The following is a 213,055-nucleotide window of genomic DNA, read 5'->3' as shown; positions in this document are numbered from 1 at the left end:
TCTATGTAGGGAGTCTATTTGGTTTTGAGCCACGGCCAGTGTGCAAGAAAAATTACACATCAATTATAATGTTTTTATATTAGGTTCTCAAAAGAAGTTAGTCAAAGTGAATGACACTGATTGCAGTAAGATGCAGTTCATAATGAATAATTAATGTCAATGTCCTTATCAAATATTTTACAGCACGCGAGAGCTGCCCCATCTGACCTCCTCACACCGCGATCTCCTGACAACATTCATTCATTTATCCAATTATATATTTAGTTATTTATTTACCTTTTAATAAACAACTTAAAACATTAAAATATATTTGGATTTTTTTCTGTCTTTCTTTCTGTATACTCCTGGCATGGTTGGTTATGTGTACTTTTGTTTGTCCAAAAAAAATACTACTAACACATAGTAATAGTAGTAGCAGTAGTAGTAGTAATATAAATTATATACACATTTAATTCATTATGTTTCATAAAGTATTTTACTGAAAAGCTCCTAAACCTAGGTACACTTTACTTTGTGTGTGTGTGTGTGTGTGTGTGTGTGTGTGTGAGAGAGAGAGAGAGAGAGAGATATTTGATCATATATTGTTATTGTTTTGTCTAATTCAGTTATTTCCGTTTTTATTCAAATATCCAATTTTATTTATTTTACTTTATATTAGTAATCTAGTATTAATGTGAAAAACATAAAGTATGAAAAAGAAGTTCAAGAAATTTGAACATTTTACAGAATCTACGCCAAATTATAGATATTTTTTATGAACAAAACAAAATTACATGTATTATTCTGACCATGGTCAGGGGCTTTAACTGACCAGAAGTCAATAAATAACCTTAGAGCAAACATTTGATCTATTCAATTGTAATTTGTCAATGTTTAACCAGAAAAAAAGTAAATAATAATAATGAAAACAACACACGTTGTTATAACAAACTATAACGGCTCCTGAATGTTTTTTCCAGACCAGAAAAATCACGCTTCAACTGATGCCTTCAATCTTTTAATGTCTTCCTTTCAGGAATCATGATATTCAATATCACAAAAATTGAATGGACACCGTGAAAAAACTGAAAAATAAACCAAAATTACAATCAAATTTGTTGAAGTGATTCTACCATGACATCACTCGAAACTGAAAACTGAAATCAATGTACACAGTACATCAAATTATAAATAAACAATAACCAAAATGCATACAAACATACCGTGTGCTTTCCAATCGGGACTCAGGAGACATTAGTAGACAATTTTGCTCGAACACTCTTTCTATTTTACCTCTTTCGATTTGTGTGCGACACCTCGTGTTTCTCTCTTATCTTTTTTCTTTTTCCTTTTCCGGTGAGCACGCAAAATATAAAATCACATGACCAATACGTCTTATATTACTCCTTTTCCCCCCTGGGGTGTCACTATTACCAAACTATCATGTAGATCAATACAATTTTCACACAAGTATTACCACAAAATTTATAAAACAAAACAAACAAACAAACCAAAAACCTTTCAAAGGTAAAAAATATCTGCGACATTTACACTGCCACCAAAATTACGAGGATTTATGACAGTAATATTTTGAACAAATAAAATAAATCCTGCAATTTTCCTATGAGCTGTTACTTAACTTTCATTCATCTTTCTACACTTTCATAAACAGTATTATTTTTGCCTTCGTTTGAATTTTACTATTTTAGATGTCAAAACTAATTAGTCTAATCCTTGTGGTTACACTCATAGTTTAAGAGCTGTTTTCAACTATTACTACAATTTTTTGGATTGGACGCTCCAAAATGGATGTGTTTGTCAATCGCTCACCCTTTTTTCCTAACTTACTTTCTCCCATTTGCAGTTTAACCTTTCGCACTAACCCATCATCTTCTGCATTTGCCTCAACGACTCTAGCTAGTCTCCATTCATTTCTGGGAACATTGTCGTCTTTGAGAATTACTACATCTCCAACGTGAACATTTCTTCTAGGCGTATGCCACTGTTGTCTGAGGCTTATGTTGGCCAGGTATTCTTTGCGCCATCTGCTCCAAAACTGTTCTGACAAGTACTGCACTCTCCTCCATCTTTTCCTAGCGTACAAATCTTCACGGACAAATTTGCCAGGAGGAGGAAGAGGCACTGAGGACTTCATCGTGAGCAGATGATTAGGCGTCAAAGGCTCAGCACTCTTTGGGTCATTTATTGTGTTAGTGGTAAGCGGACGACTATTTACAATCGACATTGCCTCATACAAAAATGTCCTTAATGAAGTGTCATCCAGTCTTCCTTTAGCTTGTGCCAGAACAGCATTCATCACACTCCTAACAGTCCTTATCTGGCGTTCCCACACACCTCCCATGTGGCTTGCTTCAGGAACATTCATAAGGAAATCACATTGTTTGCTTGCAAGATATGTAGATATCCTCTCTTGGTCCAGATCTTTCAAACCTTTCTCCAGCTCATTCTTAGCCCCCACGAAATTCGTGCCTTGGTCGGATCTGATCTGTCGCACAGCTCCTCTGATTGCTATGAAACATCTTAAGGCATTTAGAAATGCATCGGTGGAAAGATCTTCTAGCATCTCTAAATGTACAGCCCTGGAGCTCAAGCACGTAAACAACAGTCCATACCTCTTAAATTCCTTCCGACCTTGTTTTGTGTAGAAGGGGCCAAAACAGTCAATACCAGAATACGAGAATGGAGGTGAGGGTTCCACTCGGTCAGCTGGAAGGTCAGCCATACGTTGTTCTTCGACTGATCTACGCAGCTTTCTGCAAGTAACACAATTTTTGATGTTCTTGGCCACTACATTGCTTGCACCTAATATCCAATATCCACTTGCTCTGAGCTCATTCAAGGTTTGACCGCGGCCTTGATGTTGAGTTTTCTTGTGGCAATGGTCAAGTATTAGTTGTGTGACAATGCCTTCCTTAGGAAGAATTACTGGATGTTTCAACTCAAACGTTGCGTTAGACTTTCTTAATCGTCCTCCAACCCTGAGCAGATCATTCTGGAGGATGGGATCAAGTTGGTATAACTTGTTGTTCTTTGGCAGCTTAGCAGGGTTTTGACTGAGCAATTTCAGTTCTTCTTCAAAGGCTTCCTTTTGTGCTGCCTTAATGAGCACAATAGCTGCTTTCTCTTTCTCTTCTACACTAATGAACCCTGACTTGTCTTTGTTCACCAGTCTTTTGATCCTAGCAATAGCATTGAGGGCTGTATTCCAATCTGAGAATCTTGAGAGTCTTTCAAGGAAGCTACCTCTTATACAGGCATCTGTGTTCAGGACCTTTACCTCAGGGTCACCTACAAGAAGCACTGGGGATTTTTCATGAGTGCTAATCTCTTGTTCCCATAAGAATTTGGGACCCATCAACCAACTTGAGTCAATCAGGTCTGCCACCTTGAGACCCCTAGACGCACAGTCTGCAGGATTCTGACTTGTTTCCACATAGAACCATTGTCTTGGATCTGTAGAGTCTCTTATCTTCTGCACACGATTAGCCACAAAAACATGAAAGCGCCGGGGTTCGTTCTTGATATACCCTAGCACTACCTGGGAATCTGTCCAGAAAAACTCCTCATTTACCTTCAGATCAAGCTCTTCCTTAAGAACATGGCTTACTGCTGCAGAAACTGTGGCTGCGGTCAGCTCAAGGCGTGGTATGCTGAAAACCTTAGTAGGAGCTACTCTGGCCTTACCCATGACCAGTGCACAATGTACTTGTTCATCAGCAACAATCCTGAGGTATGAACACTGCCCATATCCCTCACTGCTGGCATCTGAAAAGTGATGCAGCTCTATTTTCTGGATTCTGCCCATATTTTCAGGAATGAAGCATCTTGGTATTTTGATCTTTTGGAGGTTCTCCAAGTCATGGATCCATGTATCCCACTTTGGCTTGAGATCAGAAGGAAGAGGTTCATCCCATCCTACCCCTCGTTTGCACATCTCCTGGAGCACTTTCTTCCCAGTCAAAATATATGGAGCAAGAAAACCTAATGGGTCGTACACACTTGCAACTACTGACAGAATTCCTCGCCGAGTGGCAGCCTTTTCATTAAGGTCAACTTTGAATGAGAATGTATCCGTCTCTATGTTCCACTTTACTCCCAGCACACTCTGCATTGGAAGTTCATTGTAGTTCAGATCTACATCCTTCACAACACTGGCACGTTCGCTCTCTGGAATTGCACTCAAGACTTCTCTGCTATTGGACACAAACTTGTGTAAACGCAAGTTTCCCTTAGCCAAGGCTTCCTGCGCTTCACTAACCAACTTGTTGGCCTTCTCGATGGAATCAACGCTTACAAGTCCATCATCCACATAGAAATTTTTGCGAATGAAGCTCGCTGCTAGTGGGTAGTCCCTCTCATATGTGCTGGCAAGATATTTCATGCCGTAGTTCGCACAACCTGGAGAGGATGCAGCTCCAAAAATATGTACTCGCATGCGGTATTCCTTGGGTTCCCTTTCGGTGTTCCCTTTTTCCCACCATAGGAATCTCAGGAAATCACGATCTTCTGGACTGACATGAAAGCGGTGGAACATCTTTTCCACATCACAAACAATTGCAATCTGATGCTCACGAAATCTGCACAACACTCCAGTAAGAGCATTTGTTAAGTCTGGGCCTGTGAGTAAGTGGTCATTTAGAGATTTACCTTCAAATTTGGCTGAACAGTCAAATACCACTCTTATTTTTTCTGGCTTCCTGGGATGATACACCCCATGGTGCGGAATGTACCAGGCGTTGCCTTTTTTCGGTGTGGAATCTGCTTCTTCGGCATCACCATCTCCAAAGACACCATCCATAAATCTCACATAGTCTTCTCTGAACTTGGGATTTCGCTCCAATTTTCTTTTCAAATGCTTCAAACGAACCGTAGCCAGTTGCTTATTGTTCGGTAATGGAGGACGTTCTCTGAATGGCAAGGGCATTTCCACATGTCCTTCTTTGTTGTGTTGAGTCGTTTCATTCAACTGTTGAAGAAATTGAATGTCCTCCTGGGATATTGTTTTTTCCCTTGAGTCTGTATCTCGAAAATCTGCTTCTAATGTCCTGATTACTGAAGCAGGTGTGATTGCTGGGAGTTCCTTCACAGAAATGCGATGACAGAACCCCGCTACTTTTCTAGAGCAACCATGGGGTGTTATGGATCCCACTACACTCCAGCCTAAGTCTGTCTTGACTGCATATGGTTCGTGATCCTTCCCTGATATCACTTGGGTTGGCTTTAGAGCTCTTGGACAATCAAAGCCAATGAGAAGCCCTACAGGACAATTCAACAACTCTGGCATCTTATCTGCAACACTGAGCAAGTGAATCCATCTCTGAGCCTTCTTGCAAGTAGGAATGCTATCTCGTTCCAAGGGAATGTATTCTCGAGTGTATACGGGTGGCAACTCGATGTACTCTTGCAGACTATAACCTCTCACTCTTAGTCCAACTGCTCTCTGACAATTCACTATTGAAGCTCTATCAGTCATTGTGGACAGCTTTAATTTCACAGGTTCTGTCTTTGCTTGCAGTTTGTCACAGATGTCCTGACTGATAAATGTATTACTGCTCTGTGTGTCCAGTAATGCATAAGCTAGAATTTCTGTGCTGTCCTTAGTTGCACAAGAGAGCCAAACTGGAACTATCATCGAAGTGTGATTACCTTTATCGATCTCCACACTGCATAAGCTAGTTGAAACCCTTTCATCAGGTAACACTTCTGGCTTTCCTCCTTGAGAGCGTTCTTCATGAAGTGGAGAGGGGTGACTCTGCTTGCAGATGTTGCAAGTAGCTCGTTTTCTACAGTTTTTGGAGACATGGCCAACTCTGAGACAACCAAAGCACATCTTGTTGTTCATAACAAACCTTTTCTTCTCCTCAAGAGGCATTGCCGCAAACCTTTCACATTTGTATATAAAATGATTTTGCTGACAACAGACACATTCTATTTGTCTCTTATCTTGAGTGACAGAAGGGTTTAGTTTAGTGCCTTTCTCTCTTTCCAATGCACTCTTTGCAATGGGTTTAACATTTTGTGCCAGAGCACTGGCCTTGAGACGTTTCTGCTCCTTTCCAGGCCTTTCATCTGCATGTTTTAAAGCAAGTAGAGAGGAAACAGGATTACATGCAATGCGTGCCTCCTCTGCCACAAAGTCAGAAAAATCAGTGAAGCTTGGGTATGGCTTCTCTTCATCTAGTGCTTTAGTGACATACCTATTCCAGCGAGTTGTTATCCAGTCAGGAAGTTTCTGAAGCAATTTCTGGTTTTCTTCGCAATCGTCCAAAACCCTCAAACCATGTACATGAGGCATTGCATTTTTGCAAGAAATGAGGAAGTCACTAAACTCCCTTAGTTTCAGTGATTCTTTGGGTCCAAGTTTTGGCCAGTTATTAAGCTTTGCTCTGAACGCTCTTTGAACTACAAAGGGGTGTCCATAACGTTTGTTCAGGGCATCCCAAGCTTGTGTGTATGCATCCTCATCACTCCTATAAAATGTTCCCTCTAGTACACTAAGCGCATCTCCACTTATGTACCTTTTCAGATAGAACAACCGATATGCTGGGCTTGTACAGTTTGTTTCAATCAAAGCTTTAAAGCAGGTTCGCCATTCTGTGAACTTGAGTGGGTCACCCGTAAACGTGAATGGCTCTGGAGCTGGAAGTTTAGTCATTGCCAAGGATTCTTTTAGTGCTTTCACTAACAAGACCTCATCTACTTTGGTCTCTAGCTCATTTTCAGTGCAAGGTTGAGCTAAAGTTTCTTTCTTGATGCAAGAAGGGTTATTGTGGTGCAGTGGCAGCTGACTTGAAGGCATAGTGCTTTTTTCTTTAGAATCTTCTATTTCAGCATTTAATCTTGATTCCTCTTCTGCATACACAATATATTCAGCTTCCATTACTTCAAGATCTCTTTGCTCTTCCAGCATTTTTAACTTCTCTTGTTGAGCTAGTACCTCTTTTCTTTGAGCTGATATTTCTTGTTCTCTCTTTAGTTCAGCACGTTTTGCAGCTAAGCGTGCCGCTGCTTCTGCTCTTTTTATTGACATACTACTTCCATGTTGACTATCTCTTTCAGCTCTCGATACAGTTGAACCATAAATTGACCTGGCGTCATCTCTTTGCAGTAACTGAGTGAGTGTTTCTTTTACAGCTTCAGCATCAAACTCCTTTATGCCAACTTCTGCGCAACGTCCTTTCAGTAGTGCAGTTATTTCACTAGTAACTGAAGTGCAGCTATCCATTCTCCTCCTTATATCTTGAGATGGGACGTTCAGTGCACGAATACTCTCATATATTTGTTTTAACTCTGCTTCACGTTTCTCTGATGTCACCATCATATCATCTAACCCGGTTTTAGAGCACTCTTCTTTCAGCTTGGATCTGATAAACTGAGCTTCAGCTTTGAAGTTTAAGTACGTGAGCATAAACTTCTGTTCTCTTCTTGCTAATTCGTCATGTCTCAACTCAAGCATTTTTTCAGTTGGACGCCTTTCTCTTTCTGATCGTCTAACTGCCTGCTCAACTCGTGAAGGTGACTCCTGGAATTTAGTCTTATTAACTTCCAGATCTGCATTAATTTCAGCTAAGCGTTCTTCATATTTTTCTCTGTCAATGGCATCAATCTCAGTTTCTAATTTCCCCTCTAATTGTGCTTTTTCTTCTTCAAGAGCTTGAATCACTTGGTCTAAGACACAGCTCTCTGATCTATCTTGATCCATGTTGGTAACTTGCTTTAAACTACACTATTATTCAGCTTTACCCTGCTAACAAGCTGTAATTCCATCCATGAGAAAATAGCACAATGTCAATTTTTAAACAAGTTACACACTATCAATTTAACTTGAAAGGTATGAAAAGCAAACATTTGTTAAAATCATTTGCTAACTATTTTAACTTGAATAAATGTTATTCAACCAAGAAATGAAAATTCAAGCTAAAAAGATACAGTCTGACCTGCAAATCCAAAGGTAGCAACTCTTATTGAAAGCTGAATTGTCCAAAAACATCGCAACGTTGCCGCCTTGTGGCTGTCATTCGTCACTGCAGCACTATTGTCTTGCGTTGCCCTTCCACACGGCAAGGAATGCAGTCACGCGAAATGCAATAGTTTCAATGCGACGAAATCGCGTAGAATGGCGGCGTCCTCACTTTACCCAACAGCTGCAGTTTTCCACCGAAGTCGACTGGACTATGCTCTTCACATCGAGGTCTGGCAATCTTTCCTTTTCCACGATGAACTCTTGCACTCGTCCAGGGGAAAGTAAACAGACGTTTTTTCACTATAACGGCTCCTGAATGTTTTTTCCAGACCAGAAAAATCACGCTTCAACTGATGCCTTCAATCTTTTAATGTCTTCCTTTCAGGAATCATGATATTCAATATCACAAAAATTGAATGGACACCGTGAAAAAACTGAAAAATAAACCAAAATTACAATCAAATTTGTTGAAGTGATTCTACCATGACATCACTCGAAACTGAAAACTGAAATCAATGTACACAGTACATCAAATTATAAATAAACAATAACCAAAATGCATACAAACATACCGTGTGCTTTCCAATCGGGACTCAGGAGACATTAGTAGACAATTTTGCTCGAACACTCTTTCTATTTTACCTCTTTCGATTTGTGTGCGACACCTCGTGTTTCTCTCTTATCTTTTTTCTTTTTCCTTTTCCGGTGAGCACGCAAAATATAAAATCACATGACCAATACGTCTTATATTACTCCTTTTCCCCCCTGGGGTGTCACTATTACCAAACTATCATGTAGATCAATACAATTTTCACACAAGTATTACCACAAAATTTATAAAACAAAACAAACAAACAAACCAAAAACCTTTCAAAGGTAAAAAATATCTGCGACATTTACACAAACATTTTTATTCCTTCCATTTCTTTACCGTTGAAGTTCAGAACTACATTTCCCAGAATGCAAATCATAGTGTGATGTCATTGACTGGCGTCCGCTGCGACATCGCTGCATATTTGCAAGAGCACAGACTACCAATCAAAAGGTATTGTACGTTTTTTTCATTTAAATGTCTTTTGTTGTTAAGTACGTTTTTAAAATATTGCAAACTGGAATGAAATTAACCCTATATATTTAGTAGTAATTATATATTTAGGGATTAGACAGTTTAGCAAATACCGCTCTGGCTAATGTCTTCTAGCTAACGTTATTTGTTCATGTAACGTTGCAGTTTGACACATCGTTCATGGTTCTGTATTTAAAACATTTGACCAAATCAAACATGTCAAATATAATTAATATCCAGTTAAATACACAAGATACGCGCTCTTCTGAAGTTCTCCGACGATTCTTCGTTGAGCACTCATCATTATTTGAGGAAAGCAGTGTTGTGATCATGAGTCAGTTCAGATAAACCAGCAGAACTAACATTACACCGGGCTCTGTGTGATCGTCTGTGTCTGTGTCTGTCATGCTTGACTGTAGATACCAAATTTGGACACAGAACTGCGAGGTATATGTATTCTTTTAATGATGTATAATTAATATAATTTGGATAAAAGCGTCTGCTAAATGATTAAATGTAAATGTATATCAATTATTTATTACCAATAAATGAGCCTGAAACCACTATTTTATCTGAAAAGCAAAAACATTAGTTATTTTACAAAATAAGCAATCTGCAACAAAGTGTGTGCAAAACAGTCACCTGTGAGCAGAATAGGATTGGAGAGATGGAGAAAGAGCTTCAAAGGGGATCTGTAACAAAGCCACATATTTATTATAGCCTACTAAAATAGGCTGTTCCAACCAAATGCATATACTCTTAGCGTTAGTACAGGATTAGTATTATTGCAACCCGTAATGATAAAAGGTTTACTCCACCCCAAAGTAAAAATGTTGTCATTCAGCGTTTATTTGTGCATCTTCTCATTTAACAACGACTCTATTTAGTAACCAGTGGCGGTTCTACAAGGAGGCCTAGGGAGGCCCGTGCCTCTGTAGACATGTCCCTTGCCACCCCTGTGGCCACCCCCGTTGCGAAAAAAAAATTAATATGATTTTACACGCGAGCGCCAAAAGCGGAACTTATGTGACGCAACGTTCTACACGGGTAAATTAGTGCAGCGCACCCAAACACTTTAGGAACTTATCTACATTACGGGGCCATAATGTAACATAGAAAGTAATGGAGCCCTTTAAACATTGTCGTGTATCTTTAGAAATAAATAATGGACAAATGGAGTCTTTAAACGCCTCAGATGTACAGTTATTCGTTGTCAAAGTGACGCCAAAATGAATGGGAGTCTAACGCACGCGGCCGACTTCAACTTCCGGGCGACTTCCTTCCAGCAGTAGAAACAGTTTTTGTAAAAATAGGCTAACGATTGCGTCATAACCACTCGACTCTCTGTCGCACAGTAGAGAAATTACCGTACAGACAGGAGGAGAAGCTCGCAGGCAATCGGGGAGACGTCAAGAGAGAAGTCCATAGATACAAGCCCTGGCGTTACATTTTAAAATACTATACAAAATAATTAATCAGAATACTTACTCCTGCTCACTCACGCCAAAGAACTCCCCGCTCAAGCTCGCCGTCTCTGCAAGATTAACGATGGCAGGTTGCACGCACAGCTACTAGAAGATTTACATCTGTCAGACAGGTTGCTGACGTCATCAAGCTTAGTTTGAGTCTGCGCGTCAGAAACGGAAGTGCTAAAAATCGCAAAAAATGGGCTTCACTTGTCTCAGTTGAGTTCCAATGGGGTCGCTGTGTCCATTTCTTTTACGGTCTATGCTTCCTTCCTGCCTGGTGAGGAGTTGTCGTCAAAGCAGAGAGCCCCTCCCCTCGATATCACAGTCTCCACCATGCTGGCAGGACACCGGCGGCGAAACAGGATTGTTTACATGTGTTGTTAACTTGCTAGTAGAGGAGTTTTTTACAATTACACACTGTTTTACCATGCCTGGAAGTTACTGCTGCGTTAAAAACTGCTCCAGTACCTCACACGATAAATATGGAAAACATAGGAACAATGGAATACAGGGTTTTTTTGAGGTTACACCAAGCGCAAAACAGCTGTATTTGGAGAAGCTCTCAGGCATCCAAAATATCGACCCATATGAGCTCCCTGCAGCGGAATGGCACAGAGACCTGGACCATACTTCCACGCACATATATGGACATTGTGAATTATCTTGTTTTTGGTGTAAGTTACTACAGTCGTGGCCAAAAGTGTTGAGAATTACATTAATATTAGTTTTCAAAAAGTTTGCTGCTAAACTGCTTTTAGATCTTTGTTTCAGTTGTTTCTGTGATGTACTGAAATATAATTACTAGCACTTCATACGTTTCAAAGGCTTTTATCGACAATTACATGACATTTATGCAAAGAGTCAGTATTTGCAGTGTTGGCCCTTCTTTTTCAGGACCTCTGCAATTCGACTGGGCATGCCCTCAATCAACTTCTGGCCCAAATCCTGACTGATAGCAACCCATTCTTTCATAATAACTTCTTGGAGTTTGTCAGAATTAGTGGGTTTTTGTTTGTCCACCCGCCTCTTGAGGATTGAACACAAGTTCTCAATGGGATTAAGATCTGGGGAGTTTCCAGGCCACGGACCCAAAATTTCAACATTCTGGTCCCCGAGCCACTTAGTTATCACTTTTGCCTTATGGCACGGTGCTCCATCGTGCTGGAAAATGCATTGTTCTTCACCAAACTGTTGTTGGAAGAAGTTGCTGTTGGATGGTGTTTTGGTACCATTCTTTATTCATGGCTGTGTTTTTGGGCAGAATTGTGAGTGAGCCCACTCCCTTGGATGAGAAGCAACCCCACACATGAATGGTGTCAGGATGCTTTACTGTTGGCATGACACAGGACTGATGGTAGCGCTCACCTTTTCTTCTCCGGACAAGCCTTTTTCCAGATGCCCCAAACAATCGGAAAGGGGCTTCATCGGAGAATATGACTTTGCCCCAGTCCTCAGCAGTCCATTCACTATACTTTCTGCAGAAGATCAATCTGTCCCTGATGTTTTTTTTGGAGAGAAGTGGCTTCTTTGCTGCCCTTCTTGACACCAGGCCATCTTCCAAAAGTCTTCTCCTCACTGTGCGTGCAGATACCACTCACACCTGCCTGCTGCCATTCCTGAGCAAGCTCTGCACTGGTGGCACTCCGATCCCGCAGCTGAATCCTCTTTAGGAGACGATCCTGGCGCTTGCTGGACTTTCTTGGATGCCCTGAAGCCTTCTTTACAAGAATTGAACCTCTTTCCTTGAAGTGCTTGATGATCCTATAAATTGTTGATTTAGGTGCAATCTTAGTAGCCACAATATCCTTGCCTGTGAAGCCATTTTTATGCAACACAATGATGGCTGCACGCGTTTCTTTGCAGGTCACCATGGTTAACAATGGAAGAACAATGATTTCAAGCATCACCCTCCCTTTAACATGTCAAGTCTGCCATTCTAACCCAATCAGCCTGACATAATGATCTCCAGCCTTGTGCTCGTCAACATTCTCACCTGGGTTAACAAGACGATTACTGAAATGGATCTCAGCAGGTTCTTTAATGACAGCAATGAAATGCAGTGAAAAGGTTTTTTTGGGATTAAGTTAATTTTTATGGCAAAGAAGGACTATGCAATTCATCTGATCACTCTGGAGTATATGCAAATTGCTATTATAAAAACTTAAGCAGCAATTTTTCCAATTTCCAATATTTATGTTATTCTCAAAACTTTTGGCCAAGACTGTACAATAGGATTTGTGCGCTCGACATTTCTTCGCTTTGTGCAGTGAACTTTTAAATGTTTTAAAGCCGTAAACTAGGGGTGCCGCCGAAAATTTTCGGCCGAAATGGCATTATCGGTTTCGGGCCGAAATAAAAAAAACAGCCGAAAACGTAATCCGAAAAGTCACCCGCCCCTCCCATCCGTGCGCAAGCGCTTAGGTTTCACTCACGGTCGAGCTGTTATCACGCGTCTGCCTATCAAAGATTAAGCATGTCAAAGGGCTGTCACAATCAAAAAAAGCTTGTCACAAAAGCTGCACAATCGATCGGACCAACCAACACAAGTTTCGAAAACGAAAATAGGGAATCTATTTTAACGGCCTTCTCTCGGAGCGTGTCCAGCTCGTCACTATACGCTCGCAGCGAACGCGCGTCACACAGCAACTGCAGGTTCTGACACACACACACACAGAGAGAGAGCCTATTAGTGCATAATATCAATGTAGCCTTCAGTAATGTTTTTCATTGATGTTATGGCAGTCCACATTGCTGACTTGTGCGCGTCTCAAGCGCCCTCTTTACATTCGCCCTAATGCCTGTTTAGTTGTCGGTGGATTTGCCTATATTTGGCGGTGAAAAACGGATCAACGCCAAATATAGGCAATTTACTAACGATTCAATGAACACTTTGCCTATGTCTCAAAAATCGAACAGGATTTTTTTTTCACAAAAGTGACAGCCCTATACGCGAGGACACCAAAGTTGCAATATGTAACATTTGTTCTGCAAAAATCTCCAAAATTGTGGATTTTTTTGCACAATTTTTAAAAAACTATTTTATTTGATGAAACATAAAACTTGAAGAATAATTATTATTTATATTTATTGTAAAAATATTTTATGTTTTGTTATGTAACTGTTAATAAAAGTTTGATTATTATATTGTGATTTTTTGCCATTTGCCATTTTCGGCTTCAGTTTCGGTTTCAGTTTCGGTTTTGGTGCAGAATTTTCATTTCGGTGCATCACTACCGTAAACTTTTAAAATCACTTTTTTGAGCTCAGTTTTGAAGCGTTTCATATCATCATGGTTTTGCGTACAGGAAGATTATTAAAAGCTTATTATATTTTTAGCCTGCACAATACATTTAAAATAATCATAATTTAATTGTATATTATTTCTGTGTAGTGTAGTGTAAGCATTATAAATATATAAATTTCTGAATTCTTGACATTCATATATAAATATAAAATTGTGAAATGTATGATTGCCTGTTTGAATTTTATAAGAGTACTAATAGTAATTTGTTTTTATTAACATGTTTAGATTGTATAAAATTACTGTGCAGATTTTTTTCAAGAATTAATTTTTAGCATTTATTTGCATTACATTTACAAAAAATATGTTGCCATTTTTAATGTGCCCCTCTAGTTAAACACTGACCCCTCCTTGGCCCCCCTAGTTAAATTTGTCTAGAGCCGCCACTGGTAGTAACAGCTGCTCTATGTGAAATCACGCACCTGGGGGAATTTACCGCTGATTAGAGAACCGGCTTTACTGACTAGATGCGCATAACGATCGGCCGATCGTGATTGGAGCAGCCCTAATATATATATATATGTATTCATTTTGACATTATATATTTGTTACGATGAATGATAAATGAACATTATTTCACCTATATTTTGACATTTTATTTAGACCCTTTACTTGTTGTATTTAATATGCCTTTATGTATATAAAAATGTAATCTGATGCAGACTCCAAGATGGGACGTCCCGTCTTTGACCCATGTTGATTCTGTGTTCGCAGCTGCCTCAATGGTGATGAAGTCATCGGTGGAGGAGGAGGAGGGAGGCTGGGGTCTTGGGATCCCAGAGAAGATGAGAAACAACGCCAACTGGGTGGACGTCACCAAGGAGTTCAAAGGAGCCTGTAAAGGTGTGTGTGTGTGTTTCATGTTTATGGCTTATTATGAGAGCATTATTATTGGCTGAACTCTGCAGCAGATGTCATGTTTTTTGGACTGTTGTAGTCATCAGTGATGTTTTATCAAGCTCACATCATGTAGATAAATCTGTCCTGTACGAAATAGTGTACAGAAATTGAATTTGCTGTATAAATGTTTATCTTTCAGAGCTCAAACTTGGCGAGTTGCTACATGACAAATTGTAAGCGTATTTTACTTCTTCGAGTTACACATGCAGCTCTTCGGTAAAATTCAGCGTTTGATGTGTAAGTTCAGCAGACGTAATGCTCGTGTTCCTGTAGGTTCGGTCTGTTCGAGGCCATGTCAGCCATTGAGATGATGGATCCGAAGATGGATGCTGGGATGATCGGAAACCAAGTCAACCGTAAAGTCCTCAACTTTGAACAGGCCGTTAAGGTGAGAGCACGTTACCTTATAATATTTTGTCTAATAAAGTGAAGTAATAGTAATAATCAACCTGAATTTAGCAAGTTGGAGTATGACTATAAACCGTATACTATACTGAAAGTCTATTTATGTCCTGGTGCTTATTTATTTTGATGCTTCCTGAAGGATGAGGCCATACGAGTGAAGGATCTGAGTATTTCTGAGCTCATCGGGATCATGGACACATGCTTCTGCTGTCTGGTCAGTATGATATTGCCAACACTTGACTGTGTCTCATGAAAGAAAAAAAGAATAAAAGTGCCTGTGATGGTAATAAATGATATACAGTAAAATAGGTATTCAATAATTACAAGCAATTATACAGTGCTGAGTAGGGATGTAACGATTCACTCAACTCAATATTTGATTCAATTATGAGACTAAAAAATCTTCACCAACTCTCTTAAAAAAACTCTCAGACCCCCAAACCTTTTATTAGTGAAACAGTATATTAAACAGAGCATTGTGTATGCTGTATTGAATATGGTCTCACTGTTGTCTCAGATCACGTGGCTGGAGGGGCATTCTCTGGCTCAGACTGTGTTTACGTGTCTCTATGTTCATAATCCGGATCTGATTCAAGACCCTGCTCTCAAAGCCTTCGCTCTGGGCGTCCTCAAGATCTGCGATATCGCCCGCGAGAAAGTCAACAAAGCTGCCGTGTTTGAGGAGGCAAGACACAGTGTTGTCCCAAAAGCCTTGTTTTATGAAGTTCTGACAGTGTCTGGTGTGATTACTGATGACATAATGTATATTTAAATGAACAAAGAGCCACTGGAAGACCCACAAAAAATCCATTTAATCCTATAGACTCAGTTTAATGTATTTCCTTCAGTGTTAAATATATATATATATATATATAAAGTTTGTTTCTTCAGTCGATGTGGATTTTTGTTTTCCAATCACAGGAAGATTTTCAGGCCATGACGTATGGTTTTAAAATGGCAAACAATGTAACAGATCTGAGAGTGACAGGTGAGTGAGTGTAAAGACAACTGTATGATATATATTTTGCTTAAAATATTTGGTATATATTGTTTATTATCATGAGTTAAGTGTCTTTTCTCACTAGTTCTCAACACTAATGAAAAACAAAAAAGAATTATTCAATAAGGATGCATTAAATTAATTTAAAGTGGCTGTAAAGACATTTATAATGTTACAAAATATTTCCATTTCAAATAAATGCTTTTATTGTGAACTTTTTATTAGTTGAATTTAGTATAAATGTATCTTGAGCAGCAAATCAGCATATTAGATTTTCTAATAAATTAAATTTAAAATATGTTACCACCATAAACTTTTAAATGTTACTTTTTGTTTTAAAGGTGAAACATATCGACTAACTACTGAAAATTTTAAAGAGGAATTAAAGAGAATATAGAGAGAAAATATTCTTAATCATCATGGAAATAATTTGTTGAAAAAAAAAAACATTGGCTACATTTTCCTGCAATATGTAAATTAGCAAAGTTATGAATCAAACATGTTTTTATGTGATTTGAATTTCATACAGTTTCTTTTCATTTCACCATTTAACATGGAAATGTCTGTAGGAATGCTGAAAGATGTTGAGGATGAGCTTCAGAGGAAAGTGAAGGTATCTCTAGACTTCTCATGAATCTTCCCATATTTTCAGCTTTTTCTCTTCTTTAATATGTCTCTCTTCCGTTTTCTAACAGAGTACACGCAGTCGACAGGGTGAACAACGAGATCCTGAGGTTGAACTTGATGTAAGATTAATATAGAACCATTTCACAACCAGAGTTAGACTGATGGTTCGGCTGAAGTTGAGATTGTCTTTTTCTTTTTGTCGTCAGCATCAGCAATGCTTTGCTCTGTTCAGTCGTGTTAAATTCACTCGCCTGCTGCTCAGTGCTCTCATCTCCTTCACTAAAAAAGAGGTGCGACATTATTAAATTCACCCAAGCATATTGCTTCAGAAAATGATTAATCGGTTCATGTCCTGATCTTTGATTGGTTGACTTGACCTTTCAGACGAGTGCTGTCAGTGAAGCACAGAAGCTGATGACTCAGGCTTCAGATTTACTGCCAGCGATTCACTCCACCGTACAGTACGGCATACAGTCCCAGAACGACACAACCAAAGGAGGTAACCGTCTGAAACATTGTCAATCAATATAACACTCACAATAAACTTCATCCTTTTAAACTTTGTCAGCTAGAATTTATTACAATAGTTTTTTCTTTCAATTTAAAAATGCATTTTTTTTTACATTTATTTAACTTAATATTTAAAATGCAATTTTTTAATAGCTTTCATTTTATGCTTAATTACATAAAAAAATTAATTGAGCATTTTTGATATGATTCATTTTTTTGTTAATTAAACTTTAATTTAATATTTCTTATTTGAATAATTTAAATTATTTGATAAAATGTTTAATAAAATTGATTGTTTTAATTTAATTATAATAAAATTGATTGATTGTTTTAATTTAGACGGAGCCCCGCACATGACATGCAAGAAAAAATAAATAAATTGTACGCACAATTTATAAATCAAGTGAACGAAATAGTAATCGTGTGCACATTTTAGTACATTGAGGGAACGAATTAGTAAATTGTGCGCACAATTTATTTATTTTTTCTTGCATGTCATGTGCGGGGCTCTGTAAATTTAACCTCATATTTTTCATTGTATTTCTAATTATTTTTTGTATTCTTCATTTTATTTTTAATTCAATTAAATTACTTTAGAGCCAGTTTTACTAAACAAGGCAAATTTAACTAGAGAGCCCAATTCCAAAACAGCACAGATGGGCGCAGAAATGTCTGCGGGTGATTTACTAACAACGAGCACATTAAAGAACACAGACGTAACGCCTCATTTACATATCGACCAATGCAATATACCAAGTGCAGAGCAAATTAGCATAATCGCAAAATAAGAATAAAGAAATAAAGAAACCACAGTACGTTGAAAAGAACCGGAGGCCAAAAATGAAGGTTTGATAGACCTGGTATTCAAAGTCGTCTTTTATTTTCTGAAGCAAATTAAAAATAACATATATGTTCGGATTATGTGTTCTTCTGGCATTCAAAGTAAAAATTGATACGTGGCACAAATGCCTCTAGTTTGATAAACGCAAACGTTAGGGTATTGCTTTGAATGGTGCATTTGAAAACTCTCCTCTCATAACTTTTGTCTGAAAGGGAAACTCCTACAAATGCATATTCAATAAGGTCAGGCGCAAAAATAACTGTGTCCAAGCCTTTTCAGTGTTAATTCGTCAATGCGCGTCTTTCGTAAAACCTGACAGTACTATTTTCACGCCAAAAGACGGTTTGCGCTGACGCAAGCTGTTTGTAAAACTGTCCCTTAATGTTTAATTACCTTTTTTATTTATATTGTTAGAGATATTGCTTCTTGGAATTATGAAATTCCACAAACCTTAACACTTTTTTTGTTGTTTTGTGCAGATCACCCAATCATGATGGGTTTCGAGCCACTGGTTAACCAGCGCCTGCTCCCGCCCACTTTCCCGCGATATGCCAAAATCATCAAAAGAGAAGAGATGGTCAACTACTTCAGCAAACTCATTGAGCGCATTAAAACTGTCTGTGAGGTCATCAACGTAACCAACCTGCACAGCATCTTGGTAAATACCTCTCAGTATAAACAGATGCTTCCTAGGGTTGTTATAAAGATGAATTACTAATGCTGCTGGATGTGTTTCAGGATTTCTTCTGTGAATTCAGTGAACAGTCTCCGTGTGTGCTGTCTAGGTCTCTGTTGCAGGTGAGACCATCTAGGGGTGCACGATAAATATCGTATCGTATATGCACAAATACAAGCCGATAATGAACGTGGATTTGTGCAGCTTGTCAGTTAACAACGGCTCTGTGTAGTAACAGCTGCTCTATGTGTAATCACGCACCTGATGGAATTTACCGCTGATTAGAGAACCGGCTTTACTGACGAGATGCGCATTTATTATCGGACGATATTTATCGTGCACCCCTAAGACCATCTTCATCCGACATTATAAAGCTCTTCTGTGGTCAGGAAATGTATTTTTAATGCTTTATTATCAACAAATAGCACATTCAACACAACTGTATCACTGATAAAACCGGTTTTGGATATATAATGTTACACAGAGACAACTTAATTGGGAAATGTAGGATATGATTGGTCTTGGTATGAAGAAAGTCTCAACACTCACCTGACGTCTGTCTGTCTGTCTGTCTGCAGACCACGTTTCTGATTGACAATAAGAAGGTGTTTGGGACTCATCTGATGCAGGATATGATTAAAGATGCACTACGTTATTTTGTCAGTCCACCCGTCCTTTCCCCAAAGTGAGTGATCATTATTTGCTTATTAATTAATAGTTTTCTGATAATAAATGACTAATCTTATTTGAGGTTGTGTAATTGTATTTTTTTTTTTTATTATTATTTTATAATGTTTTCTAAAGTGTACTTATAATATGAATAGGATTTTTATGTTTAAAAAAATATTCTGAAATAAAAGAACATTTTCTAACCTAGTTTTAGCATTCTGATTTAAACACTCCACTTAAACGGCCACTGCTATGACTGGGTAACATCGTTGCATATTAAATTTAAACATTTACACGTATCACAGCAGTCCAGTGGACCCGTTTTATTTTTTCTCCTGCTGTCCTTGTCGACTTATTAAATTCTCAACTCTTGATGCCTTTAAGATCCCATTATATTCTCAGCTTGTTTTAACACAGTTTTATTTGTTCACAGATGCAGTCTGAACAATAACCACCAGGCTAAAGACTACATTGACTCATTTGTCACACACTGCACACGGGTTTGTGATTCATTTTTCTGAACATGTTATTATGACAGCTGTTTTTTTTTTTTTTTTTTTTTTATGTGATATGATGGAATAAGAGTGTTATTATCTGTCACAGCCGTTCTGCAGCCTAATCCAGATCCACGGACACAACCGAGCACGCCAGAGAGACAAACTGGGTCACATACTGGAGGAGTTCGCCACCCTTCAGGACGAGGTGCGTAGATGCTTTTTAATTGGTTCAAATCAACATGTAAAGTCAACTAAACGTCCCTGTGTACTTTCTTGATAAGTTTCTATTGTCTAATTCCTCTCAATTCATCAGTGTTTGTTATTACAAAGATCTTAAAGGGATAGTAAAAGAAATCCATATCAATCCAGATGTTAAATCCAAGCCTTCTGAAGAGACACGTTCACTTTCCTTTCACAAGCTTCATCTCTCTGAAACCGCTTTTCTGTCACATTACAGTTAAATGTGTTGGGATTGGCAATTCATTTTGTCTAATGGCGTTGTTATAATGTCGTTTCATGTTGTCTGATGTCACTGCAGTGTTGTTTCGCCTTGTAACCTGTTGTTTTAAAGCCTGTACACTGCTATATGTCCTCACAATAGTTTAGCCAATAGAATTTTAGTCAATATATCCGAAAAACGGAATTACAATGTACATGATATGTTTGCAATAGACTGAATAATGGTTTTGTTGGTCGGGCCTTCACTTGAGCTAGTTAGTGTTTGGAGTTTGAATGAACTAGGATATGAGGGACATGTTGCTTGTTCTGTTCAACATGCAACATGTAAAAGTCAGTCTCATTTACAACAAGAACATTTTCAGTGTGTCCATATACAAATTAAATGACCATGTTGAGTGAATGATTCAAAGACTCCCTTATAAGAAAGGAAGATTGTGGCACCTACTGCTGTAACAATGTGACCTGTCAATTAATAGATCAGTAAACAAATATTTAATCTTCAAAAGATTCAAACAGCAAGATGAATCAAAAGTCCCAGCAACAATAAATGCTACACGTAGGTGTACCAGCCACACTGACACAAGCTTACTGTCAGAAAACGTTTTTCAATTCCAAAATATTACTTTTTTGTTTTGTTTTTTCTTTATAAACACGCGTTTAGTCTTGCGTAGCCTTCAGATTGAAGGTCTGGATTCTAAATGGACTGCATTTATATAGCGCTTTCAACAGACCACATGGCCATCCAAAGCGCTTTACAAGTTGCCTCACATTCACCCATTCACACACTCATTCACACACCGACTGCGGTGTCAGCCATTCAAGGCGCCATCCAGCTCGTCGGGAGCAGCTGGGGTTAGGTGTCTTGCTCAAGGACACCTCGACACTTGGTCAGGTGGAGCTGGGGACTGAACCACCAACCTTCCAGTTTGTAGACAACCTACATGAACCACTGAGCCACTGCCGCCCCATATCTATGGCAGCTTTCATTGGCCAAGGCCCGCACATGAGGCCGTTTGACTGACATGTCAAACAACCAATCACAGTTTGTTTCGTTCAGCGTCACGTTTCGAGGCGTGGAAATGTCGTCACAATAACAGATTGGTGTGTAAAACTCTCAGACGAATTTAAAAGTTTATGCCACAAACTTTAGATATTTCACATACTTTTGAAAATCCAGCCTTCAACTGATCCAGATAAGCGCTCGTCGTCACAGTTGTAAACACGATGGCTTTCTTCTTGCGTGAGGGATTTTGGCAGCACGTCATCTTTGTTTCCAGGCCGAACGTTAAAGAACGCGACACACCCGTCTCGCGGAAATCCTGTAGAATTCAACCAATCCGATGACGACTTCAACATTCCTGAAGTGTTTCGACTTTTGTGTCCCATACGCATCAAGCGTTTCGCCAACTGTCCGTGGGCGTGTTGTCTGAGGCTGAAAATAACGTGTGTTTGACTGTCATGCGCACCTCTTTTGCAGCATCTCGCACATGAGTGCCGTGTTTTTAAGACGCCATGTCAAGTTAAAAGAATTTAAACTTCAACTTTTTCAGTTCTGAAACTATGGACCAATCAGAAGACACTGGAGGCGGGGCAGGGATCGCAAGTTGTTTATTTTATTTTTTTACAGTAGTAAGTTGGCACGGTAACGTTTTTAGATGCAATGGCGCATTCTGTGTGAACTGCCCCTTAGCTGTTATAGTTTGTATTAGAAAAGTATATTTTTTTCTCACTCTGTACATCATAAGAAGAATACTCTGGATTAAACTCCAAAGGCATCATTGAACATGTTGGTTGTTGTTTAGGCTGAAAAGGTGGATGCTGCTCTTCACGGTTTGCTGATGAAGCTGGAGCCTCAGAGGCAGCATTTGGCCTGTCTGGGCACCTGGATCCTCTATCACAACCTGCGCATCATGATCCAGTACCTGCTCAGCGGCTTTGAGCTCGAGCTCTACAGCATGCATGAGTATTATTACATCTACTGGTATGACACACATTGTTTTACTGCTATAAACAGAACTCGATGCACAGGCACAAAATAACGCATACAAAGAATGCTCAGTATATTTGCAAGACACAGTTTCAATATTGGTGCATCTCTGAAAGAAATCCTAAATGAAGTCCAAAGTGCACATTTATGTAGGAATTAGCATTAGACGTCTTACAACAGAGGTAATTTGCATAGGGTCTTAAAGGGACAGTATCAAAACAGCCTGTTTAATTCAGAGAGTCAGAGAAAGGTTTAGAAGTCTTTCTCTCCGTGTATGTACAGGTATCTGTCAGAGTTTCTGTATGCGTGGCTCATGTCCACGTTGAGTCGAGCGGACAGCTCTCAGATGGCAGAGGAGAGAATCCTGGAGGAGCAGCTGAAAGTACGAAGCAGCAAGAAGAGCAAGAAGAAGAAGAAAGGTTTTCACTGCCCGGCAATCATTAAGCAATTTCTGTTCTCTCTGTAGGATTGTGATGTTTCGGTCCGACTCATTGTGTTTTCATTGTCTCGTCAGCTCGTCCTCTAAATAAAGAGATCACCATGAGCCAAGCTTATCAGAACATGTGTGCTGGCATGTACAAGGTAAAACCTCCAGACACACACACACACACACACACAGTAATCTGTCAACATGGCATTTGCATTTTTTTGTAATGTGACATGTTTCCTAGTGACAGAGAATATTAAATGGAGTGCACCCAAAAATGAAAATTAGGCTGTGTTTTACTCACCCCAGAGTCATCCTAGGTGTATATGACTTTCTTCTTTCAGACGAATCCAGTCGGAGTTATATTATAAAATTGTCTTTGATCTTTCAAGCTGTTTAATGGCACTCAGCGGGTGCATGCATCAGTCCAAAAGAAGTGAAATAAAAAGCCCCCATCCATAATAATGTGTCTCACATGGCTCTGGGGGGTGAACAAAGACCTCCTGTTGCGAATCGATGCACTTTTGTACGAAAAATCTCCATATATTAATATATCCATACATTAAATATCCATATAATTAAACCTTGAATACATGTGCATGTACAACTTTTTTTTTCTTTTTTTTTTTTTTTTACATTTAAAAAAAATATTTTTTACAGTTGTTATTTTTAATTATTTAATTATAAATATGATAAAGTTTTTGGGGATGTGCATTACATGGCATTTTACATCCTGAACTAACCTTTTATTTAATTAATCAAATAGTGTAACAGTTAAAAAGGCACAGATTAACACACATTTGTGAGGCTCTTTTGTCTGTGATATAATTAGTTTTTTTTATGCTTTGTTTCTAAAACTTGGTTGCACCACATGACTTTCATTTGACAGACAAGGTTTTTTTTTTTTTTTTTTTTTTTTTTTTTAATATATATAGATAGATTAATGAGAAATTATGAGCAGTCTCATTTATTTTATTTTTTCAGGAATAATAACAAAACATTATGCTTTATGAAAACATTAAGGTTTTCTTACAAAGGATTTCATTTAAATAAATAATTTCTCAGTTATATTGCAGTTTTGACTTTATGCTCCAAATGAAACTGAATTTTAATGTCAAATTAAAAACACACTCATATGTGAAGAGGTGTATTCAGGTCATTGCATGTGTGTGAATTGCAATTTTACCGTATTTATGAATAAACAAATAGGTCGTCATTCCTTTGACCCTGCTACTGACTCTTCTGTCTGTCTTTCTGCAGACTATGATAGCATTGGATATGGACAGAAAGGTGCGCAAACCTCAGTTTGAGCTGGACAGCGAGCAGGTTCGCTACGAGCATCGATTCGCACCTTTCAACAGCGTCGTCACACCGCCGCCAGTGCACTACATCCAGTTTAAGGTACTACTGCTTTTCGATGATGTTTACTGCCACTTAGGGCTGGGATGATAAATCGATGCAGAATCGATTTGTGGATCGATTCTTAGATTTTCAGAATGCATCGCGATTCCTCTAGAATCGATTCTGAGCTTAGATTTTAACAGCACATGGCGCTCTAATCTAGTTTTATCCTCACACTCAAATGCTCATGAAGAAGAGTGCTAAAGACGCTTGTGCATTCGGCTGAGTCATGTAATTTCACTTCATCTTAGAATGCATTTATGATGCAAGATTAATGTAAACATAGCCCACTGTGGACACCTTTGTAATTCGCTTCAACCTTTTTGAATTTTATGAATGATTATTTCAGGTTCAAGTTTGTGTAAGAATTTGGAAATGAGCAGAGTACGGGTTTTTCTAAAGCATGCAGTGCCATCTGCTGTTCAAAACTAAGCTCAGAATCGATTCAAGAAAGACTCGCAATGCATTCGGAAAATCTCAGAATCAATGCTGAATAATTTCTCGATTCGCGATGCATCTATTTATTTTCCCAGCCCTACTGCCACTCTATTATCCCAAGATTGCAGTAAACAGTGTGTGTTTGTATGTGTGGATGTAGGAAATGTCAGATCTGAAGAAGTACAATCCTCCTCCTCGTTCAGCCGATCTCTATATGGCAGCCAGTAAACATTTCCAGCAGGCCAAACTCATACTTGAAAACGTCACCAGCCCCGATGCAGAGGTACAAACTCTCCTTATACTGCAATGTGAAAGTTTCCAGTCTTATAACAGAAATACAGCCAGTGGGGATGGATATGATTACCCTTGACTAAAGTTAGGCCCTACATTGTTTCTCTTTGAGAAGTGATTTCATTTGGATATTACCATAAATTTATATTTCAGAACGGTAAACTACCGTTAAAAGGTTTTAGTCAGTTATTTATTTACTTTGTCTCTGCATTGTTTTGGTGAAAAATAGACAAAAATAACAATATTATTAAAATATTACAATTTTAATGAACTGTTTTCTTTGTGAACATATATATAAAAAATGTTTTTTTGCTGTGATCAAATTTTGCCTTAAAATATTTTAGATATTACCTGTGGTATAGCCTATTTTTAAACATGATAGTGACTTAAATATTTAAAAAAAATAGTAATATCTAGTTTTTGGGGGATTTGGGATTTGAAGTGCGCAAACAAATAAATCAGATTATTCCTGTCAAATGATTGTTAAGTGCTCACATGGAAGGGACTGAGATGCTGATTCTTGTTGTAGGTGAACCGCATCCTTAAAGTGGCCAAACCCAATATAGTTGTAATGAAGCTGCTCGCTGGAGGACATAAGAAGGAGACCAAGGTACAATATAATGTATTGAGTACATCTTGAGCATTATGGACTGTCTCTGGTACCTGCTCACCTGAGCAGAAATAGACTTAATACAAACTATCGAAATGATGTCCAGTGGTAACAAGCAACTTCTATAAAAAACAAAAAAACATTTTGCATGTAGATGTTATGTGATGTTGGGAAATCTTTGTCTTTTTTTTCTTTGTAGGCCCTTCCTGAATTTGACTTCTCTGCTCACAAATACTTCCCCATTGTCAAGATCATTTGAGAGCAACCATGTTTTCAGGATGAACTCGTCTCCGTGTCATGAACTGTCATCATGAATAAGTTAACAGCCATAAGTGTAATTGTACAGTTAAACCCACAGATACACTCTTACAGTGGTTTGATTTGAACAGTTCATGAATCATGTTCTTTTGTTTGGTTAATAATATTCTAAAATAAATAAAAAAAGCCAGTTCTGGTATATTTTGTTTCCAGTGGCTTCAAAATGAACCCTTTCCTCCACTCATCAGGTCCAGGTTTGACAGGATGCACACAAAGTGTGTCCAGTGTGTGAGAAAATGTTACATTGAATCTCCACACCAGGAATACTGGATGCAGTCCCTTACCTGATCCCATCAGGAGCCATTCATTTTGTGTGGGATCGAAAGAGAGGCTGTGAAACAGCAGAAAGCAGGAGATGAAGTGAGGATAAAAATTAGCATATTTATTGAATAATCTTAGTCGTATATGTTTCAAAGCTCAGACTTGGTCTGAACTTCATCCCTACTTTGTCGACACAAATCCAACAAGTGTTTTTACACCAAACTTTGGACCATTTGGATTTTCCAAGCATTCCAGCCATGCAGATCCACTGAGGTCATGGATGTGACTGACAGCAAACACAGAAACTTTAGTGTGATGCGGTTGAGCTGGAATTCCATATTAGCTACAGGACAGGTGTATTTTGTCCAGTAGCTCTGCAGAAGCTCGCCCTCTTCTTTCAGATGGGACAGTGAAATCATCAAGAACTCATGGGTGTCCTGAAGGAGAAAAGAGCGAAAAATCTCCATTTCAAATGTACAAGTATCTATTGTATCTATCTATAGTTCTATCATTCTATCTAAGAGCAAAGGATGATTACGTTAAATGCAGAACGTCAATAAATAATAATTTGAGCATGTATATCCAGTTCATCGTCACCTGCTGATGGTTTCCCAAGAAATCTGGATTGTAAGTTTCAATGCATGTCTTTTAGTGTTGACGAGCTTTGTCTTCAGCTTCTTGTCATTGTACAACATTTACCCTTCGTGCTTGATGTTAACTGATGATGTTGTCAGCACACATCATCCTTCGTAATGCCCCTGGAGCTCTGCAGCTGCTCAATCTCAATCTTCTTTTGCTCAGACTGTATGAGCTGCAGTATTTTAGATTGAGACACCGTCAGACTGCGCCGTCATACTGGCCAACACACAGAGGATGCTGGGAATACATCAGCAATATCTAACAATTATACACTTGTGCATGTTAGGGTTTGATTTCAGGAGCTATTGTGCATTGCATCAACACAACATTTGTTCTAATGATTGAAAGTTATTTTACTTCACATATATGGAAAATAAATTGAATTCACGGAAAATTAATTGGCACAGGAAATTTAAAACCATTTACACTCAGCAATTGCTTGCAAATTTCACTAATAAATATACCTGCAAGCAGCAATTACGGGGTTCAATACATTTACAGCTTTGAGTAATGAGACCTTTTAAGATGATTTTATTCAAAAATTTATACATTTTTCATATATTTTGACCACTAGGTGGCACTGTGTCGAAACTGTGCAGGTAACCTCAGGACATGGTTGTCATGACAAACTCCAAGTTTGTCTGAATATGATAAAGGCATTGAGGAGATATAGCCTTGTGTCCATTTTCAAATGTTTGGGTGTGTTATTCAAGAACGGTTAAGTCAATCAAAAAGCTTTTTGTAACATTTTGTTAGGATCATCTGACGATGGTCTGTACCAATTTTGGTGAAAATTTGACAAACTGTCTAGAATGAATTTGAAATAGTAGCTTGAAGTAGCTACATGTTTAACCACCCATAATAAAAAATCTTTAAAAACATAATAAATAGGGTTTCAGCGCTTCACATTTGAACCAATGAAATGGCAATTAACACTGAATTAAGGATAACATATAGAAAGATTGAAATGGTATTGTAAAAAAAAAAATATATCTGGTAACCTTTGTTTTATTTACAAATTTTAATTAATCCAGTAGAAGATTTAATAACCTTCTGTAACCTTCGAGAACGGCTGTGGCCTGAAGTTCAGCCAGTAGATTGATCTTCTGAACTAGGGGTGAGGAACATGCATCAGTTGAGACTTCAGTATGTGTGTCACACTGGTTGACTCAGAGGACAAAACACCACAAATTCACTGATAGTTTTCTTTGAAAAACCCAGCGCAGAGATGGAAACTTGGCTTTCCAGGGGGGAAAAAGAGGTTTCTTGCAAATGAAATAATTTGCACTTGTGGATGTGGTATTTGGTAATAGATTTATAAGATAAAACTCTTTCTCAGTATTTTTATCTGTATCCACAAAACCAAACCAAACATCTTTCCAAAACAATGAAAACTGAGAGTACACTAAATCAAATACAAACTTGAAAACTATTCCAAAATACTCTAGTATAATTACAGTACCAAAATAAGTGTACAATCATTTCATCTTGTATATTACAAAAGTTACACATTGTGTCAATATCAGGTTTACTTATATTTTTAGGTAACTAATGGGTAGAATCTTTGGATTAATTTGAAATATACTTCTCTGTAAGGTATTTATGTAGCAAAACCCAAACTTTTTTCCAGTTTGCAATATTTGTCAAATCACTCCAATAGGCAGTAACATAAATGGTTTAGAGACAACTTCTTTTTTAAAAAGAGCACAAATCAGTTTGTTACTTGAATGTGGAACAAGATGAGCTTTGCTCATGTTGTTTGGATGGATCACGAAGAGATGGAACAGTACACAGAGTTCTGTCAAGACCTTCAAACAGTGCAAGGACTCCTGAAGAAACAGCATCAAAGACAATTGCTAATTCTTTGGGTGTAACAGGAAAGTTAAACTTCTGTAAAAATGACAGCAGAAGACCACTTTCAAAAAGTTCACTCACTAAAATTATACCAGTTTTGAAAAAAATGAAGATTTGTTTTTATAGAGTATATTATGATATAAAAAACTAGTGTGGAGAGAGCAATTGTGTTTATAAATAAGAGACCAGGCAAACCTTTTAAGACTGGAAAATAAAATTGTGTTCAATAGTAGTATCAAAAGCTTTGTAGAAATCGAGAAATAAAATATATCTGTTCTCATAAATCAGACGGGAATGATCAAAAATATCCAAAAGTCTAATGTAGTCTAATATTATTGGCAATGTGTCTATTCTTCATGAATCCTGATTGATCAGTAAGTCTAGCAAAGGTTTAATTCTCTCAGCAAAAATTGCAGGAGCAAGTATTTTATACCAAGTTTTTAATAGACATTGGTCGCCAATTATCAATAAATAACATCTTTCTTTGACTTTGAAACAAGTGTGATAAGACCTTGATTCATACTAGAATTTCATTTACATTTACATTTAGTCATTTAGCAGACACTTTTATCCAAAGTGACTTACAAATGAAGACAAGAGAAGCATTCAAAAACAACAAAAGAGCAATGATATAAGTGCTATAACAAGTCTCAGTTGGGTTAAACACAGTACACGTAGCAAGGGCTTTTAAAATATAATAAATAAAAAGAAAACATAGAATAGAAATAGAATAGAGCAAGCTAGTGTTAGAGGTATTTTTTTATTATAATTGTATAAAAATTAAAAAGAAAATAAATAGAATACCAAAAGATTAGAAAGGTAGTTAGATTTTTTTTTTTTTTTAGAATAGAATTAGAATAGTGAGTGTTAAAGTTAGAGGGTCAAATAAAGATGGAAGAGATGGGTTCTGCTGATTCTTGAAGATTGCTCGGATTGAGTTGGGGAGGTCATTCCACCAGGAGAGAACATTTAATTTAAAAGTCTGTAAAGTGACTTTGTGCTTCTTTGGGATGACACAATCAAGCAACGTTCACTTGCAGAACGCAAGCTTCTAGAGGGAACATAAGTCTATAATGTATTTAGGTAAATGGGTGCAGAGCCAGTGGAGGTTTTGTATGCAAACATTAATGCCTTGAATTTTATACGAGCAGCTATTGGTAGCCAGTGTAAATTGATAAAAAGATTTGTGACGTGTATTCTTTTCGGCTCATTAAAAATTAATCTTGCTGTCGCATTCTGGATTAATTGTAAAGGTTTGGTAGAACTGGTTGGAAGACCTGCCTGGACAGAACAAGAGCTTGAACAAGGAGTTGTGCAGCATTTTATGAAAGAAAGGGCCTTATCTTCTTGATGTTGAATAAAGCAAATCTGCAGGACCGGCCAGTTTTAGTAATGTGGTCTGAGAAGGTCAGCTGATCGTCAATCATAACTCCAAAGTTTCTGGCTGTTTTTGAAGTAGTAATGGTTGATGTGCCTAACTTGATGGTGAAATTGTGATGAAACGATGGGTTTGGAACCACAAGCAGTTCTGTCTTGGCTATGTTGAGTTGAAGGTGATGGTCCTTCATCCAGTAAGAAATGTCTGTTAGACAAGCTGAGATGCGAATAGCTACTGTTAGATCATCAGGATGGAATGAGAGGTATAGGTGAGTGTTATCAGCATAGCAGTGGTATGAAAAGCCATGTTTCTGAATGACAGAACATAGTGATGCCATGTAGACAGAGAAGAGAAGTGGTCCAAGAACTGAGCCCTGAGGCACCCCAGTAGTTAGATGTTGTGACTTGAACACCTCACCTCTCCAAGATACTTTAAAGGACCTATTTGATAATTAAGACTCAAACCACTGGAGTGCGGTTCCTGAGATGCCCTTTGTCAGTTGTGTTGACAGGAGGATTTGGTGGTTAACCGTGTCAAAAAATGCCATTGGAAATACTCTTACTGAATACATGCAGTAAGAAACAGTGGACACGCATCCTGCTGCCACGTCTGAACTGACGCTGTTGGCTGGCAACTACATGACTGACAGCCGTCTCAGCCAATCAGCGTGGTCTAGATGAAGGCGTGCACTGCTCGCCCAATTAAATACGCTGTGGGCGGGTTTTGAATGACAGCGATTCAGAGCGAGCAGAGGAAGGAACTAAACAGCTCTTGGCAGCAGCATTGGAGACATGTGTGGTGAGTATGCCAATGAAAACTACCTTTTTATTTTATATTTACAATGATAATATACGTACCATTTACTTAAATTACAGGCGTCATGGAATAAAGGCACGTAGAATAAAGTAGTGAGGTAGAAAAGCCGTTGGAGGGGAAATCCACTAGCATTTAGCATCGGACAGAGGCTGTGTCTTAACCTGCAGTTAGTGTTTCAGTCGCTTAACGTTATTAGACAGCATAATTCCAAGCCACGACAGCGGATATGATGCCAAAGACGTTTTCCAGATACATACATGACCTTAATGTATTTATAATTTAAGTTCTATGTATTGAGGCTGTGGTTACGTTACGTTTCTTGTTACTACTATTCTGTATTTAATTCATCCAAATTATGCACCGATCGAAATCTTTATACTCTATTTAAAGCACAGTGTGCTGTCTTGTTAGGTAAGATAAATATTGGTTTCCCAGTGGAACAGGTCACAAAACTTCATTTAAAAGTGACCACAGCTCTGTTTAAAGTTTGGTTTGGTTGTAAATGTCACACACTGACTGCTTCTGACAGAAACACACTACAGGTTAACTTACACATAAATACTTGCTTTTAAAATGAACGAATGACCAGCTGGAAGCTCTTTTCCCAAAGGGTTTTTCTGATAAGCTAAATCTTTGACCTCTTCTTAAGATAAAAACTTTCAGGAGTTTGTAGTCAGCCTTGACAAAAAGCAGGGCTTGTTCTTTTTGTCTCTGACAAAGTGATCTATAGGCTAAAGTTTTAGATTATATTTGTTCTAACATGGTCAGAAATAAGAAAATGCTGTTTTCTGTTCGTTGTTCGTTTTGGGGAAAGAGGAGTTCAATGCATCATGTAGACATACTCTAAAGGTCATGTACGTATAATTTACAGATGTCTTACTTGCTTAAATATTAAAGATACAGCAGCAAAATCCTGTTTAATTCTGTTAGTCAAAGGGAGGAAAAATGGTCATGAAAAATTATACATTTTTGATCCATTAAAATGTTTAGTAACTAAAAGGCAATTTAATGTTACACAAACGTGTATCTTTTAATAAAGTCAATAGTTAACATTCTTCAGAAAAGCGAAAGTATTAGTCTTCATACTACTAAGTTTGGTATCAGTTCAATTTTTTTCTTTTAAAATATTCATATTATTATTCAGCAAGGATGCATTAAATTGATAAAAAATGACAGTAAATACATTCATAATGTAACGGAGGGTTTCTATTTGAAAGAAATTATTTTCTTTAAAACGTTCTACTCATCAAAGAAACCTGAAAAAGAAAAATCACAGACCAGTTGTTTTTATATTGATAATAATAATCAGGGGTGCACATAATTTATTTCAGCCTGGTTCTCATAAGAGAACCTAGAGATTTGGTTTGGTCCTCACTGCAAATAGCGTGACCCATTAAATATAACAATAAAAAATGAATTAATAATAGTTATAATATTATTGCACTTAGGGGCTGAAAAGATTCCTCGAGTAACTCGATTACAAAAATTGATCGAGGCAAATTCCTCTAGCTCGAAGCCTCTTTTAATTTATTTTAAATCTCACGTCAGGTTCTTTCGCAGTGATTGTTTTAATGTGACACAACGCGTTTACGTCACCCACAAAGCGGAAGGAGACACAAGCGCTGCGTCCGAAGTCGCATACTGCAAGGAGTCAGCAGTGTTTTGATTTGAGGGTGCGGGCAAACGTAAAGAGAACGTCGTGGCGTGTGTCCATTGAAAGATAGAGCTGGCATACCACAACTAGGGCCCTATGATTTCCGCGATGGAGAAAACGCGGAGGGAATCGCGGAATCCAGTCATAAAAACGGAATTTACAGTTTAACACGGAAGCGCACGGAATTTGCAAAATTTTGAATGAATTAATCAAAAATAGATCATTGCACTTACATCAAATCACGATATGGACTAATATCTGTAAATATTAAGCCGGAACAGACTTTTTAAATATGAATCCTGCATGTTCTGCATGTCTGTGTTGATGAATGGAGCATAAGCGCGACTTCCTTTATTTACACACACTGAAGCGCGAGTGACGCTCGCGGTGAATTCAGCGTCTGCTGTCTCACTAAATAAGGACGTGAACACATGAACAACATCTCCAGAACTGCTCTGACACTCAATTCATGAGCATTTGACCGTTTGATTTGAGTAAAACTAGCGTCACATCACATACACAGAACTGTAAAGGTATGTCAACCCGTCAAAATAAAAGTCCGGTTAAAGACTATTGTTCAGCAGAATGTACATAGCCTACCACTAAAAAAAAAAAATCAAACATTATTTTTTTTTTTGAAAGGTTTAATCACACAACATTTCTTCCATGTTTTATTTTTAATAGTAAATCCCCTTTGTTTACCAAAAAGCTAAGTTAATTTTCAATAATTAAAAGATAAATTAAATTTAAGTTTTATGTGTTTAATATTTAATGTGCATCTCAGACAATGCTTTATTTAAAACCCCAATTGAATAGCACTTAAATGCACTTAATTCATCTGTCAACTTTCTTGTCATTGTTCACTGTACAAGTGCAGACAGAGAAACAATGGGTAATAATTAAATGTTTATTTATGATGTATGCATTGCATTCTATGCATTAAAAAAGAAAATTCTAAAAAAGGAAACTTAGTTGTTCATTTTAAGAGGCCTGTGACGGTCACGGAGGGACCGCACGTTCAACATGGACGTTAAAACGCACAAACACACGCCGAGAGTTTGGTGATACAAGAGTTTATTGTAATTATTGATCAGAGAGTGAATGAAATGCCTGTAAAACTATTCCCACCCTAAGCGGAACCAATAATTCCTGCCATTGTTTCTTACCAGGACTCTAAAAATCACGGGACAAACACTACATGGAAACAATACACATAGTTTACAGGTATTTCATTCACTCTCTGATCAATAATTACAATAAACTCTTGTATCACCAAACAGTCTCGGTGTGTGTTTGTGCATATTAACATCCATGTTGAACGTGCGGTCCCTCCGTGACCGTCACAAGACCCAGGAGTCTTATTTTATCTTGCATAATTAATATTGCACTTTAATTAAGCAAAAACACATTTTATCCGATTACTTGATTAATCGATGAAATTTTTGGTAGAATACTCGATTACTAAAATATTCGATAGCTACAGCCCTAATTGCACTTTATTTTTTTATTTTTTTTTATAAAATAATAGTAAATAAACTTAATAGTGTATGATAATATTATTAAAAATAAAAGGCTGTCCTAGTATTAAATACAAATACATTTATTTTATAGTAAACTTAAAAATAAAATGCTAATATTTACTACTACTTTCTTTGTTCGCCTCTTTAAGAAGAATCACTTTATGTATTCCCCAATTTTAATTCGCTTTGGATAAAAGCATCTAAAAATAAATAAATAAAAGCATTTTCATCATATTCAAACTTAAAATCAGCAGGCTTTTATTTTGGCGGGTAGCCGGCAAGTAAGTATACGCGCATAGCCTAGATTTATGCTTTCAGGTTGAAATAAAACTTCTATATTACAGTCTGTGATCTAAAATGGTAATTGTGTATTAACAGCTGTCAACCATGTCGGTACGCAAATATGCTGTCAGAACATATTTATATAACGCATTTTTTATTTTGGTCACGCATGCGGACCTGCGGACTACTGATGATTATAATAATAATAATAATAATATTAATAATAATATTTTGAGCACCAAATCTGCAAATTTGAATCGTTTCGAAAGGATCATTTGACACTGAAGAGTGGAGTAATGGCTGATGGAAATTCAGGAATAAATTGCATTTTAAAGTATATTAAAAATATAAAACCGCTATTCTAAGTTGTAAAAAGTAACAATATTACTATTTTTTTTACTGCTATTAAATGCAGTCTTGGTGAGAATAAGACAAATAAATAAGTAAATAAATAAAACCAATGCCAAACTTGCTGAGCAGTAATGTACATCTGTGTTTAAAGAACATCTTTTTTCGATGGGTTTAGGCTCAGGTTTATTTTTTGTGGAGGTGGGGTGATGAAACCATATTCACAATCCAGCCTTTATGCATTTTAGCAGGTCGTCTGTCTAATAAAGCAGAGCATTGTTTCACACACACACACACACACACACACACTTGGATTGGGACTCTTCATAGGTGTAATGGTTTTTATACTGTACAAACTGTATTTACTGTAACCCTAAACCTACCCCTTAAAGAAAACTATTGGCAATTTTTGAAATTTCATAAAACACATTTTTTTTTTTAAAGCCTTTTCTTTTATGGGGACACAGGAAGTGTCCCCATAAACCATGTTTACGTTGTAGTACCCATGTCATTATACACATTTCCTCCCTATCACTGATTTTGTTCTGACTGTGTGTGTATCAACACGGATGTTTCTTTCCATTAGGCTTCTTAATTTTCTTAAAGGGGTCATATGATGCAATTGAAATTTTCCTTTCTCTTTGGAGTGTTACAGGCTCTTGGTGCATGAAGAAGATCTGTAAAGTTGCAAACACTAAAGTCTCGAACCAAAGAGATATTCTTTATCAAATTAAGACTCTGCCATGCCCCTCTAAAACGGCTCGTTCAAACACACCCCCACATGTCTATGTCACGATGTGGAAATATGTGCGTAATAATAATGTACAGTATTTGAAAAATAATGTGCTTTTTGAATATTAAAGCATGTCAACATATTCTGTTACACCAAATACACAAAGTATTGATCTTTAAAAAAGCATCATGACCCCTTAAATGGCATCCATAGTATCTCTTCTTTGTTTGTGGCACACCCCAAAATAAGTTGGATGTTTTTTAATTGCAATGCAAATTTAATGGAAATTTTGTTTCGGTTTCGGTGAAACAAAAGTAGCATCAGTCTGTCGTTTTTAGTTAGTTTTCAAATGAAAATTTCAAGTTCATTAAATTAAATCTGCATTGAAGCATTCACAATAAGATAACTAACATGCATTTAGACAAATCATAGCTTTCAGTCACGTGACTGGCTCAAAGACCTGGAGGGCAAAACATCCACAGAAATTCAGCACAAGCCTCTCAATTTTCCATCTGTTTCCTAGCCGCAAATATTTAGATCACATCTCAAAAGAATAAAACAAAGGAATGTGAACCAATGCATGTTTTGTCCATTTTCAATCCATATTAAGCACCAGCAAAAATATATTGCGATCATTAAACAGTGTGACAAAACATCGTAAAAATGTTGTAAAGTGCCTTAATATATTTAAAACAGACTTGATATTAAAAGATCCACTTCAGTAACCACTATATTAATGATGCACAGTTTATAGACAAACAGATGAGGCAGGAATATTAACACAATCCGCAAATCCTTCTGATGGTTTTCTATGGGAAATCATTTAATGTGAAACTTTGCACATTGTGTTTATATTCTGGGGTCATATTCTTGCCTGTACAAAGTATGCAAAACCAATAAGGTGTTTACTGAATTTTGCCTTTTATTATCTGCCTTTTACAACAAAACTACTTCATGCAATCCGTGTAAAAATAACTGGCAGTCAGTAGGGCTGCATGATAAATCGCAAAAACACGATCATATTTTGCGCAGCTTGTCAGTGAATAACAGCTCTGTGTAGTTAATGCTGCTTCATGTGAAAGCACGCAGGTGATGGAGATTTACCGCTGATTACAGAACCGGCTTGACAAGATACTGACAAGATGCGCTTTAAATATTGCATGCGATTTATCGTGCAGCCCTAGCGGTCAGCGGAGCAAAGCTTCGTTTGCCCTCCAGGTGGCTTTTCTATGAGTGTGTGACATCACGTGAAAACTATCAGTAGATCTTAAACGCATAACCCTGTGTTAGTTATGATGTGGTTTAGATGCAACCCACTTAAGTAGTCAAGTCTTTCTTTTTTAGAGTCTGAAAGGGATTGACCATATTTTTGAATGGATGATGGATGTACAGTGATCTTTATGTAGAATAGCTTGTGCTGAGGAATGCTGTAATATGTATGTTTATTATTTAGATTTTAATGAATAGTGAAAAAAAAAGAAAAAAACACTTTCAATTACCTAATGCCAGATGAATCTTAATTTGCATACCAAATTTTTATAATGCAAAAATCGTTAAACTTATAAAAGGTTTAGCCATTTTAAGAGAGGCTGGTAGCAGTGGCTTTTTAGCTAGCTTGAAATGTGTTTTGTAAATTAAGTAAATATTGTTCACTTAATTTGCTTTCATTTGTTACTGTGTGTGTGTGTATACATATATTTAAGGACTCATATGAGTTAACCTGTACATAACTTTGTGTTTAAATGTACAATCACATTTGTTGCACATAATAGCTTCTATATCTGATGTTGTGTTTTGTATAGTATTGATAGTGTGTGAATTGGAATGCAGCTGTAGTTTTTGAATTAACTGCTAAAAATGCAGTGAAAAACTGTCTTTCTCTCTCTGAAGGTATCTTTGCGTATCTGAATTATCACGTGCCTCGCACTCGGCGGGAGATTCTTGAGGTCCTTATCAAAGGTCTGCATCGCCTGGAGTACCGTGGCTATGACTCCGCCGGTGTGGGCATTGATGGAGGAAACCATAAGGAATGGGAAAAAAACTCCAAGAACATCCACCTGATCAAGCAAACAGGAAAAGTCAAAGCACTGGATGAGGAAATCCATAGTAAGTAATAGTGGTCATTTTACAGGTCCGGGTTAGGCACAAAACACATTATATGCCGGTCTGAGAACACTTATAACAATACAATCTAGACTTTACATTAATGTGCTTCAGTATGCGTCACAGAGCCAATCACACAATGCAACTAAATGTCACATTCTCAACATTTCTGCAAGATACTTTGTTTTTTGTTTGGTTGTTTTTTCTTTTTCTTTTTTTTTGGCTGTGTACTATAGTTTCGGTTTTCACTTTACATCAATAGCTTGAAAAAAAAAAAACTTGATGAACTACCTAATTAAAATCAATTAAAGGGTTGAACATAAAAAGATATTTTGAAGGAACAAAGTCCTTAAAGGTCAAAAGCACATGCCTTAAAAATCATAGTCATGTGCTTTGAATTGTAAGCGACAAAAACATGATATATCATGACATAATCCTAAATTTGTAGAAATACTTTTTACTGTGGAAAATATATTTGAAAGTGATAAGTGCACATTCAGCTGTTTTCAAAGTGTACAGTTTTTTTTTTCCTCAGTCAATTAAATATTTCTTAAAAATCTGCTATAAAGGTTTTGTGAAACCAATACAAAGAGTACAATTCAAAGAACTTGCAACATGTTATAAACAACATTTTTCCTTTTCTTGGTCTTTGACACACTGCACACTTGAAATGCATTGGCCAGATGCATTTGCTTACTTTTGTGTTTTTTTTTTTTCCTAGCCTAAGTGTGATTGTGTCACTATTCATTTGAAATGTGGTATTAACATTTTGTATTTGAACATCTAATCACACTTTATTTGAATTCTCGCTATTAACAAAACATTAACTTTGACTTCTTCCTCAATAAATTAGCTGCTTTAGTAGTTATTAAGTTTAGGTATTGGGTAGGATTAGCGATGTCGAAATATGTGCTTTATAACCACTTATAAACAGCCATTATGTTAATAATAGGCATGCTAATAAGCAACCAGTTAATGGTGAGAATGGATCCCTAGACTGAAGTGTTTCATCTGTTCCTCAGGGCAGCAGGATGTGGATCTTGATGTGGAGTTTGATGTGCACTTGGGAATCGCTCACACTCGATGGGCCACTCATGGCGTCCCCAGCCCGGTCAACAGCCACCCGCAAAGATCTGACAAGAACAACGGTCTGTAAGCAACAACCTGCTTTTCATTACGCATATTTACTTTCACAGACTTTCCTATCTGTAAAAAAGTGTGTTCTGATTTTGTAATAATTACTTTATTTCCTTGCAGAGTTTATTGTCATCCATAATGGAATCATCACCAACTACAAAGACCTGAAGAAGTTTCTGGCGAGTAAAACATCATCTCTCCATGCATTTATCCAACCAGCACGTATTTATATTTTGACCATTTATGTTTGTATGTGTGCAGGAGAGTAAAGGCTATGAGTTTGAGTCGGAGACGGACACAGAGACCATCGCTAAGCTGGTAAAGTATATATATGATAACCGGGAGAGCGATGACATCACCTTCGCCACCCTCGTGGAGCAAGTCACCCAGCAACTAGTAAACACCTTTTCTGTCGACACACTAATGGTCATGAATAATGAATGTAAATGATGTGGTAATACACGTCTTCTCTACTTTAGGAAGGAGCTTTTGCCCTGGTCCTCAAAAGTGTGCACTATCCGGGAGAGGCAGTGGGCAGCAGGTAACTTCAACCTTAAATAGTCAACATTAACATGTGCTCGATTAAATGCATTAATGCATTCTAGCTGTTTGAGTTTGTTCGGTGTGATTTCTAAAAACTGATTGTAACATTCTAGGCAGTCCATAGTGGAGCTTTCACTATCAGGAGAAAGGAAGACGTTTAAGTCACTCTCTATGGACAGTTCTAAATCAAACCGGATGGGGGCGTTTAACAAAAGCCAAATCATTTGAGGTCATTGTATGGTCAGATTTAGGTGACACTTGTTCCATTTGTTAACATTAGTAGACTACAGTATAAAACATTCTTAATTCTAAAGCTGTTAACAATAATAATAATGAATAAATATTGTAAAAAAACACATACGGCCGATTGTTAGTTACTGTTACTTAATAATGTAAACTAATAGTATGTGTTACCTGAACTTCATTATCAAAGCACAGCAAGTAATAAGCTTTTCATGTAAATGTGAAGTACCTCAATGCCTGTTGATGGTTAATCTTTTTTTTTTTTACCCAGATGTTTTGTTCCATTTCTTAGTATCTGTTTTTTGCACAAATTAGGTCACATTAACTAATAATTGGCATGTTTGTATTTATACACATTCATACATTTCTTTTCTGAATCCTACTGTAATTTCAGTGAATTTAAAGTATTCTAAACGTGCGTCATTTGCATATCATACCCAAACTATTTCCATTTAAACATACAGCCCTTCTTCAATCTCATCAAACATACAACGCACTTATTGCCCTCTGGTCTGAGAGAGCAATGCTAAGTGTACCGTCATTTAGTCTTGTTTAAACACATTTAACAGCTTGTAAACAGACTTTACAGGTGCTTATTGTCTGTAGCTCTCTTTCGCAAGCTGTATCTCTTACATATGCTCTGAACGTATGCTAACTAAGAAAATAACAGGGTTTCAGTTCACTGTATTTTAATCATTGGACAGCCCTATTAACAGTACTATATTACAGGACAACTAAAATGATTAACATCTCATTAACATGCATTTCTTTGCATCCATCCAGGAGAGGAGGTCCATTACTGATTGGAGTTAGAAGTGACCACAAGCTTTCCACAGACCACATCCCCATCCTGTATCGCTCCTGTGAGTACACACACACACACACACACACACACACACACAGTGATCTCCCACTGCATGAAGAACTGAACTGGCGCGTATCCTGTAAAATGCTCTGACAGTTTCAAAACTTTAAAAATTCCATTGGCACATAACTATATCTGTCTAATAAGTAGGCAGAAGCCTGGAAATAAAAGTAGAAACTGATAGCCAATTAAGTATTCATATAGTGGCTAAAACAAGACATGCACAATATCCAATTTCATGAAATTTACTCACAGGCTGCTTCTGTCATCAAATGATCCTCAAATTGCTATGCGACAACTTTTACTAACGTCACAAATATCATTCTTGCATATATTCTCTGTTTAGAGTTACCAATAATGAAGTAAAAAAAACAAATACTGAAAGGTGTATATAATGATTTATAATCTTATTTGTGTCTTTGAAACAGCTGGTAAAGATAAAAAGAGCAGCAATACTCTGCCCAGGATGGATGAGGACACGTGTCTGTTTCCCATGGACGAGAAAGCCGTGGAATACTATTTTGCATCTGATGCCAGGTACATGTATTTCTGTTCTGCCTCATCCATTCACTTCCGTCATTGGTTTTCTTTTTATAATGTGCAGAGAGAATTTGTTTGCACTTGTGTTACAAGTGGATTTTCTCTAAGGACTAGTGCTTCCTCTGAAAGTTTTTTTTGGCATTTAAATGGCTTTATTGGATGTCACTGTAGTGCTGTCATCGAGCACACCAATCGAGTCATCTTCCTGGAGGATGATGATATTGCAGCAGTGCGTGACGGGCGTCTCTCCATCCATCGCATCAAGCGCACAGCAGGAGATCACCCGGCCCGTGCCATCCAGACCCTGCAGATGGAGCTGCAGCAGATCATGAAGGGTAAGGACAGATGCATAATCATACACAAAAATAGCATATTGAAATCACCAGTTGCAACCGGATTGACTGGCTTCTGCAAATTCAAAGGTTTTTATCAGTGTGCTGGACACAAAGTTTCAAGGAAAAAACTTTCAGAGGAAGCACTAGTCCTTAGAGAAAACCTTGTAAGCAAGGTTTATGTCACTTCTCAGGAAAATGTTGATTGTTTGAAACGGCTACAACAGCTACAACTGAACTACAAACAGCAAGAGGGCATACTGTGTAGCCTTTTAATACGGTTTTTAACTACAAATGAAATGCATTTATTTAATAATTCATTCTCTCTCTCTCTCTCTCTCTCTCTCTCTCTCTTCCTTCGACTTGCTCCCTTTTATCAGGGGTTGCCACAATAGAGTGCTCCGCACCCATTTAATAATGCATTAATATATTAATAAATTATGTCCGCTATTCTAATGCATCATTTTATTAATGTACTTTATGGCCACTGCTCTGATGATTACTGACTGCATTTGTGCTGGTTCTACTGAAACTTAAGCAACATTCAATAAGATGAATCAAATTAGTGATTAAATTAAGAAATTATAGATTAATCCTTTACATTCGCCGTTAAATAAAAAAGGACTGTCACTTTAAATATCACTTAGTCAATCTCTTTGACTAAGATCAGAACAAGTTCACACCAAGAATGATAACTATAGCAATAACTTTATTAGTGGCCACATCAATGGTTGATAACATTCTGTTTATTGCCACTTTAAATGCTCAAACGCGTTAAAATTTGGAGGATTCAGATTGCCTGTCAATGTTTTCTCTTTCATCAGCTGGAAAAAAAATTGTTCTGAACGTGATTCCGTCTTTAGAATGATTGGTAAAATGTTAGTTAACAAATGCATGGCTTTATAGAAACAATATAAATAGCATTTTACGATAGTCAGCAATGTGGTTATATGAGAATAACCAGAAACTGATGTAAAACAGAGCAAAAATAGAAGAAAAAAATGCTAATTAAGTGGGGTGTGTTTTGGTGATCATAGTTTCACTGTGACGTCTGAGGTTGCTCTTTTGACGTCATTAGGTACGTTTACTTTTTGCTTCCATCAGAATGAATTCATTTTGATTGACATATCCGAATATAGTGTAAAGTAACGCTAAATGAACGCTAAATAAAGTGATCAAGTTTATATGCGTGTACATAGGACTAGAAGCACAATTAGAATTAAAAAGTCACATTACGATCGGATTAGTAGGGTCCATGTAAACACAGCTATTGAGAGCTGTTTGCTTGGAAATCGAAGAGCCTGTTAGACATGATTACATTCGTCTTACGAAACTGTCATTGGGGAAATACAAAGATGATTGGATATAAACCAACCACACGCAGTATGACCCACATTAAGATTGTGAGGTTAAAACGAGATCTCAGGATGTTTATGGACAATCTTGTCCATGCAGCTCTGCAATATAAACCTTTAAGAGAGAAAGGACTGGCATACACCAAACAGAGAATCAAAGATCGTCAGCTGTAACAATAACACACTCACTGTATGCGTTGTATACCAGTTTTATGACCACTGTCACATTTTTCTGTCACTAACAATCCAGACAAATCAAATAGCTATAGTGACTTCCCATTGCCAGAATCAGACATTTCCCTTTTTATGAACTAATCGCCAAATTTTTGCACATAAGGAATTTGGTAACACTTTGTTTTGAGCACTAATTCTTACTACTAACAACTTGCTTATTAGCATGCATATTACTAGTTAATTAGCTGTTTATTAATACTAATAAACCACACATTTATGCCTTATTCTGCAAGACTTCCCTTAATCCTAAAGAATCTCTTAATCCTAAACTTAACAGCTACCTTACTAACTATCAATAAGCAGCAAATTGTGAGTTTGAGACAAAAGTCATAGTTAATAGTTAGTCAATAGTGAAAATTCCTCCCCAAGCTAAAATGTGACCTGGAATTTGAGTTAGTCTTTGCTGTTTTGAGGGAGTTTTAGCGCCTTCTCAAAGATGATAACTTCTCTGTGGTAGAGAAACTGTAGGAGGAGCTTTATTTCATTCTGCATCATTTTTAAAGGGACACTCCACCACAAAATGAACATTTTGTCATTAATCTCTACTCCATGTCATTCCAAACCCATAAAATCATTGCAAATACCATAGTGCCATTGTGGAGAATTTGGAGAATAGCGTACGCAGTTTGTGTCCAGCAGATATTCTCTAAAATGGCACTTCGGTGATGCGGAGGGACACAGAGGAAACAAATGTTGAATGAAGTCGTTATTTTTGTTTTCTTTGTATAAAAAAAGTGTTCTCGTCGCTTCATAACGTTACGGTTGAACCACTGATGGCAGACGGACTATTCTGACGATGTCTTTCATGCTTTTCTGGACATTGACAGTGTAACTTATTTGGCAGTCAATGGGACAGTCTCAAGCCTGTTGGTTTTCATCCAAAATATCTTTAATTGTGTTCCAAAGACGAACAAAGCTTTTACGAGTTTGGAATGACATGGGGGTAAGTGATTAATGACTAAATTTTCATTTTGAGGTGAAATAACCCATTAAATGAAATGTTGCACATTTTTGAAGAGGCCTTCATCTCTTTGCATTTATATCATTTGCATTTCGAGCGTTCTGAATGCAGCTCTTCAGTTCTGCATGCAATACGTATCATTAACTCTGTAAACGAACTATGGTTATGTATCTGGGACTGAGACCACCATAGCACTCACTACTACTGTTGAGTTTGAGAAGCTGACATGTATAAGAGAGCAAATGTGTGCTTGCTTTCCATCCACCAGAGAGCAGTACATCGCTTCAGATGTGCACTGCTTTATGTTTCTCCTCCTTTTTTGCTCCTCCTCCATCTCTCCATCCACTCCTTCCCTCATTTCTCCTCCCCTCCCAACATTTCATCTGACCTATTGTGAAAAAAATAAAATATACAATTCTCATGACCCAATTTCTGGGTATGGCATTTTTGCATTCCTGCTGTGTATCTCAATCATTTTGTGAGGAAAGAATTAATCAAGAATTTCTAATTGAGCAGAAAATTAAGGGTTTTGGTTTTTGCTTGGCGTCAGTGGCTGAAATCTCTTAATCCCATCAGACTGTTTATAATCCGCTATTTATGATTATGATTTTTCAGTCATGTCTTATGACGCCTCCCAGATGCCCTTGAAGACGAGAGCAGAAATTGTCCAGATGACATTTGCTCAAAAATATGACCCAATAATTCACTCCGTACAACTGAATGCAGTCATTTTGTGACACTTATCACCTAAAAGCTCCCTTTTGCTGCAATGAGACTAACTTGACTCTATTTCTTCTTTAAAAACAGGAAACTTCAGTTCTTTCATGCAGAAAGAGATCTTTGAGCAGCCAGAGTCTGTGGTCAACACCATGCGAGGAAGAGTTAACTTTGAGAACAACACAGGTGAGGCCAGCTGTGCTCAGATCAGTGACCAGACACAAGTAAAGCTTCTAGGGAATTCATAGTTCTTGTGAATTTAGATGTATTGCTACAATAGTCAGAAAAAAAAAGTTATTTAACGGGAACAATGTTTGTTGATATAAACCTTTACCAGCTGACTCTTTACACTTACTGGATGTGTTGACTTTAGTAGAACTGAATTGTCAGTCAACTGCATCATTGTCAATAAAACAGGACTCTTGAGAAATGAGTCAGATTTCAGGGGAATGCCAAGTAGCAAGTTTCTGCCTAATCTTCTACTTTTAAAACTTAATAGTGAAACTAACAATGTCAGTTTTCGATCATTTCCATGATCGTTTGTCATTTAAATGAACAATAATTTAATCGATTAATCGTTAACCTTAATGCTGCAAAAGGCATCTATTGCAGCAGCACGCTGTCCTTTTGTATGACACAATGTGCTAAACCCACTCCAAACAAAAAACACTTTCTCACCTGAATTAAAGGGGGTTTAGTTTGAATAAAATGCTAGTAGCAGGATTAGAAAATGCATAGATGTGATTCTGATCATTTGATAAAATTAAGAGAGCGTGCTGTCCGTTTGAGATCATATTACTATGGTCTTGTTTACACTGCAGGTCTTGATGCCCAATTCTGATTTGTTGCCTATATCCCAATTTTTTTTATTTTTTTTTGGCTGTCCGTTTACACGTTCTTTCAATTGTGACCCATATCTGATTCATGTGTTTACACTTGCCATACCATCTGAAACATTGTCATTTACCGCCTCCCAATGTGCTTCCACAATAATGTGAATTGTGCTGAAAAAACAAGTCACAATGAGCAATAAATAAAAAAATAAAATAAAATTGGGGGGGAATGAAATTCTCAGTTAAAAGACCTTCAAAATATATAGTAAGATATAATCCGCAAAAGTATTTACTTTTATTTGTGCGTACTTCCCAATAAAAACAGATTTGTGCTCTTGTAAAATAAAGCAAACAAACAGAATGCGCGTTCTCCTCCTTTCCGTGAACTTGTTTATGGAGTGCCGCGACACACTTCTGTTTTAAATCCTTTATCTTAATTAAGTCAGCTATATTTCTCTCTTTTTTTTTTTTATGAAAACATTATTTTTATTTTAGGCCTATTACTTGCATATGCTATGCATTTTTCTTTAAAAGCATCAAATTTTTTCATGAATTAAAAATTAGTTTGATTTGTTCCCTCAATTCAGTTAAATCATAGGTTATTTAAGGAACAAATTTTATGAAACCTGAATAGTTGCCACAAATTAAGTCGTAGGAACGAATTAACAAGGAATGAATAGCCTATACCCTATGTGTCCTGTGTCCTGCAGCCCTGCAAAGCCCATGATATGAAACAATTATCTGGGGAAATTACTTAGTTACTACATTTCTATTGCTTTCCATATTGAAGAAATTTCTGTTGTTTCTATCTTAATGTATTTTTAAAGTATAAATCAAATTTTAAAACTTAATTTGTACATTATGAATGAATGATGATGTTTCATATAGCTTCACCATGACTCACAGCTAGTGTTTGGCCGATAAACGATGTCTGGTGTCTGGTAGACATCACGATGTTGAGCTGGCATCATTTTCGAGATTCGCGATCGCACGTGTTGTTTTTATACAATGGAGCAGCAGTACTTACCAAACATTTTACAAGATTATATGGTTGTCAGTGGTACTGAGGATCTGCAAATCATTCCCCATCGTTCTCAGTCATCTCTAATTACACGGTGTCTACACCGGATGCGAAAGTTGACGTGTGGCACCCAGCTAAAGTCTGTCTAATTTTGTGTCAGCACGTCATAAACAGAACGCAGCAGCAGTTTACTGTCAGGGATTTGTGGTGTCATGCCACGCCGCATCCAGTGTAGACAGCATCAATGATTATACTGAGTTCTATTGACTGATCTATAAATATAATGAATCTCTATAATAGATCAGTGGTTCTATAGTATTTTGTTACGCCGCGCCGCTCGCATGCAGTGTAGACATGGTGTTCGGAATTGTTAGTTGTTTTTGTTAATTGTTAATTGATCATCGATTAATTGTTGAAATCCCTAAGTGAAACGGAAGACAAAGAAGTTACTGGAAATAGCTGATTTTTACAGGATTCTTTTTTACTTCTATACCAGCTTTTCATAATTTATGTGTATGTTTGCAGTGATCTTGGGAGGGTTGAAAGACCACATTAAAGAGATTCAGAGATGTCGGAGGCTCATCATGATCGCCTGTGGGACCAGTTACCATGCTGGAGTTGCAGTATGTACATCATTAAACAAACACACACAGGGCTCCACTTCACACTTGGAATAGATCTCATATAGACTCATTGTGATGCCACATTTGGAGCTGGTTAGGGATGACTAACAACATTTAATGGAGTTGAAAATGCTAGAAAACATATTATTGGAAAAGTTTCAATAAATTAAAACAAATATTCTCAGTGTGTTGTGGTCTGTCTGTGTTGAATCTTCACTCATTTCTCACTTAAAATAATTTCTGAATAGAAAAATGCAATAGACTAGGCATCTTATTTATCATCCGGTATATGACAGAAAACATTTTAAAATCTGATTACATTGGAGACCTGGAATCCAAGGTGTAAATGCAGTCCAGCTGAAGATTGTTTGGATATGAAACGTGTTATTGTAAGGTGTAAAGGGGGTCACAGAGACTTGTACAAGTTTAAATCCAGCCTTTAAAGGGGTCATATAAGGAAAAAGATTTGTCCTCTGAAAATATCTGTAAAAAATAAATAAATAAATGAAACCAAATGGCAAAAACAATATAATGTTAAGTTAATAGTCAGCTATTGAAAGATGAAGAAGCACAGACTCCTTTATAAAGTGGGAATTTACATAATGTTAAAGCTACAGCTATATATATATATATATATATATATATATATATATATGTATGTATGTATGTATGTGTGTATTAAAATTCGGTAACACTTTAGGGTCACACTTTTATTTTAAGGTACAATTCTCACTACTAACAAACTATTAACTATGACCTTTGCCTTAAACTCATAATTTACTGCTTATTAATAGTTTGTAAGGTATTGGGTTGGATTAGCGATGCAGAATATGTGCTTTTATAAGCATTAATAAACAGCCAATATGTTAATAATAGGCATGCTCATAAGCAACTAGTTAATAGTGAGAATTGGTCCCTAAACTAAAATGTAACCCACTTTAGTATAAGGACCAATTCTCACTATAAGCATATAGCTTATTAACATGTAGTTAATGGTTTGTTAATGTTGAGAATTTGACTTAAAAATCAAGTTACCAAAATGTCCTATTTTGTTCTAAAGGTATATTTGTGGGTGAAATCCAGTGAATTTAATATGAATCCACACAGTCTGGAATTTGTGACTTCCCAAAGCAGATTTCTGTTAGGGTTTAGGTTGATTGCACAGACCTGCCATTTTTACCAGTAGAAAGCTGCATGGCTTGAAAGGGACTTCATAAAGCGCTACACTGTTGGCATTAATCAATGGACCCATTTTCCTGAGATTTTGCTTAAATGACTGGAAAGAATTAACAATTATCATGAAAAAAACACAAACACACTGCAAAAAAGCCTTGACTAACAGTTATAAGTTGATTTTAGTGTAAAATAAATGCCTTTTATCGGTTTATCATTTTATTGCATCATATCTGATTACAAAAATAATAACTGGTTCATGCTGGTTCTATTTCTGGCTTAGACTCGTCAGGTACTGGAAGAACTGACTGAACTTCCTGTCATGGTGGAGTTGGCTAGTGATTTCCTGGATCGAAACACGCCTGTCTTCCGAGATGATGTGTGCTTTTTCATCAGCCAGTCAGGTGGGCTTGCGTGCCTGTGTGTGTTATGAATTATGGTTTTGAGGTAGGACAGTCATCTGAACTGTGATGTGTGTGTGTGTTCAGGAGAGACGGCAGACAGCCTGTTGGCTCTGCGCTACTGTAAGGAGCGAGGTGCCCTGACGGTGGGCATCACCAACACTGTGGGCAGCTCTGTCTCAAGAGAAACGGACTGTGGTGTTCACATCAATGCCGGCCCAGAAATTGGTGTGGCTAGCACCAAGGTGGGTTTGTGTTTTTTTTTTTTTTATCAAGTAATTTTATTGCTGAAGTAGGGGGAAGAAATTGTGGTAATGATGGTAATGCTCAAGCAGCCCACAATGGCTATTGTTACTTAAGGTGAATGCCTCCTCTATTCGTAGGTTTCTGAAAACAAACGCTCTGACTTTCTTTTGGTTACAGAAATGTTTTTTGAAAACATTGTTGAAGTGTTCCCTATGTAGCATGTAGGGTTAAAACTGTTAACATATGTACAGTTTAAGACACTTGAATTTGGGAAGTTCAAACCCTAATTAGGTGTCAGGCCCCCCTGCAATTCCCCTTGTAATTCACACCATTCTACAACCCATTTCCACCAATTTGCATTCAATGCACAGTACAACAAATTCTTTTCACCAATTACTGTGTGTTACCAAGTGAATGGACCATATGGAAGCCCTCATTATGTGCTAGAAATTGGCCTATAACCTGTGGCTATCCCATATCAAAAGTATCCATCAATTTACCTACTTAGAAACATATTCAATATGCTACAGTAGTACTAGATGTACTACACATAGGTGATTGGTTATCCTTTTTACTACGGAGTAAAAAATAGTCTAAGATGCTGACATGGAATTAAATAAATATATACTACTACCACTTTTTTAAAAAGGTGCATTCAGTAGTTTGGTGCTAATTTAAAACTCTTTACATATTAAAGGGGTCATATGCGCAATTTTTACAAAATTTTTACATTTCTCTTCTCTCTTTGGAGTGTTACAAGCTCTTGGTGCATGAAGAAGATCTGTAAAGTTGCAAAGACTAAAGTCTCAAATCCAAAGAGATAATCTTTATCAAAGTAAAGACCCTGCCATGCCCCTCTAAAACGGCTCGTTCAAATACGCCCCCACATCTCTACGTCGCTGTGTGGAAATATTTGTGTAATGCTGTCCAGATGTTCACACAAAGAAAGAAGGAGTGGTTTCAGTTAGTGTTGAAGCAGTCATGTCAGGGAGATGCTGTGTGTATCTAAGCGAAAGCAAAATAAAGACTTCTGGGAATCCATACTCTGGTCTCGAGAGACCAAGTCAATCATTTCGGATCCAGAAGCATCCAACATGTCCTGTTGTTGCTAGAGGAGTACAGTGAGAAGTGCTTGGTACCCACAGTGACGTTCAGTGGTAGTAAAGCTTTTATACAGGGATGAATGAGTGCTGAAGGTGTGAGGGAGTTGTTCTTTATCAATGCTGGCATGAATTTGCTCACCATTGTGTGATGTAATACAAAAACTTGAAACAGAAGATGCTACCCTCCCATCATTCCCTGCATTATTGGGCATTTTTTCAGTATGACAATAAAGATATTCATTCTCCCAAGGTGAAAATCCTTTAGTGGACATGTATTTCACTCAATCTTAATGCTCTTGAGCAGCTGTGGGGGATTCTGTAGAGACAAGCTAAGAAACACTCCCCATCAAAGACCAGAGCATTCATTCCAGGAGTTAAACGGGACAGATTTGAAAATTTGTCATAAACTTGCACACTCTCTGCCAGGAAGGGTCAGAGCAGTATACTTCTGGAAGACATACTAATAACTAGAATATTATACATTTTCTGAATTAAATCTAGTGTGTACTCATTTCTTAAATAATTTATTTAAACAAAATCAGCTAATTTACTTATCTTACAGAAAATATTGGCATATATTTTGTTGTTTTTATGTTAGATATGTTTGAATTTGGCCATCTTTCCATGAATTATATTAGTGATCATTAGGAAAATACATCTTTTATATTTATTCAGAGGGGGTTTACTCCTATGTGCTGTTCACTGTACATACTGGAACACAAGGTGAAAAGATTTGAGTACAGAGAAAATCCTGTGTAGTGATGTTCAAGTTGCTTCTTTTTTTTGTTGGATAGACAAGGACTGCCCTCTGAAGAGTGAACCATTATGGTATCTATAAGTACATGCTTGCTAAAGAACTTCTTGATACACTTTTAACAGAAAGTTGTTGAGTTGAACAGTGCTGACTTGAATGTGAGAAAATGGATAAGAATTGAGAACTACAACTCAAAATATCGAGAACCACCACACATGTGAACCCACCACATGCAAGTCTAATGAAGTCACAACAAATATGTGAAAAGAAAAAACTGTTCTTGGAATCAAGCGTCTGAGCAGCTGGATTTGGCTGGATGAGAGATGTTAATGCTGAGAGAAGAAATATGACCACAAAGGAAAATCCACTTTTCATACTCATGCTCCTCTGGCCTTACTCTACCCTTAATTTTTCATACTTCTTAAGAGAAAAAATGGCATTTCTAACTGTTAGCTTGTCATTCAAGTAAAAAAAAAAGGGAGATCCATTTAATTTATGACTAGGCTTCATTAGGATAGAAATATAGATGCCTGCAGGCTGAATGAGGTGATATAATTGCCTATATAAGTATCAAATTGCAGTGAAACAATGAGGAGCCAGGACAGCAGCCAAAATCCTCCATTGGTATTTTAGTCCCTCTTTCTTTAGCTTTTGGAACAATTGGGCAGGCCATTTTCAATGAGTTTGAGCTATAAGTTACAGATTCCCTCGGATGTCATCCAGGTTTCAAATTAGAAGCAGAACTCTACAGTTGAGGATCAAACTCTCATTAGATTGGTGGTTTATTTATTTCTGTATTCAAGAATAATTATGATGCAGTTGTGATTGAACAAACTCCCAAAGGTTGTTAATGAACATGTGTTACGTAGTTGTAAAAGAAATCCCCCTACCATAGTCATTACTGCGAAGGTTGGGGCTTTGAAAAATTGTAGTCACAAAATACTGAATTTATGCTGAGATCTTATAGCAGATTGTTCGTTAGATCATATTCAAGTCTGTATGAAATCAAAATTGACCCTCTCTACTTTTGATAAAGAAATTGGAGTTAGTATTTTGACTGCAAATTTTCATTAAGGTTTTACATAAATGCCCACTTTTAAAGATCTGAACAGTTCTATCCATCCATTTCTTTCATGCTTAAAACTGCTTACTATATAGGGTTAGGAGGATGCTGAAGCCAATCACAGCATCTCAGGCCAAGGCAGTGAAAACCCTGGACAGATGATCAGTCCAAGCAATTCCCAATGTTTCACATGCTGTACATTACATTACAGGTTGAATTTATGTTGATGATAAACATACAGTCGTCATTTGATTATGGTGAAAACCTGGTAATCAGAATGTAGTTGGTTCAGGGCCTCCAAGAAGTGATCCATGAGCTTTCACCTTTGTCCCCTTGAGTAAGGCACCTCAGGTTATTCATGGGGGGGGGCTGTCCTGTTAAAATGTTTATGTTGCCATTCTATGACAGGAAGTAAAATTACTGGAAATTGATTCCACCGGCCCTGGTTTTTCGGTGATGAATTACAATTCTGTTGTTACTGTATTCGCTTTTTTAAGTTTCATGAACATGAAATTTAAACTTTGTTGCTCTGTAAATGGTGATCTGTTTCCTGTGGTCCATTGTAGTCATAATAATTTCTCAAGAGTCTCCGATGAATACCCTTTGGAGGTATGGAAGCTGTTTCCCCAACTGGAACTCTCATCACAAAGAGAATGACACTCTGACTTTCTCATCTATCCATCAATAAAAGTAGAAATCCATCCATTCATTCTTCTTTTATCCTCCCACTTATTAGTTCCCAACTCATGTTTTTCCAGATCAGAGCATTAAGTGTCCACAAAAGACTTTTTTTGTTGGGTGTTTTTACAAAAGTATAATCACATACAATCATGCACCCTCAAGTCGAGGTTATCTGGCCTTTTTACTTGCAGTCTAAATTATTCTTAAACCACACTTTTAAAATATCCGGACTTTTGAGAATCGTTGGTTTTTCTCCACAGATGCAGGCTCTTTCTTTCTATCCGCCCATGTCTGCACAGCACCAGAGCAATCCCTCAGAGGAACCTCTAAACCCACACCCACAACTACTTGGAGTGTTATGCTCCTGGGTTTCCAGATTGCAGCTGTAATAATTTGGATTGCAACTGCAAAATTAGGAAGTTTAAGCTAGGGAAGAAGATGACCTTTTGCTGACTGAGAAATGAAAGTGACATGTAGTCTCCAGTTATTTTTTCCCCCTGACACTTCCGTACATTGGTGAAAGGCTTGAGTACATTAGATTGGTAACTTCACTGGCTGGATTTCTGGTGGTCATATTTTTGCAAATTGTGGCCATTAGATAGTTAGGCCGACTTCATTCAACCCAAGAATAAATCCAAATATCTGCCAACCAAAATCTTTGCAGACCGGCACCCTTCAACTATTACTTCCAATTTGCCAAAATTCACCAGTTGCAGTACAGCTTGCAGCCAGTTAGCTTATGCCCAGCCCATCTTGTGAGCTGCTGTATTTGATGAAGATGTGACATTGCTTGGTTTGCCTGATTTTGCTGTGATTGCAGTCCTCCCTCTCTCATAAGGCCTCTGTTCTTCAAGAATGTTCCTGCTCTGGCAAGCTTTGGTTCCTTCATAATTCCATGCTTAAAACTTCCAGTGCTCCACTAGGGGTCCTTTTTTGTTACTGATTAAAAAAAAAAAAAAAAAATTCTCCCTTCAGTGGCTATAAGTAACTAAAGTCTGTTGTGGCTCTGCTTGATCCTCACTGGATGGAAACGCATGCACTTTCTTGAACTGAAACCTTGCCATGGTATCCAGTTATATCAGGGGCAGGCAAATTTGGACCTAGAGGGCCACAGTCCTGCAGAATTCAGATCCAACCCTGAAAAAAATCCTCACCTGCCTATAGCCTTAGTTGTCCTGAATACATTGATTAGCTTGTTCAGGTATGTTTGATTTAAGGTTTGAGCTGAACTCTACAGGACTGCGGCAGCTCTCTAGGACCGAACTTGAGTTTTATAATACTGTTGCATCACCAAACAGTTGCTGCCCATAGTGGTGCCAGAAGTTACAAAAAATAAATGGTGTCTGTTTAGTTGGTCACAGTCAGTGTGCAACCCTCATTTAGAAACATCTAGAGCAGAGGTGTCAAACTCCATTCCTCGAGGGCTATAGGCCTGTAGAGATCCAACACATAAAACCATTTAACTTTCAACAAAGCCTGAAGTACTTGATTAGCTGGATCCAGTGCATTTAATTAGGGTTGAATCTAAACTCTGCAGGGATTTTGATATAAGCCAAGAGGAGACTGGTTTTTCTGTGTTAAAGTAAGGAACCTTTGCTGCTTTGATCCTGTAAACAATCCTGCTGCTTTGATCCTGTAAACCCTTAAACTCTTGGTTTAAGAGTTTATCCATGGAACCAGTTACACATATATCATACATTGATACATGTTTCCGAGTTTACATGTGGCCAAATATAAAAATTTTATGGATTTAAACCTTGTTCAATCACGCTGTAAAATGAAACGTCACCAGGCCAATGTCAACCTCTGCAGATATTTGTTATAATACATAATGTACTTAAGTTAGCTATAAGGGGTGGGCCGTTTCATGGAAAAAAATCGAACTGTTCGGATCTCCACACATTGGTTCGGCACATGCTGGGACAACTTAAATCTAACAAATCATCTGTAATATGGTTTGCTATAAATAACACATAAAACAAACAGGGTTCAGCTAATATATGTTTCTGTTGATGGATGCGCATTCTGGCTTCCCAGACACTGCAATAGCGATGGGGGAAAAAAAAAAAACAACCTAGACAAACTATTAGAGCCCTACAGAGGCCTCAGATTTAGGCCCTAGCCCGGTCCTGGCCGACCGCTTATCAGAATTACTAGTCTCTTTTTTTTCTCTTCTCCCAAAACAGTTTATACTACGGTTTCAGCTATTAAAAGTTTTGTATGTAAATAGCAAAGTGATTTATATTTTAAGGTTTTTATTTTATTTTATTTTTTTATATATATAAAAGTGAGCATGATGACTTGCCTAAAATAAAATCTATTTGTATATTTCTGCAAGGTCCGCAGACATTGAGGCTCGGGTTTGTTCTGATCCGAGCTTGTGAGCGGAGAGCGCATTTCTGAATATCCCGATCCGCTCACTCATTCCAAAATATGCAAGGAGTCATTTTATTGTTTAGTAATAAACTGGTGTTTGCTGTGTCGCTGCAAAGATGAAGTTGACAATGCAGACTCGCCATGAATGCCAGAGAGAACTGCACATTTCATATGGATTACATCATCAGAGAGTAGCCCATTTATTTTGGTTTGAATATTTTCGTTTAAAAGAAGACATTTCAAGCTTTCTGTAATGTATAGCCTATATTTCTCAAATCTGTGAGGCACACACTGAGTTTAGTTCACATGCAATGCAAGTGATCGTGCCGGCGCCTTATTACATTGTCTGCTAGGCTATATATTTGCTTCTTATTTGTTAAATACGGGCAACTTATTGATAAAACATTTATCAAAATTAAGATACAATTTATACTAGTGATGCACCGAAATGAAAATTCTGCGCCGAAACCGAAAATTTAGGATGCACTTGGCCGAAAACCGAAACTGAAGCCGAAAATGGCTTATCTTAAAAACGTGTATATATATATATATATTGCTTGGATTTATTGGATCTGAATTGAAAAATCACAATATAATAATCAAACTTTTATTAACAGTTACATAACAAAACATAAAATATATTTTACAATAAATATAAATAATAATTATTCTTCAAGTTTTATGTTCCATCAAATAAAATAGTTTTTTAAAAATTGTGCAAAAAAATCCACAATTTTGGAGATTTTTGCAGAACAAATGTTACATATTGCAACTCTGGTGTCCTCTCGTATAGGGCTGTCACTTTTGTGAAAAAAAAATCCTGTTCGATTTTTGAGACATAGGCAAAGTGTTCATTGAATCGTTAGTAAATTGCCTATATTTGGCGTTGATCCGTTTTTCAACGCCAAATATAGGCAAATCCACCGACAACTAAACAGGCATTAGGGCGAACGTAAAGAGGGCGCTTGAGACGCGCACAAGTCAGCAATGTGGACTGCCATAACATCAATGAAAAACATTACTGAAGGCTACATTGATATTATGCACTAATAGGCTGTGTGTGTGTGTGTGTGTGTGTGTGTGTGTGTGTGTGTGTGTGTGTGTGTGTGTGTGTGTGTGTGTGTGTGTGTGTGTGTGTGTGTGTGTGTGTGTCAGAACCTGCAGTTGCTGTGTGACGCGCGTTCGCTGCGAGCGTATAGTGCCGAGCTGGACGCGCTCCGAGAGAAGGCCGTTAAAATCGATTCCCTATTTTCGTTTTCGAAACTTGTGTTGGTTGGTCCGATCGATTGTGCAGCTTTTGTGACAAGCTTTTTTTGATTGTGACAGCCCTTTGACATGCTTAATCTTTGATAGGCAGACGCGTGATAACAGCTCGACTGTGAGTGAAACCTAAGCGCTTGCTCACGGATGGGAGGGGCGGGTGACATTCATTTTCGGTTTACGTTTTCGGCTGTTTTTTTTATTTCGGCCCGAAACCGATAATGCCATTTCGGACGTAAATTTTTGGCGGCCGAAATTTCGCTGCACCCCTAATTTATACAAAACAAAAATCTTTTAAAAAGAGTTTTCTATAAAACAAAACTTAATGTAGTCGTCAAAATCATGTTTTACCAAAAACAGATATTAAAGATATTAAATATTTTCGCACCTTTCTATTTATAACCTTTTCTGTTCTCATCTTTTTACTGCGTGCAGTGTGAACGTTCTGTTCCATTAACATGGGCTCGGAAAAAAAAAAAAGGCTACGCATCACAGACAGAGTGTGTGAACCTGGAGTTAGGCATGTGCCCAGTCTGCTCTGTTCTCGCGCTCCACTTAGGTGCACAGCATCCTGATTGGTTCAGATAACATACTGCAGGAGGTCAGGGCCGCGGAAAATCGTGCTATAAAGCGATTTAGAAATCGCACACACTCAAATCGCGATTTTATTTCGATTTCGATTAATCGCACAGCCCTAGCGTGCGCTCATCCGAAGCATGCAAACCCGTGCCTCAGAACACAAGCAAATATTAAGCTCTTTCTGAAGTATTGTTTAAATTGGATAAATTCACTCAAAAATTGTCAAAATACCCATATTGGTAATTATCCTACATAGCAGACATAGCCGACTGAGCGTAGGCCCACTGTATCAGTGCACTGGATCAATGCATTCTCTTAAAGTGAGTCTTAATATTAATCGAACAACAACAAATAAATCACTCACTACTCTTGATTAAAAAGCTTTTGTGACTTTATTAAAGAATAATCTTTAATTTATACAGTCCAATATGCAATCCTGTTTTGCATTTGATTACTTAATTCAACTTCTGTACCTAAAAACTAATGCTAGACCTACCTAAAAAAAACCTGAAAATCACTGTTTATTATATTTGTATATTTATTGTATTTTTGTATGCTGTTGCTTGTAGTAAGATATAATATATATATATATATATATATAATATTACTTTTTTTTATATATTTTTTTTTTATATGTATAGTTTTTCTATAAACATAGCACATAACGAACTGTACCTAAACTGTGACTCTAAAACCGTGAAACAAACCGAACTGTGAAAATGTTGAACCGTTCCACCCCTATTAGTTATGTTCATATCATGTATAGGCATATTACATTATTTATTTTAACAGTGTTGTTCAATAAAACCATGTAATTACTTGGTTTTGATATTTTATTTGAACCAATTGTTACTGCCTCATCGTTAGTTTATATATAATACAAAAGCCTGGTTTTCACTTAGGCCTATTTGTGTTACTAAAACATATCAGATTACTCAATTGTCAAAATAATCATTAGTTACAGCTATAGATTAGTGACGTGACATTCAGCCAAGTATGGTGACCCATACTCAGTTCGTGCTCTGCATTTAACCCATCCAAAGTGCACACACACAGAGCAGTGAACATACACACACTGTGAACACACACCCGGAGCAGTGGGCAGCCATTTATGCTGCGGCGCCCGGGGAGCAGTTGGGGGTTCGATGCCTTGCTCAAGGGCACCTAAGTCGTGTTATTGCCGGCCCAGGATTCAAACCCACAACCCTAGGGTTAGGATTCAAACTCTCTAACCACTAGGCTACGACTTCCCCCTCAACGATTAGCTGAAATATTTAAAAATACAACTGCATTGTTTTGCTTCCTGTAATAAAAAGATAACTATTTTGTAATTGGGAATTTCTTAAATATTCTTTTAAAATATTGTCTTGTTGTAGATGAGCAGTGAAATTGCTCATAATCTTCCAAGTGTATGATATAGCTTTCATTTCATTTAATTTCACGAAAAAAAAATAATAATAATCTGTTTTAATAAGGAAAGCAATAACTTTGCCATAGTATTCTTTCAAATGTAAAAGTTGCCATAGTCATTGCATGCTTTGCATGTGCTGCCTCCCACTTTTACAGTAAAATACATACAAATATTTTTAACTCAAACCGTTGCCGTTGTCTTCTGGTCATATAATGGAAGTGAATGGGAATCACGGCTTTGAGAGTAAAAAAAATTAAAAATACACAAACAAAACCAAATTACACCCTGCGGCTCGTGACGATACATTGATTTGTAATAATATACATAAAGCAAGAAGAAGAAGAAGATGACACATCATGCACCAGCTAAAGATGTGAACGCACTCAGGACAGTTCGGACATTGCGATGAATCCGAGGTAAAAACGATGCACAGATGGATCGTTTTGTGTCTTTACACATGAATGTATCATCATGAGCTGCAGTGTTTAATTTGGTTTAGTTTGTGTGTATGTTTTTATTTTATTTTTTTTACTCTCAAAGCCGTGATTGCCATTCAGTTACATTTATATGACTGACAGACTGCAATGGTTTTAGTTAAAAATCCTCATTTGTTTTCTACTGAAGAAACAAAGTCACCTACATCTTGGATGCGCTGGGGGTAAGCAGATAAACATCAGATTTTCATTTTTGGGTGAACTATCCCTTTAAACTTTGCACAAGGTTTGTTTAATTTTGAGAAACTTGTTGCCTTTTAAAACCACGCAGAGGGTTTAGATTACTGTGCATTGGGACTCTGGTAAATTGGTTAAAAAGGTTTGATGGTTTAATGTGATCTAATGTCTCACCAAGATCATAATCTGTCAAACCTAGTCGCCATCTCTCCTTTGACCAAACTACATAATCTCAGATTGGTACAAGAACTTTATCCCTGCAAGTAGTGAAGTGTCACAGACTAAAAGCATCTGTAAATAATAAGCCACAAAGTAATGTATCCATGGATCAGTGGTCATGTGGTAGTGATTTGTGAGGGTGTCTGGTCCGTGGCTCCTCTACCATCACTGGAAGTATCTCACATGAACTCAGAGAACCATAAGTGAGTCAGAGCATGTTGTCAGATGGCCTAAATGCTTCCTAAATGTGCTTCGTATCTGACTGACAGTGGCTTTAATATGCTCCGAAAGATAATGGCATGACATCAGATTACATTTAGACATGTAATGTGACAATGTATGCATTGAGGAATGCTGTTTAAGCGAAGCACTTTTTCTTTCTCGTTTCCCCTGCCTTATTTGGCAAATCAGTTTTGGTTTTCTTTCTTTAGATTTTTTTTAATGACACCTGAAAAACAATATAGTGTTTTTGGCAACCCAAGTTCTCTCGCTTTGTCATTTGACCAGGTGTAGAATTTGGATTATAAATGTGCCTTTTTTCCTAATTGAAGGAGACCCTGCAGATCAAATAGACATTTTTGGTATTGCCGTTTTTATTAAATTGCTTCATGGAAAACATCTATCAAAATTAGAGCCCGACCGATATGGATTTTTGGGGGCCGATGCCGATATTAACTCGAAAAGAGCCGATTTATAAGCCGATATTTTGATTTTAAAAATAATCTGGATATTAGACCCATTTCCTATAAACTGCACTTACACAACATTCAATTGCAAAATATCTGCCTGTTCTATGTATGTGGGCTGCATAAACCATTTTCCAGAATGGAATATGTTAAAAAAAAGCCTTAGATTACAGTCTCAATGACTAAACAATTGCACATCAAAAGTATATATTTTTTAATGATCAAAAAACAGTCTGGTTTTAAACATTTAACACTTTTACTTTCTTCCAGTTGAAGCTGGTTTTAACAGTATGTGTGTGTACTGTAAATAAATTATAATACTAAAGTTAAAGTATTTGCAGAAGTAGTCCCACACTTTGCTGCTACAGCATTCACCTTTTTCAGCCATCTGTAGGCAGAAAGAGAGACAGAGAAAGAATAAGCATGTGTATTAATATTATCACCATGTATCATTTATTCATGTCATCATTAGAATTATAATAATAATAAACTGGGATCTCCTACATAGGCAAAAATGAGAAATATATATATTTTTTTTATTTGTCAAGCGATAGGTATTACCTACTTATATTTAACAATATTATTTCAACATTTTCCTGTTATGTCTGTAAAGCTGCTTTGAAACAATATGTAAAAAAAAAAAGCGCTTGTTCAGCTCACATTTATTAACATGTCCCCTCTGGTTTAATCATTTCTGACGCACCTACTGTAGTTACTGTAACTACACTATATTTGCTCTCACAGAACATCGTCTTGCCTACTATTACCGGAAGATTACGGAATCAATTCGAAGTTGAATGGTTAACGTTAGTGTCATGAACACACCGCTGTCAATTTTGAGAAGAACCACCTTCAAACATGTTAATAGCAAGCATTTAAGGGGCCGACTAAAAAGGAAGCTATTAGCGTTAGAGTAACGTAACCAGCCTGAATTCACCAAATTGTTCTCTGGACCTGAGGGTAGCCTCTTCTTCCTTGCTTCTCTCTTAATTCTCATCAGCAGGACTAGCGCTATCGCTCGCTTCTTATAACGGGACGGATACATGTTTGCTGCTGACCGAAAGGAGGAGGAACAGACTATGAAAGAGCTCCCGCTAAACGTTTTTAAAACCCCGCCTACGCCATAGCGCAGCGCAAATCGCGTTGTATCTGAAGGGCAACGCTGAACCCAGCGGCAAGCGCCGTGCATACCGCGTCCTGTGTGAAAGGCCCAATTACGCGGTCATTATGTGGGAAACACACCGCAATAGAATAAGAATAAGTTAAACGCTAACGTTATAGTTTGACCTCCTATTAACGTTCGCGCTCTTCCACTGATAAACATGGTATTAGCTTTGTGGCTAATCTAATATAGCAATGCATTAGCGGCTGTAAGTGATGTTACAGAATATTTAGAAGTGATAATGATAGGACCGTTAGCTAGAACTACCACACAGTTTTTATATACAGGGTATGAACTAAATCTACAATCATTTCACATGACGAACGACAGACTCACCGTCAAAACAGTAAGTTACATCTCCGTGGCTTCTGGCTTGGCTGATCGCTTTCTTCTGTAGTGGACTTCTGGCGCTGCTGTTAACTCTGGAGCTGCAGAGCTCCCTCTGGTGGACAAACTATGCAACACTCATAACATGAGTGAAGCATGAGACTCTGTTTCTCATGTTTCATCGGCCGTTATAAATGCCGATGCCGATTTAAATGCAATTAGCTTATATCGGTCGGGCTCTAATCAAAATCTTGGTGGCCCCAATAAGCCACTGTTAAAATGTCAGAGTGCCATTGTTTTGCACATATATATATATATATATATATATATATATATGTACAAAATTTTAAATGTAAAAGAAAAATGGAATGCAGAAAAATCAAAATGAAAAAAAAAAAAATTATATATATATATATATATATATATATATATGTATGTATATATATATGTATGTATATATATATGTATGTATATATATATGTATGTATATATATGTGTATATATATATGTGTATATATATATATGTGTATATATATATATATATATATATTAGTGCTGTCAATCGATTAAAAACTTTAACTAGATTAATCACACATTTTTTCTGTGATTAATCCCAATAAAAAAGAAATGTTTTTGTACGTTTTTAATATATTTTTTAATGTAATAATTTCACAGTTAATCAAATTAATGTAGAAACAACATACAGTATATTTTAAATACTTATTTAAATGGCATCTTTTTATGAATGAAGGCCAGTATTACTGATATTAATACAGCTACTGATTTTTAAAAAAAAAAAAACTTACATTTATTATTAGGCTTCAAAAATATAACAGTTTTTAATTTAAGTAAACTTAAAACAATGCTAACATAAACCCATAATAAATGTCATGTTTACTCCTGCCCTTCCTGTCTTAACAGTTAGGAAATATACAGAAATTTAATAAAGTTATCAAAGTTATATGCAGTCTGCACTGCATAAACTATAAATTAAATAGTTAATCCTTATTAAAGCTACAAAAGTTATTTAGTCAAGAGCAGCGAGTCATTTTCTCTGTTCCCTTTGTTCTTTAACTTTACTGACAGGAAGCTTTATTGGCTGCTGTCCCTTTAAGAGCAAACAGACACGCGGATCTCACCGTTTATATACTGTCTATGGATCTCGCCTCATTCTCTCACAACTCTTTTTGTTCATTTTAGACTTTATATAAATCATTTTAGATTGCTCTTATGAGGATAATCGACAAAACTGGCACTTTGGGATGTTTATTGTTAGTTCAAGCGCTTAAGAGAACTGGATTCTGGCGCCCTGTCTATGCATTGTGTGTGTGTGTGTGTGTGTGTGTGTGTACGTGTGTATGTGTCACATAAGGGCATTCACAGACAGCGCATTCTCTTTTGTCTTGCCGTGCTTCAAATGTTTAAAAGCATTTAAATGAATAAGAGAGTGATCATATAATGTAAAGCTAGCCAACGGATGGCAGAAAATACGGATGCTGTGTTAATTGCGTTAAATATTTTGACACGTTAAACCAGACAAAAATTAATCGCATGCGTTAACGCGTTAACGTTGACAGCACTAATATATATATATATATATATATATATATATATATATATATATATTTTTTTTTTCATTTTGATTTTTCTGCATTCCATTTTTCTTTTACATTTAAAATTTTCCAGACTCCCTTTTAATGGTTAAACTAAAAATACGAATCAAAAAGCATGTCTAATTAATTGAAATCATGAAACATACACAAATTAACAGTAGCTTAACATACACAATTTAACAAAAATGTAATCTTTAAGGCCTTATTCTTTTTTTTTTTTTTTTTTTTTTTTTTTTTTTTTTTTTTTATACCAAACTGTATCTTAAATTAATTTTCTGGATTCCATTTTAATGGTTTCATTAAATTGTAACAATCAAAAATTGTGTTCACAAAGAGACATGCAGAACATGCAGGATTCATGTTTAAATAATATTTTTGCAGCTTAATATTCTCACACACACACACATATTTTGATTTATGCATACTTGCCTAGTTTTGATATTCATCCAAAATTTTGTGTGGATGTTTGAAGCATCAAATATAAAACATCTATCCTAGCAGAGTAACCACCTCTTGGTTTTTATGCAGTTATCTAATGCCATGATATGTGAACTTATTTTAACCATGGCTTCAGTGTCTCAACTACTTTGTGGGGCCACTGTGGGCCAGAGTATACTGTAGGATTGACCCCCGTTTCTAAAAATAAAATAAATTGCATTGTGAGCACATGTGAACTCAGTTTTTTGCCGTTTATTTTTATTCATTGCAGGCATACACAAGTCAGTTCGTGGCTCTCATCATGTTCGCCCTTCTGATGTGCGATGACAGAATCTCAGTGCAGCCGCGCAGGCGAGAAATCATACAAGGCCTCAAAGTGCTGCCAGGTAAACACTAATACCACTGTGTGTGAGTTTTAGAATGGTCTAGAATTGCTTCTAATGTGATCTTAGTCATTAGTTACAGTAGTAAATTTTAATAAATAAATAGTGTTTTTGTGCACATGTGCTTTTTGTGTACATTTACGATGGTGTAATGCTGGCATCATAGAGCTCCATGTGCATATAAGTGCATTCACTCAGGGGCTGTGTGCAGAGAGGAGTAGACGGCCTCGGCCAGCTCTCTCTGTCACTGCTGGAAGTCTTTATTGGACCGCAAGTGTCTGCTGGGGCGCCCCACTTCTCCCATCTTTCTCCAGTTCTTGCTTTCTCCCTCTGTGCAGTTTTTGTTCTGCTTCCAAGCCAGTGAGGTCAGGAATGTATTGGCAGCCAGTTACTGATCCCCCTGCTCTTCAGCTCACTGTTCATATGAAGAACTGCTGATTCTGCCATTTAATGATAGCATGCTTTGAATAGTGTTTGCAGTCTTTGGCCCAAAATGTACAAATGTTGCAAGCAGGTATCATATCAGTTGTTTCCTTTTGAAGTTCAGCTAATGTCTTGATGGAGCAGTAGTTTGGATGATTCATGTGTGTGTGTGTGTGTGTGTATGCATTTATTTAAATAAAATAAATGTAGAAAAATAAATTGATTTGTCAGGATTTTATGAATAAACTTCGTATTAATTATACAAATTAGAAAAATAAATGGAATAATTGGCTATAAATATTTATATTATATATTTTACATATACATTATAATGGATGTTTAAAAAAATTGTGTATTACAAATTGTTTTGTCAGGATTTTATGATAACAAACGTAGTATTATATGAATTCAAAAATTAAATAAATGAGTGACTGTTTATATAATAAAATGTATTAAAAAAATTAATATACATTGTTTTAATATACATTATATATATTTTTTTATACCGTATTTTTCGGACTATAAGTCGCATCCGAGTATAAGTATAATCAGTCCAAAAATACATCATGATGAGGAAAAAAACATATATAAGACGCACTGGACTATAAGTCGCATTTATTTAGAACCAAGAGAAAACATTACAGCCGCGAGAGGGCACTCTATGTCTAGACAAGAGGAGCACTGAGCAGCACAGAGCGCCCTCTCGCGGCTGTAGACGGTAATGTTTTCTGTTGGTTCATTTCTCTCGGTTCATGTCAAATTAATTTTGATAAATAAGTCGCACCTGACTATAAGTCGCAGGACCAGCCAAACTATGAAAAAAAGTGCGACTTATAGTCCGGAAAATACGGTAATATACATTATATAATTTTTCATTATAAAATGAAATGTATAAACTATAAAATGAGACCGGTTTTTATTATACAAAGTCTGTAAACTATAATGTATATTACAAATTGATTTTTCAGATTTTATGAATTAACTTAGTATTAATTATATAAATTATATATATATATATATATATATACACACACACACACACATATACACACACACACACACACACACACACACATATATATAAATTACACCTTTAGGTGAGTGTGTATATAATATATATATATATAATTTTTTGATGTAAGATGTAATGTAAATTAAAAAATATGAAGTCTGTAAAAATGTGTATTATAAAGTTAATGTATTTTTACAAATTTTGTCATGATTTTATGAACGCAAAAACTTAGCTTCTGTTCCATAAAAAAAAAAAAAAATCTAATAAATAATAAGGAAAGGAAAAAGGACTGGACATTTAGATGTACAGTTGAAACACTGCATATTCATTTAGCTCTGTTCCATGAAATCTTTCCCTTTTTTTTCACCAGGCATTTTAGAGCCTTCACTCACATAACAAAGAGGTGATACTTGGCTTACTTAGCTATTGATTTTCTGTAATTGGTCTGTATTCTCATTTATGTCATAATAAATAGCTGTGTGTCTCTTTCTGTAGATCTAATCAAGGAGGTGTTGAGCCTGGATGAGGAGATTCAGAAGTTGGCAGCGGAGCTGTATCAGCAGAAGAGTGTTCTCATCATGGGCCGAGGATACCACTACGCCACCTGCCTGGAGGGAGCTCTGGTTAGACCGCTTCCTTCACTCCTTTCACCCATCTAGCACTCACTCCCCTCCTTAAACCGTGTGATAACTTCGGGGGAAAAACAGACCCAAATTAAAGTCATTATAGTTCTCAATTTTCTCATCATAGCTCTCAAAAAATGGGGAAAAGTTCTTCAAAAATGCAGAATATGATCCCTTTTTAACACCTTACATTTTAGTATGAGATTGCATTTAAAAAAATAATAATAATCTAATATTCATGTACTGCAAACTTTTAAAGTGATTTATGGATGAACTTTCCCTTTACCCGAGTCTCTCCTGCATCCCTCTATTTCTGATTTGAGGATAATTCACACTGATTGAAACTCTGCTTACACATTCAAGAATGAGCCGACGTGTACATCCAAGTCTTACAGGAAAGTAAGAGCAAGAAAGAAAATGAGAATCTTAACTGATGGACTTCAGAATTTTCCAGAAGTCTGGCCTTGTTTAGCCTAACCACAGATAAACACAGGAAGCAGTTTGACCGTTAAGAACCCCCCCCCCCCCCACATACACTGGAAGTGAGGATGAATCTGTCATTGACGCATTAGCAAGCTCTGACCATATGAACGTATGTACTTTTAGAGTTTTCCACTTCCAAAAGTGGTTATGCAACCGTAGTGCATTTTTTTGGTAATTTAATTTAATTTATTTATTTATTGATTTTTAAATCTTGTCTGTTTATTTGTACTTATAAAGCACATATTCTACATCCCTAATCCTACCCAATACCTAAACTTAACAACTGACAAAAGTCATAGTTATTGATTTGGTAATAACGAGTATTGGACCTTAAAATTAAAGTGTGACTGTTTTTTTTTTGTTTTGCTGTGCTTTTGGTTTGGCTTTTGAGTTTTCTTCATTTCCCTTATGTTTTTGCTTTTGCTTGGTTTTACTTTTTGACTTGCTTTGTTTGCCTTGCCTTTCTTTGCCTTTTATTTTGGTTTTTGTTTTCCTGTGCTTTCTTTGTTTAATTCATATTTTGTTAAATAGTTCCCATGTTAAAGCTTGTGTTTGTGGGTCATTTTAGAAAATTAAGGAGATCACGTACATGCATTCAGAGGGGATTTTGGCTGGAGAGCTGAAGCACGGGCCGCTGGCTCTAGTGGACAAACTGATGCCTGTCATCATGATCATCATGAGAGACCACACATACACCAAGTGCCAGAACGCACTGCAGCAGGTCGTGGCCAGGCAGGTCAGAGCCATTCAAATGTTCACATTTATCATTACTAGATTCGGATGTCCTGAAGTTAATGCTACTGCTTGTAAGATATAAAATAGTTTAAAATGCAATTCAAATTCAGTATGCCAAAAACACGTAAGGATAGATTGAATTTAAAGCTTTCTATATAGAGACAGCCCTAGCAGTCCCTGCTGTTTTTTCTGTTTAAGAGGATGTGGTTATGTTGCTGTTGTAGGGCCGTCCCATCGTGATCTGTGATAAGGATGACCATGAGACCATCAAAAACTCCAGCCGCACCATCAAAGTGCCTCACTGTGTGGACTGTCTGCAGGGAATCCTCAGCGTCATCCCGCTACAGCTGCTGGCCTTCCACCTCGCTGTACTCCGCGGATACGACGTGAGTCTCTTCTCCACTCGCTTGCATTTCACCTTCTGATAAATAAATGCTGTTATTCTGCACTGACACATTAAATCCATCCAAAATGACAGTAAAGATTTAAATTGCTACACAAAAGTTATTTTGTTTACACGGGGAGCACAACAGCAGTCAATGCGGGATAAATGCGCAATTTGCGACAATTCCACAGTAATACATTATTGAAATATATTCTGAATGTAAAAAAAAAATGAAATGCTATCAAAATCGTTAGATTTATTTGAAGGTCTACACAGTTAGTCATTTAATAACTTTACCATATCTACAAAAGAAGACAAATCGGGAATAATAAGTAATGTAAACATGGACTATGTAATATTTATTGCAGTGAGTTCTAAACAAGTAGAAAGGTGTCATTCTTGTTTTGTAATGACATTTTACAAAAGTACTACCTGTTGTTAGTGTTTTTAGGTCATAGTTTTTTTTATTGGCAGACAATCTTTGCAAGTGTAATGAAAGAATGAGTTGATTTGAGAAATGTATGAAGTGTTTTGTCAGTTTAGTGCATTATTAATGTGCAGTTAACTGCTGTGCCGAGGTGAAAGCTGTTAAAAAGCTGCATAATTCTTGTCACCAGTATTCTTATCACAGAAAACTAATACTGATTAGTTAACCTAAAAATTATTTGACAAAACAAAACGACAACACCAAAAAAAAAAAAAACACTCAAGCTCACCAAAGACGAGTAAACGGTCACCTGTTAAATACAATTACAAGCAATAGGACAAAGGATCTGCAGTAGAACCAATAACAAATAAAAACATTGTATGAAGTAATCAAATGTATAAAAACACTTTGTACATTGAATGTATATTTCTTCTTATTAAAGTTACAAAAGTGATTTTAATCAAGAGCAGTGAGAGATTTTACGATGTTGTTATTTGATTAACATGAATGACAGACAGAAGGAATATTAGACTGCTGTCACTTTAAGAGCTGCCCCGATTCAATATACTTTTACACATTTTCTTTCTCAGCTGTTTGCTTTCACTTAACACCTAAATTACGGTGGGCAATTTGACACATACATGTAAGTGTATGTATTTTAGTGTTCAAGGCCTATAAAGCAGCAAAAATAACTGTTCAATACTCAATACAAAAAAGAAAATTGTTTCATGTTCGGTACATATTATTCCACATTACTTAGTGCGTTGTTTTTATTAATTCTTCTTTTCTTGCTCTACACAGGTTGATTGTCCAAGAAACCTGGCTAAGTCTGTGACTGTTGAGTAATTGCTTCCTGATTGATGCCTCAAACAAACACACACGCACACGCACACACACACACACACACACACACACACACACACACACACACGTACAGACTATCAAAGACATGAAGACTAATGAAGAGAGGGTTTTATACATGCCAGCTTTCTTGATCCTAAAAAACCTGAAGTGTACCTCCATATACCTGTATCTCATCTCAAAGCATGATTTTGGAAGTTTCATATCGTTGCTGTTGACTGTTAACTTTTTTTTGTGGTGGCGTAGTATGGGGTGGCGGTATAAGAGCTGCACTCTTAACTTGATGTCTCTTGATGCGGCCTTGAACACATTCATCTTATGGCTTTTTATTTGTTTGCTCTGTTTGAAATATTAGTTTGACCCAGAAAGACTTCTAGATGCTTCTTAACGAATACACAAAAGCATTTGTGTAACAAAGATAAGTGACAAAGAGCCTCATAACTCTCCATTAGCTGTTCTCCTTATGAACCCCCCCACAATTCTAGTGATATGTGGCACTAAAACAAAAATGTGAATCAGTGTTTTGTAGTTTGCACAATATTTTGTTTCTCCAGTTTGCTGCTATTTAAGTGGATGTACTTGTTATCGATGAGCAGATTTTTCCCGGGATGACTTTGAATCATCTGGAATTTCATATCCATGTTTATTTCTTACTGTGGCCTGTGAGAGCTTTGATACAATGACTCTTATTCAAATTGGTATTCATTGAAATGATGCTGATGTTCACTAGAGTTTGATCTAGCGATCATGTCTTCTCAATGCATTGCTTTGAGGCTTTAATACATAATTTGAACGGTTTATAATATTGGTGGGCTAATAGTTTACAATATGGTTCAGTACTTGTATTTAATATATATTTATATTTATCAATTAAAATTAACCTAGACACATAGATGCATTTAATTAATGCAAATAACTAATTATAGATAAACTGTAAGGTTTTCATTTCATTCTTGTTGCAAAGAACTGAATGAAAAAATAAGGTAAAATATCAAGGTCACAGTCCGATTAAATGAATACAATCCCCAGTCATCTTCATGAAGGGTCAAATATGAAGTGAATGTATTTTCTGATCAGTTTTTTTTTAGTTATCAAAGTTTCTATGTGCTTTTGCCAAATTGGGTTAGAGAATTGGTCACGTTTGGTTTGATGTATGTATGGTATGTTGAACGTCAACCATTTAGAAATGAAATGTTTACATGAAGAGAACGGGATGTTTGATTATTGCATTTTGAAGAATCACCATTGCTTCCCACAGAAAGTTCATTCAGGACGTTTTGAAGCCAAAGCAGTGATTGTAGTGAATCACTGCACTGCAGTACTGTGCCTGTAGTTACTGTACAAGAATCATATTTATAATAATCAGTTATTGAGATTCATCCGAAGGTATACTTGTTGGCTTCCATTCTTCAATTCCTTTATTGTAGAAAACTGAGAGGCCTTGTTACAGAGAGTCTCAAATGAGAGGACTGCCCCATACAACGCCGCCAACAGCTATGATTGTTTCCATGGGACCATTTTCTTGTCTTTTGTCTTTCTCTTAGGTTTTATTTTTATTGGGTATAGAAGGGTTATATTTTATATACTACATTATTTGCAATTAAAATGCTTATGTACTTCCTTTTGATTTTTTTCACGTTTTGTTGTGGATAAAGTCAACATGAATAAAGATTTCTATCATCAAAGCAACAGATGGGCATGATGAACCAAAAATATCTACTATTAATGGCATGTAACCAAAGGTTGAAGAAGGGTCTTATGGGGCAATAGCTCTAAAGGTACGATTATAGTCTTCTGCTTATATTTTTGAAATGAATAATATATTCAACTCATGGAAAGAGGGTTTTATATATTTCACAGGATAAGATACTAGCATTGCTCTTCGCTTTTGATTGCTTTGATTGTATGTTTTACGATAGCATCTTAAGTGTAGCTTTACCTTTTCATCTTAAAGGTTTGTGTGGTAGGTAGGTTTTTTTTTCTTCTTCTTCTCCAGATCAGTTCTGCCATCCTCATCCAGCAACTGTTTGACGACATTCAGCAAAATGATGTCCGGCATCGAGGCCTTAATCACTATTTAAGGTTAAAGCATCTCGTAATGTGTTTTGGATCTGTGTGTGTATTGAATTTACAGTTATGATCAAGAGAGTTAATAAAACATTAATTCTTTCTCACTCTCTGGTTGCTTTCATTCAACTTTGGCAAAGTTTTACAGTGAAGAAACGCTTTGTTGGAATCGGATACAAAATAGGGCATGGAACTCCAGAAGTTTTCTCTTTCTCTCAGCAAATGGCCAGTCAATGGAAATGTGTGTCCTTGGTACAATTAAACCAAATATGATATTATGTGATATGTTTTTCTGTTGTTGTTGTTTTTTCACAGGCAATTCACATAAAAAAAATAAACACATTAAATGATATACATTTCAAATTTAGCCTTTTACTTTTAGACTTGCTAGATGGGGAATTTTATTTATTTATTCTCAATATTTTTTGAAAAAGTCAGTTTTAACTGTTTTAAAAAGTTTACAAAAATAAGGATATAAGATGGTTCCAAATGATGTTACTTTATAGCGGTCACAATTTTATGGGATGTCACATTTTCTGTAATATTTCAAAATAAAATTATTTCTGTACTTGGCAAAGTTTGATAGAGTACATGGAGCAGTTCTAGAGGTCTACAAATGTAATGCTTAGTTTGATTAATCAACCAGTATTTGATATTTTGATATTATATTATTTGATATTTTTGAGTATATTTGATTTGAATTCAACCTTTAACACGTAAAAGACATGCAGCGAGACCCTGCATTGTGTTATGGTTCACACTGCATCACAAACAGAGGATCTGCTTTTTTATTCTAAAAATTGTTAGACATTTATTTAAAAAAAAAATTAAAATAGGTTTGTACCATATTGACATATGCATTGCTATTTCAAAAGAGTTCAGAACTCATTGACTGATGAGTAGGCCAACCCTTGTTACACACTAATAAATTATGGTTGCTCTGTAAAATATATCAAAAAGCAGTCATGAAAAAAAAAGTCAGTATGCTTTAGGTTATAATATTACTTTAGGTTTAGACTAAGATCTTATTGTTATAACCATGTAAAATCAAGAGTGCCTACCGGTGCACCAGTGTCTAAAAGAACCATTTTCCACTATAAAGAAGCTTTTGTGCATTGCAATGACATTTACACACACATGGAGCTCTCCCACTCCACTGAAGCCATAGACTCATACTATTTTCCGTTCCTTTGATGGCAAATAGTAACCAGAGATTTGATGATCTGAGCTGTATGTCTTTCTAAAGTGGTGTTCTTCAAAAGCAGGAAAACATTTAAGCTCTGACTCTTGGCAGCGTGGATGGATTGGAGCTGGAGCTGTGTCATGGTTGTTGATGACTGGATTGCTTTATTGGCCAGAGCAGAAAGTGGGTCAGGGTGTATGATGCTGAATGCAAACTCCACTGAATGTCTAAAGAAAGAAAGGCCTGTCATTCACAGCAACTCATCTCTCACATGCCATCCACTTCATATGCGGTCACTTTGTCAGTATGGGTAAACTGACAGTTTACTGCCAAGTCTGAGCTCCGTTTAACTCCCTTGGGTGGGTAAAATCACTGTTTCTCCAGCCACAGCTATTTCTCATTTGGATGCAATGTCTGCCAGACACATAATATAAATATTACATTGGCCTGGTTGCCATTTAAGTAATAATTCATTCAAATCAGCAGGGAGACTATAATAATGGAACACTTTTCCTGCAAGACAAATTTTGGCCTGTCAAAATGTTTCAGAAACATTTGTGTTCAACAATGTTTCTGTGGTAACGACATTGAAGTTGTAGTATCACAAGACTGTGAAATTTAGTTTTGATACAACAGTTCTACAGACAAGATGTTAATAACTTGCATTTCAGACCATATTTACCATATTACTCCTGGTTACAAATACATTACATTACTCATTTAAGGTAACAATCAGACTACTTTTAAATGACTTTTGACCTTACTCATTTATCAAAGTAATTTAAATAGGATAATCTTTTACAAGACTGATTTTATATATATGTTGTGGAAAAGTTCATTTATTTCAGTAATTCAACTCAAAGTGCGAAACTCATGTATTAAATAAATTCAATGCACACAGACTGAAGTAGTTTCAGTCTTTAGTTATTTTAATGGTGATGATTTTGGCTCACAATTAACAAAAGCCCACCAATTAATCTCAACAAATTAGAACACTTCATAAAACCAATAATAAAAATAAAAATAAAACATTTTAGTGAATTGTTGGCCTTATGGAAAGTATATTCATTTACTGTACAGTACATATACTCAATACTTGGTAGGGGCGCCTTTTGCTTTAATCCCTGCCGCAGTTCGGCGTGGCATGGTGATCAGTTTGTGGCACTGCTGAGGTGGTATGGAAGCCCAGGTTTCTTTCACAGTGGACTTCAGCTCATCTGCATTGTTTGGTCTGGCGAACTGAAGCAGTGATTAAAGCAAAAATAGCCCCTACCAAGTATTGAGTGCATGTAGGGTAAATGAACATGCATTCCAGAAGGCCAACAATTCACTAAAAAGTTTTTATTTTATTTTATTTTTTATTGGTTTTATGAAGTATTTTAATTTTTTGAGACAGTTAATTGGAGGGTTTTTATTAAATGTGAGCCAAAATCATCACAATTAAAAAGAGGTTCATGAGTTTTATGAAAAGCTAATAATGAATAAAATTAATAAAATATAAAATCAATCATTTTAAATGACAACATCAAAATGAAACACTTACTAAAATGATTCAATATTTTATTTATTTTTATTTAAGAAATAGTACCTGCATATCATGTGAACATTAACCAACGTCAGAGAACTGTGAGCATGCGAATATGTTTCTAAATTATTACTATATTACCTTAAAATCTCAGTGGTACTTCAAGTACATATATTAGATTAAAGAGGTTGGCTGACAAAAATAAAAATAAAAAAACTGGGAATCCCTGCATAAGAAATAACACAAATGTGTGCATTTTAATGTGTTTGAAAGACAAAAGCTTTCCACACACAGATTTAAATAATCCACTGAGTGATAATTCAAATAAAAATGCATGTGTTTATCAATAGTTCATGCAATGTTTAAAAGTTGAAAACACTGAAAACTGAAATAATTCTTGTAAATCCAGTGGTCAAATGCGATGTGGCCTCTCAGTTTTCTGTGTAAGTATAGCCACTGACTAGTGACTGGTCTTCTGTGAATGTTCACAAAACTGAAAGACTTTCTGAATGTATATACAGTCAGTGGTAGTCTAATTTAGAAGATGAAAAAACAATAATTAGGGAGAATCAATAAATTCAGAATATTTTTTTTTTATTATTATTTGTGTATGTGTGTGTGTGTGTATGTGTGTGTGTGTGCGTGTGTGAATAATATGTAGTCATGTAATCAATAAAAAGAAACGGTAGTCGAATTACAATTACTTGTGTTTTTGGAATCTGATAATGTCAACCAGATTATATGTAATCAGTTACAGCACTGCTCACAGATGTGTGTGGTTAAACAATGTATTTAACATTAATAACTGTAGGAAAAACAAGGAGGTAAAGAGGAGTGAAAGGAGAAGGAATGATAGGATAAGAGTGAAGAAAACAGATAAAACATGAATATCAAGGTCAAAGACAGAGAGACAGAGTTGAAGGAACACCAACTAAACAAATCATTACAGTTCATTTTCGTAATCGATCCTGTAGGAATAACTGTAGGAAAAACTGTAGGAAAACTGTAGGAAAAACAAGGAGGTAAAGAGGAGTGAAAGGAGAAGGAATGATAGGATAAGAGTGAAGAAAACAGATAAAACATGAATATCAAGGTCAAAGACAGAGAGACAGAGTTGAAGGAACACCAACTAAACAAATCATTACAGTTCATTTTCGTAATCGATCCTAACACAAAACAGGTTACACGGGTCTCATGGGTTCCTCTGCTCCGCTGGAGAAAATGCATCCTAATTTCAGTTTATTTTTCCAGCAGAGTTTCATTTGCTTATATTTGGCTGCGCTTGACATATTTCATGCCAAACCTTGCTGAGCTTGTGCTTGTGATGCTGGATAAAACTGCCTTTTGAAACTTCTTTTAAAATTGAACACATCTATGATGGTGAGAGTGGTTTATAGTTTCTGGCTCATGGGACGCCAGCTTTCTGGGCAAATTGTGGACAGAGCGGCTGTCTGGACTAGATTACACCTGGTCTAAAGGGGATTAGTTAAGCAGAGATGGCTGAGCTGCCAGAGATGGCTGATAAAAACAGGGTTGAGTTCGAGTCAAGACCGAGACCGAGACCAGAGAGTGTTCAGTCGAGTCAAGATCAAGACCAGAGAGTGCTCAGTTCTAGTCAAGATCAAGACTAGAGAGGGTTCAGTCTGAGTCAAGACCAGAGAGTGTTCAGTCGAGTCAAGATCAAGACCAGAGAGCGTTCAGTCGAGTCAAGATCAAGACCAGAGAGTGCTCAGTTCTAGTCAAGATCAAGACTAGAGAGGGTTCAGTCCGAGTCAAGACCAGAGAGTGTTCAGTCGAGTCAAGATCAAGACCAGAGAGTGCTCAGTTCTAGTCAAGACCGAGACCAGAGAGTGTTCAGTCGAGTCAAGATCAAGACCAGAGAGTGCTCAGTTCTAGTCAAGATCAAGACTAAAGAGGGTTCAGTCCGAGTCAAGATCAAGACCAGAGAGTGCTCAGTTCTAGTCAAGACCAAGACCAGAGAGTGTTCAATCGAGTCAAGATCAAGACCAGAGAGTGCTCAGTTCTAGTCAAGACCAAGACCAGAGAGTGTTCAATCGAGTCAAGATCAAGACCAGACAGGGTTCAGTCCGAGTCAAGACCAGAGAGTGCTCAGTTCTAGTCAAGATCAAGACCAGAGAGGGTTCAGTCCGAGTCAAGACCAGAGAGTGCTCAGTTCTAGTCAAGACCGAGACCAGAGAGTGTTCAATCGAGTCAAGATCAAGACCAGAGAGTGCTCAGTTCTAGTCAAGATCAAGACTAGAGAGGGTTCAGTCCGAGTCAAGATCAAGACCAGAGAGTGCTCAGTTCTAGTCAAGACCAAGACCAGAGAGCATTCAATCGAGTCAAGATCAAGACCAGAGAGGGTTCAGTCCGAGTCAAGACCAGAGAGTGCTCAGTTCTAGTCAGGACCGAGACCAGAGAGTGTTCAATCGAGTCAAGATCAAGACCAGAGAGGGCTCAGTTCTAGTCAAGATCAAGACCAGAGAGGGTTCAGTCCGAGTCAAGACCGAGACCAGAGAGGTTGGAGTCCAAGACAAGTCCAAGTCCACATAAAATCTTCAAGAATATATAACATATTTGGTGGAAACATTAAAATTGTCAACATACTCAAACAGTAAATCAAATATAGCATGGCATGTACACTTTAACTACCTTAGAATGATATTGGTTTGAAAAATATTGATTTCAGCTAAGGGTAAAAAGGCCACATAGTAGGTAAAGGTAATTTTATTACAATGATGACTTGTTACTTGTCAGTATCAAATGCTCTTGTCCACATAACATCATTGTACCCACTGATCTATAATAGAGAACATATATAGATCAGTGGTTGTACCACTATTTATTTCCACATAACATTTCTAGCAAACATAACATTACTGTACCAATCTATACTGTAATTCCACATAACATTTCTATTACAAGTAACATTACTGTACCACTATACCTGCATATGTTCAACTGTAACAACTTTTACATAAATAATGACTGCTAATATCTTAACAATGTCTTGAATTTTGTGTGAAGTTGTGAAGATTACAGATGGGCATGATTACTTTAAAAAAATATATAAGTGAGGAGAGTATCGTGCTACCCAATCGAGCATGATGAAGTGCTAACCTAACCTAACCTAACCTAACCTAACCTAACCTAACCTAACCTAACCTAATCTTAGTGATGAAGCATCACTGATGGAAACATCCAAGTCAATCCAGTTAAGACCAAGTTGCAGATAAAGCACAGTAGAAAGAGAGTACACATCTTGGTAAAAAGGTATGGGTGCTTTACACTCTCTGGCCATTTTAGCCCTTACAAATATTCCTAGAAATCTGTGAAGAGACTTAATCAAAGGCTGGCACTGGCATCTTGTCTCACCCATTTTCTGAAGATGTCAGTTTAGGTCTAAAACAGTAGGAACCACCATGCCTATGGTCACAGACTTTTCGCCTTGTGTTAGGTCAGTGGCTCCTGAAAATGGTCCAATTATTGCTCTTAGCTCTTGAAGTTGGATCCATTCACGAAGTGTAAACATCACATTATAAAATTCTTTACCGAAGACCTCTGCCAGATTTTTGAAGTCAAGACTTGTGATGGCCTGCACCTGCTTGAACGTTAAATTCCAGCGCGTTACATTTGCCACTGGTATTGATTTCCCACTGCCAAAAGTAGCTTTGAAGCATTTTATTTTCATTAGTGCTGCTATGTAGTAGAGAAGTGAGCTTAGATGCATTTGCTATGGCCAGGCATATGAAATTGGCTTCCTTCAGCCAATCACCATCTGAAGAGATTTGGCAAAGCATCACAATCGTTGTCTTAACCTGGCCATGTCTAACAAGGTTTCTTGTTTGCTGTATAAATCCTCCCACAGCTCCTCGTCATTCCAAGTTGTCCATTTCTTCCTCATTGTCATCTGCAGGGGCAACAGATTGCTGAGGTAACTTCACTTTAAAGGCACATTTCAGGTTTGCCAAGTTATCTGTTATGATGTAATCAATCTTGCTTGTAATCCCATACTCCTCTGTTATGTCATCAAAGGCCATTGAAATGTTTTCACCAGTGTGTCTACTTGGAAAATTTAAAGGGGAAAATGTCACAGTATAACAGGGTTGAACAAAAAGACTTAAGGGCAAAGACTCACTACACCCATGAAACGCATGCAAAAAGAAAACCAGCGGGACTTTTATGACAACATTTTATTTCAAAACAAAAGAACAGTTAAAAAGTAAAAAACAAATAAAACAACCAATGTAGTCATGATCTGAGTCATTTAGAGAATGATTCATTTACATGATTCCTTTGAAAAGCATATAAGATTTAACATGGACATATATGATTTCTCTGATGTTAGTTACCCATAAAACCTTCATCAAAACAGGGTTTGGGAGTCATAGAAACACAACATTGGCATCATTGTGGCACTGCAATAACTTAGACTCAACAGAAAATGACAAGGGCTCTTTAGAAGCAAAGGATTGTGGAAATTGACACTGATTTATTATGACAATATTATATACAACATGTAATTATGAACAAAAACAAACTCATCTATCAAATGTGTTGGATTCAGGGTTGTAAATAGTTTCTTTGGCAAAACACATTTCCAATTTGCAAAAAGCTATTTATATATATATATATATATATATATATATATATATATATATATATATATATATATATATATATAAACCTACACAGGGATACATAGATTTATACATACAGCATGTGCAATGTATGATAATTTGTACAATTTTTTTTATAATGCACCCATACACCTTTACAACTGTGACGTGCAAAGTAAGGTGATGTAGTTAAGTTTACATAGATTTCAGATCTTTCACTGATGTTTCAAGTCCGTGCCCCTAAACACCTTAAGTCTCTTCAACATATGTCATCCTTAAGAAACAGGTCAGCCAAAGATAAACAGTTTTTGAATGAAAAGTTCATCATCATTGAATGATAACAGCATTTCTATTTTTGGATGAACTATTCCTTTAGTTAATTTTGGTCTGGTACTTTGTAAATAAATCCAAAGACCAAAAAGCAACATGCTCCCCATCCCGATCAAAGCCACTTAAATCACTATTGCACAAATAAATGTCAATTACCTTAACAAGCCGTATGACTTCGTATGGCAAGACATTTTACCAAAAACATTTAGTGAAATGGTTGAATTTTGTAAATACATTTAGTTTTTGAAAGAAAACCTTTCAAACACAACTGGGTCTCATTTACTTACTGCAGGAACAGACATTTTCATACAGAAATTAAGATACATCAGCATTTTTATTTTAGTTTTTTTGTTTTTTTTTACAAAAAAATTATTTAACTAGATTTACAATAAAATGTAGAACCAACTGAAATCACACTTACTTCCATGGAGTGCATTTGTGCCCACCCAATTTTTTCAGCAGCTCTGGGTACCAAAGTATTTTCCCATTCATTTATTTCTTTTTTTTCAATAGGGATTTTTAAAAGGTCTTTGTTAAAGCCTTGTAAGCCATGAACCAAACCAGCTGGTTATGAGGAGGATCAAATCATTACAAGCTTTCACTAGAAGCAAAAATTTACAAGAAAACTGGACAAAAAGATTCAGGGAAAGAACTGCAATCTCATAAAATGGAAAAATATTTATTTGAAGTTAAATATTTATACAAGGTTGTCGGTTTATCAGTTAAAAAAAAATCTATTTCACTGTGGAGAAAAAAAGCTATATTTCTGTTAGTGCTGTCGAATGATTAATCGTGATTTATCACATCCAGAATAAAAGTTTTTGTTTACATTATATATGTGTGTGTACTGTTTATGTTTATTATGTATATATAAATACACACACATGCACGTATATATTGAAGAAAAATGTTATGTTTATACTTTAAATATATTTATAAATAATATAATTTATATGAATATAAATATATACATGTAAAAATACATGTAAATATATAAAAAATATATACTGAATGTGTGTGAAGTTTTTGTTTATATAATATATGGTTGTGTACTAAATATATATAATATATGTACATAGTACACACACATATTATGGAAACAAAAACTTTTATTTTGGATGCGATTAATCTTGATTAATTGTTCAACAGCACTAGTTTCCATTTAAAGTTGTGAATTTAACTTATGCGCAAATTTGGGATATCACCTGTTTTTATACAGGCTATGGATATCACATAAAACTTTCATGAATAAAGCAAGTTTCAATCCAGTTATTTTCATCGCATGTCATTTTTGATGTGCATTAAGGAATTAATTTTGAATACATGTTTCAATTATAATTTATTTGCATGTTTTCTTATTGGAAAAAAAAAACTAATTAATTGAGCTCATAGGTTTTTTTATGTGCAATTTTAGAATTTTGACGTATCTGGACATTTCCATTCAACATTTTTTTTTGATAATGCACATAAAAGTAGGTGGAAGGAAACATAGGTAATGAATGCCATTTTTCTTCCAGAACCCAACTGTTGTGCTCTATTCTACATCAAATCCTTATATAGAGATGGGTGTGTTTATGCAAATTAGTAATCAAAGGGTATGCAGTCTTTCAGCATTAGAAAGTTAAAAACCAATTAATGTGCATAGTTTTAAATGTGGCAGAATTTTATTTTTTTGTGTGTATAAGTGTTTATAAACCCATGCAATATTTAGTAAATGAGACCCAATGTTTAGTTTTTGCCACTCAATGAAGATTACCTGTATATGGTGACGCTTATCAAAAACGTGCATATATTTTCGCTCTGAACGTCGCTCTGAATGAGAAAGCTCCCAAAAAGTTATCATCGTTCCTCTTTTATGGATATCTCCTTCATGAGATTGTCCCATGTGCATGCATGTGAAACCTCCATGAATCCATTAATGGAACCAGCCACTTCCATTCTCAAAGCTTGGTTAAACTCATAAATGGTGCCTTCTGAGAAGCTCTGTGGGTGAATTATCAGTTTCTTTGCGATTCCTGGTGTGTGATTCTGAGCGTTGCTTCCTGCAGAGTTTCATGGTGGCTTGTGTTCCATTTCATTGTTCTATAAGAGGAGCAAATGCCCTTGATGCCACAGGTGAGTCTTTGTATTGAGTTTTATTGCATTAGGCCACACAGCAATGGAATTTTGAGGAGGATATGAAACATATGTATTTCCTTTTTACTTCCAGTTCTCAGTAGTCCACTCAGATGTGCCGCATTACACACAAGGCCGAGGAGGTGGGCGATCTGGAGGAGGTACTCTTCCTGGAGGTGGGGCTTGAGGGGGCGGGGGCAGTGAGTCAGGAGGGGATGTTGGAAGAAATGTGGGCGGAGAAAAGTAGAGAGTGTTAGGAGATGAAGACCACATAGGGGGTGGAGAATAGGATGGAGGAGGAGTAATGGGTGGAGAAGGGTTCATGACGTGAGGTGCAGGGGTAGAAGGTGCCGTGGGAAAGCCTGAGGACAGGGAGGTGGGTGGAGTGTGTGGAGGAGGGGGTAGCTGGCCCTGAGGAGGGGGCGGGGTGAGGGTGCATGGAGGGGTGTAGATGGGTGAAGAATGGTGGTTGTACGATGGATAGCATGGAGGAGGACTAGACTTAATGCGAGTAAAGTTCATGCAGCGACCCTGAAAGAGAAAAGAACAACAAATAATTTCAAACATAATATTTTTTGAAAGAAAATATGGTGCAATGTTTTCCTGATGTCAAGGTGTTGATACGTGGCGGCTGACATGGAGTTGTCGGGGTGCTCTGGTTGGTTGTCAGGGTGTTGCTATGCAGTGTCTAACAAGTTCTAGGTGGTTTTTAGCATGTTGTCATACAATTGCTAAAGTCTTTGGCATTGTTGCCAGGGTGTTGCTATGAGGTGGCTGTTGTGAGGCTGCTGTTGGTGGTTGCCAGGGTGTTGCTATGTTGTGGCTGTTGTGAGGCTGCTGTTGGTGGTTGCCAGGGTGTTGCTATGTGGCTGTTGTTAGGATGCTGTCGGTGGTTGCTATGTTGTGGATACCATGATTTCAATAGTTTTCAGCTTGTTTTTTTTTTACCTTGTTGCCATGGAGTTGATATGGTGTTCTAGGTCATTGTAGAGTTGTTGCTACAGTGGGTAGCATGTTTTAAGTGGTTTTAGCATGTTATTATACTATACTATGTTACTTGTTACAGTTTTTGGCATTGTTGCCAGGGTGTTGATGTGTTGTGGCTAAAATGTTTTAAGTAGTTTTTAGCTGTTGCCAGAATAACATATTTTGAGAATTTTTTTTTTATCATGTTGCCATGGAGTTGCTAGTGTGTTCTGGGTCATTGTCAAGTTGTTGCTATCCAGTGGGAAAAAAAAAACAAAACAGTATTGTGTTATGAGTGTTTTTTTAGCATGTTGCCATGTATTTGTTATTGTGGTTGCTAGGACATGCTAACATATTCTAATGAGTTTTTAGCATGTTGCTGTGAAGTTGCTAAGGTGACTAAAATGTTCTGAGTGGCTTTTGGCAATGCAGTTGCTACAGTGTTCTAGGTAGTTGTCAGGTTGTTGCTTTGCAGCATTTTTGTATTCTTTGTGGTTACTTTGCGGCTCATAACATGTTCTGAGTGATGTTTAGCATGTTACCATGTTCCTTCTATGAAACCACTACAGTGTTGTGGTAAACGGAAACTCTCAGAGGTCGCAAAAAAACCCATAACATTTACTGGCAAAACTCCTTTCATTGAATCATTCATTTTGCATTAGAAAACTATTTCAGAGGTTGAGAGGAAATCAGCCTCAGAAGTCAAACTGTAAAAAGCTTTTTTTGTGGTCATGATGTAGGACAATGTGGCAGATGAGAAACGTTTATTATGTTATTTGACTCCAGTTGAGATGCAGTAAATAAGCCAGGAGTATTAGTCTTAAATCTCTGAATACATGTGGTTGGGCAATGGGCAGCAATCATGATGGACTTTAATGTCAATAAATAACATGACAAACACAGAGGCAGACTGCCATGCTGAGAGGCGTGCTGATCTTTCTGTCTGTTGTAGCTGTAGGAAGCTATAAATGCCAAACACGTTTTAATGATACACAGAGTAAAGGCTAAATGTTTGTTTTGAGTGGGGACAGGTCCAGTGACTGTGGAGGCTAGGTCATCTGGCGCAGCACCCCATCACTCTCCTTCTTGGTCAAATAGCCCTTGATGCCTTCAGTGTGACTCTACAATTTTCATAGTCATGAAAATAAAGAAAACTCTTTGAATGAGAAGGTGTGTCCAAACTTTTGGTCTGTACTGTATGTCGCATCAACTTGACCACACTGACTATTGGACAGACACATTTGGCAGCAGCTTACATTAAAGCTAACTTCCCTTTTTGTTTTGTTTTTTGAAAATGAAAAGATGTTTTGATCCACTCAAAGCTTGACAGATGTATATGACCACAGTTGCTATGTAAACCAAAAGACACAACCCCCTAACTCACGTCGCACTAATGTCAAGAATTTGGGTCAGGCCCACCAATGCAAGATAATCCAACACATATCCATCAACTGACACACATCCACCAGAGTGCTGACTGTGCAGTTTTTGTTAAATGACTGGGTAACACTTAAAGTTTTAGTTGTTAACATTATAGTTAACATGAACTACTTCTGAAGCATTTATTAATCTTATTTCATGCTAATTTCAACATTTCTTAGTACATAAAATCAAAAGTGGTATCTGATGCATGAAAATAAACGTCACTATCAATTTAGTCAATGACTGAAATTCTGTATAATTTTGGTCTTTTGCTTCATGATTCATATTTTTAGTTTTGCTTCCTTAATATTTGTCAAACAAACATTTTTGTCAGTAATTTTGTTAATGTAACACTGGATAGTTTTCAGAGCAAATTAGTCCACACATGGGAATGTTTTGGAAAGGTGAGGGAAGTAAATACTCCATACATGAAAGATTATAATAGCTTTCAAACAAAATGTTTGCAAAACCCCTTAAAAAGTTAACTTGGACTAACTCTACATCCTGTGCCTCATTATATAAGCAAAACATTTTAAAGCTGGCTTCAGATACTGGAATCTTCTGATTGGTTTGCCAGACAACAACATCCCTACTCGGGCAGCATAACTGTGTGTGTGTGTAAGGCTCACAGCTGTTTGTCCTATTTAATGTACTGTATATCATCATGTTAACTACCACTGCACCGTAAAGCATAAACCTAGATAGTTTGCAAAGAAAGTCTTACATTATTTTGAAACTGTTAGACTATTTTGGACTTTGATTTGTGCTACATGATACAGAGTTTTTGGACATGATTCCATGGGAACACCATGTGTCATGGACACGGACATTAATATTGTGGTTTTCTGGGAAAGGCCAAAAGGTAAAACCAAGGTCCAAATCAATGTACATGTACAATAGATACCTTTGTCTTTCTTCACTTGCAAGAGGTAAACCCTCAAGCTTTTATTTTGGCAGAAAACTATAGTTTCTGTAAAACCGATTTACAAATAAGTCTGATAAATTTTGTGAATTTTTTTTATTTTTATTTTTTGGAAATTAATCAAATATAAATATAATTTGTAACTGCCTGCCTGTTGTGCTCCCAAATGCATGCCATTATTTCATATATATTCACAGTTTTATTATGAAACTGTGGCGGGACACATTATATCATTGCAGGCCATCAGACTCTAGGTAATTAATGGGAAATGCTGCAAAATATTGTGTTATTGCCAGCCCATACCATAACTGCATCAAATCTAGTTCCCCCACTTCTATCACTTGACTGAATTTGGGTTTCTTGCATGGGGTTTGAAGTGTAAGTCAAAGTGACATGACATACAGCCAAGTATGGTGACCCATACTCAGAATTTGTGCTCTGCATTTAACCCATCCAAAGTACACACACACAGCAGTGAACACACACACACAAACACACACGTGCGCGCACCATGAACACACACCCGGAGCAGTGGGCAGCCACTTATGTTGCGGTGCCCGAGGAGTAGTTGGGGGTTCAGTGCCTTGCTCAAGGGCACCTCAGTTGTGGTATTGCCGGCTCGAGACTCGAACCCAGAACCCTAGGGTTAGGAGTCAAACACTCTAACCACGAGTCCACAATTTCCCCCAGTTATAGTTATGTACAGAAATGTCAAAAATTGTGTAAACTACACTACAGGGGAACATGCAACATCTGACTAAACACAAACATACATTAAACATAGATGCCAACGCAAGGAAGACATGGATAGAGAGAGAAAGCGAGAGAGAGAGAGAGAGAGAGAGAGAGCACTGCAGAGAGAGAGAGAGAGAGAGAGAGCTCACACGCAAGACAGAGAGTCATGGCAGTATTTACTCATAAAACAAAACACAACCTGTTAAGAACCATCAAAGAATCTCATCACCTTAATTAAAAGGGGTCAAAGCCTAGAAGCGCATCTTAATAGTTAACAAGAGCATACTTGCATTGGTTCTGTAAAGTGTCTGGTCTGTAAAAGTAAAGTGTCCCAGTGCATGTATAATGCGTAGATTCCTGTTGAATCCTGTTAGGAGTGAAACCTTCGTCATTTCATCCATGGGTTGACTGCTTCGAAGTGAATCAAGTTGCTGAAAACTGCCAGAAGATCGGACCTCCCGAAGGGGAGTCGCGAGGTGTCCAAGGTGATGGGTGTCTCCAGGGAACCGCAATTTAAGAGAAGCTTTACTTTTTGGGTGTGGAAGAGGTTTTATCTGGTTTCCTGGTAACACTCCTTTTGGTTGGATTGACCAATAACAAGGCATATAGTTTCAGCGGGAAAATGTTTCTTTGTCTCAATGACACCTGATTTGCATATTGTGGGAAAATTGAGGCCTAGTGGTTAGAGAGTTTTACTCCTAACCCTAGGGTTGTGGGTTCGAATCTCGGGCCGGCAATACCACGACTAAGGTGCTCTTGAGCAAGGCATCGAACCCCCAACTTCTCCCCAGGCGCCGCAGCATGAATGGCTGCCCACTGCTCCGGGTGTGTGTTCACTGCTGTGTTTGTGCACTTTGGATGGGTTAAATGCAGAGCACAAATTCTGAGTATGGGTGACCATACTTGGCTGAATGTCACTTCACTTATATTTTATGAATGGCTTGATGAACTGGTTGGATGAATCTGGTAACCCAAACTATAGTACAAATAGTATGATGCATTTTAGGCTCACATAGTAGAGATATTTAGCTAAGGCAAACTGAGAGGTTTAATTAGGTACCAAGAAAGAGATGCAAGAAAGACAGGAACATAAAGATACATTCTTATGCTTGAATATAGGCACTTAGAGGTCAACTAACACGACTAGAATATCATAACTATGCTAATATGAGCTGGGAAACATACAAACACACAGGAATATATTGTATACATTTGGAATGGCTTATATCCTGAGTTAAATGCAAGAAGGTTTGAGTGTGTGTGTGTGTGTGTGTGTGTGGCATGGGGAGGTCTTTTCCTCTGCATACTTTGGCCATTGGAGCTGATTAAGATCTCTTTGCAGCCTATGAGTCCGGGCTAGGAATGTAAAGGTGTTCCTGGTGATGCTCAGACAGGACCCTAAATGTGTCAATGTCACAGTTTGATGCACACTCATTGGCTCTAAGCTGTGATTTACATGAGGTCAGTCAGTAGATTAAAAATCTTTCTGAATATTAGAATGAATGTGTTATCATGATCTGGTCCATACGCTACATAACCTTGGCTGAATATTTTACACTATTGTCTGTATATTGTAACTGTAAATATAGCAAATTTAGCAACACTGTTACTAAACTAAATTGTATTTGCATGGGCTATAATGGCATAATGATACTGCTGTCATCTGTAGAGCTGCTTATAGCTGAACTGAACTTATTTCATAACTGAATAATGACAGGGTTGTCTTTTTTGAGCTGCTTTACAGCAGAAATTGGATTTGTCTCATATTTGATAACATTATTATTATTATTATTATTATTATATTTTTTTATTATTATTATTTTTTTGCTGCTTTGAAACAAACTCATTTGTATATAAATAAAGGTGACTTGATTGACCACTGTATTGTTCATAAGGGCTGTGAACACTAAGTCATCCAGGTCCATGTCTTTTCCTATTTATTTTGGAGCATCTGGATGTGTTTTTGAATTTCGGCATGCGTCCAAGTGGCTTCATGGATTGCAGTGAAATGGTAATGGTGTTACCTCATAGTGTGATGTCATCACACTCTCTAATCACTGAGGGTGTCACCTCCCCAGTGCTGTTAATCATTGTTCTATGTTTGGCTTTTCTCTTGTAAAGCAATTGTATCATTTTCCTGATTTACAAGTCTAGACTATATTGTTTCTGCCCATTGGTCTGCATTCTCAGTTGGATCTTTTAGGCCCAGGTCTCTTTTATGGTTCTTGTAAAAATATCAAATTGTTTTGTTGGGTAGACAGTTCTGTTGAGTATCAATGTACATCAATCTATGATGCAAGTTCAGTTTCTTGTCATCACCCAGCAAATATCTGACCAACTCTTTCTAACCTGCAGATACATGGAGCTGCTGCAGGATACTACAAAACAGCAAGGTTATTTTGTGCAATCTGTGAAATGTCTCTTTAAGAGGAATAGGTCCAAAGTTGAAGCCAAATGTGACTCACAGTTTGACCCTCCAACTATACATACAGTGGGATAAGACATTTAGTGCTACTAAGCGAGCTCCTCAGAGAAAATGTGGGTGTGGGTGTTGAGTTTTGCAGTGTGCCTCAGTTATAAATGACACCACCCTCTGCACATGGTGTTACGTCCAAACAGATCTGTTGACATTGGACCTAATCTCTTTACTTTGATAAAATAAAGCAGCATTATTTGAAGTGGAGAAAATTACCGCCTGATTTAGCAGCTCTTAGGCTTGCAGGAGACATCAAATTATCGGCATTGCACTGTAAGAACAAGATGAATCACATTGCACATTCTAGACTTGATGCATCTGGAGTTTCTAACTTTCTGAAGAAAATGTGAGTGATGTTACATTTACAAAAGTTGAAACTGGATTGTTGCTATGTGGTATTCTGGTATTCTTAGTGTTTTAAGCACTAAGGCTACTAAGATTTTTTAACGGAGTGCATATTCACACTAAGTGCATTAGGGGTGTCCCCGACTAAGCATTTTCATAGTCGAATTGGAATTTTCGAATCTTGCTGATATTCGACTGATAGTCGAATCATATGTTTGGGGGTGGGGCAAAATACATTAGGTCTAGTCAGACATTCGACAGTCATAATTACTGATGTTAACAAAAACAGGGAAAATGTGTAACAAATGCCTCACAGATACAAATGGGGTAAATAATGTTTTTATGTTTTGATTAAAAGATAGTTAACACTAAACGTCACCGAAACCTTAACAATTCACAATTTTTACAATAGTGCTCTCATTATAAAGTTAGCCTATATGACAGTAAGCTAGTTATTAATGTTCTGCATTTCTGTTTTGAGCTGTACACGCTGAAGATGACCAGTAGAGTGAGCATTTGATAGCAAGTTTTTAATCAATGGGATTAAACTCATAATTTAAGGTAGAATACGCTTTGTTATTTATACAACATAATGTTAATGTTAGGACTTAAAGGCTATCTGCAAAAAGAGCCTGAATGCAAATGAACGTGTCTGCGCAGCTCTGAATGAACTCCTTTTCAAACTCGACAAAATGTGTTGAAACAAAAAAATTCACAGCGTTTTAAGGTAATGGTGTTCTCATTATTATGGTATGGGTGTGACAGTCCAGTCATAGTTATTAATTTTCTGCATTGTTGTTTGACCTGCTCGTGCTGCGCGGTAAAGAGATAAATCACCGTAGTACTACAATAAAGTGTTTGACTCAAAACCAAATGCATCTTATATCAGGTAAATTATATATCCACGATATATATACACCTGCTCAAATGTTTTGAAATCACTTGTACCCTACCTGTTCGAAAAAATCCAGTCTCTGTCTGTGTCAGCTTGAGACTTGGTAAAGTTTTAAATCCCTGCTGCCAAGATGCTCCTCTGTCGGTCACGGATTATGGAAAGTGAAACATAAATCTATAGGGGTGGTTGAATTTATTCACACACTTTAAAATATTAATTTGAAGCTTCTTTCTTTTTAGATTCTTATTCACGGCTTTATCATATTAGGCTGCATATTAACTTATTAGGAAAAAACCGCAAGTTCTATGTGAAATCAGTCATTTGGTAAATGTTAATGTTAGGACTTAAAGGCTATCTGCAAAAAGAGCCTGAATGCAAATGAACGTGTCTGCGCGGCTCTGAATGAACTCCTTTTCAAACTCGACAAAATGTGTTGAAACAAAAAATTTCACAGCGTTTTAGTGTAATGGTGTTCTCATTATAATGGTAGAGGTGTGACAGTCCAGTCATAGTTATTAATTTTCTGCATTGTTGTTTGACCTGCTCGTGCTGCGCGGTAAAGATATAAATCACCGTAGTAGCTACAATAAAGTGTTTGACTCAAAACCAAATGCATCTTATATCAGGTAAATTATATATCCACGATATATATACACCTGCTCAAATGTTTTGAAATCAATTATACCCTACCTGTTCGAAAAAAATCCAGTCTCTGTCTGTGTCAGGTTGAGTCTTGGTAAAGTTTTAAATCCCTGCCGCCAAGATGCTCCTCTGTCGGTCACGGATTATGGAAAGTGAAACATAAATCTATAGGGGTGGTTGGATTTATTCACACACTTTAAAATATTAATTTGAAGCTTCTTTCTTTTTAGATTCTTATTCACGGCTTTATCATAATAGGCTGCATATTAACTTATTAGGAGAAAACCGCAAGTTCTATGTGAAATCAGACATTTGAGCGCACACATATAGTCAGAATGGCACAATCATAACAGCCCGCGAATATTCCACTGTGATATTGGAAGTCGTATAAGGCTCCTCGAATCGAAGCATCTAATTGTCGAATATTTGGGGTCACCCCTAAAGTGCATATAGCCCACCTTGTTGGCAGAGACTATCTACACTACTTCTGCCCACTAATGTCTGACTGGCATAAACAACATTATGAAAGACAGGCATTATTCACATATCAGATCAGAAAGACATTTATTTTCAATAAAAATGAAGGAAATATGTAAAAAAATAAGAAATAATGGAAATAATGGAAATAAATATCCTCAGGAGTATTAAATAATGAAGTGTTTATAGGGTAGGTATAGGGATGCCATTTTTGTCTCAATATACAATGGTATCCATTTAGTAATGTTAAGAAATATATTAATGCACACTCAGTAAATACTGTTTTGTAATGTACTACAATGCTGAGGAATGGAGTCAGGCCCGAGAGACCAATCACCATCGAGTGGTAACAAAATGAGCCAATACACAGTGTACCTTGGTTTGTGGGATTTGCATCGCGAGCTCCGCCCTGCTGTGTGGTGTGACGAGTCAGCTGCCTCCTCCCTAATTGTCACCGGCACCCCGTCCTAAATCGCCGCCCTTCACCAGGCTCCCGACTGGAGTGGGTGTGAGAGAGGAGGGGCGCTGGAAGAGTCAGGGCTGGCGGCGTGTGATGGGGCACACCTGAAGGAAATGGAGCCTCATCACCGCCGCTGTTTAAAAGCCCAACGCGCCTCTCCTCGGGAGACCGGTCTCTTCCCCGTGCATGCACACTGGTGTCCTCGTGGGTCCAGGAAGGGTGCGGTGAGGGACTCCCGCGCCACTGGAGATGTGAGCTGCCGGACCCGCGATCCGGATTGGAACCGCACCTGTTTGCACGGCCGACGGGCCAGGATGCCGGGCCGTCCATCCCCTACCAGCGCCGCGGCCAACGAGAGAGATGCGGCCGCTAGAGGAAGCCGCCGTCCCTCGTGCCCCGGATCGAGGAGGGGAGCGTGTGCGGCCGCCGGACTCCGCCCCTTACCTGGACCCTTCCTCCACAAACACTGCCCGACCCACACGAACCCCGCAGCACGACGAGGACACCAGATTCCCTGTTGCTTTGGACACTCTTCCCCTTTGGCCACCTTTTATCCCTTGTTTCATTTGATTTCTGTTAATAAAAACCTCTCCAAGGCCTGACGCCACGCCCACTGTGTCTGTCTTGTGCTCCTCTCGTGACACTGGTGGAGAATGCGGGCAAGGTGGAGCCTAGACAGCGCAGTTGGGAAACATCTGGTGACGTCACTCCCTCTCGCTTGCAAACGTTCGTGAGAACCCGGACTGGGACGGAGGAAAACCAGGGACAGCCTCCCAGCCACAAAAGGGGTAAGTGACTTCTCTATTATTGTCATTTTACCCTGTGGTTGGTTGAGGCTGTCACTAAAACCCGGTTTCTCTGTCCCTGTTCTGGCGCGCTGCGAGAGGAAGGACCGCCCGGAGAGGAATCCCCGCCCACTCCGACCGTTTGGAGCCTGGTTGAGGATGGTAGCACTCCCATGTGGGCAGCGCCCTGATGACGGGGATGTCGCTTGGGAGGGGGAATGTGACGAGTCAGCTGCCTCCTCCCTAATTGTCACCGGCACCCCGTCCTAAATCGCCGCCCTTCACCAGGCTCCCGACTGGAGTGGGTGTGTGAGAGGAGGGGCGCTGGAAGAGTCAGGGCTGGCGGCGCGTGATGGGGCACACCTGAAGGAAATGGAGCCTCATCACCGCCGCTGTTTAAAAGCCCAACGCGCCTCTCCTCGGGAGACCGGTCTCTTCCCCGTGCATGCACACTGGTGTCCTCGTGGGTCCAGGAAGGGTGCGGTGAGGGACTCCCGCGCCACTGGAGATGTGAGCTGCCGGACCCGCGATCCGGATTGGAACTGCACCTGTTTGCACGGCCGACGGGCCAGGATGCCGGGCCGTCCATCCCCTACCAGCGCCGCGGCCAACAAGAGGTGCGGCCGCTAGAGGAAGCCGCCGCCCCTCGTGCCGCCAGACTCCGCCCCTTACCTGGACCCTTCCTCCAAGAACACTGCCCGACCCACACGAACCCCGCAGCATGACGAGGACACCAGATTCCCTGTTGCTTTGGACACTCTTCCCCTTTGGCCACCTTTTATCCCTTGTTTCATTTGATTTCTGTTAATAAAAGCCTCTCCGAGGCCTGACGCCACGCCCACTGGTTCTGTCTTGTGCTCCTCCCGTGACAGCGGGTATATAAGGAGCACAGCAAGCAACTCGCATTCAAGTCTTTGCTGAGGAGACGAGCCAAGTGACCCAGACATTCTGCGGAACAGCGATGTGGCAAAGGGACGTAATGTCTCTGTTCCCTCCTTTAGGGAACGAGGGTTGCATACATAACCTAGACGCTCCCTTTCAGTCAGTCACATTCGACATTACATCAGAAAGAGACTGACAAATGGGGTCCCTTGCAAAACGCCACATGGCTGTCTTCCAGTGAAGTTATAGCACCCTGTCGTGAAGCCAGCACGAGTGAGGGCCTATACCTGACACAGAATGCACTGGGTAGCATATTCCTACGAGGCTGCCTGCTCGTAGGAGGACTTACAAAGGCAGGTATCAACCGAGTGGCAGTGATACACATGAATCTCTGAGATACCCAGCCCGCAGGGTAAAAGTTCCAATGACAGAGCTGGCAAGGTGACTTACCAAGGGGAAAGACACATGCTACCAAGATACTTACTGTGGAAATACACACGTGGGATTGCCCAAAAAAGGGGAATCACAACACATGGAGGCACCTAGTCCAACACAGGGGCTGACCGATAAGGCATGCACACAAATGCTGGACATCAACAGTGCTGGAGGAACCCAGGGTTCTGAACGGAGGAACTCACCTGAGGGAAATAGCGCACGCATCCGACCTCGAGCAGGTCCCTTCACTGGCCCGAAGGGGCGAGTTCCCGGGAGGAAACTGGCTCTACACAGAGATTATAAAATCTTGCAAATATGTTAGGTGTCGCCCAGCCCACAGCTCTACAGATGTCTGTTAGCGAGCTGCCATGTGCTAGCGCTCAGGAGGAGGCTACACTCCTAGTTGAGTGAGCTCTCACCCCTAGGGGGCATGGCAGGTCTTGAGCCTGATAAGCCAGGACAATAGCATCTACTGTCCAGTGGGATAATCTCTGCTTGGAGACAGCCTTTCTCTTCTGCTGGCCTCCGTAACAAACAAAGAGCTGGTCTGAGGTCCTGAAGCAGTGCGGAGTGCATGTAATGGACAGAACAGCACTAGGGCTGGGTCTCCCTCCTCTGGGGGCAGCGCTTGCAAGTTCACCACCTGAACTCTAAGAGGAGTGGAGGAAATTTTGGGCATGTATCCAGGCTAGGGTCTCAAGATAATGTGCGAGCTGGCCAGCCCGAATTCCAGGCACGCTTTGTCAACTGAAAATGCCTGCAGATCCCCGACCTTCTTAACCGAAGCCAAAGCCTTTAGGAGTGCAGTTTTCAATGATAAAAACTTTAGCTGTACTGAGAGCAAGGGTTCGAAGGGAGCCCTTTTATGAATGGAATCGTTTTGACAACATTATTGTCTGTATTCAAAACCTTACAAAAGCTCAAAAGGAAAACATTTGAGTTTTTAGTACAATGTTGTTGAGGGTATGATTGTATGCTTCTTCATTTAACCTGTATTTATCTGTATTTATTTTCTTTGTCTGTTCTTGGCAATTATGTGGTTTGTGTATTTCTTGTTGTCTTGTTCTCTTGTATTAATTTGTCTTGTAAACAAATTACACTTGCTGCTAGTATATTCTTGCCTCAACTGGCCAACCCTGACAAACATGAAAAGCAATCTGAATTGTGTCCTGTCCATAGATGAGCTCTTTCTCTCAGTGACCTGCAAACAGCTTTATAGTCACATCACCCTTTGCATAAGTAAGAAATAAATCAAATTCACCATAAAGAACTTTATACCTCATTTCATGTAAATCCCATTGCCATTTGGGATATAGGATATGCATTTCCTATGTTTATTTGCTTAGTCCAGGAGACTCAGCATAAAACAGAGGGGCTTTTAATCTTGGCCTGTTGTTGTTCTCCATTCAGGCAAGGATGAAAGAATGTTTAAATGAAGCAGTGAGTGAAAGAAAATGCATGCTATAGAGAGGAATCCAAGTCTAACTGCAACATTTGTCATAAATGTTCTTGAGTATCCAGATCTTCATATCACTGCTGATTTTCTTTTTTGGTGCTTAAACCTCACATAATTCTATGCATATCTGTTCAAATGTTTCACTATACCCTTCTGATGTTACTCCCTGGGCAAAAACAAAATCTACTTTACTGTACATGAATGGAAACAATTTAATCTTAAAATTTAAACTGAACCTATGAGGAATCTTACAAAAGATTATTTCCACAATAATAATAATAATAGTAATAATTAAACAAAAAATATTTTCCAAAGAATTTTGTGCAGAAATATATAGTGTGATTAAAAATGAAATTACATGCTGACCCTCATGCATATCCTAGGATCTATAATTATTGCATAACGTTATTCCATTTTTATTCCATTTAACACACTCACTTTCATGACGTTTTTTTTTTTTAATCTTGACTATATATATATATATATATATATATATATATATATATATACAGTGTTGGGAAGGTTACTTTGGAAATGTAATAGGTTACAGATTACAAGTTACCCTGTTTAAAATGTAATAGTAGTGTAACTTTTTCAATTACTTTATTAAAGTAATGTAACTAATTACTTTTGAGTACTTTTTGATTACTTTTCTAAATTTGTGAAATTTAAAGAATAATAAATAAAAGCATATACATCAACTTAAATACAGTTATCTAATAAGCATGTGACGTATTCTGTGTAATAAACTCCTGAAACATTGGTGTGTTTTTTAAACTGCTGTCTCTGTATATGATGATAGTTTTCTCAAAATAAGTAAAATGCACATGAAGTGACACAGAGCAGTTTTAGAAATTATGTTTATGTGCTCGTGTACCCCTATATTGAGGCAGCAGAGGTTGAAAACACTGCGGGCTTCAGTAGGCCTATATATGTGTAGTAAATGAAACCATGTCTTTGGCATTCATTTACAGGAGGGGCGGACTGGGAAAAAAATTCAGACTGGAAAATTCAAACTCATACAAACAAAATCATGGACAAAACTATTTTTTGTATGGACCTGACATAAAAAAAGGTTTAAATCTTTAATTTGGGGACATGCAAAATAATTAAAAGTTCTCTCCTGAACTGCACCTTCACTTCCATTTTTCTCTTCAGTCTTTTTATTTTGCCCTGTTATCCATCTCTCTCATGACTTTAATACTCAAGATTGAACAAAACTATACTTTACAATACAATACTCTACAATACTACTTTATCTTTATAGAAAAATCATAATACTGTACACGAGTCATGTTTTTCCCTTACAAAAAATTACCATGCTTTTATTAGCCTATATAAAAGTTAAATAACCTTGTTTTTTTTTTTTGTTTTTTTTTTTTTGCAAATGGATTTGTATTTATTTTTAAATAAATACATTTGTAAAATAATTGTAAATTTTTGGTGATCACAGTTAAACAATAGTAACCATTTTCTCTGGATTTATAGTTAAATATTAAAATGTTAATTTTCGTAAGGGTTGTGGTGTTGTCTGTCGTAGCTCCCCCTAAACCTATTAAAAAAAAATCGGATTTTTTTTTCAGATAAATTCCTACTGTAACATTACAACAGATAATAATGATGTCCTTTATATAGTATTTTGAGTGATGACTGATGAGCAACGTGCTGCTGCTTGATTAAATAAATAAAAAAACAAAGACAAAAAAGCATCTTTACAGATGAAACTGACGTGAAACCCTGAACAGTAATCCTGCTTGTCTGCTCCAGCTGTGCGCTTCCATAGTCTCTCTCTCTCTCTCTCTCTCTCTCTCTCTCTCTCTCTCTCTCTCTCTCTCTCTCTCTCTCTCTCTCTCTCTCTCGCATTGATTACTCGGAGTCTGATCCAAACCGTTTGGCGGAGGCGCGGAGAGCGCGCGAGTCATGACTAACTCTTCATGACTTATTAGAGATTTAATTATCAAATGGCGGATTCGCAAATGATCGCTTTAGTACATTCGGCAGGCAATTATACAATAATGATATTAAATAGTGGGGCAAAATCGGCTGCCAGGCCACCGGGAATTGTCCCGGTTCTCCCGGTGTCCAGTCCGCGCCTGATTTCCACAGACACGCAGAAAGTGCAAGTCATATATTGCATTTTTGGGGCTTTATATTCACAGACACTAGTCCATGTCATGTTTTGATTCAAGTGTACTGACCTACTTTTGATTTAGTCATCCAAAATGTGGCATATTCCGTCCGCGTTAGGCATTTCGTTTTTATGACTGGATTCTACGAACCAGACTGTATTTCCGCATCCCGGAAATTATCAGGGCGGTATGTCTCAGAATAGTCAGTGCAATTTGGGAAAGAAATCAGTTAAATCTGTATGTGGATGTGTGTAAATATTCAAATGTAATCCCCTTTGTAATCGTAAAAAATTTCATAAGTAACTGTAATTTAATTACTCATTTTTTCTTAGTAACTGTAACTAATTACAGTTACTATAATTTTGTAATTAAATTACGTAACGCCGTTACATGTAACTAGTTACTCCCCAACACTGTATATATATATGCACACCTGTGCAATAATCATGCTGTCTAATCAGCATCTTGATATACCGTACCACACCTGTGAGGTGGTTGGATTATCTCTGTAAAGTAGAAGTGCTCAATAACACAGGTTTAGACAGATTTGTGAACAATAGTTGACAGCGTGAGGAGATCCTTCAGCAGGATCAAGCACACAAAGCTCCGGGTCCTGACAACATCCCTGGGCGTGTACTGAGAGACTGTGCAGCAGGACATTTTCAACATCTCACTTAGTCAGGCTGTTGTTCCAACATGTTTCAAAACTACCACAATCATTCCAGTCCCGAAGAAGCCATCTCCATCCTGCTTCAATGATCACCATCCTGTTGCACTCACTCCAATTCTCATGAAGTGCTTTGAATGGCTAGTCATGCACCACATCAAGTCTGACCCCCCTCCCCCTCCCTGGACCCCTTAAAGTTTTCATATAGGTCCAACCGGTCGATCGATGATGTCATTGCCACTGCCGTCCACTCAGCACTCACACATATAGACAAAAAAGGACTCGTATGTCAGAATGCAGTTCATAGACTTCAGTTCAGCATTCAACGCAATCATACCTCAACAGCTCATTTACAAACTGGTCCAGCTGGGTCTCAAGACTTCATTGTGCAACTGGCTTTTGGACTTTCTGACTGGAAGACCTCAGGCAGTACGGGTCAGCACCAACACATCCAGCACCATTACACTGAACACTGGGGCCCCCCAAAGATGTGGGCTGTGCCCCCTCCTCTTCACTCTGCTGACCCACGACTGCACACCATCACACAACTCCAACCTCTTCATTAAGTTTGCGGATGACACGACTGTAGTGGGTCTCATTAGCAACAGAGATAAAACAAACTACAGGAGCAAAGTGAGCCGCCTGGCCAGATGGTGCAGTGACATCAATCTCTCTCTGAACGTGGAGAACATGAAGGAGATTGTTGTTGACTTCAGGAGAGCACACACTCAGCACGTTCCTCTGACCATCAATGGTGTGACTGTGGAGAGAGTGAGCAGCATCAAGTTCCTGGGTTTGCACATCAGAGAGGACCTCTCCGAGACCGACAACACTGCAGCACTGGCCAAGAAATCACAGCAGAATCTCTACTTCCTCCGCAAACTGAGAAGAGCTAGAGCCCCGCCCCCCATCATGTACACCTTCTACAGAGGCACCATTGAGAGCATCCTGACGAGCTGCATCACTGTGTGGTATGGCACCTGCAACGCATCCTGCTGAAAGACTCTGCAACGCATAGTGAGAGCAGCTGAGAAGATCATTGGTGTATTTCTGCCCTCCCTCCAGGAAATTTACACCCGTCTCACTCGCAAAGCCCTCTGCATCGCAGGTGATCCCACCCACCCGTCTCACAGCTTCTTCAGTCTGCTGCCATCAGGGAGGAGACTGTGGAGTCTCCAGGCCAGGACCAGCAGACTGAAAGACAACTTCATCCATCAGGCTGTCAGGAAGCTGAACTTGTTCCCGAACTTGCACATGATATTGATGTGGAAAGCTTGTCCTATCATACTCAAAAAGACTTAAGGCTGTTAAGGTGCCTCAGCTAAATAATGAGTTATTTGAATATTTATGCAATGTACCTATTTTAGTTTTTATTTTTAAGTTGTTATTGCTTTGTCATTATGGTGTATGACGTGTACATTGATGTAGGGAAAAAGTAATTTAAAGCAGTTTAACCCAAGGCTGCAACATAACAAAACATGAAATAAATGAAGGGGTATAAATAATTTCTCAAGGCACTGTGTATATATAAATATGCATTTGTTATACTTCAACAAATATAGAGCCTTACCTTGTCTCCAGGTTGTGGTCGCATGATGGACACTCTGTCATACCCTTTCTTCAGTAGTACCCACAATGCATCCAGTTTTCCCTGTGCATCAGCACACAAAAGAAAATAATATTGAAAAAGCAAGCATGTGTGTATGTGTACATAGACCAGTGGTCAAAATCTGTTCCTGGAGGTTCCTGTAGAGTTTAGCTCCAACTCTAATCAAACACACCTGGACCAGCTAATCAAGTGCTTCTGACGCACTAGAATCTTCCAGGAAAGTGTGTTGAAGCTGGTTGGATCTTGGACTCTGCAGAACATTGGTTTCCAGGAGCAGGATTGGACACGCCTGTATAAACTGTCTGTTTTCTGTACGATTCAAGCTCTTATTGCACCTTCACTGACCCTCAGGTCTTTAATAGCTTTTATAACACATTGTTCGATCACCAAGAACTCTGAGAAATGAAAGTTCATTAACAAAGTATTTCCTGAACCCAACATCCTACATGTGACCTCTCTGGCTCACTATTAAATGAGACAGATACATCTCAAAGCCAGAGTTTAGAATGAATCAATCCTTCACTATCTGCCCCATGGTTATTAAAGGGTAAGTTCATCCAAAAATTAAAATTAGGCCATAAATTACTCCCTCAAGTCATCCTAGGTGTATATAAAACACCTTTGTTCACCCCGATGCCGTGTGAGACACTTTTTTTTGTATGAGTATGGGCGCTTTTGTTTAAATTCTTTTGGACTGCTGCATGCAATACCCGCTGATGGCATTAAACAGCTTAACATATCAAAGAAAATTTTTAATATAACTCAAACTGGAATTGTCTGAAAGAAGAACGACATATACACCTACGATGACTTGAGTGATTTATGGGCTTATTTTCATTTTTGGGTGAACTAACCCTTTAAAATACAACATTCTGATGTCCCTCAGCCTCGACCCAACTTCCTAATAAATACAACCAACACTCTTTGCACAAGAAATGAACAGAGAAAATTAATGAAGCAAGAAAAGAACAGAAGGACATCTTGGAAGATTTGAATGTAAAGTTGGGTTACAAAAAGTGGAAAATAACACAGACACACATTAAATACAGAGATTAACAAACAAAGGAGGGAATAAATACTCAAAGACTCATCCACGCCCTCCTAAAACACCTCATTTAAACAAAACAGCGTCTCCACAACATGGCACAGGTGGCAACAACGAAAATCAAAGTTACAAAATTACAAAAATAGCATTCTTCCATCTTAGACACATTACCAAGCTATGAAACATGTTACCGGTTTCCGATGCAGAAAAGCTAGTTCATGCATTCATGACCTCTAGACTGGACTAGTGTAATGCACTTCTAGGTGGTTGCCCTGCATCTTCAATAAACAAGCTATGCAGTGGCTAGAGTCCTTACCAGGTCAAGAAAATATGATCATATTATCCCAATTCTATATTATTTGCAGTGGCTACATATTAAGTTCCATATCAGTTACAAAATATTATTACTTACCTATAAGGCCCTTAATGGTTTAGCTCCTGCGTACCCAAACTAGCCTTCTATCACGCTACAATCCATCATGCTCCCTAAGGTCACAAAATGCTGGACTTTTGGTAGTACCTAGGATAGCAAAGTCCACTAAAGGAGGTAAAGGTTTTTGCATTTGGCTCCCAAACTATGGAATTGCCTTCCTGATAATGAAGTGAAGTGACATTCAGCCAAGTATGGTGACCCATACTCAGAATTTGTGCTCTGCATTTAACCCATCCGAAATGCACACACACAGAACAGTGAACATACACACACACACACACACACACACACACACACACTGTGAGCACACACCCGGGGGAGTGGGCAGCCATTTATGCTGCGGCGCCCGGGGAGCAGTTGGGGGTTCGATGCCTTGCTCAAGGGCACCTAAGTCGTGGTATTGAAGGTGGAGAGAGAACTGTACATGCACTCCCCCCACCCACAATTCCTGCCGGCCCAGGACTCGAACTCACAACCTTTCGATTGGGAGTCCAACTCTCTAACCATTAGGCCACGACTTCCCCCATGACTTCCCTCCATAATGTTTGGGGTTCAGAGACGCTCTCTGTGTAAATCTAGATTAATAACAAAACTCGCCAAGCATTTAAATAATGCATCTCATAATTTTTGGACTGCATTTATATCCGATCAAATGTGCATTATTATTCTTTAGCTTGGGTTAAACTAATTATTTTTACTTGGTATGAATGGCAGCCATGCTAATTATGTCTCTATTTGCTTCTCTGTTTTGCAAAGGGATTTACATCCCGTGGTAACTAGGATTTACATTAGCTTCAGTCTGGATCCAGAACACCTGAGAAGAGATGATGGCAACCCAGAGGACCTCAGCTGATGCTAACCCTGAAATAACATACAGAACTACGAAATTTTGCTATAAGTTTGATTGCAGCATATGATAATTGCTGTTAATGGTGTTCATTGTCTGTTTGATTACGTCTTTATTTGACTTTTTCCATACATTTCTGTCAAATACACATACAGTAAACTGAGAGTCACCACTGATAAGCTCCTACTAAAAATTGTAGCAAATTAATTTTCTGTAAACTTGCTTTGCAATGATTTCTATTGTAAAAAAAATGCTATACAAATAAATTTCAACTGAAAACTTGAATAAAATTGAACTATTTTCCTTATATGTTTGTGGGTCATATCCGATAAGTGCCACATAAGAAGAAAAATAATCGCTTGAACCATGTAATGTAAATACAGTCATAGAAAACGTCTCAGTTACGTATGGTAACCGTCATTCCCCAAAGGAGGGAACGGAGACGCCACATCAGTGACCGACGAATATGGGATATCGCTTCGATAGACCAATCTACTTCGAGTGTAAACTAAACGAGCCAATGCACATTGGCATGCAATTATTGCATCCAGCTGTCGCTGATCACTGCGTGAGTATAAGGAGGCAGCAGGTGCAATGCATTCCAGTTTTTCGCTGAGGAGCCGAGCCGGGGACCCGGCAGCTCAGCGGCGGTACAGCAACCATGGCGACGGGACGTGGCATCTCCGTTCCCTCCTTCAGGGAACGAGGGTTGCCATATGTAACCGAGATGTTCCCTTTTAGTCGGTCACTCTCGACGCCACGGAACGCCATGGGAAAACGTACCCGGTCAGCTTGGAACCGGGACGCTGTGGAAGTCCCATCCTTCCGGTAGGAGGTCTCGGAGGCAAATACACATATAGCATCCGTTTAGGAGTATACAGAGAAATTTGACGTGATTAAAAACCCTCTTGGGAAGGCAGAAGTCTGCCGGGGAAACACGGGCTCTAAGGCTATACCGTGGACTATACACATACGAGTACCGCTTAGGTCTCAATATGGAACCCACCCTTCCATGGTTCTCACGGATACATCATGAAGGCCTGGCGCCGGACGTTCTGCCGCATCCAGCTGCTTAGGGTGATGGAGGATCTCAACAGGGTCTACAGTACGGACACTCTGGAGCAGTTTAAGCAAGCCGACACTAACCGGGGCCTCTCAGTGCCACTACCCCATTGAGGTGAGAACACAGGAGGATACCGGCTCTACACGAAGGCTATAGAACCTAGCGAACATGTTAGGGGTCGCCCAGCCCGCAGCTCTACAAACATCTGACAGCGAGGCACCACGAGCCAGCGCCCAGGAGGATGCAACAGTTCTAGTTGAGTGAGCTCTCAACCCTGAACGGGCAGGGCACATCCTGGGCCTGATAAGCCAGGGTTATGGCATCCACAATCCAGTGGGCCATCCTCTGCTTAGAGACAGCACTCCCCTCCTGCCAGCCTCCGTAACAGACAAAGAGCTGGTCTGAGGTCCTGAAGCTTTGTGTCCGGTCTACGTAGCAACTTAATGCTCGGACGGGACGTAGCAAAGCCAGGGCTGGGTCTGCCTCCTCCAGGGGCAGCGCTTGGTCTTTGAAGGGTGTAGAGGGAACCTTGGGTACTTAGCCAGGCCGGGGCCTCAGGATTACCCGGGAGTCAGCCGGCCCGAACTCTAGGCACGAATCATCGACCGAAAATGCATGCAGGTCCCCTACCCTCTTGATGGAGGCCAGTGCAAGCAGGAGCAGAGTTTTCAATGAAAGAATCTTTAGCTCAACTGAATGCAAAGGCTCGAATGGGCCCTGCTGTAGTGATTTAAGCACTAGAGACAGGTTCCAAGAGGGTATACGGGGGGCCGGGATGGATTTAACCTCCTGGCCCCTCTAAGGAACCTGATGATGATGTCATGCTTAACGAAAGACTTCCCATTCACGGAGTCATGGTACGCAGCAATAGCAGCAACCTGGACTTTGAGGGTGGAGGGAGACAGCCTTCGCTCCAGCCCTTGCTGCAGAAAGGACAGCACGACCGCAATCGGACATCTTCGGGGGTCTTCTTGGCGAGAAGAACACTACTCGACGAACAGGTTCCACTTCAATTCATAAGCGTGTCTCGTAGACGGTTCTCTTGCCGAAGTGATGGTAGGTCACCTAGAACCTCCGCGTGCCATCCAGGGACCAGACATGGAGTTCCCAAAGGTCTGGACGTGGGTGCCAAATGGTGCCCCATCTCGGAGTCAGTAGATCCTTCGTCACAGGAATTGGCCAAGGAGGGGCTGTCGCAAGGAGCACTAGTTCGGGGAACCAGGTCTGCGTGGGCCAATACGGCGCTACTAGCAAGACTTGCTCCTCGTCCTCCTGGACTTTGCACAGTGTCTGTGCGAGAAGGCTCACTGGGGGAAACGCATACTTGCGTAGGTCCCACAGCCAGCTGTGTGCCAGTACGTCCGTGCCGAGAGTTCCCTCGGTCAGGGAGTAGAACAACTGGCAGTGAGAGGTCTCTGGAGAAGCAAACAGGTGTACCTGAGCGGCTCTGAACCGCCTCCAAATCAGCTGGACCTTCAGGGCATGGAGTCACCATTCTCCCGGGAGCATTGCTCGAGACAGCTCGTCGGCTGTACGACTAAAACCAATCATCCAGCCGCGAGGGTTCGGGACGTGGTGGGGTATTCCACTTGAGCCCTACCCTCTCGGCGGCCCGGGAAAGCATAGCTGCCACTCAGGAGGGCGGTAGCGCAGCCGAATCGTCATCCGACAGCTCTCCCTCCGATGCTGAGATCAACATCTGGTCAGGGGGAGTCCCACTGGATAACGCTGGTACGCTCCTTGAAGAGGGGTTGCTCCACTGGATCAGAGGTGCAAGAGGAGTGGTGGTCCCCAGAGGGTTGGTTCCCTGCGGGGTTTGCCACCACTGTGACCCTCAAACCACCCGCGCTACTGCCGGAAGTGAAGCCCCCCTGAAGGTAGCGGAGCCTGGTTCGCATCTCCGAGAAGGTCATATTCCCGCAGTGAAAACATGACTCATCCACGAAAGCCACCTCAGCATGCTCGACGCCCAGACACGTGAGGCAGCGATCGTGACCATCAGCCGTTGCCAGGTAACGACCGCACCCAGAAACGCACGGGTGAAACGGCATCCTTATAAGGACGATCCGTCGTCTTTACAAAGACGCACCCTTGAAGCTCTTTTAGAGAAATTTGCTCTTTAGGAAATGCTCTTTTAGTGCTGAGGCGCACAGGGGAATTGTCCGCTTGAAACACGACAGGGGTAGTGCAGCCTGAAGTGTGCAATCCACTCGACACAGGAACGACCGCCGCTGAAGCGCCGTCTCGCCAACACACAAAGCTTCCGAGAGCGTGCTGAACTCGTAGTTCACAGCGGACACAGTTGAGCAGAGCGATACTAATGCTCGGCTCCGAAGCGAAAAGCTGGAATGCATTGCACCTGCTGCCTTCTCATACTCACGCAGTGATCAGCGGCAGCTGGATGCAATAATTGCATGCCAATGTGCATTGGCTCGTTTAGTTTACACTCGAAGTAGATTGGTCTATCGAAGCGATATCCCATATTCGTCAGTCACCGACGTGGCGTCGAGAGTGACCGACTGAAAGGGAAACTGTAGAAACCCATATACTGTAATACAACAGAAAGACTAGCTAATATTTGCACATACTCTATAGTTATTATGAATTGCATTCAACACAAAATGCAACAAATTCAAGCATGCAAATCACACATTTTATACAGTATGTATTGGGCCTTATTTAAGACTCAAAAACTTGTCCCATCCTAATGCATTTTATGCTCAAACATTTTATACAGTATGTATTGGGCCTTATTTAATACTCAAAAACTTGTCCCATCCTAATGCACAACACATGTGAGCTACAAATGAATACAGAGATCAGCCTCAGTCATAACAAATGTAATTCATTTACAGATGTATCATGTCTACTGACTTTTTAACAACGATAATATTTAAGGTTAAAATTCATGTGAATGTTCAGAGGAATGTGGGCAACAAATTTTTAGCACCTTTCTCCATTGTTTTGCAATGTGAAAATTTATTTTTTAAGGTACAAATATTCCAAGTAATAAGCAGCATGCATAATCATTATTAAAGTATTTCATAATTTTATTCTGTTTTTTAGTAGTTTAGCATGTCAAACCATACAACTTCTCACAAGATTAATATATATATATATATATATATATATATATATATATATATACATACATACATACATACATACATACATACATATATGTATATATATATATATATATATATATATATATACACACATATATATACATATATACACATATATACACATATATATATACATATATATACATATATACACATATATGTATATGTATATGTATATATACATACATACATACATATATTTATATATATATATATATATATATATTAGTTATCCAAATGGCAAATTACAACCAATTGTTTTTGTTTTTTTTACAACAAAATACAACATACAAAATGCTTTTGAGTGTTTTTGTGTTTGGGGACAAAATACCACTTTTGCTTCAATAAACTCCTAATTTGCTGCTTATTGATAGTAAAGTAGTTTAGGTATGGGGTCGGATTAGGGTATCTAAAATATGGTTGTGAAGAATGAGACATTAATATGTGTTTTATAAGAACCAATCAACAGTCAATAGGAATGCTAATAAACAACTAGTTAATAGTGAGATATGTTCCCTAAACTAAAATGTTATTGAGTTTTAGTAAGCTTGTAGCTGAATACACTAGCGTTCTGTAACACTTTAGTATAGGGTCGAATTCACACTAATAACTAGTTGCTTATTAGCATGTCTATTATTAACATATTGGCTGTTTATTAGTGCTTATAAAGTACATATAATGCATGACATCCATAATCCTACCCAATACCCCAAACTTAACAACTACCTTATATACTATTAATAAGCAGCAAATAAGGAGTTAATTGAGGCAAAAGTCATAGTTAATGGTTAGTTAATAGTGAGAATTGGACCGTAAAATAAAGGGTGACCGCGTTCTTCTCACCTTAATGGGCGAGTACCATTTATGAGGGCCTGGAGGTTTCCGCATGCCATTATTTAGGATGCGAGCAGGAGGAGCTTCAAACTCTTGCTCAGGCATCTTTACCCTTGCGTTCTTCACCTTCTCCAGTTTAGCACCCTCCTCGGTAGAACCTCTCTCACCCCAGCGAACCTGTAATGAAGGAGACAGCTATAGTCATTTTATTCAGCATTGACAATGATCCAAAGATCTTTTTTTGGAAGCAAAAAAAATCTGTCCTTCTGTATAAAAAAAAGTGCACATGAATTTTACTCCAAAACCTGGGGGAAATTTAAAGATTTATAGTGTCAACTCAGTAGTATAAAACTGTGAATCTCAACACAAAATGCATATTTAATGTTGTTTTCTCAAATAAAGATTTTTCTGGATAGGTATTTTTTGAGACAATCAAACTGCAAACTCTGCACTGCTGGTAATTCAGGCAGAATTTTTGACAGAAGGAAGGATTCCAAGCAGCAGATGAGCTGTACAAGGCACACACACACACGTTTGTTTTTGTGAAAAGTGGGGACATCCCATAGGCGTAATGGTTTTTATACTGTAGAAACTGTATATTCTATCGCCCTACACCAACCCTACCCCTGACCCTCACAGGAAACTTTGTGCATTTTTACTTTCTCAAAAAAACTCATTCTGTATGATTTATAAGCGTTTTAAAAATGGGGACATGGGTTATGTCCTCATAAGTCACCCTCTTCTTGTAATACCTGTGTCATACCCATGTCATTATACAGAGTTGTGTCCTGATATGTCACAAAAACAAAAGCACACACACACACACACACACACACACACATACACACAAACAAACACACACACACACACACACACATTTGTTTTCCTAAATCTTGCTGTGATTGTAGACTTTACTGGTAGCCGTTTGATGAAAGAAAATTTCTTTAACATGCCAAAGGTTGCTTAGCTTGTCTCCCAGCCTAATCAAGCTGATCTTCAGATGATTTAGCTGGTCAGCAAGTTCCGGTGTCCTAAACCATTTTAAAACCAGCAAACTAGATAACAGACCATGTCATGTTGGCTTAAACTATTTTTCCCCTTGTTTTTGTCATTTCATTTTTTGATGAAGCCTCGTGTTTGCAAAGCAGATGCATTTATTTCAAGCATACTTTTGCAAATTAATGGATTTGACAAACTTTTTCCATTTTCCTTCTTTATTTCCTGTTTTTCTTCACAGTGGTGGCATTCGCTTTCGGCAATATCGCTGCTTTCAATTATGATGTGCTGAAGTCTCTTGGCATGTAATATAAACAACAGTGGTTTCATTCCAACTTGGGGCAAACTGTCAACTGGAGATTTACTGACAGAATCCATCACCCAAGAAAGACTCCCTAGGTTCCTATAGAATCACAACCTGCTTCCTCTGAATGAAAGGCATCTGTTAAGAGACTGAGCGTTTGCTAATTTAGTGGCTAGTGCCATCCAGTGAGTGATAAAACTGTTGTTTACCTCCATTCTTTTTATGCCTCCAACTCCTCTTCCTCCATAGTAGGACGCATCGACTGTGGGCCACTTTTTCTTTGGAGTTCCATCCTCTTCATCATCCTTATAGAGCAAACAAAGACAATGCAAATGTGACCAAAATGAAGCCCAAAGGTTCTTAACCTGTTGGCCACAAATATGTTTTGGTCACAAACAACAGGGAAGAAGCTAATTTTGGTGCAATGTACTGGTAAAAGGGATCACAGTCTTTGAAAACCATGAACAAAACTGCACAACGGCCTTAAAAAATAAGGTTTCATATTAGCACAGATGGTTCCATGAAGAAATTTCATTCTTAAAAACAAAGGTTCCAAAAGAGTTTCTTCACAGTGATGCCATAAAAGAACAATTTTTGTTTCCCCAAAGAATCTTTCTGTGGACAGTTCTGTATAAAACTGATATCGAAATAACCATTTTTACTACAAAGAACCTTTTACGGAATGGAAAGATTCTGTGGATGCTAAAGGTTAAAGAATCAATCAAAGCCAGCAAAGAACCTTTTTTTGTGGAAACTTTAAATAAATACATAACTAAATAAAGTCTTTATAAGTGGAAAAGGGTTCTTTAGATTATCAAACTGTTCTTTACACTTAGTAAAAAAGATGGTTCTTTTAAGAACTGTTCACTGAAAATTTCTTTTGAGGAACCAAGAACGGTTCTTCGGTGAAAACCCCCTTTTGGAACCTCAATTTTTAAGAGTGAAGGTAAAACAAAAATGCAACCCAGACCACATTAAATATAGGTTACAGATTACACAATATGTTTGCTCACTATATGTCCAATGCAAAATCTGGGTCGCTATCTTAGTAAACGAAACAATAACACTATTGTAAAGATTCTTTGTTTGTTTCCAAGTACACATTTTTCGGGTCTTATTCCAATGGCCGAGCATTTTCCTAAATGAGGTGTGACTCACTCCTTTAAAACATGACTTTTTCATTTATTGCCTCTCAGAAAGGCACGAGCTACGCTCACGCCCTCCCTATCTATTCCTCATCCAATAAATAAATCCATATTGGCTCACTCAAGTTATGACTTTATTTTTCCAGCTCTGAGGAAATTTAACCCTGTTAAACAATCAGTCCTCAAGATTTTAACAGACATCTTTTAATCAATGCCTCCATACTTAATCAAAAAGGTTAAAAGCCATCCCCATGCTTCATATTTCAATTTGATCACCCACTTGCTTCCCCATCACATTTTTTATATCCTGAAACTTTAGCGTAACTTAAAAAAACCTTCAAGGAAATTTCCCAAACCCATAGCCATTCCATTTATGACATTCTTACAGTCTTACAAAAGTGACATCACTGATAAAAGATTTATAAAAATATGCCATCTTATTACAGGTCTGACTGAACTCATTCATTTTAGTGCAGCAGAGCCAGAGCGGTTAAACAACAGCCTACAAAGATCTGGAGGGTTTTATGGAGTCCAAAGTCTTTCCCAAAGTTCCTGTTAAGTAGCTGAAACATTCTGACCTTCAGTTCCAGATCTGAATAACATCATTACAAAAATAACTTCCAAATCTGACCCTTTTTATGGTCTTAATATAAATTTTTAACGTGTGGACTTGGAAAATTAGATCTCAGTGATGGTTTTAGTAAACAAGGATTAAGCCTAATCCAAGATAAAAAAGTAAAAGAAGAAAATCACCATAAACGCTCCGGAGTAACTCTTTGTTTCCATAGCATAATACCAACACATTTTCAGATATACCGTGTGCAGTCAGACACAGACATTATCACAAAATAAACCCCTTTAGCATGTTACAAGACCTCTCTGTTTTATGTCATGGACGTGTCTGGGTTTATTTAAGTGATAATGACCAGCTGACAAAACACTATCCTACATATTACATGGCTACTTACCAGGATATTTATTATCTTACTAATAGATTACCTTAAATCTTTAGCCAATAAAAACAGTCGATTGTAATGTAGAAAACTGCTTATAAAAACCAGTTGAACACTGGCACATTTTCTCAGTAATAATTTATGTATTATTAGCTTTTGTGACAAGCAAATCTTGAAGCTTTATCTTCCTTTGACACTATTTTTGTTGGCGAGTGAGAAATGAATAAATTTACTGACCGGTTTTGGTCTGAAACATATTGTGCCTATGGCCAGATCATAGTATGACAATACAAATGCAAGAGCAATACTGCTTAATTAGACTATGATATGTACAGATCAATAAAATAAAATAAAAAAACATTCTTACCGAACTATCATCCACTACTGGTGGTGGAGGTTCATGGATAATCTGCAGAGAGGAGAGAGAGAGAGAGAGAGAGAGAGAGAGAGAGAGAGAGAGAGAGAGAGAGAGAGAGAGAGAGAGGATAAATCGGATACATGATAAACAACATCACATAAGCCCACTCATACTGGCATGGAAGGCCACATGCTCTCTAAAGTAAAAAAAAAAAAAAGTTTTCTCTTCCACTGACATGTCAAAGGACCCAAGAAATGTTTTCAGTGTGTGCCAGAAAATCAGATTACACAAAAACACATGGCTAAGGAATTGCACCCCTCCTCTCCCCGTTTTCATGTGTTTACAAGCAAGTTTAAATGACCTAAAAATCTGGAGGCCAGATTTAAATGCTAAAAGTGCTAAAAGAGTTAAGCTTTTCCAGGTATTTGTCTTTCAGAGAAGTAAAAGAGATTATTTACTTGTTCAGAGTTCAAGTGCTACAGCATTTTAGCAATTAGCAAAACAGCACAGGGCATCAGGAATACAAAATCAACCATATAATGATGATTATACAACATTCACTTGACCATTGGTATTTGGGGGGAAAAAAACAGCTTTTTAGCTCAGACTAATGTTTCAGTCACTGATCATAATAATTCAGAATGATAATAATAATAATAATAATAATAAATATTACATGTAAACAATATTAAAAAAAAGTATAATTCAACAATATACAATGTGATTTATTTACTAATGCTTTATAAAAAATAACCATGGTTTTATTGTAGTAAAAGTGTAGCAACCATATTTTATTTCATAACCACAGTTTTACTACAAATACCATGGTTTAACTATTTTTAGTGAAACAAAACCATGGTTAATAGTACCCATGGTATTTTGATTTTATTTGTAGTAAAACCATGGTTAATTTAAGGGAGACATCATTTAATATCACAAATTTTACCATAATTCTTCACTAATTCAATCCTCTGCCCTCAGGGAACAGCTGTTTGTAAATTCTTATGAAATACCTGGTTAAAATATATTTTTTTTATTTTTTATTTTCTAAACTCTGTGTAGAATGACAGTTGGCTTGTTTACAGCTAACAGCTAATTATTATTATTTTTTTTTAATCTTATGGCTTCGGTTATATGATGTGACGTAATATATCTTTTAAAGGACATTTAGAAGAATCATTTAATGAAGGCAGAAAAATTGTGTGTCACTGTTGAAACTCAAAGTATTTAAAAAGGAGATCCACTATTAATCCACATGTAAAACAATTGTGAAGAAGCATATATTGTTATTGTTTTGAAATTCATCTAGGATTCTGGGAATAATGTGTAAAACATTTCAAGGACAGAGACATTTAAAATGCCAGAGTGTAGTAGTAATTCCAACTCTTTTGCTTTCTGTTTGGACTGAAGGGAAAATTATTTGATTAATTGAATGTTTTAATAAACAGTTCTGTGGTCTCTTGCTGTGTTCTAGTCATGACGGAAGGATAGTATTTATGAGTGAAAGCATCTTTTTTTAAACCCTCGCTTTCCGAGTTGTCAATTAAATAATTAATGGTTGAAGCAAATTGTTACTGAATATGCAATTGTGAACCCTGATGGTAACATAGCCATAGGTACCATGATGTACAAAGTTGGTGTTCTGTTGATAAAGCTGATTTATAAAATGCTCATTTAGTTGGTTTAAGACACTTGTGCAACAAATCTGCCCATCACTGTCAGCGACTGAGAAGGATAAAATACAGATAGACTATTAATAATACTTAATTTTATTGCACTAGTGCTAAAAATTCCCCTGTCATGGTTGAGATATGAAAAAAGGTTAATAGGCCAATATATTGAATTTATTACATGAAAAATCACTTTAACACACATCATGTTGTAATTAAGATTTCCAAATTAATGGGCAGAAACTGTCAAAAAGGTCTTGAAGACAAAATGAGCATATAGGCCTAGCTAGTGGTTCATATACTGGCTATCCTACAGTAAAAACAGCTTTGTTTGTTATAGGGGGAGCGTTCCAGTTTTGCCATGTCACAATGCTGCAAATATGGCTCTGTACCTCGTGTAAAACGTTAGCATTACACTACTTGACAAGCAATAGATCGTAATGAAATTGAGAATGGGCAATATTCTTCCATGTTATTTCAAAGGTCAAATCACAATTTCATTTTCCATGGTAACAAAGAATAACATTCCCAAACAGAGTGTGCCCCCTTTATTTCATGGAGAGGTTCTAAGTGGCAGACAGACATTATTACCTTATATAAATAGACACATCTTTTTCCGTTTTGTAAAAATATTCATTTTGTAAGGAATTTTGCCTAGCAGGTTTGAACTTGACCAACACACATGGTATTTAAAGACTAAATGGCCCTGTGTTAATAAATGAAGCCAAGCTTTTAAACATTGCAATAAGCTAATGCTAATTCAGTCCATGATGGCCAACAGCTGGTCTCTATGGAAAATGATCGTGGCTGAGCGGGATTTTAGCCTGTTTAGCTGGTTCAGCCATGAACTTCAGCTCAACACTCCTCTAACACGGCAATGACTCATTTCTTCTCTTTTCCTGTTGTGCATTTCCAGACAAATTCCAGACATGTCTAGTTCTTCTGATAGTTCTTCACTGAAGGGACCTCACTGAAAGTTTGAATTATTATATGTCCATCAGAAATCAAGAGAAAGGCCAGGCTTGGGTCTCAAGAGGTGTAAGTAGACACTTTTTCCTGTGGCAAATGTTTAATCTCTGCAGGATGTAGCATGGGTGTTAAACTCAGACCTACTCCAACATACCTGCCTTTCATATACCACCTGACAAAATTAGTATTCAGGTACTTCTGGAGGCCTTGATTAGCTGGCTGGAGCTGAATTAGGGTTGAATCTAAAAAAGACATTAGCCCTCCAGGAGCAGGATTTGACACCTTGGGCCAAGATCATAGCAGGCTTATCTTAAAATTTCTATGAAAACCTCTTATTTACCAGTACGAGGTATGTTTTGGGTGTTTTGGCTGGTCACTATCAAGGTTACATTGGTTACTCTAGTATACCTGAATGACCACCCAGTTTGTGCTAGTATAAAAGAGACCAACAAGTGAGAGCTATTTAGCACTTTGTTAGTGTGCCCACCTCCACATAAGTCCCTTCACAGTCAGCGAAGACATCAACAAGACAAGTCCTAAAGACCCCAGCAAATAGACAAGATCTTGAAAACAGATTCAAGTCCAGTGATAAGCCAGTCCCCTACTACGACAGATGGATACTACAACTTATTCCTTCCCACCCAATACCATTGTGATGCAGTATCACATCGTTTGTTTATTTGGCCCAAAGAGAACTAGTCCCCCACCTGAGCTTGGTTTCTCCCAATTTTTCCATTTTATTTCTGTTAACTGATGAGGTTTGGGTTCCTTGCCATTGTTGCTTTTGGATTTCTTAGTTGGGACACGAAGTTACGAAATATTCAGTAATATCATTGATTTGGCATTGATATTACCAGATGAGAACACAAGTTGAATGGAACTGAGCTGAATACTGTTGTCATTTGTTTTAGAACTGAATTAAATTTGTTCATAATCTGCAACATTGACACTAACCTGGTTTCCATTGCAGATTTGCACAAAAACGTTGCGATATTTTATGAATGTAAAAAAAAAAAAAAAACTATTGTGAAATGATGGCATTTCCATTAATAATAATAATTAATAAGTAATTACATCTATATAGCACTTTTCTAGGCACTCAAAGTGCTTACATAGTCAGGGGGTATCTCCTCATCCACCACTAGTGTGCACTAGTTAGCTTCAGTGGGCAACCGGTCTTGGGCTCCAAGGTGATATGGCTGCCGGCAATCCAATGTTATGCAACTAAAATGTTTACCTTTCGTGATAAGTTGGTGATGGTGATGAATGTTCGTAGGTTTATGTATATATCGGAGCCACTGCACTAGCTATTATTCCTTCACTCCCCTGGTCTTAAAAGGTATGCTAGTTACTGACTAAACCTAACTCCCATGCTGGTTGATGCTGCTTCAATTGCCACTTAGAGTGTTGCAAGTAGAACCAGTTACACAAGTAAAAGAGCAGCATTGCCCAGTGTTGTAATCAGGACCAGGTCATTCTAGTCAGACAATACAAAGACCAGATGAGGGTCAGATTATTTTCTTTGAGTAAAGGCTGAGACCAGAAGAGGGTCAAGACCAAGTCCACATGCTCCCAAATCCATGATAAGTCAGAATCCAAGCCTAGATGCCCCCTTTCCCTCAAAATTTTCTTTCCCTCAAAAAACCTTTCCCTCAAAGGTTCCACATCTGCAGTTCTTCTGGAAAAACAAGGAGGTAACTCACTTCTGACATTTGACCTTTAGAGTTCAAAGGTGATGTCAGATACAAGAGTTCTTGAACCAGTTTGTCTACAAATCCCAGGTGGCCTTGACTCTGTGTAAGTCTAATATATTTAGTCAGGGCTTAACAAGTTATTACAGGACAAATAGGGCATGAAAGATATTCCAACTCAACCTGCACAGACTGCCTGGACACCACTGGGGTTCAGCCTTGCAACAGAAATGCTCAATACATGGTCAAAACAAACAAACCTGGAAGACAGATCAGGCAATAACCAAAGGTCATCTAGATTAAAGGTGGAAAGGTACAACTACCCTTTAAACCAAACATCTTCACCCATGTGTCCCTATAGGCCTCACATCTAAAATGTCTCTTTGGTTAATGGAGTTTAGCTCAAGTTGTCCTGGTGTATTTATATAATTATTAGAAAAATAGAAATCCAACAGGTTTTTCAGATATGAATCCTAATATAATACATTCATCTTTTATACAAGGGGAGTGCAGTGTTAACCCAGTGTAAGCAAATCATTTGCCAATGTATGCAGTGGTTAGATTTTCCAAAAACTCAGAGTGGTATAGTTGAAAATTTTGATGTGCACTGCATCATCCTAAAATATATTAATTTAGAAATACAGTTTAAGAGACAGCCAAAAATATATAAAAATCTTATATTGGCAAAAACTTCAAATGAGTTTTGAAAGATGAGTACTCTTCCCCACATTAAATGAAATCATCTTAAAATTAAATCTTCTTAATTTTTTATTGGTCCATTCTCAGTGACCAAATACCCTATGACATAAGAACCATGGCTGTGGCCCATTCTGTGTACTTATGAACAAAATAATAAGATCTTTTGTATATTGACATCTAACCATTTAATAAAATCACACAGTGGGCCTCTTTTATCAATCTAAAGTAGAAAAGTGCACAGATCCTTGCGCACAAATCAATTTACGTGTGATTTATGAAACCTTTGTATGCCGCCAATCTCATCAAATGAATGATCACATGTTGATAAATTTGGCGGCTGAAAACAATGATCATTTGAATTTCACTCCCCAAAAACACTCTGGTTTAGAAGCCATGCCCTTAGAGTTTACGAAACCTGGTCAAAAAGAATAAGTAATTTCATGAAAGAGAAATTTATCTTACTCCAAAATAGTCTACTGGTAAATCTAAACAACCAATTTAGTTGCCCTCAGTCTACAACAAATATTTTAAATTTGATGATATTCAGAACAGAACACGAATGAAAAATAAGTAGTTATAAAATTATATATTAAACTATGAAATAAAACACAAATTACCTGCTCTTATCATCTGATCGTGGCTGTGTCTCTCTATCAGTTCTATTGGATCTTAGTGCAGCATTTGATACAATTGACCACAACCTTCTTTTGCATAGACTTGAACACTTTGTTGGCATTAATGGAAGTGCATTAGCATGGTTTAAATCATACTTATATGACAACCATCAATTCGTAGCAGTGAATGAAGAGGTATCCTATCGATCACAAGTACAGTATGGAGTACCTCAAGGCTCAGTACTAGGGCCGCAACTCTTCACGCTCTATATGTTACCCTTGGGAGATATCATCAGGAAACATGGTGTTAGCTTTCACTGTTATGCTGATGATACTCAGCTCTATATTTCTTTGTTGCCCGGTGAAACACACCAATTTGAAAAACTAATGGAATGCATAGTCGATATAAAAAAACTGGATGACGAGTAATTTCTTACTGCTAAATTCTGAAAAAAAAACAGAGGTGTTAATTATAGGACCTAAAAACTCTGCATTTAATAACCTAGAACACTGTCTAAGACTTGATGGCTGCTCTGTCAATTCTTCGTCATCAGTTAGGAACCTAGGTTTGCTATTTGATCGCAATGTTTCCTTAAAAATCCACGTTTCTAGCATTTGTAAAACTGCATTTTTCCATCTCAAAAATATGTCTAAATTACGGCCTATGCTCTCAATGTCAAATGCAGAAATGTTAATCCATGCATTTATGACCTCAAGGTTAGATTATTGTAATGCTTTATTGGGTGGTTGTTCTGCACGCTTAGTAAACAAACTACAGCTAGTCCAAAATGCAGCAGCAAGAGTTCTTACTAGAATCAGGAAGTATGACCATATTAGCCCGGTCCTGTCAACACTGCACTGGCTCCCTATCAAACATCGTATAGATTAAAAAATATTGCTTATTACTTATAAAGCCCTGAATGGTGTAGCACCTCAGTATTTCAATGAGCTCCTTTTACATTATAATCCTCTACGTCCGCTACGTTCTCAAAACTCAATTTGATAATACCTAGAATATCAAAATCAACTGTGGGCGGCAAATCCTTTTCCTATTTTGTGCCTAAACTCTGTAATAACCTACCTAACATTGTTCGGGAGGCAGACACACTCTTGCAGTTTAAATCTAGATTAAAGACCCATCTCTTTAACCTGTCTTACACATAACATACTAATATGCTTTAATATCCAAATCGGTTAAAGGATTTTTAGGCTGCATTAATTAGGAAAACCGGAACCGGGAACACTTCCCATAACACCCTATGTACTTGTTACATCATTAGACGAATGGCATCTACGATAATATTTGTCTGTTTCTCTCTTATTCCGAGGTCACCGTAGCCACCAGATCCAGCCTCTATCCAGATCAGAGGGTCACTGCAGTCACCCGGATCCAGTAAGTATCCAGACCAGATGGTGGATCAGCACCTAGAAAGGACCTCTACTGCCCTGAAAGACAGCGGAGACCAGGACAACTAGAGCCCCAGATACAGATCCCCTGTAAAGACCTTGTCTCAGATGACCACCAGGACAAGACCACAGGAAACAGATGATTCTTCTGCACAATCTGACTTTGCTGCAGCCTGGACTTGAACTACTGGTTTCGTAGGGTCAGAGGAGAACTGGCCCCCCATCTGAGCCTGGTTTCACCCAAGGTTTTTTTCTCCATTCTGTCACCGATGGGAGTTTCAGTTCCTTGCCGCTGTCGCCTCTGGCTTGCTTAGTTGGGGTCACTTCATCTACAGCGATATTGTTGACTTGATTGCAAATAAATGCACAGACAATATTTAACTGAACAGAGATGACATCACTGAATTCAATGATGAACTGCCATCATTTTGCATTATTGACAAACTGTTTTCCTAATGAAAGTTGTTCAGTTGCTTTGACGCAATGTATTTTGTTTAAAGCGCTATATAAATAAAGGTGACTTGACTCCGCCCCCACTAAGGGACGCTATGCCTCACATGCCAGGGCTGTCTGCTCCACCGCGCTGCCCCACCGTGGGTACGCCTGTAGTCCCCTTCACCCCACTGGTTCGGTTTCTGGGGGCCTGGCTAGAGCTTCCCAGGCCTTCCCGCTGGCTCATCCGGATGCTCAGGCTCGGCAAGTTCACCCGGCGTCCCCCCAGGTTTCGGGGTGTCTGCACGACGATGGTGGGCAAAGATACCCCTGTCATGCATGCGGAGGTCGTGACCCTTCTGGCAAAGGGTGCGATAGACCAGGTCCCTGTTGCCGACATGAAGTCCGGCTTTTACAGCCCTTACTTCATAGTACCAAAGAAGACAGGTGGGTTACAGCCAATCCTGGACTTGCGTGCCTTGAACCGAGCTCTGCACAGACTCCCGTTCAAGATGCTAACGTCCAAGCGTATTTTCGAATGCATTCGTCCGATGGATTGGTTTGCAGCAATCGACCTGAAGGACGCGTACTTTCATGTCTCCATTCTTCCTCGACACAGACCGTTTCTTCGGTTTGCTTTCGAGGGGCAGGCATTTCAGTACAAGGTTCTCCCATTCGGGTTGGCCCTGTCTCCCCGCGTCTTTACGAAGGTCGGGGATGGAGCCCTGGCTCCTCTCAGGGAACAAGGTGTCTGTATCCTCAACTACCTCGATGACTGGCTGATCCTAGCTCACTCTCGAGAGCGGTTGTGCGAGCACAGGGATCTGGTGCTCAGACACCTTGCCCGACTGAAACTGTTTCAGAGGCTCCTGGGGCATATGGCATCCGCGGCAGCGGTCATACCGCTCGGGTTACTCCATATGAGACCGCTTCAGCACTGGATTTCATGACCGAGTCCCGAGATGGGCATGGCAACAGTGCACACTCCGAGTGACCATCACTCCGGCCTGCCATCGAAACTTCACCCCGTGGTTGGATGCCTCGTTTCTACGGGCTGGCGTGCCCCTAGAACCGGTGTCCAGACATGTTGTTGTGTCAACAGATGCCTCTGCCACGGGCTGGGGTGCCATGTGCAACGGGCATGCTGCAGCAGGCTTCTGGACGGGACCCCGACTTCAGTGGCATGTCAATTGCCTCGAGTTGCTAGCAGTACAGCTTGCTCTGCACCGCTTCAGGGCCCTGCTGAAGGACAAGCACGTTCTGGTCCGTACGGACAACACTGCGACCGTAGCGTTCATCAACCGTCAGGGTGGTCTACGCTCCCGCCTCATGGCGCAACTCACTCGCCATCTCCTCTTGTGGAGTCACAAGCATCTGAGGACCCTTCGTGCCATTCACATTCCGGGCAGGCTCAATCGTGCAGCCGACAAGCTCTCACGGCAGCAGTCTCACCCCGGGGAATGGAGACTCCACCCCCAGTCGTTTCAGCTGAATTTTGGGAACGCTTCAGAGACGCTCAGGTAGACCTGTTTGCCTCTCCAGAAAATTCCCACTGCCAGTTGTTTTACTCCCTGACCGAGGGCACTCTCAGCACGGATGCCCTGGCACACCGCTGGCCGCTGGGCCTGCACAAGTATGCTTTTCCCCCAGTGAGCCTTCTTGCACAGACTTTGTGCAAGATCAGGGAGGACAAGAAGCAGGTCCTCATGGTTGCGCCTTTTTGGCCCGGCCGGACCTGGTTCCCCGAACTTGTACTCCTTGCGACAGCCCCTCCCTGGCCAACAGACACGCCTATGCTTTGAAGTAGAACCTCTTCGTCACTTGGTGTTTTTCACAGCGTGAGGACCCCTGGAAATGTCCGATCGGGTCAGTGCTTTCCTTTCTTCAGGAGGGGTTGGAACGAAGGCTGTCTCCTTCCACCCTCAAGGTCTATGTGGCCGCCATTTCGGCTCACCATGACCCTGTTGAAGGTAAGTCTCTTGGGAGGCACGATCTGATCATCAGGTTCCTGAGAGGAGCAAGGAGGCTCAATCTGCCTCACCCTCAGCAAGTCCCCTCTTGGGACCTCGCAGTGGCTCTATTGGCACTGCAGAGGGCTCCCTTTGAACCCTTGCTCTCAGTAAAGCTAAAGTTTTTATCTTTGAAAACTGCGCTCCTGACGGCTTTGTCTTCGGTGAAGAGGGTCGGGGACCTGCAGGCATTTTCAGTTGACGAAGTGTGCCTGGAATTCGGGCCGGCTAACTCTCACGTTATCTTGAGACCCCGGCCTGGGTACGTGCCCAAAGTTCCCACCAGTTCTTTTAGTGATCAGGTGGTGAACTTGCAAGTGCTGCCCCTGGAGGAAGCACACCCAGCCCTGGCGCTGCTCTGTCCCGTACGTGCGCTCTGCACCTACGTGGACAGAACTCAGTGCATTAGGACCTCAGACCAGCTCTTTGTCTGTTACGGAGGCCAGCAGAAGGGAAAGGCTGTCTCCAAGTAGAGGTTATCCCACTGGATAGTGGATGCTATTGTCCTGGCTTATCAGGCTCAAGACCTGCCATGCCCCCTAGGGGTGAGAGCTCAGTCAACTAGGAGTGTAGCTTCCTCCTGGGCGCTGCCGCATGGCGCCTCGCTAACAGACATCTGTAGAGCTGCGGGCTGGGCGACACCTAACACATTCGCGAGATTTTATAATCTCAGTGTAGAGCCCGTGCCCTCCTGGGTACTCGCCCCTTCGGGCCAGTAAGGACCTGCTTGGTGTCAATCCACTTGCTGCGCCATTCCACTCCGCGGACTGGATGAGTATGCTATTTCCCTCAGGTGAGTTCCTCAGTCAGAACCCTGGGTTCCTCCTGCACTGTTGATGTCCAACACTTGCGTACATGCCCTTTGGTCAGCCCTGTGTGGGACTAGGTGCCTCCATGTGTTGTGATTCCCCTTTTCTGGGCAATCCCACGTGCGTATGTCCACAGTAAGTCTCTCCGCAGCATGTGTCTTTCCCTTGGCAAGCCCCTTGCTAGCTCTGTCTTTGAAACTCCCACCCTGCAGGCTGGGTACCTCAGAGTTCTTATGTATCACCACCTTGGTGGATACCTGTCTTCTGTAAGTCCTCCCACGGGCAGGCAGCCTGCTAGCATACGTCCAGCTGGAATATGCTACCGAGTGTTTCCTGTGTAAACTATAGGCCCCCTTTTGTGCTGGCCTCACGACAGGGTGCTATCACTTACATGGGTCGCTGGAAGACAGCCATGTGGAATTTTGTAAGGGACCCCATTTGTAACATCGAACGTGACCGACTGAAAGGGAACGTCTTGGTTACGTATGTAACCCTCATTCCCTGAAGGAGGGAACGGAGACCTTACGTCCCCTTGCCACATTGCTGTTCCGCTGATCGGCCGGGTCACTGGCTCGGCTCCTCAGCGAAGACTTGAATGCGAGTTGCTCGCGCTACTCCTTATATACCCGCTCTGCGGAACGGAGCTCACGATGCAAATTCCGCAGACCACGGTACTTTGTGTACCATTGGCTCGTTTTGTACCACTCGAAGTCGTGGCCTAATGGTTAGAGAGTCAGACTCCCAATCGAAAGGTTGTGAGTTCGAGTCCCGGGCCGGCAGGAATTGTGGGTGGGGGAGTGCATGTACAGTTCTCTCTCCACCTTCAATACCACGACTTAGGTGCCCTTGAGCAAGGCATCGAACCCCCAACTGCTCCCCGGGCGCTGCAGCATAAATGGCTGCCCACTTCTCCGGGTGTGTGTTCACAGTGTGTGTGTGTGTTCACTGCTCTGTGTGTGTGCATTTCGGATGGGTTAAATGCAGAGCACAAATTCTGAGTATGGGTCACCATACTTGGCTGAATGTCATGTCTCTTTCTTTCTTAAGGTGATTGGGCTCTCAGGCGAGATCCCATCGTAACGTCTCCGTTCCCTCCTTCAGGGAACGAGGGTTACATACGTAACCAAGACGTTACACATAACATACTAATATGCTTTTAATATCCAAATCCGTTAAAGGATTTTTAGGCTGCATTAAATAGGTAAACCGGAACCGGGAACACTTTCCATAACACCCGATGTACTTGCTACATCATTAGAAGAATGGCATCTACACTAACATTAGTCTGTTTCTCTCTTATTCCGAGGTCACCGTAGCCACCAGATCCAGTCTGTATCCAGATCAGAGGGTCACTGCAGTCACCCGGATCCAGTACGTATCCAGACCAGATGGTGGATCGGCACCTAGAAAGGACCTCTACATCCCTGAAAGACAGCGGAGACCAGGACAACTAGAGCCTCAGATACAGATCCCCTGTAAAGACCTTGTCTCAGATGACCACCAGGACAAGACCACAGGAAATGATTCATCTGACTTTGCTGCACCCTGGAATTGAACTGCTGGTTTCATCTGGTCAGCGGAGAACTGGCCTCCCAACTGAGCCTGGTTTCTCCCAAGGTTTTTTTCTCCATTCTGTCACCAATGGAGTTTCGATTCCTTGCCGCTGTCGCCTCTGGCTTGCTTAGTTGGGGTCACTTCATCTACAGCGATATCGTTGACTTGATTGCAAATAAATGCACAGATACTATTTAAACTGAACCGAGATGACATCACTGAATTCAATGATGAACTGCCTTTAACTGTCATTTTGCATTATTGACAAACTGTTTTCCTAGTGAATGTTGTTCAGTTGCTTTGACGCAATCTATTTTGTTTAAAGCGCTATATAAATAAAGGTGACTTGACTTGACTTGACAAATTAGGCTACAGTGGCATTCATTATAAACAGCATACAAATGTCAAGCTAAACTGAAATGGCATTGGGTTCATGGGTCTCATACCACAAGAATTCAAATGTTTAAAAAAATATTTGGAACATTTGTTTGCATAACTATTATTCATTATGTAGTCTAAAAATGGCTTTATGCTTTACTCATGTTCTAATATCCATGTAAAATCCTTCACATGCGCAAAAATGTTTGTTTGGGCGCTGCATGCTGATTTTACAGTGGACCTTTAAAAATAAACAGTGAAACTTTTATGTTTGGTTGGCTGCCTTTTAGGTTGATGATGAATGGCTGAAATGTGCAGCTGAGAGTACTACTTTGGCGTCAATCACACACAACATGCTTTTGCATTCTAATGCACTGCTTTCCCATTGTTCTTCTATATTAACATGCACTTTGTGTATCTGTTTGACCAGAGAAACTAACACATTCTAAAAAATAAATTAATATTAAAAATCATAATTATTAATTAATAAATAAATAAATAAATAATATTATTTTCTTTTCTTTTTCATTCTGCTGCCCTGTGTCTCACATTTTTAAACACAAAAGTGTGTTCTGTGTGAATATCCCCCTATTGGTAGCTGTTATTAATTGTTAATTATTGTTAAAAAATTAGACAAAATATTTAGTAACTGGGCAAAGAAAGAATGAGAAATGTGAATAATTTTGGTTATAATTAATTGTGGTTAGAATAAAGTTAGAATTTTGCAGAAAATGCAACCTAATGGGAAAAAAAAAAAATTCTTCAATACAAGGAAACATAACATTAAAAATATAATATAAACTTTTTTAATCAACATTTAAATCAAGCAAGAGTAATGGGTTTTTTCCTAAACCTGACCCTTAACCATACCTAAGTTCAAGTGCAGCAAAGCCAAGGATTATTATTTTTAAATGGTGACTTTTATTTTGTATTTTTAATGGCAACATTTATCAGATGGTTAACAATTTAATCCAATAGTCCACTTTACACATTCTACTATTAGTAAGTAACTTTGCAACTGCAAAAACTACCAGTCATTATAGTATCAATAGACTGTCTGGCTTAATATCTCACAATTTATTTTGATGGTCAACTACAACTACCGCAACTACAGTACATGTCATCCAAAAGGCATGGCTATACTTAAATTAAGTAACTTAAAGTTAACTTAAACTATATTCAACTGCAGATGGACGAGTTTGACACGTGCAGTATCACCTATTGACTCAAAGTTGACCGCGCGTCAATGCTGTGCACATGGCCTAATTATACTTTGGGCTTGAAGGTCTACTAATATAGATTACGGGCCAAATTTATTTGCAGCTTTTACCTGTAAAAACATGTTTTGGGGTTAAAAATATTGTCAGGATATACTAGAGACTAGGGGTGTAACTGTAAGTGTATTCATACCGGACCGTTTCAGTACAGGGCTTTCGGTAAGGTGCATGTGTGTACCAAATGACCGAATGCAATATTTTGTGTGCGGAACATATTAAGTGGCAGAAGTCTCCGTGTTCAGCACAAATCCCGCCCTGCAGCTGATTCTAAGGCCGGAGACACACTGGCTGCGTGGCGTGAGCGTGGCGTTTCTGCTGCGTGTCAGTTGCGTGACGACTGCCTCGCGTTTTCTGTGTATTTACAAACCAGAATCGGGCCTGACTCTGCGCTGGCGCGCTGCTGCTACTGTAGGTGACATAGAGGGAGGCCGCCCACAGACCAGGATCTTGTCTTCACGACAACAATATCTATACTTCATGCTGAGCATAAATATAAAGCCTACCGATAAAGGACACCGTCAACAGTATTGACGGCAAAAACGACTATGTTTGACAGGTGCAATATGCCAGTGTGTCACCGGCCTAAGGTTTTCAAAAGGCATCACGCGAGTGTGAACATCACTACAACTAGGAAAAAAACTATTGTAATTCAAACGCAGCTACCGTCAGCATTTAAACAGACCTTTGCTCTTAATTCCGATCAGTCCAATGCAATAACGAAATCTGAGCAGGTCTAAAAACTGAAACTTGATGTTGCACTTTACACTTTGGAAAAGTTATATATATTTTTTAAATATGAGCAGGCCTACAAGCTGGGATTGGTAATGCTGCATTGTAATCATACGTATTTATTTATATTTTTCATAATATTTTATTATATGATATTTGTTTGAGACTGAGAGTATTTTATTTAGTGGAGAACTTTGCAGCAGTATTTTATTTCTTATTCTTTTTTAATTTTATATATATTTATAAAAAAAAAAGTGTAAACAAATTGTAAAAAAAAAAAGTTTATACTAATGAACAACCTGCAGTTTAATGTTTCCATCTCTTTCCCTTACTGTACCGAAAATGAACCGAACCGTGACTTTAAAACCGAAGTACGTACCGAACCGTGATTTTTGCTTACCGTTACACCCCTACTAGAGACATTTGTGATAAAAGGGCTTGGATGCAGGCATTTTCGTGGGTGACTATTGCGTATGCATTATTCCTGAAAATAATGAACATGGCACCTGAGGTGCCCTACCACCCTCCACCACTACCACCAGGATGGTCCTGTCCTTACCTTCCAGGGGGGTTGGCTGCGCCCCTGCCTTCATCTTCAGGCAGGAAATGCAGGTCCGCTACCCTCGGATTACGAACCATGGACGGGGCCTTCCGCCAAAGAAATTTATAATTATGCTTGCTGAGTTGTCAATAAATGTATGCTTCGTACATCATTTTATCTCCCGAGTCTTTCTGGTAGAACTGTAGTTTTCTTCCAATGAGAGCTGTAGTTGCGACCACAAAAGTTTGCAAAGCTCTTTGTGAATGTTTGTTGAGAGTATGGTTTGAGGAAACACCAAATTGTTGAACTGTGTTGGTAATAATGGAACTTGTGACCATAGTTGGTGCTTTATTGGAAGTGCACCCCACACCAGGTTAGAAAATCCAGTTTTCTGTGCAATTCTGCAGATGCAGATTTTGTGCAGGTCTGTGTTTATGTTCTAATGTGTAGTAGGACTTCCATTTGAGTAAGTTTAAGATTTTCCATGCAGAGGACTCACCACAGTGCAGCAGAGAGGCCAAAACCACCAGAGGAGAGCCAGAATCAGCAGTAGCATCACTATCAGAAGTGCTATGGCCAGGATCGTGCCATCAGACTTGCAGGGAGGAACAGATATGAACACTACTCTAAATGGGACTTTTTTGTTATAACACCAGATCCAAATGACATATATAAAAACATTTGGAAAATGTAATGGAACAATACGATGATGTCAGCTGTTCAGTTTCTTTAGTTCAAACAATGTTTGTATGAAAAGGTGCTAGCTATGAAAATAACAGATGATGGGTGCTGAAAGGGATTGTTATTAAACGAGGGGATGGACTAAGTTACAAGTGATCTCACCGGGAGATCTCATAACCCATTGGCGTAGTAAATACTTCAGTAAAATAGCCCATGTGACATCAGTGGCTCAACTTCAGTTTTGCAATGATATGAGAACACTTTTCTTTTTGTACAAAGAAACTAAAATAACAGTTTTTTCAACCATTTTCCTCCCCTGAGTTACATCTTCTGCAATTTTGAAGAGTACCCAAGAATGTGTTTTGAACGTTTATGTTCAGGGGGAATGTGTGCATGTAAACATAATTTGCGTAATAAGCATTTTTTACGCTTGTGGGAAAGCGTGCGTATGCATTGTAATACTTTCTAAAATAGCAGAAGAACTTGGTTGAGTAAATTATGTTATTTTTGTTTTCTTTGAGAAAAAAAAATTCTCGTAGCATCACAACACGGAAGTTGAGCCACTGATGTCACATAGACCGTTTTAGCGATGTAATTACTACGTTTCTGGATCTGGGAACATTTCAGTTGCTGTCTATGAAGGGTCAGATAGCTCTCTGATTTCATAAAAAATATCTTAACTTGTGTTCTGAAGATGAACAAAGGTCTTACGGGTTTGGAACAACATGGGTGGGTGAGTAACTTATGATATAATCTTCATTTTGGGTTGAACCAACCCTTTTTTCCCCTTTTTTTCACAGTAATTTGGCTGCATTTTCAAAAGCTACAACAATGAGTGTTAGCTAGGGAATAATTTTAAGTGATACATGGCTCAAGCCTTGCGATTAATATATAGCTGAATTCTGAATAGTGGAGCTCTAACAACAGACTACTTTTTCCAACATTAACCATTTTGTTACAAGAATCAAAAGCTTGGGGTACATTTTTATTTTATTTATTGGTTATTGATTTATACTTTTACTCAGCAAGAGCTCATTAAAAGAATGTAAGAGTAAATGATTTTTAGAATGTTACATAAAATTAAACAGTTGTTCAATAATTTCTGAAAGATCATGTGAAACTGAAGACTGGAGTATTGACGTTAACATTTTTTAATTTAACATCATAGGAATAAACTACTTTTTAAAACGTATTAAAATCTGAAAGAGTTATTAGGTTGGCTCGGGAAAGCCAACACACTGATCTTCTATATAAATAAATAAATACATTTTACTGAGACCAAACTGTTAAACAGTAGTGTAGTGGTTCCCTATCATGGTCCCTGGAGAACCCCCAACACTGCACATTTTTGGTGTCTTTCTTATCTGACACACCATTTGAGGTCTTTGAGTCTTCATTAATGACCTGATGAGTTGCATCAGGTTTGTTTGAATAGAGAGACATCTAATATGTGCAGTGTTGAGGGTTCTCCAGGACTATGGGTTTCATTTATAAACGTTGCGTACACACAAAATAGACATAGACATTGCAGACGTAATTTTCCAAGCACATATCGGGATATATAAAAAATAAACTTGGGGTAAATATGTACACACCTAACGGGCATTCTACATCATGCGTACACACTCTTTCTCCTGGTGTGAGAAAAGTAATGAAGTAAGCAACGATTTTAAAATCTGTTTTCATTTCGATATACACATTTACATTAAATATTCCACTCTCATTAATTGAGATAATAAAAATGAACTGAAAATACATAAAGTCATTATGCAGAAGTCAAACTAAAATTATATGAATTTAGACATATTTAGTGGAATGCACTTGATCACTTGATCACACCTGTGGCATGCTGTTTTAATTACAGGGAGGAGTTCTATAGGTGCACACTAATTCATCTTTAAACTAAACTGCAGATCTCTTTCCATGAGAAAATATTTTAGTGAGAACAATGATCAATGATGCGCACTTACTGCTGGATTCAGTGGTCTAACAGTCCATTGTCCAGTTTGAATAGGTCCAATGATATTACATTTATACATTTAGCTGAATAGAATATTAAATAGCTTAATAATATTAGCTTACTGTACAACTGCAGCTGCACGGAGATGTGGATGCCGTGTGAAGGCATCTCCTCAAAATTATGAAAAATACTATATTTGAAGGATACGAATTGAAGAAAATGGTAATTTGCATATTTTCTTTTTAAAATAGTATACTTTGTCAGTGACGCGCAGAGTAAGACAATTCTATTTACACTGCGATAAATATAGTCTAAAAATAGCTAAAGATGTTCACCTGTTCAGTAAAACTGCATAAATTTAATTTGATTTGAATTGTTTAAAACATTTGTAATACTATTGGCCAGTGGAAAGGAATGAGACCAACCCTATTCTAAAATATTTATCTGAGAACTATTTTAAACGGTTTTGTTTTTATGGATTTTGACATATTTATGTTAAAACATAACGAGTGTACTGGATTATTTTTAACAATAAAAATTGTGTATGGCACAAGTGGCATTTATGTTCTGTATCTCATCTTTTCGTAATGTATTGTACCTTTAACGGTGTTAAATATAGTGTCACATGGATAGGAATATGCATGAGAATAATATGCAGATGAGGTTATGTATAGAAAACTATGCGTTGTAAGCTCCATATATGGTGATTTCGGGCAGGAGTCGGTGGGTGGGGGGGGGGGTGCATGTATGCACAATCTTCCCCTGACTGGGATTTATAAAGGGATTTTTGAGCAGGTTCTGGCGTACGCATGATTTTATAAATCTGAAAACTTTTGTTTTAAAAAATTTTGCTTTTGTGCATACATACCCTTGTAGGATTAAATGTTCAAAGAGTGTTATAAATGAGACCCCAGGATTGGGAACCACTGTTTGTCTCAAACACAAAATCACAAGAAACAAAGCACAACATATGATTTAGAATAATACTTACACAGCTTACAGTGGTGATAGTAACAGAACTAGAGATAAAACTCAGGCCTTCATTCATGCTAACGTAAAGGGAGGCTGCCCTGCAATACACATAATGTAAAAAGTACTTAAATCCTTTGAAAATACTGCATTGCATTCCTTAATAAGCCACAGTTAACATTTCTCCCAGTAGAAAGAAAGTACAAATATGTATCTGATACACTTACGTTCCCTCCTCTCGAAGAACAGGAGCTGGACAGAGCAGATACGTGTCCTCCACTACCAATGGCTTCACCACTAAGAAAAAAAGACAAATACACGATCACATTTCAAAGAGCAAATCTGGAAAATACAGCATGAAATATTTCCATATTGTTGTCTGATTCCTGTTGCATAAGAGCACAATCGATGAAAAATCAATCAGTTGTTGAGGAAAGACTTCATCTCATTTTTAGTAGTTGCAAAACATATTAACTACATCTTTATCACATTGGATTTAAATGTTCAAGGCTAGAACTTAGAATCAACTCTTATGCAAAGCACATAACCCCTTGTAGCTCTAAAGTGTCCAAAAGGAAATCGAAGTGGGTCACGGATTACAGAACAGGGGTAATGGGGCCATTGCACAATCTGACTGTCAAGAGCCACCAACTGAGATGCCAATATCACCCAAAAACAATGTGATAGAAAATTTATTTTATATCTCTCAGACGCAACTCTGAATTACTACACTCAAAAAATCTAATGGACAAATTGTTGCTTTAGCTCTTGACACAGCAAAAGCAAGAACACAGAAGAAAACATACAAATATAGTACTTCTGTGTTTTTTCTTTTCCTGCAGAAATATGTTTGTTGGTGTAGGCAGTCGGCTCAAATCCCAAAGAATCAAACTTCTGGCAGAGGTTCATGCTGTCATTGTGCTTTATTGGGCTGTTTACCCATAGCACACGAGGGAAGGTCATGTTGTACTAAGTAAAGACATGTGCACATGGTTTCGACTTACTTGATAAATCAATAAGAATGATTGTTGATAACAAATTTTGTCTTTCAAGAGGGAAATGGCCACTGAGATAAATTCAATAGCCATTGTGTCTCTTATGCAATCAACTGACTGCTTGAGGATTTTCAAGGTTAAAGAAAGGAAATGTAAATCAAAGACACTTCTAAACACCCCCAAACCCCTAAACACTCACAGTCCATTCACTCACTGTCTGATGCATACTGCGATCAAGCAAAAACCTGTGAAAATGAAAATACATAAAACAAATTCACATTCTCTGAAGCAAAGTGGTCCTAGTTTGAATGGAAACTACAACAAATAGCAAATATTTGGCATTCCCATTTGCCCCAGTAGCAAAAGAAAAAAATACACAATAGCATGTCTGTTTACTTTTTCAACTTGTATTTGGCAGTACACATGTGCTAGCATTTGTGTCAGAACTAAAGTATACATTTTGGGCTTTAGTGTAACATCACAAGCTTTTGTGTAGCAGAAGGGATTGTGGGCAATATTGACCCAATGTCAGACAAAAATGTGAACACCTGGGGAAATAGGCATAGGCATTTCTTTACTGAAGTTTTTTGCCATAAATAAAGCTTCCAACATCTATGGATGTTGGCTTTGTGAAGTTCTCCGTCAAGTCAAGTCACCTTAATTAATATAGTACTTTACAGATTACAGATTGTGACAAAGCAATTGAACAGCATTAAATAGGAAAATAGTGTGTCAACAATTCAAAAATGCAGTTCATCATTGAATTCAGTGATGTCAGTGATGTCTCTGTGAGGAAACAGGGTCTTCAAAGTGACTATTGAGGTTTGCTGACACTTTGCTGCATTAGTTCTGTGTTGTTTGGACACAATCCTTAGTGTTGAACAGCCCCTATCATTCAATTTCAGTTTTCAACCACTATTCTTCAAAAGTGTTGCCATGCTTTACATACACAGTCATACAGTAATCATAAAGACTTGTGTTGTTCTTAAAACACTGAACAATTGGGCTTTTATGGTTATAGAGAATACAGACAATGAAAAGATAAATAATATTTTAATATATATATGTATGTATTTTCAATTTTTTTGTCCAACCATGTATTTCATAATATTTAGATACACTAATAGTCATCATCTATTCTAATTAGGACAGTGTGAAAATTTCTACTCTACAGACTAGTCAGAAGCAAGACAGAAGGTCAACATGCTGTAACCACACATGGCTCTTTTCCGATCAGTCTTGGGTTCAAAGTAAGGAGAGCAGGTTTGTGCATGATGGACATTTTCATTCATTTACAGGACATCCTCTCTAGTGTTTACAGTGGTCAAGAGCAAATAAACAACTGGCCTCCTCAAAGTCAGAGTAGATTTATTGTAGGTCTGGGCATGTGCCTTGAGGATGGGAAAGTGGGACCAGTTTGCTGAAAAGTGGACTAAAAAAGGTCAAATTACTTCCATGACACAATTACACTCATCAACCAGATGTTCTGGTCTTCCGGACACAAACAATTAGCATGGTGCCATGATTGAAACGTCCGGCTTTAATCAGAGCAAACACAGGCAAAGAGATGCGACGCATCAAAGCTGGTATACATTACTGATACTGTAAAATGGGATTGATGTCAGATGACTGGGCTTTGATCTACAACTAGTGCCAATTTTAATGAAATTACGATTGTTTGAAGAGAATGAGACCCCCCTGAAGCTTTAATACCAATACAGTATTGATGCATATGAAATGTCAACATAGAATCACTTGCATTTTAATAGCTTTACTTCAAAAAAGAAAGAAAGTAAAGAAAGTAAGTTTATTATACAATGCTTACATTTTTTTTCCATAACTGCCATAGTAATTAATTTGAGCCATCATGGGACATATGTAAACCATGACACTCTGTTTTGCTAGCCGCTGAAGCAGAAAACAACTCTTTGTTTCTGTAAAGGCAAAGCTTTTTGTAAAAGTTCTCAAGTGGTGATGCTATGTATTGCCAATCTGTTGCCAACAACACATTGGCAATTTTTTACTATTTTACTTTTTGTTTAATTAGTGACTAAAAGAATGATAACAATAACTATATTAACATCCACACCAATGGATGCTAACATTCTGCATATTATTATTGCATGCTGCTATTATGTTGTCTTGTCTGCCACTTCAAATGCTCAAGATAGTTAAAGCAGTATGGATTCTGATTGCCAAATGTTTTTATTGTTCATCATCTGGAAATTAATTGTTTAGAAAGTGATTACAACAATATCATTTGTTATATTATTGTTAAAGTTGAAACTTTGACTTTATAGTCATGGAATGGAATGGACAAATGGAATGCATAGTCGATATAAAAAACTGGATGACGAGTAATTTCTTAATGCTAAATTCTGAAAAAACAGAGGTGTTAATTATAGGACCTAAAAACTCTGCTTGTAATAACCTAGAACACTGTCTTAGACTTGATGGTTGCTCTGTCAATTCTTCGTCATCAGTTAGGAACCTAGGTGTGCTATTTGATCGCAATCTTTCCTCAGATAGCTACATTTCTAGCATTTGTAAAACTGAATTTTTCCATCTCAAAAATATATCTAAATTACGGCCTATGCTCTCAATGTCAAATGCAGAAATGTTAATCCATGCATTTATGACCACAAGGTTTGATTATTGTAATGCTTTATTGGGTGGTTGTTCTGCACGCTTGGTAAACAAACTACAGCTAGTCCAAAATGCAGCAGCAAGAGTTCTTACTAGAACCAGGAAGTATGACCATATTAGCCCGGTCCTGTCAACACTGCACTGGCTCCCTATCAAACATCGTATAGATTTAAAAATATTGCTTATTACTTATAAAGCCCTGAATGGTTTAGCACCTCAGTATTTGAATGAGCTCCTTTTACATTATAATCCTCTACGTCCGCTACGTTCTCAAAACTCTCTTTAACCTGGCTTACACATAACATACTAATATGCTTTTATTATCCAAATCCGTTAAAGGATTTTTAGGCTGCATTAATTAGGTAAACCGGAACCGGAAATACTTCCCATAACAACCTATGTACTTGCTACATCATTAGAAGAATGGCATCTACGCTAATATTTGTCTGTTTCTCTCTTGTTCCGAGGTCACCGTGGCCACCAGATCCAGTCTGTGTCCAGATCAGAGGGTCACTGCAGTCACCCGGATCCAGTACGTATCCAGACCAGATGGTGGATCAGCACCTAGAAAGGACCTCTACTGCCCTGAAAGACAGGGGAGACCAGGACAACTAGAGCCCCAGATACAGATCCCCTGTAAAGACCTTGTCTCAGATGACCACCAGGACAAGACCACAGGAAACAGATGATTCTTCTGCACAATCTGACTTTGCTGCAGCCTGGAATTGAACTACTGGTTTCATCTGGTCAGAGGAGAACTGGCCCCCCAACTGATCCTGGTTTCTCCCAAGGTTTTTTTCTCCATTCTGTCACCGATGGAGTTTCGGTTCCTTGCCGCTGTCGCCTCTGGCTTGCTTAGTTGGGGTCCCTTCATCTACAGCGATATCGTTGACGTGATTGCAAATAAATGCACAGACACTATTTAACTGAACAGAGATGACATCACTGAATTCAATGATGAACTGCCTTTAACTATCATTTTGCATTATTGACACACTGTTTTCCTAATGAATGTTGTTCAGTTGCTTTGACGCAATGTATTTTGTTTAAAGCGCTATATAAATAAAGGTGACTTGACTTGACTTGACTATAGTTATCAGTTTGTAAGACTACATTTTTATGTCCTATGATTATGCTGTGGATTACAGGTAATAATGCTTTAAATAATGTTCAGTTTCTTGCACAGACCAGCCTGATCTCACAGCAATTCGTACATATATTACAGGGTGGCTAATTCATTTAAATTGTGCTAAATCATATATATTTTACGAGTTGCACAATTCGTATGAATTTGTACGAATGACCTAGACCTAACCCCACCCCTAAACCTACACGTCACTGGGGTCTAGACAAATCATAAAAAATCATGTGGGGTTGTACGAATACGTACGAATTAGCCACCTCGTACAATACATACAAATTGGTCATGAGATAGCATTGCACAGACTGATTGTTTCGCTTCATAAGACCTCAATATATCATCAGGGGCCTGATGCTTTATTATTCTCATAAACGGGCAGCCACTGACTTGCATTTTATGAAGAATGGTTTTCTTACCATTTAATGTCCAACATAAAATGTTCGTCCTAAAGCAAAATTTGGTTATGATTTATTGTACTTCTGATAGCATACTAATTTAATTTAATCATTCCTGTGACTCATCCACCAGGCTCTGCAACACTATAGTGTGCAAGAAATACACAGATCCTGTTTAAACATGAGACCTGCAGAGCTGACATTTGCCTGACTGGCTTTGCAAATGCGGTCAGCCTTTTGTGTGTCAGTGTTTCTTTCTTATATTTCCTTGGTTTGGCAAGAACCATCCTGTAAAACTCCTAATGCAGCCTTTAAAAACTACTATTAGCCAAAAAACAAATGGGACTGGCATGGCATGCTCTGCTGTTCCAAGATTTTTATGAAAATTAGCCTTCTGGGACATTTAGAGGAAAAATGATAGCTAATCAGCATGGTTTATAGATTCTGACTCAAAACATTCCAACCATATGGCAATTATGCAAGAAAGTCACAGACTTTCTGTCTTTCTGACTTGCTGTCATCCCACACAACATTTAACCTTTAATAGTCTTCATTGAGCCAGTGATGTGTTCAGCATACGTGGTCTTGGTAATGCAATGCAATGTAGTTGGCTTAAAGGCATATTTCACCCCAAAATGAAAACTGTCACTCCATAACACCATCAGTGTCTTTTTTTTTCCACAAAACATCTTTCCATAAGACAACACTTTAAAGTTAACAAATGTCTCTAAAAACAATCATCATAAATGCATCAGAAAAGCAGTCCATATTACCATCGCTATATTTGAAATAAGGAATGGACAAAAATTTAAATCATCATTGACCATTAATTTTTACAGAAAACTCTCAAATCAGGTATGGAGATTATGGCACAGGTTACGAGACCTTGAAATCTAATGTTTGATATTACTGACAACCAATATCTGTATTTTATTTTATAGCCTCAGGTCTGTTCTTCAGGTCTGTTCACTGCACAAAGCTTCATGAAGCTTCTTTGATGCATTTTTGTTACTTGACAATTCATAGTAACTATGATTTGTACTTATATAAAAACAGTGATGCCCAAAACATCATACAGGTTTGAAACAACATAAAGTGTGAGTAAATAATGTCAGAATGGTCATTTCTGGGTGAACCGTTATTTATTTTTTTAAATGGCACAAAGTTTGAAAAAATTCAAGGTACTTACTTCTGGTAAGAGTGTCATTTATTCTGAAGCTGCAAAGAACCTTGTCCACATTCCTGGCATGTAGGAATCCATTTCCTCTCACTACGACTTGGAATGCCTCTTTAAAACAAGAAGTTCACAAATAACAATATTAAATCACGTGGCAAATTTTGAAAGACAGCTGCAAGAAAACAAATCAGAAGCATCAATAAAAATGTACAAGAAGTTTTGTTTTCTTAAAAAAAAAAAACATGGTTCAAAGCTTCTTTTTTCGTTGTTTTATTTTTTATTATTTTATTGTTTTGTTTTGTTTCATATTATCAATATTTCTGCTAAATTTTGTGGGTGGACAGGTCCATTGTCTGTTGTCAAAAGTAACTGTATGAAGCACAGCTCATATCAAAGCAGCTTTCTGCTGGTCAACACGGCAAATTCACATGACCCACTTGAACCCATTGTGAAATCTGTGCGAGAATCTTTCACCTCCATGCATAGTCCAGATTGTGTGCATTCCTATTGAAATTACCAGACGGCATTTATTAAAAGAACATTTGCAATTTTGAATGGTTGAAGTCAACATCTTACTGCAAAATAAAATGAAATCAAATGTTTAATTTATTTTAAGTGCCTTTTTAAAGTTCCAAGAGCACATTTTTTGGGTTTTTCAGTCTGTGTTTTCAGTCTGTGTTTTTTTTCTTTTTTTTCTTTTCAGATGTGTGATTGCGTAAGGTATGTAATGTAAGTGTATATTTTTTAAATACTAAAATCAACACATCAATTTGATCAGATGTTGACTTTCTGTATCAAACCTATTATACCTAGTTTTTGCTGCTTGAACAGACCTTAGTGCTGTTACTCAAGCAGTTGATCTAGTTAGAACGGTACTTACCTCCAGCACAGATACTGGAAGGTTCCGCAGCAAGGATCTCTATGCAGGATTTCTTCAAGATCTGATGGGTATAAAGATAAACTCAGTAGGTCAGCTGAGCTAAAGCTAAATGACCATTCAGTTCAATGTCTTTAAAGGGCCAGTTCACCCAAAACTGACAATTTTGTCAATTTTCTCACCCTTGAATTGTTCCTTTTTTCTACTGAATACAAAGAATATAGTATGAAGAATGCAAACAGTTACTGGTAGTCATTGACTTCCATAGTACAGAAATAATACAGTGGAAATCACTGAGGACCAGAAACCGTTTGGTTTCCAACATTCTTTAAAATACATTTCTTTATTTTTAACAGAACATACAGGATTTGGAATAACTCGGGGGTGAGTAAGTCATGGAAGAATGGTTAGATTTTGGTGTGAACAGCCCCTTTAAATTAATCTAACAAACAGTTAATGGAAATAGCAAATGGAGAAGACTTTTTTTTTTTGGAGAACAAGTTTATTTTATCTTAAAGAATCCACCAATCATAGCAACACCTCTCCTTCAAGAGTCTCAACTGGACAATCCTCATGTGGCATTTTTGTTTTGAACATCACATCTGCTTTCTTCACCTCTTTCCTCTCATCCTGGAAAAAGCCATCATCAGCCATACCAGCACCTATGTGTGGCGAGGTTGTTTTTATCTACATATCTACCGCCTTCCTCTGTCATCCATGGAAGTATGTTTTCAGATCCCGAGCTCCCTGCTGATTTACAACACTCTTCTCCTTAGCTTAAGCCAAGATCTTTCAGCATGCAGCTAACTGACAGCAGATGGAGGCCAGCTGGACTGACCCCAGTCTCAGCTAATGAAACAGTCAGCCTCTGCATGGGCGAGATGAGACTTTTCCCAAACATCTCCAAGTTTCTTCCACCTCAGATTCAGAGCTTAAAAAAAAAATCTCAATCGTTAGCTTTCATTGCAAAAAGAAAGGACACAGTGACTGGGCTTTGATGGTGTTTGGACAGACTCCAGCTGACTGTGGGATCAAAGCGGTCCAGGCAGGGCACGGCAGGTCTCACTGATACTAGAGACAATCCAGCATCTTCAGACGGGACTGAATGAATATTCTTGTTTGTTGTTCTTCACTTCTGTGTTTTTCTTTAATTCTTCTGTTCTTCTTCTTCTTTTTTCATTAAGAGGCTGTTTCATAGGGTCATTTTTACCCAGGAGGTCAAGCATTGTTTGGTTGACATGGCTCTCTTTGTCCTCCGTAAAAGCTGTTGCTGAAGCATCTGAAAAGCATCTTTCTCCACTGATATTAGTGGTTGACGGATACAGATTTTGTGAAGGCCGCTATCTTAGACAGCAGAGTGGTAGATGGCCAATATAAAGCTGATACAATATCACACTATTTATTTTAAAGATATAACACTTGCATAAGAATTGCTAAAATGAAATTGATATTTATGTTGCATAATATATATTAGAAATAAATTATTTAAAATCAATTATTAAAAAAATAAACTTGAAATATAATGATTCTTGATTATGTAATCTTATTATAATATTTTTCAGAAAATTGTTAAAAATGTGAATAAAGAGGAAGTCAACACTTTAACCAATAGTGCACCCACTTAGGTAGTGCTACTTTTATACTATATATAAAATTAGCATAAAAGTAGCACTAACTTATGTTAATTGAAAATTTGTATATATATATATATATATATATATATATATATATATATATATATATATATATATTATTACTGTGTATTTGCAGAATGCTAATGGTAGATTACTTACTAATAATGGAAATTGGCCTTTGGCAATATATTGCATGACCACTAACTAATATTTCAAATTGCAAACTACTGGAGGTTCTGATGGATGTCTAGGAACTTTTTCTGAAACTGTCAAATTAGTATTATATTAATTCAGCAAAAGGAAAGCAATGCACAGAGAGTGCATGAATGAGTGGTCATGATGAACTTTACACTGTAAAACAAATCATCTTATTTTTAAATAAAAAACTTGCGTTTAACTGCTTAAACTAAATTACTTTATTTAAATTATTAAATCAACATGTTACCAAAATAACAATCTGCAGTGGTGCACTGTAATTCTTCAACTACTTTGAATAAAATGAATGCTGAAAAAAAAAGAATAAAAAAAATAATAAAACTGACAAATAATAAAATTGGTAAATGAATGGAAACAATCATAATGGTATTTGTTTTATGTAATAATTAAATTGTGACTTGCTGTACAATTTTTCACATAGAATGCAGTGTACTGTATTTAATAATCTACATAACCACTCACAGAACCAATGACACCCTGTAGAGCTTCAAAGCCATCATTTACTGGAAAGACATGATCTTTGCTGTCAGCGATCTTGGCCAGCTAGGAAAAGTGAAAAGTAAATAAATAAATAAAAAGTATTACAACAAATTGTATAAAGTATACTTACTTAAACAAGTGCTAGTCCATATACACCCCAATCAGAATTTATAAAAATCTTGTAACACTTTGGCATAAGTGCCAAGATCTTGTTTAAAGCTTACCATACCACCAAACAACACACACAAACACACCTGAGTCTCATTGAAATCCTTCACTCCTACGCAGTACACAGAGGCACCCAGGCTGCGAGAGCGATTGGCCTGAGAGAAACAGAGCAGAAACACTTCAATCACATTAACAGCTTCATCTACAGATCACTTGTGCTTTTAGGGGACACAATTTTAAAATTAATTTTAACTTATTGGCCTAATATTGTTGATTCAGTCATTTTTCATGTACTGTATCATGCATCACTGCAATCTCTAGAGATAATCTATAACAATTTCAACAAAAATGAATGTTTCATCATGTTTCATTTATTTGGCAATGTATTGTGGTGTCAGGGGAATCATTTTTGAGGGATACGAGTGAAGGGGAGGGGGCTCTCTTGCTTGTCATGTGACACAAAGCAGCAACAAACTGATACAGGCTTACAGTATGTCACTGCTTTTTATTAATAATTATAACACTTTCATTGTACAAGAGAGAGCGAGAGAGAGAGAGAGAGAAAAGAAAGTTTACATTATCAAAGAACAATTTCATTTCAGTCGTGAGTTCAAGCACTCTCAAAAAGTCATCTCATCTTGCAGTTATAAACGTTGGTTATAATGTGCAGTGCTATAAAAAGGTGTCTGTCTCTGGCTCTGTGGCAGCCAGTGAACTGTGTATTTCACCCAAAATTGTGTGGTGTGATATGATTCCAAATTCAAGTGGGGCCAAGAGGAAGGGTGGGGGGCAAGCTTGTTGACAAGGGGGCATTGGCCCCTCCAAGAACAATTCTAGTGGGTCAAAAGACTTATTATTTCAGTGAGTGTGGCTGATATTTTGTACATAAAAATACATGTTGATGATTTATACCGTTTATGATAGCTCATGAGATTTGCTGTTCTTTATTATTAATTTGTTTAAGCAATGGCTCTTATCGGTTGATACTGTTGTAATATTGTTACCATCTGTATTACAGGATGATGAAGAAAAGAGAAACGTGTGATGTAATTCCCAGCAAAAATGAAATACACTTAATTTCAATGAATGCGCACTTGTAGTGTACTTCAAATTCTAAAAAGTCTATAAAAAACTTGTTGATAGTATAACATTAATTAAATAAAATGCTATTTAAATGGACTTAAAATGCATTTTGTAATAATGTCAAATAATAAGTGTTAAAGTAGATTTTACATTTTTATGTTTTAATAATATTTTGTCATGGTTTAAGTACACTACGATTATGATGTGTAACATACTAAAGCACATGTAAAGTACTTTATAATTATAACTGTATTGTGTTTTAATGTCTTAACATTTTTAAAAGTACTAAATTGCCATTTCATCATACAAATGTGAAATTACAAATATATTTACGTACGTGACATACAGGTTACAACAGAAATTACAATAAAGCATTTGGCAGAAACCTTTAACTATATTTTAAAGACAATTTGTTTCATAAATTACAAAGATTTACTTTCAGTAAGTCGTACTTAAGAGGGTCATAGTTGCATCTTATAATTGCAATTAATAAAAATTTTATCTACAATAGATTTTTTATGAAATTGCATTAACATGCAATCAAGTGTCCAAAAACATTACATTCAGTTTGTGTTTAAATATATTCTTAACTATTATTTATTTCCATAAAAAAACTCTTAGCATAAAGCATACTTCTTACAAGGGACTGCCAAGTCCTCCACTCTTTTCTTTCTCTTCCTGATTCTTTAAACATTCTCACCTCTCTCTCAGCATAATAGAAGAGATCTTCATGCAGTTCTCCATCAGTGAGGGCAATGATCACACTGGCTGTGCGGTATCCTTCACGTAGAAACAAAGTTTTCATCATGTTTGCAACTTAATGCCAGATTTCGAGTTACACATTTTTTATCCATTTTACAGGCAAACATGCAACATGGTGAAACTAGCTAGCAGTAGCAAGTACTTTTAATTTCTAAATGAACAATATGAGGGGGATAAATAGTAAATATGTTAATTCAAACAGCCTAAACAAGCTACATTGGCTCAGCTAGTCACCAGCTTAAATAACCAGTTAAGACTGCCTTGCAGGTTAACATAGTATAAGCATCAATTTCATACCCCAGATAGCACATCTGCAGGACATCTGTTAAAGATTGCTTAATCTGGAAAGCATCAGGTGTGTACATCTGACAGACATCTGTAAGATCTATGTACATGATGCATCTATGTACATCAGGTACGGGTTTTAGGACCCAAAAAAGAAGTGTAAAGAAGTGTAAACAGTGTAAAGAAGCCCAATTCTGTGGGAAAACCACAGACTTGGCAACACTGGAAGGGAGCCAGGAGCACCAGCTCATTTTTATTTAAAAGGGACATACACATAAACCGAGCGTTTTGGCTCATACCCTAAAAGTGGCAATTCCAAGAAGCTATAAAAAATTATCTGTGGGGTATTTTGAGATAAAACTTTGCATACACACTCTGGGGACATCAGAAAACAATTTACAATATTGTATCAATGCATTCTATGGGACCTTTAAACTAGTCTAAACTGTTTCTTCTTTCAGCAAGATGTGTTTGAAATGGGCCTACCTTCAGTGTTACCATAGTAAATCTGTTCACTGGCCTAGTAACACAAAAAAAGAGAAAAGAAAAACATCAGAAATATTGTAATCTCAAGCATATCAAACAACTTTCACAGTTACTTGTTATTTCACAGACAAATGAGGAATAAATTTAACCAGCTGTGAAAGATCATTTAAAATCTCAACTGTTTTATGTTTTTAGGTCCATTTGTCTGAGTAGTGGCCAAACATAACCTTCGTGAAGGATATTTCAAGCTATTTGTCATCGCTGGGTGGGCGGTACTGATGCCAAGATGGTTTCTATTGGTTCACTTACCCGCTGAATGCCTTCATGCATAAAAGTGTCTCCACCTGGCAGCACTTTTTTGAGTTCCTCCAAACCTTTCCGTATTTGTTCCCTGATGAACACAAACAATGAAAGAGAGAGAAAAGGGCATGAAAAATACCTCATGGCCACAATCATGCTTTATCCTTGCTACGTCTGTGCATCGTTTCACTGTAACCACCAAACATTGGTAACACACACGAGGATTCAGGAGACCAGGAGCGTAAGTTTATTCTGGAGTAGATTTTCAACAACTACAGACAAATTATACCATGAATAATATTCATTGGCACTGACAACCATTAACAACCAGCACTTTTCTGGAAACATGGAAAAGTCTTAGTCACAATGAATTTGGCATACAAACATTACATTTCTTTAGAAACTGTGAGCCACATGTTGAATTCATTGAAGTGCTGTTTTAAAGGAATAGTTCACTCAAAAATTAAAACTCTATCATCATGTACTCATGCACAAATTGTTCATGTTTGTTGGTAACCAAACAGTTGCTGGTAGCCATTGACTTCCAAAGTATTTTTTTCTCTATTATGGAATTCAAAAATACCGGCTACTATTTGGTTACCAAAATTCTTTAAAATATCTTCTTTTCTGTTTAACAGAAGAAATAATCTTATTCAGGTTTGGAACAACAGACATAATGACAGAATATTAATTTTTAAGTGAACTATCCCTTTAAGGAGACAATCGTCAAGACCAGGGGTTTATGCTTACAGCAGATGTGCCATTCTTTATGGGTCATTAACTGTCAGATTTGACCTTTATTTTTGGTAACAGAAGTGTAAAACTACAGTAATTTGTTGGCACGTACCCATACTACAGTAAAAACCCTTCCAGACTGCAAAAGCTGATATGCTGCAAAGCATTTGTGCGAACGACTTGAGTTAAATCACAAAATAATATAGAGAACATTAATAATTAATTCACCTGTCTTCTGTAAGCCGCATCAAAATCTTGCCCTGATCAGAGAACACAATGAAGGACATCCGCAACTGAGGGCTAGATACAATAACAAACATGTATGTTAGACTATGATTGTCATTTTAAAAAGCACAATTTAATTGTACAAATGTCTCAATGCGATCCCACATATTCCTATTTATACTTCACTGAAATAATTTACAGAACGTTTATTAAGCCAAATAAAAATTAGAGATGAAACTAGTCACTCAATATCACTCAACGTATATTATTATTATTATTATTATTTATTTATTTTTTTCATCCACAAAATATAGAAAAATTTATGCAGATTCACAGTTTTTCTCTGGCACTGCCTACCTTATGAATTTATGGGCCAGATGTTCCACAAAGTTATATATTTCATTCCAGTGATGCTGCACACTTCCTGATCTGCAGGGAGAAACAGACATATTGGACACTTATAGTCGAACATCAGTGGAGCAATAAAGATTCACAAGCTGAGAGGAATAGCCAAGTTTGAGATTTACAGCTGTGTGAAAAAGATTTTTTTAAAGCAGCAGTTCAAAAACTACATCGACACATTTTTAGGCTCCTTTGAGGGAAATCATTCAAGTATCGACTATCTTCCTAGAACAGCTGTCTGACTGAATGAATGTAATGCCAGCTGTCAATATTCCATTGACTTTGAATTAAGACAAAGATCGACAATCTTAATGCTTATATATTACAGTAGTAATGCATGTGAAACTTTACTTGGAAATTTCAATTAAATTAAACTCTTTTCTCATTAGTTTTCTCTTCTGTATTTCAGTGTATTTTATGACTAGTTTGACAAATATGCAGGATTCTGTGCAGGTGTCACAATTTGTGACGGCGAGGAGTGCGGATCGAGGAATGAGGATACACAGGAGATTTCACAGGGAACACAGTCTTTAATCCAAGGAATAACAAGGGAATCCTCACAATCCAACAAGTGGAACCATCAAATACAAACAGAATTGACTGGGGTTTTTAAACTCAGGACAACGAGGGAACTAAGCAGACACACCTTGAATCAAATAAACAATCAAACTAATCAGACTGGGGAGAAACTGGGACACGGAATACAACAAAACAGTCTAGGGGTATGACAGCAGGAAAACTCCTCTAAAACAAATACAATTACATCCACAGAAAGTAAAGTAATATCTGGGAAATCTGCCTGTGAAAGAACTTGTGCACTTTCTAAAGCTATGTTTAAGAGAGAGCAGTTTAGGTTTAATGTTGTAATTTTTGTATTGTGTGGTAAGCCATTTATAAAAGCAATAAGGTACTCAAGGCATGCTGTATGATTTGGCACACTGTAAATCATACCAGTTTATCTTCACGAAATGGCACAGTGACACTTTCATAGATACATTCATACTGTATGTAATATGATTTACAAGAATGAAAATGTATGCATATTTGGCATATTAAATAGAATTCTATATAATTCTATATTTTATATTCATAAACAGAATTAAAGGCTGCTGGTGTTGAGACATTATTGGTAATTCAGTGTTTAACAAATAATACTGATAGGATAATACTAATCTTAATGCAAACTTCTGTAATGAAACTTTAGAAGGTGCATACTGATTGGTCCTTAAATCAATCTACTAGTAATCACATTGCTATTCAAATACATGGCTAGTGCTTGCTGTAGCAGTTGCAGTACTTCAGAAACCCCCCACCTTCCCCAGCTCCACCTTTAAAGATCTGCTACAGGGTTAGGTAATGCATGTTATATATGAGGGTTATTTCATATATGTTATATGTCCAGTAGCAGTATGCTAATAACAGCACATCTGTGGATGTATTGGCACTACCGACTCTTGGTACGTCTTCAAGCAGCTGAGTATCATATCTATTTCACCAAGACCAAACACATTTACACTGCCATGTATATTTCCATGATAAACTAAATTATGTACTTGTTATAATGTAGCTATGCCCAGGACAAAATTGCATCCAGGTGATCTTGTTTTTGCATGGTAATGCATTTTTTTTAAATCCAGGTCCTGTGAATGTCATCAAATCTGAAAGTTCACATTTCAATCAATGGTTTCTTGGTTAAATACCTGAGTTTAACACAAGCACAATATATTTACACATTTAATCTACAAAAAAAAAAAAAAAAAAAATCCTCAGTAGTGCTTTTTAAAGCTTGTATTTCAGGTGGTTTTAACAAGTGGCTAAAAGTGGCTACAGTGGTTGTCAGGGACTCTAAACTTCAACACAATGAACAGGTAAACTCATAATTACTAGTTTGCTTTCACAGCATCGTTGTGTTTATAATCACAATCCTGTTAACTATTCAACTCAAACTTTCCAGGAAAGACTGAAAGAGTTGTTTCAAGTTTTTGTAAAGTCATTCGACCATGGTGTAGTTTAAAACCTATGTTTAAAACCCCTGTGTTTAACTTTTTGGTTGTAGGGACTATTTAAGCTTCACTGTGTTCATCAAGATTATCATAATGAACAAAATGTTTTTGTAGGTCACAGAGCTTATTTTCTGCAATAATCCAAAAGCCAATAGAAAACTCTAGTCACAATTTAGTTTGGGGACCAGTTCTCACTATTAACTAGCTATTATGTTAACATTTTGCCTTAATAAACATCTAATTTGCTGCTTATTAAGAGTTAGTAAGCTAGTTGGTAAGTTTGAAGTAGAGATTAAGGGATCTAAAATATGGTCATGCAGTATAAGGCATTACTATGTGTTTTATTAATACTAATAAACAACCAATATGCTAGCAATGTGTATGCTAATAAGCAACTAGTTAATATAGAGAGAATCCTTCTGAAAACTGAAAAAAAAATTGTGACAAGAATACAATAGTACGAAAAGAAAAAGACATTAGAAAAGTAACAAAAATAAGTGATGATGGAACAGTCAGTAAAAAAAGTTTTACAAGACACTTTCCCAACAACAACAAAATAAAATAAAAATAAAAATCTGTTAGTTTAAATAAAAGCCACTCACTGGGACATAAAAATTCTTGTAGTTGAAGAAACACAAGTGTCCAAATACCCTTTGGGACCACTAGCTGAAAAAAAAGGTTCTGCTCCGACTCATTATACGTTTAGAATTATTTATTGCAATGAGATGATGTGAGATAATGTGGAAAAGGTATCTGGATTGTTTAGGCAGTGCCTCAGTCCTCCTCTCTCTTTTTTCTCTCCCTCTCACTGTTTTTCCATTGTTAGAGAGATCCAGGCCTCTAAAGCAGCCAAAGCAGGAAGGGTTTGGGACATCTGGAGCTGATGGTGAAATGGTTTAACAAGAGGCAACTGGTATGTATGTGTGTGTGAGCGCGTAAAAGCGAAGGATGTATTTATATAGCTATAACTCTTAATGAACTAGCCTTCATACAGCTGCCCAATATTGCCTATTCATTTTCACTGAAATTGGACTGGACTGTCACATTATTCAGTTCCTCCCTAACCCAAAGGTTTAGATAATTCTTGGGAATGGATGAGAGTGCAAAACCCACCCCCAACCGCATCTCTTGGCTTTCATTTCAGAATGAGAACAGTTCAGTGAGGGCATTTCACTTATAGCTGGGCTCAAAACAATAGCAGTTAGCCTAGTACATTATGTTTCACATTATATTTAACCTTTGATCAGGAATAGTTTGGTGTTCAGAGCCACATGACTAATAAAACCATAATTAAATCATAATGTGAAGGCTTGGTTATAAACTGTACCAGAAGTATTGAATGCTTTACTGTTCAATTAAGCAAAGTATAATGTATAGTCAGCCAGTCACAAAAATCATTACAGTTTAGCTCAAACCCTAATTAAACACACTTATGGACACACTTATGAAGTCCTTAGGAGTCCCAGAAACTTCCAGGCAGGTGCATTGGAGCTGGTTAGAGCTAAACTCTGCAGGACAGTGAAGGTGCATCCAAAATCATTTACTGTCTTAGTAGGTACCACATTTGAACTCAAACTTCCGTCATTAAAAATGACCATTTAAAAAATTATGCTCTATATGAGTATGAATAGTATAAACCAAATTTGGACATACTTCATTACTGCCATTCATTAATCCTCTCCCGAGGCCTCATGGGATTGTAGTGTCATCGACTGCACACTTTAGAATCGGATTTAGTAAGTAATCTGGGTACTTTTCTCAGATTGATTTTGGACATACTACTCTTCCAGCATACTGTTTTTTGCATACTGTATAGGAAATGATTTGATTTCCTATGGTATGCGGAATGGTCCTCCAGGAGCTAAGTTTGACACATGCGATCGCCTCTGCTACCCACACACCCACCTGCAGGTGGTGCCCTACTTCCAGCTTCACAAGGTGAGGTCCCTTATGCGAAAATTCCTAAACAAACCTTTGTATATGTCTGTTCTATATGGTACATTGAGTGTTTTCTCTTCGATCAAGTATAGATTCATCACAGAACATGCGATTCATAAAATGAATAATTCAGAAAATTTTGTGAACCATTTTAACAAATTCAAAATGATCAAAAGATTAATTTGCAAACTTTATATATTTTTCTCTCTTTATATATATATATATATATATATATATATATTTCACATGATTTAATCACTATTTGTTTGCTCATTTGCAAATGTAATACCTTGCGACTTCAGAGCCCCCTACAGTTAGGTGTGTTGATTTCACAATCGTAAACATATCGCTGTTATAATTACATATGATGGATGAACATGTGCATTTTCTGCCGTAAAGCAACCCAGCCTTTCCACAGAATTTAGTTCCCACTCACCAAATTTACATACTTCCAGAACAAACGTTTGACTGTAGCATGGGAAAGAAACAGAAGCCAAGATGCCTTATTAGACATCAGTGTTTCGTGTATATGTTCAGTTATTTACCTTTAATTGCATAGAAAAGTACCTATCCATTGCGATTAGAGTAAAATTACTGTACCTAACAGAGAAGCTAGATAAAACTGCTACTTTTAGATTAAAATTTCAGATGACATTTAAAGGCTTTTGCAACGGAGTTTTGCTTTTTGCAACTCTTCATTGCAAGGTAAAAACTAACATTCAGTTGCGTTACTGCTGAAAAATTGTCAACTAGTTATTCTAACTTGATATATCAAGTTGGCAGAGAATGGTATGTTACACATTTAGGACAATGTTCAAATAGTTTGATCACTGGATATTAACCAAATAGACCAAATAGAATAGAATATATTCTATTTGGATATTGACCAAATAGAAGCAGAAGCTCTAGAATTGTTCCAGAAACAACAAAAGGCCTTCTTGGTCATTAGAGTTGAGTGACATTATTAGTTTCATAACACGTTTCTTTATTCCCACCAGTTTCTAAACTGTTCTCTTGTTGCACTGTCTGCAAAAGCTCTTGAGCTGAATGAATGGAGGAGATTGGTAAATGGCCTTCACAGACCCTCCTGAGCACAGGAGCCAAAACCGTCAAGCCCACAGCTATAAAGTGAAGCCGCAGAAATGGCCCATAATAGAGCAACCAAGCACTGACTTTCCCATAACTCACATCCAAGTGATTGCTGATTGATTTGTGTTGATAAACAAACCCGTTTTAAACACAAGCAGAACTTAATGGTGGGCATTATCCCATCATAGTTAGAAGGCTTCTGTTTTAAATACTAAATACATTTTGTTGCATGTTTTCTTGTCCGCTGAAGATAATAGACTTTTACACTGACTGGTTATGACCAGTTATGTTTATATCTGCTGTAGCATTTTAAAATACATGAATATGACAACTGTTGGCCAGAGGAGAACTGGCCTCCCCGACTGAGCCTGGTTTCTCCCAAGGTTTTCTTTCTCCCCATTTTTGTCACCGATGGATTTTGGGTTTCTTACTACTTTCACTTTTCTTAATTAGGCATTTTTTCTTAATATTTGGCAATATTAATGACTTAAATTCCCTGACACTATTGATTAAGAAATGAAGTGAGCTGGACGATGACATTATTGTTTTCTCCAAAGCTGCTTTAAAGATTAATTAAACCAATTAAATTATTGATTGTCTGAATTAACAGTGAACTGAATTTGCTTTTATAATTTTATTATTTACTGTAAATAAAGATTTAGTATTTTTTACAATAAGAAAAGCTAAAATGTTGAATTCTAAGCAATTATGAGCTTTATTCCCATTGAAGCACATTTTTAAATCATTCTAGAGAAAATTTACACACACACACAATGTATATGTATGTATGTGCGTATGAGTGATATGAAAATGAAAGTACTAAATACTAAGAAATCCTGACATTAATTATTATAATAATTACAAATTATTATGCTGACTAATTTAAAATTAATTATTGATTTATATAAGAATAATAACAATAATATATGTTTTTATTTTTAATGTAATTTAATTGAATTTAAATTGTTGTATTAAATTGTACAAATGCAAAATAGAAAACTTCCACTAGCATTTTCAGGAATTTGGACTACATGGCATGTTCTGTCATCAGGGCATTCATTAGCTTTATTCTCCCATATAATTTCTAAAATTTATTTTGTGTATCTAGTAGAACCATAATATTTGACTTCATAAGTCTTGTATATGATGAAAGATGATGAAATTTTATTTCGAGTGTCATCATGCTGTTGCTCAGCCACTGGGTGCTGATAATGACTGAACACTACATGAATATTGCATTATAAATGTTCTTTGCACCAACAGACAATAACAATCAATATCGTCATGTTCCTGAACAAAAAAAAAAAAATGGAATGGAATGGAATGAAAACTAATTGGATTTGCAGTATCCAAAGCAGTGGAGTAAAGTGGAAATGATTTGGCATATAGCTGTATGTCACTGTATAACAGTATGAATCTGTCCAACAATAACATCACATTCACAGCTGAACTGACATGCGAGTCGTGAGGAATGTTTTACACAGCTGTGTTTTTTATACTTAAAACACATTCAACGAACATGAACATAATCTGTGGAAAAGTTGCCAAGTAGCATTAAAGTTTAGACTGAAACGAAATAGCTGGAAACTGTGATCAACATCCAATCTATTCTATGTTCATGTGTGTGCATATATATTGTATAAAAAAGCTAGCAGAATACAGGTAAACATCACAGTGTGATGACAGTTTAGAACTGTATGTAATTGATTTTCCATGTGCTTTTATAAGTCCTAGGGCTTTCGCAACAATGCCTGCCAAAATTAGGTCAAGGTAGCTTGCGAGTTGCCAAGTAAATGATCAAACAAGACTAAAACAACCTCAGTTTGTAGTCATAATGCACAACAATCATTTCTAAACTATAAAAAGTAACATTTGAAAAGAAAAATCAATTTCAAATACAATTCAATATTACTTGCTGTTTTTTTTTTCCATCTAATAGCAATTTCAAGGTAAAAACGGTTTCAAAACAAATCCTAAATCATAAGGTTTTTTTTTTTCTCAGTGTACATTACTTTTCTATTAAACTGCATTATGAGAACCAATATGGCAAATGTCCTCTTAACCCAGCTGTTTAATCTATCCTTCCTTTGCAGTATTTTGGCTCATTGCTGCATATTTGTAAACTGTCCTCAGGGGGCAGCACTTGCATCCAGCCAGCGTGTCCACATTGACCCCTAACATGCCATTTTCCCACCTCATGCATTATTGTTATTGGAAGAGAAATGGGAAAACAGTTATCTTTATTGTTAGATTTTTCCTCAAAAAAATATTTTTTCACAAAAAGTAAAACAATATAAGTACAAAACAATTGATATAAGGGGAGAAAAAGACCTAGATGTAAAAATGTAGTTACTGTAGTAAGGGTTAAAACATTAATACAGTAAATGAAAGCATCACTTAACCTAAAACCTTGCCACAAAATAGACCGTATATCTCTCTAAAAAAATAAATATATCAAAACAATGGGTTAAAGCCCTGACACAAAGTGAGTCTTACATGATATACAGATGCCAACACAGCATATACACTCTGTGATAACAGTGTATTGAAAGAAGAAAAAGAAGAAAAAAAAAACTTAAACAAAAAAAGGTAAATATCAGGATAACTTACTTGTCTAGTACAAAGTAGAGGTCAAAACCTCCATAGCAGGAGGAAGCTGCTGTCCCTCTTTCTGGCACGAGTGCTCTATTTCCATTCGCAGTGTCCACCAATTTGAAACAGAGCAAAACTGCTATCCTCCAAAGTCTGCACATGTTGTAAAGCACTGTTTGAGTCAAGCAAAATCAGGACTACAGGAAAAATACAAATGTGACCATGAGAGAAAATGAAGGTTCCACAGGGTCCTTGACAATTTGTAATCCTTGCAGCTGTTCTGTGCAGTTAATGTGGAGAAACCATTCTCCAAAAGATTAGATTTGTCTTCGTTTCTACTGTCCTGTGGCAGTAGAGTGTAGGTTTTATGGAGAGAAAAAAAAGAAAAGAAAAAGAAAATATCTCTAAGAAAGATTATTGGTTAGAAAGAAGTTCTAGAAGGCAAATGCATGCATGCAAATGTCCACATGCACCCCAAAGTCTGACACACTTCTGCTTGCTACCCCAGTTGCTGCTAGATTGATGGAGTGTAGTTGTGTGTGTGTGTGTGTGTCGCAAAATCATTGTCTCTCTCAGCCACTCCACAACAACTTTCCATACTCTTTTTTTTTTTTAAGCAATAAAGAAACCCAAAAAGTTATTAAGCTTGTTATTTTGCCATCTAGTGATAAGAAATGTTACTGAAAATGTTTGTATATTGACAGCATCACATTTGATCGAATTCCAATCTTTTTTCCTGTAAAGCTTTACATATAAAATCTATATATATATATATACTACTTTATTGAACATTTAGACAAAATATAAATAATTTAAGTATGCATTTGTTTGCATGCATTTTTTTAATATGCAATTTTGTGCAGTTGCTGATGTTCATATGGGCAAAATGTATGATGAAATTCTGTAAAGTAATCAATGAGATTATTTACTACAGATTATTTACATGAAATTATATAAAAATTAATTCACTCTATAATAATATGACATTATTATTACAATACAACTCAATAATATGTCTTAGTAATACTGTATGATTTTTAAATGCTTAATTAAAAAAAAAATACAATGCAATACAGTGAAGATGGAGAGAGGAACAAATAAATGTTTCTCAAAAGCTTGAGGATCATATTATATACATTTTAATGATAAATATATACATTAGGGAATGAAACACAACAAGGAATTATTATGTTTTATCAGTCAGATATATGTAAATTAAAATATCTGAGTTGTTAAAGGGATAGTTCACCCAAAAATATAAATTATGTCATTAATAACTCACCCTCATGTCGTTCCAAACCCGTGAGACCTCCGTTCATCTTCAGAACACAGTTTAAGATATTTTAGATTTAGTCCCTCCATTGAACTGTGTGTACGGTGTCCAGAAAGGTAAGAAAAACATCAAAGTAGTCCATGTGACATCAGAGGATCAGTTAGAATATTTTGAAGCATTGAAAATACATTTTGGCCCCAAAATAGCAAAAACTACGACTTTATTCAGCATTGTCTTCTCTTCTGTGTCTGTTGTGAGAGAGTTCAAAACAAAGCAGTTTGTCATATCCGGTTCACGAACGAATCATTCGATGTAACCGGATCTTTTTGAACGAGTTCACAAAATCGAACTGAATCGTTTTAAACGGTTCGCGTCTCCAATACGCATTAATCCACAAATGACTTAAAGGTACAATTTGTAAAGATATTTGCAGTAAAATATCCAAAAACCACTAGGCTAGTGTTATATATATATATATATGTGTCCAGCTGATTACTAACAATATCTTTAATGTTTTTAACTACTTGTAAATTATGAGAAAATTCCCATTCTAAACAGTGAAAAAAAAAATTCCCCATTCTAAATCAATTTTCTCACGGGTTAGGAATGACATGAGGGTGAGTTATTAATGACATAATTTTGATTTTTGGGTGAACTTTCCCTTTAATGTTAATGATTCATTTGTCAAATGATTTTGGAAAGACTGACTACATTTTAATTATAAGTACTGATTTCTTTTGTGCTTTGGTAATGATTATTATATATAATAGAAAGAAAGTGACGTGACATACAGCCAAGTATGGTGAACCATACTCCGAATTCGTGCTCTGCTGTTTGTGTGCACTTTTGGGTTAAACGCAGTGAACACACACACACACATCATGAACACACACCCAGAGCAGTGGGCAGCCATTTATGCTGCGGTGCCCGGGGAGCAGTTGGGGGTTCGGTGCCTTGCTCAAGGGCACCTCAGTCGTGGTATTGAAGGTGGAGAGAGTGTTGTACATTCACTCCCCCCACCTACATTTCCTGCCAGCCCAAGACTTGAACTCACAACCCTTGGATAACCCTTGGCAAGTCCAACACTCCAACCGTTAGGCCACGACTTCCCCATAGTTTTAATATATTATAATATTTTTATTGCAAAAAAAAAAAAACTTTATAATGATGGCATACAGCTGTTGTTTATTGATATTCTACTCATTTTTCTCTACCTGCAGTCAAACCGGTCCACATCCCATTTTTCCCGGGAGTCTCCCGTATTTCACACCCATCTGCCCCTCCCAACCCCTCCCGTTTTGTTATTTCTCCTGGGAAACTCCCGTAATTTGTATGGCCCTACCTCGTTATATGAATAATCAAATCAATACATTTTTCCAAGGTTGTCCAGTTGCCAGATCTTGTAGATACACAAGATCTGATCTTGTAGAAACACATCCTCCTCACACAATAAATACATCACACAATTTTGAACCCATTTGTGACCTCAATCTGGCAACCTACAGCTCTGTTGCACAGTTGATATCTGTGCAGGTAGATGGGGGAATTTGAATCAAGCGTCACTACAAATGCCATTAAAAAGCTCAGGTGGTGCTACGGCGAAAAAAACTAAATATAGCTGCAAATATAGCAACAGCTGGTCGGAGGAATTTAATTTCTTATCACGAAGCAGCATTGACAAAACTACATAACGCAGCACAATAAATCCCAATGACACAATCGTGCTTTGGAGGCACAAAGGGGCACACCCGCGATTTCAAACTTTATCACTAAGGGATTATTCATGGTAATGCCTCCTCAGAGAGAACCTTTAGCATGGTCAGAAAAATTGTGACAGAAAATCAAATTAGCATGAATAATAGCACACTCTGTGCTCTCTTGTGCTGCAAAATCAACTACACAAAACCTGCACAAGTACACTCCCTCCATGAAGTACTGTACTTCATGTATTTAACATGAAGGTGTTTCCTAGTGTGCCCGGTTGCCTCTATCAACTTACTAGTAAGGCCCGTACTCAAGACTCCAAATTTTGAAGCCTCCCCTATAACAGGCTTTCAACTAAATGAAAAGGACGAGCAGAGACCAAGCCACAGGCTACAATTTTTATTTATCACTTAATTATTAAAACACCTTGAGCTCAACATCAATAATTAAAAATAACCCGTTGATCAATGTGAATGAATCAGCCCAATGGGCTTCGTTAATCAATTCACATGAGCCAGCCACTCCTACAAGGACACAAAAAAAGAAAACAAATTTACTAAAAGAAACAGTTCACAAAAACAGAGACTAAACAATGAGGTTTTTTTCCTTTGGTATTATGTCTTGCATAAAACATTTCACAGCTCCAAAAATACAAAATAAAATACTTCAAACTAACCAAAACCAAAAGTATAATAATTTAAACCCACTCCACACCAACCAAATAAACCAAAGTTAGAAAAAAACCCACAAAAAAACAATTAAACCACAATATCAGCTACGTAATGGAGCAGTACCAATGTAAAAGCAAGACAAAAGAAAAAACAACCAACCCAAATAACAATAGAAACAAAATAAACTGTTTAATAAATGAAACCTAATAAATAAAATACAATAAAGCAAACAAAAAAAATAAACTTCAATCAGACTCCATTGTACACATACTTAAAATACACAAAATAACGAACAAACACAAGCAGATTACACCAGCGAACCCCAGGTGGCACCAGAATCAAAGGCCACAGTTTTACAGCTCATCCAACGTGAACGTTATACAGGCAATAGCGAAGACGTTCAATGCGATCACGTGTGCACAAAAATCCTGCGTCCCAAAACTGGAAATGCCATTTAAGCCACAGCAAAGCAGCAGCTAGCAACTTCTGTAAAACAAATAAACATGTTTTCGTTTACATGCTTCTCCCTCCCCACTCCTCTCACATTTGAAGAATCACACAAATAACCCTTTGATGTTAATAACACTCACATTCTTACAAACAATGCCAGAACGTAACCGACTAATCTAAAATTACACCATAGAAGCACGTTAAAATCAAGTATGTGAATTAAGTTAAATTCCCACAAACACCCATATTCTAGGTTTATAATAGGGATGTGCACGAATAGTCGAACATTCGAATATTCGTTCTGCTCTAATTATTCGATAAATAAAAATATTCGAATTTCGCAAAAAAAAAAAAAAAAGTTCACAATAAAACCTAATTTGGTCACTTTCTGTGATTCTCCACGGCATATTTGAAGGTGTATGCAAGCAAAAAGTAATTAATGAATGATTAAGGGGCCATTCACATATCGCGCCTAATAAGGCGTGGAAAAGTCTATGCGCGCCGCTTTCTCCTTCTTTCCAAAGCGCTCGGGCAGAAGCGCTCCTGAGGCGACGCGTTCTCTCCATGAAGACGCGGAAATTTCAGCAAAGGATAAATGGATTTGTAGCACAAAAAAAAAAAAATCGCTTTCAGTAGCTCTGCTACTAAATTTATTTCAAAATGGCAATCCATATACAGCTATGATCAGCTGTTCCTTCATCTTGGCTGAGCTTTCAACGTTGTTAAGGGAAAGGATGAAGCTGAATGTTTAGTTCTTGTCACATGACCTGCGGTGCGCTTGCGGCATTCTGAAAGTTGAGATGTTTTTAACTCGATGCTGTTCGGACGCGCCTGGAAAAAACGGGACCGTGTCGCGCCGCGTGCGCATCGCGACCGCGTCGCTTCATTGGATATAACGAACTTGAGCAAGCAAAAGACACGATATGTGAACGCCCCCTAAAAGAGCTGCGGTCTTCTAGTACTTCAAATCTGCCGTGGAGAATCACCGAAAGTGATCCAAGAACATTGTTGCAGCATCTCTCAAGCAACGAATAAACACCGCTAACTTGGAGAATGCAGTGAAAACTCCTCTTCTCGCGTCTGCGAGAGATGTTTTTAACTCGATGTTTTTAACTCGATGCTGTTCGGACGCGCCTGGAAAAAACGGGACCGCGTCGCACCGCGTGCGCATCGCGACCGCGTCACTTCATTGGAAATAACGAACTTGAGCAAGCAAAAGACGTGATATGTGAACGCCCCCTAAAAGAACTGCGGTCTTCTAGTACTTCAAATCTGCCGTGGAGAATCACAGAAAGTGATCCAAGAACATTGTTGCAGCATCTCTCAAGCAACGAATAAACACCGCTAACTTGGAGAATGCAGTGAAAACTCCTCTTCTCGCGTCTTCCCTAGACCCTCGGCACAAACATCTCAGGTTTCTTGATGAAAACATGAGAGAAGTAAGAAAAAAACTTTTTTGAACATTTTCAGAACATTTTCCTTGATGCGAGTGGTGCGGATGCAGTCGCCACGATGAAGATGCAATGCCCACTCGTTGGAAAAGGCTGAGCCAGTTCTCCAGCGATAATTACAGAGAGTCCAGCCGAGACGAGTGGGAACAGTTCTTGCTGGAGCCATGTATTCCACCAGATGAGGATCCCATTCAGTGGTGAAACGAAAAAACGAAGCGCTTCACAAAACTTATTCGCTTAGCACACCGTTATTTGTGAGTCCCGATAGAGGCCTCACTAGACGGTGAATTTAAAACCGAGGCCAAAGGGAGGGTACATTCAGATGTCACATTTGGAACAATTTCCACAGAGGCATCATTTACAGGGATAGGTGGTGAAGGCTCAATAACCACAATCACAGAGTCCCCATCACACAACCCTTCCTGAAAATCTTGTCCCTGTAAGCCCAGATCAAAATGATAAGCCTGTTGTACCATTTCAGGAGCCAGCTTCAACAGAGACCTATGCACATGTTTTACCCGCGAAGGCTCATCCAATGGAGATATACTATACACCTGACCACCTTCCTGAGGAGCTCTTACTATTTTATACAAAGCAGAAGACCAATGATTCTGAATCTTATTCCGGCCTCGGACTCCACACTCACGCAAATGTACTAACTGGCCATTGATTAACGGGTTGACCACTTACGTGAAAAAAGTGAAAGTGACGTGACATACAGCCAAGTATGGTGACCCATACTCGGAATTCGAGCTCTGCTTTTAACCCATCCAAAGTGCAAACACACAGAGCAGTGATAACACACGCACTGTGAACACACACCCGGAGCAGTGGGCAGCCATTTATGCTGTGGCGCCCGGGGAGCAGTGCCTTGCTCAAGGGCACCTAAGTCGTGGTATTGAAGGTGGAGAGAGAACTGAACATGCACTCCCCCCACCTACAATTCCTGCCTGCCCGAGGCTCGAACTCACAACCTTTCGATTGTGATTCCGACTCTCTAACCATTAGACCAAGACTTCCCTACGGTCTGATCATACCAACTCACCTTCCACCTCCTGGCGGATGTCAACTGTGCGGAGTGTCTTGGGCAATGATATACCAAAGGACTGTGTCGGAATACCAGAGGAGTTCTGCCTTGACAATGAGTCAGCATTACCATTAACCCGACCAGGGCGATACTTGATTTCAAAATCAAAAATTGCCAACTGGGACACCCAACGCTGCTCAATTGCACCCAGTTTAGCTGTATTCAGGTAGCTCAGTGGGTTGTTATCTGTAAAGACCGTACACTGGTGGCCAAGGAGATTTTTCTGTCATCGCCCATTTAAGGGCGAGGAGTTCCAACTTCATGGAACTGTAATTCTCCATATTCTTCTCTGTGGGCCTAAGCCCTCGACTAGCATAGGCAACTGGCCGTAACGTCCCACCTTGCTCCTGACTAAGGACTGCCCCCAGTCCTAAGTGGCTAGCATCAATTTCAAGAACAAAGGGCTTAGAAAAATCAGCATACGCCAACACAGGAGCGGCCACCAATTTCTCCTTCAGAGACTGGAACCCTTGCTCACACTCTTGGGTCCAGCAGCTCTCTATAGGTCTGCCTGAGCCCCTCTTTTTCTTTGTGCCAACCAACTCTGCTACCAGGCGATGCAGAGGAGCAGCCAACTTGGCAAACCCCTCCGCGAAATGCTGATAGTAACTCACAAATCCCAAGAAAGATCATAACTCGGCAGCATTGCCAGGCCATCTCCATTCTGCCACTGTGCTAATTTTACTGGGATAGGTAGAAACTCCTCCTTTTGGAACAACGTGCCCCAAGTATTGGACCTCCTGACGGAAAAAACAGCATTTCTCCAGTTTGGCCTTCAAGCCCTCCTGCTGCAAACGGCTGAAAACCAACTCCAAATCGCACAAGATGTTGGGCTACATTGGTCGAGAAGACAATGATGTCATCCAAGTACAACAACAAGGTTTGGAATCGTTGGTCCCCAAACATGCATTCCATCAACCGCTGGAATGTACTTGGGGCATTGCACAACCCAAAGGGCATCCTATTAAATTTGAATAGCCCAAAGGGTGTGCAAAAAGCGGTCTTACCCTTGTCTTGCTCTGCCACCGGAACCTGGTTATAGCCACTTACTAGGTCAACAGTTGAAAACCACTGAGCCCCAGAAAAGGCATCCAAGGTCTCCTCAATGCGGGGCAATGGGAAGGCATCTTTCCTAGTCCTCTGATTTAAGCAAGCAAGCAACTTTATTTATATAACAAATTTTTTAAACAGACGCTGCCTCAAAGTGCTTTACAAAATTAATAAAATTAAAATCATACAATAAAATAAACATATCTTATTCAAAAGCTAAAGAAAACAAATACGTTTTTAAATAGGACTTAAAAGTTGTCGATGGAGCGGACCTCACATGGAATGGGAGACTATTCCAGAGTTTGGGACCTACTACAGAAAAAGCACGATCTCCTTTTGATTTTAGATTACAACGAGGGACCTTTAAAAGCTGTTGATCGGTAGACCTAAGAACTCTAGAAGGAGAGTAAGGAACAATAAGATCACTGATGTACTGGGGTGCAAGGCCTGACATGGCCTTGTAGACAAACAAGAGAATTTTAAAATCAATCCTGAATTTGACCGGAAGCCAATGTAAGGATTGCAGTACAGGAGTAAAATGGTCTCTCTTTCTCACCCCCATTAACAGCCTTGCTGCATTCTGCACTAACTGTAAGCGGACAAGCAAAGTCTGGGGAAGACTAATATATAGAGAATTACAATAGTCAAGCTTAGATGTGATAAAGGAGTGAACCACAATTTCCAAATCCTTACTGGATAAAAAATGCTTTACTTGAGCAATTGATCTCAGGTTAAAAAAGCTACCTTTAACAACAGCACCAATCTGTTTCTTAAAGTTAAGTGATGAGTCCATAATAACCCCTAAACTCTTTACATGATTCTCAGTCTTTAGGGATAAGGATCCTAAATGATCAGGTAAGGTAGGTGAGAAAGGATTTAACTGTCGGTAATTGACACACAACCGTATTCTGCCATCTTTTTTCTTAACAACAACTATGGGAGAAGCAAAGGGACTACTACGTTCCCTAATCACCAGACTTACAAGCAATTGTAGCACATGTTCTTTAACTGCAACATAGTCAGAAGGAGGAATGTAGGGCTGAAACGATTCCTCGAGTAACTCGAGTTACTCGATTACAAAAAATGATCGAGGCAAATTCCTCTGCCTCGAAGCCTATTTTAATTTATTTTAAATCTCACATCAGGTTCTTTCGCAATGATTTTTTTAACGTGACACAACGCGTTTACGTCACCCACAAAGCGGAAGGAGATACAAGCGCTGCATCCGAAATCACATACTGCAAGGAGTCAGCAGTGTTTTGATTTGGCGCTTGCGGGCAAACGTAAAGAGAACTTTGTGGTGTGTGTCCATTGCAAGATAGAGCTAGCATACCACAACTAGGGCCCTATGATTTCCGCGATGCAGAAAATGCGGAGGGAATCGCGGAATCCAGTCATAAAAATGGAATTTACAGTTAAACGTGGAATGGCACGGAATTTGCCACATGACTGAATTAATCAAAAATAGGTCATTGCACTTACATCAAATCACGATATGGACTAATATCTGTAAATATTAAGCCGGAACAGTCTATTTAAATATGAATCCTGCATGTTCTGCTAATGAATGAAGCAGAAGCGCGTTTTCCTTTATTAAACCCACTGAAGCGCGCGTGACGCTCCGGTAATTTCAGCTTCTGCTGTCTCACTATAAGGAAGTGAACTCATGAACAACATCTGCTGAACTGCACTGACAGTCACTTCATGAGCATTTGACCGTTTGATTTGAGTAAAACTAGCGTCACATCACATACACAGAACTGTAAATGTACGTCAACCCGTCAAAATAAAAGTCCGGTTAAAGACTATTGTTCAGCAGAATGTACATAGCCTACTAAAAAAACAACAACATTTTTTTAAGGTTTAATCTCACAACATTTCTTCCATGTTTTATTTTTAATAGTAAATCCCCTTTGTTTACCAAAAGTTAGGTTAATTTTCAATAATTAAAAGATAAATTAAATGAATGTTTTTTGTGTTTAATGTTTATCTCAGAAAATGCTTTATTTAAAACCACAACTGAATGGCACTTAAATGCACTTAATTCATCTGTCAACTTTGTCATTGTTCACAGTACAAGTACAGACAGAGAAACAATGGGTAATAATTAAATGTTTATTTTTGATGTATGCATTGCATTCTATGCATTTAAAAAATAAAATAAAAAAATTCTAAAAAAGGATACTTAGCTGTTCATTTTAAGAGACCCAGGAGTCTTATTTTCTCTTGCATAATTAATATTACACTTTAATTAAGCAAAAACACATTTTATCCGATTACTCGATTAATCGACGGACATTTTTGGTAGAATACCCGATTACTTAAATATTCGAGATCTACAGCCCTGGAGGAATGCGATGATACCTCTGTCGTATAGGAGCAGGATCCAATAGTGGGATCTCATGTGTAATCAGGTTGGTACACCCCAAGTCAGAATCATCTGTTGAAAAAACATCTGTATTTACCCAACAGACCCCTCACTTGACTTTGCTCCTCTACAGAGAGGTGCGAGAGATCCATTTGCTGGATCACCTGTTCTACCACATCAACACTTCCAACTTGTGAGGAAACTGTAGCCTGTTGGTTATTGGTAGCACTTGGATGAGTAGCAATAATCTCTCCTGGCAAGTTCATAGGCTGTACCTGGCACAATGTTCCCACCACTAGTCGTGGTTGCAGAAAGACATCAAGTTCACCTATGTTAACCATAGGGACTTTAGTGATACCACCTCTCAATGAAACCAGGGATACAGATGCCAACAAGCCATTGGGAAGTGGATTCCCATTATCCAAAGGCTCATGAAGAGCCATAGACAAGGACCCACACTACGCAGCACAAGTAACTGGGACAAATTGCAAAGAGTTTGCCGGAATGCGGACCACATGTCTAACCCCTAACACGTACAGGCCCCCCTCTAAATTCCTACCTACGAGAACAACCAGTCTGGCAATAGTGCATTGCCAATGTCCATGCTGGAACTTCTTTAACTATAGGGAGATCAAACAACTCTGGGCCCTGCTGATCAAACAGCTCCTGAAAACACTCACCTATGACATTCATCCCCAGTAAACCTGGCAACCCTGATGTTGAAAGGACCTGAGGAGGGTCCTTTACAATGAGCACACTATTATTGTGAATGTGTCTACCCAATATAACAAAATCCATCTCCAGGAATCCTACAAAAGGAATAGACAAACCATTAGCAGCCCAAAGCTGCAACCATCCACAATCATTCAACCGATCCTTACCCCAGGGTTCAAAATGTGCCAGGAAAAAGCTCTTTGTGACAGTGGTTACCATGGAACCTGTATCCAATAACCATTGGAACATTAACCCCACCCATATTGACTATGACGGAGGGGCACTTACCCAACAAAGTGGAAGGTCCATTTCTGATGGGGGCATGAGCCACTGAGCCAGGCCCTATCCCTTCTGAATTGTGGCTCATCAGTTCAGAGGGTTGCAGTTTACCGCCTGCTCATTAGGAGGCAAGACATTAACATGTGACGAACGAGCCAGTTGATGTCTAAACTGAGCCTGTCCCAATGTACAATTCCGAGCAATATGCCCAGGCTGATTGCATCGCCTACAAATGATAGGGCCAAGCCGCCTAGAATGGCTTCCTACACTCTGAGACTGTAGTTGGCGTAAACTTTGAGTCAGTTCATTAAGTTGTTCCTGCTGGGCCCTCATCATTCTCTTGAGTTCTGTGAGCTCTGAAACATTAAATTCCGATGGGGCAGAGGAATCGGCCTGTCCCTGTACCCTATATTGAAGAGCAGAGGAAGTTGGGACTGAATGACTCCTCTCCCTCATCTCATAATAAATCCCCTCATCCACCCATCTAATGGCTTCTTTACGAACATCCAAGAGGGTGGAGTCAGGGTTCAATCGGACAAAACGTTTGAGCTCCCGCCGCAAACCACCATCCAGCACATGCTCTACAAACTGGTCTCTCAGTAAAACCACTGAATTAGTCATACCTCCTGGAGCCTGCTGTACCACCTTATCTATTAGTGCAAAAAGGGCATGGGAATACTCTTGCAAAGACTCCCCCTCAAGCTTTTTACGGGAAAAGAAGTTTTGCTGCAGGGCAATATAGGACTGTGGACACCCATAAAGTTCCTTTAAGATGGAAAAGACCTGTTCTGGTGTTTCCCTATCTTCCCTTGCCCTGTACTTAATCTCGTTCTTGGCAGGACCCTCTAGATGATCAAAAATAAACAAGGTCTGTTCAACCGAAGGCAGATGTCGGACCCACAAGCAAGCTTGTATCTCCTCCACCCACTCAAACACATTGTCTTCCCCTCTACCACTAAACATATGGCCCCTCCGTTCCCTAGGGACATAAACCACTCGTTCAACTATGGGGCTAGGAGCAGGTAGAACATTCACAGTTGAAGGGCCCTCAGCTCACATAGCCTGGCCTGCTTGTTGGTGCAACCGCTCATTTTCTCCCCTCAATGACTGCACCTGTCTTCACAACTCCTCCAATTCAACCTCCATGTCTACAAGCTTCCCCTCACAAAAAAATAAATATATGGGAGATCTGTACACCTTACCACTTAACCCAAGTTTCCTCCACTACCACACTCCGGTCTGTATCCTACCAGCTGCTGCTTTGCTGTAAAGGAAACACAACACAAAAACAAAACAAACCACACTTTAACATACAGATTTTTTTCTTCTGTGGTGGTCTCTGCTTGTCACTTCAAAACCCTGCCGACTACGCCACTTGTGACCGGTTGCCTCAATCAACTTACTAGTAAGGCCCGTACTCAAGACCACAGGCTTTCAACTAAATGAAAATGACGAGCAGAGACCAAGCGACATGCTACAATTTTTATTTATCACTTAATTATTAAAACACCTTAAGCTCAACATCAATAATTAAAAATAACCCGTTGATCAATGTGAATGAATCAGCCCAATGGGCTTCGTTAATCAATACACATGAGCCAGCCACTCCTACACCGGCCAAGGACACAAAAAAGAACAGAAATTTACTAAACAAAGAAACAGTTCACAAAAACAGATAGACTAAACAAGGAGGTTTTTTTCCTTTGGTATTATGTCTTGCAAAAATACTCCAAAATGCTCCAAAAATACCAAAAAAAATAAAACTTCAAACTAACCAAAACCAAAAGTATAATAATTTAAACCCACTCCACACCAACCAAATAAACCAAAGTCAGAAAAAAATAAAAATAAACCACAATTTATTAGGTCCGTAATGGAGCAGTACCAATGTAAAAACAAGACAAAAGAAAAAACAACCAACCCAAATAACAATAGAAACAAAATAAACTGGTTAATAAACGAAGCCTAATAAATAAAATACAATAAAGCAAACTAAACAAAATAAACTTCAATCAGACTCCATTGTACACATACTTAAAATACACAAAACGACGAACAAACACAAGCAGATTACACCAGCGAACCCCAGGTGGCACCAGAATCAAAGGCCACGGTTTTACAGCTCATCCAACGTGAACGTTATACAGGCAATAGCGAAGACGTTCAATGCGATCATGTGCGCACAAAAATCCTGTGTCCCAAAACTGGAAATGGCATTTAAGCCACAGCAAAGCAGCAACTTCTGTAAAACAAATAAACATGTTTTCGTTTACATGCTTCTCCCTCCCCACTCCTCTCACATTTGAAGAATCACACAAATAGGGTAAGGGAAAAATTAAATTACCTTTGATGTGCATAACACTCACATTCTTACAAACAATGCCCGAATGCAACCGACTAATCTAAAATAACACCAAACAAGCACGTTAAAATCAAGTACGTGAATTAAGTTAAATTCCCACAAACACCCATATTCTAGGTTTATAATTCCCTCCAGTCTATAATTCTCCAGCTGTATAAAACCGACCTTTACCGAGGAGTGAAGGAGATACAAGACCTACGCAAACAGGTCACATCGGTACAATGTCATGAGGAAACTGCATCTCACCTGTGTCCATATAGCTACGTGATTACCTGACGTACCCAATCCTCGTATGTGCTTTTTTTAAAGGGGCCACGCAGACCATTATTAAAGGGCAATACCACTACACTAGTGTTTAACATGAAGGTGTTTCCATGTACATTACATTTTTTGTTACGTTCCACATGCACCACAGTGTTTCCTTTTATGTAATATAAAATTTGTCATAATAAAAATGAATAAAAAAATAAACATGAATAAGTCTCATTATTATCATAATAATTCTTATTAATAATTATGTATTATGTATTTACTTATGTGTATTTAACTTGCCTCTGACCCGTCCCCAAACGCAACCCCCATCTGTCGAGTCCCGTCCCCGCAACCGCATACTGACAAGCTCAATTCGGCCATCAGGATGCGCTAACAGCTTTGTTGCATCTGCTTAGGATCATGTACAATCTTGGGCTTTATGCCTTAGACATTTATTGTAGCCTTTTGACATGTGCATATTAATTACAGAATCTGGCCCCATAGTCTAAAGTTATATGGGTGTTAAATGGCCAATGTTTACCCCTATTATCTGGAAGATGCTGAACAGCTCAACTCTCTGGTCTTCCCATCCGACTTTAAACACATTCCAAGATAACTAGATAGCCCCCCCCCCCACACACACACACAAAAATGGTTTATTTAGCTTATACTTATTCAGTTACAAATGTATCTGCTATATGCATGTTGCCTGTATGTTTCCCTATTACATTAGTCTAGTTACCACTGTTTATTTGTATTAGTTAAGCTCTAAATGCTTACATTCAGGTGTATGGATGCATCTTCTAGATGTTTTATTCTTAGTATCAAAATTATCTGCTCTTTATTCCGCAAACCATGATGTACTCTATGTGATTGTGAATTGCACAATACTATTTGTACCATATTTTGGGTAAAACTACACCAAGTATTCAGGACAATCATAAAGCATGCAAATTAGGTGTCACTGGGACATAGAAACACTTTCCTGCTGAAACTATATGTCTTGTTAATGGTCAATCTAACCAGAATGGGTGGTACAGAGAAACCAGATAAAACCTCCCCCTCACCCAAAAAGTGAGGTTCTTTTAACTTGCGGTTCCCTGGAGAAACCCATCACCTTGGAAACCTTGCGACTCCCCTTTCGGGGGAGTCAGATCTTCTGCCAGTTTTCAGCAACTGAAAAATGTTGTTGATTCACTTCAGAGCACTTAACCCATGGATGAAATGATGAAGCTTTTACTCAATAGACGATTAACACTGTCCGTCCTGCGGATGAACAAATCATTTTATTGTACTCTAAAAGCTATAATAATTCTACAAGTAATTCATGAAGATGAATTTGATTAGTAATAACACATTATGATTAATCATGTTCATCTCACTTAGAGCTAATTTGCTACAGAAATGGTGGAGAATGCGGACAACGTTTTAAACCTAGTTCTGTGAGCACTCAGTAACGGTGGTGTGTTTCTTATGTGTTCATTCAAACCAAGACTTCGATCCAACCGCATGTTTTTGTGAATAAATGTTCTCAAGTTCCTCACTGAGAAGCTAGCTACTGTTAATGACTTAAGTTAACTGCAGTTTATAAAATTTGACCCTATAAAAAGGCTAAAACTTTTATAGTGTGTCTCAATGCAATTTTAACCGCCCTAATTTGAACAAAGAAACCCTCTTTTAGCGTGAAGAAAATACCGAGCTATGTCCCTCTCTTATCTATATATTAGGGCCTTATTTTATGTATAGCTAGATTGATGCCATTGCATCTTCCAGTGTCATACAACTAGACTATTACTCCCACGAGTTTGACCATTAGCATAGCTAACTAATGCATGCCATCTTCCCCAATCACGGAGCAAAAGTAATCTTAGAATACTGCAGGTCAGTGTCGGATTAATGATAATCGGGAGTCTTAAAATCTCAATCAAAATTGTAGCAACAACTGCATAAGTGAAGAAATCCCAGAGACAGTGCATATAAATAGTTTTATTCTGTTTATTGCTGCCCCTGTGTATTGCCTTTGAGCTCCGTAACATAATTTTTTATAGACTACTTTTTATCTTAAAAATCTATTTTATACACCATTATTTTTGTTTCTATAACGTATGAATATATCCTCTATCGTATTTTAAAACAAAAACAATCAGAGTGCCTTGTTATCATTAGTTTTATTTTGATTTCACGGGTCCGCTATTTAGCTTATAGCCCGTTAGAATCGCCAGCATGGTCGCCACAAATCCCACTTGCATTGCTAAAACTCTATTCACACACATTACCATTGCTTTACTCACTGTTAACGACACCATGCTGCGGCAGACGGAGACACTGAAGAGGGACTTCAGGAGCCTGATCAAGACGGTGTACAGCACGATGCCTATGATCATTGAGTCAGGACCACTCTCGATGTATCGATGTGGACACGAAAGTTTCAGTAGACTTGTTGCTTTAAATGAATGGTTATTGTCATGGTGTAAAGAACAGAAACTGCTATTTGTTAATAATTGGAATCTTTTCTGGGAGCGTCCTAGGCTTTTTCGTGCTGATGGCCTGCACCCCAGCAGAGTCGGAGCGGAACTTCTCTCAGACAACATCTCCAGGACACTTCGCTCCATATGATTAGTAAGCCAATTCTCAAATAACTATTATGATGACTTTTGTTCTTCCTGCTTAAATGATAGAAGTACTTGCGCTGTACAATATGTTAAGACTGTGTCTGTTCCCCGAAAAGTGGGGTCAAAGTATAAATCTAATGTAGGATCTAGAAACAATCTTATTGTAATTAAACCAGAAAAATGTAAAATAAATGAAAAAAAACAATTTTTAAAGTTTGAGCTGATAAACATTAGATCACTCACACCCAAAGCAATTATTGTAAATGAAATGATCACAGATAATAGTTATGATATACTCTGATGTACACCAAATTACTGTTATAAGCATAAGCCCCGTCAGACTGATCGCGGGGGAGGTGTTACAACAATATATAGTGATATTCTCAATGTTACCTAGAAAACAGGATTCAGGTTTAACTAATTCAAAATACTTCTGCTTAATCTTACACTGTCAGATATGCAAAAGACATCTATTGCATCTCTTAAAATATAATATAGATAACATATCAAATGTTGAAAGTGAGACATTTTGAAATGTCATGCCAAACATTGGCTCATTTTGGATTTTATGAGAGCTACACATTCCAAAAAAGTTGGAACAGGTAGCAATAAGAGGCCGGAAAAATTAACTGTACATATAAAGAACAGCTGGAGGACCAATTTGCAACTTATTAGGTCAATTGGCAACATGATTGGGTATAAATCAGAGTGGTAGTGTCTCTCAGAAGTCGGTGAAAAACAGTGGAGCAATATCAGAAAAGAGTTTCTCAGAGAAAAGTTGCAAAGAGTTTGAAGTTATCATCATCTACATTGCATAATATCATCCAAAGATTCAGAGAATCTGGAAAAATCTCTGTGCGTAAGGATCAAGGCCGGAAAACCATACTGGATGCCCATGATCTTCGGGCCCTTAGACGGCACTGCATCACATACAGGATTGCTACTGTAATGGATATCACAACATGGGCTCAGGAATACTTCCAGAAAACATTGTCAGTGAACACAATCCACCGTGCCATTCGCCGTTGCCGGCTAAAACTCTATAGGTAAAAAAAGAAGCTAAACATGATCCAGAAGCACAGGCGTTTTCTCTGGGCCAAGGCTCATTTAAAATGGACTTTGGCAAAGTGGAAAATGTACTCGGTTACTAAACGTAACCTCGGTTCTCTCTAGAAGAGCGAACGAGTACTGCGTCTTAGCTAAGACGCTACGGTAAAAGTCTCTTTTCACGAAATACTGAAGCAAAAAATTTATCCTTAATTTTGTATTTTTGTAAAGCGCATTTGCAGCAGTACACAGCCATAGGCGAGACGGCTCGTTCGCTCATTGGCTTGTTCTGCGGCAACTGCACAGCCTATCGAGCGCAGGCTGATGCAACATCAGACCAATAAGGGCGCTTCGCGCCCTTCTTGCCACTTCCCGCCGAAACGGGTGTGGCCCAACCTATAAAAGGAGCTCGAAAAGGCTGACTCACCTGATTTATTTCATCGCCGAAGTGAACCAGAGTGAATCGTACGCACGGCAGAGAATGCAGTACTCGTTCGCTCTTCTAGAGAGAACCGAGGTTACATTTAGTAACCGAGTACGTTCTCTTACGAGAGCTCTCTCGTACTGCGTCTTAGCTAAGACGCTACGGGAACCCAATGTAAAACGCCGTGCGCGCAGGGAGCACACCAATAAACCTGAAGCAACGCCCAGGATTTACAGTGCACAGTCACCTGAGGGACTCACAGAGAGTCCAGGACAGAAAAGGGGGAAAGCCCTCCGTCCCATATCTAGCAGCATCCGTAGATGCGGCAATATGACATCACACAGCCGATGCAAGGCCAGACCAATATGGCAATGCGGGTCTTACGCAATACTGCCCATATAACAGTCGGCAGCGCATAGCGCTCATGAACTCAGAATTCCCCTCAGGGCCCTGATTCACCTATACCGACAGCAGCCTTGCTTGCAAGGCGGGAACCTCCAGGTTATAGAACCTAATAAATGTAGACGGCGAGGCCCAACCTGCCGCCATACATATATCCTGCAAGGAGATCCCAGTAGATCACGCCCACGATGAGGCGACGCCTCTTGTGGAGTGTGCTTTGACGCCCAACGGGCACTGAAGGCCCCTGGAAGCGTAAGCTAATGCTATGGCGTCAACTATCCATCTGGATAGAGTCTGTCTCGAAACAGCCATTCCCTTGGAACGTCCACCGAACGAGACAAACAGCTGCTCCGTCTGCTGAAAGGCAGCAGAGCGAGACACATAAGCTCTTAAAACCCTGACAGGGCAAAGAAGACTCTAGTCTCTATCCTCTCCTGACACCGGCAGGGCAGAAAGGGCAATAACCTGAGCCCGAAACGGCGTGTTGAGGGATTTCGGCACATAACAGTGCCTAGGTTTGAGTATGACCCTTGAGTCATTAGGCCCAAACTCCAAGCACGACTGGCTCACCGAGAGTGCATGCAAATCACCCACACGCTTCACCGAAGCGAGAGCCAACAAGAATACTGTCTTGAACGACAGATGCTGAAGGCTAACCGATTGGATAGGCTCAAAAGGGGGACCCTTCATGGCCTCCAAAACCGCTGCGAGGTCCCACATAGGGACTGACGGAGGTCTGGGAGGATTCAGCCTCCTAGCTCCTCTGAGGAACCGGATGACCAAATCATTCCTTCCTATTGACTGACCGAGTGCTGTTTCAGAAAACGCTGCGATGACCGCCACATAAACTTAGAGCGTGGATGGGGCTCTGCCCTTATCCAACAGCTCCTGTAGGAAGGAGAGAACCTCCGTCACCTCACAACTAAGGGGTGAATAACCTCGAGCTGTGCACCAGCTGGAGAACACCGACCACTTTGAGGCATACAGACGTCGTGTCGACGGAGCTCTAGCCTGAGTGATGGTATTTAGCACTCCCACTGCGAGATCAGCGGGTAACCGTTGAGCGCCCACACATGGAGGGACCACAACTCCGGTTGAGGGTGCCAAATCGAGCCCCTGGCCTGCAAAGGAGGTCCCTCCTCAACGGTACTGGCCACGGGGCAACATCTGCTAACTGCATCAAATCTGGGAACCATGGTTGGTTCTTCCAAAGAGGTGCCACAAGCAGTATTGAACATCTCGTTTCTCTCACCCGTTCTATCACCTGCGGAAGGAAGGAGACGGGAGGGAAAGCATAAAGCGGGCAGCACGGCCATTCCCGTGACAGCGCGCTTTAGTTCTTGGAAAAGAACACGGGGCAGTGAGCGTTTTCGTGGGACGCGAAGAGGTCCACCTCCGCCCTGCCAAATCTCTCCCAAAACAGCCGTACTGTTTGCGGGTGTAGAGACCATTCGCCCGTAGGAACATTGCCTCTGGACAGCCTGTCTGGACCCAGATTCTGTAGCCCAGGCACATGCACTGCCCTCAGCGAACGCACGTTGCGCTGAGCCCAAACCAGGAGGCGTTCCGCCAGCCTGTACAGGTTTCGGGACCCGAGACCGCCCTGCCAATTTATGTAGGACACCACAGACATGTTGTCCGAGCGGACTAAGATGTGGTGATCTTTGATTTGGGGACAAAAGCGCATCAGCGCGTTCTCCACTGCCAGCATTTCCAGACAGTTGATATGATGGAGCTTTTCCCGTTCTGACCATAGGCTAAAGGACGGTCTGCCCATCCCGAAGTGGAGGCGTCCGTCGACACCATCTTCACATTCGGGGAGGTCCCCAGGCTTACCCCTGATCGGTACCAGCCGTTCGCTGTCCAAGGTGCCAGAGCTGTGACACAGCTCTGATTGACCTTGAGATGCAGCCGGCCAGACGCCCACGCTCTGAGCGGCACCTGCACCTTCAGCCAAAACTGCAGGGGGCGCATGCGGAGCAGGCCCAGCTGCAGAGCCGGTGATGCTGAGGCCATGAGGCCCAGCATCTTCTGACAGTGTTTGAGCGACATGGTCGCGCCGCAGCGGAAAGAACTTGCTGCGCGCTGAATGCCCATCACGTGCTGTGGTGACAGCCGCTCCGTCATGGAACACGAGTTCAGAACTATACACAGAAACAGAATCGTCTGACAGGGGGTTCAGCGAACTCTTCGCCCAATTGACACTGAGGCCGAGCTTCTCGAGGTGATCGAGTAAAACGGCCCTGTGGTCCATGAGCTCCGCTCGTGATCGGGCCAGAACCAGCCAGTCGTCCAAATAATTCAGCACTCGCATGCCTCTGAGTCTGAGAGGAGCGAGCGCTGCATCCATGCACCTCGTAAACGTACGAGGAGCCACGGACAAGCCGAACGGCAGGACTGTAAACTGGTATGCCTGGCCCTCGAAGGCGAATCTCAAATATCGCCTGTGGTTTGACGCTATCTGTATTTGAAAATACGCGTCCTTCAGATCCATTGACATGAACCAGTCCCCTCTGCGAATCTGCGCGAGGAGCTTCCTGGTCGTAAGCATTTTGAAACTGCGTTTCATCAATGCCTTGTTCAGCTGTCTTAGATCCAGTATGGGCCTGAGACCCCCATCTCTCTTGGGCACCAGAAAGTATCTGCTGTACAGCCCCCCCTCGCTTTGAGCTTGAGACACAGGCTCTACAGCCCCTTTGCTCAACAGTTTTGATATTTCGGCCCGAAGTATGTGTGCTACTTCTGTTTTGACCGTAGTTTCGACGCGCGCTGAAAAGCGCGGAGGGCGTCGAAAAAACTGTAGCGAGTAGCCTCTCTTTATAATGCCTAGCACCCAATCCGAAATCCCTGGAAGCGCTGACCATGCATCTGCATGAATGGCTAAGGGCTGGATGCGAAGCGCGCTCTGTTGACTGGGCAACGGCGGCGCTCGGGTGTGCTGCGCATTTGAGGCGGGGAGCGCACTGATCACAGCGGGCAGATCACTCCTCCTCGACCCCGTCCCAGCGCTTAACCGACTGGGGGAAGGCTGAGCAGGTCCCGTGGGACTCGATATGTCTGCGAGTAACTGTTGGCCGCATATGTGCACATTTACCACTTTCAACTCGCTGTCTGCCTGTGCAGAGCGTACGTGCACGGGCCCCGTTTTTACAGAAGCCACGCGCCGTATGTGACATAGTGTATGTGGGCACTGAGGGGTGGGCACGCTTACTATGCAGTGTGCGCGATCGACTTGAGTCGCTTTTATGGGCGCAGGCCCTGTGTGCAGAGCTGTGCTTACATGTGGAGATGGGCACTGGGGAGTGGGCATCGTCACTACATTTATAGCACCATCGGCCATGGCCGTAACACCAGAAAAAACACTATTTTCGTGAAACATCTGGGTAGCCGTGATAACGGCTTTTGTGTGCAGGCAAGCGGGCACTCGTGCAGGCTTGCGCATTGCAGAAGACACTGAGGCAGTCACAACTCTTGGAACTGCAACAGCGGTGCGCTTGGGTGAGAGCTCGGCCGCAGCGGAACTCGAACACCGGCGCTTTCCCAGCAGTGCTAAGATGTTTTCGGGGCTTCTGGCTTCACCGCAATCCTCTGCAGCGGCTCCCGCGGCGCTGGGCGACGGCTTGAAGAGCGAGAACGGGGTCCCGAGCTGCATTGCTGACGTTGTCGCGATGACGCAGTTGGAGGCGGTGGGCGTGACTGAGAGCTCTGCGGGGCCGGTCTAGAGCGGCCAGCTGCAGAACCGGAGCGCTTCGGCAAGAAGTGCTTGAACGCCTGTGAAGCTTTCTGGTCCTCGGCGAATCTCTCCACAAACTCGTTGACAGATGATCCGAAGAGGCCAGCAGGAGTCTGCGGCGCGTCAAGGAACGCAGCACGCTCAGACTCCTTGATGTCAGAAAGCGTCAGCCACAAATGCCTCTCAGCCACCGTAGCGGAAGCCATAACCCGTCCCATGGCCTGTGCAGTGGACTTAGTAGCGCGGAGGGAGAGATCCGAAGCACTCCTCAGATCCGCGAGACAGATCGCTTCAGGTCCCATCTCATCCAGCTTGCGGAGGAGATCGCCCTGGAAAATCTGCAGTGTGGCCATTGTGTGTAGCGCAGACGCAGCCTGCCCAGCAGCAGAGAAGATCCGTGTGAGCAGCGATGACGTCATGCGGCAGGCTTTGGATGTCAACGCTGCCTTAGTCCGCCGTCCAACAGAGGGCGGGCAAAGGTGCCCTGCTATAGCCTGTTCCACCGGCGGAAGTGACAGGTAGCCTCTGTTTTTAGCACCGGACAGCGCAGCAGGAACGGCAGTGGAAGGCGGCGAGGCCAGCAGCTTCAGAATGGCTTGTCCTGCTGATATGCTTCTCAGACGGTGCTTGCTTCCTCCGTGATCCAGCGATGCGTGAGCTTCGCTGAAGAGATAAAAAATCAGGTGAGTCAGCCTTTTCGAGCTCCTTTTATATGTTGGGCCACACCCGTTTCGGCGGGAAGTGGCAAGAAGGAGCGCGAAGCGCCCTTATTGGTCTGATGTTGCATCAGCCTGCGCTCGATAGGCTGTGCAGTTGCCGCAGAACAAGCCAATGAGCGAACGAGCCGTCTCGCCTATGGCTGTGTACTGCTGCAAATGCGCTTTACAAAAATACAAAATTAAGGATAATTTTTTGCTTCAGTATTTCGAGAAAAGAGACTTTTCCCGTAGCGTCTTAGCTAAGACGCAGTACGAGAGAGCTCTCGTAAGAGAACTGTTCTGTGGTCAGACGAATCAAAATTTGAAGTTCTTTTTGGAAAACTGGGACGCCATGTCATCCGGACTAAAGAGGACAAGGAAAACCCAAGTTGTTATCAGTGCTCAGTTCAGAAGCCTGCATCTCTGATGGTATGGGGTTGCATGAGTGCGTGTGGCATGGGCAGCTTACACATCTGGAAAGGCACCATCAATGCTTAAAGGTATATCAAAGTTCTAGAACAACATAATCTCCCATCCAAACGTCGTCTCTTTCAGGGAAGACCTTGCATTTTCCAACATGACAATGCCAGACCACATACTGCATCAATTACAACATCATGGATGTGTAGAAGAAGGATCCGGGTACTGAAATGGCCAGCCTGCAGTCCAGATCTTTCACCCATAGAAAACATTTGGCACATCATGAAGAGGAAGATGCGACAAAGGAGACCTAAGACAGTTGAGCAACTGGAAGCCTGTATTAGACAAGAATTAGACAAGACAAGAATTCCTATTCCTAAACTTGAGCAACTTGTCTCCTCAGTCCCCAGACATTTGCAGACTGTTATAAAAAGTAGAGGGGATACCACACAGTGGTAAACATGGCCTTGTCCCAACTTTTTGAGATGTGTTGATGCCATGAAATTTAAAATCAACTAATTTTTCCCTTAAAATGATACATTTTCTCAGCTTAAACATTTGATATGTCATCTGTGTTTTATTCTGAATAAAATATTGAAATTTGAAACTTCCACATCATTTCATTCTGTTTTTAATCACAATTTGTACAGTATCCCAACTTTTTTGGAATAGGGTTTGGATATGGCTCAGCGTCAAGGCAGAACTATTGTTCCAGCCACCAAAAAGACAGATTCGCAAATAACCTGACTGATTTATCTCAACTGCTGTGTATAGCCATAAATACACATGAACTAGACGAAATGACTGGCGACATGGGCACTATTTTCTCTAATACATTAGAAGCTGTTGCCCCCATCACATTTAAAAAGGTTAGAGAAAAATGTACTGTGCCATGGTATAACAGTAATAATCATTCTCTTAAGAAAGAAACTCGTAGTCTTGAGTGCCAATGGAGAAAAACTAACTTGGAAGTTCTTAGAATTGCGTGGAAAAACAGTATGTCCAGCTATAGACAGGCCCTAAAAACTGCCAGGGCCGAGCATATCCACAAACTCATTGAAAGTAACCAAAATAATCCAAGGTTTTTATTTAGCACAGTGGCTAAATTAACAAATAACCAGACGCCACCTGATTCAAATATTACATCAACGTTTAAAAGTATGACTTGAATTTCTTCACTGATAAAATAGATAACATCAGAAATACAAAAACAAATGTAGATTCTACAGCATCTAATAACTTCAGTTTCATCCATCGCACCCAAAGATAAACTGCAGTGCTTTACAACTAAAGGACAGGAAGAGCTAAATAAACATATCACTCTATCTAAACCAACAACATATTTATTAGATCCTGTACCCACTAAATTACTGAAAGAGTTGTTACCTGTAGCAGAAGAACCCCGTCTCAACATTATAAACTCGTTGTTATCACTAGGTCACGTCCCAAACCATTCAACTAGATCCTAGTGAACTGGCAAATTATAGGCCCATTTCAAATCTTCCATTTCTGTCTAAAATTTTAGGAATAGTTGTGTTTGCTCAATTGAGCTCCTTCCTGCAAAAAATAAAATAAAAATCTTTATGAAGATTTCAGGCCTCATCATAGCACAGCTAGCACTGAGATCCACTTCCAGCACTTGTTAAAATTACAAATGACTTGCTTTTTGCATTCAAGGCTGTATCTCATTGCTAGATTTACTTGATCATAGTGCTTTGTTTGACACCATGGATCATGACATACTCATAGATCGTTTACAAAACTATACAGGTATTCAAGGGCAGGCTCTAAGATGGTTTAGATCCTACCTGTCCGATCGCTACCATTTTGTTTATTTAAATGGGGAGTCATCTCATTTATCACCAGTAAAATATGGAGTGCCACAAGGATCTGTCCTAGGTTCCCTTCTATTTTCAATATACATGTTGCCCCTTGGTAATATTATTAGAAAATACGGGATTAGTTTCCACTGTTATGCTGGTGATACTCAACTATATATCTCAACGAGAACATAGACCAAGAGATATTACTTATTGGACCAAAAAACTATACATAGAATCTAGTAGACTACAGTTTGCCACTAGATGGATGTACTGTTACTTCCTCTACAGTCAAAAATCTGGGTGTTATTTTAGAGAGCAACTTGTCTTTTGAAAACCATATTTCCCAAGTTACTAAAACCACATTTTTCCATCTTAGAAACATTGCCAAGCTACGAAACGTTACCTCTTTCTGATGCAGAAAAGTTAGTTCATGACCTCTAGACTGGACTATTGTAATGCACTTCTAGGTGCTTCTCCTGCATCTTCAATAAACAAGCTACAGGTAGTCCAAAATGCAGCGGCTAGAGTCCTTACCAGGTCAAGAAAATATGATCATATTACCCCAATTTTACAGTCTCTGCACTGGCTACCTATTAAGTTCTGTATCAGTTACAAATTATTATTACTTACCTATAAGACCCTAAATGGTTTAGCTCCTGCGTACCTAACTAGCATTATACCACGCTACAATCCATCACGCTCCCTAAGGTCACAAAACGCTGGACTTTTGGTAGTTCCTAGGATAGCAAAGTCCACTAAAGGTGGTTTAGCTTTTTCACATTTGGCTCCCAAACTCTGGAAAAGCCTTCCTGATAATGTTCGGGATTCAGACACACTCTCTCTGTTTAAATCTAGATTAAAAACACATTCTTTCGCCAAACATTCTAATAATGCATTTCATAATTTGTGACTGCAGTTGTATCTGATCAAATGCGCATTATTATTCTTTAGCTTGGGTTAAACTAATTAATTTGTTGGAACAGCAGCTACGCTAATTATGTCTCTATTTGTTTCTCGGTTTTGCCAAGGGATTTACATCCCGTGGTAACTAGGATTTACACAAGCTATAGTCTGGATCCAGAACACCTGAGAAGAGATGATGCAACCCCTCAGAGGACTTTAGATGATGCTAACCCTGAAACAACATACAGAACTAACAAATATTGCTACTTACTATGCAATCACATAATAATTGCTGTTAATAGCGTTCATCGTCTGGTTGACTACATCTTGTATTAATTTTTCTGAAAATTCCTGTCATAAGCACATAAACTGACAGTCACCACTTATAAGCTACTACTAAATATTGTAGAAACTTAATTTTCTGTAAAGTTGCTTTGCAATGATTTGTATCATATAAAGTGCTATACAAATTAACTTGAATTGAATTGAATTGAATACTAAAGTAATTTGATCTTGGCCGAAGAAATTCCTAATTTAGCCTTAAATGTGTAAGTCTTCTCTGATAAAGAAATCTCAGATTAGTGGCACAAGTCGTGGCCTAATGGTTAGAGAGTTTGACTCCTAACCCTAAGGTTGTGGGTTTGAGTCTCGGGTGGCAATACCACAACTGAGGTGACCTTGAGCAAGGCACCAATCCCCCAACTGCTCCCCAGGCGCCGCAGCATAAATGGCTGTCCTCTGCTCTGGCTGTGTGTTCACTACTGTCTGTGTGCATTTTGGATGGGTTAAATGCAGAGCACGAATTCTGAGTATGGGTCACCATACTTGGCTGTATGTCACGTCACCTTTTTTCACAAATTAATATGCGGGGTGAAGAAATCCTACTTGCACTGATATTAAAACTGGGCGACGAAGAAATCTTGTCACAGGATATTTAGTTTAAATGGTGATTTTAGCGATGTTCCTCATCTCCCTGAGTTAAATTTTCTCATAATCATCGCCTATCATTGTAGTCATTGAAGTAATGCAATTGAATAGAGGATTGTAAGGGAAACAGGTCAATTCAGCTCAAAGGGAATCATTTAAGATTTTAAAGGGAATTTGAACAGAATCACTGTTTCACGGCTGATCACTGAGACGCCTTGCGATTCACTGAACGAGCCGTTTATAAACAAATCTGCACTGGATATTAATATCTGAACTATAGTAGCCTCATTCTTTTTACAATTGTACGCGTGGACTAGTTGACTGATGCTCTGACTCCATTGTGACCTTTTGGCAGGATCCAAAGTTCCTAGCATTGACAGTAGCGTCCTGTTGAACCTTTCTGGTTGTGCATCACCTTGCGGATGGTAAGGTGAGGTTTGAGACTTACGAATGCCCAACATCACACAAAGGTCTTTGATAAGGCGACTTTCGAAGTCTCGTCCCTGATCGGAATGGATTCGTGAAGGTAATCCATAATGCACAAAGAATTTCTCAAACAGGGTCTTGGCTACAGTCATAGCTTTTTGATCTTTGCACGGGAAAGCTTGGGCGTAGCGGGTGAAATTATCTGTAACGACCAATACATTTGCGATCCCTCGGGAGTCTGGCTCAATAGACAAGAAGTCTATACAAACTAGGTCAAGTGGACCTGTACTTGTGATTTGACTCAATGGAGCAGCTCGTTGTGGAATTGACTTCCTTGCGATGCATCTCCCACAGTTCTTGACGTAACTCTTAATTTCAGTTGTCATTCTTGGCCAGTAAAATCGTTCCTTCAGGAGTTCAGTCGTCCGTTCAACTCCAAGGTGTCCAGTGTCATCGTGTAGGGAGCGCAGGACCATCTGACGGTATTTCTCAGGTAAGACTAACTGTTGTCTTTTGTCTCCAGACTGTTTGTTCACCACTCTGAAGAGAAGGTGATTTTTCACAATCAGCTTGGGATTTTGTCTTTGCAGGATCACGATGCTTGGATCTTGATTCTTGGCCATAGACTGAAGTTGGCCAGTCTCGACTGCTTTCTTTACTGCACCTATGACTGAATCTTGTTCTTGAGCACTTCTCAACTCATGGTGGCTCAATTGTTCTAAGTTGCTTATCTCCAATTGTGTCGGACAGGCATAGACGCTAGGAACACTCTTGGAATTGGCTCCTAATTGATCTATAAGTCTGCTTGACTCAGTTTTCAGGTATGGAGTGGTTATTTGGCAGATGGCTTTAACCCCAGGGGAAGATATCTCATCCCAGTCAGGTGACACTTCAGTGGATGGTAACTGACGGGAGAGCAGATCAGCATCAATATTGTGTCGACCTGGGGCCTCATTTATAAAGCGTGCGTACGCACAAAACGGGGCTGGAAACGTACGTACGCCAGTTCCCACGCAAAGGTTGTGATCTATAAAAAACAAACTTGACGGGAGAATGTGCGCACCTTTAAGCAAACTTTGAGCCGTGCGAACGCACATTCTGGAGACAAAGGGAATTGGCGACACCGATGGTGAGGTCGTGAACTGAAGTTAGATTGTAGAAAATAAATGTGAGAAGAACGATTATAAGAATGAATGACATTTAATTTTCACTCCATTTCATACGTTATATCCACATTATCATGAAGATTAAATCCAACAGTGTTATTTGTGCCGATTGTTTTAGGCTATATACATCTAGTAAAATCCAAACGTAATTCAAAATGTATTAAAAGTAAAATAAAATAATAATCAGCGCTGCCTTACAGTCACATTGTCCACAACGGGAGCACAGGAGGACATGGCGCGATACATGTGATAGCCTACAGAATAGCATGAAATACCCTTTTATTAGAGAACTGCAGAACACAGTGTAAAAAGGAAATATTTTCCTTAATGTACATAGCCTATATCATAAAATGTCAAAGTCTGCAAATACAGTCATGAAGCACAATCGCTACTCATCATCGGTCCTAACTATTACGGTGTTCATTACAAAACCGTCAAGAAGCATGTGTTCACTATAACATTTTCGTCTTAAATTTTCGCCCACAAATTAATTAAGTGATTTTGTCAAGGTGTTAACGATCAGTCTATTTGCTAGAAACATATAAATTCTCCGGTGACCCGGGTATGTAATGCTTCATGATGGCACTCCTGGCACTGTTGGAGGATTACGCTAATGGCAGAATAAGGAGAGAACGAGTTTTCAGGGACCATGATGATTTCCTGGCCCATGATGATGACTGGCTAATAAGCCGATTTAGATTCCCTAGAGCTGTGCTCTTGAATCTATGTGCTGAATTGGGTCCAGTATTAGAGAGGGCAACACGCCGGAACCATGCCATCCCAGTCCAAATACAAGTCCTCACCACTTTGGGGTTCTTGGCAACCGGCTGTTTCCAGCGGGAATTGGCAGACCGGTAAATTAATAATATAAAAAAACTATAAGTAATCCTCAAATTTGTCTCTAAGACCTTTTTGTATATGAAATAATTCTATTGGAATCTATCATCTCACCCTATAGGTCTGGTATATCACAGCCGTCCCTGAGTGCCATAATATCTGTCGTTTTAAATGGTATACTTAATATGGTTAGTCGATACATCAGGTTCCCCTACACTGTGCGAGAACAGGCCGAATTTAAAACGCAATTTGCAGCAATGTCTGGTTTCCCAAATGTAATCGGCGCAATTGACTGCACTCATGTTGCTATAAGGGCACCATCTGAAAATGAATTTGCTTATGTTAATAGAAAGCATGTGCATTCTATTAATGTGCAAATCATATGTGACTCCAACATGACCCTCACAAACATTGTGGCACGCTGGCCTGGTTCAACACATGATTCCTTTATCTTGACACATAGCAGTGTAGGGAACAGACTAAATGCAGGCGCAGTACGTGATGGCTGGCTTCTTGGTGAGTTTAACAATATTAAAAAGTAGAAACTGTAACAATTTTGTTTTTAATATAATTATAACCTGCAGGCGACAGTGGCTACCCCCTGAGACGCTGGCTCCTCACCCCATTTTTAAACCCGCAGAGCGCAGAGGAAACTCATTATAACGAGGTCCACTCTCGTGCCCGCGCAGTTGTGGAGCGTGCCATCGGCATCCTGAAATGCAGATGGCGTGCTCTGGATGCCTCGGGTGGCAGACTTTTATACCATCCAGCAAAAGTGTGCAAGATTGTCAGGGCGTGTGGTGTTTTGCACAATATAGCACTGAGAAACGGTATTCCTCTCCCTCCTGATCTCCCTCTACCCCAGCATTACGACCCCGAGCCACAGCCCCCTGGCCGACAAGAGGGATATCAACGAGGTGCAAGAATCCGTGAGGATGTCATGCGGCGTTTGTAAAGAAAGACAAAACTCAAGGTTCATGTTTTAACTGCATCTTTTAATGATTGTGCAATTTCTTGCATCACTTCTCTCATCTGCCGTAGCTCATCTGCAACCCTGTTGACAGCGTTTATTGTCTCTCGCTGTAACTGCAGGACTGCGTCAGTGAGTACCCGACCACTTTTGGACGTGCCAGACGCAGAAGGGGCACTGCTTTGAGCCGGACGCTGTGCATCTGCATCTGAGAACCCCTCACCCTGAACCTCCTGTTCATTTACAGCTTCAGACTCCGGAAGGACTGGAGGACAAACAATTGGCAACATTTATCCATTTATCACCCCACACACTCAAATGTACAGCGTTAATGATTAAAAATCGGTTTAACCTTGCTCCTCTGTGGTTTCAGTCACGTCAGTGTCTCCCTCCTTTTCCGACACAATACCACACACGCTGACCTCCCCAATTATAGCCGCGATTTTGCTGTCCACTGATGTGAGATCAGCTGTACATGGGCCCCCACCAGTTGCAGCCACGCTCTGGCGGTGGGAGGACAGTTTTCTCTTTGCCTCCACCTTGAATGAATGAGAATCTTTATTTCACATATTTTGCATACTGTAAGCACATGTAAATAAAACTTTTTGAAAATCAATATTGCTATTTATATAGGTATATAGCCTAATAAAACACAAATGTAATATGTTGGTAAAAAAAAAATTTGTATACCTTCAGGTCGGACCATTTTTTCTTTAATTCTGCAACTGTCCGTTCTGTCCCACTGACACAATTGACGGCAGAAGCAATACTTTGCCACTCGCACTGCTTCTTTTTATTAGTGACCCCACTGCTGTGGCCACCAAATAACACAGTTTTCCGAGCCTCCACCTCCCCTACAAGTGTTTCAATCTCAGTATCTGAGAAATTACGTTTTTTTCCTCTTTTCTCACCTGTCGCCATTATTAAAATTAGGCTAACAGAAATGCACGTTTTCACTTTCTTGGATTAATTAATTGGCGGGTCGCATGCCAGTTTTCCAGGTATATATGGGATTCCACTCTCATTTACATGCTGATCAGCAATCATGAGGTGATTTGCATTGACTATTTATGGTTAAAAATGGGCGTGTACAGGGCGGGATATGAGGCTGGTTCACGTACGCACATCTGCGGGTGATCTGTGATTTATAAAGGGAACATTGCTTACAGGTGTGCGTACGCACGGTTTTATAAATCGGAATATTTTTTGGCGTACGCCATTTTTGGCTTTTGGGCGCACGTAAACTTTTAGTAAAGATCCTACGCATAGTTTTATAAATGAGACCCCTGGTCTGTATTGGACTTTGAAATCGTAGGTGGCTAGAGCTGACAACCACCTATGTCCAGTTGCATTGAGCTTGGCCGTTGTTAGGACGTATGTGGGTGGGTTATTATCTGTTCTCACTGTGAACTTAGCTCCATTAAGATAATCATGAAACTTGTCAACGATCGCCCATTTCAATCCAAGAAATTCCAATTGATGAATGGGATATCGCTGCTCAGGGACACATAGTTTGCGGCTTGCAAAAGCAACAGGCCTCAGACCATCAGGATATTCTTGATTGAGAACGGCGCCTACACCATTCAGACTTGCATCTACATGGAGTACATATGGTTTTGATGGGTCAGCAAATGCTAGCACTGGGGCATGAGTGAGGCAGTGAATGATGTTATGAAGTGCCTTGGTGCACTCTTCATCCCAGCGCTCCCCAAAAGGCTCTCCCTCTTTGAAATAATGCTTCTTCTCTTGAGCAGCCTTTCGTCTGTTTTTAGGAGGGTAGCCCTTTGTGAGCTCAGTGAGTGGTCGAACTATGGCTGAGTAGTTCTTAACAAACCTTCGGTAGTATCCGCAGAATCCGAGAAACGATCTTAAAGATCTCAGATCTGTAGGCAACTTCCAGTTCTTGACGCACTCACTTTCTCAGGATCGGTGGCTATTCCTAGTGCAGAAACTATGTGCCCAACATACCTTACTTGTGGCTGACAAAACTGACACTTGTCAAGTGATATCTTTAGACGGAACTCTTCAAGTCTGTCAAGCACTTTCAGTAGTCGGTCTTCATGCTCCTCTAAGGTTCATCCGAATACAATGATGTCATCTAAATAGACAATCACCTGGAGCAGATGCATATCACCCACAGCTCTCTCCATCAACCGTTGAAAGGTTGCCGGGGCTCCAGTTATGCCTTGGGGCATCCGTTGAAATTCATAGAACCCTAGGGGACATATGAAAGCTGCTTTTTCCCTGTCTTCTTCAGACATAGGTATCTGGTAGTACCCACTCCGAAGGTCTAGCACAGAAAACCAACAACTGCCGGACAGGCAATCCAAGGCATCGTCAATCCGCGGAGTGGTGTACTGGTCAGGGATTGTTCGGTTGTTCAAAGTGCGATAATCAATGCACATGCGAACACTTCTGTTCTTCTTTCGGACAATTGCTATTGGCGACGCATATGGACTTCTGGATTCTTTGATGATGCCTGCTGCCAGCAGGTCTTTTAGGTGGCGGCGTATGTCATCTATATCCGCTGGGGCTATGCGTCTGGATCTTTCTCTAAATGGTCTGGGGTCTCTGAGTCTTATGTGGTGCTCCACACCCTTGGCGAGACCCACATCCCACTCATCAAGAGAGAATGCTTTAATCTTTTTCTCCAGACCTCTGGAATCGGATATTCACCAAAATCAAACAACGTCTCATCAAGGACCTTGGAGGTAGATTTAGGTCTCTGGGCCATCATAACTGTGTCAGTGGGATACACGTGAGCAAGAACAGTTCCAGGCAACATAGTGACTTCTCTCAATGTCTCATTTCTCAGCAGTACTTCGAAACTGTTGACATTTAGCTCAGATGATGTTAGCACCACTGGCTGAATGAGCACTCCAGCAGGTAGGGTCACAGAAAGAGGTGTTTCAACCATGACGATGTCTTTTTCTAAGGGCTCCTTGCATCCAACTTTGCAGATGACATATCGTTCACCTCTGGCAGGAACAGATTGAGGACCGGGACCCATCCATTTTACTTCCCCCTTAGGCTCTTCCACATCCACCTCTTGGCTATGGGAGAGTTTCAAAGTCAAAGTCAAAGTCACCTTTATTTATATAGCGCTTTAAACAAAATACATTGCGTCAAAGCAACTGAACAACATTCATTAGGAAAACAGTGTCAATAATGCAAAATGATAGTTAAAGGCAGTTCATCATTGGATTCAGTTATGTCATCTCCAGTTTCACTGGTTTTGTCTGTGGCAAAATTCTGAAAGCGCGAGCCTGTGAGTCTGGAATGTCAACATCTTTACAAAGAGCAGCTAAACGATGGAATAAGTTGGCATTCGTCCCAATGATGACAGGAATATGGTCTGGGCCACTTGACTCGGGACAAACTAATGTTAACACGGAGAAAGACTCACTCACTCGTGTAAGTGTGGCTGGAAACTCCACATCTACTACTATGTAGCCTTGATATGGGTAGCTGGAGGAGCTCAAACCCCATATCGACAGACCAGTGATGGGGTGGGTGGGAACATTGGGCAAGTATTTCTTTTGCCACTTGTCAAATATTATTGTGACTTGAGATCCACTGTCCAATAAGGCATTACATGAATGGCCATTGATCTTAACGCAAATATTGGAGGCGGGACCTACCAAACCACTAGGAAGGTTGCTTTGAGCAGGTTTACGAAAACGGCTCTTCTTGCATTGGGCATCTCTGCTCACAGTCGGATGTGGAATCGGCTCACTCTTCCCACCCTTGGCTCTCTTAAGTGCACGGAGCAGCTTTCTGATCACTTCCGGGGGGTTTTCTGATTCTTGACACTGGCTGGCAATGTGCCCATCGCCACCACATCGGTAACAAAAGAAATCATCACGGCTGACTGAGGGCCTGTTTCTCTCATAAGAGCTCACAGCTTGCCGCTGAAATGTCGTTCTTCTTGGGGTTGCACTGCCCTCTACTTTCATTACAATCAGCTGTTTTTGCAGTTGCTGGACTTGAGTCTTCAAGCTCTGTACTTCAGGGTCTATTCGTGCTTCAGCACTCTCAGAAGTCATCTTTGCTTTCTGTTCTGGGGCTTCAGGTGATTCCGGTGCCTTGCGTGACTCTTCCAGCTTGGCACGCAGCTCCTTGACCTCAGCTTTTTAATGCTTGAATTTCAGTGGGTTTCGGTGGTGGCGATGCTTTTGGGATCACAGGTTTCACCGTTGTATCAAGCTTACACCGTGCGGCTTCATTTTCCTCCTTCTCCCGAATCTCGTTCAGTAGTTTCAAGAAAGTAGGCAGGGACTCTTTTCTCTCTCTCAGCCATAATTTCAGCAACATCAAGTCGGACTCTACAGTGCCACGAAGAAGTTGCTCAATTCTCACTTGTCAACTTGTGCAGGTTGTAGTCCACCTCTCTGAACTACTTTGGTCAATGACTGCTCTATTCGACGGAAAAACTCAGACAGTACTTCACCGGAGTTCTGGCGAAGAAGTCTGAACGCAAAATACAAATCTTCACCGGACTCTGAAGTCCCAAAAGCACTTTCAAGCGCAACAAGGTACTCAGATGCACTAGCATCACCATTAGACAATCTAACTGCCTTGATAATCTCAAGGGCAGGACCCTTTAAGCTTTCCACAATGCGCTTACGCTTCTCTTTTTCAGCGCAATCACTTTCTGCTATCATCAACTTAGCTTGCTCTATCCAATTCTCCATGGTTTCCTCTCTCGCCGGGGTAGGCACCACACCTGAGAAAACACGCAGTCGCTTGTAAGCAGTGGAATCACTAGAATGCTTCGTTGTCTTTTCCAGGAGCTCACCAACTGCACGAATTACTGCTGCAGGAGAACTAGTAGGAAAAGGGGAAAGCAAAGCTTGGACATCAGTCATGGATTTGCCTTCATCTTGTAGAAGTTTTCTGAGTTTTGCTAAAAAATCATCAGGACCAGGCTCTTTGTCTCTGACAACCACAATTTTCCATGGAGGATCGCCATCCTTAGGTAATACATCAATAGGGACACGAGAAGGATCAATCTTTTCACGACATTCACACAGCACCAGCAAACTTGTTTTAGACGGACCTTCTTTCGAATAACGAATACGTACCCTGCCAAATATTTTCACAGTTTCAATTGTGCTCTCAATAAAGGCTATGGCAGCATTAGCTGGAACATCCAACAACAGTAATGCATGATCGGGCTGAACCAATGCATCATTACACCAATCCAGCAGCTCTTGTTGCAAAGCAGAACTGTTTCCTAATTCCATTTTTTTTTACTCCAGATCAAATACAGCTATGCAAGTGCAACTTAGTACTCTCTGGAGCATCATCAACGTTAACAGGAAGGAAATTACAGCAAAAAGGATCCCAGCGGTGCCTACAATTTGTGTAGCGCCCCCTAGGCCTATCTCCTGGTACTAAAGGGCGTTCCTGGGTTCTTAATTTAATCCCAGTAAAATGTATATAATATATAGAATTTTTGCTGACGACCTGTTTAACTGTCTGTTTGTGTAACTTTACATGTGCTTTGAATAACTAATAAACTTTTAAACCACAACCCTGTGTACTTACTTTTGTGTAACTGACTTAAACCATATTCACATGAAATATCATTTACATATTAAATCTATTACCCAATGATATCTTACACTAAATAAATACTCAGGACTCAGTTATTAAAATGTTAAATAAAAATAGGGTTTACTGAATAAATAAAATATTAAATTCACCAAAAGAATGAATTCTCACTATAATAAAAAAAAATAAGATACAATATGTATCAATGAAGAAAAGGATTCAATAAATACTCACTTAGCTTATTGAATAAAATTAAATCACCTCAAACCTCAAGTTTGAATTATCTTCAAAATGTAAAATAAATTTAAAGGTTACACTTACCTCAATATCCTCAAAATGTAGTAAGAGCTTAGAAACTTGTAGGCTACATTAGCATCACTTTAGCTAACATTCAACAGTAGGCTAAAATACAGTACATAACACATCAACATGAAACATACACGCGGGCCCACGCTCACACACACACTACACGTGATTCGCCCACCCCAGTCCTAGCCGGCAAAGGAGCTAAAACATAACAATTAACCGTTGCAGGCCTGGAGCGTCGCTTGTGTTCGGCATGGCCTATAAACAAAATGACCCCTTCACTCCCTTTGGAGCAAGAAAAAAAAACAATTAGATACCTTAATCCCAAATGATAGTTCATCCGTCAAATTACCGCACCCTCACAGGCAGGCAGTCTCTCACACGCGATGTCCATGGACTGGAAATCACTCACACGACAGGCTTCCTCTCGGCGGCAAAATGTTAGCTTTGGCAAAACGTCAATCACTACAAAGTCTTTGGTTTCCAAGTTCACAATTCAGTCCGATTTTGTGCACAAACATAACCAAAGTCCAACTGGCAAATATACAACGTTTGTCACATTCTATTTTACAGTTCAAACACTAAAACACGGAGCGCGTTCTCGATGCAACTTCTGCTCAGCTATATCCAGTCTCTCTTCTCTTTTTTTTTATAACTACCAAACATCAAAATATTACGTTACATTACACATTTCACTTTACCAATGAAATTATTTAAACAAAAACCCTTAGAATAAATTTAAACATACTTAAAACAAACAATTGTATAACAAACTAAAACTCCCATAATCCCTTTCACTTACTCAAAATGAATAGAATGGAGATTAACTATTCAATTCAATTCAATTCAAGTTTATTTGTATAGCGCTTTTTACAATACAAATCGTTACAAAGCAACTTTACAGAAAATTATGTTTCTACAATATTTAGAAGTAGCTAGTAGTTTGTGCACGTTTGACAGGATTTTAGAAAAAATTAAAAATAATAATAATAATACAAGACGTAGTCAGCTAGACGATGAACTATCAATATTATTAATTAATAGTTATTATATGATGCAGTCACATATGTAGCAATAATTGTTAGTTCTGTTTGTTGATTCAAGGTTAGGATCATCTGGGGTCCTCTGAGGGTCAGCATCATCTCTTCTCAGGTGTTCTGGATCCAGACTGGAGCTTGTGTAAATCCTAGTTACCACGGGATGTAAACCCCGTGGCAAAACATAGAAACAAAATAGAGACATGATTAGCATAGCTGCTGATCCAACAAAGTAAAATTAGTTTAACGCAAGCTAAAGAATAAAAATGCAGATGCAACTCTACACACAATTTAAGAGATACATTATTCGAATGCTTGGCAAAAGAGATCTTTAATCTTGCGTTTTTAATCTAGATTTAAACAGAGAGAGTGTGTCTGAACCCCGAACATTATCAGGAAGGCTATTCCAGAGTTTGGGAGCCAAATGTGAAAAAGCTCTACCTCCTTTAGTGGACTTTGCTATCCTAGGAACTACCAAAAGTCCAGCGTTTTGTGACCTTAGGGTGCGTGATGGGTTGTAGCGTGGTAGAAGGCTAGTTAGGTACGCAGGAGCTAAACCATTTAGGGCCTTATAGGTAAGTAATGATAATTTGTAACTGATACGGAACTTAATAGGTAGCCAGTGCAGAGACTGTAAAATTGGGGTAATATGATCATATTTTCTTGACCTCGTAAGGACTCTAGCTGCTGCATTTTGGACTACCTGTAGCTTGTTTATTGACGAAGCAGGACAACCACCTAGAAGTGCATTACAATAGTCCAGTCTAGAGGTCATGAATGCATGAACTAGCTTTTCTGCATCAGAAACAGATAACATCTTTCGTAGCTTGGCAATGTTTCTAAGATGGAAGAATGCAGTTTTTGTAACATTGGAAATATGATTTTCAAAAGACAAATTGCTGTCCAATATAACACCCAGATTTCTGACTGTAGAGGAAGTAACAGTACATCCGTCTAGCTGCAGATTGTAATCTACAAGATTCTGTGTAGTGTTTTTTTGTACAATAATTAATATCTCTGTCTTATCCGAATTTAATTGGAGAAAATTATTTGTCATCCAATCTTTCACATTTTTAACACACTCTGTTAGCTTAGATAATTGGGAAGTTTCATCTGGTCTCGTTGAGATATATAGCTGAGTATCATCAGCATAACAGTGGAAGCTAATTCCGTATTTTCTAATAATATTACCAAGGGGCAACATGTATATTGAAAATAGAAGGGGACCTAGGACGGATCCTTGTGGCACTCCATATTTTACTGATGATAAATGAGATGACACCCCATTTAAGTAAACAAAATGGTAGCGATCGGACAGGTAGGATCTAAACCATGTTAGAGCCTGCCCTTGAATACCTGTATAGTTTTGTAATCGATCTATGAGTATGTCATGATCTATGGTGTCGAACGCAGCACTAAGATCAAGTAAGACTAGAAATGAGATGCAGCCTTGATCTGATGCAAGGAGCAGGTCATTTGTAATTTTTAACAAGTGCAGTTTCTGTGCTATGGTGGGGCCTAAAACGTGACTGAAATTCTTCATACAGATCATTTTTATGCAGGAAGGTGCTCAATTGAGCAGACACAACTTTTTCTAAAATTTTAGACAAAAATGGAAGATTTGAAATAGGCCTATAATTTGCCAGTACACTAGGATCTAGTTTTGGTTTCTTAATAAGAGGCTTGATAACCGCCAGCTTGAATGGTTTTGGGACGTGACCTAAAGATAACGACGAGTTAATGATATTGAGAAGCGGTTCTTCGGCTACAGGTAACAGCTCTTTTAGTAATTTAGTGGGTACAGGATCTAATAAACATGTTGTTGGTTTAGATACAGTGATAAGTTTATTTAGCTCTTCCTGTCCTATATTTGTAAAGCACTGCAGTTTATCTTTGGGTGCGATGGATGAAACTGAAGTGTTAGACGCTGTAGAATCTACATTCGCTATTGTATTTCTAATGTTATCTATTTTATCAGTGAAGAAATTCATAAAGTCATTACTATTTAACGTTGGTGGAATATTTGAATCAGGTGGCGTCTGGTAATTTGTTAATTTAGCCACTGTGCTAAATAAAAACCTTGGATTGTTTTGGTTATTTTCAATGAGTTTGTGGATATGCTCTGCCCTAGCAGTTTTTAGAGCCTGTCTATAGCTGGACATACTGTTTTTCCATGCAATTCTAAAAACTTCCAAGTTAGTTTTTCTCCATTTGCGTTCAAGACTACGAGTTACTTTCTTGAGAGAGTGAGTATTACTGTTATACCATGGCACAATACGTTTTTCTCTAACCTTTTTCAATTTGATGGGGGCAACAGCTTCTAATGTATTAGAGAAAATAGTGCCCATGTTGTCAGTCATTTCGTCTAATTCATGTGTATTTTTGGGTACAAATAGCAGTTGAGATAGATCAGGCAGGTTATTTGCGAATCTTTCTTTGGTGGCTGGAACAATAGTTCTGCCCAGACGGTAACGCTGAGACATATAGTTAATATCAGTTATACGCAGCATGCACAATACAAGGAAATGGTCTGTAATATCATCACTTTGGGGTACAATATCTATAGCAGTAAGATCGATTCCATGCGATATAATTAGATCTAGTGTATGATTAAAACGATGAGTGGGCCCGGTGACATTTTGCTTGACTCCAAAGGAGTTTATTAGGTCAGTAAACGCAAGTCCTAATGTATCATTTGCATTATCAACGTGAATATTAAAATCTCCCATGATTAGCGCCTTATCAACTGTAACTAGAAGGTCTGAGAGGAAATCTGCAAATTCTTTTAGGAATTCTGTATACGGCCCTGGTGGTCTATATACAGTAGCCAGAGCAAGAGATACATTAGATTTCTTTTGCATGTCTGACAGTGTAACATTTAGCAGAAGTATTTCAAAAGAGTTAAACCTGTATCCTGTTTTCTGGGTAACATTGAGAATATCACTATATATTGTTGCGACACCTCCTCCACGACCAGTCTGACGGGGCTCATGCTTATAACAGTAGTTCGGTGGAGTAGACTCATTTAGACCAAAATAATCATTTGGTTTTAGCCAGGTTTCAGTCAAGCAGAGTACATCAAAACTATTTTCTGTGATCATTTCATTTACAATAACTGCTTTGGGTGTGAGTGATCTAATATTTATGAGCCCAAACTTTAAAAATTGTTTTTGTTCATTTACTTAACATTTTTCTGGTTTAATTACGATAAGATTTTTTCTAGATCCTACATTATAGTTTGACCTCACTATTCGGGGAACAGACACAGTCTTAATAGTTTTTACAGCGCAAGTACTTTTATCATTTAAGCGGGTGGAACAAAACTCATCCTAATAGTTATTAGAGAATTGTCTTACTAGTCACATGGAGCGAAGTGTCCTGGAGATGTTGTCAGAGAGCAGCTCCGCTCCGATTCTGCTGGGGTGTAATCCATCAGCGCAAAACAGCCTAGGACGCTCCCAGAAAAGATTCCAGTTATTAACAAATAGCAGTTTCTGTTCTTTAAACCATGACAACACCCATTCATTTAAAGCAAAAAGTCTACTGAACCTTTCGTGTCCTCGTCGATACGTGGGCAGTGGTCCTGACACGACGATCGTCGCCGCGGGCGTCGTGCTGCGGACCGTCTCGATCAGGCTCCTGAAGTCCCTCTTCAGCGTCTCCGTCTGCCGCAGCGTGGTGACGTTAACCCCGGCGTGAAGCACGACCGCTCTGGGGCTCTCGTCGGCCTTCAGGATTGTGGGTATCTGCACAGAAACATCGAGAACACGAGCACCAGGCAAACAATGAGTGTGCACTTTACCTTCGGCTAACGTAGCACTTACGTGTCGGACGATGGAGTCTCCGATGATCACAGCGTCGCGTCGCGTCCTGTCTCGCGGAGGGGAGCGAAGCGGTTCCGGATGGAGATGTCGAAGGCAGGAGGGGGAGAAGTCGTCGCCCGGGACCCGGCTCGCGTCCTCCGCTGTGGATGCACCCAGGGTCCGTGGTGTCCCGGCGTCGCAGTGAAGGACATCTGGGAAGATCGCGTCCTGGGTGCACTGGGCCTGTGCAGAGAAACACACGGAGTAGACGTGGTGGGACTGTTAGCAGCACGCTGTATACTTACCCCGGACTTGTGAGCGTCAGCCCGGGATGATTCCAGCGTGGCTCTCCGCTCTCTCAGCTGGGCCTGCCTCACCCCCCGGTCGCGAATCTGCTTTCCCACGGCCTCGAGCTCAAGCTGCACAGAGTGGAGACATTCATCCGCCATTAAAGCAAGTAACAGTGAGTACAGCAGTGGTAATGTGTGTGAATAGAGTATTAGCAATGTAAGCGCAGTTAGCTGCAACCACGCTTGCTGATGCTAACGGGCTAAAAGCTAATAGCGGACCCGGGAGATCAAAATAAAACTAGTGATAGCGAGGCGCTCTGATTGTTTTTGTTGTAGAATACAATAGAGGATATATTCACACGTTATATAAACGGAAACGATGATGTATAAAATTTGATTTTTGAGTTAAAAATAGTCAATGAAAAGAATATAGTGACGGAGCTCAAACGCAGTACAGCCGCCAACAACAAACAGGAAGTGACGTACAGCCTACAATAAATTTGTTTCTTGAGCTTACTTCTAAATTCTAATTTTTGTATATCTTTAAGATAATTTCTTCAGTTCTAACGTATAATTATGAACCTTAATTAATCGAAATTATTTAGCACTTAAATAACTCAAATGCTTTTTAGCACTGGGCTACACTCTCCCCCTTCTGAAGGCTAGCATGTCCTCATGCGCTATCATTTAGACATGAATAAATCCTCTTCTTTCAGGGCAAGGATTAGCAAGAGAGCATCTAAAACATTGGGCCATGGGATGACACCAAAGTGTTTTGCACTTCCTCTTTTCAGGCTCTTGACTTATGGGAACCACAGTAAGGGGCTTATAAACTGGCTTCCCAGGCTCATCATACGTAAAGCGTGTCACAGGTTTTACCTGTCTTTTAGGACGGGTTTCACAGGTAGGTTCTTCCACAGGCACTTCATCTTCAACCCCTTCACACTCAGCAGGATGTTCTCCCCCTTCTGACTCTGAGGCATCCACAGGGTCTGGTGGTCGTTGTAGATTACTTCCTGCTTTATCATCCACAAGGGTTTCTGCAGCTTCTCCAACTTTTTCAACTTCTTGAGCATGGCTTTGCTCCAAGTTATCAGACATTGGGGTACTCTCAGGTAAGATTTATCTCTCAGGAACAACGGAAGGTATCGATCTGAACAGTTCGCTCACATCATCTCTCAGAGGGAAATATGACACATCATATTCCTCATCAGATGAGGACTCTTCAAATCCATCTTTAGCATTCATTTCTCTGACTTCCTCCTTCCTTGTTTCCTTTCTTTCTTTCTGATCTGTTTGGGTTCTGGTCACAGGGCGATGAGTGGTCTGTTTGCTCTCTTCGGGGATCGGCAACCTCACAGACTCTCCTATGGGTAACAGGTGGTCTCTATGAAGTGTCCGTATACCTCCCATTCCTCTTTCAGGTTTCAATCTGTAAACAGGTAAGTCTGGCAATTTCTTCACAACAATGTATGGCAATGAATTCCACTTATCCTGTAACTTGTGTTTACCTGTAAATCCCAGATTCTTTATCAACACTCTGTCTCCTTGCTCCAGAGTATGATGTCTCACTCTTCTGTCAAAGTTTTTCTTGTTTCTATCATGGTTCTTTTGTGAAGCGTCAGATGCAAGCTTGTACGCATTCTGCAGTTCTTTTTTCATGCTCTCCACATACTGCTGGTACTTTACTGCATCCTTCCCGTCAGCAGAAGTGTTAAAGCATACATCAATGGGCAGGCGGGCTTCTCTTCCAAACATGAGTAAGTATGGTGAATAGCCGGTAGCCTCATTCTTTGTACAATTGTACGCGTGGACTAGTTGACTGATGCTCTGACTCAATTGTGACCTTTTGGCAGGATCCAAAGTTCCTAGCATTGACAGTAGCATCCTGTTGAACCTTTCTGGTTGTGCATCACCTTGCGGATGGTAAGGTGAGGTTCGAGACTTACGAATGCCCAACATCACACAAAGGTCTTTGATAAGGCGACTTTCGAAGTCTCGTCCCTGATCGGAATGGATTCGTGAAGGTAATCCATAATGCACAAAGAATTTCTCAAACAGGGTCTTGGCTACAGTCATAGCTTTTTGATCTTTGCACGGGAAAGCTTGGGCGTAACGGGTGAAATGATCTGTTACGACCAATACATTTGCGATCCCTCGGGAGTCTGAAAAAAAGCACTTCTCAACTCATGGTGGCTCAATTGTTCTAAGTTGCTTAACTCCAATTGTGTCGGACAGGCATAGACGCTAGGAACACTCTTGGAATTGGCTCCTAATTGATCTATAAGTCTGCTTGACTCAGTTTTCATGTATGGAGTGGTTATTTGGCAGATGGCTTTAACCCCAGGGGAAGATATCTCATCCCAGTCAGGTGACACTTCAGTGGATGGTAACTGACGGGAGAGCAGATCAGCATCAATATTGTGTCGACCTGGTCTGTATTGGACTTTGAAATCGTAGGTGGCTAGAGCTGACAACCACCTATGTCCAGTTGCATTGAGCTTGGCCGTTGTTAGGACGTATGTGAGTGGGTTATTATCTGTTCTCACTGTGAACTTAGCTCCATAAAGATAATCATGAAACTTGTCCACGATCGCCCATTTCAATGCAAGAAATTCCAATTGATGAATGGGATATTGCTGCTCAGGGACACTGAGTTTGTGGCTTGCAAAAGCAACAGGTCTCAGACCATCAGGATATTCTTGATTGAGAACGGCGCCTAAACCATTCAGACTTGCATCTACATGGAGTACATATGGTTTTGATGGGTCAGCAAATTCTAGCACTGGGGCATGAGTGAGGCAGTGAATGATGTTATGAAATGCCTTGGTGCACTCTTCATCCCAGCGCTCACCAAAAGGCTCTCCCTCTTTGAAATAATGCTTCTTCTCTTGAGCAGCCTTTCGCCTGTTTTTAGGAGGGTAGCCCTTTGTGAGCTCAGTGAGTGGTCGAACTATGGCTGAGTAGTTCTTAACAAACCTTCGGTAGTATCCGCAGAATCCGAGAAACGATCTTAAAGATCTCAGATCTGTAGGCAACTTCCAGTTCTTGACAGCACTCACTTTCTCAGGATCGGTGGCTATTCCTAGTGCAGAAACTATGTGCCCAACATACCTTACTTGTGGCTGACAAAACTGACACTTGTCAAGTGATATCTTCAGACGGAACTCTTCAAGTCTGTCAAGCACTTTCAGTAGTCTGTCTTCATGCTCCTCTAAGGTTCGTCCGAATAAAATTATGTCATTTAAATAGACAATCACCTGGAGCAGATGCATATCCCCCACAGCTCTCTCCATCAACCGTTGAAAGGTTGCCGGCGCTCCAGTTATGCCTTGGGGCATCCGTTGAAATTCATAGAACCCTAGGGGACATATGAAAGCTGTTTTTTCCCTGTCTACTACAGACATAGGTATCTGGTAGTACCCACTCCGAAGGTTTAGCACAGAAAACTAATGACTGCTGAACAGGCAATCCAAGGCATCGTCAATCCGCGGAGTGGTGTACTGGTCAGGGATTGTTCGGTTGTTCAACGTGCGATAATCAATGCACATGCGAACACTTCTGTTCTTCTTTCGGACAATTACTATTGGCGACGCATATGGACTTCTGGATTCTTTGATGATGCCTGCTGCCAGCAGGTCTTTTAGGTGGCGGCGTATGTCATCTATATCCGCTGGGGCTATGCGTCTGGATCTTTCTCTAAATGGTCTTGGGTCTCTGAGTCTTATGTGGTGCTTCACACCCTTGGCGAGACCCACATCCCACTCATCAAGAGAGAATGCATTACCTTTTTTGGACAGTTTCTGACGCAGTCTTTTTCTCCAGACCTCTGGATCGGAGATTCACCAAAATCAAACAACGTCTCATCAAGGACCTTGCAGGTAGATTTAGGTCTCTGGGCCATCATAACTGTGTCAGTGGGATACACGTGAGCAAGAACAGTTCCAGGCAACATAGTGACTTCTCTCAATGTCTCATTTCTCAGCAGTACTTCGAAACTGTTGACATTTAGCTCAGATGATGTTAGCATCACTGGCTGAATGAGCACTCCAGCAGGTAGGGTCACAGAAAGAGGTGTTTCAACCATGACGATGTATTTTTCTAAGGGCTCCTTGCATCCAACTTTGCAGACGACATATCGTTCACCTCTGGCAGGAACAGATAGAGGGACCGGGACCCATCCATTTTACTTCCCCCTTAGGCTCTTCCACCTCCACCTCTTGGCTATGGGAGAGTTTCACTGGTTTTGTCTGTGGCAAAATTCTGAAAGCGCGAGCCTGTGAGTCTGGAATGTCAGCATCTTTACAAAGAGCAGCTAAACGATGGAATAAGTTGGCATTCGTCCCAATGATGACAGGAATATGGTCTGGGCACCTTGACTCGGGACAAACTAATGTTAACACGGAGATAGACTCACTCACTCCTGTAAGTGTGGCTGGAAACTCCACATCTACTACTATGTAGCCTTGATATGGGTAGCTGGAGGAGCTCAAACCCCATATCGACAGACCAGTGATGGGGTGGATGGGAACATTGGGCAAGTATTTCTTTTGCCACTTGTCAAATATTATTGTGACTTGAGATCCACTGTCCAATAAGGCATTACATGAATGGCCATTTATCTTAACGCAAATATGGGAGGCGGCACCTACCAAACCACTAGGAAGGTTGCTTTGAGCAGGTTTACGAACATGGCTCTTCTTGGCAGTGGGCATCTCTGCTCACAGTCGGATGTGGAATCGGCTCACTCTTCCCATCCATGCTCTCTTAAGTGCAAGGAGCAGCTTTCTGATCACTTCCGGGGGGTTTTCTGATTCTTGACACTGGCTGGCAATGTGCCCATCGCCACCACATCTGTAACAAAGGAAATCATCACGGCTGACTGAGGGCCTGTTTCTCTCATAAGAGCTCACAGCTTGCTGCTGAAATGTCGTTCTTCTTGGGGTTGCACTGCCCTCTACTTTCATTACAGTCAGCTGTTTTTGCAGTTGCTGGACTTGAGTCTTCAAGCTCTGTACTTCAGGGTCTATTCGTGCTTCAGCACTCTCAGAAGTCATCTTCGCTTTCTGTTCTGGGGCTTCAGGTGATTCCGGTGCCTTGCGTGACTCTTCCAGCTTGGCACGCAGCTCCTTGACCTCAGCTTTTAATGCTTGAATTTCAGTGGGTTTCGGTGGTGGTGACGCTTTTGGGATCACAGGTTTCACCGTTGTATCAAGCTTACACCGTGCGGCTTCATTTTCTTCCTCCTCCCGAATCTCGTTCAGTAGTTTCAAGAAAGTAGGCGGGGACTCTTTTCTCTCTCTCAGCCGTAACTTCAGCAACATCAAGTCAGACTCTACAGTGCCACGAAGAAGTTGCTCAATTCTCACTTGTCAACTTGTGCAGGTTGTAGTCCACCTGAACTACTTTGGTCAATGACTGCTCTATTCGACGGAGAAACTCAGACAGTGCTTCACCGGAGTTCTGGCGAAGAAGTCTGAACGCAAAATACAAATCTTCACCGGACTCCCAAAAGTCCCAAAAGCACTTTCAAGCGCAACAAGGTACTCAGATGCACTAGCATCACCATTAGACAATCTAACTGCCTTGATAATCTCAACGGCAGGACCCTTTAAGCTTTCCACAATGCGCTTACGCTTCTCTTTTTCAGCGCAATCACTTTCTGCTATCATCAATTTAGCTTGCTCTATCCAATTCTCCATGGTTTCCTCTCCCGCCGGGGTAGGCACCACACCTGAGAAAACACGCAGTCGCTTGTAAGCAGTGGAATCACTAGAATGCTTCGTTGTCTTTTCCAGGAGCTCACCAACTGCACGAATTACTGCTTCAGGAGAACTAGTAGGAAAAGGGGAAAGCAAAGCTTGGACATCAGTCATGGATTTGCCTTCATCTTGTAGAAGTTTTCTGAGTTTTGCTAAAAAATCATCAGGACCAGGCTCTTTGTCTCTGACAACCGCAATCTTCCATGGAGGATCGCCATCCTTAGGTAATACATCAATAGGGACACGAGAAGGATCAATCTTTTCACGACATTCACACAGCACCAGCAAACTTGTTTTAGACGGACCTTCTTTCGAAGAACGAACACGTACCCTGCCAAATATTTTCACACTTTCAATTGTGCTCTCAATAAAGGCTATGGCAGCATTAGCTGGAACATCCAACAACAGTAATGCATGATTGGGCTGAACCAATGCATCATTACACCAATCCAGCAGCTCTTGTTGCAAAGCAGAACTGTTTCCTAATTCCATTTTTTTTTTCACTCCAGATCAAAGACAGCTATGCAAGTGCAACTTAGTACTCTCTGGAGCATCATCAACGTTAACAGGAAGGAAATTACAGCAAAAAGGATCCCAGCGGTGCCTACAATTTGTGTAGCGCCTCCTAGGCCTATCTCCTGGTACTAAAGGGCGTTCCTGGGTTCTTAATTTAATCCCAGTAAAATGTATATAATATATAGAGTTTTCGCTGACGACCTGTTTAACTGTCTGTTTGTGTAACTTTACATGTGCTTTGAATAACTAATAAACTTTTAAACCAAAACCCCGTGTACTTACTTTTGTGTTACTGACTTAAACCATATTCACATGAAATATCATTTACATATTAAATCTATTACCCAATGATATCTTACACTAAATAAATACTCAGGACTAAGTTATTAAAATGTTAAATAAAAATAGGGTTTACTGAATAAATAAAATATTAAATTCACCAAAAGAATGAATTCTCACTATAATAAAAAAAATAAGATACAAGATGTATCAATGAAGAAAAGTATTCAATAAATACTCACTTAGCTTATTGAATAAAATTAAATCACCTCAAACCTCAAGTTTGAATTATCTTCAAAATGTAAAATAAATTTAAAGGTAACACGTACCTCAATTTTCTCAAAATGTAGTAAGAGCTTAGAAACTTGTAGGCTACATTAGCATCACTTTAGCTAACATTCAACAGTAGGCTAAAATACAGTACATAACACATCAACATGAAACATACATGCGGGCCCACGCTCACACACACACTACACGTGATTCGCCCACCCCAGTCCTAGCCGGCAAAGGAGCTAAAACATAACAATTAACCGTTGCAGGCCTGGAGCGTCGCTTGTGTTCGGCGTGGCCAATAAACAAAATGACCCCTTCACTCCCTTTGGAGCAAGAAAAAAACAATTAGATACCTTAATCCCAAATGATAGTTCGTCCGTCAAATTACCGCACCGTCACAGGCAGGCAGTCTCTCACACGCGATGTCCATGTGGACTGGAAATCACTCACACGACAGGCTTCCTCTCGGCGGCGAAATGTTAGCTTTGGCAAAACGTCAATCACTACAAAGTCTTTGGTTTCCAAGTTCACAATTCAGTCCGATTTTGTGCACAAACATAACCAAAGTCCAACTGGCAAATATACAACGTTTGTCACGTTCTATTTTACAGTTCAAACACTAAAACACGGAGCGCGTTCTCGATGCAACTTCTGCTCAGCTATATCTAGTCTCTCTTCTCTTTTTTTTTTTAAACTACCAAACATCAAAATATTACGTTACATTACACATTTCACTTTACCAATGAAATTATTTAAACAAAAACCCTTAGAATAAATTTAACTACAATGAACTAAAATAAATTTGTTTCTTGAGCTTACTTCTAAATTCTAATTTTTGTATATTTCTTTAGTTCTAACGTATAATTTTGAACCTTAATTATTCTAAATTATTTAGCACTTAAATAACTTAAATGCTTTTTAGCACTGGGCTACATAGTGAAAACACTATTAATTAGCACAGTAACAAGATCGGCAGTTTAAGGCATTAACTTGTAAGTACAATACACAAGATACTTCTCTTTTCAATATGAATAAGGTTTTATTAGATAAATCTAAGACATATAAACTAATCTAACACATAAGCACACAAACTCACACATTCATACAAGTTGCAGGAAGATAGAAAGTTAGGAAAGGACGAGTTTAAGAGAATGAAAATGTGGAATCCCAAGTTTACAGCAATACGTCAAATTACATAGACATGAACAGCCATCAATCACTTAATTAACCCTCGCATTGAGTTCCTCAATGAGGTTAAATTTATATTAGATACACCAGTATAGATCAGAGTCTGGAGGTAATGTTACTTGCATTGCCTGTGTTAAGGGGTTCCCTTTGTTGTCATTGAAAGGGGGTTTCCCGAGGTTGCTGATTGGCTGGAAGTTCAGTAGTGACGTCTTGGGAAGCCCATGGTTGGGCGTTGGCTGACGATGCGGAGTTGTGTGGGCTGGTTGAAGTTGAACAAGCACTCAAGCTCAGACTCTGAGACACAGCGTTACAAAACTTAACTCAGATGACGAAACTCTGAAATGGAAAAGAAAAGAAAATAAACTAAAGAAAAAGAACAATTTTCAATTCAATTCAATTCAAGTTTATTTGTATAGCGCCTTTTACAATACAAATCGTTACAAAGCAACTTTACAGAAAATTATGTTTCTACAATATTTAGTAGTAGCTAGTAATTTGTGCACGTTTGACAGGATTTTAGAAAAATAAAAATAATAATAATAATACAAGACGTAGTCAGCTAGATGATGAACTATCAATATTATTAATTAATAGTATTTATATGATGCAGTCACACATGTAGCAATAATTGTTAGTTCTGTTTGTTGATTCAAGGTTAGGATCATCTGGGGTCCTCTGAGGGTCAGCATCATCTCTTCTCTGGTGTTCTGGATCCAGACTGGAGCTTGTGTAAATCCTAGTTACCACGGGATGTAAATCCCGTGGCAAAACATAGAAACAAAATAGAGACATCATTAGCATAGCTGCTGATCCAACAAAGTAAAATTAGTTTAACCCAAGCTAAAGAATAAAAATGCAGATGCAACTACACTCACAATTTAAGAGATACATTATTCGAATGCTTGGCGAAAGAGATGCGTTTTTAATCTAGATTTAAACAGAGAGAGTGTGTCTGAACCCCGAACATTATCAGGAAGGCTATTCCAGAGTTTGGGAGCCAAATGTGAAAAAGCTCTACCTCCTTTAGTGGACTTTGCTATCCTAGGAACTACCAAAAGTCCAGCGTTTTGTGACCTTAGGGTGCGTGATGGGTTGTAGCGTGGTAGAAGGCTAGTTAGGTACGCAGGAGCTAAACCATTTAGGGCCTTATAGGTAAGTAATGATAATTTGTAACAGATACGGAACTTAATAGGTAGCCAGTGCAGAGACTGTAAAATTGGGGTAATATGATCATATTTTCTTGACCTGGTAAGGACTCTAGCTGCTGCATTTTGGACTACCTGTAGCTTGTTTATTGACGAAGCAGGACAACCACCTAGAAGTCCATTAAAATAGTCCAGTCTAGAGGTCATGAATGCATGAACTAGCTTTTCTGCATCAGAAACAGATAACATGTTTCGTAGCTTGGCAATGTTTCTAAGATGGAAGAATGCGGTTTTTGTAACATTGGAAATATGATTTTCAAAAGACAAATTGCTGTCTAATATAACACCCAGATTTCTGACTGTAGAGGAAGTAACAGTACATCCGTCTAGTTGCAGATTGTAATCTACAAGATTCTGTGTGGTGTTTTTTGGTCCAATAATTAATATCTCTGTCTTATCCGAATTTAATTGGAGAAAATTATTTGTCATCCAATCTTTTACATTTTTAACACACTCTGTTAGCTTAGATAATTGGGAAGTTTCATCTGGTCTCGTTGAAATATATAGCTGAGTATCATCAGCATAACAGTGGAAGCTAATTCCGTATTTTCTAATAATATTACCAAGGGGCAACATGTATATTGAAAATAGAAGGGGACCTAGGACGGATCCTTGTGGCACTCCATATTTTACTGATGATAAATGAGAAGACACCCCATTTAAGTAAACAAAATGGTAGCGATCGGACAGGTAGGATCTAAACCATCTTAGAGCCTGCCCTTGAATACCTGTATAGTTTTGTAATCGATCTATGAGTATGTCATGATCTATGGTGTCGAACGCAGCACTAAGATCAAGTAAGACTAGAAATGAGATGCAGCCTTGATCTGACGCAAGAAGCAGGTCATTTGTAATTTTAACAAGTGCAGTTTCTGTGCTATGGTGGGGCCTAAAACCTGACTGAAATTCTTCATACAGATCATTTTTATGCAGGAAGGTGCTCAATTGAGCAGACACAACTTTTTCTAAAATTTTAGACATAAATGGAAGATTTGAAATAGGCCTATAATTTGCCAGTACACTAGGATCTAGTTTTGGTTTCTTAATAAGAGGCTTGATAACCGCCAGCTTGAATGGTTTTGGGACGTGACCTAAAGATAACGACGAGTTAATGATATTGAGAAGCGGTTCTTCGGCTACAGGTAACAGCTCTTTTAGTAATTTAGTGGGTACAGGATCTAATAAACATGTTGTTGGTTTAGATACAGTGATAAGTTTATTTAGCTCTTCCTGTCCTATATTTGTAAAGCACTGCAGTTTATCTTTGGGTGCGATGGATGAAACTGAAGTGTTAGACGCTGTAGAATCTACATTCGCTATTGTATTTCTAATGTTATCTATTTTATCAGTGAAGAAATTCATAAAGTCATTACTATTTAACGTTGGTGGAATATTTGAATCAGGTGGCGTCTGGTAATTTGTTAATTTAGCCACTGTGCTAAATAAAAACCTTGGATTGTTTTGGTTTTTTTCAATAAGTTTGTGGATATGCTCTGCCCTAGCAGTTTTTAGAGCCTGTCTATAGCTGGACATACTGTTTTTCCATGCAATTTTAAAAACTTCCAAGTTAGTTTTTCTCCATTTGCGTTCAAGACTACGAGTAACTTTCTTGAGAGAGTGAGTATTACTGTTATACCATGGCACAGTACGTTTTTCTCTAACCTTTTTCAATTTGATGGGGGCAACAGCTTCTAATGTATTAGAGAAAATAGTGCCCATGTTGTCAGTAATTTCGTCTAATTCATGTGTATTTTTGGGTACAAATAGCAGTTGAGATAGATCAGGCAGGTTATTTGCGAATCTGTCTTTGGTGGCTGGAACAATAGTTCTGCCCAGACGGTAACGCTGAGACATATAGTTAATATCAGTTATACGCAGCATGCACGATACAAGGAAATGGTCTGTAATATCATCACATTGGGGTACAATATCTATAGCAGTAAGATCGATTCCATGCGATATAATTAGATCTAGTGTATGATTAAAACGATGAGTGGGCCCGGTGACATTTTGCTTGACTCCAAAGGAGTTTATTAGGTCAGTAAACGCAAGTCCTAATGTATCATTTGCATTATCAACGTGAATATTAAAATCTCCCATGATTAGCGCCTTATCAACTGTAACTAGAAGGTCTGAGAGGAAATCTGCAAATTCTTTTAGGAATTCTGTATACGGCCCTGGTGGTCTATACACAGTAGCCAGAGCAAGAGATACATTAGATTTCTTTTGCATGTCTGACAGTGTAACATTTAGCAGAAGTATTTCAAAAGAGTTAAACCTGTATCCTGTTTTCTGGGTAACATTGAGAATATCACTATATATTGTTGCAACACCTCCTCCACGACCAGTCTGACGGGGCTCATGCTTATAACAGAAGTTTGGTGGAGTAGACTCATTTAGACCAAAATAATCATTTGGTTTTAGCCAGGTTTCAGTCAAGCAGAGTACATCAAAACTATTTTCTGTGATCATTTCATTTACAATAACTGCTTTGGGTGTGAGTGATCTAATATTTATGAGCCCAAACTTTAAAAATTGTTTTTGTTCATTTACTTTACATTTTTCTGGTTTAATTACGATAAGATTTTTTCTAGATCCTACATTATATTTTGACCTCACTATTCGGGGAACAGACACAGTCTTAATAGTTTTTACAGCACAAGTACTTTTATCATTTAAGCGGGTGGAACAAAACTCATCATAATAGTTATTAGAGAATTGTCTTACTAGTCACATGGAGCGAAGTGTCCTGGAGATGTTGTCAGAGAGCAGCTTCGCTCCGATTCTGCTGGGGTGTAATCCATCAGCGCGAAACAGCCTAGGACGCTCCCAGAAAAGATTCCAGTTATTAACAAATAGCAGTTTCTGTTCTTTACACCATGACAACAACCATTCATTTAAAGCAAAAAGTCTACTGAACCTTTCGTGTCCTCGTCGATACGTGGGCAGTGGTCCTGACACGACGATCGTCGCCGCGGGCGTCGTGCTGCGAACCGTCTCGATCAGGCTGCTGAAGTCCCTCTTCAACGTCTCCGTCTGCCGCAGCGTGGTGTGATAACCCCGGCGTGAAGCACGACCGCTCTAGGGCTCTCGTCGACCTTCAGGATCGCGGGTATCTGCGCAGAAACATCGAGAACACGAGCACCAGGCAAACAATGAGTGTGCACTTTACCTTCGGCTAACGTAGCACTTACGTGTCGGACGATGGAGTCTCCGATGATCACAGCGTCGCGTCCTGTCTCGCGGAGGGGAGCGAAGCGGTTCCGGATGGAGATGTCGAAGGCAGGAGGGGGAGAAGTCGTCGCCCGGGACCCGGCTCGCGTCCTCCGCTGTGGATGCACCCAGGGTCCGTGGTGTCCCGGCGTCGCAGTGAAGGACATCTGGGAAGATCGCGTCCTGGGTGCACTGGGCCTGTGCAGAGAAACACACAGAGTAGACGTGGTGGGACTGTTAGCAGCACGCTGTATACTTACCCCGGACTTGTGAGCGTCAGCCCGGGATGATTCCAGCGCGGTTCTCCGCTCTCTCAGCTGGGCCTGCCTCACCTCCAGGTCGCGAATCTGCTTTCCCACGGCCTCGAGCTCGATCTGCACAGAGTGGAGACATTCATCCGCCATTAAAGCAAGTAACAGTGAGTACAGCAGTGGTAATGTGTGTGAATAGAGTATTAGCAATGTTAGCGCAGTTAGCTGCAACCACGCCGCTGATGCTAACGGGCTAAAAGCTAATAGCGGACCCGGGAGATTAAAATAAAACTAGTGATAGCGAGGCGCTCTGATTGTTTTTGTTGTAGAATACAATAGAGGATATATTCACACGTTATATAAACGGAAACGATGATGTATACAATTGTTTTTTGAGTTAAAAATAGTCAATGAAAAGAATATAGTGACGGAGCTCAAACGCAGTACAGCCGCCAACAACAAACAGGAAGTGACGTCCTGAACAGAAGTAAGTTTGACGAGACTAAGTGGTGTTTCTTCTCATCGTGCCTAAGTAGAAGCAGGCGTGCAGGCCGAAGCACGCTGGAACCGCGCTCAAAGAACGCTAACAGTGATGACTAAAAGCATGACTAAAGAGCAAACGCTAAAAGCAGGCTAACAAAAACTAAAAAGCTTAAAGCAGGCATGACTAATAGCAAAAGCTAAGAAGCAAGCTAAAAGCAAGATTTGATGGTGTCCTAAGTATTTAAACTGGCCTGTTAGCCACACATTAAATGTTGTCTTGACCAATTAGATATTGTCTTTGCTCGGGGTATCATAAATCATATGTTATCTTATCAAGCACGTGGTATCTTGCAGGGTATAATTTTGGACATGATTCCTATAACAAGAATATGATACATTTGACAAATAACTGATGGTCAGATACATTTCAAGCAAGCAGATTCAAACACATACATACTAAACATGAATATGAATCCTTAATCTATCCAAATAGTTATTAAAATACATACACAATAATGATTATAAACATGATAGTCAAATGTGTGGGTTACATATAAATGAATATGGAGTTAAGCAATGGACTGATATTCATTTAGAAGTCCTTTTGAGCTCATTAGAAGACATTCCTTGTGCCATTCTCTGACATAAAGATTTCTGTGGAGACCAGAGGTTAAAAGGCCCCCTTAGGAATTTCAGTCTGGTTCTGCTAGGTGGGGGGGGGGGGGTCAATCCAAGGATCTTGTGTATTACTCTCATGGGTTTACATGTGATGTCTGGCGTTGCATCTCAATTACTTGCCCCAAATTTGACAATCTCTTCTCCGAATTTAAATTGTCAATAATTATTCTAATGGTGTTAATGTCAAAAGCTGTTCTGTGAAAGAGTTGGTTGGTTGGTTTACTAGTTTCTGACTTGTGGCACTAGGAATGAATTACAACATCCTGTTGCCTTTCTGAGGAATTCGGCTCGTGTTTCATCCACAGTCCTGATCGACTCTTTAATTTGTCTGGTTCGGGTCTGATACGCTACAGAATTAATGGTTTAATTCTAGCCTAGCTAACTAGTAACTTTCCTAGTCTGTGAAGTGAATGTGCTGTTTTGATTTGTGAATTAAGTTAAATGTTGTAAGCTTGCATTGGTCTTTTAGCAACATCTGATCCCGGAAGTTGAGAGCAGCCTCTTCTGTTTCAGTCTGATAACAGCTCCCACGTCACAGACCCTTGTGTAAACAAACAACTGAGTTTAGCCAAAGTTAACTGTTAGCTGTTAGCATCTGACTAACTGACACCATGAGAGTCTAAAATGTGAACCACTCCTCTCTCTCACTCACTCCTGGTTTCACTTCTTGTTTATACTATAACATTCTGTATAGACTCAGGTTTTCCCCTCCTCACATACTTTATTCTACCTCTCTATGATTTAATTTCATTCATTTTCTTTTTATCTTGAATGTACAGATTCAGCTAAGTTGATTTTAATTAAATCTGAGCCCTGAGTTTCTGTTTATTACCTTAAGGAGTTTGATGTGTCCCTGCTAGCGCAGCTAACAGCTCCTGGGTTTTATGACCATGCTGCATTACTTTAACAAGTGATAACTGCTTAATCATATCTTCTTAACTAAATAAGCAAAGTCCTTCCTTCTTCCTCTGTCTCTTCCTGGTTTTATTTCAGTTTGTTTAGTTGATACCTTCATACTGACTAAACCTGTCTGAACCATCAGAGAATATGTTGATAAACTGAATAGTCTAAGTCATTAAATTACCCCCTAGGTTATCACCCATCGAGAGCCAGAGAGCGAGCCAGGATCATTGGTGCTCTTGCCCACAGCCGCATCATCCAGTTAAAGCAAAATGGAAGAAGCCCATAGGGAGGCCCGGAGGACCGGGAGCATGCGCAGAACTGCCAGACCAACTGGACCAGCAAGTGACAGTGGATGAAGAGGACAAAAAGCAACAGGAGGAAGTGGAACGCTCCAGGAGGCCTCTACAAAACCCACACAGACACGGAGCACAGAGAGCAGCTGGAAAAGAAGCCAAGAGACTCAAACAGGCTGAAGCTCTCTTAAGTAATGGCACAGGTGTATCAAAACAACGCCTGTGAATGCCACCTGCAAGCAGCCCAAGCTGAAACCCAAGTCCTTGGATCAGCAATGAGACAACCCAAACACCAATCAGGTAAAGTCAAACAAAGCCAATGTGATCTCAGTGTCACAAATTAACTGAAATATGCTTGTAGACCACAAGATGAACAGACCAGGAAAACACAACACAGAATTTTCCCTGACCAACAGGCCCAGGCCCCCAGCCAAGGGTCTAATACTGCGAGGGGGGGGCGAGAGCCCACTGTTCACACTTCCCCAGCCAGCAACCACAGGGGAGTGGGGCAGGGTCCCTTCAAGAGGATCGCTGCAGACACACAAACCATGTGGACCCACAGATCCCAATAAGCTGGCCAGAGACATTACAACTGTCGAAAAAAAAATACATTTACGATTCTACTATTACAATGAATCTACAGCAGATGACAGAACAGGAAACGAGGGAGGAAGGTTTCAACTCCAGAACCTTCCCTCCTCCCGAAAATCGCAGTACATTGGCCTACAGAGAACACAGTGCTTCCTCCATAGAAACTGTTAAAATCCTGCCTATCTCTGCACAGTACCCAGAACTGACTGGAGAGCACATGGACCAGCATGCAGAGACCCTGAGGACATTAAAGGAACTGATCCTGAGAGTGGACTTACCAGCAAGACAAACATGATTCGACTAGCAGACTACTTTTAACTACGAGCGGCATGAGAAACCAACAACCTACCAGAATGCTCTCCTACTAAGAGAAATGCCCAGATCTCAGCCAACAGTCTATCACCACAGAGACATCCATCCTAAAGCCAGACGGCCATGGCACCCAGACAGCACATCAGCAGACGGCTGACCACCCACGACAGGCCAAACATGAGACAGCTCCATGAGACTGTACACCCTGTGTGTGACGGTGGGGTGAAGGAAAGGCTGGAAGCAAATGCAAGTTAACAGTTTTTAATGAGATTAAACAAACAAACACGAGGGAACAATGAGGCTGGGAAGACGAATATCCAAGTGGTGATGACGGTGAGGAGGCAGCAGGAGAGGATGGCACAGGAACTGCGGGGAATAAGAGCCGAAGGTAAGTGTTTGTAGCTGAGTGGAAGTGCGTAGAGTGGATGAGGTTCTGGGAAAACACAGACATCCAACGCGGACAACACTGAAGCCGACAAACAGGGTAAACGACATTTAAACAACGATCTCACAAACACAAGACGTGAGACAAGCCAATATATAGGAGATGAGTAATGAGTGGCAGCTGTTGCTGATGACAATTAACGGAGATGCCCACAAACTAATCAGTGCAGACGCGAAACACAAAGACTTCACCACAAGGTGCAAAGGTTTACCAACCGTGACACTGTGTACACAAAACAAATGGACACATGCCCTCTGTTCACCAACATAGACCTGCTGTATTGTTTTGAGCCCCAATGGACTTTAAGCATTCATAGAATTGGGCTCAAGTGCAGGAACGTTCACTTTTCCAGCCAGCCAACTCTTCTGAAGTGCACTGCCAGGTCACAAAGATCAGGCCTGACATCTCAGCTGTTCGCAAGAACCCAGTCTCAAAGTCAGACCACCCCACAACCCAGATCTTTGCTAACCAGCCACTGACCACAGGGCCAGCCATTTCATCACCAAGTAATGGCATCACCCAGCCACTTCAGCTGATTGTTGCACATCCAGGATGATACAACACCTGTCAGCATACCACACAAACCCGGTATCAAGACTCCTGAGGAACCCATTTGAAAAGGGGGGGGGGGCAACCAGGACACAGCCTGTTGGAAAACAAGACGAGACTTGGACCTCTGGTGACACTGAAGTAAACCCAACTTTTATGTCACTTCTAACTCTTTGATAGACCCCATGAAACAGAAACAGAACTAAACTCTTAAGGCCCAAAGGTGTGCACTGAACATGCAGTCATACATGCATACCACCTTCTCATTGAAATAGAGCTGCTGGATCACACTGACCCTTTGCTGAACTTGAGACAGCCGAAACTCCAGGCTGAATTGCAAAACCCCTGCCACTTCAGCCAGACCGGACACCCAGACAGAATGTCAGGTCACAGAGGTCACGAGAAAATCTCACAGCCAGCCATGAGAATAAGGCCTTAAGCCTCACACTCTTCAAAGCATGCATCAAGCACACACCAGACCTGCCTTCACAAGCAAGTGCATGAGCGTCCCTATGAGGTCTTGTTATAAACCATGGTGACTGCCAAGGACACCTGCATTTTAACCTGAAGTGAAATAACCAAAGTTCAACCTGCTACTTCCTGGTTCTCGCAGACCTCGCAACCCCCTGGGGAAGCCCTGTCAAACACGAGAACTTCCTGCCAGACCATACCAGACATTTACTCTTATGAATATATGGGACTGCATTCCCAGCATATACATAAAGGGTTCACTGTTCACTTCAACAGACAGCGTGGCCAAACCCTCATCCACACATCTTCACAGGAATGGAGGGAACCCAGCCGAATTTGAGCAACACCTCCTTTTCTGAAGAGACATCCTGCACCTGCTGACAACTGCCAGTGCCAAAGCTGCTCTTCACAAGAGGCAATGATGCATAGCTAATGCTAACTACGTGGACTTACTCAAGACCACCTAACAGCAAACTCAAATGGCATCTGCATTCTACGCCATGCCTGATATACCCTTATCACAAGGAGTTTCATCTGACAGCTGGATTCACTAACTACTGCCCTATTGCTGGTCTACGCCAACAACATGGCCAGAACAAAAAGGGGTGCCAACTTCAGCAGATCACTGCTCCCACAAGAGCACAAACTACTCAAAAGACAAAAAGAGCCTCCTCTGCATTTCCTGAACCAGCCAGCGATTCTCCAGTCACAATGGAACACGGAAAGTGATCACAGAGATGTGCCTCCAAACTTCAATGTCCCTCAACAACCAACGCATCCGTACAGAGGACAAAATGTGAGACATGTGTGCCCAGAGCAGGTGTTTTGTGGGTTAACAGCAAACCTCTCCCACAGTAACACTGCAAGCAGGACTTCCATTCATCATAGTACAAGTGGCAGCCATCCTGATCGTCCTTCAAATCGCATTAACTCACAAGAAGTGCATCTGATAACTCCTGATATACACAGACTCAAATTATGCTAAGCTCAGCTTTACACACCACCTCCTTGTCTAGGAAAGAAATGAGTTTGCCACAGTGAACAAGAAACCAGTCAAGCACCAACACCTGGCCCAGGCATGCAACAACATCACAAGTAAGCATGATCTGATCATCTACTTTAAGGTGTAAGGACCACTCAAACCGACTGAGTCCTGGCAGGCCCTTGCCAAAACAGGTGCATTGCATGGTGAGCTATGGTTTCAATCAAGACCCACCCAACCTCCCATGACATGACATCCATAACCCGCAGGAGACCAACTTTCACCTCCATGGTACCCAGCTTGTGGCCCTGGCAGTAACCTAGTAACTATCCGCAAATGGCATTGCTTAAATGCAAACCTCTGACATCTCAATAAAAACGATTGTTTGCCACCTCCCTAACCCCTCCAACCACCCTATCACATCTGCACAATGTCAAATACATGCTGCGTGTGATTAACAACATTCTATAATATGTCACTGATGACCACATTGCGCCAAAGCTTGTGGTGCCACAATGACAGATGGAGGGTCACGGTAATGTATGCCCACAATGCACCATGTGCTGGACACTTATGAGACACTAAAACAATGGCACACTGGACTGGCATACAGCAAGACATGGTGGAATATGTCAGAGCATGCCGGGTTGCTGTCCTGTACAAACAGAAAACCCAAACCACAAACCCCACTGCCCAGGGAGGAGATGTGGACTCCTGGGTAAGAGGCATTATGGATAGCCTCACCCACAAGTACACTGAACTGTTATTATTCTGATTAATAGTCATGATTCGGAAGAGACTCCTGACACATGACTCAAACCAGAATCACAACCACTGGGAGCTAACCAAGGTCACCAGTTTCCTAAGCTACGCCTTCACAGTCAAGCTGACACTACCCTTACGAAAGGAAAATATATTTACCAATATATTTCTTAAAATATATTGTGATATATTGTAATATATTATTTTCCCTTTTTATTTTCTAATATATTATATGTGTGAATACATTTAATAATATATTGATGATACATATATTACATAATATATTGCAAAATATACAAATTATTGCCGCTTTCAATATATTGCAATATATTAATATACATGATATTTTCCAATATACTGCAATATATTTTTGTTTCATAAGGGTAAGCAACAACCACCGCACCCATCTTCAGAAGGAGATGACACTTGCCCAAATCTGCATAGACAAGATGGCTATGAAAGTCCAGGATGATTTCAAGCATCAGACCACTAAGTTCCTGAGAGAGCTATTGCGCATCTCACACGGCACAGACAAGCTCAAAGTGAAAACCCAGGATAAACTCATGTTGCCAGATGGAGTGAAGCAGCAAACAAAGGAAAAAGTTGAACAGATCCAAGAAGCCCTTGCACTTGCTGAATGTGACTGACAAGAACTAAAGGCTTCCCAGGAGGACCTGAGAAAACACCTCCAGTCTGCAGAACAGCTACTAGAGAAAGCCAAAACTGACCTTAAAACAAAGACACTAAGATAAATGCTCTGGAAGACTACCTGAAAAAAAAATAGGGCGGAGCTCTCATCAGCATCACCACCGCTGAGCAGAACGAGTCCCCCATCCAAGAATTACTACACAATGGAAGAAGTTAATGGCCGCTAGCCAAAGTTTTGCCAGCCATCACCACAGAACTCTTCCTTTCTAACAAAAGAAGAAAGCCTACCTTGCCTACTCCCTGGGAAGGGTCCATCCTCCTACATGTCGACCCTGAGCAAAGTGAGGTGGCGTTTCTCCTGAATCTACCCATCCTTGAATCCTACAACATTTACAGACTCAAAGACATTATCAATCTTGGATTTTGGCAAGGAAACACTGATATCAGGATACGCACACCAGTTATGGTAGCCTACCACAACAGTAACTCACAATTATACCTGACCCCAAATCCGCGTATGTGTACCCTGAACAAAGACATTTATTATTTCTGCCCCAGCAAGCCTTTCCTCCGAGACAACACTGAAGGAATCTGCGGGTTACAACCCATGCAAAGAGAGACACTCTGCCCGGCTAAGGCCAAGTCTCACACACAAGTCACAAAAACGCAAGCAGATATTGTGGGAAATAAGTGGCTTGTCAACATGCCCATCCGTACCGCCACACTGACCTATGACCAGTATGACACTGCCACCCATGTCAGCCTGCCCAACCAGAGTATGTGGATACAAGTCCCAAAGGGTACCATCCTCTACCTCAGGGACCTAGCGCTGTATCACCTTTCAAGTGAAGAGTACCAATCCAATGTAGAAATTCCAGCCTTCTTCAAGGACCACAATCTCACCCTGGAACCTGAATTGGAACTGAGCACTGAGAAAAGGGGGTCCCGATGATTGAAATCACCCCAATTGACACAGCCCTTGTCTCGGGTGCCGGTCCAGTAAGTAAAATTTATTTATATAGCACCTTTCACAGACAAGAAGTCACAAAGTGCTTTACAATCTGTTAATAAAAAGGATCAAACATGCATACAATAAATCTACCATAACACAACACACAGAAACACTCTTCACAAACATGAAATGACAAGTAACCACTGCTGTTAAATAAAAGTGAGTCCAAAAAGATGCGTCTTCAGGTGTTTTTTAAAAGAATTGACAGAACCCATAGTTCTCAATGCTAATGGAAGTGAGTTCCAAAGCCTCGGTGCCACAGTACAAAAAGCACGATCACCTTTAGTCTTAAGACGTGTTCTAGGGACAATTAAAAGGTCCAGACCATTAGACCGTAAGAGCTGACCCGGTGAATGTTTATGTAAAAGATCCTGAATATAGACAGGTGCCTGACCATGCAAGGCTCTATAAGTGATAACTAAAATTTTAAACTGCACTCTGAATTCAACTGGGAGCCAATGAAGGTCCTTGAGAACTGGTCTTATATGAGACCACTTACTGGTACCAGTAAACAGCCTTGCAGCTGCATTTTGTACAACTTGTAGTCACTCCATAGAAGACTTATTCAAACAAGTATACAGAACATTGCAATAGTCCAAACATGACGAGATGAAGGCATGAACAAGCATCTCCATCTCTTTTCTTGAGACCACCGATCTAATCTGAGCAATGTTCCTAAGATGGAAAAACATGAGCGAACTACAGACTTTATATGACTGTTAAAACATATGGCTCTATCCAGAAAGACACCTAGATTTCTTATTTCACTACAATCTGAAATGGCTGAAACCCCCAAAACCTGCTTAATCCTAGGTATAATATTGTCAGGAGCAAAGATCATTATTTCAGTTTTATCCTTATTAAGTTGCAAAAAATTGTTTGCCATCCATGTATTAATGGAGACTAAACAATCCTGTAGAACTGACAGTTTATCTAGACTATCAGGTCTAAACGAAATAAATAACTGAATGTCATCTGCATATAAATGATAAGATATTATTTTAAAACTATTAATAATCTGTCCAAGAGGAAGCATATACAAGTTAAACAACAAAGGGCCCAGCACAGAACCTTGTGGCACACCACAGGACAAAAGTACAGAATCGGACATAAAGGATCCAACAGATACCGAAAAAGACCTATCGGACAGATAAGATGAAAACCAATCCAGAGCCGAACCCGAACTACCTACTAAACAGCGTAATCTATTAATCAGAGTGCAGTGATCCACCGTGTCAAACGCTGCGCTAAGATCTAACATAACCAACAAGGAACATTCCCCCGCATCTGTGGCCATCAAAATGTCATTTGATACCCTGAGTAAGGCAGTTTCAGTAGAATGATTTTTGCGAAAGCCTGATTGAAATTTGTCATAAATATTATGAGTATCCAAAATATCATTCAACTGCATTGCCACAACCTTTTCCAGGATTTTAGAAATGAAGGGCAACTTAGAGATAGGCCTATAGTTGTTCAACGATGTAACATCAAGGTCCAGACCACCTTTCCCATCGCCACAGCAATCGAGTACACCCTAACTCTCGGCCTTGCCTTTGTCCTGTTTAATAGAGTCAATGGGGTCCAAAGGTCCATAGGTGCACAGCTGCCCTTCCTCAAATCATTCAAACGGAGCCACCGGAAAACAGGGACCCAGGCTGAGACAATGCTGAACTTGACCAATGTTAACACCCAAGCTGATGGTCCAAAGGCTGAGGAAAATTAGAAACCACCTGCCATCTGACCATCAGGATCCACCTGCCATTTTACCTTCCTGGAGAAACCCATCACCTTGGAAACCTTGTGACTCCGATCTACTGGCAGTTTTCAGCAAATGATGAAGCTTTTACTCCTAACAGGATTCAACAGGAATCTACGCATTATATATGCACCAGAACACTTAACTCAGCACCTACAGAACCAATGCAAGTGCTTGGTAACTATTTAGATGTGCTTCTAGGCTTTGACCCCTTTAAATTAAGGTGATGTGATTCTTTGATGGTTCTTAACAGGTTGTGATGAGCTGATGAGTAAATACTGCTATTATGCTCTACTCTCTTGCGTGCGAGCGCTACCTCTTTCTACAGTGCACGTTCTCTCTCTCTACAGGGTACTCTCTCTCTGTCTCTCTCACTCTCTCTCTCTCTCTCTCTCTTTCTCTATCCATGCTTTCCTTGCATTAGCATCTATGTTTAATGTGCATGTTTGTGTGTTGCATATTCCCCTGTAGGGTAGTTTAATAAACATCCATATGTATTCAGACTTGATTGTCTGTGTTTGCTGCTCACAGGACAAGGTCACTTTAACATTCCGGTTTTGTTACACGCTCTGAGAGCAATCTATTAGTAGTAAGATTATTTTTTGTGGCCAGAGAAATAATTTTACTTAGGGTCATGTGACGATTAAAACTAGGTGCGTTTACATGGACACTTTTTACTTCCATCGGAATGAATTAATTCTGATTGACGAATCCGAACGTAGTGTTTACATGAACGCTAAATAAAGTGATCGGGTTGATGTGCACGTTTACATGTCACAAGCTTCTGATTGGATTTACTCTTTTGACATGCACACATTGCATGAATATACA

At 39.3% G+C, this 213,055-nt stretch overlaps 3 protein-coding genes and 1 pseudogene across 4 annotated transcripts; 2 read left to right on the top strand and 2 right to left on the bottom strand.

Moving 5' to 3' along the window:
- The first annotated feature begins 8,877 nt into the window (after positions 1-8,877).
- On the top strand, positions 8,878-25,992 carry LOC132097417 (N-alpha-acetyltransferase 35, NatC auxiliary subunit). Its single transcript, XM_059503118.1, has 23 exons — positions 8,878-9,008; positions 14,514-14,642; positions 14,839-14,872; positions 14,973-15,087; positions 15,244-15,318; positions 15,622-15,789; positions 16,026-16,092; positions 16,674-16,717; positions 16,800-16,850; positions 16,938-17,021; positions 17,116-17,230; positions 18,562-18,740; positions 18,821-18,880; positions 19,337-19,443; positions 19,861-19,927; positions 20,031-20,129; positions 22,186-22,364; positions 22,653-22,789; positions 22,885-22,952; positions 24,058-24,198; positions 24,797-24,919; positions 25,457-25,537; positions 25,737-25,992. The coding sequence occupies exons 2-23, from the start codon at positions 14,522-14,524 to the stop codon at positions 25,794-25,796; spliced, it is 2,175 nt and encodes a 724-aa protein (XP_059359101.1). The 5' UTR covers positions 8,878-9,008; positions 14,514-14,521; the 3' UTR covers positions 25,797-25,992.
- Positions 25,993-30,704: 4,712 nt separating this feature from the next.
- Positions 30,705-70,516, top strand: LOC132097412 (glutamine--fructose-6-phosphate aminotransferase [isomerizing] 1). Of its 2 annotated transcripts, XM_059503110.1 has the most exons (18): positions 30,705-30,785; positions 37,231-37,446; positions 38,466-38,591; positions 38,701-38,759; positions 38,842-38,976; positions 39,060-39,121; positions 40,150-40,229; positions 40,660-40,768; positions 40,943-41,106; positions 44,461-44,556; positions 46,750-46,847; positions 48,304-48,424; positions 48,509-48,666; positions 63,282-63,396; positions 65,324-65,451; positions 66,503-66,670; positions 66,894-67,055; positions 68,283-70,516. In XM_059503110.1, exons 1-18 carry the CDS (start codon positions 30,779-30,781, stop codon positions 68,325-68,327), a joined length of 2,049 nt encoding a protein of 682 aa, XP_059359093.1. In that variant the 5' UTR covers positions 30,705-30,778; the 3' UTR covers positions 68,328-70,516. The 2 variants fall into 2 exon arrangements, with proteins under 2 accessions (XP_059359093.1, XP_059359094.1); XM_059503111.1 differs by lacking the exons at positions 66,503-66,670; positions 66,894-67,055; positions 68,283-70,516 and adding an exon at positions 65,815-66,305.
- Positions 70,517-79,300: 8,784 nt separating this feature from the next.
- Positions 79,301-149,127, bottom strand: LOC132097411 (anthrax toxin receptor 1-like). Its single transcript, XM_059503109.1, has 18 exons — positions 148,627-149,127; positions 140,942-141,013; positions 140,588-140,659; positions 139,634-139,715; positions 139,325-139,358; positions 138,492-138,571; positions 136,795-136,863; positions 136,523-136,603; positions 134,214-134,274; positions 133,346-133,444; positions 127,207-127,276; positions 127,002-127,080; positions 123,869-123,964; positions 108,600-108,641; positions 106,344-106,439; positions 104,844-105,011; positions 97,446-97,526; positions 79,301-80,712 (listed from the first exon to the last, which is right to left on the bottom strand). Exons 1-18 carry the CDS (start codon positions 148,767-148,769, stop codon positions 80,305-80,307), a joined length of 1,833 nt encoding a protein of 610 aa, XP_059359092.1. The 5' UTR covers positions 148,770-149,127; the 3' UTR covers positions 79,301-80,304.
- A 32,759-nt stretch (positions 149,128-181,886) lies between these two features.
- LOC132097080 (paraneoplastic antigen Ma1 homolog) lies at positions 181,887-183,856 on the bottom strand (annotated as a pseudogene).
- Between the last annotated feature and the right edge of the window lie 29,199 nt (positions 183,857-213,055).

This window comes from Carassius carassius, chromosome 21 (genome assembly GCF_963082965.1).
Source record: "Carassius carassius chromosome 21, fCarCar2.1, whole genome shotgun sequence".
Lineage (NCBI taxonomy): Eukaryota > Metazoa > Chordata > Actinopteri > Cypriniformes > Cyprinidae > Carassius > Carassius carassius.
This window is presented reverse-complemented; position numbering and strand designations above follow the sequence as displayed.

Excerpts from the sequence above, each read along its gene's own strand:
- LOC132097411 (XM_059503109.1), bottom strand. The coding sequence starts at position 148,769 with ATGTGCAGACTTTGGAGGATAGCAGTTTTGCTCTGTTTCAAATTGGTG. Across the intron at positions 139,359-139,633 it reads TGCATGAAGGCATTCAGCGG|GCCAGTGAACAGATTTACTA; the intron begins GTAAGTGAACCA and ends TTGTGTTACTAG. Across the intron at positions 134,275-136,522 it reads TACAGGGTGTCATTGGTTCT|ATCTTGAAGAAATCCTGCAT; the intron begins GTGAGTGGTTAT and ends TATACCCATCAG.
- LOC132097412 (XM_059503110.1), top strand. Across the intron at positions 40,769-40,942 it reads TATTTTGCATCTGATGCCAG|TGCTGTCATCGAGCACACCA; the intron begins GTACATGTATTT and ends ATGTCACTGTAG. Across the intron at positions 66,671-66,893 it reads AGCAGGTCGTGGCCAGGCAG|GGCCGTCCCATCGTGATCTG; the intron begins GTCAGAGCCATT and ends TTGCTGTTGTAG.
- LOC132097417 (XM_059503118.1), top strand. The coding sequence starts at position 14,522 with ATGGTGATGAAGTCATCGGTGGAGGAGGAGGAGGGAGGCTGGGGTCTT. Across the intron at positions 16,093-16,673 it reads AACAGATCTGAGAGTGACAG|GAATGCTGAAAGATGTTGAG; the intron begins GTGAGTGAGTGT and ends AAATGTCTGTAG. Across the intron at positions 19,444-19,860 it reads CCACCCGTCCTTTCCCCAAA|ATGCAGTCTGAACAATAACC; the intron begins GTGAGTGATCAT and ends ATTTGTTCACAG.